Source organism: Podarcis filfolensis (assembly GCF_964270895.1).
Source record: "Podarcis filfolensis genome assembly, chromosome: 17".
Taxonomy (NCBI): Eukaryota; Metazoa; Chordata; class Lepidosauria; order Squamata; family Lacertidae; genus Podarcis; species Podarcis filfolensis.
In genome coordinates, this window is record NC_139621.1 from 19,183,632 (window position 1) to 19,470,064 (window position 286,433).

The 286,433-nt window shown below is 45.1% G+C and overlaps 6 protein-coding genes and 3 long non-coding RNA genes across 12 annotated transcripts; 6 read left to right on the forward strand and 3 right to left on the reverse strand.

The window, feature by feature from the left end:
- Nucleotides 1-7,490: 7,490 nt before the first annotated feature.
- TMEM215 (transmembrane protein 215) lies at nucleotides 7,491-9,686 on the reverse strand. The gene has a single exon (XM_083592569.1). The coding sequence runs from the start codon at nucleotides 8,617-8,619 to the stop codon at nucleotides 7,855-7,857; it is 765 nt and encodes a 254-aa protein (XP_083448695.1). The 5' UTR covers nucleotides 8,620-9,686; the 3' UTR covers nucleotides 7,491-7,854.
- A 99,507-nt stretch (nucleotides 9,687-109,193) lies between these two features.
- Nucleotides 109,194-132,395, forward strand: LOC310752728 (SUN domain-containing protein 3-like). The gene is made up of 13 exons (XM_083593660.1): nucleotides 109,194-109,535; nucleotides 112,954-113,051; nucleotides 115,568-115,681; nucleotides 116,786-116,870; nucleotides 117,786-117,856; nucleotides 120,811-120,866; nucleotides 122,175-122,215; nucleotides 123,507-123,666; nucleotides 125,032-125,116; nucleotides 127,796-127,911; nucleotides 128,969-129,136; nucleotides 130,115-130,204; nucleotides 132,216-132,395. The coding sequence occupies exons 1-13, from the start codon at nucleotides 109,423-109,425 to the stop codon at nucleotides 132,342-132,344; spliced, it is 1,326 nt and encodes a 441-aa protein (XP_083449786.1). The 5' UTR covers nucleotides 109,194-109,422; the 3' UTR covers nucleotides 132,345-132,395.
- Nucleotides 132,396-138,248: 5,853 nt separating this feature from the next.
- NDUFB6 (NADH:ubiquinone oxidoreductase subunit B6) lies at nucleotides 138,249-144,840 on the forward strand. Its single transcript, XM_083594164.1, has 4 exons — nucleotides 138,249-138,546; nucleotides 142,094-142,186; nucleotides 143,179-143,223; nucleotides 144,691-144,840. The coding sequence occupies exons 1-4, from the start codon at nucleotides 138,313-138,315 to the stop codon at nucleotides 144,754-144,756; spliced, it is 438 nt and encodes a 145-aa protein (XP_083450290.1). The 5' UTR covers nucleotides 138,249-138,312; the 3' UTR covers nucleotides 144,757-144,840.
- A 3,066-nt stretch (nucleotides 144,841-147,906) lies between these two features.
- Nucleotides 147,907-154,710, forward strand: TOPORS (TOP1 binding arginine/serine rich protein, E3 ubiquitin ligase). Of its 2 annotated transcripts, none has more exons than XM_083592997.1 (2): nucleotides 147,907-149,245; nucleotides 151,013-154,710. In XM_083592997.1, exons 1-2 carry the CDS (start codon nucleotides 149,171-149,173, stop codon nucleotides 153,968-153,970), a joined length of 3,033 nt encoding a protein of 1,010 aa, XP_083449123.1. In that variant the 5' UTR covers nucleotides 147,907-149,170; the 3' UTR covers nucleotides 153,971-154,710. The 2 variants fall into 2 exon arrangements, with proteins under 2 accessions (XP_083449123.1, XP_083449124.1); XM_083592998.1 differs by lacking the exon at nucleotides 147,907-149,245 and adding an exon at nucleotides 149,366-149,498.
- Nucleotides 154,711-160,721: 6,011 nt separating this feature from the next.
- RIGI (RNA sensor RIG-I) lies at nucleotides 160,722-189,260 on the forward strand. The gene is made up of 18 exons (XM_083593063.1): nucleotides 160,722-161,031; nucleotides 163,275-163,403; nucleotides 164,930-165,108; nucleotides 167,200-167,350; nucleotides 167,573-167,704; nucleotides 168,619-168,726; nucleotides 170,336-170,486; nucleotides 172,594-172,852; nucleotides 174,059-174,221; nucleotides 176,712-176,813; nucleotides 177,774-177,931; nucleotides 179,850-179,985; nucleotides 181,225-181,373; nucleotides 182,392-182,482; nucleotides 182,651-182,821; nucleotides 184,162-184,313; nucleotides 185,901-186,047; nucleotides 187,921-189,260. Exons 1-18 carry the CDS (start codon nucleotides 160,926-160,928, stop codon nucleotides 188,218-188,220), a joined length of 2,784 nt encoding a protein of 927 aa, XP_083449189.1. The 5' UTR covers nucleotides 160,722-160,925; the 3' UTR covers nucleotides 188,221-189,260.
- Nucleotides 189,261-190,185: 925 nt separating this feature from the next.
- Nucleotides 190,186-239,471, reverse strand: ACO1 (aconitase 1). Of its 2 annotated transcripts, none has more exons than XR_014542987.1 (21): nucleotides 239,278-239,471; nucleotides 226,206-226,324; nucleotides 224,694-224,862; nucleotides 218,449-218,586; nucleotides 217,860-217,929; nucleotides 216,624-216,807; nucleotides 215,382-215,521; nucleotides 214,460-214,631; nucleotides 212,637-212,737; nucleotides 207,923-208,039; nucleotides 206,517-206,676; nucleotides 204,503-204,638; nucleotides 202,701-202,785; nucleotides 201,627-201,783; nucleotides 200,052-200,176; nucleotides 198,614-198,718; nucleotides 197,130-197,272; nucleotides 195,316-195,463; nucleotides 194,205-194,327; nucleotides 191,606-192,500; nucleotides 190,186-191,536 (listed from the first exon to the last, which is right to left on the reverse strand). XR_014542987.1 is itself a non-coding variant. In XM_083593107.1 (21 exons), the coding sequence occupies exons 2-21, from the start codon at nucleotides 226,300-226,302 to the stop codon at nucleotides 190,712-190,714; spliced, it is 2,670 nt and encodes an 889-aa protein (XP_083449233.1). In that variant the 5' UTR covers nucleotides 226,303-226,324; nucleotides 239,278-239,471; the 3' UTR covers nucleotides 190,186-190,711. The 2 variants fall into 2 exon arrangements, 1 of the variants encoding a protein (XP_083449233.1); XM_083593107.1 differs by having other exon boundaries at nucleotides 190,186-190,825; nucleotides 192,315-192,500.
- Nucleotides 238,092-240,606, forward strand: LOC310753096. Its single transcript, XR_014543178.1, has 2 exons — nucleotides 238,092-238,495; nucleotides 240,118-240,606. It is a non-coding gene; the product is annotated as an uncharacterized lncRNA (long non-coding RNA).
- A 14,827-nt stretch (nucleotides 240,607-255,433) lies between these two features.
- On the forward strand, nucleotides 255,434-258,759 carry LOC310752383. 2 transcript variants are annotated; one of them, XR_014542928.1, is made up of 3 exons: nucleotides 255,434-256,629; nucleotides 256,733-256,801; nucleotides 257,038-258,759. It is a non-coding gene; the product is annotated as an uncharacterized lncRNA (long non-coding RNA). The 2 variants fall into 2 exon arrangements; XR_014542929.1 differs by lacking the exon at nucleotides 257,038-258,759 and having other exon boundaries at nucleotides 256,733-256,816.
- An 11,025-nt stretch (nucleotides 258,760-269,784) lies between these two features.
- LOC310753136 lies at nucleotides 269,785-272,966 on the reverse strand. The gene is made up of 3 exons (XR_014543219.1): nucleotides 272,753-272,966; nucleotides 272,313-272,459; nucleotides 269,785-270,763 (listed from the first exon to the last, which is right to left on the reverse strand). It is a non-coding gene; the product is annotated as an uncharacterized lncRNA (long non-coding RNA).
- Between the last annotated feature and the right edge of the window lie 13,467 nt (nucleotides 272,967-286,433).

Here is a 286,433-nt window from a genome sequence, read left to right on the forward strand (position 1 = left end):
GAATGTTAGTCACTTTGAGACTCCTTCAGGTAGTGATAAAGCGGGATATCAAATCCAAACTCCTCCTCTTCTGGGTTTGTGGCGTTCAGGAACCAAAACGTTCGAGAACTAAGCTGTTCAACTGTACATGGTTGCCTTCAGATGTTTCCTAAAGTTATATCATTACTCATCTCCTTAAGATCTGAAGGGAGGATGTTCCACAGGATGGGCACCACTACCGAGAAGGCCCTCTGCCTGATTCACTTCTTGCAGAGAGGGAACCGCCAGAAGACCCTCGGAGCTGGACCTCCGTTTAATAATAAAACATTAAACTTTTTTAAAAAAAACTTCCCTATAACAGGGCTTCCTTCAGATGTCTTCTAAAGGTTGTATAGTTACTTATCTCCTTGGCTCAGGGGTTGCATAACTCCATATGCTCCAACATTTCTCCGATGAAAATAGGGACATCCTAAGGAAAAGTGGGACATTCCAGGATCAAATCAGAAACCGGGACAGCTTCTGTAAATCCAGGGCTGTCCCTGGAAAACCGGGAAATTTGAAGGATCTGGTGTTCTGAGATATCCTAAAGCACTTGAGGCTGCACCTGAAGCCTTGGGGCTACCTTGGAGTTTAAGAAGGAGCAGAGAAAACAGATCCAGTCTGTGTGTCCAAAAGCTTCCTATCTAAGGACAGGTAGGAACCAAGAGGAGAGGAGACGAACAGTACAGTTTTGTTAACTGGCAGATCTAGCTTTCAACCAGGGAATAATTTGGCCAAGACTTGCAGTTACAGTGATTTTAGGAGGGATGCCTAACTTGTCACTTGGTGTTAACAAAGGAGAAAACACCCCCATGCAACCATTAAACTACTGTATTTTTTGCACCATAAGACACACCTAGTTTTTAGAGAAGGAAAGGGGGAAAGCCCCATTTTGTAAAGGATCAGTTCACGGTTGTGCAGCTTCTTTTGCAAAGGAAGAAAGCCCCGGTTTTTTGAGGATCAGCTCAAAGTTATTGAGCTTACTTTGCAAAGGGAAAAAATCCTGTTTTTAGGGGGTTCAACTCACAGTTCTGCAGCTTCTTTAGGAAAGGAAAAGGAGCCGTTTCTACAGTTTCCAGACAGATACAGTGGTACCTCGGGTTAAGTACTTAATTCGTTCCGGAGGTCCGTACTTAACCTGAAACTGTTCTTAACCTGAAGCCCCACTTTAGCTAATGGGGCCTCCTGCTGCCGCCGCACCGCTGGAGCACGATTTCTGTTCTCATCCTGAAGCAAAGTTCTTAACCTGAGGTACTACTTCTGGGTTAGCGGAGTCTAACCTGAAGCGTATGTAACCTGAAGCGTATGTAACCCGAGGTACCACTGTAATCTAATCAGCCAGTCACATGTTGCTGGGGAAACAAACAGCCTCCTTCTGCAGAACATTTAACAATGGAGGCCTGGGCAAGGGGCCGGGGCTGGAAAGGGAACCAGCGATGGACCCACACATTCGCTCCATAAGACCCACAGACATTTCCCCTTTATAGGAGGAAAAAAGTGCGTCTTATGGAGTGAAAAATACGGTAAATTATTTATTTTATTCATTAACCATAACTACTTTACCCCTGCACCAATCTTTTTTTCGTTCTCCCTTCAGCCAACTGTAAAGGCTAAGAGATGGTGACTCACTCCAAGGTCACTCAGTGAGTGAGGAGTTGGACCTTCATCTCCCAGGTCCTAGTCCAAAACTCTTAACCGCTACTCCTAGAGTACTTCTGCTCTGGGGCAGCTATATAAATTAAGTAGGCAAATAAATATGGGGAAAGCCAAATGTCCCTTAGAGAAAGATCTGAACTATTTTCCTCATAACTTGAATTTGTTTTACTCTGGATTGTTTCATTTGATGTTTAAATCAAATAATTTGAAGTTTTAATCCAATCTCAACTGCTTTGAGATGCTTTCTTTGAAATATAAAGTGGTGTAGAATTGAAATTAATAATAATAATTCTCTTTTTTAAAAAGAAAAGTGCCTAGACATTCGGTAGTGGTGACCAGAACCGAGGTTAAAGGTGCCATTTGGTGATTAGCTAATCTATCTGAGTTTATAACACTGGAGTTCAGATATGGACGATCTCTCTTCCTCTGGGCAAAGGTTGGCCCCAAATGAACCTTGGATGAACCTGCAGATGAATGGCTGAAGCTGCAGAGATAGTGCAGGATAGTGTGCACCCCGGAAATGATCTCTTTCAGCCTTTGCCTTCTGGAAGAAGGTACAGGGTTATAAAGACTAGGACTAGCCACCTGAGAAACAGTTTCTATTCAACTGCGATTTTGGTTTTAAACGCAGTGTAAGGTAGTCTCTGGGACACGGGTGGCGCTGTGGGTTAAACCACAGAGCCTAGGACTTGCCGATCAGAAGGTCGGCAGTTCGAATCCCCGCGACAGGGTGAGCTCCCATTCTTCAGTCCCTGCTCCTGCCAACCCAGCAGTTAGAAAGCATGTCAAGTGCAAGTAGATAAATAGGTACCGCTCTGGCGGGAAGGTAAACGGCGTTTCTGTGCGCTGCTCTGGTTCGCCAGAAGCGGCTTAGTCATGCTGGCCACATGACCCGGAAGCTGTACGCCGGCTCCCTCGGCCAATAAAGCGAGATGAGCACCGCAACCCCAGAGTCAGCCACGACTGGACCTAATGATCAGGGGTCCCTTTACCTTTTTAAGGTAGTCTCTGTGGAAGTATATTGTGTATAACTATGGGGTATCAGAGTTTTTAGGGGGCTAACCAGGCTGGGATAACCGGGGTTGGTTTCTGAATGTCTGATGTAGATTTTCAATTTTGTTGTTCTGTATGGGACAATGACAATAAAGATACGATATTGTATCGTAACCTGTAAAACGCTGCTTAGTGAACTTGGTCTGGTCTATGCAGCTATCTGCTGTGAGCCTTCAAACGATGAGTAAATGTCTCACTCTCCCCTGCTTTTCCCTCTAAATGGCTGTACAATTTTATGTTGAGCAAGTAGGAAAAGTTCACACCCCTAATGAAAAGCATCATCTCTCCCTTTGATAATTCCCTTTGAAATAACTGTCGGTAACAATGTTTCCAAAAACGAGACGGCCCTGAATGAGCCTGAGGACTTCTGTCTATCTGCTAGATAGCATCACATGTGTGAGAGTCGCCCAGTCAAACCCTCTCTCTCTCTTTCTCTCTCTCTCAGTCCGCGGAAAAATCAGAAGTCAGTTTTCTGCAGAATTATCCCAAGCCTTCAATGGAGGGTTGGTTGATCAAGTGGTCTGGAGTAAATTATGTATGATGAAAACAAGAGCTCGTACGCATATTTTTCTTCCTTTCTTTCTTAAAACTCCGGGGCTTTTCAGAGCTGCGCAATCAGCCACAGAAATGAAGCACGGACAAACTTACAAAGGAAAGCCCAGGACGTACAAATTACTCTGGATTTATTGAATATATTGTTCCTCACAATTAACCCTTGAAAGGCATCCTGCATAGATTAAATATATAACACATATAAAATCCCAAATCAGATATTACATGTACAGTATTGCACATATGATATGGAGACGTAATGTACATAGGTTTTGCTGACTCATTCCCTGCAGGCTTTGAGAGGTCCTCCAAGCGACATGTTTTATGCTGAGTCATCAGAAAGTTTCCTGCTTCCATTGCTATGGAGACAAATTATAACTGAATCGATGCACACAGCCCACCTTGTGCGAAAACTCTAGCGAAACTAATTTCCTTAATATTACCTGGAGGGGGGGTGGATACCCAGGTGCACAGCCAAGGCAAAGTTAAGCTCTTTTGAACCTCACAGGCTTCAACTGGAAGGATTGAGAAACATGCTCAGTACACCCACGGAAACCAAAGGGGCCTAAAACTGCTTCGTTGTCATGGAATCACTGAATTGTAGAGTTGGAAAGGATGCTGAGCATAATCTAGCCCAACCCCCTGGAATACACAGCTGTCCCAAAAAGGAGATTGAACCTGCAACCTTGGGCATTATCAGCACCGCAAGGTAACCAAATGAACTGTTTTGGATGGATGATGCCACTGGTTTTAGAACGGAACGTGTCAATTTTTTTAATCCAGGTTATTCAGTTATCTCCTTCCCTATTCCCCACATTATTCTACTGAAGAGGTACAGTTCTGAAGGAGACATGTGCACGTGTCTTCTTCTGCTGTGGAAACTACTGCTGGAGCAGAGATTCAGCCATTGATTTGGATGAGAAATGGTCTTAGAGCCAAGTGCCCGGTCATTCCATAAGTGCAGTCACATTTTCTTTAAGAGAACCCACGAATGGATTAGACCAAGTTCCACCCAGCCCAGCGTCCTGTTCCCAACTCTAGCCAGCCTGGTATCTCTGGAATATCACAAAAAAGGCATAAGCATGAGACTTTCCCCCCAGCAGCTAGCATTTGTTTATATACTGCCCCGTGTCTCCAAAAGGCCTGAAAGCAATCACAGACATTGATAGCCCTTGACTCATCTAATCCTAGCAAATCTTGTGGCAGTGAATTCCACACACCACCTCTAGCATGTGTACATATACACATACATGATTCTAATGGCAAGCTTCCTGCGGAGGGGCACTCGCCATGTTTTGTTTCTCCTCCGGACTGAGCTTCGGGGAGAGAGAAGTTCTGACTTCAGCATAGTGCGCACAGCACAGATTGGCAGAAGACCAATGACGTCACTAACCAACCTCCTCTTTCTCTCTGCTCTGAAAAAGGGTTTAAAAATGGATTCTGTTTTTAAAAGAAATGGTGTGAGTGAATACGATGTTGACTGAATAATACATACCGTGCCCTAAAAAGAAAAAAAGATGGATTCAGCATATCTGAAGCATGTGAGGGGAGGAACAAGAGATACTACTCTAACAGCATTTGATTCACTGGCCAGCTTGTCAAATGCATTGAGAAAGGGAAGGGAAGATGGGATTGAGCTGTGGGAGAAAACAAACAAACAAAACCACCAGCAATAATTTTACAATCAATTAAGTGTTCAGGACAGGGCAATGGGGAAGGAATCTGGCTATATATATACAGTGGTACCTCAGGTTACATATGCTTCAGGTTACAGACGCTTCAGGTTAGAGACTCCGCTAACCCAGAAATAGTGCTTCAGGTTAAGAACTTTGCTTCAGGATGAGAACAGAAATTGTGCTCTGGCGGCGCAGCAGCAGAAGGCCCCATTAGCTAAGGTGGTGCTTCAGGTTAAGAACAGTTTCAGGTTAAGTACGGACCTCTGGAACGAATTAAGTACTTAACCCGAGGTACCACTGTACAGTGGAACCTCAGGTTGCAGACGTAATCCGTGATGGAGGCATGTCCGCAACCCGCAGCGTTCGTAACTTGCAGCACCGTACACCGTACCTGCACATGTGCGTGACGTGATTTGGCGCTTCTGCACATGCACAAAGCGTGATTTGGCGCTTCTGCGCATGCGCGAGCGGCGACACCCGGAAGTAACCTTTTCCAGTACTTCCGGGTTTCCCGCGGTCTGCAACCTGAAAACACGTAACCCGAAGCGTTTGTAACCCGAGGTACCACTGTATGTATATGTATATACATTCAAAGTAGTCACAGTGAATGCTGAAGACAGAGGACCATAACACAGGGTTTTGTTTTATTCAGATTTTAAAATTGCCACCATTAAGACGGCATATTAATATGGCCTTTGAAATATGTTTATATTCCTTCCCCTCCATGAACAATAACTTGTCAAAAAGAAGTATCCATTCGCATTTCCAAAACCCTTTTCCAGACTCTCAAAAGCTTTTCCACCTGTCCCTATATGCCTTTTAAAGTCAAAATCAGGTGTGCTGTCAATACCAGCGGTGTTGTCCTGTCGTAAGCTACTTACACTACGCTTCAGATCAATTTCACTAGAAATCTTGCACTGAAAAAAAAGGATAGCATTCTCTCTCCCCCACAGCTCCCCCCCCCATATCAGTGCAACAGAACAATGACATAACACTTAAACTATACTGAATATTCAACAAAGGGGGAAAATAGTTGCAAACCCATGTTGGGTTATTAAAAGCAGACACACACACACCAAAAAGTAAAAAGTTAAAAGGGGGAATCATGTTTCCATCTTGTCAGAGCAATTTTATAAATTACAACCCAAGATGTAAGCCCCACCGAGTTCAATGGGACTTACGCCCAAGAAAGTGTGCATAGGATTTCAGCCTGAGTAACCCTGCTGCTAGGGTTAGCTGTATTTCTCTTAGGCTGAGTACACATTAGCAACTTAAAATGCAGTGAGGTCATTTCCTACCCCACCTTGCTGTGTTTCAAGTCGCCTTTGCATGTTATTGTACACACCTGAGAAGGGACGGGGATGTTTTTACCTGTTGGGTTCCCCACCCCTGCAACCCCCCTCCCCAAACTCCTATTCACAAAGTTGCCATCTGCGCATGCGTTATCACCCACCCATGTGCATGCGCTGTCTTCTACGTCTCAGCTTAAATGCGCATGTGGCTTAAATTTTCCTGACGGACTGAAGTTGGTTTGAAAAGGGAAATGCAACAGACAGCCGCATTTCTCAAACAAACAAACAAAACTACAGGATGGCTCTGGACCACAGGTACACTAGAAAATGGTAATGTGTATACAGACTCCTTACTCCCACCAACTGTCTTGGCTGTTAAAAATGGTTCTCAGTCTCCAAGATCGTCATGGGTCAAATTTATTTGACACAATGTCCCTGCTGGGCTGCCTGAAGTTCCCTGCCTGATCCATACAATGGTAAAAATGACAGGGCCGGGCCAAGATGTTTTGCCGCCTGAGGCAGAGCAGCAAGTGGCGCCCCCTACAAGTCAATGTGTGTAGTACAATGTAAAAGGGCAGTAGATCAGTGGCTGCATGCAGAATGCCCCGGGTTTAATCCCCGGTATCTCCAGGCCAGAAGACAAGAGTCCCTGGCGTGCTCTGGTCCATGGGGTCACGAAGAGTCGGACACGACTAAACAACAACATCTCCAGGCCGGGTGAGGAGACACCCCAGTCTGAAACCCTGGGCAGCTGCAGCCAATCAGGGTCAACAGCACTGAGCTAGACAGACCAATGGCCTGACTCGGTGTAAGGAAGTGCGTGCCCAACGTTCCGAAGGCTGGTCACTTGATTTTGGCACATGACACGGAAAATCCTCAAGCGCCTCTTTCCTCACCAGGCAGTGAGAATACAAGAGCACATTAAATAGGCAACTTACTGCACCCAAAACTGAAAACTTAGGGCCAGCCTGACTCTCCCCACCCTCCGCCCCATTTCACCAGATGGAAGCATCTTAAAAGAAAACATTGAACTGCACCTTGTCTCTTTATCAGTGCTTTCAGAAGTCAGTGGAAGAGGCAGAGCTCTGAATATCTTGCACTTCCAAGAAGAACTCCTGACATTTGATTTCTGCTTTACTTTTGAGCAGCAAGAGTATCCCCACCCACTCCACCAGCCCCCAATCCCTGCAAGGTTCGGCAACGCACATACCTCCAGATGACAAATCATGATAGAAAAGACTGATTCTCCTGAAACATGCTTATTATTACTTTTAACAAGAAACCGAAAATAATAACTAAATAAAGTTTGTTTTCCCAGGCACAAAAGGTTTGAGTATCAGTCACATACCAGGTTGTTGGGGTTTAGAAAAAAATTAGTTAATAGCTATGAGAATTGTCCCATGCAGTGCAAATCCAGCCAATATTATTATTATTAATTATTATTACTATTGTTACTATTGTTACCAGTTATTATTTTTGTTTTAAAAGAGCCGGCTGCTGGGAGGGTTCCTTCATTACTTGCTCGAAACAACACCGCCCATTCGTCAAAGTCTTTTTTAAAAAATAAAAAAGAGGGGAGGGGAGAAAGGGGAGTCCACCAAGTCTTTTCAAACTATCGTCTCGTGATCCGAGCTGATTTCCTCGCTGAGGTTTATATAGCAACAGTACCTGTCGTAAGGGCTGCTGTCCTTGTAGGAACAGACGATGATGCTGTTCAGAGGGGCCACGGAAACGGTGTCCTCTGCGCCCGGGAGCGCGGGGGCCCCTTCGAAGACGGGAGATCCTTCCTGCTGCTGCTGCTTCTCCTCCTCTAAGGCACTGAAAAGGGTGGCTCCGGCCCCCAAGACATTCCCAGGCATCTCCGGGCAGCAGTTTTCCAAGTATCTCAGCTTTTCCTCCTGCTCCGCTTTGTGCAGAGAGCCCCTGCCCTCCCCGACGGCGGCGGAGGTGGTGATGGTCGTGCAAGTGGAGAGGCCGTCCTCTCCTCCTCGGGAGCTCCCCTTCCTGCTCTTGGCTCCATAGGCTTTCTTGGCTAGCTCGTCGCAGCTGCCCTTGCCGGACTCCAGGTCCGACGGGGTCCTCAGCAGCTCCAGCACGTCTTTGTCTCGGGGCTTCTTGCGGCAGCAGCAGCAGCCACCGCAAGGCGGGCGCCCCCTCTTATCGGGCCACTTGGTGCAGCCGTCGGTTTTCCTCGCCAGGGCGATGGCGGCGATGCCCGGCAAGCAGATGGCCGGCCCGATGGCCAGCAGAGGGATGTCCCCCAAAGTCTCCCCCTTGATCCCGGACACCGTGAACATGAAGCCGAACACCAGGACGACGCTGACCAAAGCCACCACCAGACCGGTGCGAGGGTTGATGTCGTCGGGGCGCATGGCTTTCACGAAGTCCCCAGGGTCATCGGAGGAGCTCCCTGGGCTTGAGGGTGGGGGAGAGAGAAGGGAGCTCCGTTTGCCAAGAGAATCCTTTGCTGTGGGGTGGAGGGGGGGGAGAGAAGAGGCAGGAAAGCAGCAGCAAAACTCCCCCCAGCCGACGCACCGCTTGCAAGGGGCGTCTCAGTGCATCGCCCTTCCCTTCGCAACGCGCGCGGCGAGGCTCAGGGGAGCGCGCCGTCTCTGCGCCCCAGCAGCATTGCTCTGCGCGCAGCTCCTGTAAAGCCGGCTTCCCCGTCCTCCGATTGCTGCCTCTGCCGCTGCTAGGAGCGCCGCCGCCGCCGCTGAAGGCAGGCAAGGCAGGCTTGCAAAAAGCAGCTGCCTCTTACCGCGCTTGCAGTCTTACACGTGAAGTCCCGCGGGCCTCTCTGCTTCTGCTGCTGCTCCGCTTTGGATCCCGGGCCAGAGATCAACAAAGCTGCTGGGAGATGCATTAGGAGCCATTGCAAATGGTATATTGTAGGAGTGGGGGGAGGGGACAGCAACGGAAGCATGGCGCGAGAGAGGGAGTTGGTTGCGGAGTGTTGTGTGGCACAAAGTGTGCGGGGAGGGCAGACTTAAAGGTCTCCAGTAGGAGAGAACCCCGCGCGCCTTGGGCGATCCGAGACGGTCGTCCCCACTGAAGCTACTAAAGGCTAGCATCCAAGTTCAAGGAGTAGAGGCTCCAGAAAAAAGTCCTCTCCAAATTACAGGGAGAGTTGCCTTATGACGAACTATGAAGAGGATCGGGCTGCCCCAGCCAAGGAGCCGGCGCAAGAGGCACCAGAAATCAACAAGACGACTCGTTTGCAACTCTTCGGATTTTGCAGAGCGGACCCTCCCGGCCAAAGGCTTTTGTCCTTTTGCAGAGGTTAAGCAGCCAGCCCGCCTGCTGGTGGGGGGGATGTTCCAGTTTGTGCTAAAGACTGGGAGGCGGGCAACGATGCCTTTCCAGCGAGGAGAGCGCAGCAAGTGCACCTTCCCGCAGCCGCGCGCGCTTCGCCCCAAACTCTTGCCCCTCGTCTCCGCCCTTGCGCTCCTTTTGCTCCGCGTCTGTACTCCCCTGCGGAAGAGGAAGAAACGCGCTGCAATGAAGACCACCACCCTCCCTCCTGGCCTAGCACATGTGGCGCAAAGGAAATAGGAGCAATGCATTTGGCACCAGCTTGGCTGTAGGAGTTTCTGGAAGGAGACGTACAAGATACCATGAACCATTTTAGGGACACCACTCCGGAATCGTGTAGGGATTAATAATATTACCCCAACTAACTGGCTGGGTTTCCCCAGCCACTCTGGACAGCTTACAGCATATATAAAAACATAATAAAGCATCAAACATTTAAAAGCTCCTGATACAGGGCTGCCTTCAGATGTCCTCTAAAACTTGTGTAGTTCTTTATCTCCTTGACATCTGATGGGAGGGCGTTCCACAGGGCAGGTGCCACTACTGAGAAGGCCCTCTGCCTGGTTCCCTGTAGCTTCACTTCTCGCAATGAGGGAACCAGCAGAAGACCCTCAGAAGAGGACACCCTTCTTACGAAGATCCCAGGGCAGTTCCCAAGATAAAAATACAGAATAAAAGCACAAAATAAATAGTTAAATCAAAAACAAAAGAAAATAATGGTGCCCCTCCTGCAGAATTTTACTCCTCAGCTTTTTCTTCTCCTGAAGATGTCCCGCAAGACAGCAGGTAAAGATTTTTCCTTAGGGTTTACTCCGGAAGCTTTTCTCATATAAGAGTCATGGGCATAGCCAAGGGGGGCAGCTGCCCCTCTCCAGATCAAGTAAAACAATAGAAATAACTAACTGACCAATCACATCGTTTGGGGGGCACAAAAATCCTGCCACCCCCCAACAAAAATCCTGGTTACACCCGTGATGTAACCAGGCAGCAGAGGTTTAGGAACAGAGTTTCCCTTCTCCTGGATGGGCTACCTTCTCAGGTCGATGAGCCCCACACCTGCAGCTCACTTCCCTGTACAGCACATGTAGAAACTGCCTTCTATTGGATTCCTCTTTTGGTTCCCTGTCTTTGCATGCAGAGGAATTCCCTAACCCATTAAGGGTTTGAGATCCATTGGCTATCCCCACCTAGTTTAGCTGGCCAATCCAAGCTTCTTTGCTTCTTTCCCCGGATGTGGTCACTGAAGAAGAAGAAGAAGAAGAAGAAGAAGAAGAAGAAGAAGGAGGAGGAGGAGGAGAAGGAGAAGGAGAAGAAGAAGGAGAAGAGTTTGGATTTGATATCCCGCTTTATCACTACCTGAAGGAGTCTCAAAGCGGCTAACAATCTCCTTTTCCCTTCCTCCCCCACAACAAACACTCTGTGAGGTGAGTGAGGCTGAGAGACTTCAGAGAAGTGTGACTAGCCCAAGGTCACCCAGCAGCTGCATGTGGAGGAGCGGGGAAGCGAACCCGGTTCACCAGATTACGAGTCCACCGCTCTTAACCACTACACCACACTGTCCCATGCTGACAGGTTCTAGGAGCCACAGGTGAGAGCTGAGTTCAGGGTGGGGACCAAAGGTGAACAAACTGCCCCTCCCCTCCCATACATCACTTGATTGTGCTCAAGCTCTCTGTGGACATTCACTTCCCTCGTCTGACTCCTATGCACTTGATGACTGACCACTGAACATATGAACCAACATCTTCGGCAAAGCATCGTATCTGAGGCCCTGTGAAGAGATTGGAATGGTCTGTATTTTGCATCTGCGATGGCCTCTCCATCGCACAGGAGAGTTTGGGAACAGACAGGCACATGGGAAACATGGAAACATGCATTATGTGGTCTGTTGCCTCTTTCCACATGCCCATCGCCTTTCTGCATCCCCCCAGTTGCCAGTAGCACTCTTTGGGCTGCTCAAAATGCTAATCTGTTTAACTAGGTCGCTGCCAAGAAGACAAATGGTGTGGGAAATTGAGACGTGCCTGGCCAATTTGTATCAGAACGCCCCTCCCTCCCCAAAGAAGACTTTTTGCTAGCATTGTCAGACATCCGTCCCTACAAGCTGCTTCCCTCAGCCGGCTTCCGTCTGGAAAGGCCGGCATGCATGTAGTTTGCTTTGCTTCCTCAGCAGAACCCCACCGTACCAATGTAACACGCAGTTCTGGCCTGAGCGCTTCTTACTTGCTCTTCTGCTTCCCTTATGTCCGGCATAATAACAGAGCATGAAACTGGCCCTTGGGGAAGAGCTGCTCTCTGGAGGATTTGCCCTGATCGGTCAGGCAAATTGCAACAGTCCTGTAGAGAGAGAGAGAGAGAGAGAGAGAGAGAGAGAGAGAGAGCTGAGGCTTGGTAGCAGGCCCTAAATGCAAGCAAAGTGGGGCAAGGAAGTAAAAGGATCGTTTCGCTGCAGTGGACATATGGGAAAGCATATGTGCCTGCTTTCTTTCCCCGCCCCCACGCTCTCTGCCTGAGATTTGCTGGCTTAAACTCTTTTTTCAGAAACGCTTCTCCCAAGGCAAAGCCCTGAGATACCTAGAAGTAGGAAGCTGAACTGGTGGCTAATTTGTTTGAGGTGGATGTTGTGGGAATGTTCAGGGAGGCAGGAGATGATATATTGTTTATTAATATCCTTCCTAACTTGTGTTAGCAAGTTCCTTTACTTAGCAGAGTTTTCAATTCCCTTTTTAAGCATGCACAGCGGATAGCTGGTGTAAGCCTCTCTCTATCATAAAATTCAGTATTGAATTGTATGTTCCTGGTAAGTTCCCTTATATCCCTCTTAAAAAGAATAAACACGCCACAATCTTGTTTTAAAGTATATAAAAGAAGTTTACTCACATCAGTTCACAGATGGATCCCTGAAGGCAGACTTAGTTACAGATATATACAGTACATGTGGATCTGCCCCATATGGGGGTATAATCCCAGTGACTGTAAGCTAGCAGTCACTCCAGCTCACACGACGAAAGAAAGATGGAAGAGAGAGGGTGCTGCGTGCCTTGTCCTTTTCCGTTACCTGGACAGGTAAGGTCACGCCCACCTCTAGTCAAATGCAAAGGAAGTTATGTCCCAGCCAGGAGGAAATGGGAAGTTTACGACTGGCTGGACCAAACATGCCCTCACATGTCCACTCTAGGAAAACAAAGAATGTTGCATTTGACTGCTCCCGGTGGATTACGTCCCACAGATGTTGCTTATTTCAGAAGATGGGCGCTTTCAGGATGCCATGCTTTTCCAGTGGGATTAAGCTACCTGTGGGAATGTTCAGGGGTGGAGGAGAGGATATATTGTGAGATTATATCCTAATCCAACTTGTGCTAACAAGTTCCCAGAATATCAGCAGAGTTTATAGACATTCCCCTTTAAGTTCGCAACGGTAACGTGTGCACAGATTCGCTAGAACCTCTATAATAATTACTCTGGTAATTTCCCCTTTGTTCCCTCTTAAAATACAAGACACAACACAGTCTTTATAAAAGTGTAAAAGAGTTTACTCACGTTCTGTTCACAATATGATCCCAGAAGGCAGACAGCTTAAAAAGGTAAAATACATTTAGAATCTATCTTGTAGCAAGATAGTCCTTATCTCCTCTCTTGGCTGGGAGCCAAGAGAGCATCCTTAGATGTTTCCTCATCAAAGGAAGATGGCAGAGAAAGATGGCAGAGAGAGAGAGATGGCTGCCTGCCCTGTGCTTTTGTCATTTACCTGCACAGGTGAGGCCACACCCACCTCTGGTCACATGCGGAGGAAGTCCATCCCCAGGAAGTTTACCTGCTTGCTAGACAGACATCCCTCCCCATGTTCTAACATGTACACTCTAGGAATGTTGTCATTGACTGCTCCTGTGTTTACATCCCACACTACCTAGCAACAAATTCAGACTGTGTTCTTGCAGCTGGAGGTGTTGTGTAACAAACATGCTTCCCCCAAAGACCAGACTTGTCTGGAATAACCGGTGATGGGGAAAATGGACTGGCAAGTGTGGGGTGACGCGCAGTGTTGTCTACAGAGTTCAAAATGTGCCAGGTGCCAGGCTATTGGCCACTTGCAACCAAGTGCTGCACGGTCAGGGGAAAGAAATGCTGTCCAAGGTTGTAAAGACTGTGGAGAGAATAATTGGGTGCATTCTTCCCACCTTGGATCAAATCTATGCTTCCAGGTGCTATAAGAAAGCTGCAGAGATAGTGCAGGATAGTGCACACCCCAGAAATGATCTCTTTCAGCTTCTGCCTTCTGGAAGAAGGTACAGAGTTATAAAGACTAGGCCTGAGAAACAGTTTCTATCCAAATGTGATTTTGGTTTTAAACGCAGCATAAGGAGTCTCTATGGTAGTATATTGTATTTTAAAATGGGGTATCAGAGTTTTTAGGGAGCTAACCAGGTTGGTATAGCTGGGATAGCAGGCTTGTTTGTTTTGAATGTCTTATGTAATTTTTTTTTTTCAATTCTGTTGTTCTGTATGGGACAACGACAATAAAGATTGTTGTATCGTATCGTGGAGATGCCCAGGCACCACGATAGCACCTGATGACTCTACCATCTGGAGTCGCATGCCTGGGGATCCTTGGATCTTGACTGTTTCCACACACTAGCAACACATCCTGTAGAATGCTTCCGGTTATATTTCATCTGCACCATCTGAATGAAATTCAGGAACCAAAAAGTCATATTGAAAAATAAGAGTTTCCAGCTGTCTGGCCCCAAAGTGGCAGCAAGACGTTCCGTTTTGGCTACTGGAACCCTGGGTTAAGCAGCCATTTGGTGCCTAGCTTACACATCCGAGTTTCTGACACTGGTTTGTCTAAGTCATGGGTAGGCAAACTAAGGCTCGGGGGCCAGATCTGGCCCAATCGCCTTCTAAATCCGGCCTGCGGATTGTCCAGGAATCAGTGTGTTTTTACATGAGTAGAATGTGTCCTTTTATTCAAAATGCATCTCTGGGTTATTTGTGGGGCATAGGAATTCGTTCATTATTTTTTTCAAAATATAGTCTGCCCTCCCCCCACAAGGTCTGAGGGACAGTTTGCTGACCCCTGGTCTAAGTCACCTGGCCAACAAATCAGAGTGAATGTATATTAAGTAGCCTCTATAAACAGGTAGTTTGAAAGTGCCCTAACTCCATAAAATGTAGTGGAAATCCTGTATGTAGTGGAAATCCTCTCTGGGTAATAATAATAATAATATTAATAATAATAATAATTTCCACTTGTTCCTTTCCCCCTCTCTTTTTAAATTTCATCTGGTACCCCTTGATAGCTGAAAGAGAGAGAGTGTGTTTTAAGCACTTGGAATTCCCTTTAAAAACATAAAACAAAACAAAACGCCACACTGATTGGTCTTTTGATGTCCGGCAGATGCTGAGATAGGAGTCCATGGACCTGGAGCCTTCATGAAACCCTCCACGTGGACAGAAGTTTGACTGTGCTCATAGAAGTTCTCCGTATTGACAGCTGTGGTGGCATCTTCTGAGGGATCCTCCTTCCAGCATTGTTGGGCCAACTGGTCAGCTTGTCCGCCTGCCCTCTGGCAGTGCCTGCTGGGGTGGCCTTGGTAAACGATACAGGGCAGCCGGGGAATCTTGGCTGCCATGCCAACAACATGGTTCTGAAGCTGCTGCGTAAATTTTTTTGTCTTCTTTTGCATCCAACCTTAAATAACCTTGAATTCATCAACAGCATTTCCGGAGCAAAGGCCACGCAGAAGAGAACAGCAGGTGTACCCAGAGAGCTTCCCATTGCTTTGTTATCCCATTTCTCTTGTGCTTTTTGGAAGAAAGTCCATTGTGCTTCCCTCCCCCTTCTCTATTCCACCCCCAGCACAGACACACACATCGCTTTCCTCGCTTGCAACTGTGAAGGAAAATAGCAATGTGAGCTCCGCAATGTGTGCCTTTCACAGAACCTATATTCTGCTGCCCAATTTTGTGCTTGCTAGGAAATGATCTATTACAGGCTATTGTGGTGAGATTTGATAGCCTTTCAGCAACTCTCGAAATGCAATAACCTGAAGGGCTGTTCTCAAAATGGTTATTTTTAATTTGCATTCCGCCTAGACAACAAATACCTTTTATAACCACATTATTTGGGGTGGGCTCCCATTGGTTGAGCTGTTCCGGCTGCTTGGTATCTCCCCACCCCTTTTGTTCACTGGCTGGCAGAGTTCAATGTGCAGATATTCAGCCTCTACAGTGACTAAACTGTGTGCAGAAGCTCTTCCAACCCTTTGAGCAATGTAATAATGCTCTCCAGTAAAAATTCCAGGGGATGGCTTTTTAGTACTACAGTATAAGGGGGAAAGCACACACACATCTAAATATGGCAATCATTATTTGTTCGAACACACACTCTGCCTTGAAATGTAGCAAAAGTGTGTTCAAATAACTTCTTCCAACCTTCGAAATGCTTCCCGTTTTATTTTCCTTACTACAAAGATGTTGTGATAAATGATTTGTGTGTGTACACACACACACACACACATTATTTGAAGATACCGTATTTTTCTGTGTCTAAGATGCCCCCGTGAATAAGACGCCTGTTTTTTTTACCCCCAAATTAAGAAATCAATATTTTAAACATCAAACAGAACAACTTTGATACAGTGGTACCTCGGGTTACAGACGCTTCAGGTTACAGACTCCGCTAACCCAGAAATCGTACCTCGGGTTAAGAACTTTGGTTCAGGATAAGAACAGAAATGGTGCTCCGGCGGTGCGGTGGCAGGTTAAGAACAATTTCAGGTTAAGAACGGACCTCCAGAATGAATTAAGTTCTTAACTCGAGGTACCACTGTACTTTCTCAAATATTCAAAGCACCAGTATATTTAGTACCATACATCAGCGCCAGGGAAGTTGTATGTTCACCATCCATGTATCAGACGACACCTAATTTTTGACTAATTTTTTTTAAAGCAAAAAACATTGTCTTATACATGGAAAAATATCTGGATATACGCAATTAGAATGAACATGAAAATTTACCTCTAATGGGTCAATATGTACTCAGATCACTCCCTGATGTGTTGCTCGGGGGCAGCAAGAATGTATCTTCTCTTCCCACCCATCTTCCATGTCCAGACCACTTCTGACACCATGGGTGCAATGTTTTCCCAGGGTCTTGGACTTTTCACTGGGGTGTCAACTTCACTATCTGGGCCTATGCACATGTTTTTATTGTCCTGTTCTTAATCCAGAGCTAGAGCTCATCAGCGTAGGGAACCAGAAGATAGATTTCTGTTGGTAAGAGCAGTTCAGAAGTGGAATCAAGTATCTATGGAATCAAGTATCAACTTTCCAAGGCCCACATGCTAGGGGTGAGGCAAAAGCAGGCAGAATATTCAGTTCAAATTTTACGTTTCTGCAATGGGCTAATTTCTTCACATTCACACATCCGTCTCTGCCCGGCGAGGGGCAGAGGGGCATCTGTTCCTCCCGAATCAAGAAAATAAATAAAAAATAAAAATAAAAATAATCAGAATATTTGAATCTGAAATATTTGTTTAGGTCAAGTCGCTTGCAGAGAGTAAAGACCTGGCTAATTGATGCTTTTGAATTATGGCGCTGGAGGAGACTCTTGAGAGTCCCATGGACTGCAAGAAGATCAAACCTCTCCATTCTGAAGGAAATCAGCCCTGAGTGCTCACTGGAAGGACAGATCCTGAAGCTGAGGCTCCAATACTTTGGCCACCTCATGAGAAGAGAAGACTCCCTGGAAAAGACCCTGATGTTGGGAAAGATGGAGGGCACAAGGAGAAGGGGACGACTGAGGACAAGATGGTTGGACAGTGTTCTCGAAGCTACCAGCATGAGTTTGACCAAACTGCAGGAGGAGAATGCCTGGCGTGCTCTGGTCCATGGGGTCATGAAGAGTCGGACACGACTAAACAACTAAACAACAACAACAAAAGTCAATGATAAGGGAGGCAGGTGGAGTTGTGGTCTAAACCACTGAGCCTTTGGCTTGCCAATCAAAAGGTGGCAGTTCGAATCCCTGTGACGGGGTGAGCTCTCGTTGCTTAGTCCCAGCTCCTGCCAACCTAGCAGTTCAAAAGTACACCCAAAAGTGCAAGTAGATTAATAGGTACCACTCTGGCGGGAAGGTAGACGGTGTTTCCGTGTGCTGCTCTGGGGTCAGTGTTCCATTGCGCCAGGAGTGGCTTAGTCATGCTGACCACATGACCTGGAAAAACTGTCTGTGGAGCAGACAAACGCTGGCTCCCTCAGCCTGTAAAGAAAGATGAGCGCCACAACCCCAGAGTCGTTCATGACTGGACTTCAGGGGTCCCTTTACCTTTTTAAGGTCAGTAGTGCAGGGGAGCCTCCTAGTGGGCTGTGCTTTCTGAGTGTGCACACAAAAAAACTACACTGGGAAAAAGGAGGAACTTGAGAAAGAAGTGCTGAAGAGGTTTTCAGAAAATCTGTTTTAGTCTAGATTTTTTTCAAAACAAGATTTATTTATTTTTTAAAAAAGGTGCGTTCTTTGTAATTTTGCAAAATAGACTCGTTAACCGCATGAAAGGTGTTCATTTTTCATTCAGCTTCCTAGTTTTCAAAGGACTGAAGATTTTGACAGATTTTTCCGGGGACTTGGAGCGAAAAGACAGTAATTTAAAACAAGCGTTCTTGAGACATTTCATTCCGAATGTGCTAGACAGAAGATGACCGGGGGCTGCCACCTCCCAACATAAATCTTGGCCATGCCCATGCCTCCATTCAGGTAAGCAAAAAGGATGATCAGAATTCAAGGATGTATTCTAACCAAGCAAAAGCACTCGAGGATCTTGCAAAGAAGGGCTAATGAAAGGGGTCACTTGGCGAGATGCCCAGGTAGGGAGTCCCCCATCTCTGCCTTAATATACAGTAGGTCTCCGTTGCCGAATGTTTCAGTTTTCGAACGCCAAAAACCCGGAAGTAAATGCTTCCGTTTTTGAAAGCGCCTCGGAAGTTGAACGGCTTCTGCTGCGTGTATCTGTTGCTTTTCACAATTTTCTCTATTGAATTGGCTGACCGCCCTTTGCACCTCAGTTTTTGAACGTTTTGGAAGTTGAACGGTCTTCTGGAATGGATTAAGTTCAAAAACCAAGGTACCACTGTATCTCCCTTGACCTAAAAGCTACATCCAGTTGGTTTTTGTGAAACTAGTTCTGTGATCCAATGGGACTTTGGACTTGTTTTGCTCAGAACTGCACTGTTTTGAATCTGGGAGCTTGCGGGGGGAGATGTCTAAGTTTGGCAGCTACAAAAGCAGTGTGCAATGTGATACAAGAGTTGCGTGCTCAGACTTCCACAATCGCCATGTGTGGGTTGTGTCTAGGCGGTTTTTCTGGCTCACTGCTCCTTACCATTGCCCTTTAGGCAATATTAAAAAAAAAAAATACAGTTCACTGTTCACTGAACACATAGAGAACAAACCCATTGTAATAAGGTGTTTAAAATGGTGAGGAATAGCCACCAAATAATCAAGGTAATTTATCTCAAAAAGATTAAATGTTCTGGGCCCTTCGATTTTTTAATTTATTTTGGAGCATGAACCGGGAAAGGGAATTTATTTGCTTCCTCATATGGGCCTCATTCTTCTTAACCCCTACTTCAGGTTTAATTTTTAGATTTTAATCGAGCTGCCATTTTGGCAGAAACCCTGAGGGCTGCTTCACACATTGTGATTTCCTTACCATGTGACTGCTACTTTGTGTTGTATAACAGCGAAGTGTGTGGCCCAGTCTGCGACACCAATCCAGAATATTCAACCTTCCAGTTTTGATTGTTTGAAACGTCAGCCTCTTCAGTAGGGCGGTGTCAGTTTTCGAGTTCTGATTATGGACTGTTCCTCGTGCCATATCGCTAATTTTGTCGGCGGTTATTCCCGTTCTGATGACCATGATGTCGAAAAGATTTATAATAGCCCTGTGCACTTGCAAAATTTATGACTGGGGGAGTAGCATTCATACATAATATTGGATTGTGTTCTATTCCAGATATGGCATGAGTAAGCAAACGCCTGCAATTTCTGCTCACGTTTCCAATTTCATCAGAATTCTCCAACATCTCTAATCTAGAATTCTGAACCCTGTTGGAAGTGACATTCCTTTCTCCTGAAATTTTTTCTTTAGCAATTTTTGGAATATAAAGTACTTTAGAAATTACTTAGCACATTCAACCTCGGGACAATCCCCACCCGTGCACCCATCGCTTAAGATCAACAGATACAGCCCACCTGCAATGCCCAAAGCCTTGCAACATTCAGTTGTCAGTAATGTGTAACAGGGCCTTTTCTGTGGCAGCGCCCTGTCTGCAGAACTCCCTGCCGCAGTAACTTAGATTATCCTCTTCTTCATTGGTGTTCCACCAGCAACTGAAAACCTTTCTCTTTCAGCAAGTATTTAGCACTCACTATTTGCTACTTGGCTTTCTTGATCTTTTGTGTGTGCTGCTTTCGGTTTAGTATCGTGGAGGGTTTGGGGGGGAGGGGCCTGATTTTAATTATGTCGTTTATCATTGTTATTTCTTATGCTTTTTTGGATCTTGTTAACCACTTGATCACCTCTGTTGGAGGGAGGAATTATGTTAATTTTTTTAGCACACACACACACACACACACACACACACACATCTATATCATAGAATTATACAGTTGGAAGGGACATCAAGAGTTATCCAGTCCAAACCCCCGCATTGCAGAAGTTAAGTGTGTGGCTGGAAGACAGGCTGGAACAAGACATTCAGCAGCAAAGGTGTGATTCTGAGGTCCCCAGGCTTGCCGTTGCCATTTGCAGGAGAGAAGGGTTTTGCAGGAGTTCAGGGGGCACACACCACTTTTGCATATGAGAAATGGTGGGCAGAGCATAATGGAAGGGTGAAAAACCCGAACTCTGTTTTCTATCACTCCTGCTGCCACAGAAGACCGCTAACTATCAGCATCAGAGTGAAGAGCAAAACTAAGCCCTTTGTCTTTCATCACAGGTGTTGAAACTGAAAGATATTTAGCCAAAAACAACTCTCCCAAGTTTCCACTGAGAAACATCTTCTATATCAGGGGTCAGCAAACTTTTTCAGCAGGGGGCTGGTCCACTGTCCCTCAGACCTTGTGGGGGGCCGGACTGTATTTTTTCTGGGGGGTGGGGGGAATGAACAGATTCCTATGCCCCACAAATAACCCAGAGATGCATTTTAAATAAAAGCACACATTCTACTCAGAGAGGATTTGAGTTGTGGTTCCATCTGGAAGGCCACAGGTTCTCTACCCTGATCTATATATTTTATTGGAAACATTGCCCATAAAAGGTTGTAAACATGAATCTTCTAAACAAATCAATCAAACCAATTTGCCATAAGGAGCGGTGTGGATTTGTTTATTAACACCATGGGAAAATCTGCCATTGACTTCAGTGAAATGTGGATTTTCATCCATGATCTACAAGGAACTCCCCCCCCCCTTTTCTTTTCTTTTCGCTTCTTAATACTTGGTTCTTTAAAGAAGTGCCAGCGACATGCTAGAAAAGTGAAAAGAAAAATCCAATGGCTAGGAGTTGTAGAAAGTGAAATAGTTGGACGAGAGCCCACAGCGTGCAGCCACTGGTAGATAATGGTGTCTGCAAGCGATAAGGATGCCAATTTGAAACACAGTGTTTAGCACAGTAGTGCAAGATTTCACATTGGTGGTTAAAGGCTTAAAGGGAAACAAGGACTGAAATCATAAGATACCAACTGAGCCAAATATTTGCTGGATATTGCTGCGTGGCGGCATGCGGCACGACAAAGTCTTTTAAAATTAGATCACATTTTGCCCTTGGCTGTGCAGAAAGGTGGCTCCTATGGAGGTTCTTGAAGGAGTGATCTGCAAAAATCAGGTGCTTTATGTGAAGTTTAATGCACATTATTAATTGTATGACGGCGATGACAAGTCCAATGGCAACTTAAAGACGAACCAATTTATATTAATGTAGACTTCATACCCTCCAACATAGAGATATATTATTCCATTATTATTATTATTATTATTATTATTATTATTATTACTACTACTACTACTACTATACCCCACCCATCTGACTGGGTTGCCCCAGACACTCTGAGCGACTTCCAACATATAAAAAGAACATAATAAAACATGAAACATTAAAAAGCTTATACAGGGTTGCTTGCGGGTGGCGCTGTGGATTAAACCACAGAGCCTAGGACTTGCCGATCAGAAGGTCGGTGGTTCGAATCCCTGTGATGGGGTGAGCTCCTGTTGCTCGGTCCCAGCTCCTGCCAAACTTGCAGTTCGAAAGCACGTCAAAGTGCAAGTAGATAAATAGGTACCGCTCCGGCGGGAAGGTAAATGGCATTTCCATGTGCTGCTCTGGTTTGCCAGAAGTGGCTTAGTTATGCTGGCCACATGACCAGGAAGCCATACGCCTGCTCCCTCGGCCAATAAAGCGAGATGAGCACCGCAACCCCAGAGTCGGCCACGACTGGACCTAATGGTCAGGGGTCCCTTTACCTTTACCTTTACCTCCTTGGTTCAGGGGTTGCATAACTCCATACCATCCAATATTTCCCCAATGAAAATAGGAATGTCCCAAGGGAAATCAGAAACATGGATGGCTTCTGCACATCCAGGACTGCCCCTGGAAAATAGGGACACTTGGACGGTCTGAGTCTTTCAGGACCAGAGATTTGGCCAATGAAGGCTCATGCCAGAGCCAGTTAGCCTTCCATGGACCACGAGACTCTTTGCTGTTGGTTTTCTGGAACAGATGAACACAGTTATACCTAGGGCATTGGTACAAATGGGGAATTTTGGTTGACCTGTTCACCAGATGAAAAAAATGAAACCGAGAAGGAGAAGAAGGAGAAGAAGAAGAAGACAAGGTCATTAGCACTCCTTTGATGTTCTTGCCACTCAAGACATTGTCCCTGTTGCCTTAGTTATATCTTACATCATTTTAGATGTTGTGTTTCAGGTAATCATATATTCATAAATGCCAAAGTCACTGATCTGGTCCACGTGCTCAGTCCGGGTCTGAGTTAAGTCAGCAGAATAGGCTGACTAGACATGACGGGTGCATTCACATGTCACAACCCAAGCTAGGTTGTACTGAATTTCTTTTTTAAAAAATTTCTTGACCCATGCTTCCTTCCACCCCTCGGACTTCTCCCCAGCCAATTTTCTCCTGGCAGGTTTTAATACCAGTCACAGATCCCAAATAAGTGGGGGTGGGTAATGAACAGTTGGGGAGAAGGAATAGTTGGGGAGAAAGAATTGGTTTGGTGGAGGGGTTCTTGTGGGAAGGGGGTTGGTTTCAGCTTATTACTCCTGATCATGCTGCACTTCAACCCACATAGTAGAGAATTGGTTCTGGCAAATAGCCACCATCATATCAGTGATGGCCTGGGACTTGGGCTCGGACTTGGAACCAGAGGGGTCTCAGTCTGCACTGGATCCTTCATCTGAACCCAGTCCGGGGCCTGATCCTGAACAGTCCCAGTCTGCACAGGTGCCCCTGCAACAAACACCAGCTGGGCCAAGTCAGGGGCTTGAGCCTGCCCTGGCTCCAGATGTGGGGATTACCTTGTTGCCTTCAGTTGAGCCATCACTTACAGCTATTCCACTACCAGTTGGGTCAGGGGAGGCTGAGGCGGCCCCTGGGTCTAGTAACCCACCAACGTCTCCCGAGCTGCAGAGACTGAGGTCTGAGAGAAGAGAGACCTGAGTACTCGCAGGAGGAGTGCTCGCCTTTGGGCGAAACAGGGAGGTGAGTTGCCGGGGGATCAGGACCGGCCATAAAAGGCTGTCGGACCCCACCCCAGGTTGCAGGAGCAACATTGCTGTATGCCACATCCTTCCTGAGATCCTGTACATATCCTTACCTGGTTTCCTGCCTTGGCCCCATCAGACTGACTCCTAGCTGAACCTCCAGATACTGGACCAGACCTGGACTGCGTTGCTCAGGTTACCCCTGGGGCCAGCACAATATCTTACCCAGTTGCACCATCATACTGATGTTATAGATTTTAGGGGGGGACCCCCTCAACACTAGAAATTAATAAATGGTAGGATTTTGATTAATTGAGATATGGGTGAAAGTACAAGCTGCAGAACTGCACCATGCAAGGTGGGATGGCCTGGGAATCCGATTCAGAGGCTGAACCGGAGGAATCCCAGCCTGCACAGGAATCCCCGCCTCCAGGGCCGGCTGAACTGGGGCAGGGTCTTGATTCTGAAGCCTGCACCTGTGCCAGATCCTCAGGAGCAGGCACCAGGTGAATCCACTCTGGCTCCGGAGGTGGTTGAGGACTCAGTGCCTACAGGTGAGTCTCCCCCTGGGTCCAGTAACCCTTCAGCCTCTCCTGTATTGTAGAGGCTCAGGGCAGAGAGGCGAAGGGAACTGGTTTCTCCCAGGAGGAGTGCTCGCCTTAAGGCCAGGAGAGGCGGGTCTCCTGGGGGCCGGGACCGCCCCTGGCCTCAGAGAAGATAAAGGCCAGTCAGCCCGGTCCCAGGTTGCGGGAGCAACGTCGTTAAAGAGCTGTTTCGGCCAGCATCCAGTCCTGTTCCTCCAGTATTCCTGTCCTTGCCCGGCTCCTCGCTTTGAACCCCGCTTCGCCCGTGGAGGACTGTCTGCCGTCCCTCGACTCAGGTCCTGGAGCTCGCCCCACGGTAACCTCCCCCTGGGACCAGCACACAAGGAATCCCTGGGCTGGCTTATGCAAACCAGTCTGGCCGGCCTAGTGAAGAGCGGATCTGTTAACATGACAAAAGGGGTTGATTGGCCACCTGAGAGGAATATTTTGGCCTTGGGAGACAGATATAGCCAAGGGGATGGTGGGTGTGAAGTGACAGAGAGTTTTTAGCAAGGTGTTCTGGGAAGAAGGAGGAGGAAGAAGAAAAACTGGTCTCCATCTTGGGCAGGCTGGCTGAAGGCTGGCTGGGAGAGATGTCTTGGACTCCAGGGCTGCACTGTTGTGGGGAACCAGCCCCTCTTGAAATGACCATGCTGTAAGATCTGGACTCCATGCACACTGAAGGTGTAAATAGGTGAATAAACCACTTTTTTTAAAGCCATGACAGTCGCCGCCACGTGTTAAGTTCTCCAAAGGAACACAGACCCCTGGGTGAGTGCCTGGAACCCCATGGACTCTGGCTACTGGTCGGCAGAGAGATGGGAGGCACCCAACTTTTGTAACACGCTATTGGCCCTTAAAGTGGAACTAAATAACATGACCATTTTTCACCACCAGATGGCCTGTCTTCTACCTTACAATTGCCTCATGAGTTCTACATAGAACTAGGCGTTGGGAAGAGTCTGACATGCTTGTATATAAGCCATAGCTAGTTCAGGAAAGCATTCAGTTGTGTGGAAACACAAAAGATCCCTCCAGGTTTTGCCAGTCTCCTTGTGGATTTTATTTTATTTTATTTTATTATTTTATTTTATTTTATTATTTTTTATTTATTTATATATATTTTATTTTATTATTTTATTTTATTTTATTTATTTGTGTTTCTGACATTCTGAAGAGCAAGCTTCTATTCCCCCTACCATGTGCTTTACCTAGTCAGCCAAATAAAATAGTTGCTACTTAATAAACAGCAAAGAGATGGCGCAAAAAGGTGCAGTTTTGCTCAGGCAAAATCAAAGTTGTGTCAAAAGTATGTTGACTTTTGCATGAATGGCTTAAAAGAGATTGTCTAAAATATATTATTCATGATGACTTAAGATTTCTCTTCTCAAAGATTGTTATGCAGTAATCACTGCTGATTTTAAAATTTTGTTCCATATCTACAGTGGTGCGGTTGTTTTTCCGCCTTACGTTTCTGTGCTTATCGTTTTTAGCTTAAAGTTAACAGCTTTCCTAACAAGACACAAAGTGGAAAACCTAGAAGGAGGTGCAAAAATTCCAGAAATAGACAGTTGTGCAGCTTCAAATGGAGCAAACCTTGAAATGTTTCACGAAACCACCTGCCAAAGTTGAACAAGTTACAGTGGGAGAAATATAATATTTGGGTCTGCTTTCCATTGCTATTGACTTCTCTCTCTTTTTGTATTTTATTCTCTTTTTTTCCATACAGAAAGTTCCATTTGTTACTCCACAATTATATTCCAGTTCAACAAAACTAGTGACTTCCTGCTCACCCAACATAGATGTTTATAACACAAATCACATCCAATTGCGTTTTAAGTTTCGGTCTTCTCTCATTCCATCCATTCTTCCTTTGAGGGTGTTTTCTCCATTGCTATTGCCTTTTCAATGGGTATTGCCTCATTAAAAAAGGTAAAGATAAAGGACCCCTGGATGGTTAAGTCCAGTCAAAGGCGACTATGGGGTTGCAGCGCTCACCTCGCTTTCAGGCCGAGAGAGCCGGCGTTTGTCCGCAGATAACTTTCCAGGTCATGTGGCCAGCATGACTAAGCCGCTTCTGGTGCAACCGAACACCGTGACAGAAACCAGAGTGCACAGAAATGCCATTTACCTTCCCGCTGCAGCGGTACCTATTTATCTACTTGCACTGGTGTGCTTTCAAACTGCTAGATTGGCAGGAGCTGGGGCAGAGCAACAGGAGCTCACCCTGTTGCGGGGATTCGAACGCCAACCTTCTGATCGGCAAGCCCAAGAGGCTTAGTGGTTTAGACCATGGCGCCACCTGCTTCCCTCATGCCTCATAAAGGACCGAGAGACTGCAGGGATCCTTGGAGCATAGTTTCAAAACCTCCTTAAAAGTGGAGCACCACAAGGAGCAAATTTCTGAATGCAACCTTAGATCGGAATTTAGAATGATGCAAACGAATTGCATTGACCCAATGGCACTTTAATGTAAGCACATTAACTGCTGGCCATACGTGGGCTCTTTTTACCAGCAACCAAATCATCTCTTTGACAAAATTACCTTGACGCGATCTGGGCTTACATTGTAGACAATAGGGGAGGATAGAGGGAAGACTGTTTTCATTCTGCAACTTTTTAGAACAGGCTAAAATATTTATGGCTTTAATGGATGAGCTCTTTGGGTTGGTGTAAAAGGCGCTGTCAAGGCTGACTTCCCTAGCTCTGTCCCCTTTTATAACAGATGGCAATGTAGCTTAATCGCCTTAAAAATAAAATAAAAGACTTGTTGCACAGACATTAGACTTAAAATACATTAATACATATGGATCAAAGCAGGGGGAAACACAGAGCTCTCTGAAAACGTCAGAAAGGCAAGCCAAAAAAACCTTTTGGGCATGGATTTTCCTTGGGAACAAAAAACAAAGGGCAAGAGGCCTTTGAAGAATCCTGGAGGGTTTTTAAGGTTCTTAGGGAGGTGGCTAAAGTACTTGAAGCATGAATAATATAATATATAAACGGAAATAAATAAAAACCTTCTCAACATTCACTTTTGGATGCCCAACGTTTTGTGTTGCAGCATCACAGGGTGGGGATATGCAGAGGAAAGGGGCAGAGCTATGTAGAGAGAGACTGCCATTCCCTTTCTCCAATATTCTGGGAGCAGGTATAGGTTCAGTTCCTTCCTAGAAGCATTACAGGAAATATCCCTTTACATGAGGGGCACTGCACCTAAACTGAACATCCGCTAAGTTTCTGCAGTATACGAGGCCTTCCTACACACAAACTCATAATGACAGGCTTTTTTCCTAGGTTATTTAATAACCACAGCAAGGATCAAAGCAGTCAGCAAGTATAAATGTATTGATGACTCTTCCCCTGAAGATTGGTTCCATTGTCAATTAGACTCCCTGTGAGTGATCAGTTAATTCATCTGGTAAGGTTTAGCAGATGAGAGGAAGGAACAGATCAGCTGTCATATTATGCTGAGAGCTGAAACTCGTTTGTCGCACAGTGAAGTGGTTAAATCTAAATGTCCGCACAAAAGCGATGTTGTAGTACAGTCATACCTTGGGTTACAGCTGCTTCAGGTTGTGTCTTTTTGGGTTGTGGACTGCCGAAACCCAGAAGTATCGGAACGGGTTACTTCCAGGTTTCGGCGGCCACGCATGCGCAGAAGTGTTAGATTGCGCTTTGCGCATGCGCAGAAGCGCCGAATCGCAACCCACGCGTGTGCAGACGCGCAGACGTGGGTTGCGAACGCTGCATGTTGCGAACGTGCATCCCGCACGGATCACGTTTGCAACCCGAGCATCCACTGTATGTTGAAAAGCTTTGTTTCTTTATGTGCAAGATGTATTTTAACGCGATTCTTATGTGAATATTTAAAATGATATGTAAAATGATGAACCCAGGGGCAAAGGAAGGCGTCGTGACACCCGGGGCAGACGTCACTATGTAGGGCACATGTGCTGCATTGCTATGTATGACGCATGCACCGTACGTTGCAACACTGCACATGCACTGTATAGCGGTATGCCGCCGGCGCCGCTCCAGCACCGTACGCTACAGCCACGAACGGAGGATCCTCCATTTCTGGCTGCAGCCACTAGCAGAGGATCCTGGCACCGTACAGCGCTGGAACGGCGGTGGCAAGCCGCTATACAGCACATGTGCGGCGTCGCTACGTACAGTACATGCGTGTGACGTGCATGCGCTGTACTTAGCAGTTTGCTGCCGGCACCGGGATCCTCCGCTCGCAGCTGCAGCTACGAACAGAGGATCCTCCACATGTGGCTGCGGCAGCACAATGGCACTGCCCCCCCCGCCACTGGATTAACCTAGACAGCAGCACCATTGTGGAAGAGCTCAAGAACTGCTTGTTGATAATAAAATGTGCATCGAGGAGTGCTTATGTAAAACAAAAATGGCTGACTGAGTGACCACATTAATGCAATAACTTTCAGCTTAAGAAAGTGAAAGCAAGGGAAATGGCATTGCTGGGTCAGATCAAGGATTAGCGGGAAATTGCCCTATCCTGCAACAGGAAGAGCCAGATTTTCTCTGTCCCATGAGACCAGGGCCCTGCAGGATTTAACTTCCTTCCGCAGGGCCTGTAAGACAGAGCTATTCCTCCTGGCTTTCAACTTGAACTTAGCCTGATCTTTTATTCCCCTTCCTTCCCTTCCCTCCCCTTCCCTTCCCTTTTTTATGAAGACTACCCGCTCTGGGATCCCACAGCTAATTCTCCCCTGGTCTCCTCGCTGGCCCAAATAGGACTAATTTAGCCAGCTAGCCCTGGTGATCATCTACTATTTATTGGATGGATTTTCCCCCTAAATTGATTTTTGAATTTGAATTTATTGTTATTCATGTTTTATACTGTATTTTATGCTGTTTTTTGTTGCATCAATTAAGTGTTTTAAATCTGTTTTTGAACCGGGAAGGGAGGGGTATTAATAAAAATGTATTATTGTTGTTGTTTAGTCGTTTAGTTTTGTCCGACTCTTCATGACCCCATGGACCAGAGCACGCCAGGCACTCCTGTCTTCCACTGCCTCCCGCAGTTTGGTCAAACCCATGCTGGTAGCTTTGAGAACACTGCCCAACCATCTTGTCCTCTGTCGTCCCCTTCTCCTTGTGCCCTCCATCTTTCCCAACATCAGGGTCTTTTCCAGGGAGTCTTCTCTTCTCATGAGGTGGCCAAAGTATGCACATTCAGAAATAATGGCTAGAACAGAAATGTAGTACATCTCACCAGAGTGGTACCTACAACCTGTGTGCCTACTGAGTTCCTGTCTGGGTACTAACTGTTGATAGGCATCAACAGTTCAAAGCCTTCTGCCATTTCACCTTACAGTTCTTCATCTTTAAACTGGACTTGGCAGCTCTTCAAATAGAGGACTCTCCTCTACCTTGTGGGACACATGGCCCCTATCTCAAGGGCCTATGTGATCTATTCACCCAGCTACATCCCTGTTGCTTTCAGAACAGAAGCGGGAAATGATCATAGCCAATTATCTAACCTCCATTGAATTTTGAGATGAGGAGAGCCCATTGCTTCCTGCACACCAGTGAAAACACGTGAGATGGTTAGGTGTTGAGTTACTCTGTGGTTTATAACTGGAACTAATTATAGAAGATGTTTTCCTGCCTTGCAAAGTAGCACCGAGTCAAATGTACACCACCAAGCCAGTAACTAAGAGCTTTTAGGAGGCGATGTTAGTGACTCAGAGGGGCTCGGCTATTGTTGAGTTCTAGTCTTCATTTGAGAAAGAGAGAAAATGAGCAAATGAAAAACATGGCAATTTTCAAAACTGTCATAATACAATGTTTCATGGAATTTCTGAAAAGGGACTTTATTTAGATGTCATCTCTCTCTAAATGTCAAAATTTTGGAAGGTCTGCTTGGATAGACAATGTTACAAATTTAAAGAGTGGGAAACGAATTTGGAAATGAATAACTTAGGATTTAATTGCACTGTGGATGGAAAGTGCTGCATTTGCTATTTCACTGGCAGGTTAAAAGCCCACATTTTTTTATTTCAATGGGCTTTTATTTGTTTTCCCCTTGCTGTAAACGTGCAGTTGCTGGATTGCTGTTGTGATCCAAACAAAGAGATCAATTCTAGACAAGTCACAATGATTTAGCAGTTCGCAGTGGACTTAGATACACACACAGTCATCCCCTGCCCTATCCATTTCAGCTGAGGAGGGTCAACCCTTGAGTGCAAATGCTGATATGGATGTGGCAGTTATTAGCTCCCAAACCATCTCAATCTGTCTGGTTGGCTAGCTAGGGAGAGAGTCGCTAGGAAACCATGGGGCCGTGGGCTGCTTCCCAGTGTATATCCAATGTCTTTATATAGACTTGTATTTATATTTTTTTAAAAGGTGTTCCGCAGTGCCCAGAATTTTAGACACAGTGATGAATTAGGTCCTTTAGGCCATGGGCAGGTGGCGCTGTGGGTTAAACCACAGAGCCTAGGACTTGCCGATCAGAAGGTCGGCGGTTCGAATCCCCGCGATGGGGTGAGCTCCTGTTGCTCAGTCCCTGCTTCTGCCAACCTAGTATTTCAAAAGCATGTCAGAGTGCAAGTAGATAAATAGGTACCACTCCGGCGGGAAGATAAACGGTGTTTCCGTGCGCTGCTCTGGTTCACCAGAAGCGGCTTAGTCATGCTGGCCACATGACCCGAAAGCTGTATACCGGCTCCCTCGGCCAATAGAGCGAGATGAGCGCCGCAACCCCAGAGTTGGCCACAACTGGACCTAATGGTCAGGGGTCCCTTCACCTTTACCTCACATAGCAGTAGGTCCACAGCCATTGTCTTATCTAGGAGTAACCCTACTGTAATTCCCACAAAGCCCCTGATATAGCTCTGGAGTGTTGTGAGATATTTTAAAATGGTACCACCTTAAAGAAATGGTCGCCCAGGGTGGGAAGCTCAGACCAGGTACCCCGCCCTACAGGGGTATTGGGGTCCCAGCAGCTGCCTGAGGGCGTCAGTTGCTGAGTCCGAGGAGCAGCCCTGTGTGTTTTGTCATGTGAGAATTCTTTTCACATTGGAAAGGGCACGGCAGATGAAATACAGTTCAGAGGACAGGATGTTTTAGGTAGAATCAGCTTTGTAGGCCAAGCTGAAGAAGACTGGTGGACTTGCTCCTAAAATTTAGGGTCAACGCTCATTCTGTGGATTATTGCTTCTCATTTCTGGGTTTGTAGGCCGACAGCAATAACAGGCAGAAGGAAATGAGATTCTCAGCTGGAGAAGAGTCACAAGAAGGATATTTGCTCTCCTAAAACATGCCTCCCAAGGGGAGATGTTGAAGAAAGCTCTATAATAGAATGACTAACAAGGGGCAACCACAGTATACTCCAGCATAAATGTGGAAATAACTATATTCCCAAGGGTGGAGCAATTAATATTAAAAGTGTTCTTATGCAGAACCATTAAAAGCATGCCTGTGGGGTGCTTTTAATGAGTTCCAGGCCTGTGTGTCTCTAGGTCAGCGCTGGGTGACCGAGGTACCTCTCTCACAACTATATTTTCTTTAAAGCTAACTTATTTTTTTGTTTATTTGTGCCCTATTCTGCGTGGCTTCTATGCTTCCTTAAACAAACGGAAAATATGGATATTGGTAGTAACATGAACAAAGTGAGACAGCTCCAAATTCAACCCCTGGATCACTAGGGGGCAGGAGTGCCAACTTGAATATAATATTGGGGGCCCCAGTTACCCCAGTTGCCCTGCCCCACATAATAGATCACCATTTGAATTGCAGTGCCCATCAACTTTGGGGGGTCTGGTCCCCTCAAATATTTTATTGGGGGTGCATTTGCAAAATGGCCCTGGAATGCTACCAACTGATGAGTACGAATTCTCGTGAATGTGTTTAGGCTGAGAAATATACTATTTATTTAAATTATTTCTTCTCTAAATATCCTTTCTTTTCTTTTCTTTTCTTTTTTAAAAGCATCTAAAGGAGACTAACGGAATATAAACCACAAATTGGGCAGGGCCTGGGTCTCTTTCACAGAGTGGACGAGTTGATGATGGAATCCCAAAAAAAGAAAGGTTATAGTTAAGTCAGGGCAAACAAACTCTCTGAAGACAGGGGTTCAGAAATATTCTCCTTGGAAGAGCAGGCAGGCTAAGGAACCAATTTCAAGATGGAATTTGATATGTTGATAAAGCCCTATAAGCTGCCAGCAGGTAATATTAGTAATGGAGGATCTGATAGGGTTTTCAATTGGGCTAGCTGTTCAATGGATTTTGCGAGGACCCAGGAATACAAGGAAGTTTCACTTGAGTTTCTCTGAAGTTTAGGCTAACACATTTACAAAAAAAAAACCAGGTCAAAGGTTTGCATTAATGTGTATATTTAGAGGGGAAATACTCTTAATTTCAGGAGGAATCTAGTACAGTGGTACCTCAGGTTAAGTACTTAATTCATTCCGGAGGTCCGTACTTAACCTGAAATTGTTCTTAACCTGAAGCACAACTTTAGCTAATGGGGCCTCCTGCTGCTGCTGCCGCGCTGCCGGAGCATGATTTCTGTTCTCATCCTGAAGCAAAGTGCTTAACCTGAAGCACTATTTCTGGGTTAGCAGAGTCTGTAACCTGAAACATATGTAACCTGAAGCGTATGTAACCCGAGGTACCACTGTACTTCTCACCATACTCATTTGCCTGCTCAGTCTGCTGTCTAGGCACTCACTGTTCATGGGCAACTTCAGGGTTCCTGTTCTCGCTTCTTATATTTCTTTTTCTTCAAGTGACTTGAACCAGAGAACCCTTGAAAAAGAGTTCCTCTTCAAATGGAGGCCTGTCTTCTGACTGTCCTTCCAACGGGAGGCTACCTTCTGTAAAATAGGATGCATGGCCTACCCTACTGAAGGCGGAGGGATACTCTCCAATCCTGGCATAGGCAAACTCCGGCCCTCCAGATGTTTGGGACTACAATTTCCATTATTCCTAGCTAACAGAACCAGTGGTCAGGGATGATGGGGATTGTAGTCCCAAACATCTGGAGGGCCGGAGTTTGCCTATGCCTTCTCCAATCTATCAGATATGGAGATTTCCTGAGTGCATGTAGGGTTATAAGCTTATTGCTCCTCTCTTCCGAGTGCTGTTACTGCTGTCTTGAGAGCATGGTTCAGCTACGACACTACAGCCTAGGAGACCAGTTCCAATCTGGTCATCGTGGTACGGAGATTTCAAAATGGTATTGCCCTAAGATGTGCTGTTTGAGAAGAGAGCCCTTGCATGTGCAGAAAGGAGAGCGTTGAGAGAGAAATAGATACAAAATAAAGAAGACAAACTCCATTTCATAAAGCAGACTGGGTATCATATGATAGACATCTGGCAGACAGCTCAGCAGATGCTAAATTGCTGATGGTAAACAAAATGCAGTGGTTTTGCTATAGTACACTGAGGAGTGAGAGGCAATAAAAGGCAGAGGACTCTCAATGCATCTTCTGATTAAGGTAAACAACCAAGAGTCCTGTTAATTGCACCCTCTTTCTTTCCTTCCCACGTCCCAGCCTCTTGGTATTTCAGCAGTGCTCTCACTTTTTTGCCATTGATCCAAAACCAGGGAGACTGCAGAACTGCACGTCTGCCCTCCATCCAGTCTGATGTGTTTGCAAAACCTTGACAACGAAAAATAATTTCTTTCCATTACTATTGTTGCCATTGGTCTCTGGAGGATAGCCAGGTTGAAGACAGTGTTGTAGCGTCCTTTGCTGACACCCGGGGCCATTATAAGGACAGCAGGGGAAAATAAGCCTTATAGCACCACCCTTGGACTTTGCAGTGTTCAGAGAACTGGAGAATGCAAACACAGGAATGGGGTACCTGTGGCCCTCCACATTTGGTTGGAATCCTACTCCCATCAGCCCCAGGCTGGCATGACCATTGGTTGTGGTTGATGGGACCAAGTTGTGAGCAAGCACAACTTCCCCATTAGTAGCAGTGGGGTAGAAATGCCTTTCCAACACAATCTATATTCTTTTACCTAGACAGGGTTGGGGCTGTGTGGTTGCACAGGTGGGGCTGCCACTGCCAATGAATGAATGAATCTTTATTTGCGTCAGCCATCGGCCGTAGCAATAAAACAACAATACGATGTACAAAGAATAAAAATAAAAAGTCAATTATATAAAATACATTTTAGGGTTTTGAATCAATTGTCAAACAGTGGATCTTATTCTGATTGCCCCAGCTAAAAACCTTGCTGTCACCTGCTCATCTTCATCTGCCAAGAGAAAGGACACTGGGGCAGTGGCTGGGCGACCTGGAATGGACAATAAAAGAGGGGTGATAATCTCATTCCTCAAGTCTTTATAAAGAGTGCAAGCCAGAATGGTATGCACCACCGATTTGGTACTGCCATCTCCACAGGGACATAAGCATTTTTGGTGTGGAATCTGTTGGAATTGTCCCTCGAGTACAGCCGAGGGCAATACATTCAATCTTGCGAGAGTAAAAGCGTGTCTATATTTTAGCATTGCTAGGTTATGCAGATAGGGTGCCAGAGAGTCAAAATGGGAAGGTGGAAAATAGTCATACCATGGGCAAAATTTCCTTATTGTGGCCAAGTTGTTATGACGCTCAATATCAATTAGGCACTGACAAATTAGACTGTTTGCTTTACTAAAGTGAGTAGCTGTTATGGTGATAAACCACAAGAGTGAAGTTTTTGGTAGACATTTTTAGTCCAGGCACTCCTGTGACAATCTTGCAGCACTAGGGATATTAGACCAGAGGGATTTGAGTTTAGGTGAAGCCAATAGGTAAGTGTCCTGCGCCAGATCTGTAATTCTACCAAGGAAAGATTAGCCTCTAGGCACAATGATGTGTTTGGGACACAGGGTGGTACCGAGAAAATTTGCCTTAAGAACTTTAATTGGACAACTTCCGTAGACCCAAGGTGAGTGCCTGTCCAAATCTGAGCCCCATATAATAACTGTGCTAGGGGTTTAGCTTGGAACACTTCCAGGACTAATGGTATATGTTTAACACCTTTTGTGTGCAAAAAAGCGTGTCAGAATTTTGGCGCTTTCGGACACTTTTTCTTTTGTGCATTCCTGGTGTGTTCCCCATGACCCCGTAGACTGGAAAATAAGGCCAAGATATTTGAAAACTTTGACCTGTTCAATTAGCTGGTTGTCCATGCGCCACATCGGGACGCGGGTGGTGCTGTGGGTTAAACCACAGAGCCTAGGACTTGCCGATCAGAAGGCTGGCGGTTCGAATCCCCGCGACAGGGTGAGCTCCTGTTGCTCAGTCCCTGCTCCTGCCAACCTAGCAGTTCGAAAGCACGTCAAAGTGCAAGCAGATAAATAGGTACCGCTCTGGCAAGAAGGTAAATGGCATTTCCCTGCGCTGCTGTGGTTCGCCAGAAGCGGCTTAGTCATGCTGGCCACATGACCCAGAAGCTGTACACTGGCTCCCTTGGCCAGTAAAGCGAGATGAGCGCCGCAACCCCAGAGTTGTCTGCGACTGGACCTAATGGTCAGGGGTCCCTTTACCTTTTCCTTTACCATGCACCACTACCAATCTTTAGCTCCCATCTGTGCAACAACAAGTCCCCAGCCTTGCCACTGCCACAGTCCCATCTAGGGTAATGTGGGTGTTGGGAGGATGGCTCCATTATTCCACCTTACCACATGTTCGCCTTCCCTGTGTTAACATCATGGCAATTGCATCAGGTTTTGCTACTAGAGATGTCCCCCTTCAGAGAGAGTTCAGACCACTTCTTCCATTTTCATCTTCCATCTTTCAAGAACTCGAACCTTTTGCTGCTGGAGATGCAATGAAAAGCAAGTAGAAGAGTTTGGATTTGATATCCCGCTTTATCACTACCCGAAGGAGTCTCAAAGCAGCTAACATTCTCCTCTCCCTTCCTCCCCCACAACAAACACTCTGTGAGGTGAGTGAGGCTGAGAGACTTCAGAGAAGTGTGACTGGCCCAAGGTCACCCAGCAGCTGCATGTGGAGGAGTGGAGACGCAAACCTGGTTCCCCAGATTACAAGACTACCACTCTTAACCACTACACCACACTGGCTCTCTAGTAGACAGTATCCCGGATGCTAAGGATTAAACCAGGAGTCAGCAAACTTTTCCAGCAGGGGGCCAGTCCACTGTCCCTCAGACCTTGTGGGGGGCCGGACTATATTTTGAAAAAGAAAAAGAGATGAATGAATTCCTATGCCCCACAAATAACCCAGAGATGCATTTTAAATAAAAGCACACATTCTACTCATGTAAAAACACCAGGCAGGCCCCACAAATAACCCAGAGATGCATTTTAAATAAAAGGACACATTCTACTCATGTAAAAACATGCTGATTCCTGGCCAGATTTAGAAGGCGATTGGGCCGGATCCAGCCCCCGGGCCTTAGTTTGCCTACCCATGGATTAAACTTTCTTCCACCTCTTAGCATTTTGGCTCATGAGGGCAAAAACACTGGAATGATTGATAAGTGTTGGATGTTTATTTATAAAGCCAACGTTGCTCGTATTAATATTTAACACAATTAAATAACGTAGACATATTAGGAGGCCTGTGTTGAAGTTCTGCCTGTTCTGCATTGACTCTGCCTCTTCCCCATCCCACTTTCTTGGTATATTCTTAGGCCTCTTCCAAACAACATTTCTGGCTATGGGTAAGGAGAATATGCCAGGGCAAATGCAGCCTGAAATCCTCTCCCAAGGCTTCGTTGTGAAAGGGATGCTGGTCTCCTGAGAGCCAATGAGGGCAGCCAATTGTCTTGCAATTCTCTTAAGACCCTCTTACAGGGGAGCTAGACAATGAAGCCCGAGACAAAAATTCTGCAGTGTGGCGGCAAGAGTAATTAATTAGCTCCCTGCTGCCAGGGGCACTCAGAGTCCCAGCTGATGACAGTCTAATTAAGAACTTCCCTACTGTGTAAATTGTAGATAATCATTTGCTTTGGAACAAATTAACAATGGCTTTTCTAATAGTTTGTTTCGCGGGGGACTAATTAGAGTAATTAGTGGCACAAACTGAAAGGAACCTGAATAGGCATTTCAGGCTTATAGTTCACTAATGCCCCCAGACTATTGTTTGAGAGCATGTTGCAGGCTTTTAAAATTTTCTTTAATCAAGGGAGAACACTCCCATCTAAACCTGGTACCATGTTGTTGGCAGGACATTTCGCTGCTGAGTCTAAATGGACCTTTTGATGAAGGTGACCTTGACTGAGCGCTTTTCTTTTCTCGGAGCAAGTGGACAATAACCTCTAGGGGTGATTATGATGCTTGGGCTCAGATACTGTGACATGAACTGGTATTATGAGCCACAGAATGCCAGTTGTTAGGGAGCAAGAATGGGAGGCGGGCATGGCCTTCGTGCCTGGCTTATGGGCATCCTTTATTTACATGCTGGCTTTCCATAAAAAAATCATGCTCGGCGCAGCTAACAGGAAGGGGAACAATACAACACAAGAATTATTTTATTCATTTATTTATTTGAAACATATTTATCCCACCATTCAGCCCACCCCCAAAAAAGCTTCCAATGTGGTTGACAAAGACCTGTGAGAAGACAGCCCCTGTCCTTAGGCTTACAATCTAAGATACACCACACAAAAGGAAAAGGGATCCGGAGGGAGGAGGAATAATAAAAATAATCACACCCTCAGTTTCTTAGTAAGTTTTAAGAATACTAGAGAGTAACCTTCTCTTGTTGGCTTCAGTGGAACTTTTTTCCGAGTGGAAATGTATAACTCAGCACTGTACAGTTGTAACCCTACGTGCATTTACTTGTAAGTAAATCACATATAATTTAAAATTTCAGAATCCACATTAGGGTAATACCTTTATTAGGCGAAGCAAACTTGAGTTCTCCAGAATTCTTTATTGGACTAGAATCTAGATGGTAAGGAAAATGAAACGGTGACTGTGGTGGGGGGAGCGATGGTTGCGGTTGAAGCCATGGAGTCTTGCAATCAACAACTGCAAGAATAATTTGATGATGAGAGCAATCATAAAACAGTAAGGTATCATAAAGGTGAGCAGCATTCAAAAGAACATTTCAATATTATAAATGTGATGATGTTGCACCTGGCAGCAGCAAAAATAAGGAAGCTTGAACTGTTTCATTTTGGCCCTAGATGTCCTAACCACTGCTGCTATATCTGCTGCAGGCGAGCCATGGATCAAGTCGTCACAGTCAAATGCCTAAGCCTTAGCCCATGAGGCTCTTTGGAACGCATCTGTTCACCTGTCCATCACCTGATGTCCTGTCCTTTGAACAGCACCAAATTCAAAGACATGTCGTGTGGCATATCACTCACTCAGTGTGGGGCTGCCCTTGAAGCTGACCCAGAAACTCCAGCGGGTGCAGAATGCCGCGGTGAGACTCCTTACGGGGTCCTCACCATGGAATCACATTCACCCGGTGCTATACCAGCTGCACTGGCTCCCGGTGGAGTACAGGATCAGGTTTAAGGTGCTGGTTTTAACCTTTAAAGCCCTATACGGCCTAGGACACTAGTACCTATCAGTTTTTCCTGATGTTTAGTTGGACTCTCCTTTCTTGTAACTTGAAGCCATGGGTTCGAGTCCTCCCCTCCAGAACAGAGGAAAACAAGCTTGTTCCTTCTTTTATGTGACAGCCCTTGAGATGTTTGAAGATGGCTGTCATAATCTCCTCTCAGTCTCCTCTTTTCTAGGCTGAACATACCAGCTCCTTCAACCATTCCTCATAAGGCTTGGTTTCCAGACCCTTGATCATCTTGGTTTCCCTCCTCTGCACACATTCCAGCTTGTGAATATCAACACAGTGGTACCTCGGGTTAAGAACTTAATTCGTTCCAGAGGTCCGTTCTTAACCTGAAACTGTTTTTAACCTGAAGCACCACTTTAGCTAATGGGGCCTCCTGCTGCCGCTGCACCGCCACTGCGAGATTTCTGTTCTCATCCTGAAGCAAAGTTCTTAACCTGAGGTACTACTTCTGGGTTAGCGGAGTCTGTAACCTGAAGCATCTGTAACCTGAAGTGTCTGTAACTCAAGGTATCACTGTATCCATCTTAAATTGGTGTAGTGGTGATGGAAAGGCTTGGGGCGGGTGACAAAAAATGGGGAGTCGAGGGTCAGTTGTGGGGGGGGAGTGAGAAATGTCCCTATTTTCATGTGAGCAGTGTTGGAGTGACTGACATAATGGAATCCCTATACCCCAACTCATTCCTAGTGAAAGTTGTTTTCTTTCCCATGATACCCATGGTAAACTGTAGAGTAGCTCCTCAAAGCAAAGAACCGTGTGATCTTGACGACCTGCTAGATGTTGGCTCTGGCCCTGGTTGACAAATCTGCCTGTGCAACTTTCAGGCATTGCCAGCTTCTAATAGCGGGTGGTGCTGTGGTCTAAACCACAGAGCCTAGGACTTGCCGATCAGAAGGCTGGCGGTTCGAATCCCCGCGACGGGGTGAGCTCCCATTGCTCAGTCCCTGCTCCTGCCAACCTAGCAGTTCGAAAGCACGTCAAAGTGCAAGTAGATAAATAGGTACCACTCCGGCAGGAAGGTAAACGGTGTTTCTTTGCACTGCTCTGGTTCACCAGAAGTGGCTTAGTCATGCTGGCCACATGACCTGGAAGCTGTCTGTGGACAAACACCGGCTCCCTCGGCCTATAGAGTGAGATGAGCACGCAACTCCAGAGTCGTCCGCAACTGGACCTAACGGTCACGGGTCCCTTTACCTTTTAACCACATCAAATACTTTTCCAGTACACTGATACACAGCTTTGCTTTTCTCTGCTCTCTAACGGCTGTTTAGGAGATTCCATTATTATGGGATGTTGAGATGCTGGTGACTCACATCATCAGCATGAACCCGATGGGCTGGGTTAAAAGAATTATTGCAGAATTTGTCACTTTTGTTTTTCTTTCCAAAAAGGTGGCTTTGCATCACGAAAACGAAAGAAGGGTTTTTTTAAACACAATTGCCCCGAAATGCATATTGCGTTATCTTTTTTTGCGACAGATGTCTCAGTTGCTGTGCATGCACTTAGATAGGTTCTCAGGGAAAAAAGCGAGGTGGAGAATTTACAGCTCAGTTGGCACAATTTCCTTTGTTTCCACAAAGTTCCATCTGCTGAGGATTTCACCCCGTCAAAGGTGTCAACTCGGCCGGGGTCTTTCCTTTGGGGGCTGGGCTGCTGCCACAGGAAAACAAAGGATGTTGGATAGCCTCAAAGAGGCACACAATCTCTTTTTATACACGACCACTGCAGCTAGAGTGATATATGCAGAAAAAACGGAAAGAAAGAAATACCCATGAAAGAAATTGGGCAGAATAAATTGATAGAATACACAGAATTAGTAACCATGACCACAAAATTAAGGAATAAGTGTGATTCATGGAAAAGAGATGAGTGAAAGTGTTTGGGGTAGTACCTTAGGAGGTAAAATAGTCAATTTAACCTACAAATAGGAATGAACATATGAACAGCAGATAACGCTAAATAAAGGAAGAATTGAGACGAAAATGGGTGGAATAATTGAATACGCAGCCAACAAAAGGCTACCTAGAATGCCATGGAGAGATGGATTGGGAAGTCCGAGGATAAGGGATAAATGATGAATATTGTATGATGTACATATAAGTTGTATAAATGAATGAATGGATGGAAAACAAAGGATGTTGGGTATCCCAAACTTGCTCTCCATTAAACATTTCATTTGCCATGATGCAGTAGAAATTTTCCACGTCATATTCAGGGTCTGACCAATTTCCAGCTTTGGGATCAAGAAGGAATTTTCACTTAGTCAAGTTATCTAATGCCCCTAACCTTCTTCAGATGTTTGCTTCTCGATATGATTTTTCAGGGTTCTCGATCACATGAGAAAGCTTTGTCTTTGTCTGACAATCCAAGTGAGCCCAGCGATTTCCCTTTTACACTCGCAAGGCCGATCGTGATCAGGATTTGGCCCATGGAGCCGAAAAGGTTCCCCACCTCTGCATTAGTGCAAAGATGTCTGCCTGAACAACGGGGTTCCTGTTCCTCTCCCTTTCCTGTGTCTCCCCATTCTTTCCCAACCCTCCAGAGCAGATTTTGGAGGTGGGGGGAGGGTGCAAGGAGAGGGAGTCCTGCTGTGCAGGTGGAAGCACTTTTTCCTTTTCTCTATTTATTGGTTACGTTGTTTTGCTGCTCTTCTTATGGTATGTAAATAGTTTTTGTTTTACGGTGGTTGCATGCCACCTTGAGGGCCTGCGTGGGCCAAGAAATTATGTAAGCAAGCCACTAAATGAATGAATCCAATACTTAGCTAAATGCATTTTGTCGTGAAAAGTAATTCGCAGATTTTGGGGGGGGTTTTTTTGCTGAGACAGCCCTCATCTGAATCTCAGCAGGCCTGCAACAGGAATTGAGTCACTCTTGATACCTGGTGGGGAACTAAATCTGTGGCGTGCTGCTGTTTTTTGTTCTGCTTTCATTTAGCTTTTAGAAGATCTTATTGAATGTCAGTCACATTTTTTATTGCCTTTATGGAAACCACTTGGAGATTTTTACTCTATTAAGTGGAATGCATTTTTAATAGATAAATAAATACGGTACGTGGTTCTTTAATGAGCATAGGAAGCTGCCATCTAATTCAGTAATACCTACACTGGTTGATGGCTGCTCTCCAGGGTTTCTTGAAAGACCTACATTGGCTCCCAGTATGTTTCCGAGCACAATTCAAAGTGTTGGTGCTGACCTTTAAAGCCCTAAACGGCCTTGGTTCAGTTTATCTGAAGGAACGTCTCCACCCCCTTTGTTCTGCCTGGACACTGAGGTCCAGCACCAAGGGCCTTCTGGCGGTTCCCCCAATGCGAGAAGCCAAGTTACAGGGAACCAGGCAGAGGGCCTTCTCGGTGGTGGTGCCCACCCTGTGGAACGCCCTCCCACCAGATGTCAAAGAGAACAACTACCAGACTTTTAGAAGACATCTGAAGGCAGCCCTGTTTAGCGAAGCTTTTAATGTTTGATGCATTACAGTATTTTAATATTTTGTTGGAAGCCGCCTAGAGTGGCTGGGGACACCCAGCCAGATGGGCGGGGTATAAATAATAAATTATTATAATATATATATTATTATTTCAGGCAGGAAGTCTTTCCCACCTGTCCCTAGAGATACTGGGGATTGAAGCTGGGGCCATGCAAAAGAGATGCTCTACCACTGAACTACACGCCCTCGCCGCTCCCTCTGTTCAGTATGAAAGGATATCCTTTGGACAGGGTCTTTGACAGCCCATGTGCCAAGAGATCAGTTCTCATGTGTTCTACAGAGTTGTGTGGACAAAGAGAAACAACAGAGCATGTGCTTCTCCAGTGCCTATATTATAGAGACATTCGTATTAGCCTCATCTCCCCACTATCCAGGGCGCACAGTATCCAGGGCACACAGGACAATTCTATACCTCCCTGTTGATTTCAGATGCCAACCCTGCTACAACATACAATGTCGCCAGGTTCTGCAGAGCAGTGTTCAAAATTTGTCGGATGATGACCTGTGCCACAAGCTAGATTGAATGAACACTCATATCAGAGTGCTTTTGTAAATTTCTTTGTAAATTGAGAATCAAAGCCTTTATATACTAACCTTTTACACTCTTCCATATCCATTTAATGGGACACGGGTGGCGCTGTGGGTTAAACCACAGAGCCTAGGACTTGCCGATCAGAAGGTCGGCGGTTCGAATCCCCGCGACGGGGTGAGCTCCCGTTGCTCAGTCCCTGCTCCTGCCAACCTAGCAGTTCAAAAGCACATCAAAGTGCAAGTAGATAAATAGGTACCGCTCCAGTGGGAAGGTAAACAGCATTTCCGTGCGCTGCTCTGGTTCACCAGAAGTGGCTTAGTCATGCTGGCCACATGACCCGGAAGCTGTACGCCGGCTCCCTTGGCCAATAAAGCAAGATGAGTGCCGCAACCCCAGAGTCTGCCACGACTAGACCTAATGGTCAGGGGTCCCTTTCCCTTTACCTTATATCCATTGAATGCTCCTAACCCTTCTTTTAGATTCTTTTAGATTCTTATAGTCTTTTACATACACCTTCTGTTTTAACAACTTCAGATTTCCAAAATGTTCTATAGATTTTAAATGATTGTACCCCACCCTACTTATGCTGGTCTGCGACCATAATAAAGATTTGATTGATTGAGAGTTGTGTCAGAGACATCACCCACAATCTTTATGGTGCCAAGCAGAATGCTTGCTGGAACGTTGAATGGCGCCCAGGGAGAGCTTCACTCTCCCCAAACCGTGCAACTGGTTCCATTCTCCCAGCCTGAATTTCACAGAGGGGGGTCTGAAACCGGAGCACGCAACATGCTTCGACGGTCCAACGTTTGCCAACGAAGGCCAGGGCTGGCAACGACGAGAATGCAAAGCCTAGCATAGCATTCTCCGGGGTTACCGCAAACTGCCTATTTGAAAACAGCAGTGTCCTCTGAGCAGTTATGCTCTCTTGTCATTTTTCATTTCCTCAGGCGCCTGTCAGATATCTGTCAGCCGCAGTGTGTGCTTGGAGAGAGACCCCGCTTCCCAGTCTTCCAGAGCTCGTCTTCACTCTTGACTAAACATCCTGAGGTTGCCTCTGCCGGAATGAGAGGAAGTTAGCACTGCATGAGCAGTTCCACAGCAGCCAACTGAGCAAACACAGAGCATGGAATCAGTGACTTGGAAGAGAAGTGGAGCATCTATCCCAGATCCGTAAGCTGGATGGATTCCCTGGATCAAAATGAAAGCCTAGAGATGATGGCATCCTCCTTTTAAAAAAAATCCTGGAATGCCATGATTAGGACTAACCTCCCTTCACCAGCATGCGTCGACAACTTGTACCGTTCCCAAATGTTCATTGCTTGCTTGTAAACAATAATTAAATCAGCATTTGCGTCTCCCCACATCTGTAATTCAAATGTAAAAAAAAATAAATGACATTGGCTGATATACCCATAGGATTTGCACTCATGACCTAATTACTCATTCCCAATGTCATCTGCTTGGCCACTGTGAGAACAGGGGGTCAGACTAGTTAGGCCAGGCATGTCCAAAGTCCATTTTGGGGGGTCTAATCCAGCCCGCCGGTCGGTTTAATCCGGCCCCCACACACAGGGGTAGTTCCTTCCCACGGTTCTAAAAAAAAGGTAATCAACTTTGGAGTAAAATCCTTAAAAAAGCTCAACAACTTTGGTCAGCCCTCACACATTTTCAGATCTGGCCCTCTTTGAAAAAAGTTTGGGCACCCCTGAGTTAGGCCTTTGGTGTGACCCAGCAATGCCCTTATTTTGCCCCGGATGTCATAATTTATTTATTCATATATACATATTTTTTTTAATTTGTATCACACTGTTGTGAAGGCCTCAAGGCGGCTAACATATAAAACAACAACATTTAAATTTATATGCCACCCATCTGACTGGGTTGCCCCAGCCACTCTGGGTGGCTCCCAACAAAATATTTAAAACATCTTGGTGAAAGGGCCTTTTTTGTGCCAAACTATGGAACTCCCTCTCAAGTCACATTCAACAAGTAGCTTCATCATTATCTTTTAAACTCCTAATAAAGTGTGTTGTGCATTCTCTTGAAGTTTTCATTGTCTCTGACTTCTTTTATGGTTTGTCTCCTCACCCAACACCCCCTGAATTAGTATCTCAGTGATTTACTTTATATTTTAACTGCTGTTCTTAATACAACTGTAATTCTCTATTCTTTTTATATGTTTTAGATATTATATTTTATTCATGATACCTCCACACCTATCGTTCAGCCCAGACACTGAGGTCCAGCTCCGAGGGCCTTTTGGTGGTTCCCTCACTGCAAGAAGTGAAGTTACAGGGAACCAGGCACAGGGCCTTCTCGGTAGTGGCTCCCACCCTGTTGAACGCCCTCCCATCAGATGTCAAACAGATAAACAGCGCAATAACTTTTAGGAGACTTTTGAAAGCAGCCCTGTTTGGGGAATCACAGAATTGTAGAGTTGGAAGGGACCACAAGGGTCACCAGGACACGGGTGGCACTGTGGTCTAAACCACAGAGCATAGGACTTGCCGATCAGAAGGTCAGCAGTTCGAATCCCCGTGACGGGGTGAGCTCCCGTTGCTCGGTCCCTGCTCCTGCCACCTAGCAGTTCAAAAGCATGTCAAAGTGCAAGCAGATAAATAGGTACCACTCCGGCGGGAAGGTAAGTGGCGTTTCCGTGCGCTGCTCTGGTTCGCCAGAAGCGACTTAGTCATGCTGGCCACATGACCCGGAAGCTGTACGCTGGCTCCCTCAGCCAACAAAGCAAGATGAGCGCCGCAACCCCAGAGTCGGCCACGACTGGACCTAATGGTCAGGGGTCCCTTTACCTTTACAAGCGTCATCAAGTCCAGCCCCCTGCAAATCAAGAACCTTTTGCCCAACATGGGGTTCAAACCCATGACCTTGAGATTAAGAGTTTTATGTTCTACTAGCTGAGCTATCCCTGCCCTGGAAGCTTTTAATGTTTGATGTTTTATTGTGTTTTTAATATTCTGTCGGGAGCTGCCCAGAGTGGCTGGGGCTACCTAGTCAGATGGGCAGAATAATAATAATAATAATAATAATAATAATAAGAAGAAGAAGAAGAAGAAGAAGAAGAAGAAGAAGAAGAAGAAGAAGAAGAAGAAGAAGAAGAAGAAGAAGAAGAAGAGTGAGGGGATGTGCCCTCAAGCTCATTGGCATCCCTGAAAATGTTGATACGCCCAAGCAACTATTTGGGACAGCTCCGGGGGCGAGCTGAGTGGTATAGCAATTTGCAAAAGCCAAACATTTTAAGCCAGCTTGAATTGTTTGTCCAATTCCCCCAGTGACGGCTAAAAGCTCTCTTGCTGCGCTTGCACACAGAGAGCAGCGAGACACGAGCTTCAGCCTCCTTCCGTATCACCCTCTAAAATCTAAATGGATCTGCATCTTGGTGCCAATCAGCACTTATTTCTCTTGGACAGGGTCCTGAGTAATTTTCGCTGGAATATGCAGGAGGCAAGGCAGGGCTCAGCTGCCCATTGCCGATGAAATCCGATCAGCTGTCTGCGCTGAGTCTATGTAACAGCTGCTCTGCTCCTCCCTGCTCTGAGCTTATACACACACACACACCCCGCCTCAATTCCCAAGCGGGTGCCTAAAGAGTGGGCTCAACTTCATTAACACGTCTATGCCAGGGAAACGTTTCCTGGGATCAAAGCTTAAATGCATGTTAACTGGATCAAAAGCTCTTTAGGAGCACGCCTGAGAGCTGAAGTAATGAATGGGGCATCCATTGGTATTAAACACAAAATCTGGCATAAGCCATTAATGTTCCGGGTAATTCTGTTAACTCAGTACCCAATTGCTCTCTAATGGGGAGAGCACCACATTCCTCCTGTACAAATAGCCAGCATTCTTGCTCATCAGCCATGGAAGGTTTTATAAATAGATATCCATCATTCTCTCTGTCTCTCTGCCTATTTTCTGTCTTGGTTCCATTGCATAGTTATCTTGATTTTCTCTGCCTGCTAGAAAAACCTAGGAACCATAGCTAGAAGGAAAGATGGTCTATTCCAGGTGTAGGCAACCTAAGGTCTGTGGGCCGGATGCGGCCCAATCACCTTCTCAATCCGGCCTGCGGACAGTCTCTGAATCAGAGTGTTTTTACATGAGTAGAATGTGTGCTTTTATTTAAAATGCATCTCTGAGTTATTTGTGGGGCATAGGAATTCGGTCATTTGTCCCCCCAAAATATAGTCTGGCCCACCTCATGGTCTGAGGGACGGTGGACCAGCCCACCGCTGAAAAAGGTTGCTGACCCCTGGACTCTAATCTGACCTGTGGAGGAAATCTGCTCAATGTACCAGTCCCTTGCAGATAGGGACATAAGGAGGCACACTTTCGCATTCAAGTCTGCTGTTTTTATCACACGCTCCATTGCTTCCATTCTGCTGCAGTTCGACTTCCACCGAAACCTACACCAGTCTGCTCACTGTCTACCATGGCGAAATAATGTAATGTACATCATTTACTTAATTAATTTACATCATCATCCCACTATTCCGCACCGTTTATTTCAGTGCAAAGGAAACAGGAGAAAACGTAATCAGTTATGTCTCGTTCGTGGACTGGAAGTAAGAAGAATAGCGAATACCAATAGGCTTCACGGGATCGATTTCCATTCTAGATATGGAATGAATAAGGGAACGTGTTTGTCTTTATATATTTTTAAAAAAATTATAAGCTTTTACAATATACAAAATAAAAATAAATTTAATTCACAGACAAACATTTTCTTATTTCGACTCCCCTCCTCTTTCTATGGTTCCATGTTTATATTTTAATTTCCTGCATATCCAAATTATACCAATTTGTTATTTACCTTCTATGTTACTTATATGTTGTTGTTGTTGTTGTTTTTCTTACTGCACGTTGTTAACATTAACCCTGCCAACGTCTTAGTTTGCTTACAAAAACTTTGCAAATATACTATAAATGAGTTACATTCTTTCTTAAAAACTTGATCTTCTTGATTTCTTATTCTTCTGGTGAATTTTGCCATTTCTGCATAGTCCATTAGTTTCTGTAACCATTCTTCTTTGGTTGGAACATTTTCTTCTTTCCATCTTTGGGCATATAACATACTAGCAGCAGTGGTCACAAACATAAACACATTTTTATATTGCTTAGGTAACTCTAATCCCATTAATCCCAAAGGGAAAGCCTCTGTTTTCTTAATAAAGGTTAACGTAAACATTTTTTTCAGTTCATCATATATCATTTCCCAATAGGCTTTTGTCTTATTACAAGTCTGCCACATATGGAAAAGGGTATCTTCTTTTTCTTTACATTTCCAACATGTGCCTGATTCAGATTTGTACATCTTTGCTAATCTATTAGGTGTTAAGTACCATTTATACATCATTTTCATATAATTTTAAGGGAACATGTTTATGGCCTTTAGCTAGAATAGCAAACTTATGAACTAACTATGAATAAGGGAACATTGGCAATTTCTGCTCCCATTTCCATTTTTATTGGAATTTTCCAAGATCCCTACTTGCAGATCAGCCTCTGTTATTTGGATCCTGATTTGCCTCAAGCAAGGGAGGAGACACACAGGGAAAAGGTGCCAAGGCACAACAGTGCAACGTGTGCTTTGCAAGAAAGCCAAGCTACACGCATCAGAGGATGGAAACATTCACATACAGGCAGATCAGATCAACTGGAATTGATCACAGATCCCTCAATTCAAATGGCAGTAATGGCAGTTCCTTCTCTAAAAAAGAGCTTGCCCACCTCCACTGATATTCTGCTGGAGAGAACAGCTGCCTGCGGCAGTGTTGAGCATGTCCTAGGCAGTGCTATTTTTCTAGAAAAAGAGGTGCTGGAACACTTCCCTTGTTCTCCTTTAGTGGCAATGGCGTCCACCAGAGAGGTGCCGGAACTGAGCTCCAATGGGGTGGGAGGAAGCCCTGGTTCTAGGTCATACTTGTCGGCATGCAGAGGGCCAGGAGGCCAGCTGGCTAGCCCCAGCTGGGCCGTCTCCTTCCAGCCGTCCTGCCGCGATGACCATCACTCTTCTGCTCCGACGTAAATCAGCGACCCAGGCTTTCTCAGCCAGGGCACGCTATCAGCAGATCGAACTGCACACACAGAATAGGCGTGAGGCTTGTGGAAGCATACTACAACTACATATTTATTAATCATAAATCAGGACTAAGAAACATGTCGTCTCTCTCTCATGTAATCTCAGAGAGAACAGCTAAAAGCAAAAGCTATACACACAACGGAGGTTCCCAGCATACTGTGCTGGAATGTAAACAGACATGTGACACGTAACAATTCCAGGCCTGTTCCTTAAGGTGGAATGGAAATGTCAACACCACTGTCATTTCAAAAGAGGCAAGACAGAGGGCTGGTCCAAAATTTCATGGTTTCAATGGCCTCTTCCACTTTCATGGTTCCAGTCTCCAGCTGTGAAGTTTGGAAGATTTCAGCACCATCTTGGGAAAGGCAGTTTTCAGAGAGAAACTCACTGGAACTCCAAGCAGCTCATGACCACTGTTTTCCCCTCCACCTCAAATGCTTTGCTCCAAGGAGCATTAAGGGCGGGGAATTGGTGACACCACAAAAATGGTGGCTGGGATGAGGCACCACTTTCAGTGGCAGCTGCTGTTTTCACCCACAGAATGGGGAACTCCGACTAGCCAGGCCGTCAAACAGAGGACTGTCTTCTCCTCTGTAAAGTAGGGCAGATGGTAGCCCTACGCAAACAATGACTCCCATGTCTGCAGTCTCAAGCAGGCTGATGTGGCCAGAGCTTTGTTTAATTAAGCGTATGCTTGTATCTCTCCCAGCGAAATCAACAGGAATTAAAAGGGCTTAACTCTGTCTGAATCACGCCAAAGGTCCTCATTACCTTCTCCCTCCACCCACAGCTTAAAAAACGCTGTAGATACATGTGTTACAGACTGCAGAGAGAACAATCAATCTTTCCTTTGGCCACGGATGATTCCATGACAGTTTATGAAAGAATAGGATTACACAGTTACAAATGCCAGGTCTGGTAATTACATTCTGTCTCGCGAAATTCTCCCCAGAAGGCTCCATTAAGCCAGGGCCCAAGGTGTTCAGGGTCTGGCCTGGAACTGTTGCATAATGCTGCCCCACACTGTTTTAGCAGCTGCTTTGTTGCCCTGACAGTGGGGTGTGAGTTGACCCCAATTCGTTCTCCGGCTCCATAGCCCAGCTGAGCAGCTTTCTGAGGAAAGGCAAGTAATCTTCCATTTTTGCAGCCGGGCAAAAGAAGCCTTGTCATTGCACGGCTCTGCCTATCACTGTTTGCATTTGTGCTTTGCAGAAAATTTTAAAAAGGATCTAATACTTTTTCAGAAGAGGCTTTGATTAGCAAATTCGTTCCTTGAAAAGTAAAACCCAGCTTTTTGCCAAACAATGATGTGCTGAAGGAGGGGAGAGCAATCAACATAACAGCCATTCTAGGGATGGGCAAATCTTTCCATTTCAGCTTCTCTTGTTTTTCCTTTCCCCATTTTAACTGCAGTTCACATCTCCGAATCATTTGCCATTTTCCTTAGGGAAATTCGTTGCACTTTTGATATGCACATTTTTGCAAGCCATTGTCCATTAGGTAGTCCATCCCAAAACCCTCAAGAATTTTTTTGTTTTTTCAAAAAAAAATTCATTTTATAACACAAATAAAAAACACAAACAGAAAAGACAAACAATACAAACAAATTCTTGTCATATCCTTATTTTTCTAAACATTGTTAAGTGGGCTTCCCCAAGTCCCACCTATCTGATTTTCATTTTACTTCATCTTTAGCAGTTTACATATATCATAATTTCTAACCATCTTTTTTTTAAATCACACTTAAAATAACTTCACATTTTATGACTTACAAATAATACTATCCTATCTTCTACTTCTAACCCTACAGCCTATATCAACTTCCAAAGCTATTCTAAGATTTAAATATTAGCATATTTTTCCAAATATTCCTTAAACTTCTTCCAGTCTTCTTCCACTTAAGGGACATCATCAATAAGGGACAGCAGTGGGACATGGCGCTGGGATAAGGGACTGTCCTGCCAAATAAGGGACGCTTGACAGCTATGCCCCAGGCGCCCGATCGGCTTGCTCTGCTGCTGAGCCCCATAGGCAGATTTTGTTGTTCATCTGAGACCAGGCAAGTTTCTTACTCTCTCCTTTCCCCTCCCTCTTTATCTCACTTTCAGCACTCATCGCTTCCTTCTCACCAAGTGATGCACCTTTGATCTTTCCCCCAAACAATGTTTATAGTGAAAGGCAGATAAGCACCAGAGACTCAGTTCCTTCCTCTGTCAATGAACCAAGTCAAAGACTTGGCAGGGGCAATAGCCAGATGAAAAGGACAAATCTGCCTCTTCAAGGAAGCAGAGAAGTGATTGTCTTCACTCCTTCCATATATAGACCACTACAGCAGAGATGCTGATTTAGAACATAGACACATCACTTACTCTGGCTTCTAGCCATCTTTCCATGTGATTGTCTGTATAAACACATGATACATTTGTTCATCGACTGACTCTAGTGCACTGAATGCTTAGCCATGAAAATAACTTTCCTACACACAAAGGACTTAGCATGATACAGAGGTGGTTGCGCTGGAACTGTTCTTTATGCTATTTTTTTCCTGTGTGCCAGGAGGTTGTGTCCCCCCCGCTCCCCCGCCAATCAATTTGTCAAGAGGAGGACCCAATCACACAGTCCTCCAAATGCAACTTGGAGTGGTTCAACCCAGGGAAAAAAACAACTCAATTTCATCATAATGACAAGAAAGCTTCTTGGGCAGCCCAGCTCTCAGAGTAATAGTCACCAGTTCCATTTACTTAAGCACTTATCACCAATCCCAGTCTTCTTTTTTACGCTTTTATGAGAACATATTCGTACTTGATTCTTACAGAATAATCCGCCACGAGAGAAGGTACATTTGAAACTGCCATACACTGTCTACCTTCACTGATGGAGCCAGTACAGGTGGCAACCTTTATTTTATTTTATTTTATTATTTTATTTTATATTTTATTTTATTTTCCATTTTAGAATACTAAACATCCTTAAAATATCAATGACTTAAAATATCAATCCTTAAAAGTCCTTTGGCCTGACTGAGCTGGACATTTCTTAGGTTCTTAGGCCGAGTCAGACCTGTCACCCAACTACATTCCTTGTCGTCTATCCACCTCCAGCTCTTCCGAGTCTGAGGTCTTACCTGGCTTGCCCCCCGTTCCACGACGTCTGTGTGATATAACCCCAACAACTTCCACCCCCTTTAGGGTTTATATCCTGGGACGCACCTGGATTTCAGAATGCTCAGAGTGTCACTAACAGGAACTCGGACCCAACGGAGTGCCTTTGAGTCTTGCGAAGTTAATAAGGAAAGGGACAAAAAGGCAGATAGGTTGCCATGACACGTCTGCTGCCTGCAGCTCCCCTCCAGGGCTTTTCCATGATGCCCGATACAAAGTAGGTTCATGCAGTATCCTGAGACATAAGTCTATAGCCACAACCACTTTGGGGAAATGGCCTACATACTGCGCTTCAGTCTTTAACTGGAAATTCCCCAAGGTTGCAGTGTTTCCTTGCATGCGTGAGGTCTGTTTTCGGAGCAGCTACATGTCACATGAATCTTGTTGCCTCTGTTATTAACTTGGCTGAGAGTGCTCAAATCCCTCTGCGTGAAACAATATATACACCAGAGGAAGGAGCTGGGATATGCAAATCTTTGCTTAGGGAATCACTCCCCCCCCCCCCCTCATTTTAAGGATCTATCCAAGCAATTTCGTTGCAGGCAATCTGCAAAAAAATAATTAAAAAATAGAGTTGATTAATAATCTACTGTCTGTTTTTCTTCCTCTTAAGAGAGAGAATGGAAGAGTAAGAATACTGGATGAATTCAAAGTGTGTGTGATGGATCCTTGAACATTTAAAAGCCACATGAGAAATACAGGAAGAGAGAAGTTGTTTGCTCGTGTGTGTGTGTGTGTGTGTGTGTGTGTGTGTGTTTGTGTGTGTGGTTTGGGGAAAAGTGGATTTGTGACAGCACATCCTGCTCCTGACCCATGCATGGAAGTTCCTGTGTCCGTGCAAGTGATGTTCATAGGCTTTATGCGCAGGATCAGGAATTCTGAGAAAAGCACCGTGCCTGGCATGGACAAGACTGTGTGTGCAACTTCTGTGTGCTTCAAGGGCAGGCAGTGTGATGCTCTCCAGATGCTATAAAGCTACAGCTTCCATAATCCCTGACCATGCAGACTGGGGCTGATGGGAGCTGAAGGCTGACAACATCTGGAGGAAACACTGTCTACCCTTTAGCCTTGTGGCACTGTGGTCTAAACCACTGAGCCTCTTGGGTATGCAGATCAGAAGGTCAGCGGTTTGAATCCCCACAACGGGGTGAGCTCCCATTGTTCGGTCCCAGCTCCTGCCAACCTAGCAGTTTGAACGCACACCAGTGAAAGTAGATAAATAGGTACCATTGTGGCGAGAAGGTAAACGGCGTTTCTGTGTGCTCTGACTTCTGCCACGGTGTCTCCTTGCACCAGAAGCAGTTTAGTCCTGCTGGCCACATGACCTGGAAAAGCTGTCTATGGAGAAACGGTGGCTCCCTCGGCCTGAAAGCGAGATGAGAACCGCAACCCCATAGTCGCCTTTGACTGGACTTAACCATCCAGGGGTCCTTTACCTTTTACATTGTAAAGAGAGGGTTAGGGCAGTGTCATAACTAGGGGATGGGGCTAGCTGTTGTTGTTTTTTGCCCTGGGTGAAGTCTCCAGAGGGGCACTGCCAAGGGTCCCAGCCTGTGTGTGTATGTGTACACAAATGCACATGGTGTTAAGTTGTGGGTGAACATATCAGACGACACAGCTATTCTTCAAACTGCTCTTATTTATTCACAGGCCAGAACAGAACTGAGCTGAAGGGTTCAGCCAGCCTCCACTACAACGCAACAGTAACCACTTTCTTTAACTATCCAATCACTGAACATCACTTTCAATCCCTTATTTGCATATGTGGACCTGAGTGAAAACTATCTACAGTATCCCCCTGCTGGCCCAGGGTGAGAACTTCAGTATATAACACATGGGTTTGTTTTGTTTTGTTTTGTCAAACTGGGTCTTTGACCCAGGTGAAATAAAGCCTAGTTTCAAGTTCCTGATCATGGAGGGGAGAACCCTCAGAGCACACAGTTGTATTGACAGAGACTCCTTCTGATTTCGTACTGAACACATGGATGCACAGCCCTACTGCCCCATTCAGGCATTCAGATTTCTGAAAAGAAACACAGCTGTAGGTTGTAGGCTGGGCAGGGAGCCGCTTCTGCTGCAATTCTTCTTTCCTCTACCTTTTATGATTCACGCAGATTTGTCGGGTTGCTTCAAAAATGAGCAGAGTAGGGCTGGATTAAATGCCAGGCTAAGGGAACTGTAGAGCAAAGATCTAGGAAAGCTGTGCTTACAACTGGTATTCAATTATGGAGTAGGAGCTCTCAGGTATGGCACACATTTTGTGTTCTGCGATCCTTTAAAACCCCCAGCTGTTTTGATACCTTTGGCTTCGAACCTGGTTAGATTTTTATTTTACTTTCCATCTTACCTAACCATTGACCACACTGACTGGGGCTGATGGGAAGTTGGAGTCCATCTAAAGCAGCGATTCTCAACCTGTGGGTCCCCAAATGTTGTTGGACTACAACTCCCATCATCCCTGAGCTCTAGCCTTGCTAGCTAGGGATGATGGGAGTTGTAGTCCAACAACATCTGGGTACCCACAGGTTGAGAAAGGCCGATCTAGAGGGTCACAGGCTTCAATCCCTGTTCCATTTGAATGGCTCTCTAGTCCCACTCCACTTACAACATTTTTTAAACCCTAAAGATTGAGCAAAGAAGGGTCTTGAATTTGCCAATCGACACTTAGCACCTAGACAACAGATTAAGCAGGTGCACTGCTCACCAGGTCAGGATTCATCCCATTATGGTGAAATGTATTTATATTTAGATTATAGTAACTATTTCCAAATTTGTATCTACACATGTATATTAGTATGTACCAGTTTTGTACAACTTGGTATCCTCTTTTTCTGTCAGAGATGTGCTTCTTCTTTTCTGGTGACAATTCCAGAGCTTCCCTAAAGCACCTGACAGCCTCTACTTTAAAATCAATATTTTTGTATAATAAATAAACTCAGAACAGCAGCATACAAACAGGTGCTGATCTACATTATTACAGGCAACACTGCTATTTTAAACAGAGAGCAGTAAGAGTTTAAAAATCCAGCTTGACATTTTTTTTAACCAAAGGTATGTTAATTTTTTAAAAGGCTTTTAAAAGAGAATTCCTAGCTTGGAGAGACTGTCAAGGAAGTGAGAAGGATGAGGAGTGTTGCAGGGAGAGAGGAGAAACAAGACAGCCCAATAACTGGACTGCACACACCGTAGCTTTTGCAATTCCTTGCTTTTCCCGAATGCTCAACTGCACAACCCGAACACTCTTTTAACCTACTTTCTTTTTAGCAAAGAGCAGTGGGAGCGGAACCTCTTTTCACATGGGAAAACCAAACGCTCCTGCTCAGACCGTGCATTCCTCTTTCATGCATACCCAAAGGGGCTGTGCATCTAGCAGGAGCCATGTGCATGACCTGTGCACCTTTAAACCTGCCTTTCGATAAAACAAACCTGATGGCGTTAGTGGAACCACAGAGGCTCCATTCTTTCCCCCCACTTCCTAGTTGGTTCCCTGCCCCCCCTCCATTCTTTTTATAGACTCCGCAACAAGGGAATACAGTTATATAAGTACAGGCTGTATAAGGAGTGGAAATATATCCTCTCCCTACCTTGCAGTCCCCTTTAAATGGACCTGGAGCCACAGGTCTGCTTCCTCCCCTCTGGTTGGCCCTGCATCATACCAAACGTTGAAAAACATTTCTTTTTCCCCAACAAGCTGGAACGTGTGCAGAGGAGGGCAACCAAGACCCTAACCCTAAACCTGCCCCCCCAAAAAACCCAGGGTATTTACAACTGGTTGATTGTTGTTGTTGTTGTTGTTGTTTAGTCGTTTAGTCGTGTCCGACTCTTCGTGACCCCATGGACCAGAGTATGCCAGGCACTCCTGTCTTCCACTGCCTCCCACAGTTTGGTCAAACTCATGCTTCGAGAACACTGTCTAACCATCTCGTCCTCTGTCGTCCCCTTCTCCTTGTGCCCTCCATCTTTCCCAACATCAGGGTCTTTTCCAGGGAGTCTTCTCTTCTCATGAGGTGGCCAAAGTCTTGGAGCCTCAGCTTCAGGATCTGTCCTTCCAGTGAGCACTCAGGGCTGATTTCCTTCAGAATGGAGAGGTTTGATCTTCTTGCAGTCCATGGGACTCTCAAGAGTCTCCTCCAGCACCATAATTCAAAAGCATCAATTCTTCTGCGATCAGCCTTCTTTATGGTCCAGCTTTCACTATCATACATCACTACTGGCACAACTGGTTGATAGCTATCACAAAACATTGGTTTCAGGTAGAGCTTCTTTAAGATTGGCAGTACAGTCATACCTCGTGTTGAATATGCTTCATGTTGAGCGCGTTCAAGTTGCACTCCGCGGCAACCCAGAAGTAACGGAGTGCGTTACTTCTGGGTTTCACTTCTTGTGCATGTGCAGACTCTCAAAATGATGTCACGCACATTCGCGGAAGCGGCAAAAAGTGACGCGCGCATGCACAGACGTCCCATCGCTAGTTACGTTTGCTTCTGGATGCGAACGGGGCTCCGGAACGCCGCAAAGCATTTGTGGGAGCACCACAAGCAGCAGCAGTAGCACCAATGTGCCCGCCTGCAGAGGGGGGCAGGCCAAGGAGGGTAGGAAGGAAAGATGGTTGGTGGGGCGCAGCTGGCAGCGTGCAGGGAAAGGGGAGACCGCCGGCAAAGCCGCACAGCTCCCCCACTCGCTGGGGCGTCCCTAAGAGGCCAGCGCCCTGGCGCAATGAACCACTAAGCCCTATGGGAAAGACGGCTCTGCTTGTGCACCATTAATAGCTGTATGGAAGAGACATTTTCATCAGATGTAGCCTGGTGAAGTCTCCTGTTCTGCACAACTATTAAAGGTGCATGGGCGCTGCCTCCTTTTGCATTTAGCCACCCCATAACCTGATCTGGTTTGAAGGAAGTGGACCCATGGTATGAGTCAGTTTCCTATGTTCCATTTAAAATGCTTAAAAGGGGTGGTGTATTCCATCCTGGACACACTTCTGGATACACTGAGGGATACCTGTGCCATTCCCAAATGATGCAGCCTGTTTGTGTTTTGCACTTGAGTAACTGCACCTCCAATGCAAGAAGCTGCCCTTGCTCTGTAGGCTGAAGGTTGGAACCGCCAACCCATGGCTCACAGCTCCTGAAGCAGGCAGGTTCACCCAGTGGCATAGCGTGGGTGGCCAGTGCCCGGGGCGGAACAGAGGGAGGGAGAGGATGGAGTACGCATTTGATAATCCACTGCCTAATGGCATCTGCATCACCCCGGAAATCACAGCCGCAGAGATAAGAAAAGAAGAGTCGTTCTGTTGTCTGGAGACGTCACTTCCTGGTTCGTTTTAAACAGAGCGCACAGCTGTATAGATGCAGCACTGGGTGTTGAAATTTTGTGCCCTTAACAATTTTGCACCCGGGGCAACCGCCCCTGTGGCCCCTCCATGCTACACCACTGGGTTCACCTTTAAAAGAGAACCAAGTTGAATTTCTCCTCCGTTCCTACTCAGTCATGCCTCCCAAACTAGCCTCTGTCTCCATCCCCTCGCTATAATTTAAGGTGCGGACACACATGAACACGGACCTGCCGATCAGAAGGTTGGCAGTTTGAATCCCCAGGACAGGGTGAGCTCCCGTTGCTCGGTCCCTGCTTCTGCCAACCTAGCAGTTCGAAAGCACATCAAAGAGCAAATAGATAAATAGGTACCGCTCCGGCGGGAAGGTAAACGGCGTTTCCATGCACTGCTCTGGTTTGCCAGAAGCGGCTTAGTCATGCTGGCCACATGACCTGGAAGCTGTACGCCGGCTCCCTCGGCCAATAAAGTGAGATGAGCGCCGCAACCCCAGAGTCAGTCACGACTGGACCTAATGGTCAGTGGTCCCCTTTACCTTACACATGAATACCTGGCACTAGATTTGTAAAACACTTGGGAGTGTTAAATGTTAAATCATCATAGCAGTCAAAACGAGGTGTGTAAGCAAGGGAAGGGTATGCAAACAGAGAAGTGTAACCGAGCAAAGCCAAGTCATACAGTAATAAAGATACGCAGACTGCCTGCTTGTAGGTCCTTACAAGGATCAATTGTTGCCTCTCTGGGCAGTCTCTAAAGAACACTGCTAAATTAAGGCACACGGGAAAAGTCTAAGGTCTCTCTCTCTTTTGTCCTGCCAGAGACATCTGCTCTTTCCTCGCCGTCTACATTTCTGCCTAACAGTTGCCCTGTTTGCCAACATATTTCTCATTATTTTTAACTAATGCCGTAAGCATGAGTGCTTTTGCCTGAGGAAATGCAATGCGAACCGCTCACCCATGGTTCAACTCTGCAGAAACATTTTGATGACTATTTATATTATCTAGCACAATAAGCGTCGGGTGCGGCGCTCGGAGTGCAGAGGTTTCCTCGCACGGGAACCCTTCTGAACTCAGCCAGGTGTGAGCTGACTGTTTTAAAGAAGAGGTGAAGAAGCTGGCAGAAGTTCTTGATGCAGCCCCTCTGGCTCTGGGGTGCAAGCTGTGCTGCGTTGCACGCTGAAATCTGCCAGATCTTTTGGTACAATTGTCTTCTCTTCAGCTGTTTTTGGCCCCTCATTGTTGTGTATGCAGTAGGAAGATGGCCCACTGAAGATCTCAACAGGTGAAGAGTTTCATGGTTGGTGGGAGAGAGAGTCCTCTTGAAATCCAAACTTCTTCACCAAGCTCACCCAAATTCTACACCAGGCATCCCCAAACTCGCCCCTCCAGATGTTTTAGGACTACAACAACTCCCATCATCCCTAACAGAACCAGTGGTCAGGGATGATGGGAATTGTAGTCCCAAAACTTCTGGAGGGCCAAGGTTGGGGATGCCTGTTCTACACCAAGAAAAGTCAACTTCTGTGACCAAATCAGTGACATTTGCTCGTTAGGGGTAATTTACTTTCTTCCTAACATCCATGGGAAATTGTAAGCAAGGAGAACCTTGCTCAATCTCCCCTTGGCTTTGGAGAGTTGCTCACAAGGCCTTATCCACATATTCCCTATTCTGAAAGTGAGATTTTACAGGATAATCAGTTCTACAGTAGCTATGGTTTTCTGCTGTTGCACACAGGAACTTATTAGCATAGAGGCAAGCACACCAGTCTCATGCAGGCTGTCTCCTCTATTTGTTGGGCACCGGGAAACATTTTGAGAGTCATGCCTTTACTGGACCTCCACCAAGGAAATCTGGGTTCACACTGGGCAAACTGCTGACTCCTGTGTAATGAGTGAAACACTGACCTTTCATGCATGTTGATAAATGTATCATTGATTCCATACCAGAAGAACATAGATCATTCTCTGTTCACTTTTCTTTTTGGAGAGGAACAGTGGTACCTCGGGTTAAGAATGTAATTCATTCTGGAGGTCCGTTCTTAACCTGAAACTGTTCTTAATCTGAAGCACCACTTTAGCTAATGGGGCCTCCCGCTGCTGTCGCACCGCGATTTCTGTTCTCATCCTGAAGCTAAGTTCTTAACCCAAGGTAATATTTCTGGGTTAGTGGAGTCTGTAACCTGAAGCGTCTGTAACCTGAAGCATCTGTAACCCGAGGTACCACTGTATATGTTATTATCAACTTTATCTCAATACTCTGGATTTCCTTCACTTAGATATCATGTCACTGTCTTCTAAATGATACAGGAAAATAGGGATAGAGTTAGCTAGGTAAGTCTGTCGCTAGTACAACCACTGAGGTCACCCAGAATGAGCCTTTAGGGACACGCTCCAAGCATCCCTATTTTCCAGGGATAGTCCTGGATTTACAGAAGTCATCCCAGTTTCTGATTTGATCCTGGAGAATCACACGTTTCCTTAGGATGTCCCTATTTTCATCAGAGAAATGTTGGGCAGTATGGTAGGATATTCCTATTTTCTTTTCTTTTTTTAATAATTTTTTATTGATTTTCCAACATATATTAAAACACAATACAACTAACAACTAACAACACATAAACAAACAAACATATAAACACGTATAATTTCTTAACCTCTTTTTCTTAGACCTTGTTTCGACGACTTCCCCATACCTCCCTTTTCTGCATCCCTGTTTTAAACTTTTCCAGCAACCCCTAATTTCCATTACTTATAATTCAATTTCTTTACTCTTTTTCCTCTTACCCAATTATTTATCACTGCAATTCTGTTTTACATTACCCATGACATTTTAACACTCATTAATTTTACAACAGTTCTTAAGATAAACTTTAAATTTCTTCCAATCTTCTTCCACCGTCTCTTTCCCTTGGTCACGGATTCTGCCAGTCATCTCAGCCAGTCCCATATAGTCTATAGGATATTCCTATTTTCACCTGAGAAATGCTGGAGGAGACATCCCCAGGGCTTTTTTCAGCTGGAACTCACCAGAACTCAGTTCCAGCACCATTGCCATTCTAAGAGAATGAGGAAGGTGTTCATGGTGCGTTCAGGCACCTCTTTTTCTAGAAAAATAGCACTGGACATCCCTATTTTCATCGGATACCGATAAATGTTGAAAGTTACGTGAGCCTAAAGTGCCCTCTTGTCCTTTGAGAACCTCATGCTATCTCTTCTTTGAAGAATGGCAGCTGCTGTTTGTGGCCTTGAAGATTAGTTCTGTATTGAAAGAGTAATAAGTATAAGGGACAGTGAATATAGACTGTGTGTAAATGGCTTTATTATCCTCACGGAAGGTCACACAAAAAATGGAGTCACTTATTTTAGGACGCTCAGACTGGCACCCGCACTTAATCCCTCAGGCATACGACTCTGCCTCTGATTTTGCTATGTGAACCATAACTCTTCTGAGCAATGCTTTTCAAATCAAAATGGATCTCTCTCTCTTTGTGGGAGGGCTTAATTTTGTTAATGGAGAAATCTGAGGGCTCCCTTGGACAAAAAACAAGGACAGCTATATGACTTTCAGAAGACATCTGAAGGCAGTCCTATACTGTACAGGGAACTTTTTAAATGTTTGCGGTTTTATTGCATTTTAGATATTTTGTTGGGAGCCGCCCAGACTGGCTGGGGCAACCCAGTCAGATGGGCAGCATAAAAATAATAACATTATTATTATTAAGAACATAAGAAGAGCACGGCTGGATCATGACCATGGTCCATCGAGTTCAGCATCCTTTTCTCACAGTGAACAACCAGGTGTCTGTGGGCAACCTGTACATATCAGTGGGAACTCAGCTTCCTATCCCTGTTTTCTTCTCTAGTTTCCATAACTAATCTAAGAGGTATCTGAAGAAGTGTGCATGTACACGAAAGCTTATACCAAGAACAAACTTAGTTGGTCTCTCAGGTGCTACTGGACAATTTTCATTTCTTTTTAATATATATTTCTAGGACAATAATGTTGCTAATTAAGGCTGTGGTCCTCTTGATAGAACAAGAGGTGGCTATTACATACGTTTCAGCATTTTTCTGCTGAAAATAGGGGCATCAGTAATAGTAATTGTAATAATAATAATAATAATAATAATAATAATAATAATAATAATTATTATTATTATTATTATTATTATTATTATTATTATTATTATTATTATTTTATTCCTTATATCCAGCTCATCTGACTGGGTTGCCCCAGCCACTCTGGGTGACTTCCAACATATATAAAACATTAAACATTAAAACGACCTTCCCTATACAAGGCCGCCTTCAGATATCTTCTAAAGACTGTACAGTTCTTTATCTCCTTGGCTAGGGGGGTTGCATAACTCCATACCCTCCAACGTTTCTCTGATGAAAATAGGAATGTCCTACCATACGCTACAACATTTACCCGATGAAAACAGTGACGTCCTAAGGAAATGAGGGACGTTCCAAGATCCAATGAGAAACCAGGATGGCTTCTGTAAATCTGAGACTGTCCCTGAAAAATAGGGACTCTTTGAGGTTCTGCTATTACATTCTGTGATATTTTAGCACAAGGGGCTGCCTGCTGTGCATTAACAAGCAATGACAGCTTTAGGGCTATGCTTTCAAATTCCAGAATTTGGACCCGTTGCCAGGGGGGCAGTGGCCCTGGGCACAAAATTCTGATGGGGTGGCGCCCCCACAATAGTCTCCCTGCTGAGCTCCTGCAACCTTCTGGAGCTGCAGGAAGGCAGGCCATGCCTGGCCTGGGTCTTCGCCCTTTGGGGCTGGGGAGATGCTTCTCCTTGGACGAAGGTGCCACTACCGAGAAGACCCTGTCTGGTTCCCTGTAGCGACGGAACCGCCAGAAGGCCCTCACAACTGGACCTCAGTGTCCAGGCTGAATGATGAGGGTGGAGATGCTCCTTTGGGTATACAGGGCCGGGGCTGTTTAGGGCTTTAAAGGTTAGCACGAAGCAGGAGGTTATACTAAAGTAACATAGAAAATAAATTATTAAAAATGGGTCCTACGTTCTGAGCTGTAAACGTGGGTCGTGGTTCTGGAAAGCTTGAAGGCTACTGAACTAGCCTTCCAGGCAGAAAGGAAACATAAAGAGTGAATGAAAAGGAATGCAGGAAAAATATGAAGGCAGTTCTCCTCAAAGCTAACCCAAGCTTGGTTCAGGATTTTATTTTTGCATACAGGTCTAGTTGTGTCCTTAACCGGGTGACGTCCCTTCACTCACATCAGTGCAGGAGGCAAAACAGGATGTGGCAATGAATAACCAAGCATGTACTGGGATGGCCCTATTTGGAATGAATCTGGCCTACTAAAATCCAATTATGTTTGTAACTGTAATTTGGCCAGGCATGCACGCTGCATGCCCTGTTCCTGCAGGAGATCATCAAACTGAATTCAGCAACCTGGAAGTTAAATAGCGAGGGTATTATTCATTTCAGGGTCTTTAATTTTCCATTAATCCCTTCATAAACAATTGAGGAGGGAAATTACTCCGTGGCAAAGGATTATCAAGCGGATACAGTATTTGCACTCCATGTAATTGAATACTTTCTTGCACTTCCAATATTGTCTTAGCCGCAAAACCCACACTACATAGCCAGGGTGAGATTTGAAGTCACCCACAATGCAGAATGGAAAGTTAATGGATGCTGATATATCACCGGTAAGACTGGCTTCAGTTTACCCCCAAATCTTTGGAAGAAAATTGAGTTTGCATAGTTCGAGGAACAGAAGAAGCTAGGATTCTCAGGGACTGGGCAGAGGGGGAATGATGGAGACCTTTTCAGATGGAGGAAGAGGAAGACAGTATAGATTTACAACAGGGGTTTGAGGGTGGTCACAGCTCAGAGGCAGATGAGGGGAAAAATTGGAAAATCATGGAACAGACAGAGCAACAGCTGGCTGACACGTTGTCATTATAGAAAGCATTCCAGACCCTCCATCTCCCAGGACCCGGCGAGCCTTAAAAGTAGGAGAGCAAAGAGCTCAAAGACAGAAGGCACATAGCAGCGCCCATAGAAGTCACAAATACAGTGGTACCTCAGGTTACATACGCTTCAGGTTACATACGCTTCAGGTTACAGACTCCGCTAACCCAGAAATAGTGCTTCAGGTTAAGTACTTTGCTTCAGGATGAGAACAGAAATCTCGCAGTGGCGGTGCAGCGGGAGCAGGAGGCCCCATTAGCTAAAGTGGTGCTTCAGGTTAAGAACAGTTTCAGGTTGAGTACGGACCTCCGGAACAAATTAAGTACTTAACCCGAGGTACCACTGTAAGGTAATGGGAGAGACAGGGTGTGGAATTTCACTTGGGACAACGACATTATGCAAGAGGCTAGGTTCTATAGCCTCTCTCTGTGAAGACTGAAATCAAAAAGGACAGTATGAAACCTTTCCTTGTCTTTATAATTTCCTGGGCAACCAGCCGGAAGAGGCTGACAGCATCCTGACAGGGATGGAATGTAGTTCAACAGTCTGCACCAAAGCCATGACTCCAAGCATATTAGCCTGAATGAGGCAGTAGAAGCAGAGAAGTCTACTCACCCTCTTAGGTGGGTGTCGTTGTGGGCTGGCGCTCCTCCCCGTCGTGATCCGGTGACAGAGGCCCTGCCTCTAGGCTACTTCCTGGGTGGCAAAGGACATCCCTGGACTGGTCTTGCAGCCTGCTTGCAGAATTGGCCAGTTTCAAGTGGGCATGGGACAGGCCACTCAGCGGCAAAGGGTTATCAACCTGATACAGTATTTGCACTCCGTGTAATTGAGCAGACCTAGCTGGGCCTGATGGCTTCACTTGGGTCCATGCCCTAGGTCTTTAAAGAGGCCCATGGCTGACCTTAGCAGTCCCTTCGTTGCTGGATCACCCACCCAAAAAGCTATCCACCCATCTTCCCTCCCCATTAGTCTTATGTCTGCTGCTTTGATCAACTTTGCTATAGACATGGTTGGTCGCCATATTTGGGGCCAGGTTGGAATTAACCATCTGGCAAATTGGCTCTGCCACCTGATCGTCACCATCCTCATAGCAATCGCCACAACTTTGGAGGTTTAGGCATTGGGTAGGCTTAGTCTTTGGCAGAAGGGAGGTTGCAGCCTCTGCCTGCCCCTCCAGAAAATGGGGTATTGTCAGGGTACTGCCGGCGGCTACTGGCTGCCTGCCCAGTAAAGCAGAGAGACAGAGAAAAAGCGAGCTTTTCGGTGCTTTTATAATTACAATTGCCGGGACAAAATTCCATCCGCACCATTCATTCTCCGACATTGGCTCGAGTGAAGCTCCACCCCTTCTCTGTTACTTCCCTGTTCATTAGACTCCTCCTTTTTGCTAGGCGGCTGCTAAGTGCCCTCTGCCTTTGAGCTTGCTGTTCTGCTATTCTCAACAAGCGCCTGGTTTTGGGGAAGGGAATGGGTTCTGGGATATTCTCCAGCAACAGCGTGTCCGTCAGCTGCTGCTCAGGCTCTGCCAGTTCAATGCTACCTGGTTCCTGCTTCTCACCTCCCATTATTTCTCAACTTCTTCTCCTCCTCCTCCTCCTTCTACTTCTTCTTCTCCTTCTACTTCTTCTCCTTCTTCTCCTCCTCCTCATTCTTACTCTCCTTTTCCTTCTCCTCCTCCTCCTTCTCCATCTTCTTCTCATTCTCCTCCTCCTCCGTCGCCGCCTTCTCCTTCTTCTCCTTCTTCTTCCTCCTCCTCTTCCTCCTTCTTCCTCTTCCTCTTCCTGGGTGTGACCTGTGCCAAACCACTCCTGTAGATCTATACTATCTGTCCCTCCTTCCTCTCTGGAAAGGCTCCTGGGGAGGCGGCATCCAACATTCATCTGCTCACTCCCTGACAGGTATCCTATTAAAGGGATCCAGGGAAGATACTCTGGTCTGGATGCCTGGGTGGTGGCTAGGACCACAGCAGACCCCAAGTGCAATCTGGGGGGGGGGGAGCTACTCTTTGATGTAGGTCAAGAGTTCCCTCTCTTCTAGCTGACCCCAAATTAAGTACTTCAGGCAGGCAGGTGCAGAAGAGGTATGGTCTTCCCAATGCCCAGGCCAAGTCCAGCTTTGTGTTCTTCGATGTTACCATCGAAGCCCCATAGATATTTCCTTCCAAATGCTTGTAAAGTAGCTGCAAATGGATTGCCAGGCAACAAGGCAGGGGTATGTGCTTAATCCTGCACCGCCCACTGATTCTGCAGGTGCCCTGCAAATCATTGTTAATGGCTGTCAGGGAACTGTCATCTGAGACGAAGGAGGTGAAAGGGCTCATGGAGGGTGAGAGAGACCACTCAGCGGAGGAGGGGACCAGCAGGGGGAGAAGTGGAGTTACAAGGGAAAGTGAGTCGGAGGGAGAGCTCAGAGATACTTCAAGCGGGAACAGTGGAGAGGTTTCAGGACCTCCCGTAGGCACACCCACTCCTCGGTGGAAACTGTCACGCCGAGAGTCCAGAAGACGCGTTTCCGTCAAGGAGCTTTTATGCTGGAAGAAATTCCGTAAACGCCCACTGTCCGATTCAACGAGCGATTGATGGAGCCATGCTTAAGGAGCTCCATCACAGACAGAGGTTTGGGAACTTAGCCAAGCTCTGAGGGATCAGGATTTTACGCACAAGCAGCTCACCATCCCATCACAGCAATCGGACAGTCCCTGAAAGCAGCTTGTGCAGAGAGGCATCATGAGCAACCCAGCTGGAGCCGGAGGAGCAGCAGGAGCTGGAGAAGGTCCAACTCTGGAAGAAAGGTGCAGAGTTTTGGAACTCCAGCTAGCAATGCAAACGGCGAGGCTAGAAGAAAGGAGGGCGCAGGATGCAGAAAAGGCAAAAGGCGCTACACTAGCAAGAAAGATGCCAGGAATGGTGCAGAAGTTTGGGGGGGACCCCAGGAACTACCAAGCCTTTAGGACAGAGATGCAGTATGCTCTTGAACTGCAGTTTAACGACTTTCCCGATGAGGCATCGCGAGTGGCGTTTGTGATTGGCCATCTCGAAGGAGGGGCGAGAGACTGGGTCCGGCCCCTGATGGCAGGGAATAGTGACATGCTGAAGGACGCGAGGAAGTTTTTTCGCGCCATGGATTTGATGTTTTCCAGCGAGATTGAACAGGGACTGGTGCGCAGACAATTGATGGCTTGCAAACAGGGGAGCCGATCGGTTCGTGAGTACTGGACTGAGTTTACAATGTTGATACATAAATTGGGGTGGGACCTATCGGCGGAACCCATTCAAATGCTCTTTGAAGAGGGGCTTTCTTCGGCGGTGAAAGACGAACTTTCCCGGGCGCCCAGGGCGGAGTCTATGGACCAGCTGACCAAATCAGCGTTGACCATTGGAGCGCGCCAGGAGGCAAGAGCCTTGGAGAAGCGGGAGGGGAAAGGAGAGCGTTGGAGGGATTTCCGCATTCCAGAGATTCCAGAACCCAGTTTCCCGCCCGGAGAGCCGATGGAAGTTGGAACAGCGCGCGCGCGCGCAGTTTCAAATCCCAGTGAAGGGAGGAAGAAGGAGGGAAAGAGCGCCAAGAAATGTTACCTCTGCCAGCAGCCAGGTCACTTTGCCAGAGTCTGCCCACAAAGAAAGGAATGGCAAGGGATGGCGGGAGCTGTTGGGGGGAAGGAGGAGGAAGTCCAGGAGCCAGTAAAAGCCAGCGCCTGTCTGCCGCTGTCAGGCCACTGCAGACAGGCCAAGGAGCAGTAAAAGTGCCCACTCCGGAACCTCCAAGACCAGCTCTAGTAATAGAGGTGCTGCTAGAGCTGGCAAACGGATACCCACTAAAGACCAAGGCGCTGTTGGACTCAGGCAGCTCCTGTAATTTTATGAGCAAGGAGTTTGCAGCTGAACACCAGATACAGACACTCCCTTTAAGCAACCCCCTGCAGGTCACCACGATCGATGGGAGGGAGCTGTTGGGGGGAGAAGTTAGCCTACAGACCGTCCCAATGGTTATGAGGGTGGCAAGGCACACTGAAAGGATAGCATTCAATGTAGCCACCCTGGGAGGGGCGCCAGTCATTTTGGGAATGAGCTGGCTAGCGTTGCATGACCCGCTAGTGGGCTGGCATCAGAGAGTGGTCTCCTTTGGGTCAGCACATTGCCTGGAACACTGCAAAGAGGGAAAGGTGCCAGAAGGGGCAAAAGCCTCTCTAGCAGGGATGGAAGTGGCGGACAAAGGGAAGGTGCCCAAACAATACGCTGACCTGAGCAAGGTCTTCAGCGAAAGGGAAGCAGATAAACTACCACCGCATAGAGACTTTGACTGCCAAATTAACCTGGTCCCTGGGGCCCAGCTCCCCGTGGGCAAGCTGTACGCCATGTCAGACAGGGAAATGCAGGAGTTGAGGGAGTTTATTGACAAAAACCTGAAGAGAGGTTTCATCAGAGAGTCCAGAGCGGTGGGGGGCAGCCCAGTGTTTTTTGTGGACAAAAAAAACACGGATAAACCGAGATTGATCGTGGACTACCGGCGGCTGAATGCCGTGTCAGAACCAGTGACTTTCCCCATGCCCAGAATTGATGACATTTTGACCAGGGTGAGGAAGGGAAAGATATTCACGAAACTGGACCTGAGAGGAGCGTACAACCTGATACGAATAAAGAAGGGGGATGAATGGAAGACAACGATGTTCACCCCCCTAGGGGCTTTCGAATATCTCGTTATGCCCTTTGGATTACAAGCAGGCTCCGCCTGTTTTCAATCGTTCATGAACCATGTACTGGGACCTTTGCTCTACAAGAATTGCGTGGCCTTTCTCGATGACGTGCTGATATATTCAGAGAATGAGGAGCAGCATGTAAAGGATGTCAGGGAAGTGCTGAGCCAGCTGCAAGCAAACCAGTTGTGGGTGAAATTGGAGAAGTGTCAGTTCCACGCCAAGGAGGTGGAATTCCTGGGGTACCGCCTATCAGACAAGGGATTAGCCATGGATCCAAGCAAGGTACAGGCGGTGCTGGAATGGAAGACACCAAAAACGAAAAAAGATGTGCAAAGGTTCTTAGGGTTTGGGAACTTTTACCGTAAATTCATCAAGAACTTTGCCCACTTAACGGCTCCCATCACGGACTGTCTGAGCAGCAAGAAGAAATTCGTTTGGACGGCGGAGGCGGAGCACGCTTTTGAGGAATTGAAAAAGGCATTCGCTTCGGAAGAACAGCTCCTGCATGTGGATTTACAAAAACCCATGAGAGTGGAAACTGATGCCTCAGACCGCGCGGTGGGGGCGGTGTTGCTTCAGCCAGGGAGCAATAAGTCGGAATGGAGACCGTGTGCCTTCTTTTCGCGTAAGCTGAACAAATCCGAGAGGAACTACACGGTATATGACCGAGAACTACTCGCCATTCACGAAGCGTTCCGGAGATAGAGACATATTATCCCTGAGGACCACTGGGTGTGTGGTGCGGCCTGGGTGGGGCAAAGAGAACTGGTAGAGGGAACGGTAAATGATGAGTACGCCCAGGATAAGCTCAGAGGTTTAAGGGGAGAGGGAGAAGACCCCGGAGGTTTTGAAGAAAGAAACAGGGCATTGTATTACAAAGGGGCGCTATATATACCTGAAGGGGAATTGAGGGGGAGAGTACTCAAACAGCTGCACGACAATCCCACAGCGGGGCATTTTGGGCAACACAAGACCATGTGGTTGGTGACCAGGGAGTTTTGGTGGCCCAAGGTGAGGGAGGATGTACGGGAGTATGTGAGAAGGTGTGACCAATGCCAGAGAGCCAAAGGAGAAAGGCGGGCGCCAGCGGGGTATTTAGAACCGTTACCCACACCAGAACGACCGTGGGAGGCGGTGTCGATAGATTTTATGACTGATCTGCCCAAATCCCAGGGGAAAACCGCCATACTAGTCGTAGTAGACCAGTTAACTAAGATGGGTCACTTTGTAGCTTGCTCACATGCAGTCACGGCGGAAGAGACAGCAAAATTGTTTGTAGAACATATTTTTAGGCTGCATGGCGCCCCCTTGAGGCTGGTTTCCGACAGAGGGAAACAGTTCACGTCCAGATTCTGGAGGAAGCTTATGAGCTTGTTGCACGTAGAGGTCAACTTTTCGACTGCCAGGCACCCTGAGACCAATGGGCAGGCGGAGAGGGCAAACGGTATCCTTCAACAATACCTGAGGTGTTATGTCAATGACAGAGAAAACGATTGGGTCGAAAAGTTGGCACTAGCGGAATTTGCTTACAATAATGCAGAGAATGTGTCCACCGGGATGAGCCCCTTTATGGCTAATTATGGGTGCCACCCCAGGGCGTTTCCAGGGGAAGGAGGAGAGAGATGGAGTGTTCCGGCCGCTGAACTTTTTGTAGAAGAAATGGAAGCGATCCATCGTCAACTCCAACACAACTTAGAAAGGGCCAAAGAAGAATATAAGAGGCAGGCAGACAAGAGCAGAAGGGAAGGTGAAACAATTAGGGTGGGGAGTCGGGTCTGGCTATCAACCCAAGGGTTGCCGTTCAAGGGTAGTTGCAAGAAATTGAGACCCAAAAGATTGGGACCATTTGAGGTCATCCAACAGGTCAACCCAGTGGCTTTCAGACTCCGGTTACCGAACCACATGAAACTGCACCCAGTATTCCACAGGTCATTACTGTCACCATACAGGGGGGAAGGTGAAGGGGTGTCCACACGGGGGCCAGCCATAGAAGAAAGGGAAAGCCGCAACTATGTGGCGGAAATCATCGACTCCAGGTGGAAGGGTAATCAGGTGGAGTATTTGGTCGCGTGGGAAGGGGAACCGGAGTCGGAAAACACCTGGGTGAAGGCAGAGGAGGTCCATGACGAGGTCTTGATCGAAACGTTCCACCAAAGGTTCCCCAGGAAACCTCAACCAGTAGCGAGGTTCCGGAGGGAGTACTTTGGCACCACCGACGATGAGGAGGAACTGGAGGGATTCAGGGAATCGGAGTTGGAAGAGGGTACAGACTCCGAGGAGGAGGAGTACTTGGAAACCGGGAACAGCAAAAGGTGGAGGGAAGTGTTTGAAACTTCGGAAGATGAGGGAGGTTCCTTCAGGGGTTTTGCTCCCTCGCCTCCCGCAGAGGAGGGGAGGGAAGGGGGTGAAGGGGGCCCTAGAGGGGAGGTGGATGTCAGGGAACTGTCATCTGAGACGAAGGAGGTGAAAGGGCTCATGGAGGGTGAGAGAGACCACTCAGCGGAGGAGGGGACCAGCAGGGGGAGAAGTGGAGTTACAAGGGAAAGTGAGTCGGAGGGAGAGCTCAGAGATACTTCAAGCGGGAACAGTGGAGAGGTTTCAGGACCTCCCGTAGGCACACCCACTCCTCGGCGGAAACTGTCACGCCGAGAGTCCAGAAGACGCGTTTCCGTCAAGGAGCTTTTATGCTGGAAGAAATTCCGTAAACGCCCACTGTCCGATTCAACGAGCGATTGATGGAGCCATGCTTAAGGAGCTCCATCACAGACAGAGGTTTGGGAACTTAGCCAAGCTCTGAGGGATCAGGATTTTACGCACAAGCAGCTCACCATCCCATCACAATGGCCTTCCATCACCAGCCTGCCCGGGCTGGGCTGTGAAACCGGAGATAAAGCCAGGAAAGGCAGAGGTGTTGGTGTTGGTGAATGTCATCTGAAGGTGAGAAATGAGTGGTGCTGTGGTCTAAACGACTGAGCCTCTAGGACTTGCCGATCAGAAGGTCAGCGGTTTGAATCCCCACGACGGGGTGAGCTCCCGTTGCTCTGTCCCAGCTCCTGCCAACCTAGCAGTTCAAAAGCATACCGGTGCAAGTAGATAAATAGGTACCGCTCCAGTGGGAAGGTAAACGGCATTTCCGTGCACTCTGGCTTCTGTCACGGTCCTCCATGCGCCAGTAGCGGTTTAGTCATGCTGGCCACATGACCCGGAAAACTGCCTGTGGACAAACGCTGGCTCCCTCGGCCTGAAAGCGAGATGAGTGCCGCAACCCCATAGTCACCTTTGACTGGACTTGACCGTCCAGGGGTCCTTTACTTTTACCCTTTTTTTGGTAAATGTCACCTGAAGGTGAGAAGTGGCAGAAGGGGTTAAGCACCCCTCCCTCCCTCTTGCTTCCCAGTCCTCCCTCACAGTTGTCCCTCCCTGCTTATTCCTCCATCCTGTATTCAGCCGTTCTTCCTGCATTCACGCTGTTTCCTGTTGGAGTTGTGTTTCTGAGCAATGTTGTCTGGATGCCCTGCTACAACTGCTCAGTGCATGAGGAGAACTGACTGAACGTAGATCTGCAAAGCTCAGTGACTATCCCACCCTCCCAGCCACCCCCTACCAACACCAGCTTTCTTTCTTTCTTTCAAGGTCACTAATGGAACCAGATGTCTAACTCTGCGCTGCTCCTGGGGTGACTCACTTGAAGACGGGAGCCAGCAACACCGAGAACAGGGCCTCTGAATTATTGACAGCCCCTAACATGCATTATACACAATGTCAAAATGCTCCTCTCCCTTCACAAAGAAGAGAGGAAAGGAGTCAACATACATGTCAAAAGCCTGAGGTATTTTCCCCCCACCTCTCTTTTTTAAACGAAGCATAGGCAAAGGGTCAGTCTCAGATCCTGCTGAATCTGTACAAAGTGAGTGGGATGGGAAAGCACAATTGGGGGTGGGGGCAGGGAACATGTGCATAACCAGGGGGCAGGGGGGCAGCTGCACCCCTGAGTCAAATAAATAAATAAAAATATTTAACTAAGTGTAGAAAGAATCAAAATATTTGAAACTGAAATGCTCACAGGGGTCACTTGGATGTTGTTGTGACTCTACTCTGTGGGATGTAATCCATTGGTGCAATCAAATGCAACATTCCTTATTTCCCTAGAGTGGGAACAGGCAGGGGGACATCCGGTCAGTGTAACTTCCCATTCCACTGGTCTGGAGCATCCTCCCCCTGCATATGACCTGGGAGATGGACGTGGCCCTGGCTGACTCCATAAAAGAGCTGAGTCATGCAGCCATTTTATCAGTCTAGTTTGTCATTTTCTCTTGCTTCACTTACTGCTCAGTCTTGCTGCTCTTTTGCTGCCATGCTGCTGTCCTGCAGCCATTTTGTCTTCTTGATGTAATTTTGCTGTCTGCTGGCTCTCAGCCAGCAGCACACGAGTTCAGTCTCCCTATGAGATGAACTCACAGTTTCTTTGTGTAACTGTTAAGTAAAGCCTGCCTTTCAGGGATCAAATCGTGAACTGAAATGTGAGTAAACTTTTTGTTACTTTACTCAGAAAGACTCTTGTGTCTTTATTCTTTTAAGAGGTATCAAAGGGGACACCAGGAAATAATTTTAACTAAGAGATTCGAACGAATCTGCAAACTAGCTTCCAGCTGTATTGAGGGGAATTTGCCTGCTAGATTACTTACTAACGTGGAGGGAGGAAGGATAATACATATACATAATACATATTCAATATATCCTTTCCTACAATCCTTAACATACTCATTTTTGGAAATGGCAATGGTATCCAAGCGTCAAATTGTCTACCAATATTATTTGCAATATGTGATATCACTTCAGAGAGATGGGAAGGGAGGGAAATCTGAGTGGCCTATATCCAGTCCTGGAACCCTGAGAAGACTGCAGCAATTAGAGGTAGAAGTGCAAGTTTCTGGGAGAATATCCTTGTTGGCCAGAGAATGTACATGTTGATCAAGCAAGTGTACACAGTTCAGCCAATGAATGCACATTTACTGTGTCTTGGAGATTATGTACATTACCCAGAAAATGTACAAAACTCTGGCAAGATATGCACATTCCCCAACACCTGTTGGAGATTATGCACAATGCCCAGAGAATGTACAAAACACAGTTGAGATATGCACGTTCCTCAAGACCTGTTGGAGCTTATACATATTGGCTGGATAATCTGCTGTCATGAACTGCCTGGGTGCTGAGGAGGGGTGGGAGGCACTAGCTAGGGAGCCCCCAAGGGACACCCCAGGGGAAGAAGGCTCTGAGCCAGGGGGATGGTGGTGGGACAACGATGAGTGGTCAGATGGAGGAGAGGGAGCAGACTGGGAGGAGGAGATGTCGGAAGCTGAAAAGGTAACAGGTTTTCGTGAGCAGGAAGAGTCTGTGGCGGAGAGCGGTTCAGACTCAGAGGCTGAAGTGGAGGCTGGAGAGGAATGGGGCCAGGAGGCAGATGACCAGGCTCCCCTTCCCCCCTGGTCTGCTAGGACACACAGAGAAATGGAAAGAGCAGAGCAGAGAACAGTTGTGTGCAGGTGCAGTCTTGAGGAAAGCCCTGCAGAGGAGGAGCCTTAGAGGGTGATGGGAGACGCGGACCTTCAGTCCTCACAACTTCCTTGTTGGAGCAAGACCTACTGGGAAAAGCTTCTGGGAACACTAGATCTGCACTGTTTTGGTTTCTCGAATAAAGAGCTAATTGCTGTGGCACCGTGTTTTGCTTTGACTTACGCTTGACTCCAGCTCCTGACATCTGCAAAATTCCCTTTTCCCGAAGAGATTGTATCCACATTCTCCATGGGTCATGGAAAAGGTGCAAAATGGCTTGTTGTTGTGCAGATTAGGAGCGCAACTCACATTGTATATAATTTACACACATTCATGAGCCCAACTCTATTACTTTTTACACATCTCCCTCAAACCACAACAGCCCCACTAGTCTCAACACTCTGCTGTAATGAAGCCAAAGCACATTTAACTGAAATAATTGTGTGTTCTTCCCTTATTCATCACTGCCTTCTCTTTCCTCCTCTTCCTCCGTTGCCTCCCTGGTGTTTATTTCTATCTTGTAAGTCTATTGGGGCAGGGACCGGCCACTCATTCTTTGTAAAGCATCATGCACATGTATGACCAGCGATCTATGTAGCTAGAGAGAGAGAGACTTGTCACCACATATACAAGGAAGTTCATCTTAATATTATGCATGCTGTTCTGGAGGTTATGTGATTGGCAGCTTGCACATTAGTGTAATGATGCTGCAATATTGCCATGGAAACTCATGACTGACACATTGCCTGCTACTGTAATGGCTTGGAATGGTGATGCTGGGAGATTGTGCTCATTTTCAGCTGAAAGTGGTGATCAACTCCATAATCATGAATGCTTCTCTTTTTCTCCTGATTGTTTCACTCGATTGCTGCTTCATCCAATGCATTACTATAACTGTGTACAAATTGCCATCTACCACAGCTCCAGTGCACTCCCCCCGCTGGTGTTTGAAGCTGAGCTCACATGATGTTGGCCACAATCCGTAGAAATCCTGTAGTTCATTGAGAAATGCCACTGCTCCGTGCATTCAACCAATTTGAAAATGTAAGTCATAGTTAAGATGAGGTGTGTACCTTTGAGACGGCCATTGCACATGTGCAGATGACAGCTTCACTGCATCATCATCATCATCATCATCATCATAATTTATTTATACCACGCACATCAGGCTGGGTTTCCCCAGCCACTCTGGGCGGCTCCCAACCGAATAGTAAAAACATAGGTAAAGGTAAAGGGACCCCTGACCATTTAGGTCCAGTTGTGACCAACTCTGGGGTTGCAGCGCTCATTTCGCTTTATTGGCTGAGGGACCCAGCATACAGCTTCTGGGTCATGTGGCCAGCATGACTAAGCCGCTTCTGGTGAACCAGAGCAGCGCACGGAAACGCCGTTTACCTTCCCGCTGGAGTGGAACCTATTTATCTACTTGCGCTTTGGCGTGCTTTCAAACTGCTAGGTTGGCAGGAGCAGGGACCGAGCAATGGGAGCTCACCCCGTCGCAGGGATTTGAACCGCCGACCTTCTGATCGGCAAGTCCTAGGCTCTGTGGTTTAACCCACAGCGCCACCTGCGTCCCAGTAAAAACATAGTACAGCATTAAACATTAAAAACTTCCCAAACAGGGTTGCCTTCAGGTGTCTTTTAAAAATAAGATAGTTGCTTATTGCCTTGACATCTGATGGGAGGACGTTCCACAGGGCAGGTGCCACTACCAAGAAGGCCCTCTACCTGGTCCTCTGTAACCTCACTTTTTGCAACGAGGGAACCGCCAGAAGGCCCTTGGCGCTGGACCTCAGTGTCTGGGTTGAACGATGGGGGTGGAGACGCTCCTTAAGGTATACTGGGCCGAGGCCGTTTAGGGCTTTAAAGGTCAGCACCAGCACTGTGAATTGTGCTCAGAAATGCACCGGGAGCCAATGCTGATCTCTCAGGACTGGTGTTATATGGTCTTGGCGGCCACTCCCAGTCACCATTCTAGCTGCCACATTCTGGATTAATTGCAGTTTCTGAGTCACCTTCAAAGGTAGTCCCACATAAAGCGCATTGCAGTAGTTCAAGCGGGAGATAACTAGAGCATGCACCACTCTGGCAAGACAGTCCATGGGCAGGTAGGATCTCAGCCTGCATGCCAGATGGACCAGGATTTTGGCACAGGGGATGTGCATCAGGACATCCCCACACCCACACCAGGTAAACCAGTCTGAGGGTCCTTTGCGACCAAAAAACGCAGGATGAGAAATGCTACCAACCAACCAATCAATAATAAAATAATGTGCATCTTAGGCCCTCCTCCTTTTCCTTTCCATGCTGACAGTCTGCCAAGAAACTCCTGTGTTTTGCTGAGGATTCAGGGAACTGTTCTAGAGTTCACACTTGACTCGCTCAGGATGCTGAACATTCCTTTGGGACAACAATTCCTTGAAGCTGCACGTGCTGGAGAAGCTTGGCAAAGAAAGAGAAGCAGTCTTTCAAGGAAGGTTGACCACCATTATAGATTTTCTCCCTGAACATCCTCTCAGATTGCCCCAGAACAGCTTTTGAAAACTATTGTATTATATAAATGCTATTCAGTGTGCCATGGGGGAAAGAAGTTCAGGGACTCACCCACAAGCTGTCTTAAGCGTGCGATAGTTGGATCGCAGCTATCCCTGGATGTGGAGGATTAGGGCGATCTGCTAGCAGAAAGTACCGGCAAAGTGGAATGATAAGGACTCACCTGATGTCTGGAAGATGTTGGAGAAAGGATAGTCACACAGCACACACTGGCTGCCCTAGATGGTGAGCTGTTCCTATTGGAGTGTCTGGGTGAGCTAGGAGAGGACCAACTGGCCCCTCATCCTGATGATGTTGAAGTTCGGGAATCCTGATGGCGACGTTGTCAGGAGTTCAGCCTACACTCAAGTAGGACCCTGGTAGAGACACATGCCCGACTGGCATGTTCTCTTCCTCCTGGTCTTTCGTTAAAGGTAAAGGTAAAGGGACTCCTGACCATTAGGTCCAGTCGTGACCGACTCTGGGGTTCGGCGCTCATCTCGCTTTATTGGCCGAGGGAGCCGGCGTACAGCTTCCGGGTCATGTGGCCAGCATGACTAAGCCGCTTCTGGCAAACCAGAGCAGCACATGGAAATGCCGTTTACCTTCCCGCCGGAGCAGTACCTATTTATCTACTTGCACTTTGATGTGCTTTCGAACTACTAGGTTGGCAGGAACATAGGTCTTTCATTAGGGAGCTTCAAAAGCTTTCTTAGCTCAAACATCTCAGCGACCGATGCCAACCGACACCAGCACACTTAGGGATCCACAGAGTTTGCGCATCATGCGCGTGACAGACCTCAGCAAAGATTAGCATTTTGGCTAATCTACTTTATTTACATATAAACACACACGGAGCACTGCATCATGGCTCCCTCTCTCTCTAGCATCAAACAGCAAAGAGAAAAAGAACAAAGGACAATAGTCCCACTTCACAGAACACAGTAACACAAACATCCTGTCTCCGTCACTTCCCACTCTGTGGAGTCAAAACATACACTGTCATGTGATAGACAAAAATCCCATGACTGCAATCATGGATCATGAATTCTAACAGACGTCTGCCAGAGCCCCGTGAAGATGACCTGCTTGAAACAGGGTGCCTACCGGCAGCCCCCAAAAATGACCTGCCCCTACCAGAATGCCTGGGATGGATTGGATGAAGCTGGCAGAACCTGTGAACCTCTACAGCAGCCGTGGGGAACGAGGAGGCTAGCAAAGATGGCGCTCACTGCAAAGATGGCAACCACTGCTCACCAGGAAGGATGATAAAGGTAAAGGTACCCCTGCCCATACGGGCCAGTCGTGTCCGACTCTAGGGTTGTGCGCCCCTCTCACTTAAGAGGCCGGGGGCCAGCGCTGTCCGGAGACACTTCCGGGTCACGTGGCCAGCGTGACGAAGCTGCTCTGGCGAGCCAGCACCAGCGCAGCACACGGAAACGCCATTTACCTTCCCACTATAAAGCGGTACCTATTTATCTACTTGCACTTAGGGGTGCTTTCGAACTGCTAGGTGGGCAGGAGCTGGGACTGAGAGACGGGAGCTCACCCCGCCGCGGGGATTCGAACCGCCGACCATACGATCGGCAAGTCCTAGGCACTGAGGTTTTACCCACAGCGCCACCCGCGTCCCAAGCATGGATGGTAAGCGGCCATTATTAGCCAGTTTAAGCCCAGAAGCTATACACAGCCTTAAAAGACTCCCAACACGGTGCTGAAAGAGTTCCTCCATTACCTAGCCCTTTCCCCCTTGGGCACCCAAGTACAACAGACTCATGCCTCAAGCCAGTTGTGAGTGATACATGTACACATCAAATCCACTGCTTTTCTCAGCAAAATGGATCTCAGCATAATGCAGGAGCGTTGAGATCAAGGAAAGTCCTTGCCACTGCAATGTGTGATTATTCCTCAGGGGTATCGGGCTCTGATCAACTCATAGGGTTTTTTTGCATACCAAGTCACTATGTCAAAGGCACACAACTCCCTTGCTCAAAAAGGGGGGGATGGCTGCCCTGTCATAGATGGGAAGCTTCTGGTAAGTAGTGACCTGTATTTCTTGCTTATAAAAAGTCTATTATACACCATGCACACTATAAATAATAAAGGATGTTTGCAGTGGTGATGATGATGAAACACACACATAAATAACACCCCAAAGGTTTAAATTGTCCAGGTTTAAATCGTCCAGTTTGCTTCGGCTTTACATTCCGAGCGACTTCCATTCAAGCAGATGGCCCCATTTCAATCCCTTCTTTCTGCTTTAAGCCTGATCCCTGGTGAATTGTACATCTCGAGTCGGCCTACACAGCAATCTGGCAGTGCACCCAAACTGAGTCACTTTGTATTTCTGCAATTTTTCAGTCAATACGACTTCTTTTTTAGAAAAATGTTCCGAATGAATGCCTTTTATTGTTGATCGTATATTGTGACAGAACGTTTTGAGTCACATATGTGCGCCTCTCCCACTTTCCTGTATCTCTTGCTTCTTTGGGAATCCGCTTGTTTGGATAATTCAGTCCTACAGTGAATTTACAGCAGGAGTCACAAGCGATATACGGTCAGAATAACACATTATTCTTTGCTCGGATTCAGCAAGCTAGAATCATTCTGACTATCTGGTTTTGTAAAGCAGAAAGCTAGGCAAAGCATTTGACATCATTAGCTCCCAAATGCCACTGAACACAAAACAACCTTTGGATCTTTCTTTTTTTAAAAAAGTGATTGCTTGCTCCTTCCTTTACTTGTAGTTTTGGGGTTTTTTGAGAAGTCATCACGCAGTTCTTCAATAGTTGATAATAGCCAGCTGAACGTATGAACTGTCTCCACTGAAAAGTCCTGTGTTTGAGTAAGCGGTTTCAAATGGAAATGGACCCTCCTTGGGAGGGTTTAGGGCAGTGTGTCCCAAACTTGGGTTTCCAGCTGTTTCCGGACTACAATTCCCATCACCCCTGACCACTACTCTTGCTAGCTAGGGATGATGGGAGTTGTAGTCCAAAAACAGCTGGAGACCCAAGTTTGGGAAACACTGATGTAGGACATTCTGGGAAGTACAAGGAGGTTCAGAGAAGAACAGAATCCTAAGGCAAACCTAACGTTTCTTCTCATCACCTCAGGTTTGTGGATTGGATAAGCCCTGAAAGGGCCATTTCTGTTAATACACTGGCTCTGTAGAGGTGAGTGCACAATCGCTGCAATTCCAAAAAAAAGAGGTTTAGAAAGAACAGTTACTTTGCCCTAATGACATCTCCAGGGCTGGATTTAGGTTTGATGAGGCCCTAAACTACTGAAGGTAACGGGGCCCTGTTAGAATTCCTGCTCCGTGATTGAAGTCATGGGATTGTTATCTATCACATGACGGTATATGTTTTGACTCCACAGAGTGAGAAGTGACAGAGACAGGATGTTTGTGTTACTGTGTTCCGTGAATTGGGACTATTGTCCTTTGTTCTTTCTCTTTGCTGTCTGATGCTAGAGAGAGAGGGAGCCATGTTGCAGTGCTCCGTGTGTGTTTATATGTAAATAAAGTAGATTAGCCAAAATGCTGAGTTGCTGAGGTCTGTTACGCAAGCTGCGAAGACTCTGCGGATCCCTAAGTGTGCTGATGTCTGTTGGCATCAGTCACTGAGAACCAGGAAGGAGAGAATATGCCAGTCGGGCATGTGTCTCTACCAGGGTCCTACTCGAGTGTAGGACGAGCTCCTGACAGGCCCTTTATATGTCCAGCTGTCCTTTGTCAACAACAAATTGTCACTGTTTTTTGTATTGAATATATGCCATATGATAATTTATGGACCTAATAGGTATCTAAAGCCATTTGCACATAACAAAACACATATTTTATCAAAGTAATTGTTGAACTGAAATACAATTAAGAAGAAGTATATTAATAGTGAAATACAATTAAGATGTAGATTGATAGTGAAATAATTATTAAGCTCTAACTTAAAATGATTTTTTATTCATAACAAACTTAATAATGCAAACACATTGGCATTAGGCAATAACGAAAGTTCCTTTAGAAACACAATTTACAAAGACTCAGCCTAGGCACCCTATATATAAAAATGAGCAAACCAGTGATATTTTAGGGAGCAGGCTAGCAGGCGGGTTCCATTACTTACATCATAGGAGCCTACACAACACAAAACACTGTTGCTGTATGTAGGTTTTATTTTATTTGTTTTTTATCTTATATATTGGAAATGTACAACCAGGTGTGTTTTTTTCCTATAAATTTTTTTGAGGCCCCCAAGAGAGTGGGGACCTGAGCTATAGCTTGTTTAGCTTATATGTAAATTTGGCACTGGACATCTCTCTGAATGTGGTTTTAGCAGTGGACTGGCAATATGTTCTGTCATCGCTTCCCTTCTATTTCTGTTGTTCAGGTGGTGAGTGCCACTGTCGCCAACACAGCAGCACCCATACAGAAGCACAAGCAGTCTTGAGATGCAGAAGTACAATAAATTGTTACAAAAACATCCAAAAGAGGGAAAATCCCAAAAATAACCGAGTGAGGACTGAAGATGGTCAGTGCCCATGAAAGGCTAACTGAAATGAGATCAGAGCGAAGCAGGGATTGAATAGAGAGGAGTGGCTGGAAGCTCGAAGAGCACAAATCCCCACTGCAACATTTTGTTGCAGATCACACTTACGCTGTTTCTAACGCTCCCTCAGCCCAAAGATCATTGCATGAAATAATCGGTGCTGCTTTGGAGACTCCCAGAAGGAGACAAGAGTTCAAAAAGGTCTGAGGAACACTTTGATAATGTAAAAATATTATAAGCCTCCAGGGGTTTCACATCTGATACGAATTTAAACCTGCATTATCGTCCCTGGAACTTCTCAAACCTTGGAAGTTGTTTGAAGCATTTAATAATACTGCAGCTCAGGCTAAGGGTGGGAGTTGGGGATTTCTATCTGTGACAGCTCATTTACACATGCCAGTTATCACTTGATGGTGTATGTATGCACCCTTAAACTACAATTCCCAATATTCTTTGGGGGAAGTTGTGTGCTTTAGCTGTATGGTATGTAAAGGTGTCCGACTCTAGGGTTGTGCGCCCATCTCACTTAAGAGGCCGGGGGCCAGCGCTGTCCGGAGACACTTCCGGGTCACGTGGCCAGTGTGACGAAGCTGCTCTGGCGAGCTAGCACCAGCGCAGCACACGGAAACGCCGTTTACCTTCCCGCTATAAAGCGGTACCTATTTATCTACTTGCACTTTGACGTGCTTTTGAACTCTTAGGTTGGCAGGAGCTCACCCTGCCACGGGGATTCGAACTGCCAACCATATGATCGGCATGCCCTAGGCACTGAGGTTTTACCCACAGCGCGTCCCGCGGCACACATGCCACCCGCTGTGTATGGTATGTACACAGCAAATAATGCTATGCCTTATTTTAGACCAATGTTTCCCTAACTTGGTCTTCCGCTGTTTTTGGACTACAATGCTCATCATACCTTGCTAGCATGACTAGCAGTCAGGGATGATCGGAATTGTAGTCCAGAAACAGCTGGAGACCCAAGTTTGGGAAACACTGGTTGACACCATGATAAGCTGGCAGCATATAATTCTACCACAAAGGTTTAGTTATAGTACAAAGCGCTAGACAATTTGGGAACAGTCATTTCCCTCTAAATGTGCACCTACATACAGTGGTACCTAATTCGTACTTAATTCGTTCCAGAAGCATTCTTAACCTGAAACTGTTCTTAACCTGAAGCACCATTTTAGCTAATGGGGCCTCCGACTGCTGCCACACCGCCGGAGCACAATTTCTGTTCTCATCCTGAAGCAAAATTCTTAACCCGAGGTACTATTTCTGGGTTAGTGGAGTCTGTAACCTGAAGCGTATGTAACCTGAAACGTATGTAACCCGAGGTACCACTGTATATACATTAACATTTGCAAATTTGTGCCCCTTTTGTCCTTTTGGGGGGGGGGGGTTCATGACCCTTTTTAATAGCAGTATACAATATATGGCAGTGGAGGGAAATTCTTTCTTTTTCAACATCTCACTTGCCAGCCCTTGGTCCCAAATTGGTGGGCACTGGGGAGAGATACTAAATGTGAATCTTGAGACTCTTCCACAAACCTAGGGAACATGCAGCTTCGCAGAAATAACATTCAATTAAATAGTACCGAAGAGAACTACGGAATAGCTTCCAGCAATTCCATACCTGAAAAATGTCTAGAGGGACACGGAATTGCTTAATAAGCAATGGCAATGAAACCCCATAATGCTATTTTAACAGTCACTTTGAACATTAGAACCACACTTTAATAACTGGAAAAGGGGAGGGAAATGGACAGGGAGATATTTATTATTTATTATCCACTTTGCTAATGAATCCAGTTTAAAGACAGAGATGAGCTGGCTAACCACAAATTGGCTGGGTTCCACATGTGGTTTTGAGTTTTTTCCCTCCCTTGTGAATAGGCCTGAATATTGAGTTTGGGGAATATATTGATATGGCCTATTTGCACGTTTGTATATGAGCTACTTAAGAGACTAGGGTATGGGATGCCAATAATCATAAAGATCTCTTGCTTTTCAGGTGCGATGGGAATATCCTTTAGGGAAGGTAGGGCTGTGATGGCAAAGGCCCTGTAGTTTGTTAAGGGTTGCTAAGAATCGTAATTCAGTGAGGGGTAAACCAGACCTTACAAGTGTCCCTATTTTCCAGGGACAGCCCTGGATTTACAGAAGCCATCCCAGTTTCTGATTTGATCCTAGACTGTCCTGCTTTTCCTTAGGACATCCCAGTTTTCATCTGCGTATTAAGCAAGGCCATTGTGCATTGAGCTGTGTGCTATACACTTCTAATCCTTTGCAATCAACAAATGTTGAAGGTCAATTGAGCCTGGATAATGAAGTCTTTGTGAGGTGATCGCCTGGAGGGGGCGGGTTGAGCCATTAAGACTACAAAGGGCTGCAGCTATGGGGAAAGCAAGACCCTATTGGGGTGTCAGTGCTGTGAACCCCTCCACCGTAGGCTCAGGTTTTATATGTGTGTAAATAAACCACATATCACAAAGACACCACAGTCTCTTCTGTGCCTCATTTTCCAAAAGGAAACAGAGCCCTTGGGTAAGTGCCTGGAACCGCCTAGAACCTTGCACCACTCAGAGATTGGGGCTAAAGAGTACAAATGACTGCTTGCCACAGAAACTACTAGCTGGAGATGCTAGCGCTATAATTGCAGGAGAGTGCTCCCTTGTTGTTGTTGTTGTTTTTAAAGGTGTGTGTGTGTGTGTGTGTGTGTGTGTGTGTGTGTGTTTGTATCTGCAGTTCTCAAGGTGTTCCTACTGCCACCCCCCCCCCAAGCGTGCTGTCAACTCCCTCATGTTTCTCATTTGCCTCATTTTGGCTCCATTTCTGTCTGCCCTCAGCACCTGAGTTTGCTATTACAAAGAGCGTTAGCTGTAATTGTCAGGGTTTTGCTGGAGAAGGCGGGGATAAGTCAGCTTGCAAGAGGTGCGACGGAGCATCCTGTTCTGCAAAGAGTACTGTGGTAATGACTCCCAGGAGGAGAATCGCCCAGGATGTTTCTTGCGTGAACCAGAGCTTGCATAATAATAATAGTAGTAGTAGTAGTAATAATAATAATAATAATAATAATAATAATAATAATAATTTGTACACCACCCCTCATCCAAAGATCTTGGGGTGGTTCAGAGCATAAAAATAGAAGCTAAAAAGCAAGAACTGATTGCCTCTACTGGAAAGTGTTACATCTGAAGTGAGAGAAAATGATCTGGAAGTTCTGTCTACAGACGAGAGAGAGAGATCTGAAAGCACATTTAGATTTGCAGGTCATCACTTGGTGACATGGCGACTGAAATATACTCAGAGTCGCAAAGTGATTTCATGCTCTTTATTCAGCTCATAGTGGTGAGGAGGAATGAATGAAAGTCCCCTCAAGGTATCTGCTTTATATACATTATTTACACAATGGGCTGCACATGATTGGCTAATTCCGGAATTCTACTGTAAGCCAATCAGGTTGTGGATTCACTTCTATCTGGAGCATGATTGGGTGGTTCCTGCCAACCAATCATACTGCTGCATTGTTCTAGGACCAATCAGACTGCTGCATTCTGAATCCTATTGTTCTAGGACCAATCAGACTGCTGCCTTTTGGATCCTATTGTTCTAGGACCAATCAGACTGCTGCAGTTTGGCTGCAGTTTGGACCAAGAAGTGAACAAGTACAGTGGTACCTCGGGTTACATACGCTTCAGGTTACAGACTCTGCTAACTCAGAAATATTACCTCGGGTTAAGAACTTTGCTTCAGAGAGGGGGAAAAGGCGCCGGAGTCGTGGCAGGAAGCTTATATTACACTTATACCAAAAACTGAGTCTGAAAAGACGCAACTTAAGAACTACCGCCCCATATCCCTTCTTAATGTGGATTACAAAATATTTGCGGACATTTTGGCAAATAGATTAAAGAAAGTACTACTGGAAGAGATTCATAAGGACCAAGCGGGCTTTCTCCCGGGTAGACACTTGTCGGACAATACAAGGAACATAATCAACATCTTGGAGAAGTTGCAAGTGAATATAAACACCAAAGCAGTTTTAATCTTTATAGATGCGGAGAAAGCCTTTGACAACATCTCTTGGAGTTTTATGAAGAAAAATCTTCAGGGGATGGGGGTGGGTCAAGGGTTTGAAAATGGTATAAGTGCAATTTACTCAGAACAAAAGGCTAAATTAATTGTGAATAATATGGTGACAGAGGGATTTAAGATAGAGAAAGGTACACGACAAGGCTGCCCAATTTCCCCATTGTTATTCATCACAGTCCTGGAGGTATTATTGAACATGATTAGAAGGGACCGTTTGATAAAAGGCATTCAGGTCGGAGCTAAGCAATATAAATTGAAAGCTTTTGCAGATGACTTAGTTTTAACATTACAGGAGCCAGAATCTAGTTCGAAAAGAGTTTTGGAAGTGATCCAAGAATTTGGGCAGATGGCTGGTTTTAAGCTGAATAAATCTAAAACAAAAGTTCTTGAGAAAAATTTAACACCGATTGAGAAAGACAGGTTTCAGAAGGAGACAGGCCTAACAATAGTAAAGAAGGTTAAATATTTGGGGGTTAATATGACTGCTAAGAATTTAAACTTGTTTAAAGATAACTATGAGAAATGTTGGCTAGAAGTGAAGAAAGATCTAGAGATATGGTCAAACTTGAAGCTTTCCTTGTTGGGAAGAATTGCGGCTATAAAGATGAATGTATTGCCAAGGATGTTATTTTTGTTTCAATCTTTGCAAATTGTGGACAAGATGGACTGTTTCAAGAAGTGGCAGAAGGATATTTCTAGATTTGTCTGGCAGGGCAAGAAGCCTAGAATAAAATTTAAAATACTAACCGATGTAAGAGAAAGAGGTGGCTTCGCCCTGCCAGACCTGAAACTCTATTATGAATCGGCCGCATTTTGCTGGCTGAAAGAATGGCTGCTTCTTGAAAACACTGACATTTTGGATTTAGAAGGTTTCAATAATGTTTTTGGGTGGCATGCATATCTGTGGTACGACAAGGTCAAAGCTCATAAAGCATTTAAAAATCATATTGTCAGGAAAGCATTGTTTAATGTCTGGTCAAGATATAAAGACTTATTGGAGAACAAAACCCCAAGGTGGTTGTCACCAATGGAGGCAAAGGCACTTAAAAAGTCCAATATGGAGGCCAAATGGCCGAAATATTGGGAAATACTGGAACAAGAAGGGGATAAATTGAAATTGCAGAGTTTTGAGAAATTAAAAGATAAGGTGCGAGATTGGCTGCACTATTTTCAAATAAGAGAAGCCTATAACATGGATAAAAAAATAGGTTTCCAGGTGGAAAAATCAAAATTGGAAACTGAGTTGTTAGAACCCAAAACTAAAATACTTTCAAGAATGTATAACTTGCTGCTAAAATGGAATACGCAGGATGAAACAGTTAAATCTGCTATGATTAAATGGGCACAAGATGTTGGTCATAACATCATGTTTGCTGACTGGGAACGGTTGTGGACCACAGGTATGAAATTTACGGCATGTAATGCCCTAAGAGAGAATATTATGAAAATGATATACAGGTGGTACATGACACCAGTCAAGCTTGCAAAAATCTACCATTTGCCTGACAATAAATGTTGGAAGTGTAAAGAAAGTGAAGGAACATTCTTTCACCTTTGGTGGACATGCCCAAAGATTAAGGCTTTCTGGGAGATGATATATAACGAAATGAAAAAAATCTTCAGATATACATTCCTTAAGAAGCCAGAGGCCTTTCTCTTGGGCATGGTGGGCCAATTGGTGCCAAAGAAAGATAGAAATTTCTTTATGTACGCAACAACAGCAGCAAGAATTCTCATCGCAAAGTATTGGAAGACACAAGAGCTACCCACTCTGGAAGAATGGCAGATGAAGCTGATAGACTATATGGAATTGGCGGAAATGACTGACAGAATCCGAGACCTGGGAGAAGAGTTGGTGGAAGAAGACTGGAAGAAATTCAAAGACTATCTTCAGAAATATTATAAAATCAATGAGTGTTAAAAATGTGCTTGGATGGGTAATAAGTGGTAATTAGTGATAAAAGTAATTAAGACTATGCAAAAAAGGTATTGATAATTGGTTGAAAAATAGGGATATAGTATATGTTATGGTACAAAGTTTAAACATTTGACAAAGGGTAAGAATTTGCTGAATTAAATATTTGAATGGGAATACAAAAAGGGGAAGGTGCGAGGAGGTCAAGAACATAAGCATATGAAATTGAGGCTATTGGAAAAATGGAATGGTTTTATTTTTTCTTTGTTTAAATGTAATTTTTCTTAATTAGTTGTGCTTTTCTTTCTGTATTTTTTTCCTTTTTTTTCTTTTTTGCGTGTTTCTTTTTTCTGTAATTTATGGCTTTTTATTCTGTGAATTTCTATTTTTCTTTTTTTGTAAAACTTTAATAAAAATCTTAAAAAAAAAAAAAAGAACTTTGCTTCAGGATGAGAACAGAAGTCGCACGATGGTGGCGCAGCAGCAGCAGGAGGCCCCATTAGCTAAAGTGGTCTTCAGGTTAAGAACAGTTTCAGGTTAAGAACGGACCTCCAGAATGAATTAAGTTCTTAACCCGAGGTACCACTGTACAAGTGATTCAACCCGTTGAATATATGCACTGCACACACCTTACAGACCCTCCAAGTGTCCCTATTTTCCAGGGACATATCTGATTTGGAGAAGCCGTCACGGTTTCTGATTTGAACCCGGAATGTCCCACTTTTCCTTAGGATCTCCCTATTTTCACTGGCTTATTATAGCAAACTGTTCCACGTGCCAAGGTCCAAAGAAAGCAGCATCTCACTTGCTTAGACTTTTTAGAATAAGCTTTATAAATAAAGCTCTTAGAAATCAGTTTTGGATGGGCAAGAGTTGAAACAGAATAGGATTACTGGAGAGAGGAGGAACATTTCTTGGCTTCAGAATGATTTTCTGTCTTAGGTAACAACAAGGATTCCAGAAAAAATCCTGGAAGGCAAAAGTGAATTCATCCGTCTGTCAGATTATTTTTACTAGTGTCCATGCAGCATTTTGCTTTGGTTGTACTGCCATGCCTCAGAGATGTTATAAGAATTTAAGGTCTCAAATATATAAATTAAATGTTCGTAAATTTACAAGGCATACACACACACAAGTATATAAACCATGTGTCAACAACAACAACAACAATTTATTATTTATACCCCGCCCATCTGGTTGGGTTTCCCCAGCCACTCTGGGCAGCTTCCAACAAAATATTAAAATACAGTAATCCATCAAACATTAAAAGCTTCCCTAAACAGGGCTGCCTTCAGATGTCTTCTAAAAGTCTGGTAGTTGTTGTTCTCTTTGACATCTGGTAGGAGGGCGTTCCACAGGGCAGGGGCCACTACCGAGAAGGCCCTCTGCCTGGTTCCCTGTAACTTGGCTTCTCGCAGTGAGGGAACCGCCAGAAGGCCCTCGGTGCTGGACCTCAGTGTCCGGGTAGAACGATGGGGGTGGAGATGCTCCTTCAGGTATACTGGGCCGAGACCATTTAGGGCTTTAAAGATCAGCACCAACACTTTGTACAGGAGAGCAATGGACCTCAAAATGGTGAAAGCCTCCCCACTGTCTCTTTCCTTACAAATCCTGTCTTAAGGGTGTACTTGTGTATGAATAGGGCAAGCCTGTGACCTGGATTCAGGAACTAAAGTATTTACCATCACAAAAGAATGGCCAGGCTGCCCAGGTAAGGCAATCAGTGACCACCATCAGGTTTCCTGCCAGACAGGATTTCTGCTGTAGACCGCCTCCTTCTGTGGTGTATGTATGATGTTTAGGGGGGTCGTCTTGGGCTACAGGGTGGGCAATTTCAAAAGTCTATATAAGGGTTTGCACCACACCATTGTTCTGGGTTTTCTCCTCTCTCCTGCATGTAGTGAGTTGGGACCCTGTTGAAACAGTTTTAATAAAGATCAGGCTTACTAGCCGCTTTGCTTCTCCATATACTCTGGTTGGCCTCTGTTATTTTCTCCTACCGATAGGGAACCCACTTAAGGACTCTATACAGGCTCTTGGATACCCCATAAAGGAAAAGCAGCAGTTTTTTTCTTATAACAGAGAGGAGGAGCTGCATTATAGATAACACTTTACCATTCCAGGATTTGCATTTCAATAGTAGATCCTGATTTCAGACGAACACAAAAAGTTCCCATTAACTTCAGAAGCCCCTTCAATTTTCCTGAAGAATAAAAGACTGGGTAGAGAAAAATTGTCAAGGACAAATTGGTTAGTCCAAAGGCTTGAGGGAGGTTGTATAAATCTTTTAACAGTTTTCCCACAGAACGTTTAAAAATAGAAATATGTTTTAGGTTGGACTGTTTGGGTTTTCTTTGCGGGGGAGGGGGAAGTTGCAGTTGGCACTGGAGTTTTCTTTCAGACGAAGGTTACTGCTTCTCTTGGATGAAATTCTTGCCTTTGGGGTTGTAAATTAGCAAGAACTAGGAGGTGAATTTTAGTTCCATTAATTTTATTCCGAGCTCAAGTCAAAAAGAGTTTTTTTTATCATAGCAACAATTATATTTATAGACAGAACCACACACATTTACAATGAGAGCTAAAAAGCCACTCCACAGGGAGAACCTGCAGGGAACCAGCTTCTCTCTGTTATAAGAATTCTTAGGTCTCAAATATAAATTAAATGTTCATAAATGTACACGGCAAACACATGCACAGGTATATAAACCACGTGTCTAAAATAGTACAGGAGAGCAATCCTGAAGTCATTTTGACTCTCCCAAACTGACCTCAAATATTTCTCTTCAAGGAGAAAGGAAATGGAAAAGCCTCCCCATTGTCTTTTGCTTACAAATCCTGTCTTAAGGGCATATTTGTGTATGAATAGGGTGAACCTGTGACCTGAATGTTGGGAAAGATGGAGGGCACAAGGAGAAGGGAATGACAGAGGGTAAGATGGTTGGACAGTGTTCTCGAAGCTACCAGCATGAGTTTGACCAAACTGCAGGAGGCAGTGGAAGACAGGAGTGCCTGGTGTGCTCTGGTCCATGGGGTCATGAAGAGTCGGATACGACTAAACAACTAAACAACAACAAAAGTGACCTGGATTCAGGTACTAAAACCATCACAAAAGAATGGCCAGGCTGCCCAGGTAAAACAATCAGTGATCATTATCAGGTATCATGGCAGACAGGATTTCTGCTGTAGACGACCTCCTTCTGTGATGTTTATATGATGTTTGGGGGGATGGTCTTGAGCTACGGGGTGGGCAACTTCCAAAGCCTCTATACGCCTTTGTTCCGGGTTCTCTCCTCCCTCCTGAGCGTGGTGAGTGGTGAGCCTGCTGCAAAATATCAGGCTTATTAGCTGCTTTGCTTCTCAATACAGTGGTACCTCGGGTTACATACACTTCAGGTTACAGACGCTTCAGGTTACAGACTCCGCTCACCCAGAAATATTACCTCAGGTTAAGAACTTTGCTTCAGGTTGAGAACAGAAATCGTGTGGCGGTGGTGCAGCGGCAGCAGGAGGCCCCATAGGCTAAAGTGGTGCTTCAGGTTAAGAACAGTTTCAGGTTAAGAACGGACCTCCGGAACGAATTAAGTACTTAACCCGAGGTACCACTGTATACTCTAGTTGGCTTCTGTTATTTTCTCCTACCGATAGGGAACCCACTTAAAGACTCTATACAGGCTCTTGGATCATAGCTGTCAACTTTTCCCTTTTCTTGAAAGGAATCCTACTTGGAATAAGGGAATTTCCCTTTAAAAAAGGGAAACGTTGACAGCTATGTCTTGGATACCCCATAAGGGGAAGGGAGCAGGTTTTTTTCCTATAACACCCCCATCCATGGATTTAGCTCTTGCAACCTTCCTCCTGTGGGGTTAATTTTTCTAAACCCTCAGAGTGGCTTGGAAACCCTTTTCCGATTTCTTACCTGTTTTGTTTTGGAGGATCTTGTCTTGAATAATATCCAAGTTAATCTTAAAGGAAGCTTGCCCACCTTTAGGTCTTTCCCCAGGATCCCCAAACCTTAGATCTGTGAGCCGGGAATGGGCACCTCTTGCAAATGCATGGCATTCCATATGCATGTTTCCTTGAAAGTGAGTGCCATGATATTCAGTGGGGCTTAGCAAATGTGCTTTGGACTGTATTGGGCCTCACACTAAGCATAGTCTGAAATCAGCAACAGAGGGCTTCACGGCAGGTCACTTTCAGAAAGGCCTCTGCCTCGAGAAAATGCTGATACGCAGTGGCGTAGCGTGGGTTGTCAGCACCCGGGGCAAGGCAAGTAATTTGCGCCCCCTAACCCGTGGATTTGCGCCCCCTAACCCATGGATTTGCCCTAACCCCAGATGTTGCGCCCGGTGCGGCCCGCCCCCCCTGCACCCCCCACGCTACGCCACTGCTGATACGGCAAGAGTATTTCTTGAGATCTCTTTTCCCGCCATGGAGAGAGCTTTCACTGAAATGCTGGAGATATATGGCAAAGGCTATTCTTCTGGTCGGTCGTCATTTCAGATGACTTTCCTGTTACTCTTCTAATTAGATATATAAAAGATAATCGAGATTTCCCCCTGCTACTCAGCAGCATATTGATGGCAAAGCAGCCCAATGCATTTTGCTACCTAAGGAGGAAAATCCAAACATTAAGCATCCCTCCTCTCCTGACTCCCATACACACATCTCACTGTAGGTAAAGGTAAAAGGTAAAGGTCCCTTGGACAGTTAAGTCCAGTCAAAGGCGACTATGGGATTGCGGTGATCATCTCGCTTTCAGGCCGAGGGAGCCGGCGTTTGTCCACAGACAGCTTTCCGGGCCATGTGGCCAGCAGGACTAAATAATAATAATAATAACAATAACAATAATAATAATAATAATAATAATAATAATAATTTATACCCCACCCATCTGGCTGGGTTTCCCCAGCCACTCTGGGCGGCTCCCAACCAAATATTAAAATACAATGGTCTGTTAAACATTAAAAGCTTCCCTAAACAGATGTCTTCTAAAAGTCTGGTACAGTAGTTGTTTTTCTCTTTGACATCTGGTGGGAGGGCATTCCACAGAGCAGGGGCTACTACCGAGAAGGCCCTCTGCCTGGTTCCCTGTAACTTGGCTTCTCACAGCGAGGAAACCACTAGAAGGCCCTTGGAGCTGGACCTCAGTGTCCGGGCAGAACGATGGGGGTGGAGACGCTCCTTCAGATATACTGGACCAAGGCCATTTAGGGCTTTTAAGGTCAGCACCAACACTTTGAATTGTGCTCAGAAACGTACTGGGAGCCAATGTAGGTCTTCCAAGACTGGTGTTATGTGGTCTCGGCGGCCGCTCCCAATCACCAGTCTAGCTGCTGCATTCTGGATTAGCTGTATTTTCCGAGTCACCTTCAAAGGTAGCCCCACATAGAGTGCATTGCAGTAGTCCAAACGAGAGATAACTAGAGCATGCACACCTCTGGTGAGACAGTCTGAGGGCAGATAGGGTCTCAGCCAGCATACCAGATGGAGCTGGTAAATAGCTGCCCTGGATACAGAATTGACCTGCGCCTCCATGGACAGCTGTGAGTCCAAAATGACTCCCAGACTGCACACTTGGTCCTTCAAGGGCACTGTTATCATAGCCTAAAAATACCATTCACCAGTTTCTGTTCACCTGTCCTGTGGGAACAGTTTTGCTGAAATCCAGCGCATCTGGCAAAATGATCAATTACTTCAATTACTTGCCATTAGGAGAAGGGGTTGGCATTTTCTGCATATCCACTTGCCGTACCGTGTAGATTACTTGAGTAGGACAAATGTGTGCTTTGGTAGATACAAATAAACACAAACATACAAAGAAATCCTGGCTCGTTTTTTCTACAGTTTTAAAACACAGCTCTTGAATGTTTTGACTCGTTATAAGGCAGCTTCCGCTGTTCCTACGCCTCAGAAGTTCTGGTTAAACTAGGAACGTTCCTGGAGTTAATACTGGAATTGGAGCATGCACAGATTGCTAAAGCTTTCAGTTCCTTCATTCGCCTTCATATTTCCCCCTCTATGTTGTTGATATACATGCATGACATAATAATCCCCACCCCCCAAAAAGGAAATATCCATGTGTATGATTGCATTGAGGTTCTTTTTCCACAGTTTCTATTAATAGTCTTTCACCAAATATAGATTTGCAAGAGTCATGTGCATCAGCTAATGGACTATCTGCGCTGTGATCACTGGGCCTGACTTGGGGCTCATCTACACCAAGCGGTTTCCCCCCTTGTCCCCTTCCTTTCCAAGCAAAAATCTACTCTTTAGTGATAGATTGGAACAAATGGCTACCCGGTGGGAACCTTGATTGCCATTTGCTCCAATTGAGCTCTCAGGAGCAGTTTTCCCCAAGGGAGAGCAGCGGGACAACAGGATGCATGGATAAGCCCTTGGTCTGCCACTAACAAATGTATGCCCTTTCTATATATGCCCTCCCTGATCCTAGAGGGCAGATTTGCTAAACTCTCCTTCAAGGATAAGTGCTGTCCTTGCAATCTTTGAGAGCTCGAAACAGTCTCTTGTGTGTTTTGCAACTGTGGATTTTACCAAGGGGCTAGAGAACACATAATTTATCCCCTTATGAGGCAATTTCCTAGTGAATCCTTAGAGACCCTTTTAAGTATCTTCCTTAAGGGGTCTAATAAATCTGCTACTGAACATGTGGCAATATATCTGACCATTGAAATATCTTTCTATGGTGGTTAATTCCTAGCTGCTACCTTTGTTCTTCCGAGGCTGTGATTTTGTTTTGTTTTTTACAAAAGCTATTCTGTGCTTCCTTCAATAGCTGACCTTAATAAATATTTGCTTCGTTAATCTTTTATCAATGCCCACCATTCCATGCACATTCGTAAAAGAGAAAGGATTCACGATACAATCAAATCTTCAGATCCCAGCAAGATTTCTTTCTGAAATGATTCATCAGTGTGCAAATGCAAGAAGAGATAAATTAGTAAGTGAAGGAACGGCAAGTTGTGGCAAACTGAGACTATGCAGACCTGTGTCCAAACTTTAGAATAGAACAACTAAACAAAAGACAGGCCAAACAACAGTGGATCTCTAATGCATCTGGTCCACGTCAGAAACGAGAACAGGCAATTTGGAACTCCAAAACCCAGGGGTACCTTTACTGTTCATGGTTTAATTGACACTGAAATGAGAATGCCTACAGATGTATTGGTGAAAAGGTTTAACACGGGGGATTTCCATGAGGATATACATATTGAAAGCAAGAAGAACTCTCTCTGAGCTGTACCTGGTTAATGATTACCTGTTGACTGTTTCTCTACTCTGTGCTTAGAGAGAACCTTTGATCATGTGATGAAGATATCGAGTTGCAAATTCGCCATCTTGAAAGGTGTGGTGTTTTCAGTCTCTCTGAACACCACAGGGAGAACAATGCATGCAACAGGCTCTGCAAGAGCTGCCTAGCCTAAGGACAATGGAGGCTGGAATTGGAATAGGGAAGAGAAACAGTTTGGATTTTGGGAATCTGTTATTTCTAAGAAGATGCTGAGCCTGTGCTGGTGTCAGGCTTCAGGGACTTGGCTTCATCTTCCCCTTTGGAGTAAATAAGCAGAACAAAGGAAAAGGAGTCTTCTTACCAGTTAGAAACTTTAATGACCACAGCGAGAGAACAAAGAATCTCTTTCCTAAGAATGGCGGTGCTCCCAATTAAGGGTTCCACCCACTTCCTCCCTAGTCACTCATGTCACTACCGCGTCTTGTAACCTGGTCCTGTAACCACTGTGCTTTCTGTGCTGCCACCTTGTCAGCTCTTCTTGACCTTGGGCTGAGTGGATGAATGCTTTCCAGAGGCAGTGAATTTATGAACTCTCTCTCTCCCAGTGCATCTTCTCCTAGCTGTTCCCCAGCCAGTATTTCCCAGCTTCTGCCTTCTGAACTATGCCCCTCTGCAAACCACTGTTCCAAATCTATACTGTCCCACTGCTCCTGGGGAGATTCAGGATCCTGATCAGGAGCAGGTGGATGGCGGAGACTCCCCGCCCCATTCCTCCTCAGTGCAGCCCTCCTCAGCACGATCCCTGACATCTGAGCAGCACAAGACATTGTATTGATATTTTGGTTGTATCTTCAATGCTTTTGAAGAGCTCTGCCAGTCAAAACTTTGAATAATATTTTTATGGACCTGGACAATGATTTCTTCCAAAAGGAGTCAGTTCTTATGCTTCTAGTCATTTCAAACTGTGCAATATTAATACCTGCAGCATTTACAAGTTCAGAAGCAGGGCTGGTCAGCTCCTGGTTTCGTGATGCAAAGGAATCCCTCCTCTGTCAGTTTCAGGAGTGTGTGCAGGAGCCAGGCCCTGTGACCAATAGGACTCTTCAGGACTGGGGCCTTCCTAAGTTTGTTCTGAAGAGGCAAGGCGTAGCCACACAGGTGAGACCGATTGGTAACTCACAGCACCTAGTGGCAAGAGCCGGGAAGGGGTATAAGGTCAGCATTTCCCTTCGGCTCTTTGCCACAGCAACACGTTTCCTGCCTTGCTACAATTGGCCCATTGCTTCCTGACCCTTGGACCCTTGACTTTGTGACTCCTTGCTTCACGACCCTCGGACTCTTGGCTTCCTGACTCCTGGCTTCTGGACTCCCGTTCCTGCTCCTAGCCTGCTATCTTGCCCCCGGTCCCGACATCCTCAGCTGGGACTTCTACCGCCCATGAACTGGATCATGACAGTCGGTGAGCTGGGAGGGATTTCCTGGTTGCAGTGGCCATGCCCCGAACACCACTTGGTGCCTGAGTCGCCACCTTTTAAATTCCCCTACAGTGCCCCAGAAGGACACTAGAATTAGGGCATCATGGAAAATTAAAGGAGTGGCACTAGATCTAGCTGCCTGGCACTGTTCGAGTGTTTGGGTCAGGTACTTTTTCTTTAAAGGGGCACCTTGGGCACGCAACAGCAGTGGTTTGTGCCAGGACTGTGGGACCTCGGCATGCGCTGTCCAATGATATCAGGTGCTGAACTTGACCCAGCTCAGAATTTCAGAAGCATTCCTACTTGTGAACTAGAGCATGTAAATTCCTCCAGTAATACTATCAATCCCATAAGATAACTTCCTTGCATTTCTTCTTCTCTACTATACTGCAACTGCAGCGAACTCTGACAGATCACTGTCAGGTCCCAGAACCGGCTTCCTCCAGATCCTTTAATCAGGGCTTGCTGTGTGTAATTCTTTCAATAAGGATTTTCCTACCCTTTTCTCCTTGCTTAAGCGAGCATCCCTGCTTTGTTCTTGCTAGCACCTATCAAAGCAAACATGGTCAAATTGTTTCACTAACGAGCATGAAGTAGCAAAGCCCAGTATGCTGGTTATTCTCAAAATAAATAAATTCAACATCTGCCAGAGTCTTGCGTTATCACACGAGGCAGACTCACAGCCTTCTCTGAAAGGCTCTAGCTGTGGAAAATACCTTTATTATTTATTTAAGAAAAGGAACCCAAAAATGGAACGGGCAGAAGGGATGTGCCTGTTCAGCTCAAAGCATTTTGATGGCTCTGAACCAATTAGCAAGCAAGCAAAGTCTATCAGAAAGGGGGAGGGAATTAATACAGAGAGTCATAAAATCTGCCAAACTATTGCATAGCAAAACCATAGAGCATCCGAAGAGCAGAGAAAAACTGGGTGAGATGACTCAGACATGCTTTTAAAAATTAGGATGGGAGATCCTAATATAACTTGGGGTTTCTTGGGGTTACGTCCTGAGCTTCGCCATTATGCTTCCATGCTGCTTCAACAACTGTGACTAGGGATGGACAATGTACACATCGTCACTTATTTTGGCTCCAGTGCACTGGTTTTCAAAGCCATTTACCCATGGTATTAGCCACAATCTATATCTGTTGTTGTTGTTGTTGTTTAGTCGTTTAGTCGTGTCTGACTCTTCATGACCCCATGGACCAGAGCACTCCAAGCACTCCTGTCTTCCACTGCCTCCCACAGTTTGGTCAGACTCATGCTGGTAGCTTCGAGAACACTGTCCAAGCATCTCGTCCTCTGTCATCCCCTTCTCCTTGTGCCCTCCATCTTTCCCAACATCAGGGTCTTTTCCAGGGAGTCTTCTCTTCTCATGAGGTGGCCAAAGTCTTGGACCCTCAGCTTCAGGATCTGTCCTTCCAGTGAGCACTCATGGCTGATTTCCTTCAGAATGGATAGGTTTGATCTTCTTGCAGTCCATGGGACTCTCAAGAGTCTCCTCCAGCACCATAATTCAAAAGCATCAATTCTTCTGCGATCAGCCTTCTTTATGGTCCAGCTCTCACTTCCATACATCACTACTGGGAAAACCATAGCTTTAACTATACAGACCTTTGTGGGCAAGGTGATGTCTCTGCTTTTTAAGATGCTGTCTAGGTTTGTCATCGCTTTTCACAGGAGGTGCTGCAGGAGGTAACGATGGGCACAGTGGTGCCCGTGAGCACCACGTTGGCATTCTCTGGTACAGGCTATGCAGAGCTAGAAAGGCCAACCGTCTCACGCAGTAGGTTTTTGAGCGGATCTCTTGCAATTAAGCAAATAGTTAAGGAGCTAGTAAGCGTCTTTCTTTTGTGCATTCTGGCTGGAACAAAAAGCAAGACGGCAGAACCCCACGTGCTGTGTTTGGGGAGGAATTCCACCATGGTTCATCCTTCTCCATCCTCTGGCAAGCAATTTGTACCCAGCTGTCACAAGGATTCCCCAAAGGTATGCGATGTTACCTACCGTCTGTGCTAATGGTCCCCAGGCACAGAAGATTAGGCCTGATTAAGCAAAGGTGAGCTTTCGGGGCAGTGCACTACAATTCACTTATGCAAGCCTCATTGACGTCTGTGGGAAATACAGGGCCGTGTTTTTGCTCCTCAAAAATGCAGCTATCGGGCCCCCATAGCCAAATTGCAAGCCATGCTGGAGTCAGCAGAAGCAACCAGTCACCAGAAATAATGCAAGGATTAAGATAAATGAGCTGAATTCAGTAAATGTGAAGAAAGAGCTCAGCTAACTAAGAGGGGTGATCCCTGTCATTTAAAAAAAATGCACAAAAATCTATTTTTAGAATTAATTATAATGAGAATATTGTTATTCTTGGTCTCTTCTCGCCCAGTTGCTTTCCTTTCGTTAGACACATTCACCTCCTGATTAATCCTTTCCGAACCGGGCTTAGTCCTCTCCAATATTGCCTGTAATATATAAGGAGCCAGTTATGAAGTCGCCATTTTTGATATATATTATACATTTCTGTATTGGACTGACTGGAGAACTGCAATGTGCTCTATTATAGGGCTTCTCTCAGGGACCAATCTGGAAGTCGCAGCAGGTGCAGAATGCTACCACAAGGTCCTTGAGTAGAGCAACTGAGTGCGCACACATTACATATGAGATTGTAGTTATTTTTTTAAAAAACTTGGATTTTCTGCAATAGTAAAAAACAGGCTTCCTCAAGCTCAGCCCTCCAGATGTTTTGAGACTACAATTCCCATCATCCCTGACCATTGGTCCTGCTAGCTAGGGAATCATGGGAGTTGTAGGCCAAAAACATCTGGAGGGCCGAGGTTGAGGGAGCCTAGTAAAAAAGAACAAATAATCATTTGTATCCATGGGACTGCCTCTCCTGGTATGTCCATGGAGGACCTTACAGTCTCCAAATAAAAACATCTTGGAGATCCTGGACCACAGAGAGGTTAGGCTGGCCTCAACCTCAACTAGAGCCAGGGCTTTTTCGGCTGCGGCTCCAATCTAGTGGAACGCTCTGTCACAAGAGACTAGGGCCCTGCGGGACTTGACATCTTTCCACAGGGCCTGCAAGACAGAGCTGTTCCAACAGGCCTTTGGCCAGGGCACAGCCTGACCCCCTCCTTCGGCAATCCTCATAGAACTCTAGCCCAATGGTTGCCATTAATTTGATTCAGAATTGATTTTAGAATGAACTGATTTTAGAATGTATTTCAGTGAATTGATTGTGATTTCATGTAAACTTTGTTACTTTTATTGTTGTTAGCCGCTCTGAGCCTGGCTTCAGCTGTGGAGGGCAGGATATAAATTATTATTATTATTATTATTATTATTATTATTATTACTACTACTACTACTACTACTACTACTACTACTATTATTGACAAACGATAAGATGATTGTGAATGGATGCCACACATCGCCACTGCCGCCCCGATTAAAATGTATGTGAACAAAGCATGGCAATTGCACCCTAAGCACCTAGCATGGAAGCAGCCTTGTTGCAAATAATATGTTTCAGCAGGGAGAAAGTATAACATCAGAGAAGATGGGCAGATTGCCTGTTTGATTTAATATGGTGTGGTGTATACTGTAAGGAGTTGTTCTTCAAGCTGTGCCTTCCGCATTTGAATTACCACCGGTAAATCGTTGAACAAACCCAAAGTTTGTTTTCATAGATGAGAACCGCAGACTCACAGAACTGTAGAGTTGGAAGGGACCACAAGGGTCATCTAGTCCAACCCCCTAGAAAGCTGGAATCTCAGCAATGGCCATCCATTTCCTGCTTAGAAACATCCAAGGAAGGAGAGTCCACCACCTTCCGAGGGAGACCGTTTCACCGTCAAACGGCTCTTACTGACTGGTGTTTAGTCAGAATCTCCTTTCTTGTAACTTGAAGCCATGGGTTCCAAAATATAGCCCGGCCCACCACATGGTCTGAGGCAGGGGTCAGCAAACTTTTTCAGCAGGGGGCCGCTCCACTGTCCCTCAGACCTTGTGGGGGGCCGGACTATATTTTGAAGAAGAAAAAAATGAAAGAATTCCTATGCCCCACAAATAACCCAGAGATGCATTTTAAATCAAAGCACACATTCTACTCATGTAAAAACCCGCTGATTCCTGGACAGTCCGTGGGCCGGATTTAGAAGGCGATTGGGCCAGATCCGGCCCCCAGGCCTTAGTTTGGCTACCCATGGTCTGAGGGATGGTGGACCAGCCCACAGCTGAAAAAGATTGCTGACCTCTGATCTAAACTGTCTTCCTCTTCCTCCTCCCTGGAAGGGTCAGGCGGGGGAGTGGTCTCCACCACTCTTCCTCTGCCCAGTCCCTGACAGAGACATATTTGGAAATCTGAGAAGCTTCCATCAGTGCCACAAAACATCCCACTTTGCAGAAGAAAGACTATTGATGCTCAGAACCACACATTACCAAACACACTGTAATAAACGAAAATCTGCCCTTATTCCCTTATGGGGGACACAAGAGCCCTTTTAGAGTCCTTTGCAGGTTCTCCATCGGTCGGAGAAAATAACAGAGGCCAACCAGAGAATATTGAGAAGCACGGCAGCTAGTAAGCCTGATCTTTATTGATCTGTTGCAACAGGGTGCCCCATTCACACGAAGGGGAAGAAGGAGGACCCCAAACTAAGGTGTGCCCACCCTTATATAGACATTTTAAATTGCCCGCCTTGGAGTCCAAGACCACCCCCAGACACATCATACCTACATCACAGAAAGGGGTGTAGCTCAAGAGATATCTGAGTGTGTTGTTTACCTCCTGTCTGGCAAGTTACCTGTTAATGCTTACTTGATTGGATACCCTGGGGAGCCTGGCCAGTGTTTTGTAATGATAAATACTTAGTTCCTGAGCCAGGTCACAGGCTCACCCTATTCATACACAGATATACCCTTAAGACAGGTTTTGTGAATGAAAAGACAATGGGGTGTCTTTTCCATTTTCCTTTGACCTTGCAGAGAAAACATTTGGTCCGTCTGGGAGCCAAAATGGTTCCAGGGCTGTTTTCCTGTGCTGCTTCAGACATGTTGTTTATATACCGTATTTTTCGCCCTATAGGACGCACTTTTTCCCCTCCAGAAATGAAGGGGAAATGTGTGTGCATCCTATGGGGCGAATGCAGGCTTTCGCTGAAGCCTGGAGAGCGAGGGGGGTTGGTGCACACCAACCCCTCTCGCTCTCCAGGCTTTAGGAAGCTATCCGCTAGCCGTGGGAGATGCAGCTCTCCCACGGCTAGCGAAGACCTTGCCGGCACCCAGAAGCTAGCCGCGAAGTCGCGCGGCTCTCCCACGGCTAGCGGATAGCAGCCTGTTCTGGGGGCTGGGGTCGGGGGAAGCTCGGGCTTCCTCCACCCCAACCCCGCATCTGGGGGGGAAATAAAAATGTTTTTCTTTATTTCCCCCCCCAAAAAACTAGGTGCGTCCTATGGGGCGAAAAATATGGTATTTATTTATGTATGTGTTTGCTTGGTACATTTATGAACATTTATTATATATACAAGACCTTAATTTTTTTATTTCAACACAAAACAGGCAAAATGCGTACGCCACCCCAAAAGAAATGAAACACAAGAACACAAAGCAGCCCCTAAGGCGAGCAGCTCTTCATCAACCCCATCGAAAGAAAATAAAAATAAAAACTCAAATAATTTTTTTTAATGGGGGGAGGGGGGATGACTGCGGGTGCCCACAAGCATCACACTGGGGACCCACACAGGTCTAGCTTATATGCATTGGTAGAATTTGTAGTTACCAAAAATACACCGAATTTTTATTTATTTATTTATTTATTTTAAAAGATCTTTATTGAAGTTTTACAAAAACATAAGTATAAAAAGAAAAAGATACAAAAAAGAGAACATAGAAAAATACATGAAAAAGAAAAAAAGAGAAATAAAAATACAAAAGACAAAAGACAAATAGCTAAAAAAGAATTAAAAACAAATCCGTTTTTTGTAACTTTGAACTCATTAGCTTATTTCCTCAGCCTCCTCACACCTCCCCTTTTTGTATTCCCATTTAAATAATCAAATCAGCAAATCCTTACCCTCTTTCGTTTATTTTAACTCTGTATCTTAACATATTATAACTCTATATTTTCATCCATTATCAATTCATTTTTTCATATTCTTATTAACTTTGTTGCTAATGCCACTTATTTTCAATCCAACATCATTTTAACATTCATTAATTTTACAGTATTTCTGAAGATAGTCTTTAAATTTCTTCCAGTCTTCTTCCACCAAAAAATACACCGAATTTTTAAAGTAATGTACTTGAAGGTACACCTACAAGAGCACACTCTTCTGCTTTGAATTTGTTAATCCCAATAACTCCATGGTTTAATCCTATGCCCAGAAGCACGATGTGGATTGACAGTTCAACGAGGAAGATACCACCCCATATAATGGGACTGCAGATGGTTTTCACAATCCCAGGGGTGTCTGAAGGCCAAACAACATCAAAACAGAACGCAGGCTGAAGGGGTGTTCTGCCACCTTGTGGACAATTGTATGGAGAAAACATTTTGAGTGCCTTTTCTCACACTAGCCAGTCAGTTTCACAAAGTGACAGCTGCTCACTGCTTCTTCTTTGTATCTGAAATTGTGTGCAGGTTTCGCCAGGAATTCCTTTCTTTTTAATTGCCTTTAGGATCGATGAGCCTTGCTTTCACAGAAAAGGTCTCCATATTTGAATTGCTAGTCCAAAAGGCTCTAAATTCTGGTTTGGATGCCTCTCCCAGAAATGAATCAGCCCATTTCACACAAGGTGAGTGTATGATTTGCACATGTCCTTTGGACATGATCTGACCAAATGTGCCCATTTTAATCATGTGCAATGTGTATGAACCTGATCTTCCTAATCCAAACCAATCTGTCTTGGTTTTTCCTAGGACAGTTGAGGAGTATGTCTTTGTCACGAACCACCATGGCTTTGTGGCTTGGCCAGGATTTTAACCTGAGTGACATACATAGCCAAAAGCACATTTGGTGAATAGAAATTACCTAGATCAAGGAGTCTGGATAAGTGTGGGGTGTTGTGTGTGTGAATGTGTCTCTCTGTATGTGAATGTGTGTCTCTGTGCGTGAGAGAAACAGAGACAGGGTATACGACAGATAATTTTTCAGTTCCAGCTTCAAGGACCCATACAGATAGAAATTGCACACAGGAATGTGACTTCTAACCAGCTGTGCTCCTTTATGTCCTGGTATTACACTTGCCCTATTTTGGGGGGGGTTTCAAAGCGGTTCCCAGCCTCCGCATTGTGTCCTTTTGCTTCAACTTAAAGCTTGGTTTCTTGCTGTTCGCTGGCCTTTCCCCATTCCCCTCACTGAAGTCTCCACGGTTCATCTTTTCTCTCAGATCTACGAAGCTTGTTATTCTTCTTGCCAAGCCTGTACACACAGAGAGAGCATTTCAGCTGTTTTACCTTAAGCGTTCCCTCAAGAGATTTCTCCCTTGCCTAGAAAGAAAACCCTTTCTACATACAGCATTAGAAGTGCTAAATAGCACCTGGAGATGCAATTAAGCATCTTCGGCAGCAGAACTTTAAAAGATGAGTTTTAGATGTAGCATGGGCCCAGGGGAATTGAAAATCAAGTTTACCTTTCTCTGTCTTGTATTGCTGTCTTTCAAACTTCCTCTTCTTGACTTCAGAGAGGCAAATTCTTGTCTCATGGAATCCAATGTAGCACACATTCCAAAGATGCCTCTCATCCAAAGTATTGACCAGACCTAGGCCTGCTTCCCTTTGGCAAGATGACACCCTCATGCGCTGTCAGACAGCAATGGGCATTTCCATAGTATCTGAGAAACTGTGGTGCTCATACAAGCCAAAACGCCCTGGCTACTAGAAAATTCTGAAACTGAGCTTTTGGCATCTAAGAGTCAGCGCCTGCAATAAGAAGCTAACCTCAGAACAGTGGCAATACTTCGACACAGGACGATACAAGCCACACATGGGTTAGAGTGCTGGGAGTTTTGATTTCCTAAGCAGCCAAGAAAGAAGATGATAGATTAGATAGATAGATAGATAGATAGATAGATAGATAGATAGATTATAGATAGGCACGCAGGCACAGTGGCGTAGTAGCATGGGCTGCCAGGAAGGGAAACAGATTGAGTATGTGTGGGAATGTTCAGGGAAGATACATTGTTTAATGATATCCTTCCTAACTTGCGTTAGCAAGTTCTACGTCTAGAATGCTATCTAGGTTTGCTCATGTTGCCCTTAATAAGTGACAATTCAGCACCCTTTAAGGCAGGGAAAGAGAACTGTACATTTGGCTAATTTATGAATAGAAAGTCACCTATGCCCTTTTAAGATGTGCAGGTTTTTTGAGAGGGCAATTATTGGAGTTTTTTTTATTTTGATTCTATATTTTGTGGTTTTTTATTTTTATTTTGTTCTGTGAACCGCCCTGAGACCTCCGGGTATAGGCCGGTATATAAATTCAAATAATCCTAATCAATCACCTCAAGGCGTCAAAATGTCTTATGCTGGCCCTAACTTTAAATCTCCATCTTAAGATGCATGCTAAAGCGGCTTAAGGAATATTGCACCTGACTCTAGTTCATGTTTGAATTTTCACACACATGCATTTTTCCTTAATTGGGGACACACACACCTGCAACCTCTTTTATTGGCACTTTCAGACATCTCAGGATATCAATTTCGAGGTGCATGTGTGAAAAACATTGTCGAGAAAGTATCCCTGTATGGGCAATTCTGTCTGTCCTGCAGCGATGTTGCTTCTTTTGCCTTTAAAAACCCAGTTTAACACATCCCATATCCAAGCCGCCTCCTCTGAATGTTGCTATGTGTCTTGCCTCTTCCCAAATCCCTGCTCCACCTCTCCCCATTCCAGAATTCGAACTGGCAACCCCAAAACTAGTTGTTTGAGTAACAAGGAGAGAAATAGCAGTGGCAGAGAAGAGAGCCCCTACAACCCTTTAAATGTTGGTTACACAGCTCTTACAACTGAGGCTTGCTAATATATGCAGATAAAATTCATAATCAATGAGAGAATACAAAGAGGTGGGTTTTTTTAATTAAAAAAAAGCAAGCAAACAAACCGTCGCTTCCATCCTTCACCCATCTCATTAGTTTTATTTTGAAAATTAAATGGAAGCCTGTGTACCCTTCAAAGGAACTTTGCAGAGAACAAAGAATAAAAGGAATAAGCATCAAGAAAACAAAATTGGATATGGGCAATTAAAAAACATGAGCCTGATGAATTCATAACCTTTTGCTAAAGACAGGACAGATGCCAATTCAGGCAGTCAATTATTTCCATAGTTTCCATTAGTGGTTTTCTATTGATTAGGCTAGCCTATCATTGGGCAGAAATATAACTAGATTTATTCATTTTTAATTGCTTGCACCTTCTTCTATAAACATAGTTAATGGGGTTTTTTTAGTGCTAAAGATCAGCCATTGTTAAGATAATACGAGTATTTATAAGACATATTCATATTTCACGTGTTGAAATGCATTTAATATTTATAAAATAATGTTGAACTCCTCACTTCTAGCCATTAGATGACACATTTTCGTGTGTGTGTGTAAAAGTGTGTTCCAAAATCGATCCAGAGTCAATGCAAAGGAAATGGGAATTTGCTCATGACTACCGTATTTACTCGGATGTAATGGGCACCTTTTTTTGGCCAAATTATGTCACAGAAATTAGGGTGCGCATTAGATTTGATGGCACATTAGATTCGGTGGCAAGCTTGAAAAACACCGCTGACATAGCAAGTGCTTTTTTGGTTTCGAGGTTTTGAAAATTGAGGTGCGCATTAGATTCAACGGCACGTTAGTTTCACATAAATACGTTATACTTTGGAATGAATCCACACACCTAATGGGGGAAGGCACTATTTTTTGTGGCAATTCCTGAATCTGTCTGAGTATTTGCACAACCATGGGAGAGGGAGAGAGAGAGAGAGGAAGGGAGAGGGAGAGAAATCCTGGAGTTCCATATATATTGCATGTCTTAGAAGTCTTAGGCTGAGACCCTATCTGCCTGTGGACTGCCTCGCCAGAGTGGTGCATGCTCTGGTTATCTCCCGCTTGGACTACTGCAATGCGCTCTACGTGGGGCTACCTTTGAAGGTGACCCGGAAACTACAACTAATCCAGAATGCGGCAGCTAGATGGTGACTGGGAGCGGCCACCGAGACCACATAACGCCGGTCTTGAAAGACCTACATTGGCTCCCAGTACATTTCCAAGCACAATTCAAAGTGTTGGTGCTGACCTTTAGAGCTCTAAACAGCCTCGGTCCAGTATACCTGAAGGAGTGTCTCCACCCCCATCGTTCAGCCCGGACACTGAGGTCCAGCACCGAGAGCCTTCTGGAGGTTCCCTCACTGCAAGAAGCCAAGTTACAGGGAACCAGGCAGAGGGCCTTCTCGGTAGTGGCACCTGCCCTGTGGAACGCCCTCCCACCAGATGTCAAAGAGACCAACAACTATCAGACTTCTAGAAGACATATGAAGGCAGCCCTGTTTAGGGAAGCTTTTAATGTTTGATGTATTACAGTATTTTAATATTTTTTTGGAAGCCACCCAGAGTGGCTGGGGAAGCCCAGCCAGATGGGCAGGGTATAAATAATAAATTATTATTATTATTATTATTATTATTATTATTATTATTATTAGAGTCATAGAACTACAGAGCTGGAAGGAACCCCAAGGATCATCCAGCCCACCCCCTTGCGATGCAGGAATCTTTTGTACAACATGGAACTCGAATCCACAACCCTGAGATTAAGAGTTCCATGCTCTACTGACTGAGCTATCCTTGTTGAAGAGTCTAGCAGAGCGTATGCCATTTCTTTTACATAAATATTGTGGGATCAGTATGGAGCTGGAGATACACAGAAGCTTTTGCCACAATAAGTTGGCAATAATAATAATAATACCTTTATTGTCATTGTACAATCTGTGTCCAATGAAATTAAACGAGCCTCCCTCCCCCCCAAAAAAGCACTCAATCTCTTATCGAACAACGCACCACCTCACAAGTCAATTGCGCTGTGTTATTTTCCTTTCGACAGCCTAACAGCCCACGGATAGAAGCTATTTTTTAGCCTGTTGGTACGGCTGACTATACTTCTATATCTCCTGCCCAAGGGTAGGAGATTAAAGAGGTGCTGGCCGGGGTGTGAGTCATCCCTGAGAATATTTCTCGCTCTCCTAAGGCAACAATACCTTGCGATGTCATCTAGCAGGCTCAGGGGACAGCCCATGATATCATGTGCTATGTTCACCACCCTCTGTCAAGACTTTCTGTCCATGGCTGTCAAGCCAACATACCACACTGTGATACAATATGAGAGGACACTTTCTATTGTGGACCGGTAGAAGGAGGTTATCAGTTGTTGTTTAACATTGTTCTTTCGCAAAACCCTGAGGAAATGGAGTCTCTGTTAGGCCTTTCTGACCACCTGAGTTATGTTGATTTTCCAAGTGAGGTCCTCACTAAGATAAACTCCCAGGAATTTAAAGGAGGAGACTTTCTCCACACCCCATACCCCTGATATACAACGGGGCAGGTTCCCCTCTCTTCCTCCGGAAATCCAACACCATCTCCTTTGCCTTACTAATATTTAAAAGGTAAAGGGACCCCTGGCCATTAGGTCCAGTCGTGACCGACTCTGGGGTTGCGGCGCTCATCTCACTTTATTGGCCGAGGGAGCCAGCGTACAGCTTCTGGGTAATGTGTCCAGCATGACTAAGCTGCTTCTGGCAAACGAGAGCAGTGTATGGAAACGCTGTTTACCTTCCCGCCAGAGCAGTACCTATTTATCTACTTGCACTTTGACATGCTTTCGAACTGCTAGGTTGGCAGGAGCAGGGACCGAGCAACGGGAGCTCATCCCGTCACGGGGATTCGAACCGCCAACCTTCTGATCTGCAAGCCCAAGAGGCTCATTGCTGCAATCTGCTCTGGTTGTATATTTTATCTTTATGAACGCTGTTTTTAGTGTGTTATGCAAGCTGGTCTTTGGCCGTAATAAATTATCTATCATTCTCTAGGCACCATTTAGATACTTTTTGAACCTGGTCAGCCTGTTAAGGTGCTCCTAGACTCATTGTTTGAGAAAAGGACAAGAAGAGCAACACTCAGTCTTACGAGCCTCTTATGAGTCTCTTTCACACTTGCTAGGCAAACCGCTGATCATTGCAGCATGAAGCTAAGCTGGGCATTGTAGGAGCAGTGGCTGGAGCATCAGACTCTTAATGTCAGATTGGGGGAAAGATTCCTGCCTTGCAGCGGGTTGGACTAGATGACCCTTGGGGTCCCTTCCAAATCTCCTGCTTCTAGAAACCATCCTTCTCTAGCATTTACAGATTGTGATCAAGATATAAACGATTACTGACCTCTAGTGGAAATAGGAGGCCTTTCAACTAATTTTTGTTTCACTCTGAGCACGGGAACTGATGAAGAGAGCACAGCAGAGGTTATATTTTCTGAGAATCCTCTGGAAAAATAATCTCTCAAAGGACCTGTTGATGGCTTTTAACCATTGTGCTGTGGAGAGTGTATTAACTTATGGTCTGTGTGTGTGGTTTGGGAGCTGCACAGTCAGGGAAAAAACAATGCTGTCCAAGGTGGTAAAGCCTGCGGAGAGAAAAATTGGGTGCACTCTTCCCACCTTCGATCAAATCTATGCTTCCAGGTGCCATAAGAAAGCTGCAGAGATAGTGCAAGATAGTGCGCACCCTGGAAACGATCTCTTTCAGCTTCTGCCTTCTGGAAGAAAGTACAGGGTTATAAAGACTAGGACTAGCCGCCTGAGAAACAGTTCCTATTCAAATGCGATTTTGGTTTTAAACGCAGTGTAAGGTAGTCTCTATGGGAGTATATTGTATTCAATTATGGGGTATCAGAGTTTTTAGGGGCTAACAAGGCTGGGATAGCTGGGATAGCAAACTTGTTGGTTTTTGAATGTCTGATGTAGATTTTTTTCAATTTTTTTGTTCTGTATGGGACAATGACAATAAAGATTATCGTATCGGAAGACCTTTTGAAAAACAATGTACTGTTAACTTTCTTTTATTTAGCAGAACGCCTATGCTGTTTGGTTGTAGGAAAACCTCTATGAAGCTTACAAATGTATATAATGAAACTTTGAATTTCTCAATTGGAAACAGTTAAGAAAACATTCTAAAGAGGATTAACAGTAGCTGAAAAGAGAGAAAACCCATGTAACTTCTACATGTCTAGATAGGCTTGGACAAACGAAAAATCTTTCAAGGAGGCACCAAAAATAATACAACAAAGACACCTGCTTAATGTCAGCAGGCAAGGAACTTGAAAGTGCAGGTGCTGCCTCAATAAAAACCTGATTTCTTACAAGTATGGAATGAGTATTATGGGACACCTATAACCAGTGCTTTTTTCTGGGGGTACGCAGGGGTACGCATACCCCTAAACATTTTGTGTATCTTTGTACTTTTGTCCGTTTGCTGTATTTAGTTGAACTATAAAATGGTGGTTTCCTTGAGTCAAAATGAAAGTACCCCTGAACATATTTTTTTAAGAAAAAAAGCACTGCCTATAACGGAATATATATATTTGAAAATATTTGCATTAACAATTTTTTAACGTGACTTCACTATCGCTTACAACCAACTTAGGATCTAAGTTGTCAAGAGGAGTATGATGGATTACCCCATAGTGAGATTCATGTGAAACCATGCTTTTAAGAGAGCTAAACAACAACAACAACAATTTATTTATACCCCACCTATCCAGCTGGGTTACCCAAGCCACTCTGGGCAGCTTCCAAACACATATTAAAACTCAATAAATCCTCAAACATTAAAAACCTCCCAATACAGGGCTGCCTTCAGATGTCTTCTAAAAGTTGTGTAGTTGTTTATCTCCTTGACATCTGATGGGGGGGCGTTCCACAGGGTGGGCGCCAGTACCAAGAAGGCCCTCTGCCTGGATTCTTTCTAACAACAGTTCTACACCTCAAGTTATCGAGCCCTAAGGATTCCAGGAGCCATTATTTATGGATCTGACCCAGTCAATCTAATCCTAACTCGTTCGCCATTATGATGTCACGAAGCCATCTCACCGCAGAGTTCCTATTATGACATCACCTACTGGACGCCTGGCAGATAATCTCCACATACTTCAGAAGTGCATTGGAAAGACAGAATGGGTGCCACTTTGACGATGACTTATTAAAAGAGGTCCTCCCTTTGGTCGTGTGTGCAATTTTGGCGGGTGTGGGTTTTCGGTGTCCATGATACAGTGGGAAGAATCCAACAGATTTGTCTCGGAATACATCCAGTCGTCCCTTCTCAACAATGAACGGAAAGCGGTCTGTGCGGAGAAGTTTGGAGCAACCAACACAAGGCTTTCAGGATAACCCAAATATTTCCAGTGGGCCAACAGGATCTGGTGGAACGCAGTCAAACAGGTAGAGCAATATTGTGTGTATTTGTATCCTGGTAAAGTAACAGGATAGGGACACGGGTGGCGCTGTGGGTTAAACCACAGAGCCTAGGACTTGCCGATCAGAAGGTTGGCGGTTCAAATCCCCGCGACGGGGTGAGCTCCCGTTGCTCAGTCCCTGCTCCTGCCAACCTAGCAGTTCAAAAGCACGTCAAAGTGCAAGTAGATAAATAGGTACCACTCCTGCGGGAAGGTAAACGGCATTTCCGTGCGCTGCTCTGGTTCGCCAGAAGCAGCTTAGTCATGCCGGCCACATGACCTGGAAGCTGTACGCCAGCTCCCTCAGCCAATAAAGCGAGATGAGCGCCGCAACCCCAGAGTCGGTCACGACTGGACCTAACGGTCAGGGGTCTCTTTACCTTTAAAGTATCAGGATAAAAAACATGGGGGGAAAGGACACATAAGAGAACGCTTAGGTTTATAACTTTAATATTGCCAGAGGGTACCTTCAGACACGGGTGGCGCTGTGGTCTAAACCACTGAGCCTCTTGGGCTTGCAGATCAGAAGGTTGGCGGTTCGAATCCCAATGATGGGGTGAGCTCCCATTGCTGTGTCCCAGCTCCTGCCAACCTAGCAGTTCGAAAGCACACCAGTGCAAGTAGATAAATAGGTACCACTGTGTCAGGAAGGTAATTGGCATTTCCGTGCGTTCTGGTTTCCTTCACAGTGTCCCGTTGCACCAGAAGCAGTTTAGTCATGCTAGTCGCATGACCCAGAAAGCTGTCTGTGGACAAATGCTGGCTCCCTCGGCCTGAAAGCAAATTTGACTGCCACAACCCCATGGTCGCCTTTGCCTGGACATAACCATCCAGGGGTCCTTTACCTCATTTACCTTTACCTTTTACCTCAGACTGTCAATATTTTCCAGGTGAGGTTAAAGTGCATACCATGGCATTTCAGTTTGTGCAATTCAAGTAAATTAAAGTGCTCTGTTACTGTACCTCAACAAATTCCCTTGTGTGAGGCATGCCACATATTTAACACTTTGAGCTCATGTGAGACATTTCATGTTCCTGCCCATAATATGCATAATTTCTTTTTTGTTTGGAGTCACAGTGATTTCTCTAAGGCTCCAATTAGGGTTTCTGGATGTAACAGCAAACAGAGCTCCTACACCTATAATGAACTAATTAATGAATTACATTTCTATCTCACCTTCCCCCCCCAAAGAGCTCAAACTGGCCCCTGTGGTTTCTCTTGCCCGCTTTCTCCTCACAACAATCCCATGAAGTAAAGTTATGTTTCCTTTTCCGCAAGGGAAGCTCCACAAAGCGTTTCCGAAATGGGAAGTTAATGTTTTGCAAGTTATTACAGATATCAAACTAGATTGCGAATTTCTTCACGAAGGATGCCGGTGTGGCCTTCCCATCCAGTATACCTTTATTTACACGCACTATGGGCATTGCAGGCGGGATTCAACTAAGTTGTTGCGTGTGTGCTATGAGCTCCATTCACGCAATGGGAGCTGCCCCTGCAACCCTTCAGTCTGTTCTGACTGCAGCAACCCAGTCAGATGGACGGGGTACAAATAATAAAATAATAATAATTGAAGGAAACCTCCAAACAGATTTAGGAGACACACAAAGGGGGGAGTTTTGTTGCACAAGTAAAGCTTGTTCCCCACTTTGTGCTTTGCTGTTGAAATATACTCAGAGTCAAGTGTGGATTTCATGCTCTTTATTCAGTTCATAGTAGTGAGGAGGAATGGAAGTTCCCCCAAAATGTCTGCTTTATATCCATTCTTTACACAATGGGCCCCACGTGATTGGCTAATTCCGGGATTCTCCTGGAGTTGGATTGGGTGGCTCCTGAGGACCAATTAGACTGCTGCATTTTGTATCCTATTCAACTCAGAACATAACAGCTGTATTCTACTTCTGGTATGCAGCACTGACTGCTGCAGAGAGAAGACGAGATCCATATCTGGGGAGTTTATCTAATATGGCATCTGTCAAACTATTCAGTGGCTGTGTAGTTGCCAAAACCTGGCTTTTGTTTTGTTTTGTTTTGTTTTTTGTTTCGTTCTAGTCTATTAATTAGGGATGCGGGTGGCGCTGTGGGTTAAACCACAGAGCCTAGGACTTGCCGATCAGAAGGTCGGTGGTTCGAATCCCCGCGACAGGGTGAGCTCCCGTTGTTCGGTCCCAGCTCCTGCCAACCTAGCAGTTCGAAAGCACGTCAGAGTTCAAGTAGATAAATAGGTACTGCTCTGGTGGGAAGGTAAACGGCATTTCTGTGCGTTGCTCTGGTTCTGCCAGAAGCGGCTTAGTCATGCTGGCCACATGACCTGGAAGCTGTACGCCGGTTCCCTCGGCCAGTAAAGTGAGATGAGCGCCATAACCCCAGAGTTGGCCACGACTGGACCTAATGGTCAGGGGTCCCTTTACCTTTACTAGTCTATTAATTAGGATAAGAGCATGGGTTACATACACATGGCATTCTCTGTATCTTGCAAAATCTTCTTAAGACAAACCTTCCCCACACCACTTCTGTCGCAATGTGCAATGTCAGTTTCCATGTGATTTTTTTTTTTACTCCCATGTGACCTGTTCCTGGCTACAGTTAAATCATCATCATAACTTTATTATTTATACCCTGCCCACCTGGCTGGGTTGCCCCAGCCACAATGGGCCACTTCCAACACATATAAAAACATCAACAAACATCAAACATTAAAAAACCTCCCAGTACAGGTGTCTTCTAAAAGTTGTATATTTATTTAACTGTTTAACATCTGACGTGAGGGCACCACTGCTGAGAAGGCCCTCTGCCTGGTTCCCTGTAACTTCACCTCGCAATGAGGGAACCCCCAGAAGGTCCTCAGAGTTGGACCTCAGAGTCCGAGCTGAATGATGGCGGTGGAGATGCTCCTTCAGGTATACAGGGCTGAGGCCGTTTAGGGCTTTGAAGGTCAGCACCAACACTTTGAATTGTGCTCAGAAACATACTGGGAGCCAGTGTATATCCTTTAGGACCAACATAAACAGCTTTCTATATGGATGAAATCCATCTGTTTTTGGAGACAATGGAGGAGGACATCTTTGGGGGTGAAGTCAAACATCTGGAAGGTTACAGTGGCTGCTGTGGTTGTAGAAACCAATACTGGGGAGACATGTTTTGTTGCAGCTGGAGCAGATGAAGGCGTCCGGTTGTGCTGCTGCAGATGCACAACAGGTTTTTTTCTCTCTGAGCTCCTTCCCAGCATTCATTTCTCCTCTGGTCACACACAAGATTCCTGGTGTCTACAAACAGTGTGCCACACAACAACCAAAGAATTTGTAGGACATCTTTTATTTTCTGACAGAAGCATGTCCATGAAGGAATCTTAAACACAAATCGTTTTGAAGAACACTCAGATAATTTACAGCATTTCTTCTTTCAGCTGGTACTTGCGCAATTCCACGGGGAAATGCCCCAGAAACTCTACTACCTCAAGTGGTCAAACAACTTCAACTGCTGATGAGGGAGTAGAAACGGGGGGTAAGTTCCAAAGGGCGTGCATTTATATGTTTTCATTTGGGGGGAATTTCATACCGTCAACATTAAGAAATAACACCACAAGGCAGCATAAGATCAACAATAAAATTGCATTTCTAAGATGAGTGTATCAGTACAGTGGTACCTCAGGTTAAGTACTTAATTTGTTCTGGAGGTCCGTTCTTAACCTGAAACTGTTCTTAACCTGAAGCACCACTTTAGCTAATGGGGCCTCCTGCTGCTGCCGCACCGCCGGAGCCTGATTTCTGTTCTTATCCTGAAGCAAAGTTCTTAACTTGAAGAACTATTTCTGGGTTAGCAGAGTGTGTAACCTGAAGCGTATGTAACCAGAGGTACCACTGTAGATCTTATTAGTACATCAGCATAGTTGGATCTCCCCTTCGGGAAAGTCTAGGTAAAAAGAGCCGTTTTAAGCAAGTACCTAAATGCCAGTACTGTAGGTGCCTGCCTGATGTCCGTAGGAGGAACATCCCAAAGGGGAGGTGCCACCACACTAAAAGCCCTGGCCTTAGTGGACATAAGACAAACCTTAGGAGTCTACAGCATGGCTAAGAGTGTCATTCCTGAGGATCCAAGTGCACAGGCAGGAGTATGCAAAATAATGTGGGCCTGGAGGTAACCTTGTCTGGTTTTGGGCTTTATATAACAGCAGCGTTATTTCAATACCTTCAATGTGGCATGGTGATAATAATAATAATAATAATAATAATAATAATAATAATAATAATTAATAATAATAATAATAATAATATATTATCTGGGTATGGGCTGCCTTCAGATGTCTTCTGAATGTCAGGTAGTTGTTTATCTCTTTGACATCTGATGGGAGGGCGTTCCACAGGGTGGGCACCACTACCGAGAAGGCCCTCTGCCTGGTTCCCTGTAGCTTTGCTTCTCACAGTGAGGGAACCGCCAGAAGGCCCTCGGCGCTGGACCTCAGTGTCCGGGCAGAACAATGGGGGTGGAGATGCTCCTTCAGATATACTGGGCTGAGGCCATTTAGGGCTTTAAAGGTCAACACCAACACTCTGAATTGTGCTCGGAAACATACTGGGAGCCAATGTAGGTCTTTCAAGACTGGTGTTATGTGGTCTTGGCATATGGGCAGCCAGTTAAAGTCTTTCAGTACAGTTAATATGGGCTTTTGATAGACCACTCCATTCAATAGCCTTTTTGCCACTTCCTGCTCAAGCTGCAGCTTCTGAAACAACCACCAGGGAAGCCCCACCCAGAGTGCATTGCAGTAAACCAATTCGAAGGTCACCAATCCCTGGACTACCATAGCTAAGCTATCTTGATCCATTCCGCTTGTCTTCTTCTTCCATCATCTTTCAGAGTGAACAAGGCCAGTCTTGAAACCAGATCCGAACCCAGACTGGAATGAGTCTGAATAATCAGTATATTTCAGGAATGTCTGCAGTTGCTCCACTGCCACTGTCTCCATCACTCCCCCCACCCAAAAAACCCCAGGGTATTTGCAACTGGTTGATAGCTATCACAAAGCATTGGTTTCGGGTAGAGCTTCTTTAAGATTGGCAGTACTGTCTTCACTGTAAGGTTAATGAGTCGTGTTGTGAGCGGTGGCTGGAGATAAAATGTTGTCTGAGACCCTCTACACAACTTGATTAAATCTACTCTTCAAAGATTTATGGGACATGTTGAGCTGAGCTTGCGCGTTGAACCGTTCTCAAGTCTAGCTCAACATGTGCAAATCTCCGGAAAGACTTAACTTTGGTTAATTTCAGTACACACTCAGTCAGTTAGACACTGGGTTATATTGCCTACCCAACAACAATTGTTTGAAGCAATCACAAAAAGAGCACAATCAAACAGCCAGATTCTAGGCTGCATCAACAGAAGTCTAGTGTCCAGATCAACACCTTGGTCAGACCACACCTGGAATACTGTGTCCAGTTATGGGCACTGCAATTTAAGAAGGTTGTTGGCAAGCTGGAAGGTGTGCAGAGGAGGGCAACCAAGATAATCAAGGGTCTAGAAACCAAGCGCTATGATGAACAGTTGAGGGAGCTGGGTATGTTTAGTCTGGAAAAGAGGAAACTGAGAGGAGATATGACAGCCATCTTCAAATATCTCAAGGGCTGTCACATGGAAGAGGGAAAAAGGCTTGTTTTCTCCTGCTCTGGAGGGTAGGACTAGAACCAATAACTTCAAGTTACCATACAGGAGATTCTCACTAAACATCAGGAAGAACTATCTGACAGTAAGAGCTGTTTGACAGTGGAACAGTTTCCCTTGGGAGGTCCTTTTTAAGCAGAGGTTGGATGGTCATCTGTCATGGATGCTTTAGCTGAGATTCCTACACCCTTGAGGTCCCTTCCAATTCTACAATTCTATGATTCAAAGCTTCCAAGAAACCAATGGGAGCAGAAGAAGCAACTGGTCCATTTTCCAGATGATGCACGTTTCAATTTTAGATGGAAACACTGAATCCTAGGTGTCACTGATGTCTGGCTAATGAGAGGATGTTCTTTTGGCAGGAGAGTCATCCAACAGAGGACAGATGAGGTTCACCAGAGAAGTTATTGGGAGGGAAAATAGCTGTGGCACCTTATCATCTGACTCGTCTTGCGCATCTCAGAAGAGTCTGCTAAGTATGTATCCAGTTGCATTTGCTTGACACTAAATGTGGGACTTCCCATACTTGCGTAACAAATCTCTTCCAGACCTTTGCTTCTGTACTGTCAAGAGAGATGTTTTCGTTGTATGCTATTTGTTACTTGTGTCGAAAATGGCAATGAAATATTCGGAAATAATGTTAACTTCCTTTACAGGTTTTTGTAAGACTTACAGCTGGGATGAATGCATGTGTAAGGGTATTAGGGGGTTGCTCGAGAGCAATCAGGCAAATGCCTGCCTGGTCGGCTGTAAAGCCTTGTTATTGGTGCCAAAAAAACCTTCACCATGCAGACCACCACTATTCTGTGGCTCGCTCATTCACTGGCAGAATCTGAGAGTGGGCTGTCCTTAAACCTTCCCCAGCAGAGTAGTTTCTTGACGCCCAGCCTGCGCTTCCCCTCTCTGCGCGGAAGCCTACTGCACAAGGAGGGCGTGGGTAAAGGAGGACCTCTCTCCTCGCCGCTTTGCTCAGGCAAGGTGTCCTGGCACCGCCTCGCCGCCCCCCCCCCCAGCCCTGCAGCTCCTCTCCACTGGAGGCGTGGTTACTCACCTCCGCTGAGGAGGTGCTGCTTCCCACGATCTTTGGGGGCTCTCTGTAATCCATCCGGCTTTTCCCCTCTCGCCCCTGAGCCGATGACAGTTCCCTGACAGCATGTGAAGAGCTTTGCATACTAGAAAGTACTATACCAATGTTTAATACTCTCTGCATTACAGTGGTACCTCAGGTTAAGTACCTAATTTGTTCTGGAGGTCCGTACTTAACCTGAAACTGTTCGTAACCTAAAGCACCACTTTAGCTAATGGGGCCTCCTGCTGCTGCGCCGCTGGAGCATGATTTCTGTTCTCATCCTGAAGCAAAGTTCTTAACCCGAGGTAATATTTCTGGGTTACTGGAGTCTGTAACCTGAAGCGTACATAACCTGAGGTACCACTGTATTATGGTTACTGCAAACTGGCCAAAAGTTGCATTTTCAAATGAGAGAATGAGCCCAGATTCTGCCCACTCTTCATAGGTAATCAGACAACCAAAGAAAAAGCAATTCCTTAAATGCTTTGTGATTTTCCCCTCTACCCTGCAGGAGCGATATGTACCATTCCCAGCAGCATAATAGTTACTGTTATCTGCCTCCCAGAATTCCTCTGTAAAGCCTGTATCTGTTTAAGGTAAGCATCAGTGGTCCGCTTTTCTTTCCCCCCTTTTAAAATAAGATTTTATTAAAAACCTTTTCATAATACAGCAAGTTATTCATGCTTAAGAGCATTTTGGAAGCCTGGTCTGGAACAAGAAATGGTTCTGGCATAAATCGTACAAACTTCACTCAGTCAATGCTGTTGTTGTTTCATAATCTTCTGCAAGTCTCAAGGTTGTGGACAAGATAAAATCAGCTTAGAAGCAATCAAAAAGACTGAAAGGAACAGCAACCAAATATTAAAATATTATAAAGTAGACACCCATGGCAGAGACAGCAGGTAAAGCTGGTCAGAACAAAAACAATTTATCTACTTGCACTTTGGCGTGCTTTCGAACTGCTAGGTGGGCAGGAGCAGGGACTGAGCAACGGGAGCTCACCCTGTCGTGGGGATTCGAACTGCCGACCTTCTGATCGGCAAGTCCTAGGCTCTGTGGTTTAACCCACAGCGCCACACTTGTCCCATTCTTTCAATAGGTCTCATCTAAAAACTAAGTTGGATACAAGCCAGAGTCTCTGCGTTCCTCTTTCTGGGGAAGATCTTGTTGTACATAACACAACAGGATGTGACATCATTGCACTGTGCACTTCCTTCATCTTACCTACCTGGCAGTGGGGGGTGGGACACAGGGTGTGGTGATGTCACATCAAGCATTGTCTTATACTAGACATTATTAGGAAGAGAAACATGAAGTAGCAGCAACTCCTGCAATGCCTATCAAATGATCAGGGGTGAATTCTTCCTGGTGAGTCCAGCAGCCATTCCTTTAAAGGGGAGCCAGCAGTGTCACAGGATCCCCATTCCATTTCTATAGACTTTGCTGGATCTCAAGAGTTGTGTCATCATGACTATCAGCCTTTTGACAACACAGCCTTATTTCCTCTCCAGAGACCAATGCACTATGGCGAACTTCGCGAAGTCTCTGAAGTTCTTGTCTATAACAGTCCCAACCATTTGTGGTGAGTATTCGTAGGGTTCCGTTTTTAATTTTAGGCAAGACAAACCAAGTTTCACTCACCTGCTATTAGGGCTGGGCAATATATCAAATCTATCTCTTCCAAAACTGGTTGGAAGTCCGTATCGTGATATCGGTTTCAAAGTTTTTGACCTGGCGATATATCACAAATCGTGGTGTGTGTTTTATGCAAAAATCACAACATGGGGAACACCGTGAAACCAGCCAATGCCTCCATCCTTATTTCAGACATCGTGATATATCAGTACAGTGCTTTTTTTCTATTTAAAAAAATGTTTAGGGGTACTCTCATTTTGACTCAAGAAAACCAACATTTTATAGTTCAAATCGGGAAAAATAAATACAGCAAATGGACAAAAGTACAAAGATTCACAAAATGTTTAGGGGTATTCGTCCCCCTGCGCCGCCGCCCCCCCCCCCAGGAAAAAAGCACTGTATCAGTATATCGCAATGTTTTGCTGGTGATATATAAGGAAGTTGAAAATCAGATATCATCCATTTCGATAATTTTGAAATTTTGATAATTCCAATGCAGATTGGTTTCGGTTTTGTGAATATATCCAATGTGAATATACCCAACCCCTCCTGCCTCTCATTCTTTGTCATGGCAGGGGTATTTAAATACTGGGTTGCTATTATTTTATTCCGCAACTCTGCGTTACCTTTTTGGTTGCTGTGTGCTTGTATATATTTAAAAATTCATAAATAATAATAAAAATAATAATAAATTGAGCAGGTGTAGGGGTGAAGGAGATTAATCATCTTCTCTAGTCCAGAGATGCCTTTGATAATAACAGTAGCTCCTTAGCTCTCAAGTTTGGCATGGCTGGAATGTAGCCTACTGTACAAAGGTAAGGGTTGCATCCATTGCTTTCCCGGTTTTGGCATCTGGCTTTACTGGCCACTAGCATGTGGCCCCTGGAAGACTGTCCGTCAGTGACAGGTGGTGAAATTTTAGTAGAGGAGCTGTTAGGACCAGAGGCTCCAGCATGTGGGGGTGATGGGCGGGCGGAACATCATGTGTGTGATGTCCGGATGTTGCATGTGTGAGCATCATGCCTCCCTCTCTAAGCCCAGCAGAAGCTTCTGGGGCTTTGAGAAGGAGACACCTCCTCCTGCTCTGGTGGGCTCTAGAAAGGTGACAGGAGGGGTCTTGGACTCATCAGAGCTTCGTTCATCCGGGTAGTAGCTTCCCAGGCTTTCGGAAGGAAGCACCAGGCTTTAATAAAGGTAAAGGGACCCCTAACCATTAGGTCCAGTCGTGACCGACTCTGGAGTTGCAGCGCTCATCTCGCTTTATTGGCCGAGGGAGCCGGCATACAGCTTCCGGGTCATGTGGCCAGCATGACTAAGCCGCTTCTGGAGAACCAGAGCAGCGCACAGAAACACCGTTTACCTTCCCGCCGGAGCGGTACCTATTTATCTACTTGCAATTTGACGTGCTTTTGAACTGCTAGGTTAGCAGGAGCAGGGACCGAGCAACGGGAGCTCACCCCTTCACGGGGATTCGAACCGCCGACCTTCTGATCGGCAAGTCCTAGGCTCTGTGGTTTAGACCACAGCGCCACCCGGGTAGTAGCTTCCCAGGCTTTGGCAAGGAAGCATCAGGCTTTAATATTTGAATGCATATGTGGTGGAATTGTTTAAACATCAAACAATTTTGGGAAACAATATATAATGAAATGGGGGGGGGAACGCTCAGATATTCATTTAGGAAAACATCAGAAGGTTTTCTATTGGGAATAGTGCCAGGAAGTTTAAAGGAAGAGGACAAGACATTATATTTATACCCAACAGTAGCCGCAAGGCTATTGATTGCGAAAAATTGGAAAAGTGGTATAATACCGACAAAAACAGAGTGGCTTGCCAAATTATTGGAGTATTACAATATGTCCAAAACAATGGGAGAAATTGGAAGGATCTCAAAAGAGAAGATAGGCAAGGACAATGTGTGAAAGAAAGTAGTAGAAATTGCAATTGAGAAGACTGGAAGTCTAAAACAGGGTGGGGTGAGGGGTGAGGGATGGTGGTGGGAAAAGGAAGTATGTGTGGGATTGAGTGTGGGTATGTATGAACATTTTTAAGGACTGTATGAAATTTATGTTTGTTTGTATATTCGTAAGATGTATGTATAAATGTATTAATGTTGAATTATTTTAATAAAAACTAATAAATATTTTTTTTAAATGCTTGAATACTCCAATTTACTGAAAACATTTAGGGGACTAGCCTAGTCCCCATGGTCCAATGACCGCACGCCACTGCTGTCCATGGCCGAATGTGGCCCTCAAGGAGGAAAAGCTTCCCCATCCGTGATCTCAACAAATTAACCTGCAGTAAATTGGGGCTAAAGGAAGGGTCTGCCTCAATTTGAACTTATAAAAGATGCTTTTTCAAATCGCTTAGGCTGCCTGCACATGCACACATGCCTCGCAAATAATTCTGAGTGTGGTAGCCTATTGGTGGGAATTGTAGCTCTGTAATGAGTAAACTACAACTCCCAGGATTCTGTGCTTCAGATTTGCTTCAGGTGTATAGTGTGTATGCAGCCTCTGTGGAAACACATCAAGTTTAGTTGGATGTGGGTGTGCATCACAGAAAATCCCAGTGTGGTTTTTCTAACATAAACACCATTGGCACTTGTGAGATAATAACTATTGGCTAGCAATATATAAATAAGGAAAGGAAATAAACGACAATTTGACTTTTAGAAGACATCTGAAGGCAGCCCTGTTTAGGGGAGTTTTTAATGTGTGATGTTTTATTGTGTTTTCAATATTCTGTTGGGAGCTGCCCAGAGTGGCTGGGGAAACCCAGCCAGATGGGTGCAGGATAACTAATAAATTATTATTATTATTATTATTATTATTATTATTATTATCATCATCATCATCATTATCATCATCATCAATAAGTGTTTCTTGCTTATTTCTCTAGCCGCCATTTACTGCTCGTGTCTCTGCATGAGGCTTTCAGACGGCCTGTCATCAAAGGTGAGCATCTTCCTGGGTGGGAACGTAAACTGAAGTCGCTCAAAGCGAGAAGCAGCTACTATAGGTGCTTTCCTTTTTTTATATAATAATTTTTATTAATTTTAATACATACCACAAAACTTCACCACTTATACAATCTTTTTTTTGGACTTCCATCAGCACCTCTGATGATCCACCGTTTTTATCACTTCTTATGCATTTCTTAAATTCATATTGGCTTAATTATCTTAACTAACCATCCTCCCCTTTATCCATTTTTGCAATAGTTCCAATAATTCACCTCACAAAACTTCTTGCAAACCTACAAACGTCGTCTGATCATCACAATTGCTTTTCAAATAGTCTGTAAATTTACACCAGTCTTCTGTGAATTTCTGGTCCCGCAGATTTCAAATCCTTCCTGTTAGTTTGTCTAGTTCTGCATAGTCCATTAATTTCATCCTCCATTCTTCTTTCATCGGTAATTCTTCTTGCTTCCATTTTTGTGCCAATAATATTTTTGCTGCCGTCGTTGCATATAAAAACAGCTTACATTCTTTTCTATTTATAACACTTCCTACAATGCCCAGTAAAAATGCTTCTGGTTTCTTTATAAATGTATATTTCAACATTTTTTTCATCTCGTTATATATCATTTCCCAGAAGCTTTTCACTTTTTTACATTCCCACCACATGTGATAAAACGTAGGTGCTTTCCTGGGCAAAGGTATGAAACTGGCAGGTTATGTATCTAGCAACTGGCACAAGGAAAAGCATGTTGAGTGGGGAGGAGGCCTAAACAAGATTTTGTTTAAACTATCAGCATGCCTTAAGGTGAAATGTTATGACTCCGGGTTCATAACATTTTTGACATCTAGGATGGAACGCCTCTGAGAATGTGCAGAGTTTCTTCTCCCCCCCCCCATAAAGGGGAGGATTTAGGTAGGTGGCATTCATCCCATGAAATAATAATAAGTTTGCCCTGAAAGTAGGGTTGCCATAATTTGAACAGCAAAAAAGAGAACACTATGACAACTCTCATTTTAAATACTCCTACTGTATGTAGCCTGTAGAAGCTCTGCTATATTTCTGAGGTGGGCAGGAGAAGAGGAAAGCAATTCTTCAACCACTAGTTATGTCTATGTCTCATCCAGAAAGTACAACCAGGGACATTGTGGCAAATTTTTAAAAAAACCACTCGGACAGAAGTTTTAACTCTGAAAAAGAGGACATGTCCTGGGAAAAGAGGACACATGGCAACCCCACAAAGGCCCAAAGATATTATTAACGTTGAGGTGTGTCTGTTTGTTTTTTTCCTTCTTTTTATAGGAGCTTACGCAACTGTATGAAACTGAGCTGAAATCGTTGTGGTAAGAGGGCTTTTCAGATAAAAATCCTGCTTAAATGCACATGTCGCTAGGCTGGTCATTACTCCTTGTTGGAGCCTTGTGGGTGAATCTCTAGGCTGCTCAGAGGGAACAAAGGATAAAATTCTCTCTGTATGTATTTCTTATTAAAAACAAAAATGGTTGAAATTCTATACCCAGGTGCACCTTGGTGGGCTTAACTTCAGAGCAGCCATAAAGAGGATTGCATACCCTCCAAGTGCCCCGGTTTTCCAGGGTCCAGAATTACGAATCCTGTTTCCATGGAAAATAAACCCCCTGCACCCAATGAAGGAAACAGTCAATCCGTTTCGAATTCTTTCACTTCTTAGGACAGGCATAGGCAAACTCGGCCCTCCAGATGTTTTTGGGACAACTCCCATCATCCCTGACCACTGGTTAGCTAGGGATGATGGGAGTGGTAGTCCCAAAACATCTGGAGGGCTGAGTTTGCCTATGCCTGTCTTAGGAAATGTGGGGAGTGCTGACTCCTTTAAATGGAGCCTGACACTTGTCTACTCAGAAGAAAGTCCCACTGTATTCCCTGGAGCTTACTCTCAGGTAACTGGGTCAAGACTGGGCAGCCTTACGCTGAAATCCGAAGTGTTTTTTACTCAGAACTAATTCCTACTGAGTTCAATAGGATTTACTCTCTGGCAAGTTCCTGATCATGTTCACAGTTTCTTCTTCTATTATTATTATTATTATTATTATTATTATTATTATTATTATTATTCCCCACCTTTTTCACTGACAGGGACTCAAGGCAGCTTACCACTAAAATTTTATTTCATTCCCTTTATCTGTTGAAGGTGTTGCTCACGATCCCTCCCCTCACACTTTTTTTCCCCTTTACGACAACCCTGTGAGGTAGGTGAGGCGGAGAGGTTGCATTGGCTCAAGGCGACCAATGTCAGTGTGTATATGGCGTACATCTGTGCAGGAGATCAAACACAAGAGAAGCTTCCTGGTGTCCTATTTTCATCGGAGAAATGTTGGAGGGGTTGGAATAGGATGTCCCAGTCTGAACCTGAGAAATGCTGGAGGGGAGGGAATTGCGTTGCAAGACACACTTAGCAGGAAACTAGGCACCACATGACTTACCTGTATGTTGAAATTAGCCTTTGACCGATCATCCAGAAAAAGCCCTAATCTGCAGGTACCTGTTGATGGTTTCAATTACTATCGCATTGCAGCCGGTTGGAGAACCGGGTTCCTCCTGCTGGACAAGCAAAGGATTCCTGATGTTTACATTGGTCCTATTTTTCATCTCAAGGAAGTCCCAGAATTTGCTCGAGGAACAAATCCATGAAATCCAGGGCCTTAAAAAGGAGACAGATCGCCTGCGTGCCGAAATCAACAGCATCAATGAAGGCATCCTGAAATCTGTGAAGGAAATCCTGGAGGAGAGTGATATCCCGGGAGAGAACAAAGATGTAAGATGCTGGAAAAGGCACCTCTCTGCTTTGCACTTCATACCCTCATTACAGGCTCGTCTTGCTGTTGTCATAACCTGGCAGCTTTAAAAACAAAACAAAGGGGAACAGTTAGCCTTGTTCCCTATCAAAAGTATATACCATATTTTTTGCTCTATAAGACTCACTTTTTCCCTCCTCCGAAAACTAGGTGTGTCTTGTGGTCTGGTGTGTCTTATACGGTATATAAAAAAGCAAGCCCACTTATAAACACAGCCTCCTGTGAGGGCAATGGTTTCCATACCTGCTAAGTTCAGAGGAATCCCTGTCTGTTGCAGAGGATTCTGGGATGTATTCAAGGGTTGACACTAATTTCACACAGGTCAGCCTGTTGGGCATCGCTGTCATTCCATGCAAACTGAGAGTGTGCCCCAGAATAGTGGGAGGGTTGCATGGTGTATACTCTTTTACTGCTTTTAAAAGAAAGCGCAACACTGGAAATATACCGTATTTTTTGCTCCATAAGACTCACTTTTCCCTCCCAAAAAGTAAGGGAAAATGTGTGTGCATTTTATGGAGCGATGGCAGGCTGCGTAGCTATCCCAGAAGCCAGAACAGCAAGAGGGATCGCTGCTTTCTCTGTGCAGTGATCCCTCTTGTTGTTCTGGCTTATGAGATTCGGAATATTTTTTTTCTTGTCTTCCTCCTCCAAAAACTAGGTGCGTCTTATGGTCTGGTGCATCTTATAGAGCGAAAAATACGGTAACTTTCACACACATACTGCGGTGCTTGGCTATGTATACATTGTCGCTGTTTATATGAAAGTTAATTTGTTAACGGATTAAGAAATACCAGAAGATGTCTGGATTTTGCCTTCAAGGTCTTAAGGTATGAGAGATTCTTAACCACCCCTGCCCACCCCAGCCAGTTAAAAGGCACGCCCCCTCCTGCCAATTCTCACTGCCAGCGTCATCCCTATGTTCACATTCCCTGCCATTCCAGCAAATCTTAACCTCGGAGTTAGGGCCATGTGTTTGCTGAGATAATATCTTAGGATTGCCACGCATCAGACATAGCTGGAATACTGCAGTCGGAAGCAGTGTCTGGGCAAAAATCGCTTAAATGTCCGGGAAAATCCTAAAACAAAGCTAAAGAACTTTTGTGTCTGGATTTTCACTTTTTGAAATATGGCAATCCTATCATATCTTGCTTTGCCATATGAGCGCATGATGCGCATTTGTCCATATTCATGCAACTGCTGCACGTAGAGCCTTAAGCTGCATTGTTCAAACTCCTTGGATAATTCATATGTTGCAATCCATGCCTTTGATATCTGCAGTGACTCTGCCCTGAGGTCTCCCTGATTGGTCTTTCCCTCTTTCACAGCAAGTGCTCACAACGATCAACTTGGCTTTTAAGAAGATTTATGAAGATCATGTGCAAATGGCTGATTGGGCTCAGAAAACAATAGGTAACAAGAGACTATGCTCTTTTCTTATTACCTGAATAAATGAAGGTACTTTCCACTGCCTTTTAGGGCTGAGCAAATGAACCCATTAAGACTGTCGCCCGAAGTACTTAGGTAAAGGTAAAGGGACCCCTGATCATTAGGTCCAGTCGTGGACAACTCTGGGGTTGCGGGGCTCATCTCACTTTATTGGCCAGGGGAGCCGGCATACAGCTTCCGGGTCATGTGGCCAGCATGACTAAGCCGCTTCTGGCGAACCAGAGCAGCGCACGGAAATGCCGTTTACCTTCCTGCCAGAGTGGTACCTATTTATCTACTTGCACTTTGATGTGCTTTCGAACTGCTAGGTTGGCAGGAGCAGGGACCGAGCAATGGGAGCTCACCCTGTCGCAAGGATTTGAACCGCCGACTTTCCGATCGGCAAGCCCTAGGCTCTGTGGTTTAGACCACAGTGCCATCCGCGTTGTGATATACCGATATATCACAATGTCTGAAATAAGGATGGAGCTATGTAGAAGCATTGGCTGGCTTCAGGCTTTTTCACGCGCTGTGATTTTTGCAGAGCACACCAGACACACATCATGATTTGCAATATATTGCCAGGTCAAAAATTCTGAAACCAATATCATGATATGGACTTCAAACCAGTTTTGGACAATATAATGCCCAGCCCTAACACACATCTTTATTTGCGATATATTGCCAGGTCAAAAATTACAAAACCAACATCACATTATGGACTTTGAACCAGGTTTGGATGATATATCGCCCTGCTTTATTCCCCACTGTCAATACAAAGTATCTGGTTGACATGTTATGTGGTAAATTCAGGGTTGCCTCGTAATACTGGCTGATATGGAGGGAAATTTGCAAATGAAATTGGTCAAAGGAAGTGAGGAGCGTAATCTTTACTCTGCTTGCTGATTCTGCCCTGAAAATCTGCTACCCTTTGGCCATTTATTGGTCTTTTCCCACCACAGCATGTCTCAGTATCAGGAAATAAATCTAAACAGGGAGAAAACCACTCTCTGCAGGACAGTGGCAGGAAGATTAGTGGGCATGGGAAGGGTTAAACACCCTCTCCTTGCACCTGAATCTCTGTTTAATTATTATTTGCTGTTCTCTTGAGAATTAGTTTTATTGTGTATTATTATATTCTAATAGATCATTGAATATTACTTTATTTGATATAAGTCATTCCATTTAGAAGCTCTGTTTTATTTTGACTTTCTGTATTGGATCAGATTGTTATAAGGTGCTTGTGTTTTTTTACGCATTTGCTGCTGTAAGCCGCCTTGTGTATAGCAATACAGAAAGGTGGTATACAAATTAAAAGTGAAATGAAATGAAAAATTCCATATAAATGCCCCTGACGCCCCTACATTTGGGTAATCTCTATGAACACAAAATTGGGAACATGAATTTTGAGGTAATTTTGTAGAGGTCTAGTTGCCTCACCTCAAGAGGGATACTGTTGAGCTGGGACAGTTTCTCCAAAATGATCAAGCGCTTGGAGAAACTCCTGCTCTGAGGAAAAGTTTGGGGGTTTTGGTAAAAAAAAAAAAAAATTAATTTTCCATTAAAAACATTCCAATTAATCACAAATCAAATCATCAAACAGAAAGAAAGAAGGCCAAATTACATTCCAAATTATTAAATTTCAAACGCTCTGAGGAAATGTTTAGAACATCTGAGGCTTTTCAGTTTAGAGGTATATAAGAGTACACATGGTTTGTGGAGGAGGTGGACAGACACATTTTTCTTCCTCTCTCGTAATACCAGAAAACTCGGGCTCAACCACCCAACGAAGCTGAATGTCGGAAGATTCAGAAAGAAAATACTTTTTTCACATAGCTCATGTTTAGCTATGGAACTCACTCCCACAAGATAATGATGGCCTCCAACTTGGACAGCTTCAAAAGAGATTTAGGCAAATTCATGGGGGATAAGATTATCCATGGCTACAGGCACTATGGGCATGTTCTGCCTCCACTGTTGTGAGGCGGTATTCCTCTCAGTAGGAGTTGGTGGGAATGACAAGTGGGGAGAGTTGTCCGTGCACTCTGGTCCTGCTTGGGATCTTCCTAGGGTCCCTGGCTGGCCACTGTGGGAATAGGATGCTGGACTAGAGAATAGGCTTGCCATACGTAAGGAGAACTCCTGACATGTCCTGCGTTTCAGGTGCAAAAATGGCATCAGGATGGAATTTTGACAAATTGGCAAAACGTCATAGAAAACTCAGGTGTACAGCAACACAATGGAAAAAGCAGTGGAAACAACTCCAAAAGCTTAAATTTACAGTCATACCTCGGGTTAAATATGAATATTTTCGAGTTGCGCTCCACGGCGACCCGGAAGTAACCAGGTTTCGCCACTTGCACATGCGCAGACGCTCAAAATGACATCATGCGCAGAAGCGGCGAATCGCGACCTGCGCACCCGCAGAAGCGCAGACGTGGGTTGTGTTCACTTCAGGATGCGAATGGGGCTCCGGAACGGATCCCATTATTGGGTTTGCAGGCGTCAGGAATTTGACTTTTCAATCCACCCAGACTCTCCTTATGTGGCAATGAGAAACTGTGCTATGGTCAGTGAAACACAGATCGGATGGAAATTTAGGTATTGTTGGTCAGTAGAGCTTGCTCTCCCTCTGTTAATTCTAATCTTTTTTTATCTCTATAGGAGCCACAATTGATAAAGACAGGACATCTAAGAGTTATGTACCTGAGAGTATGCAGAACTGCTGGTTTCAATGGCTTTTTGTGTCTTCAACAAATCCTCCTGATACTGTTCTGCAGGTACAGTAGACTGCCTGTATTCTATCACTGGTAGTACAGGTTTGGCGCAGCATTAGGATTCTTCAGTCATCCATTCTCCAAACTCTCGTCTTCCTGCCTATTCTCCAGGTGTCCGTTTTCCAGGGACAGTCCTGGAATTACAGAAGCCGTTCTGGTTTCTGATTTGATCCCGGCACGTCCCAGTTTTCCATTTTCCTCTACTCCAAGTCTCGGAGACATATTTGAAACTAATCCCAGATAAATACAGACAACTGTTTTTTGTTTTTGTTTTTTATTAACATTTCAACATGACAAAATATCAGAACATATCATCTTCATCATTTCCCCCCACCTCCCCAACAAACCCTCCCCCCCAAGACTTCCCTCAGCTCCTCTCTCTGATTTCTCAACACATATTGTTCTCTGCATACTGTAAACTTGTATAAATCCTTATATTATCTATCTACTATATTAACCGTCAATAGATTTGTGTATGTTTATGCAAAACTTGCCAAGGAGTCCACTTCATTTTGTTGTCTTTTTAGATAATCTGTAAAAAGTTCCCATTCTTCTTTGAAGTCACAGTTGTTCTTATCTCTCAGTTTGTATGTCAGTTTAGCCAGTTCTGCATAGTCCATCAATTTCTCTTGCCACTGTTCTTTTGTCGGGGTTTCCTCATTCTTCCATCCTTGTGCTACCAAGATTCTAATACAGACAACTGTTTATCAAGTTGTCATTGTTACTGTGTAGTTGCCCTGTTCTTAAACCAGCCATTCACCTCCGTGCCAAAACTTCCCTGTATCAGGAAGTTTTTAATATTTGACATTATGTTTTTATAGGTGTTGATAGCCACCCAGGGTGGCCTGGGGTATAAATAATAAAATTGTTGTTGTTGTTGTTGTTTTATTTGCCTCACTTGCATAGCAGGCCTAAACAGAAATTGTGGTAGGTCAGTCACCAATGATCATCTGTACTCGGCCGCAGAAGTCAGTTTATATATATTGGACCCAAACTGCAACTATGCCTGGGATGGTGGCAGTATCATGTTTTAGTCACTTGAGTTGCTTCCTGTCTCTAGCCAGATGTTTATCCTGGAAACTGCTGGGCTTTCCGGGGTTCTGAGGGCCAAGTAGTAATTAAACTGCCGGAGAAAATCCAACCAACAGCCGTTACAGTTCAGCACATCTCTAAAGCCATTTCGCCCTCGGGAGGAGTCAACAGTGCCTTGAAGGACTTCTGGGTTTTTGTGAGTATTAATGTTCAACTCGGCATTGCGCTCCTCTCAGATAAAACTGCAGAGCTGTAATTTCAGGCACTGGGAGGGCTACTCAGCAAGCCCAGATGTGTGGGCTGCTTCTCACAGACAGGTCATGGGCTAAAGAAGACTAACACACATCACCATTGTTAAGTTGTGGGTGAACATATCAGACGACACAGCGATTCTTCAAACAGCTCTTGTTTATTCAGAGGCCAGAACAGAACTGAACTGAAGGGCTCAGCCAGCCTGCTTATATAGAGCTCCAGTACAACGTTACTGTAGCAACTTTCTAAAACTATCCAATCACTGAACGTCACTTTCGATCCTTCATTTGCATAACTATCTACAGTATCCCCCTGCTGGCCCAGGGTGAGAACTTCAGTACATAACAACCATGTCAAGCTCAACCAGGACTGGGGAACACCCTAGGAGGCTGCCTCATGTTGAATGAGAACACCAGTCCACGTAGCTCAGTAATGTCTACACACTCCAGTAATGTCTACACACTAGTGGTGGCAGCTCTCCTGCATTTGAAGGCCAGTTGGTGTAGAGTGAGGTGGCCAGGGGGCCATGGTCCTGGGTGCAAATTTCTGACAGGGCACAACCAGGCAACCCCATCCAGACACGGGAAAGGCACTGTCACAGTTCAATGACACAAGTCATCCAGGCAAAAGCACCCGAGGAGGCTGCAGTGCAGGGACATTGAGGGGTGGGGCCTGGGGATAGGGGGTGGGACCTGGGAAGAATCCCGGGGACCAGACAAAGAAGGCTAGAGAGACACATGTAACCATCATCCCTGGGCTTGACCCATGGACGTAATTAACTCTGCCTCTGCAGCAGCCTCCCAGGGTGCCACCTTAATAAAGAATTGTTTTCCAGACCGTCCTTTAGGCAGTGTTCCATCCTTTGGTGTAAACGTCCTGTCACTAATTTCAGCTCCCCGCTACTTCTGGCTTTCCATTTTAGGGGCTAGAGGATGAAACACGAGAAGAAACTCTACTGGGGAAATTCATGTATGATATTGAGAAAGAAGCCATTCAGACATTCCAACTGAAGGTACCCTAACTAATAATAATAATAATAATTTATTTGTACCCTGCCCATCTGACTAGGTTGCCCCTGCCACTCTAGGTGGCTTCCAGCACATATAAAAACATAGCAAAACATTAAACCTTAAAAAGCTTCCCGATACAGTCATAGCTTGGAAGTCGAACGGAATCCATTCCAGAAGTCCGTGCGACTTCCAAAACATTCGGAAACTAAAGTGCGGCTTCTGACTGGCTGTAGGAGCAATCGTTCCTTGCGTACAGGACAGTTGCTCCACTGCTGTTATGTACTGAATTGAATAGGACCCAAAATGCAGCAGTCTGATTGGTCCTAGAACAATAGGATTCAGAATGCAGCAGTCTGATTGGTCCTAGAACAATAGGATCCAGAATGCAGCAGTCTGATTGGTCCACAGGAGCCACCCAATCCAGCTCCAGGTGGAAGTGAATCCGCAACCTGATTGGCCTACAGGAGAATCCCGGAATTAGCCAGTCACGTGGGGCCCATTGTGTAAATAATGTATATAAAGCAGACATTCTGGGGGGACTTCCATTCCTCCTCACCACTATGAGCTGAATAAAGAGCATGAAATCCACTCTCTACTCCGAGTATATTTCAACTGCCTTCTTCTAGGGATTGGGTCTCTGCATCTGATCTTCACAGCTCTCTTCCTGAATGCCCTGTTGGTACTTCATCAGCATGAAAGAACGAACAAATTAGACGGCAAGGACCAAAACAAAAGGCAACTCCTGTTAGCATCAATGGGAAGACCAGAGCTGCTTCTCATATACAGATTAAAATATGTGTGGGTGCATTACTCCAGTCTGATATGAATGGAGGGGGAAGTGGATTAGCAGCTAAATAATGCTCAGATGTGGACAAGCCTTTGCCTCCCGGTCATCTTACATAAATGGTGTGGTCGGTTCGGCAAAGTACAGTAGAAGGAGAGACTTTGTCTGTGTAGGCATCCTTGCATAGAGGCCCTGTACCACTATTTATTGCAATGCCCGCTATATATAGAACCAAGAGACCAATTTATAAAACCCCTGCTTACGAATGGAACACACTCAAACAGGGCAGAAAGACTGAAATGGCTGCTGAGTGATACGGATGACTTCGTAACATATAAAGTACAGTAACTTATATGCGTTGGCAGCTAAGAAGATCAGGAGAAAAGAACTAGATTAAATAGTGGTCAATTGCAAAGGTGATTCGGACATTTTTTTTGTGTCCTGCTGCTCATTGTGTGCATATCCAATAAGGGATCTGCAAATCTCAACTTTTTTCCCCAAATTTTTTAATTGATTTTCCAAAAAAATTTAGACAAACAAACAAACAAACAAACATATATCTTAACTATACTTAATCCCATCTCAGTAACATTGTTAAGTGACTTCCTCAAATCCCCCGGCTGAGTTTCAGTGTATATCATTGTAACAGTTTTCCAAAACCTATTTTCTCATAAAATTAACTTATTCACTTAACATCGTTCTTTCTTTCCATTTTAACTTTAAACATATTATTCTCTAACATTACATATTTAAATCCTAAGCCTATCTGATATTTGCACGTTTTTCCAATTAAGTTATCTTAACATATTTGACTAAATAGTCTTTAAATTTCTTCCATTCCTCCTGGTACTCCTCCTCCTTCTGGTCACGGACTCTTCCAGTCAGGTCGGCTAGCTCTGAAAAGTCCATCATCTTCATCTAGGTGATTTGGACATTTAAGCTGGCACATTCTATCTGAGAACCCCCTGCTATTCTCTTTTTGTTTCCTTTGTGAATGATGCCATGGCCTTTGGCTAGTGCAATAAAGTTGATGATGATGATGATGATGATGAATGGGGTGTGTGCCCTGAACTCTCCCCCTGTGAAGTTGGGCTCTCCTTGGGAGATTAAAAAAATAAATAAATCTGCTAGAACAATTTCAGATGATGACAAAAGTACTGGTGAAGCACAGCAGAGTTTTACACATTTGATTCCGTTTGTTCTTTCTCTTCTCATCCTCTACATTTCAGAACGAGCATTTAAAGCAGTTTCTGCATATAAAATTCAAGGTGCTGAGCAACTGGGGCAACTCAGAGTTCACCTGTATTTATCGACTCCGGGTGCATGGGAAGATGGTCCGTTCCTCGCCCATCGGATGAAGGCAGGGGGTGAAAAATCTTACAAGATGAATAAAAGGAAAGAAAACAGGAGTACCAACGCCCATCATACTGAGCAAACTGTAAAGAGCACTCGCAGCTCACTCTGACTTTTTCCTAGGGGAGGGTGGAGAGGGAAGTTAGGAGGGGGAGGAAAGAAAGAATCCTAATTATGCCAAGATATTTAAAGTCTGACAGGTGTTCATGACGGAAAGACCCAATCTGTGGTCTGCCCAAGAAACCAAGACAAGAATGGCAGGGGAAATTTCAGATGATCAATGCAAAGTCGTGGCACTGGCAAATTGATCTTAAGTCACATGAATATTTTTGATCCTGTCCAGTTTTCTGTGGAAAGGGGGGGGGGGATAGTTACGAAAGTAGGCAATCTCCCAATAAAGATTTCTGTCTAGACTGAAGTGTGTAGAGGCAAGTGAGCTGTTCGTGGAAAGGGTGCCTTTGATTTATGCGATATATTGCTTTGAGTTAAGCTGTTCTAAGAGCTGCTTCCATGGACTGTGCTGTGGCTGTGTTCTAGAATGTTCTTCCTTCTTTTAGGTGGCTTTCTAGAGACTAGGGAATTTGCTTCATGTCAAATACATCCCGAGTCCGATTTGCAAAATGCATGTCACTTACTGTGAAATCCTATACATGTCTACTCAGTACAGTGGTACCTCAGGTTACATACGCTTCAGGTTACATACGCTTCAGGTTACAGACTCCGCTAACCCAGAAATATTACCTCAGAACTTTGCTTCAGGATGAGAACAGAAATCGTGCTCTGGCGGCGCGGCGGCAGCAGGAGGCCCCATTAGCTAAGCTGGTGCTTCAGGTTAAGAACAGTTACAGGTTAAGAACAGACCTCCAGAATGAATTAAATACTTAACCTGAGGTACCACTGTAGTAGTAAGTCCCCAACTGGACTTACTGCATGTGCAGAGGAGGGTGAGCAAGATTCTAAAAGATTTGAAAACCAAGCCTTATGAGAAACGGTCAAGGGAGCTCAGTATGTTTAGCATGGATAGGAGGAGACTGAGAGGAGATATGATAAAGGTAAAAGGTAAAGGGACCCCTGACCATTAGGTCGAGTCGCAGACGACTCTAGGGTTTCGGCGCTCATCTTGCTTTACTGGCCGAGGGAGCTGGCGTACAGCTTCTGGGTCATGTGGCCAGCATGACTAAGCCACTTCTGGCGAACCAGAGCAGCGCACAGAAACGCCATTTACCTTCCCCCCGGAGCGGTACCTATTTATCTACTTGCACTTTGACTTGCTTTTGAACTGCTAGGTTGGCAGGAGCAGGGACCGAGCAATGGGAGCTCACCCCATTGTGGAGATTCAAACCGCCGACCTTCTGATCCGCAAGTCCTAGGCTCTGTGGTTTAACCCATCCTCAAATATCTCAAGGGCTGTCACATGGAAGATGGAGCGAGCTTGTTTTCTCCTGCTCTGGAAGGGAGGACCAGAACCGATGGCTTCAAAGTACAAGAAGGAGATTCTGATCAAACGTTGGGAAGAACTTTCTGACGGGAGGAGCTGTTCAACAGTGGGATGGACTCCCACAGAAGGTGGTGGACTCTTCAATAGAAGTTTTTGAGCAAAGGTTGGATGGCCATCTGCCAGGGATTCTTTAGCTGTGATTCCTGCATCACAGAGGGTTGGAATGGATGACTCTTGGGTTCCCTTCCAGCTCTACAGTTTTGTTATCCTATACAGCCACTTGCCGACCTCTCCATCACTGCTGCGGCTGCTACCTTCTGTTGAGCTATGAAACACCTTCCAGGGGCATACTTCCAGTTAACAGTGCATAGGATTGCTGCTTAAGGATGCTATTTAACAATCACCTGCCTTCTAGGGGTGTGACAGGTATACTCTCTGACTACAGAACATTCCCATGAACTCTGGGAGTCCCCCAAAACTCTGCCTTCCCCAATAAATGATACGCCAGGATCTCGTGTACAGTCCAGGAAGCATACTGTGTAGATTCTGGGTAGGCAAAAACCTATACAATTGTAAAAAAACAAAAAAGTAGCTAGGGAAGATGTTGTTTTAAAGTCTTCTTAGGAAAGGAGGGAAAGCAAGCAGTAGCGATGAGGTGGACCTTGGGTACAGTCTGCTGCTCCAACCAGCTGCCCTGCTCTGATCTGAGAGGTGCTCCCAGACATCCCTTGTAATGTTAAAGGACCACAAGGACAGTGTTCCTATTGTGCAGTCCCAAGAGTTGCCCTTCTGCCTTGCCAGCCTCCTCCGTGGCACTGCAATATACCGTTGCACTTCCTGAATGGCGAAACGTTCCATGCAGCCGCCTGAAGTCCATCGTTTCCACATCAGGTCTCCAAAGAAACACTACAAAATGCCATTCGCTTCCAGAGCTCAAACGTGGCTCTCTCTCTCTCTTTTCCAAGTTTCTGTCTCTGCTTCTGCATCGAACAGCAGTTTCTATGGATTCACACACACACAAATACACATGCATATGTACATCTATAAATACACATGCACACAGATTACAGTATTTCTAGCCAGTAGAATCTGGGGGCAGGGCAAGTCCTTTTGCCAAAATGGAGCCGTGTTCAGCTGTTTCCTCTTCACTGTGGACTCCCCCACCCCACCCCCAAGAAAATGATTACAGTGGTACCTTGGGTTAAGTACTTAATTTGTTCCGGATGTCCGTTCCTAACCTGAAACTGTTCTTAACCTGAAGCACCACTTTAGCTAATGGGCCCTCCTGCTGCCGCTGCACCGCCGGAGCACGATTTCTGTTCTCATCCTGAAGCAAAGTTCTTAACCTGAAGCACTATTTCTGGGTTAGCAGAGTCTGTAACCTGAAGCATATTTAACCTGAGGTACCACTGTACTTATTTGACTTTCTCCATAGATCAAATAACTAAAGATGTTGACTCGCTCTCTAGTAGAACAATGACTTTCAAACTTTATGCCTTTAGGGAACTCTTTCCATGTTTATTGGATTGCAAAGGATTCTGATGCATGTTCCAGGACACACACACACGGTAAAGTTTAGTGTGTACTCTAGCCAGACAAATTTAATACCTCCTGACATTGCTATACATTGCAAGCAGGGGAGTGTTCACAGTGGTGGGCAAGCTGTGGTTTAGAAAACCTGCTCCCTGATTACTGATTTTTCTATTTTATTTTTTTAATACACTTTTATTGGGTTTTTTAACATCATTTCCAACAGTCATATAACATAACTTCTTATCTTATACAATGTTTTAGACTTCCGTCAACACCACTGATGATTTTTTGTTCTTTATCACTTATTCTGCATTTCTTAATTTCTCTATTACTCTTAATTATCATTAACTAATAGTTCTCCTCATAGTCTTTCTTGCAATATTTCAAATAGTCCTCCTTACAAAACTTCTTGCAGTCCTACTAGCGTAATCTGTTCATTACAATTACTTTTCAGATAGTTCGTATATTTACTCCAATCTTCTAAGAATCTCTGCTCCCGCAGGTTTCGAATCCTTCCTGTTAATTTATCTAATTCTGCCTAGTCCGTGAATTGCATCCGGATTACTGATTTTTCTAAGTGGGGATCCTCTGATAAGCTTCCAAGGAACACCGGAACACCGTCTGAAAAACGCACAGGAGAAACTGATCAAGGAATGTTTTCTACCACGGACACCTTGGTTCCATCAGGATCTGGCATGTTTTGACCCAGATGGAAGAGGAACAAGGAGCAGGAGCAGGGGGCGTCTGGCAGGCTGGGACCCAGGGATGGTGATCCTCCCCTTGGGATTCTAGATATTGGGGAGGGGGAATCAGATCTGCCAACTTGCTCCACTGGCCCTCCTGCAGAGCACAATACTGTGGTCAAGAACCAGGCATCACCTCCATCAATGGGATCAGAAGCATCTGCCTAGATGCATGTGCAGCAGTCCTATAGGGTGAGAGAGTCTCATGACTGAGCTTTCCCCATGTCTGTAAAACTTTGTGTCAACTGTTGGGACAGCTTTGTAGCTTCCGTTTGGATCAGAACCTCTTGCATTGTCATGTAACTTGGAATCATGACATCGTTTGCTTCTCACAGAGCCTGTGAAGCCTGTATAAAGATATATATCTTACTCTCAAGTAAGAGCTGCTGTCGTCGTGTTTTGCAATCCTAAACATCTGGAGAGTGCCAGGTTGGGAACAGAGAGAGAAATTAACTGACGTGTTTTTTAAAAACTCGTCTTTTAAAGCAAAACATGGCCCCTTTACTGGCTTCCCCCAATTAAAAACCATCATGAAAATACTGGTTGCAATTCAATGATATAACAATGTACATAATACAGTCATACCTTGGGTTACAGACGCTTCAGGTTGCGCGTTTTCGGGTTGTGCACCGCACCGAACCAGGAAGTACCGGAACGGGTTACTTCCGGGTTTTGGCACATGCGCATGCGAAGAAGCACTAAATCGCACTTTGCGCAGAAGAACTGTGCAGACGCGGTGCTGCGGGTTGCAAACGTGCCTCCCGCACGGATCATGTTCACAACCCGAGAGTCCACTGTACCTCGGGTTAAGAACTTAATTCGTTCTGGAGGTCCGTTCTTAACCTGAAACTCTTCTTAACCTGAGGTACCACTTTAGCTAATGGGGCCTCCCGCTGCCGCCGTACCGCCGGAGCACGATTTCTGTTCTCATCCTGAAACAAAGTTCTTAACCTGAGGTACTATTTCTGGGTTAGCAGACCGAGGTACCACTGTATGCAAAACTTGATGGTCGCAGGTATAGGAGCAAGAAGTGAAATTCTGACTTTACATTGGCTCAGTTAGGGTGCTATTTGCCTGCTGCTTTCTGCAACAACAAAAAACCCCTCATTTCAAGAAGAAAAAAACAGCCCTGTCCCACTGCATCTTTTAATAACATATCCTTACAGAGGGAAATAGTCTATAGCATTCTAAAGGGTCGCTACAACATTTGGTTCTAATCGCCAATGTTTTATGGATTCCTTCCCTTTTTTATTTTATTTCTTTCTCTTTTATGATGTTACTGTCTAAATTATGCCAATAAAAGGATGGATGGATGGATGTTCTAATCCATTTATCAACACGTCCCGATAGTTCAGCAAATCCAGCTCATTCCCACATTCTTAACAGCTCAAGCCCAACCATGCCTACTCGGAAGAAAGCCCTACTGAACACCCATCAGTGAGGCTTGGTGATTTGATGCTAAACAGCTAAACCAAAGCAAGTCTGGCTGCGGGTGATGCCATGAATTTGAATGTGATCAGGGCTCCTTGAAGAAGAAAGGTGGGGTGAAAATAAAAAAAATATATAAAATAATAAAATAAAATATAAATATAAAATAATAAAATAAAATATAAATATAAATATAAATATAAATATAAAACAATAAAATAAAATAAAAATATAAAATAATAAAATAAAAAGGTGGGACGTAAATAAAATAGAAATTAATATACAATACAATACGGGAGGAGACCTCAGACATTCAAGTGAGGCTCTTTTAGGTGATAAACGGGAAAGCTCGGCTCTCTGCTCCGTTTGATCCGTTTCTGCCGGATTCAAGATGCGGGCGCCGCGCCCCAGAGCCAGAAAAAGGTTAGAGCCATGCATAGCAGCGGAGCAGCCGCAGATTCCGGGGCAAAATGCGAACTTCCTACGCAAAGCAGGGAGCCGCTCTCCGTCCTGAAAAACCGGATAGAAAGACGTTACTGGGGTTTTCTTTTCACGCTTACTGCGTTCCGCTTGCGGATTCTCCACAAAATCACTTTTTTTAAGAAGCCCACATTGAAAAGTACTGGGAGGGGGAAAGGTGCCTACGAAGAACCCCACCCGCATCGCCGGAAGTATGAAACCGTGTGTCACTTTACCCTTTTTTCCTTCTTCCTATCTCTATGGGGTCCTGCGGCGGCGGCGGCGGCGGCGCGCGAGGGTGACGCCACTTCCTGTCCCTCGGTCGCCGTGCTGCTGCTGCTGCTGCCCGCTACCGGGCAAGGTCGTGTGGAGATGGCTCCTCCGGGCTCGGAGCTGGGCCGCGGCGGCGTCGTCCCTCAGGGGACGACGATGGGCTACACGGCCGACGAGAAGCTTCGCCTGGAGCAGCTGAGGGCGCTGCGGCGCCGCTGGCTGAAGGACCAGGAGCTGAGCCCCAGGGAGCCCGTCCTGCCCCCGAGGAAGCCCGGCCTGGTGGAAGGCTTCTGGGAGGGGTTCCTCAAGCCCGGCGGGCTCTGGAGGCAGCAGGTGAGGCGGGGAGGGAGGGAGGCCCAAGTGATGATGGGAAGTTTTGCTTCTGCACATGACTCTGGCAAACCGCTCTAAGCTGAAGCATTCCTTCCTCATCCACCCTAGAATGTTCAGTTCACATTGAGTTCATGAAACATCGTACCCTGACCTGTTCTTAATGCATGGTTGACCACATCTACGGAATGCGATAGCTATGTTCTTTTAAGTCTTGCTATATCAATCACTAGTAATAGTTTAATAAGAAGCTATATCAATCACTAGTAATAGTTTAATAAGGAGGTTTTCATGCTTGTCCAGTTCTGTGTTCCCTTTCCCAACCTTTAATCTACTGGTGATTAATGCCTATATGCAACCCTTGCATTGTATTTGTGTTAACCAATCAGCAACAAGCACATATGTGGCAATGCTGTAATATTCAATAAAAGGGACTCCCCGAGACATGCTCGGGAGATGCCTCCCATATGACACTTGTCATTCGTCTGTCGTTTATTTTATTTCTCTTTCCTCGCGGGTTTAGGTCATGCATAGGCAAACTCGGCCCTCCAAATGTTTTGGGACTACAACTCCCATAATCCCTAGCTAACAGGACCAGTCGTCAGGGATGATGGGAGTTGTCGTCGTCATCGTCATCAAACCTTTTATTGGCATCACATACAAACATCCAAAACAAATCAATACAGAATTACCACTTCCCTAGTGGCATTGTGGGTTAAACCACAGGGTTAAACCACAGAGCCTAGGACTTGCCGATCAGAAGGTCAGCAGTTCGAATCCCCGCGATCCGGTGAGCTCCCGTTGCTCAGTCCCTGCTCCTGCCAACCTAGCAGTTCGAAAGCACGTCAAAGTGCAAGTAGATAAATAGGTACCGTTCTGGCAGGAAGGGAAACGGCGTTTCCATGCGCTGCTCTGGTTCGCCAAAAGCGGCTTAGTCATACTGGCCACATGACCCGGAAGCTCCCTTGGCCAATAAAGCGAGATGAGCACCACAACCCCAGAGTCGGTCACGACTGGACCTAATGGTCAGGGGTCCCTTTACCTTTACAGTGGCACAAACATTTGCTCAAAGAAAGGAGGCAGGGCAGTCTATCGTCACATCTCTTGGTCTCCAAGGGAGATCAGACGTCTGCAGGGTATTTTGATGGCAAAAAACCCAAATAGAGATATATAGCCACTAACTTGGTGAGCTCCTGATCATTCCCCAGTAATAGAAAATGTATGACCTCTGACTCTGGTTTCCATTGGGGGATACAGAGTTGATCTAGAAATTGCTGGCGGAGATCAGCATATAGTTTACAAATGAGAACCATATGTGTGAGGGTTTCCACCAGGTGGTCTTCACATGGGTAAGTTCTTTCTCCTTCCACTCTGCCTGAGAACCTTCCCTAAAGGAGTTTTGATGGATTTGAATTAAACCTGGCCAATGAAAATTTTCTTCTTTCTTGAGGGTTAAGCAGAAATTCAAGAAATTGGATGTGAGGGCAATCTGGCTGCGACATCTGTTACCCCATTGATCGCCAGGGTTGATTTGAGTTGTAGTCCCGAAACATCTGGAGGGCCGAGTTTGCCTATGCCTGGTTTAGGTATTGGTTCATTGCAGCACCAGATTTACATATAAGCTAAACAAGCTGTAGTTTAAGGCCCCACTCTCGTGGGGGCCCAAAAAAAATGTAAAGGAAAAAAAATTGGATGTACATTTCCAAAATAGATAGATAGATAGATAGATAGATAGATAGATAGATAGATAGATAAAACCTACATACAGCTACAGTGGCAAATGGCCTTAGATACCTATTAGGTCCATACATTACCGTATAGCATATATTCAACACACACAAAAAACAAACAGCAACAATTTGTCATTGACAAAGGACAGCTGGACATATAAAGGGCCCCATTACCTTCAGTAGCTTAGGGCTTCATCAAACCTAAATCCGGCCCTGGTTCATTAGTCCATCTTTCGTTTGCCAATTCATTTAGTGCGCAGTGGTTTATTCATTTGTTTGCTACATTGATAATCCGCCCTTGCCTTCCAAGGAGCTCCAGGAGGTGCATGTGGTTTCCATCCTCCCAACAACTCCATTTACCTATGCGTTCATTTTACTCGTTTAGTTGCCATTTTACTTAGCATGCAGTTGTTTTATTCACTTGTTACATTGATAGACCACCTTGGGGTGTTTTTGTTTCAATTATGTATCCTTGTGTTTTTATATTGTGATTTTATCCTATGAACCGCCCTGAGATGGGGAGCCACCGCAGAGAAAGCCCTGTTCTCGTGTTGCCACCCTCCAGACCTCCTGAGGAGGAGGCACACGAAGGAGGGCCTTGGAAGATGATCTCAGGGTCCGGATAGGTTCATATGAGAAGATGTAGTCTTTGAGGTATTGTGGTCCTGAGCCGTTTAAGGCTTTATAGGTCAAAACCAGCACTTTGAATTGGGCCCAGAAACTAATCGGTAGCCAGTGCGGTCGGATCAAGATTGGTGCAATATGCTCAAACCGCCGCTGAATTCTGCATTAGCTAAAGTTTCCAAACTGTCTTCAGAGGCAGCCCTCTGAAGGCATACGTATAATGCCTTGCAGTAATATAACCTTGAGGTTACCAGAGCATAGACAACAGTAGGCGATCCCTGTCCAGATAGGGGTGTAGCTGGGCCACTAGCTGAAGCTGATGGAAGGCACTCCGGGCCACTGAGGCCACCTGAGCCTCAAGCAACAACAAAGGATCCAGGAGTACCCCCAAGCTACGAACTTGCTCCTTCAGAGGAAGTGTAACCCCAGCAAGAGCAGGCAACCTCCCACCCATCCAGTCTAGGGAACCACCCACTAATTGTGCCTCTGTCTTATCTGGATTGAATTTCGGTTTGTTGGCTCTCATCCAGTCCATTACTGAGACAAGACACTAGTCCAGCACTTCCACTGCCTCAGCTGCAGATGGAAAGGAGAAATAAAGCTGAGTGTCATTAGTATACTGCTGACAACCCCACCCAGCTGTTTCATGTAGTTACCTATTTGTTTGCTACATTTATAAACCCCTTTGAGTGGTTTTTGTTTTGATTATGTATTTCTGTGTTTTTATATTGTGATTATATCCTGTGAACCACCCTGAGAGCAGTGGGTATGGGGCGGTGTACAAATTTAATAAATAATAATAATTTATCTTCCAAGGAGCTCAAGGCGGTGCATATGGGGTTTCACACTCACAACAACCTTGTTTACGTATTCATTTATTTTACTTGCTTATTTGCCAATTTGCTTAGTGTGCAGTTATTTGTTTGTTTACTACATTTATAAGCTGCTTTTACCTTCCAAGGAACTTCCTGTAGCTGTGCTGGACAAGAAGGCGTGAGGTTACAACCCCAAGCCTTGCTGGAGTTTGTTCCTCTTATGACTAACCATGGTATATTGTGGCACTCAAAGTAGCCCAAAGTCTGGCGTGAATTAATCCTAAACTATTTGTTTTAATTTTTATGAATGGAAAAAAATATTGTTTATATCAAAGTTCTTAAGATGTCAGGAACTAATAAGAAAAAACTGCTTATTTTTAGGTATTCAAAACCTACAAAGCTTCAAAGTTTCTTGTAGTTCGGCTCCTTATTCCTTTTTGGCTTGCCCACTATTACACCAAGTATCACCTAGCGGTATGTATTTTGTAGCATTTTGGTAATACAGCTTTGGGACCTAGCCATGAGCATAGATTTATGGATATACAATTTTCTGTGGTGCTTTTCTCCACATCCCCAACCTGCCTTTTGCTGAAAATCATAGGTTGCTGTTTAGAAACAGACGGCCAACTTCTTAAGCCCAGGAGGCTGGACTACCTGTCTGTGTGACATCATTTTCCTCCAGCAACATCTTGGCTGTAAAGTTTAACTCCTGTCCCCCAGGTTTAAGGAGTTGAAAGGTGCCCTTCCCTTTTGGGGAACAGGAGTTAGAACAACAGAACACTTTGTATCCAGTAGCCAAGGCCAAGTCGCTGCCTGAAACCTTCAAAATTTTTAGCATGATGAGCTTTGACATTTCTAGTTACTGGATGGCAGATGAAGCACCATACAGCCTCTTCCCTTTTCTCTTCTGCTCTCCTCCCACCCAGCTTAACAAGATTGTCAAAGCTGACTGCACTAATAGTACATTCAGTAGGTGCTTAGGCACACAGTACAAAGGGGGATTGGTGTATGGGAAAAATATATAGTCAAACTTTTTTTGATTCTTTTGCCATTAAAAATATACCTTTGACTGGCTAAAATTCCTCATATATACTGTTGCTTTTGAATTAGGCACTGTAGATATACTTGCTATACTTTTAAGCTGCTTTCTGAAGGTGTTTTTCCTAGAAAAGGGCAGTATAAATAGCTAAACAAGTGCATGTAATTTTGTGCTAATGCCAAAGATCAGATTGCGTCTTCCTGTTCATGGGAGTGAAGCATTCTATTGGGATGTGTGTGTTTTTCTCAGCTGTGGAGGACTTTGGCTCACTTAAGAGAGCACAATGGGCTGCGGCATAGCAAAATAGTTGCAAGCTACAAGGGACTGAAAAGCTATTGAGATGGGACAGGGTATAACAAAATGCCCAAAGAGCTTCCAGAATGGCGACTTCCCTTGGAATCCTTAAGATTGCTATTTTCATTCACAGCGTCGGCCATACGGAATAGTCGAGACGAAGCCCAAGATATACCCAGTGAGTAAAATTTGCTTTTATTCCTTTGGCAGTCTGCTGTATAGAGAATTAATAAAGCGGCTACGCAGAGCAGGAGTGGAGAACCTCAGACCTGAGGGATCAATGAGGCCCTCTGGGTCTTTGTCCAGTCCTCCAGTCCTGTGTTATGGCCTCTCAGGCCATATACATCACTGTTCCTGCTCTGCGGTTTCAAGTGCTTATTCCAGGCTGAAATATGTTCATGAACAGTGGTGATCCCTTTTGCTTGCTTTGGCGAAGGATTGGGGAGGGTGTATAGAGAAACTTCAGGCTTTTGTGTGACTGAAAGGTATCCTACTGTACAAAGGCAAGTTGCTCTGCCCATTTTTTACTGGCCAGGTCTGATTTTGCTTCTGACTACCCAACTTCCCAAGGGACATGGGTGGTGCTGTGGGTTAAACCACAGAGCCTAGGACTTGCCGATCAGAAGGTTGGCAGTTCGAATCCCCACAACGGGGTGAGCTTCCGCTGCTCGGTCCCTGCTCCTGCCAACCTAGCAGTCCGAAAGCACCTCAAAGTGTAAGTAGATAAATAGGTACCGCTCTGGCGGGAAGGTGAAAGGCGTTTCCGTGCGCTGCTCTGGCCACATGACCCGGAAGCTGTACGCCGGCTCCCTCGGCCAATAAAGCGAGATGAGCGCTGCAACCCCAGAGTCAGCCACGACTGGACCTAATGGTCAGGGGTCCCTTTACCTTTTTACCCAACTTCCCACCCCGTCCTACAGCTTCTGAAGGGCGGCCCATGACAAACCAGTAGCACATAGTAAAACTTTTACCTATGGGTCATAGAATTGTAGAGCTTGAAGGACCATGAATGAGGGTATTCTCATCCAACCCCCTACAACCTTTCGGCCCACGTGTATAGGACCCCTGAAAACAGTGTGTTTGTTGTTTCTGTGGGGCTGGTGTAAATACACAAGAGTCATTCTCTGATCCTGGTATGAGAAATACAGTTCCAGAGTGAGCATTTTCACTCACAGATAGCAGGTTTGGAGTATACTTATTTCTCTGCTCTAGGAAGACTTTGTTTTTTATGGTACAGGTAAATTGCAATTTAACGTGCATTTAACTTGTGCACATCCAGCTTTATGCACTTGGCAATTAAAATAAATAAATAGAGGGAGCAGGTGTCCGAGAAAAAAGACTTTGGCAATCCCACCCACCCTTGAACCCAATGGGTTTTGTCAATACACAATTTTGGGTTTAGGAGCTATCCCTGGGACACAACCCCATGTAAGTCAAGAGTTGCCTGTATAGCAAAGTATACGTGGTTTTGAAAGAGTGAGTTTAGTAAATCAGTTATATAGCTGGAATTTCTGATTTGCAAGAAAATATTTCCAAAATGTACAGAAATAGGAACATATTTGGTACTGAAGAAGGATGTGTGCTTCATTCAGTGTCTAAAACAACAGTGTTACAACAAGAATTATGATTTCTTTTAACTTCTTAGGGTGACATAATTATGGAGACGGGGGAAGTAGTTCCCCCACTGGAAATACCCAGCAGCCATCATTAAGCGGCTCAAGAACTTGGAAAACTACAGATGCGTGTCTGTCTTCAGGATGTATCAAATTTAACAATAAAGATGACTTCCAGACTACTAGTACGGCTTTTCATTTTTGAAATAAACATGTTATTTCTCTGACTTGCTGTTCAGAACAGTACTGGAACATCCCTGCACGGCACACAGCAGGGAACAATCTTACAAATTAATAGCATTTTCTGATAGCATGTACTGCCTACTCCAAAGAAAGGGATGGCATGTGATAATGTGCTCAGGGACTCTCAGTGCAATTCTTGTAGGTGTTGTTATCGAATTCACTCATTATAATTCTGGATGCAGGCCAAGGATAGATTGCAGCTTGGCTTGTATTGGGGGGTGGAGGGGGGAAAGAGCGCAGGCTTCAACCATCAGTTAAAACTATTCAGGTCATGAAGTGTAATACACAACAGTTTAACCAGCATTTAAAAACATGGCAGAATGAACCCATTTAATACCCGAACAAAGCCAAACAGAAAAAGAAACTAAAGCTACACATTATATTTACATATAAATTATGCTGCCATAAAAAATCAATAACCCTTTAAAATGACCTTATAAAGTATAGGATCTTTTATTACAAGGATTTGATAAGCATATACTTCTGCTTAATTGAGGATAATGTAAACTATTGGGATGGGGAGGAGTAAGAATGTTTCTTCAAAATCATGTACTGTCATTTGAGAATAGTCATTGGAAAATAGAGCTTTGGCTGGAATGCAGGATGTGCTCTTCAGATGTAGAGCGGCCCTTCATTTTGTTACTACTCACCTTTAATCTCTTAATAGATTATTAATATTGCATTGTAAATATTAATGATTATATTGCTTCCAGATATTCCAACACTTCTGTGTCTGGGCTGTTAAAACAACTTCTGTGTATGATCACTGTCTTATTGAAATAAATCCAGCGAAAAAGTTTACAGCTTCATTGTTACCAATTTATTGCTTCAACAGTAGAATTCTATAATCTGTTTTGAACATGGAATTAAGGAGTTACCTCTCCACCTTAAAATAATGAGTTTGTCATTCAACCTACAATCCCTATATATATAAAGTTAGTGGAGTATTCTTAGGTGTGGCAAGTCTCTTTTTGTGCTTGGCTGTCAGGGCCAATTGCCACATTGACCCAAGTGGAAAGGAGAGATACAATGGTGATCCTGAGGCTATGCACACTCTTACAGAAATTTCTCACAACAGACAGCAAGGCCATGCTGAATGCTATCGTTGCCAAACAGAGATTAGTAAACAGTGATAAATTCTACACTTCAAGTTGAAGATCAGACTGGTTGTGACGGAAAAGGAAAATCAGCTCAGTCTTGGGAGAAGGAAAACTTCTCAAAGGAGGGAGAAGAGATGCGAACTGATTTGGAATTTTATTTATTCTTGCATTTCTTCCAAGTAGCTCAAGGTGGGAGACGGTTCACCTCTTTATTTCATCCTTACAACAGCTCTGGGATATTATTTGTTCCTTTCATTATTTGCACATAAACCATCTTCAAGTGACTTAGAAAATTTATAAGCATAAAGGATGGTATAAAATACGAAAGAAGAGCAATGCATACAAATAAACCTATAAAAGAAATGCAGCAAAACTTCAGCCAATATGTTAGGCTGAGAGGATGGCCAAGTTACACCTTGTGTGCTTCATGACTGAGTGGGATTTGAACCTTTGTCTCCCAGATGGTAGTTTGACACTAAGCACTGCACATACTGTTTCTCTTTTTAGATTTCAGAAAGAGTAAAAGACATTAGGAAGCCTGGAAAAAACTGGATTTCATTCATTTTCACTATACATGTGATAAATCAGGTTTGCAGATAAAATCTGTTCAGAAGTGATCCAGATATTTAAAACAGGCTCTTTTAGGATGCAGACTTAAAGCCTCATGCTTGAAGTGAAATGTATCCGAATCAGTGAAATGGAAGGGATCTGAACTCTAAAAGTTGTCTTCTTAGTTGATGTTAGCAGAGACAGGCATGTGAAAAGAGAACATTCTTTTTCATTGACTAAGAACATAAATTCCTTCCTGGTGTTTTCTTGCTTTAATCCTGATTTGAGAAGTTTCAGTATTTTTAATTTTTTTGTAAATCTTGCTAACTTTGAATTCAGATTCTGTTCACAACTCATTCCAGCCGCAATAAAACAACTGTGGATATCTTCACATTGCTGCATGGCCTGTGGGAATGTTTTGCTGCTGAATGTCTCACAGATTCTGTGTTTCTGCAGGGTAGACTTCCTTCAGCTGCCATTTGGCTGCTATTCGTGTTGCATAAATGACATATCCCCATGAAAGCAATACAATGGTGAGAAGAATCTGTTAAAGGCAGAATAAAATGGTGTTTATAGACATTTACATTTGACATGGGAAGCTTGTTTCCAAGCAGAATAAAATGGCTTTTGTTAAGCAGCCCTGTGCCATACATTTAAAGCAGTAAATGCATTAAACCACTTTAAATAGCCATGGCTTCTGCCAAAGGATGCTGGGAACTGTAGTTTGCTAAGGGTGCCAGGAGTCGTTAGAGAAACCCCTATACAGCGCATAGTGCTGCAATTCCCAGAGTTCCCTGGGAAGGGAGACTGTGAAACCACCACATTGTATTTTTGCAAGGGGAACAGGACTCCCCTAACAACTCTCTGCACCCTTGCACTACAATTCTCAGGATTCACTGGCCGCAGACAAAAAGTGCAGTGCAGCTGGGGCCAGTGCTCCAAATGAAAAACCTCCATTATAATTAGAGCCTGGTGCTGATAACACCATGGTTGCAGGTTCGATCCCCATATGGGACAGCTGTATATTCATTAATTCCAGTATTTCAGTGGGGTTGGACTAAATGATCCTCGGAGTCCTTTCCAACTCTTCAATTCTGTGAATTGCAGCATATGCGCCCTTGGCCTGCGTACCCAGGAAACGTACATAGGATTGCAGCCCAGTAATGCAGGATCCTGCGCCTGTCTGCACAGCAACCAGCCTCACTGAGTTCAGCGGTGGTGGGCACGGGACAGGATCGCAGCCCAAACCGCCGCCTACCAAACTTCCCGTTGCCATGAAGGGCGTCAGGAGCATGACTCCCTGCTTGCTACGGAAGACGCCAAAAGGAAACAGGAGCGCAACGGGCGCCTTACCAGCGAATATATCCATTCCAGCGTCCTCCGGCTGACTTGCGCCATTCTCGCGCTCCGTCCGACTCGCAACCCGCAGCGGAGTCTCGGGAAGTTGCGTGAACAGGAAAGGGAACCAGCGGCTGCGTCCCGGGGAGCCATTTTCCTTAAGGGAGGCAAAGCTCCCGACCCGTCCCGTTGCTCGAGGGCGGCCCTTTCCTCGGACCCCACGCGCGATCGGGACTCTCTCTCGCGCAGGAGAGGCGCCAACGGCTGTAAACCCGCCGAGAGTACCAGTCCCGGAGCTCAGCTCCTACCGAGCACGCCTGGCTCTGGGTTCGAGTTCTCCCTTCCCTGAAGAAGCATTCAGCATGCATATTGCTTTCAGGTCCCGCCCGGCGCTCCTTCCCGGGCTAAACCGTGCATAGGATCGCAGCTTTAAAACGCTTGCGATCTTGCGATCCAATTATTTGGGAGGAAGCTTCGTGGAGCTCCGGGGCTTGCTTCCAAGGAGAGATGCTCCGGGATGCTACGGTTCCTGCGCCAAAAGGGAGCCTCCCTTCCCCGCTCGCTTGCGGTACCCGGACCCCCGGCGGGCGTCTTTGGGGAAACGGTTTCTATATAGGAAGGCTTTGATTCCCCACTCATCCTTTAAAAAGAAATAAAAAATAGTGCCAGGAAGGCTCGCTGATCTATCTATCTAATTCAAAATCTGCATGGCTTTAAAACCTGGGTCTCCCGCGGTGATTGAACTACAATTCCCATCATCCCTATGTAACAGGACCAGTAGCAAAGGATGATGGGAATTGTAGTCCAAAAAGAGGCGGTGTTTGGGAGACACTGGCTTGTAGACGATTTATTACACACGAAAGCTTATATTTAGTTGATCTTGTAAGGAATTATTTAAAAAGATTTTTCCTCTTTCATCTTGTTATTTATTATGGCTTATAGACAGACAGACAGTAGATAGATAGAAAGAAGAGATTTGCAAGGGTGGGCTGGGAGTTGGACGGGAAAAAACAAAACCGGGCAGAAACCGACATTATAAGGCTGGGGGAGGGGGGGGGCTTCACTTGATTGACAGCAAACGGCCACAACTGTGGCGTCACTGGGGGGAAAGGGGTCTGTGGGTGTGAGAGAGAGTGAGTGAGTGATATAAACCAACGCAGGGGTAATTTTAATAAGTTTTCCTGTTAACCCGGAAAGGGAAGAGGTTGCGTATCCGGGTCGGCCAGGGCCAGAGCCGTCCTGAGGAGCCGCCGCCGTCGCCCAACGGCCGCCTTCGACGCCGATGGGTGACCCGCGGGAGCTTCGCAGCCGAGCCTCCGGGGCCAACGGCCCCCGGCGCCAGAGATCGAAGGCTCAGGTGAGCGTTGGGCTGAGGAAGGGGGGGGGGAGAGAGAGAGAGAGAGAAGGTCGGGTCATCCGGGCACTCCGCTTCCGTTGCCCCCCCCTCCCACACACCTCCCTCCGCTGTTAACGGCACACGGCCAGTCAGTCGTCCCGGCGCTCGCTCGCTTTTCTCGTCTCGCGCCTGCGCCTGGATGCTCCTTGGCTCCCCTGGGTCGCCGGTGTCAGTCTAAGGTTCCCCCCCCCCTCGCCCTCCCCCTGGGAGTGTGGTAGGTGGTGGGGAGAAAGTGGGGGTTTGGTTAAAATTATGTTTTGGTGGAAGCCGCCCAGCCTGGCTGGAGAAACCCAACCAGTTGGGCGGGGTATAAATAATAAATTGTTATTGTCATTATTATTGCTCGACTCAACACTACTCTCGTTATTATGTACAGGAAATACAATGTACATGCCGTAAGGAAACCAGAAATATATATTACCAATAATATATATAACCAATCACATAATATTATATTATATAGGGGGGGGGAGGTTGCTCCAGCCACTCTGGGTGCCTTCCTGAATATATATCAGTACATAATAAAACACTAAACCTTGAAATGCTTCCCTATACAGGGCTGCTTTCTAAAAATCATATAGTTACTCACCTGTCATCAGTGTCACTATCAACATTATGTACAAGAAACACAATGCGCATACTGCTTGGTTGTAAGGAAACCAATGATATATATAACCAATATATAACCAGTCATATAATATATATTGGGGGGGGGGGGAGTCGCCCCAGCCACTCTGGTTGGCTTTCAACAAATTAAGCACAGTAAAACCGAACATTAGAAGCCTTCCTATACAGGGTTGCCTTTCAGATGTCAGTTAGTTGTTTATTTCCTTGACATCTGATGGGAGGGCGTTCCAAAAAACAACAACAAAATATTAATATTCTCAGCCAAAAACAGCAGCTTAAAAAGTAGCTGAACCTCATAGAGTTTCCACGCATCTGAATTGGTGTTTTAAGGAGGCTCCAGAAGTAGTGCAGGGAAGGCAAAAGCACTGACTAGGCTTTGGGGAAGAAAGTGGGCAAATTGTAGGACCCTGTCAGAGCCCTCAAGCCTCCTTCCCAAAGTCAGGCACATCGTTTACACAGCTTTGGGGAGGCAGCATGATGCTGAGAACTGACTGCCCAAAATGCCTTGAGGGCTGCATGTGTCCCTTAGGCTGTGCATTGGACCACCTTGTGCTAAGGGCTTTTGTGTTGACCAAAGCACCAAACTTCGAAATGACAGCTGTCAAGGGCCACTCCTTTAACAGACACATTATTTAGATAATATTGATGCAGTGTTGTATCCTGTGTTGTGATTAGACCCAGCTTCACTGCTGCCTCTCTCTTCTTTGCGCTTTTTCTCCCTCTGTGCTTTGCCATCCTGGTTATGGAGACATGGAATATGTTTCTTCTGCTGTCGGTATAGAAACTGTTTGGACTGGTAAAGCAGGGATGGCGTTCTCTGCTTCATCAGCCAAAAATAGCTTTCTGCAACTGTGGACTTAACAGAACAGGTATGAGAGAATGGTGCATGGCCTAGGGATAATGATAGGGGACTGTTTCCAGGGCTGCAGGCCAGATTAAGCTCATGGATCAGAGGTTCACCTTCTCTGTGGTTGGAGGTTCAGTTGGCTGACACTGTGTAATTTCACTTCCAGCTAACTCAACACTGATTTGGATCATTGATTTGGATCACAGATTGCTGAGTGCACGTGGAGCATTGCCTCTCTTTTTTCTTATTTGCAGAATGTGGCACCGGTGACAGAAGACTTCACAGTGGATCGCTGTTCACCCAAAGTTGGCACCAATAAGCTGCATCAGACAATGTCCTCAGATTCCTCACCAGACTCCAAGTGTCCAATCTGCCTGGACCAGTTTGAAAATGTGGCCTACTTGGACCATTGTTGGCATAAGTTCTGCTTTCGTTGCGTGCAGGAGTGGTCCAAAAACAAGGCCGAATGCCCGCTCTGCAAACAGCCTTTCCACTCCATTGTGCACAGCATGAGATCGGAAGATGACTTTAAGGTTTATACAGTCCGGCCTTCAGACACGGACTATTTCGCTAATCCTGACGGGAGGCGATTCCGTTACCGGACAACTTTAACAAGGGAGCGCCGTACGTCAGCTTATCCCCGGAGAAGTTCCTCTTCTCGAACAACAGTGTCCCCTCCAGACAATGGGATTTTGTTTGAAGGGTTATCCAGCCAGACGACGAGGCAAAGAAATGCAGAAATGCAGCAAATGATCAGGCGTCTAGCTTCGAGGCGACAAGCCTGTTTAGAAGGCAGGTCCATGCGTCAGATTCAAGAACAGGAGATAATCAACTTCCGAAGAGCTCTGTACCGCTCTGGCACACGTGTCAGGAGCATTGAGGACGGAGGGCGCTATAGAGACATATCGGCTGAATTTTTCCGCAGGAATCCTGCCTGCCTCCATAGGCTCGTTCCATGGCTAAAGCGTGAGCTCACAGTCCTGTTCGGCGCTCATGGGTCTCTGGTCAACATTGTGCAGCATATCATCATGAGTAATGTGACCAGATACGATCTGGAGAGCCAGGCATTTGCTGATGACTTAAAGCCTTTCTTACTTCATCGCACGGTGCACTTTCTGCACGAATTCATCAGCTTTGCCAGATGCCCCTTTAACATAGAGGCATATGATCAGCATGCAAATTATGATTGCCCTGCTCCATCCTACGAAGAAGGGAGCCGGTCTGATTCCTCCATTATTACAATCTCTCCAGATGAGGCAGATGCTCAAGAACCAGACCATAGTTCCTTTGCAGCTGGTATTGGTCAGGCACCATGGGATGATGAGACGCCTGGTCCATCATACTCCACTTCAGAGCAGGTTCGTGCCGCTGTATCTACTGCTTTGGACACTTCGGAAAGCTCTGATGGAGAGCCCTCTGCTAACCCAGTTGAGTTGCAGGCTCAGTTACCGGCTATCGTGGAGATGAATGGTGACAGCTGCGATTCCTCCGACAACTGTGTTATTGTTGGCTACGTGAAGCCGTTAGCAGAGAGAACGCCCGAACTAGTGGAGCTGTCTTCCGACTCTGAGGAATCTGCTGGCGAGAAAAGCGAAGATGTGAAGGCAGTGCAGCCCATCCAGTATCACAGTTTTAGTGACACCGATGCCAGTGGGTCCGCATCACCGTTCTCCATTGGATCTGGAAATGGGAGCACCAGTTATAAAGCCAGCGTATCCCTATCCAATAAAAGGAAATCCAAAAGGAGTGAAAAGGAGGGCAGTAGTACAACCAGAGAACCAGCTACCCAATCTTGGCTACAAAGCTCCCCTACAAAAAAAGATGGTGATGATGACTACAGTTTATCCAAAAGGAGGAAATGTGAATCACATTCACGTAGCAGAGAGCATCGTGGCCTGAAAAGCAAGAGGAAGCATCGCAGTATGGAGAAACGGAAAAGGAAAAGAGACAGTAGCAGACATAAGCATAGGAAGGACAAGAAGCGGTCAAGAACCCGAGACAAGAGTCTGTCTCGGAAAAGCCAAGCTCTTTCTGTGAGTAGTGAGAGCATTGAATCTAGAGATCTAAGCCGTTCTAGATCACACAGCAACGACAACAGCAAAAGCAGATCAAAGAGCAAAGACAGTGATTACTACATAAGAGACAGTTACGTAAGAGACGCCAAGTACAAATGGGAGTGCACCATTTACAGCAGAAATTCAGCCCGAGATGGGTATGAATCATCTTACAGGAGAAGGATTCAGGCCAGAGCTCGGTATTCAAGGCAGTCTGCCAGCCCTGACTACAGAATGCAGTCCTTTTCTGAACGGATGAATACTCGAAACCCAAGAGGTGACAGAGAAAGCAGGTATTACTATTATGAGAGACGCAGATCAAGAAGTCGCTCCAGCAGCAGGTCAAGGACTCCTCCCAGAGGGCCCGAGAGAGTGCGATCTGAGAAGCCCAGCGGGAAAAGGAAATATAAAACTCGTCACCTGGAGAGTGCCCACGCGGGAAGTGGGGAAGCCTCTTCGGCAAAAGATGCAAGCGCCCTTGAAAAATACAAGGGCTTTGACAAAAAGAAAGAGAGCTTTTCGGACAGACAGCCTGAGGCCGAGAGTCGGCACAAGAGAAGGATGCAAATATCAAGGAGCCCAAGCGTGGAGATTATTTATGAAGGGAAAGCCACTGAAATGGCAAGGCATCATAAAAAGAAGAGGAAAAGAGAGAGGAAGCCGCGCAAGAACCACATTGACCCTTCCCCGTTTTCTTCTCCAGTGGTAATAACAATTGACAGTGACAGTGATAAGGACACTGAGATCCAGGAGAACACAGAGTATGAAAGTAGCATTTCCTGGAGTCCTACAATCCCGCAAAATGAGAGAGAGGCAGAGTCTCCTTCGTCGCTCTTGGAAGCCAGAGACTGTAATTATGACAGAGTTGATGAACTGGAAAGTGTGGACAAGGACAGCATTGTTACTTCAACTACTAGGACGGTGGTAGAAGATGTGACTTCAAATGGGGATGTACAGCCGCAAGGAGCAGCCAACGGACACACCCCTACTTTGACAGACTGTGGTACTTCATCTAGCATAGGAAATCAGCCTAGCAGTGTAGAAGCTGAATCTGCCAGCCTGTTGCCAACCACCAGAGCGCCTTTGCTGTTAAGGATCTCAAGGAAACTTATTATTGAACATTCATGTCAATTGGACTTGTCAGAGCAGAACGTATAACTCCTAAGACAGAACTGTTTTTGAACGAGGATGTTTCCCGCCCCCCTACCCCCAATCAGACTTTTCTTGAAAGTGACAAACCTTCTCATGGTTTCTGTGCTAAGAATTATGAAATCACTTATGCATAAAGAAGGTCTTGTCCTCCCATTTTTATACATAAGCCCAAGAAAGCAGAACATCACTAATCTCCAACCCCCTTCCCCATTAGATTTTATGTTTCCTGTGTCACAAAATCATACTGTTCCTCTCCCTGCCCCCCCCCCCCCGCCGGCCACCCCTGTAATATAAACCCTCTGGTATCTCATAGCTTTTTAATATGTAATGTTAGGAAATAAATTCAGGTTTAATTTTGCCATGTCCTTGATCTGCTTAGATTGACTTTGCTTTGTGCCATTGATTCTCCACTTTAATGGATCACTTGCAGACCATATTCTTTTTGCTGCTACTGCCCTTCCCTTCCCAGCTCCTCTCTTCCTGTGCTGCTTCATGCACTCTGGGTGGTACCCAACAAAGTCACACTCAAGAGTAGACCCATTGAAATCAATTAACATTTCAGTGGCTCGACTCTGAATATGATTAACATTGGCTACCACCCTTTTGAAAGCAGTGGGCTGCTGGATCCAGACCTGAGGTACCCTACCCCACCAATAAAGATCCATGGTTGTTAAATAATCTTGATTCAGGCTGCCCTTTGAGCAAGTATTTCATAGGAGTTCCAATAAAGACGTTCCTGAAATCTATTATGTTTACCGTCTACACGCTTGTTTGCTTTCCAGTTTGCGAAAGCTGACCACACATTGAATATTGCTAGATATTGGTTATCTTAAAAACAAAACTGCAGAATTTGTAGATCATCTAGCAGTGTCATTCCTCAATGACGGGAGATGAAGAAATAGTGATTTCCTGTTATTTAAGTGGACTGCCAGCCGAGGATGTAAGGGGAGAAGACATGGGAAGGTGAGAGCTCTGGTTTGGAACCAGCGAAAGGTCCTAAAAGGTTTCGTTGGCTATTCCCCATGAGCAGATCTTGCAAAGTGATGTTTGAGTCGGCTGCTGATGCTGCATAGCAAAATGAGTTGTTTGGAATGAATAGTTAACTTCAGATGTGGGAAAATTGGGTTGGTCTTTAAAAGAGAAATGAAATAGATTTTATACTAAAATACAGAAGAGTGATGTCTTCTTAATTTGCCAGGTTTTGGGGGTTTTTTGACTGCTGAGCATCGCTCCTCATAGAGGTTTTAAGCTTACATCTTCCTATAGACATAAAAATGTACAGTATTTTTCGCTCTATAGGACACACTTTTTCCCCTCCAAAAATTGGGGGGAAATGTGTGGCCGTCCTATGGAGCGAATGAAAGTTCCTTGGCTTCAGCGATAGCAACGCTAAGCCTCCGAAGCGCAGAGGGAGCGCTCCCTCCGTGCTCCAAAGGCTTCGCTTTGCTTTCGCTGAAGCCTGGAGAGTGAGAGGCGTCAGTGCGCACCGACCCCTCTCACTCTCCAGGCTTCAGGGATAGCCCCGCGCAGCCCCTCCGGCAGGGAGAGGCTGCACGGGGCTATGGCTGCTTTAGCCTGTACGCTGCTCTTTGGGGCTGGGGGGGAAATAAGATTTTTTTTCTTGATTCCCCCCCCCCTAAAAACTAGGTGCGCCCTATGGTGCAGTGCGCCCTATGGAGCGAAAAATACGGTAAGTCTCATTGTGCAGCTCCCACTGAAGGATTTGTAGTGCCACACCGCAGTCCTGGATTTGTACAAAGTCAAAGCGGAGCCCCGTCAGAGGATTTCAGGTGTTTCATCTCAATCCTGGATTTGCATGAAGTCAGGGTGGCACTAAGACAAGCCGCAGAACCATTGGGAATAAGATGGGAGAGACAGTGAGGGGGAAGTGGTGATTTTAAACAATGACAGAAGTTTGAGTAGAGTGAGCAGGGGGAGACACGGGGAAGAATGCCAGTTTAAAACAAGGTTTGAGTTGAATTAAGGAGTTTGGAAAGGCTCTCTTGTATTAGCTTTCTGATGTTGGATTCTGTGTAGTACCCATGTCTGCTAATTCTCTTTGTTATTTTTTTTTTAAGGAACAACCCCTCAGTGTCCCCCCATCCTTTCTTTACTCAAACCTCTGCTTATTTAAAACCACAGTCCTCCGTCTCAGTTCCTTTGCCCGAAAGTCACCCTCTGAGTACAGCAAGAAGGGAGAGATGCTGAAAGGGTACGAAATGGCCTTTAAAAACTTATTCCGTTGCTCACCTGCCTCTCGTGAGACTGAAAAGGGATGAGGAGTCCTCAAGTATTCCATAGTACCTTCTTGCATATGTATTTCACTCCTGGTGTTCTGTGTTGCCTTCAGTGCGAAGTTCCAGATTCAATGTACTAATTTAGAAGAGGTTTTTTTAAAAAAACAACCCCAAAATGAAACATAAAAACACCCATATACTGTAGGTACAGCATCCTGCAGATGAACCTCACCTTTGCTAACTGAGCAAGTTAACTTACAGGATTCTATTTATCTTAAAGATAAATCAGCAAGGGGCATGTACACAAAGGGGGCTTCACAATAAAGGCATGGAAATTGCAATGGGGTTGGGAAGGTGAAAAGCAAGCTTAGAAGTTGCATGGGGTAGGAATAGGAAGTTACTGGGGGGCAGGGGATGGGAGAGAGGAGCAGGCAGGAGCACCACCCCATTTCTTAAATAATGCTAGAAGCTTTCAAGACTGAATATTAAAATGCTCTGAAATGACAGAAGAAATTTGGGAACAGTCGTTCAGACCTGCTGTTTATATGGCCTAGTGATTTCATTTCCCACCTCCCCAGGTTCCTTCTGTCTTGCAGATGGTAAAACATTATGAAGGCCAGTGATTGTTTAGTCCATACAAATGAATACTTTTTTATTTTGGACAAAAAACTATAAAGAGAGAGAAAGAGATGAAACTTGGCAGCTTTTCCTATGATGAATGAATGGAATTAACAGCCAGATTATACTTTGTGCGATAAAACTGTCTAATCCTAATGAGTCATCGCTTGCCTATAGGCTTCAAAGACCATGAATCTCTTGCATTTTGGAAATTTTGCAAAGCAGTGTTTTATCATGCCTATCCATACATGCCTAGAAGACTTCTATTTTTTTGCTTGGTACACAGTATTTAGGAGCTGCATTTTTTTTTGTTCCCTCTGGGTAATTGTGCAAAACTAAAAAGTTTCCTGTTTAAAACAAATACCGTATTTTTCCCTCTATAACACGCAGATTTTTTCTCCTAAAAAGGAAGGGGAAATGTCTGTGCGTGTTATTGAGCGAATGTGTGGTCCCTGGAGCCAAATGGCAAAAAAAATCAGGCAAAAATCAAATCGCGCGTCTCGGAGAAGGGAAACCTGAAAAGAGGAAGTGGCTGCTTTCCTGCATTCTGCCTCAGGGTCTTACTGCCCACCCTCCTCTGTTTCCTTGCTGTGTTTGCTCAAACGGAACAAAGAGCAGGGAAAGCCCCTCCCCTCCAGGCAAGCAGAGTGTAGTCTCTGTGCTCCGGTGCTGCTGAAAACATGCAGGAGGGAGAGAGAGAGAGAGAGAGAGCTGGCTGGCTTGGGTGGGTAGGTGAGGGAAAACTTTTGCCTTCCTTTCCTCCCTCCCGTTATACCCCTCTCCTGCATTCTTAGCCAGCTGCTTCTCTGCACACCCCTCTCGTGCTCCTTGTCCATTCTGTATTTTTCCTTCCTTCCCCACTTAAAATGTGGTTAAAAAGCATGGATCCACATGGATCCTCAGGATCTTTGCATCGGGTCACCCCAAATTCACCATCAGATCACATAGCATGTCCATGGCTACAGCCTGCCCCCCAAAAATCACACACGCACTGTTGCCTGGGGCTGCAATGGTGCAAAAATGTGGTTAAAAAGCATGGATCCACATGGATCCTCAGGATCTTTGCATTGGGTCACCCCAAATTCACCATCAGATCACATAGCATGTCCATGGCTACAGCCTGCCCCCCCCCAAATCACGCACCCACTGTTGCCTGGGGCTGCAATGGTGCAAAAACGTGGTTACAAAACATGGATCCTCAGGATCTTTGCATTCGGTCACCCCAAATTCACCATCAGAGCACATAGCATGTCCATGGCTACAGCCTGCCCCCCCCCAAAATCACACACCCACTGTTGCCTGGGGCTGCAATGGTGCAAAAACGTGGTTACAAAGCATGGATCCACAGGGATTCTCAGGATTTTTGCATTGGGTCACCCCAAATTCACCATCAGATCACATGTCTGTGGCCACAGCATGAAGCACAAAAATGATACATCCACTGTTTCATTCAGAATGTTTTTTCCCTTGTTTTCCTCCTCTAAAAACGATGTGCGTGTTATGGTCAGGTGCGTGTTATCGAGCGAAAAATACGGTAAGTGAATTCATAGTGGTGTGTCTGCTGCTATTGCAGTTTCTGCATCAGATATTGTAACAAGACTTGGCTCGGAAAGCTGGAAATGTATGCAGTTTCTGTTTCCATTTCTCAAGATGCAGGGAAGAGAGTGAATTACTGAAGTGGGAACCTGCCTGCTCCTTATATTTTGTAATAGGGCTGCTTGTTGTGAATTCCTCGTGGCGCTTTTAGCAGAATGCTCACAGTCCCAGGTTCTTTAGTGCAGTATTATTTATTGTGAGCAAAATATATATACAAATATCTACAGAAGCAGTTCGTATAATCAGACAGAGTACCTGGCTGCACCTTGAGGCAAAAGGAAACTCCACAATCATCTACCCCACTCCACCACCACCACTATTGGACAGGCTTTACCTTTAAACCGGTGACAGCCAATCACATTACTGCTGAGTCATTCCACAGAGAGTATTACATCAGACTGTTGCAAACTGAAGCCTGCAGACTTGCTTACAGAGCATCCTGTGAATCCCAACCTGCTGTGTGAGAAATGCAAATCTAAAGCGCCCTTTGGTGGATATGGGTCTTAGCCATAGCTTGGAAATTTTTGGGACACCACAGTAGTGTGCAGATCATGGTACATGGCACATGTTGACGATGTGCTAGATTTTCATAACATTTCCTTTTCGGAGACATTCCTCCTTCCCTCGGTTCCGGCTAAATTTGTGGCTCTGGGTATCAGCTGCTTCTCCAAGGTTGTGGTTGTGGCAATGTCATCTTGGGGGAAGGTGTTGTGCAGGGAAAGACAGGGAGGTAGCAGTAGGGGATTCAAGTGGTGGTGAGACCAGAAGACGCAGAGGACTCCTCAGCCCTGCACCCATCCTAATAAACCAGGTTCCTGCAATTATTCAGTTAGTGGGAGGATTCTGCAGTATTGGAATGGTTTAATACAGGGCTGCTACAAAAGATAGGAAGAACAGAAGCTGTCTTGTACCAAGGCCAATTCTTAGGACCATGAGAAGGAGAAAGTCCAGCATCCTATTCTATCTCAAGCTACAGGGAACCAGGCAGAGGGCCTTCTCAGTAATGGCACCCGCCCTGTGGAACCGCCCTCCCATCAGATGTCAAAGAGATAAACAACTATCTGACTTTTAGAAGACCTCTGAAGGCAGCCCAGTTTAGGGAAGTTTTTAATGTTTGATGTTTTATCAATATTATTAATATTCTACTGGGAGCCTCCCAGAGTGGCTGGGTTATAAATAATTTATTATTATTATTATTATTATTATTATTATTATTATTATTACTATTATTATTATCAAGGGCCAGCCAGATGCCTAAGGGAAGTCTACAAGCAGGACCTGAGGGCAACAATTTTCTTCTCACTTGTGATTTCCAGCAGCTGGTATTCAGAGGTGCATCGCCTCTAACACTGGAAGTACAAGATATGATTATTGATCCGTCAAGCTCACTTTTATTTCTACTGCAGGTGTGTGTCCAGTCCTACCTGTATGTTCGCAACGGGCTGAATACTTCCAGCAGGTAGCTATGAAGGGAACAAGCTTGTTTTCTCCTGCTCCTGAGGCTAGGGCTCAAACCAACGTCTTCAAGTGACAAGCAAGGAGATTCTGACAGTTGTTGTTCAACAGTGCAGACGTTTCCCCCAAATGCTCAAAAATTATTGGAAAGCATTTAAAATACAGTGGTACCTCGGGTTACATACGCTTCAGGTTACAGACTCTGCTAACCCAGAAATAGTGCTTCAGGTTAAGAACTTTGCTTCAGGATGAGAACAGAAATCGTGCTCCGGTGGCGTGGCAGCAGCAGGAGGCCCCATTAGCTAAAGTGGTGCTTCAGGTTAAGAACAGTTTCAGGTTAAGAACGGACCTCCGGAACGAATTAAGTACTTAACCCGAGGTACCACTCTATTCAATTAACTGAAATTCTGCCCCCCTCTCAACAGCAGCAGTAGCCTGTCTCTCCTCCCCCCCCCCATGTCCTCTTTGTGTCCCCATGATCACCCCAAAAAATCTCAACAACCTTTTGGGCCGATTTCTCCAAATGTTGCTCAACAACTTTGGGGATGCCCCCCTAACAAAAAATTTTGCGCACATGTCCCGCCAGCCCGCCCGCCCCCCAAATTGCTGTGGATGAAACTGCTCTTAAAAGGACATTTGCCAGGTGTGATTGTAATTTGGGGAGGGAGGAACCCCTTTTCGAAACGCAGGGTGCGCCCGCTTCTTGGCTGCCTCCTTCCCTGCCCCCGCCGCCGCCGCCCACACGGACCAACCGCATCCCAACTTTCGGTTTCCAATTCGTCACTTTCGATTCGTGCTTTTTGCCGGCGGGGCTTCCCTGTCCTTCCTCGGCCCGTCAGCTGACTTCGAGGAAATGCAGGCACGCCCCCCTCTATAAAGCGCCGGGTCGCGGGACTGTGCCCGGGCCAGTGGTGGAAGAAGGGCTCGCGTTCTGCCCGCTGGCTCCGGAACTTGCAACTTGACGCAGCCTTTTTTATTTTGCAATATTTAATTTGCGCCAGTCGCGCTGGTGGAGGAGGAAACGCGCTTGCAAAAAGGACTGGAGAGAGATCGGCATGAGCGATGAGGAGAAACGGAGCCTGCTCTGCTATCGGCATTATATCGTGGAGACGCTGAAGCCTGCCTATGTCGTCAGCTACATGAAGGATTGGCTCAGCGATGGTGAGTCACTTGCAAGATGCCTTCTTTGCCTGCCTTTCCCGATGCACTTACTGGAGAGCAGGAAGCTGCGATGGTATAATAATAATAATAATAATAATAATAATAATAATAATAATAATAATTTATATCCCGCCCATCTGGCTGGGTTTCCCCAGCCGCTCTGGGCAGTGGCGTAGCGTGGGTTGTCAGCACCCGGGGCAAGGCAAGTAATTTGCGCCCCCTAACCCATGGATTTGCACCCCCTAACCCATGGATTTGTGCCCCCTAACCCTAACCCCCAGATGTTGCGCCCGGTGCGGCCGGCCCCCCCTGCACCCCCCACGCTACGCCACTGGCTCTGGGTAGCTTCCAACAAAATTAAAATACAATAGTCTATTAAATATTAAAAGCTTCCCTAAACAGGGCTGCCTTCAGATGTCTTCTAAAAGTCTGGTAGTTGTTTTTCTCTTTGACATCTGGTGGGAGGGTGTTCCACACTACTGAGAAGGGCCTCTGCCTGGTTTCCTGTAACTTGGCTTCTCGCAGTGAGGGAACCACCAGAAGGCCCTTGGCACTGGACCTCAGTGTCCGGGCAGAACATTGGGGGTGGAGACGCTCCTTCAGGTATACTGGACCAAGGCCGTTTAGGGCTTTAAAGTTCAGCACCAACACTTTGAATTGTGCTCAGAAACGTACTGGGAGCCAATGTAGGTCTTTCAAGACTGGTGTTATGTGGTCTCGGCGGCCGCTCCCAGTCACCAGTCTAGCTGCCGCATTCTGGATTAGTTGTAGCTTCCGGGTCACCTTCAAAGGTAGCCCCATATAGAGCGCATTGCAGTAGTTCAAGCGAGAAATAACTAGAGCATGCACCACTCTGGCGAGACAGTCCGCGGGCAGGTAGGGTCTCAGCCTGCGTACCAGATGGAGCTGTTAAACAGCTGCCCTGGGCACAGAATTGACCTGTGCCTCCATGGACAACTGTGAGTCCAGAATGACTCCCAGGCTGTGCACCTGGTCCTTCAGGGGCACAATTACCCCATTCAGGACCAGGGAGTCCTCCACACCTGCCCGTCTCCTGCCCCCCAAAAACATTACTTCTGTCTTGTCAAGATTAAACCTCTGTTAGCCGCCATCCATCCTCCAACCGCCTCCAGACACTCACACAGGACCTTCACTGCCTTCACTGGTTCTGATTTGAAAGAGAGGCAGAGTCGGGTATCATCCGCATACTGATGAACACCCAGCCCAAATCTGACAGCGAGGAAATCTGGCTTGGGTAGTGGTGTTTTTAGAGAGTTTCGAAATAGTTGCTGATAGCCCAGCGTCCTTGCAAATGGCTGTAAGCCCAGATGCCATTGTAATGCATGGATGCTGGTCTGTTGGACTTGGGCCAGGAAGATAAGGCATCTTCAAATTAAGTGTACATTATTATTATTATTATTATTATTATTATTATTATTATTATTTTCTCCTGATTTTAAAACCTCTAAGAAGGTTTTAAAAAAGTATCAAGGGAGCACACTAATTGGTTGCTAGAGGAACTCACTGCCGCAGGATTTGTTGGGGGCCACTAGCTAGCTTTTATTTATTTATTTTTTTAATTAGAGTTTATAAAGATAAATACAAAAATTTTGTCACATATCTTTTTTTCCTTCTTTTTTTGGTCCAAACTGAAACATTAATCCAGAGGCAGAAAAGGGAAATAAAAGGGAGGGAGAGAGATAAGGAATTAAAAAAAAAGAATTAAAAGTGAGAAAGAGAAAAAAGATGATGATAATTTTATTTGTACCCTGCCCATCTGACTTTGTTGTCCCAGCCACTCTGGGCAGCTTCCAACATATTTAAAAACATTACATATTAAAAAGCTTGCCTATAGAGGGCTGCCTTCAAATGTCTTCTAAAAGTCAGATACTTATTTATTTCCTTGACATCTGGTGGGAGGGCGTTCCACAGGGCGGATGCCACCACCAAGAAGGCCCTCTGCCTGGTTCCCTGTAGCTTCACTTCTCATAGTGAGGGAACCACCAGAAGGCCCTCAGAGCTGGATCTTAGCCCACAACCCTCAGATTAAGAGCCTTATCCTCTACCAACTGACCTACCCCTGATTTCATTCTTCCGCTTGCTTTTAGAGATGTGGTAACTCTTCTTCAATCCTTGAGAAGCTTCTGAAATGAAGTAACTTCCTTTCCTTTTCTTCCTCTTCTACTTGAGATAAGATATTTACTGCAAGGGTCACTGACGCCTGTCTTCTGACTTCATTCCAGAGACTGTGGAGAGAATCCAAAGTCATAAGGAGAAGCCCACTACTGCTGCGGGTTTATTTCTTGACTCGATTGTAAATCTCACGGAAGAAGGATGGTTCCGTGGATTCTTGAACGCGTTGAATACAGCAGGTTTGAGTGTGTTGTAAAAATTTCAAGTTGCTTGATTGCGTGAGCTGCGTCTGTTAAAGTTATTAGCCTTCCTGCACCCAACATTGGTTTAGCAAAGTGGTGGTTTGTTTCTTTTTTTATATAATAATTCTTATTAGTTTTCAATAGCAACAATCCAATAATAACCTCGTTATAACAATACCAAACTCTGATAATGAGCTGAAAGGAGCCTCTCCTCATGGGATCCTGCCAGTGCCGGATTTACATATAAGCTAAACAAGTTATAGCGTAGGTCCCCACGCTCATGAGGGCCCCCCCAAAAATGTTTTAAACATGATGTACATTTCCAAAATATAAGGTAAAAAACAAATAAAATCTACATACAGCAATGTTTTGTGTTGTGTAGGCTCCTATGATGCAAGTAATGGGTCCCGCCTGCTAGCCTGCTCCCTAAAATATCACTGGTTTGCTCCTTTCTATATATAGGGTGCCTAGTATGTATTTTATTATAAAATGCATATTTTGTTCTGTGCAAATGGCTTTAGATACCTATTAGGTCCATAAAGTACCATATAGCATATATTCGACACACAAAAACAGTGGCAATTTGTTGTTGACAAAGGACAGCTGGACATATAAAGGGCCCCATTACCTTCACTAGCTGAGGGCCTCATCAAACCTAAATCCGGCCCTGGGTCCTGCCTGTGTCTACCTACTATTTTCAAAGAACTTGCTTGCAGCTGCCAAGGGTGATTTCTGCATGAGAGCAGGACAGGCTATCTTCTCCTGGTCAATTGGGCTCCCCTGTGAAATCCCCACTTCTAGCTGACGTTAGCTTCAGTGTACAGTGGTACCTCGGGTTAAGTACTTAATTCGTTCCGGAGGTCCGTTCTTAACCTGAAACTGTTCTTAACAAGAAGCACCACTTTAGCTAATGGGGCCTCCTGCTGCCGCCACGCCACCGGAGCACGATTTCTGTTCTCATCCTGAAGCAAAGTTCTTAACCTGAAGCACTATTTCTGGGTTAGCAGAGTCTGTAACCTGAAGCGTATGTAATCTGAGGTACCACTGTAGATGCAGGACTTGGCGGTCAAGCGGTGGCTGCAGTGTGCTTTTGGAGATGGCCTATTTTACAAGCACACGGGCAACATTGTCTCTCCCCTTTTCTTTTCCTTGTTTTGCGGTACATGTGGTAAAATAAAAGGGATCTCTCAAAAGAGAATCTAGCCGTTGCCCAGTGGTTGCGAGCCAGCACAGAACCAAGTCTGAAGCCAGACATATATTTGAAAAACACTGTGAAAATGTTTTTTTAAAAATACTTCTTAAATTATATATTGAATTTGCCGCTAGCTCACCATCGCCATCTACTGTCACATTTGTATAATACACTTAAAACGCACTTAAAATGTTATATTTGCAGCTCAGTCCCAAGTGTCTTGAATGCTTTATTCCCGACAAAGGAAAGAAGTTGTTGCTTCGTCGAACCACACCTTTTCTTGGACGTTTTATCCGAAGCTATTCATTTCCTCCCCCTCTTGTTTCTAAAGGTTATACCGGCCTCCGTGAAGCCATTGAAAATTGGGATTTTGAGAAGATTGAGAAGCTGGAAGGTCACAGGAAGTTGCTGAATCTAATTCTGCCCTCTTTGAGAGAAATTGATCCGGCTCAGATACTACACTACCTGAATGATTGCCTCATACATGAGGAGTTTGAAGAAATTCGACAGGTATTACAGTGGTACCTCTACTTACGCACACCTCTGGTTATGTTTCCTTCGGGATACGCATGCGGCAAACCCGGAAGTATTTTTCCGGGTTTCGCAGCATGCGCAGAATAGTCACCTCCGGTTGTGAAAACCTCAGGATCAAACCAGAGCTCCAGAACAGATCTCGTCTGCAACCGGAGGTACCACTGTATTTCAGAACAGAAAATATTTGGTAGGCAGAATTTATGGACCGCAATAAGCATGCCTTTATGTATAGCAGAATTGTGTCCCTCCAAGAAACACTTAAGGATGCAGGTGGCGCTGTGGGTTAAACCACAGAGCCTAGGACTTGCCGATCAGAAGGTTTGCGGTTCGAATCCCCATGACGGGGTGAGCTCCAGTTGCTCGGCCCCAGCTCCTGCCCACCTAGCAGTTCAAAAGCATGTCAAAGTGCAAGTAGATAAATAGGTACCACTCCGGCGGGAAGGTAAACGGCGTTTCTGTGCACTGCTCTGGTTCGCCAGAAGCGGCTCAGTCATGCTGGCCACATGACCTGGAAGCTGTACGCCGGCTCCCTCGGCCAATAAAGCGAGATGAGCGCCGCAACCCCAGAGTCGGCCACGACTGGACCTAATGGTCAGGGGTCCCTTTACCCTTTACCTTTACCTTTAAGAAACACTTCTTCAGCCTTGAACTGATTTGATTTTTTTTAAAATTCAAATTTTTAAATTTAAAAAAATTAAATTTTTTTAAAAAATCAAATGAACCAGGGAATTGGGGTCCAAGCGTCCAAGAAGGAGGAATGGCTTTGAGTCACAGAACCTCCCATTTTTGAGCTGCATTGCCACGTGTTTCTCCCAGGAGCAACCCCACTGAACATAGGCATGTTTAGGGTCATGCTGAAAATGTTTGAAGTTGCACATTGAAGTTGCAAGTTAAGTTTATATTTGGACAACTTTTCTGCTGTATTTTATTGGAAGGAGAAAAATAATCATTTCCTTAGTAACAATTTAAAGAAGAAGAAGAAGAGTTTGGACTTGATACCCCGCCTTTCACTACCCTAAGGAGTCTCAAAGCGGCTAACATTCTCCTTTCCCTTCCTCCCCCACAACAAACACTCTGTGAGGTGAGTGGGGCTGAGAGACTTCAGAGAAGTGTGACTGGCCCAAGGTCACCCAGCAGCTGCATGTGGAGGAACAGGGAATCGAACCCGGTTCACCAGATTACGAGTCCACTGCTCTTAACCGCTACTGGCTCTCTTAAAGAATTTATTTAACAAAAACAATAACATTATAGCATATGTATCCATGTTTGTTAACTGATGTAGTTAAACATAAAAAAAGCTTAGTTTTAGCACACATGAAAAACTTAAAATAAATCCTTATTTCCTATAGTCTTTGGACTATCATGTAACTTAAACAGAAAACTATCTTTAGAAATATTTTTCTCCAAAAGCATTTTATTTTAAAAATCCAATTTAAATTGACCAAAAAATAAATAAATCTGATTTTTTAAAATTATTTTTTAAATCATTGATTTTTATCCACCCTGTTTAATTGCTATTTGGCCAGTGTAGAGTTATGAAGCAGACCTGAAAAACATTAAAATTGTTGTGGAGCAGGTACCCATTCCAGCTAGTCAAAAGCATTCAAAGGAGTTGTGGAACAGAGTTGCCAAGGGGTGTGACCCATTGAGAGTTGCAGAGGCTGGATAGAGAGGTATAAAGGTCTGCCTTTGATACCCCCACCCTTCCCCAGGCCTGATGATCCCACCCATACTATAGAGGATGTGCCGTATTTTTCGCTCTATAAGATGCACTTTTTCCCTGCTAAAAAGTAAGGGGAAATGTGTGTACATCTTATGGAGCGAATGCAGGCTGCGCAGCTATCCCAGAAGCCAGAACAGCAAGAGGGATCGCTGCGCAGTGATCCCTCTTGCTGTTCTGACTTCACTTCGCTGGAGAGGCACTGCACAGAGAGGGAGAGAATATTTTTTTTCTTGTGCTCCTCCTCTAAAACTAGGTGCGTCTTATGGTCGGGCGCATCTTATAGAGCAAAAAAATATATTTGTTCTGTCTCGCTCTCATGCTAATAATTTGGACTTGTCTTGCAGGTTAAAAGGAATGAAGGAAATGCAGCGGGTATGAGGAAGCTTGTAGAATGCCTCTGTAGGTCGGATAAGGAAAACTGGCCCAAGACCTTCCAACTGGCATTGGAGCAGGCCGAATTTTACGACCAAAGCGAACTGTGGAATTTGAATGAAGGTAACCGGGCAAGTGGTCGTTGAGCCATCTTTAGCCCTTTTCCAGGCCTTCTCAAAATGGGGAGTTGACCCACATGCATGTTGAGGTGAGGATGTCTATGCCAGCTCACCCCACCCCACCCCAGTTCAAGACTTCTCTGCACATTTTGAAAGCCTGGCGCTGTCGCCACCAAAACAACCATTGTGTGAATGTTCGATCACTTTTCTTTTACCCCATGTTCAGGTAGTGTCGAAAACACCTGTGTGGAAATGAGAGATGAAGACGAGGGAGCCTGTGCTGTTGATATCAATATACAGTTTTCTGAAGAAGCCGAATCGGACAATATGAGCGCGAGTCTGGGTTCCTCGTCGTTGGGTAAGACCACCTGAAAACTGTTAGCATCCGTATAAGAATCTGCATCCTATATTTAAATAAATGTAGAAAGGTAAAAACATTCTCATTAAAAGTCTTCGGATAACCCTACTAGTGTTGTTAATCGCTTACCAAAAATTTTTAAATATTGTGTAAATTTACTCCAGTCTTTTGGAAGACTTGATCGTTCTGGTTTCAGATTTTTCCCATCAGCTTTGCCAGTTCCGCAAAGTCCATCATTTTCATCTGCCACTCTTCTGGTACTTCTTTTGATTCCATTTTTGGGCTAGAAGGGTTCTTGCCGCTGTTACTGCATACATGAACAGTCTTTTATCGTTTTTTGGTCTCTCTTCACCTACTATACCCAGTAAAAAGGCTTCTGTTTTTTTAACAAAAGTGTTTTTAAACATTTTCTTTAACTCATTGTATATCATCTCCCTGTAAGCTTTTACCTCTTTACAAGTCCACCACATATGGTAAAGGATACCTTACTTTTCTTTACATTTCCAACACTTGTTAGATCTTGTCCTATACATTTTAGCAAGTTTGATGGTGTTAAATACCATCTAGACATCATTTTCACCACATTTTCTGCATGCAGTAAAATTAATACCTTCATTCCACAGCCTTTCCCAAGATTCTAACTGAATATTATATCCAAGATCTTTAGCCCATTGTATCATCACCCCTATTATTACAGCTTTTAAACAGCTGTACATAAACAATTGTATATAAACGTCATATAGACTAATAAAGTAGAGGCACTGGCCTGAAAATAATATTGGGATGGAGGGCCATGGCTAAGTGTTGCTTTAGCACTTGTAAGTGCAAGGTTTGTATCGTTACTTAAATAGATAACATGTCAGTTTTAAGAAGTGCCTTTTCCCAAAGTGTTTCTTCCTTGCTTGTGTTCCTAGGTCCTTGCCCCCGATCAGTTTATGTTCCAAAGGAGGCCAGGAGCTACCAGACTGAACTTGCCCGGCCTGCTCTCAGTGGCAAGCATACCATCATCTGTGCCCCTACTGGTAAGTTTATTAAATGGTAATAGCCAGCATTTGGATTGCAATGCATTTCACATGTTCAGATTGCTTCACAAACATCACAGTTGTTGCCAACACACCAGGAAGAAGAGTCAAGACAACCAAATGTGGACGAGTAGGTTATATTTCTTAAATATAATAAAGGTAAAGGTACCCCTGACCATTAGGTCCAGTCGCGGACGACTCTGGGGTTGCGCGCTCATCTGGCTCTATAGGCTGAGGAAGCCGGTGTTTGTCCGCAGACCACTTCTGGGTCATGTGGTCAGCATGACTAAGCCGCTTATACCAAACCAGAGCAGCGCACAGAAACGCCGTTTACCCTCCCGCCAGAGCAGTACCTATTTATCTACTTGCACTTTGATGTGCTTTTGAACTCCTAGGTGGGCAGGAGCAGGGACCAAACAACGGGAGCTCACCCCCGTCACGGTGATTCGAACTGCCGACCTTCTGATCGGCAAGCCCAAGAGGCTCTGTGGTTTAGACCACAGCGCCACCCGCGTCCCATTAAATATAATAACTTGAACCGATAAACTAGTCAGAGTCAGTCTGTGTAACTGGATCAACTAAAGTCCGGGCAGGTGTTCATTAATAGATGGGGATAATTTCACCTGGGGCATAGAAACTCTGTGTGACTAAGGGATATGCACAACCCAATGCTGCCTCAGGTAAGTGTTCCATTATTTCTTCTCACCTGCCCTGACCACATGCCCACTAGCCAAATTGAAGGAGCAGCACTCCAACAAACATCATCCTACAGTATGGAATAGACGGGGGGGTGGGACAAGACCCCGGTCGATTAGGGTCTCCCCCCAAAAAAAATTCCTATTCTGCCCTTAGAAAACAGATGGCTAGCCTGTAGGCCCACACCACAAAAGGGCGGGGGGAGGTGCTGAATAAAGAAGAGGGGAGAGTGTGGGGCAGAGCAAGCTTAAATAGCTTGTCACCACCTCTCCCCATTGAGCGAAATCGCCCATTGGGCCATAACATTTTCCCCTGGGGAGATACCACCTCTCCTCTTCCAGGGGAGGAGGGGTGTGGCAAATTTATCTCACCCACCCAAAAATGGTGGGAATGGCATTATTACAATAGCCTTAAAAGGCTCAAACTATCCCCATGTTCCAGCTGGGGAACTGAAGTTGTAAGTTCATGACTGTGTTGCTATTTATTTATTTAATGTAGGGAATTTGAGCAGTATGCAATCATTAAAATGTTTAAGCAGCTTACAAAAAATACCGATTGGCTGGCATCTGTCACGGGAGATGATGAATGACTGCACCTTGGGGCCAAAGCCGTTTAGGGCTTCAAAGGTCAGTGCCAACACTTTGAATTGTGCTCGGAAATGTACTGGAAATGTACATATCTGGATATGTCTGGGGTAGGAGCTGAAATTAGAGACTTGCCCTCTCCTAGTCCAAACTCTGAGCCAGGGGATCAGGTCCTCTGTTGGTACATACAATACAGTCATCTCCTAGGCAGGTGGTATGGAAGTTGCAGAAAGGTGTAAGGCCATTTTGGTTCATTCCAGGAGCAGTGAGATGCTTTTGCTTTGCAAATCTATCCAACTGGCCCTGTCTTCTGCATTCTGTCTTCATAGGTTCTGGGAAGACTTTTGTGTCTATTATGATATGTGACCATCACCTCCGCAACATGCCTCCTGGACGGAAGGGGAAAGTGGTCTTCCTCACGACTAAAGTCCCAGTATATGAACAACAGAAGAAAGTCTTTGAGGAATATTTCAAGGGAAAGTACGACCTTAAGTCCACCTATGTAGTCGTTGAGCCTTCTTGAACATAAACAATTGGGAAAGAAAAGGTTTTTCTATATGGATGCTATACAGAAAGATGCTTCCTAATCTTCTTTCCAGAGAAATGGGTGCCCTCTCCCCCCCCCCAGATGTCTTCCTACCTTCATTGCAAGGAAGAGATTTATCTCTGTGTCAGATCTGCAATGTCTGGTCATGCATGGGGGAACCAATCCACAGTTTAACTGGGCTCTGCTACCTAGGGTTGACATCGTCATTCAGCTGCTTGGTCCAGCTTCTGTCAAAACATCATGTGAAGCCAAGAATCCTCCTGTATAGCAAGGGTTGAAGGCTACTGGTCCCCAAGCCCTGCAGCTGAGAGAGGGGCACAGAGCTTCTTGTTCGGACCATCTGCTATCACTGCAGATGACCGAGAAGGAGCACAGGCAGTCACCAGCAGCGGAAGCCACCGCATGGAACTGCCTGTGATTCCCAGCTTCCTTGCTGGCCCTTCCATGTGGCCTGTCTGTCTGCTCTGTAAAGCTCCTGTGAAGGATCAGGTCCATTTAAATGGTAGGTGTCGAAAGGACAGAATGCACTGGTTCCAGTAAAACACGTGAGAGAAAATCCAGCAAGTGTTTTAATATACGGAGTATCGGACCAAACCAAAAGCTGTTGTTGTTCAGGTGGATTGAATGCTTAAAAAAAAAAATATTTGACCAAAGCCCTTCAGAGCAGTCAAATGCTCAAATGCAAGAGTGGCTTGGGAGTGGTATGTGCTTGGCCTCTTGGCAGTGGCATTGCCACCGCTTCCTGGCGCTCTCACCGGTACCAGTGGCATAGCCTCAGTTGCCAGTGCTCGGGGCAAGGCACAAAAGAGACAGGCAGCCAAGGCTCATGGGCCCAGTTCCTCGTTTGACAGCATGCCACCATGCTTGCAGCTACCTGCTCCCATGCAAGGGGCTCTGTGGCAGCCCCAGGGCAGCAGTGACCCAGCACACACCACAGCGGTGCCAGCTGTGGTGTGAGAAGCGTGTGGCGCCAAAGGGGGCGGGCGGTGAGAGGGGGCTCTGCCCCAGCAGGGAAGGGACAGGCCAACTGCTCGCTCTCCACTCGCAGCCCACCCGGGTGCTCAGGAGACGCGTGTTGCCACGGGTTGCTGGGCCAGAAAAGGGAGCCACCTCCAGTCTAGCGGCCCAGTTGCGCCCTTCAGAATTTGCACCCGGGGCAATGATCCCTGATGCCTCCCCCCCTCACTCCTGGTGAGCAGCAGCAGTGCCACTGTGAAGAGGCCAAGTGTGTATTGCCAGCCCTCCCCACCAGCTGCTCCTGCTCAAGCCTTCGTGCTTAAAGTATTTGCCAATGGTGAATTGTGGCCTGGTTCGGCCGTTCCTTCACAAGAAAGAGTCTCCTTGTGTTGGATGAACAGGTGCAGACAGTATATATTTAATAATAATAATAATAACAACAACAATAAAATTTTATTTATACCCCGCCCTTCCTGGTTCAAAAACCGGGCTAAGGGCGGCTAACAACAAATTTAAAACACTTTAGACCACGTAATTATAAAAGCAGCCTAAAGTACAGTATAAAAACATGAATAACAATAAAATTCTAAAATCAAAAATCGATTAGATAATCCCCAGGGCTAGCTAGCTGAATTGGTCCTACTTGGACCAGTGAGGAGGCCAGGGGAGAATTAGCTGTGGGGTCTCAGAGCGGGTGATCTTCATAAAAGGGGAGGGAAGGGAAGGGAAATAAAAGATCAGGCTGAATTCAAATTAAAGGCCAGGCGGAATAGCTCTGTCTTACAGGCCCAACAGGAGGAGATTAAATCCTGAAGGGCCCTAGTCCTTAATTAATTAAGTATTAATTAATTAATTAAATACCTGCCACCTTTTGATTTTCCATACATCTTTCCCCTCGCAAATTTCTCCTGGGGGTGCCAAATTATGAAACGATAAAGCAAAAGGTGGAGTGGGGACTTGGGCATGTAGATCTTTCATACGGTGGTATTTTGAACACCTTCTCACATGCCTTCAGACCTGCTGAGTGCCCAAGGTGAACTCCTAGTGTTATCAACGGCGTCTGTCTCCCCCTCTCGCTTCCAGATTCAGTGTTGCAGGCCTGTGTGGGGAAAGCGCAGTGGGTGCCCCTTCGGATATGGTTATCGAGGCGAACGATATCACCATCATGACGCCTCAGATTCTCGTGAATTGCCTCAACCACGGAGAGCAAGCTTCCCTCTCGTCGTTCACGCTGATGATTTTTGATGAGTGCCACAACACGACCGGGAATCACCCTTACAGCGTGTTGATGTCCAAGTACTTGGACCTTAAATTTGAGCAAGCTGCAACACCGCTACCTCAGGTGAGACGTGGTTTGGTCGTGGAGAAGGTTTGGGAACGCAGGCCAAAACAACCAAAAAAACCTTAGAGCTTTTTCCTGGGTCAACTATTAGAATATCAGAAGCATTGCATCCGTCTGCCAGGGAAAGTCAGGATGGGCGAAGTCAAAACTAGGGCTGCATGACAGATAGATGTTTTCAACATCGCGATATATCACCAGCTAAACATTGCAATATGCCGCTATATCACGGGGTCTGAAATAAGGATGGAACTATGTCGAGACATTAAGGGACGCGGGTGGCGCTGTGGGTTAAATCACAGAGCCTAGGACTTGCCGATCAGAAGGTCGGCAGTTCGAATCCCCGCAATGGGGTGAGCTCCCATTGCTCAGTCCCTGCTCCTGCCCACCTAGCAGTTCGAAAGCACATCAAAGTGCAAGTAGATAAATAGGTAATGCTCCAGCGGGATGGTAAACGGCGTTTCCGTGCGTTGCTCTGGTTCGCCAGAAGTGGCTTAGTCATGCTGGCTACATGACCCGGAAACTGTACGCTGGCTCCCTTGGCCAATAAAGCGAGATGAGCGCCACAACCCCAGAGTCGGCCACCACTGGAACTAATGGTCAGGGGTCCCTTTACCTTTACCTATGTCAAGGTATTAGCTGGCTTCACAGTTTTTCCCACATTGTGATGGTTTTTGTGTAGCACACACACACACATCATGATTTGCAATATATTGCCAGGTCAAAATTCATGAAACCGATATCACGCTTTGGATTTCAAACTGGTTTTGGACAATATATCACCCACAATATATCACGCAATAGTCACAACTGCTTTTATAGGTCAGGCCCAGGGTCAAACGCTGCCCTTCAGCTTCTCTGTCTGGTCACAGAGACTCTTCTCAGACCATACCTTTCGGTAGAATTACCTCACACCTTCCTTGAGTGTTTCTGCTTCCTTGAAATGTCACCTTGAGCTTTGACAATGCCTCTCGCTTGCCTAGATGAAAGGATGGGTGGGTGGGTGTAGAAGCTAGCCTAGTGTGCAAAGGTAAAATCCGCATTAACCACCTCGCCCAGTTTTGTCTCAGATACATAAGGTAGGGGCCAAATGGCTCCTTAAACCAAGGTTGCATGTATGCATAAAGACGTGCAGTTTATAGGGACTAAACTTGCCACAGTTTCCACAGTTGCAGGTGTGCAAATAAATCAATTGCAACGTGTGCTCAGATTGTAGGACTGACGGCCTCCCTTGGAGTTGGCAGTGCCAAGAGCCTGGGTGAGACGGTGGAATACATTTGCAAGATCTGTGCCATGCTGAATGCCGAAGTTATATCGACAGTCAGAGAAAACATAAAGGACCTGGAGGAAGTTGTCTACAAGCCCCAAAAATGTTAGTACACATCTTAGCTGTTGTCTTTTTGAAGGAATGTAGCTTCCATCCATGCCCATTAGAAGAAGATGCCCAGGGAGATCTACTTACACGGTAAAGGAGATTAGACCTGAGCAAGGCTGGAGGGGTGTTTCAAGTTGTGGTATAGACCCTTGCCACCCAACTGCTCTTTTACATTAATGGCACTGGTAGAGGCTCAGTGTTGCGGGCAACATTGTGGAACACAAGGAACAGTGGGATTATAGATCACAGCCTGCAGACATCATGGCATGGGGCCTTCCTAAATGGCTCTGTTCTCTTCATACCTTCAGCCAAGGTTGCAATCCTAACCCCACTTACCTTGGAGCCCCACTGAATTCAATAGGACCTACTTTGGAGTAGACCTGGGACTCAGCTACATTAGTTTTTTAAAAAGTGTTTTAAATGCGTTATAACGCTGTGACACCAGATGACGCAGTAGAGTTAGATCCTTCGGCAACGTGATTTCCCATTGTGAGCTCTCCTGAAACTTTTTTTTTTATGTGTTTAGATCCAGCCCTGGTAGTAGTAATAATAATAATAATAATAATAATAATAATAATAATAATAATAATAATAATTTATTTATTTATACCCCGCCCATCTGGCTGGGTTTCCCCAGCCACTCTGGGTGGCTTCCAACAAATTATTAAAATACAGTAGTCTGTTAAACATTAAAAGCTTCCCTAAAGAGGGCTGCCTTCAGATGTCTTCTAAAAGTCTGGTACAGTACTTGTTTTTCTCTTTGACATATGTTGGGAGGGCATTCCACAGAGCAGGGGCTACTACCGAGAAGGCCCTCTGCCTGGTTCCGTGTAACTTGGCTTCTTGCAGTGAGGGAACCGCCAGAAGGCCCTCGGAGCTGTACCTCAGTGTCCGGGCAGAACGATGGGGGTGGAGACGCTCCTTCAGGTATACTGGACTGAGGCCGTTTAGGGCTTTAAAGATCAACACCAACACTTTGAATTGTGTTCGGAAACGTACTGGGAGCCAATGTAGGTCTTTCAAGACCGGTGTTATATGGTCTCGGCGGCCGCCCCCAGTCACCAGTCTAGCTGCCGCATTCTGGATTAGTTGTAGTTTCCAGGTCACCTTCAAAGGTAGCCCCACGTAGAGCGCATTGCAGTAGTCCAAGCGAGAGATAACTAGAGCGTCGCAGTAGTCCAAGTGGGAGAAAACTGGTTAGGATTGCACTGTTATTATTACCCCACCCATTTGTCTGGGTTGCTCCAGCCGCTGTGGCGAGCTTCAAACACACATGAAAACATAATAAAACATCAAACATTAAAAGCTTCCTGATATAGCTCTGCTTTCAGGTGTATTCTAAAAGTTGTATAGGTATTTAGCTCCTTGGCAGGGTGGGCACCACTGCTGAGAAGGCCCTCTGCCTGGTTCCCTGGAGTGCCATTGATTTTTTTGTCGATTTTCCTTAAAAAATGGGAAAACATATTTTGGGGGGGGAGACACAACTTTGCCCCTCCCCCTCCCAAAAAAAGCTCAATGGAAACTTTTTGAAATATGGCAACCCTAAGCTAAGGCCATTTTTACTTGTGATAACAGGATTGTGGTCTAATCTACTATGTCATCATTGATGCACTTGTATTGTACTTTCTCCAGTCTGCCGGTTGGACATGGGAAAGTACCTGTCAGTTATGGCTTCCCTACATGCATTGCAGGGGCCGGGCTATGCTTTCTAGCCGCAAAGAGAAATTGAGATTGCATGTTGATGTAAGAGGAGGTCCTCCCCATTTTTGAAAGAACACATTTTCTGTTGGGGTGAGGACCCAAGTAATCATGAATGGATGATCTCAGGTTCAAGGTAATAATAATATAATAATAATCATTTATTATTTATACCCCGCCCATCTGGCTGGGTTTCCCCAGCCACTCTGGGTAGCTTCCAACCAAATATTAAAAACAAAACAATGTAAGCTCTCAGGATATTTAGAATTAGCCAAATTGACAGACATAATAAGACAAAAACCAAAAAATGAAGTAAAAAAAGAATGGGAGTGCCTAAATGAATACCTCAAAAGTCAAGGTTCAAGGGCAGAAATCTGGCTGAGTCTGGAATAACCTTGTGAAGTGAAAGGATATGAAAGAAGGATTTATATCAAGATGTTAGGATAGAGATGATAAAGAAAACAGGAAGACACAATGAGAGATAAAGGAGGTGCTGTGGGATTGGTGGAAGTCAATGTCTTGTTGTTGTTTTAGTGTTTATAATATTAACTTGTAAGATACGGATTTGTTTTTTGGGAGTTTTTTGTTGTTGGTTTTTTTTAGTTTCCGAATGTTGATTTTTGTGTGTTGTGTATTGTTATTTTGTGATATCTTTCATGTTGTTGTTGTGTGGAAAATACTAATAAAAGTCATTTTTAAAAAAACAAAACAATACAGCATCAGACATTAAAAACTTCCCTAAACAGGGCCGTCTAACATATTGCTAATGTTGTTTCTTCTTTACTGCAGTGACTTGCCTTGTGAAGAAACGTCCCCAAAACCGCTTTGTCACCATTATTTCAGACATGATGTCTGCAACTGAGAGCCTAGCAAGAAAAATCTATGCTATAGGTAAGGGGCTGGAACAGGCTTAGGGATGCCATTCCTCTGCTACATCTATATGTCTTTGGGACACTTACGTAATGTCTTTGAGGTAGTCACTGTTTTCCCAGCTTAACTATAATGATTATGTCACTTGTTGTTGTTGTGTTACCATCGCAAAGCAATTTACACAGATGATGATGATTATTATTATATTTGTTGTTGTTTAGTCATTTAGTCGTGTCCAACTCTTCATGACCCCATGGACCAGAGCACTCCAGGCACTCCTGTCTTCCACTGCCTCCCGCAGTTTGGTCAAATTATTATATTTACATCCCGCCTTTTCCCAAGACCGGGAATCAAGGCAGCGTACAAATAACATAATAATAATAATAATGATGATGATGATGATGATGATGATGATGATAAATGTTATTTATATCCCGCCCTTCCCAGCCAAAGCCGGGCTCAGGGCGGCTAACAACAATAAACAACATAGAAAAAGTTAAACTCTTAAAGCAGTTAAATACATACATACACAGCTATCTATTTGTGCCTCTGGGGTGAAATCACACCGCAACGCTAGAGTGCACTCCTTCAATCTATATCTTATTTATATCTATATCTATATATCTATATCTTATCTAAAGGTTCACACACCGCAAGAGCACTGAGACTTAATGGATTAACTTCACTTTATAAACTATATATAGTTCCTGTTTAGAATGTGAATTCCATACCTAGGGTTACAAACACACAACGTGCATTTAAAAGCAAATGCGTTCACCCAAAGAATCCTAGGAACTAGAGTTTACCACCCACAGAGCCACAATTTCAATCACCCTTAACAAACTACAGTTCCCAGGATTCTTTGGGGAAGTCATGCTTTAAAGGTACGCTGTGTATGCTCCCCGTGCCTCATTTATGTGGATATCTTTTTACTGAGTTTGGCAACAGCATACCTGTTTTTCCCTCCCCTCACCCCGTCAGATGCTTTGTCTCACATTAAAAGTCGGTGTTTTGGAACCCAGAAATATGAGCAATGGATCGTTGATGTGCAGAAGAAATGCCGAGTGTTGCAGCTGCCAGACAAGGAGGAAGAAAGCCGCGTTTGCAAGGCTCTTTTTATTTACACAGAGCACCTTCGGGTGAGTAGCCACTCTTTCCTCAGAAAGCCAGCCATTTTCCCTCTGCTCTGCGTCCAGGCATGAACAGAGGGATTTGTGTTTAGCCTGTCTTATTGGGCTGGTGTTACAATAGTCATTGATGGACTTCCACACTCGGTGGTCTTGAACCAAGATCACATATTCGTCTCCTTGGGAGCCATTTTGTCATTCTGTGGCAGCTCTTTCCACTCAGTGAGCTATTCCTCTTCACTGTCTTACCACACATACAGTTCAGGCAGTGTTTTCTGTTTGAAGAAAATTACCAAGTTCATGTGGTGAGTTTGCATCCACAAGCTACTTTAGGTGAGAGAGGTTTAAAGCAGGCCTGGCTTGGCCGCCATTTTGTGTCTTGCCAACCCGAAGAAACCTTACTAGGGGCTTCTGCTTTGTGGCTGAAGGACACCACCAAAATGTTCTTGACTAGCCCAGATGATACATGTTGAAGATTTCTTTTAGCTTCCTTGAACTCTAATGAATGTGTCTTGCTTCTCTGGACAGAGGATAGAGAGAGATGTCAAAGTGCGTGTAAAAATGGCTGCTCACCCTTTCCCAGGTGGGCGACGGTTGTGACCCCCCTCGCTCCTAGCCACCATCCCAGGGCGTTCAGAGCTCACGTTGCCGCTTGGGTATCTGGGAATTTCCCCAGCCGGTTGGTCTACTAGGCAGGATTGCCCACCAATCAGAGACCCTTATGACTGGTCAGTGCCTCGCTGGTTGGCCGGACGTTGTCTTTCATGTCCAACTGGGCAGCGATGTATTTAAGCCAGCTGCGCTGGAGACCTCGGTGCAGGGCAGATTGGCCAGTGGCGGCCTTGGGATGGTCACCCCTGTAGATCATCATCTCGGGTGGGCCAAAATCCACAAAATGACCCTGAAATGGTTTCTGCCCTCTGGCAGGAGACTGAAACAGACATACACCCAATGCCTGAGCCAAAGTTCCACCTACATCTGTAGTCAATAAAGTTGTGACCATTTTCAACCCAGAGTGTTGTTTGCCTGAGTCCATTTTACCACTCCTTATTTTAACTACAGCCTGCGGGTCTGGCACCAAAACTAGCCTAGCAGGCAAAGGCTCCCAGTACGTTTCCGAGCACAATTCAAAGTGTTGGTGCTGACCTTCCTTTAAAGCCCTAAACAGCCTCAGCCCAGTATACCTGAAGGAGCGTCTCCACCCCCATCATTCTGCCCAGACACTAAGGTCCAGCTCTGGGGGCCTTCTGGTGGTTCCCTCCCTGCGAGAAGCCAAGTTACAGGGAACCAGGCAGAGGGCCTTCTGGGTAGTGGCACCCACCCTGTGGAACGCTCTCCCACCAGATGTCAAAGAGAAAAACAACTGCCAGACCTTTAGAAGACATCTGAAGACAGCCCTCTTTAGGGAAGCTTTTAATGTTTAATAGGTTATTGTATTTTAATATTCTGTTGGAAGCCGCCCAGAGCGTCTGGGGAAACCCAGCCAGATGGGCGGGGTATAAATAATAAATTATTATTATTATTATTTACCGTATTTTTCGCTCTATAAGACGCACCTAGTTTTTGGAGGAGGAAAACAAGAAAAAAAATATTCTGAATCTCAGAAGCCAGAACAGCAAGAGGGATCGCTGCGCAGTGAAAGCAGTGATCCCTCTTGCTGTTCTGGCTTCTGGGATAGCTGCACAGCCTGGATTCGCTCCATAAGACGCACACACATTTCCCCTTACTTTTTAGGAGGGAAAAAGTGAGTCTTATAGAGCAAAAAATACGGTACTTTCGTTGCCCTCTGCACCACTGGAAGTTGTGTCTTTGAAGATTGTCCAGAAGGGACCTTGCTGCCCTCAGTCTGAAAAAGCTCCCCCTGCCTCTGTTTTAGCCCCTAAGTTGAATTATTGATTTCAAAAGCATTTGAAATTTCCTTTGCATCCAGAAATACAACGATGCCCTCATTATCAATGAAGATGCACGTACACAAGATGCACTCGCTTACCTGAAGGAGTTCTTTAAGAATATCCGAAGTGGAGGCTTTGATGAAATAGAGGAGAAGCTGACATTGGATTTTGAAGGTACTTCAAAGGAGTACCCAGGGCTTTTTTTTCATCCAGCACCTCTCAGTTGGGTGCCATTGCCAGTCTAAGAGAATGAGGGAGGCGTTCGTGAGGTGAGTACCGGCACCTCTTTTTCTAGAAAAATGGCGCTGGTAATACCTCGTTTCCTGGTGGAGATGTAGTAGCCAAGTAAGTGCATTTGAAGTATAAGTTGGAAACAAGGAGCAAGTTCTCACTAATTTTGTGTAAGCAAGGAAAGGTAAGGTAAAGGTAAAGGACCCCTGGACAGTTAAGTCCATTTAAAGGTGACTATGGGGTGCAGCGCTCATCTCGCTTCAGGCCGAGGGAGCTGGCGTTTGTCCACGGACAGCTTTCCGGGTCATGTGGCCAGCAGGACTAAACTGCTTCTGGTGCAACGCAATACCATGATGGAAACCAGAGCGCACGGGAACTCCATTTACCTTCCCACCGCAGTGGTACCTATTTATCTACTTGCACTAGCGTGTTTTCAAAGTGCTAGGTTGGCAGGACCTGGGACAGAGCAATGGGAGCTCACCACCACAGATTCAAACCGCTGACCTTCTGATAAGTAAGCCCAAGAGGCTCAGTGGTTTAGACCACAGCGCCACAAGAAGTGAAAAAGAAGCAGGGAGTAGCCAAGCTGCCTTAATCCTTTGCTGATGAAACTCTTAAAAGGTTTCTGAGATGATAAACAAGATCACCTCATGGGTCCTGCCTGAAGTTTTTGGGTGAAATACAGAAAAAAAATATTTGTAAGTTGCTTCAGCTCAGGGCAGGATTTAGGTTTGATGAGGCCCTAAGCTACTGAAGGTAATGGGGCCCTTTATATGTCCAGCTGTCCTTTGTCAACAACAAATTGTCCCTGTTTTTTTGTGTTGAATATATGCTATATGGTAATTTATGAACCTAATAGGTATCTAAAGCCATTTGCACATAACAAAATGTGTATTTTATCAAAGTATATCCAGTTTTTTCCCCTTTCAATTTTTTGGGGGGCCCCCAAGAGAGTGGGGCCCTAAGCTATAGCTTGTTTAGCTTATACATAAATCTGGCACTGCTTCAGCTAGTCTGTTTTTGTTTTTGTTTTTAAAGAGAAGTAACTAAGCAAGTATTATAGAGAAGTAAAAGAAACTAGCAATGGTCTTGTGTACTAGATTCTGCCTTTTTCTTCAGGGGCGGGGGGTATGATCTCTCATATATCACACACACATGGAGATAAAACTTTTTTCTCTGCAGCTAAATTGCCAGAGCTGTGTAAAGATGCTCAGGATGAATCCAATGAAAATCCCAAATTGGAAAGGGTCACTTTTATTCTGGAAGAAGAATACCGCCTCAACCCACAGACACGGACTATTCTCTTTGTGAAGACAAGGGCACTAGTAGCTGTAAGAGAACCTGTCTTAATAGCCCTAACGGGGCAATTGAAAATATCTTGTCTATTTATTCAGTTGTGCTTGGGCTGAAATGTGAATCAATAACATTGGCTTCCTAGCCAGTAAGTTGTTTTTATGCAGCTTACAAAAATAAATTAGCTATGCAGTAAAATAATCGTGACATGTCAACATAAAAAACACCATCCAAAAATAATTTTGTTCTGCTGTCTCGTTTCATAGCCTCTCCCGTAAAATGGCGAGGTTAGGAGTGAAGTATTGGCTTCTCTCTGTTTGAAAGGATGGATGAGTGCCAATTCAATGTGACATGAATGAGCAGGACTAGAAGCTTTCCCCTTCCTGTGTGTCTGGGAGGAGCCGTTTGGAAACTTGGAAGTTTTGATTACACATAGCTTTCTATGCTGTTGTAGGGCTGGTTAAACAACCCATCTTAAGAAATTATGGTTTGTAGGTGGGTTATTTGAAACAAACAACAGCTGACATGTTTGTTTGGATGGCATAGCAAACCATGGTTAGCAAAGCATGGTTTGCTGTGTCATCCACACAAACAAACCATGGTGAGCAAACCACGGTTAGCCAAAAGTTGAAACAGAAGCTTCTGGACTCCTGCCTGTGCCACAGGAGGGGAGAGGGAAGAATATGAACTTAGCTAGGCTCTTTCCCGTTTGTGAGCATCACACTGAATTGTGGTTCAGCATGATGTGTCCCAAGTGTGTCAATGACACTGGCTTTCATGCAGTGTCACCAAAAGAGGACCTATTGGAGAGGACCTTCTCAAATGGCCTAGAAGGTATATGCTTCAAAGCCTAGGAGTTTTTCCTGTCCTACGTATTCAGTGCTCTGATTTTTTTAAAGATAGTGATTGGTTAGTGAGCTGAAAAGAACGCTATGGGGATATCTGCCCCAAAATGTTGAGCATCTGTTTGTGTAGATATATGTGGGAGTGTGGCCTAAAGCTCAGTTGAATCAAAGATTGGGTGGAAAGAAATTCTGAGACCAATAAATTTTACAGGCATTGAAGAACTGGATAGAAGAGAACCCCCAACTTCAACACCTAAAGCCAGATGTATTGATGGGCCGTGGAAAAAGAAATCAGCAAACAGGTAAGGGAACTTTGCCTTTTACTAACTTTGTTGAGGCAATTCCAATTCAGAACACCACACTATTTAGAACGGTGAATAGCAATGCCCTTGTTAAGGGCAGTGCCTGTGTTAATAGCTTTCATTCTGTGGATAATTTTTATTTTTCTTGGTCAACTTTTTTTTTTAAAGGTATGACACTCCCAAATCAAAAAGGTGTCTTGGACTCCTTCAAAACCGATGGGGACAGCAAAATGCTCATAGCTACATCTGTTGCCGATGAAGGGATAGATATTGCTCAGTGCAACCTTGTTCTTCTGTATGAATACACGGGCAACGTCATCAAAATGATACAAGTCCGAGGTAGGTGATGTAATTATTCCATGGCCTGTAGGCCAGGATAGTGTTCCAACAGAGGGTGAGCTTATACTGTCAATTGTGCGGCTGCACAATTTGTAGCAGGTTATGCAAGCCTGGAAAGCAGGTGTTTCAAGAGTCTGTTTGTAGACATTGCCTCCGTCATGGAACAAAAAATGAGCTTATTGATCCTGGCATTGGTTATGTTTCTGTTTTGCTTAATAGTTATTACGTTCTTAAAGTGTTTAGAGCAGAGGTAGTCAATGCAGGGGACGTGGGTGGCGCTGTGGTCTAAACCTCTGAGCCTAGGGATTGCCAATCAGAAGGTCGGCAGTTCGAATCCCTGCAACGGGGTGAGCTCCCATTGCTCGGTCCCTGCTCCTGCCCACCTAGCAGTTCAAAAGCACACCAGTGCAAGTAGATAAATAGGTGCCGCTCCGGCGGGAAGGTAAATGGCATTTCCGTGCGCTGCTCTGGCTGGCCACACGACCCGGAAGCTGTCCGTGGACAAATGCCGGCTCCCTCGGCCTATAGAGCGAGATGAGCGCACAACCCCAGAGTTGTCCACAACTGGACCTAATGGTCAGGGGTACCTTTATCTTTACCTTTTAGTCAACGCGGTGCCCTCTGGAAAGTGCTGGACCCCAACTCCCAGGAATCACCAACATCTGGTACTACAGAATTCCAGCAGAATTAAGTCTCTGCTTGGGCTGGGTTTCAATATCTGGTTTTCAGCATCATTATATATCACCAGCTAAACATCACAATATACCGATATATCATGGTGTCTGCAATAAGGATGGAGCTATGTGAAGCTTCAGGGTTTTTCCCACATCGTGATTTGTGCATTCATATCATAGCAGACACACACACATCATAATTCATGGTATATTGTCAGATCAAAAATCATGAAACTGATAGCACGATATGGACATCAAACTAGTTGTGGACGATATATTGCCCAGCCCTAGTGTCTACCAGATTAGATTACAGTCTTAATAGGCATGATGCAAAAGGAAGAGGTGGGAAGAAAGAGAAGCAAGTTCAGAGTACAATGTGGTCACTTTGTAGATGCAAGTATCTGGTAATCTAGCAAGTTAAACATTCTGGGCCCATAAAATGTTTGGGAATGTTTGTTGGAGGCAACCTGGAGGGTGGGAGATAGTGGGGCACTTGGAGAGATCAGAGCTCACCCTGCTCTACCAACTGAGCTATCCCAGGGCATGTCATGTTCACTCTCATGCCTGGGCTTTCCTGCCCTTCTTCCCCCTCAAAGTGAGAGTGGCGGCGGGTGTCCTTTCCTTGCTCTGTGGTTTCTAAACCTGTTTGTTCTGTGCCGCCTTCAGGGCGCGGAAGAGCCAAAGACAGCAAGTGCATCCTTGTGACGAGCAAAAAAGAACAGGAGGAGAACGAGAAATGTAACATCTTAAAGGAAGAGATGATGAACCAAGCCATCAAGAAAGTGCAGAAGTGGGATGAGGAGACATTTGCGCAGAAGGTGCCTCCATTTTCATACTTTGCTTTCAAACAACAAGAAGAAATAAACCTCCTATTGTTGGCCCAATGAGGGAGTTCTGGAGCTCAGAAGCAGAGTACCTGAGAGAAGGGCCATAGCTGTCAACGTTTCCCTTTTTTTAAGGGAAATTCCCTTATTCTGAATAGGATTCCTCGCAATAAAATGGAAAAGTTGACAGCTATGGAGGCTCAGCGCAAAGGCTCAGTGGTGGAGCAAGCCAATCGGGCGCCTGGGGCGGAGCGCATGCCCTGTGCCCAGGGGCAGGGCCAGCCCCAGCCGCCCATGGGGAGGGGTGAGCCGGGGCAGGACGCTCCGTGGGGCCTCCAAGGAGTCTGCCTGCCTCCTCCCACTCAGCCGCCCTACAGCTTGTGGGGAGGCAGTGAGCAGACTGTTTGGGCAGTGTGAAGCTTATGCGCGCCCAAGCCACTGCGTTTCTCCCAAGAGAGACGTGTGGCTCGGGCACACTGCAGGCCCCACGGTGAGTGCCACCTGGCATTTTGTCACCCGCCTCAGTGGTGACACCCGGGGCGGCCCACGCCCACCACACCCTCCTCCTCCGCCACTGCAAAGGCCTGCCTAAATTTTGAATGTCTTTAAAAAGCTTCTATATGCGGAGTCAGAACCACTGGCCCATTTAGCACAGATCTGGCCACACTGATGGGCAGTGTCTCTCCAGTAGGCCTAGGCAATAATCTGGTTTTCAACATCCCAATATATCATGCCAGCTAAACATTGAAGTATGTTAGTATTGAAATAAGGATTGGCTGGCTTCACAGTCTTCCCCACATTGTGATTTTTGTATAGCGCACACACATCATGATTCACAATATATCACCAGGTCAAAAATTATGAAACCAATATCACGATAATGGACTTTAAACCAGTTTGGGAGAATATATTGATATATTACCCAGCCCTACTCTCCAGGGTTTTAAGCAAGAGACGTTTCCAATCCGGCCTAGAGCTCTACCTTGGGAGCTTCAGGATGTACTGTACTTTTCTGTGTGTAAGACAAGGTTTTTGTATGTTAAAAGAATGTATAAAATTTGGGGTCGTCTTATACATGGATTGTGCATAGGGGGGATGGGGGATTGGTTGCTGCCACAAGCAGGAGATTATCAGTGACTACCCACAGTAGTGTAGATGATTGGTGGCTGTGTAAAGGGCTTTTGCTGATTGGCTGCTGCTGCTGCAATTGGGCGGGCTGGTGGTGGTGAGCGGTCAGATGATTGGTGGCTTCTGCGTCGCATGTGATAGGAAGCGTTGTTCAGTCGTGTGAATGACTTTTGGCAACCCCCCCCCCCAAAAAAAAGCTCAACAACAATGGGCAATTCTCCCCCCAAAAAGCTCAACAACAATTTTCTTAATTCCAGGTCCCTAAAAATAGGGGGCGTCTTATACACAGAAAAATAGGGTAAATTGTGCTCTGCCCCATGGCTCTTCGTTGCGTCATTCCCTAGATTGAAGTGTTCTGCCCTCCGCAATAATCAGCAGCCTCCAGGAGTATTCCGGCTCCCCAGAGAAGTGGTTATCTCTTGCCCTCTGTTCTAACCACTCCTTTCCCCTTAGATAAGCGACTTGCAGAAGATACAAAAGAAAATTCAAGATTCCAAGAAGAAAGAGCCCCAGCCCAAGCTGGATACGGGCAAGCGGAAATTGTTGTGCGGGAAGTGTAAAGCACATGCCTGTGATGTGGAAGACATCCGGGTGCTTGAGGTAAACTTACAGTGGGAATTCTTACGCATTATGCCTCACGGAGTGGGTTTTGTGTTGTTGTTGTTTTAACCAATTTTGTCATTTACAGATGAGGGCATGGGTGGTGAATTTTGCGTCACGTGTGTTTCTTCTGCTCAAACTGTGCAGAATGCACAAAAAAGCACACATTTCCTACAAAAGAGACAGAAAATGTTTGATTCCTGAATATGCTAAAGCTATCCAATATTAGAAGCACCTTCAGCGACCTGTTGCCCTCCTACATTTTGGACTCCCAGGTCCCCATCAGCCTTGGCCAATAGGCAGGGATGTTGGGAGTTGTAGCCCAGCCTTGGTTGGGTAGCACCCATATTGGCTTCTGGTTGTAGTGGGATGCAAGTGAAATTCTGTGCACCAAATAAATGATATAATCTTTGTGTGTTTTTGCCTGGGTCCCTTGCTGTGAAAAGCAGGCCATATTTCATGTGTCCAAATGATTTGAGGGAAAAACAAAAGGGATCCTATGCCTTTGTAAAAATGGATGACCATTTTAGTCAAATGACAAATGTAAGGGACGCGGGTGGTGCTGTGGGTTAAACCACAGAGCCTAGGACTTGCCAATCAGAAGGTCGGCAGTTCAAATCCCCATGACGGGGTGAGCTTCTGTTGCTCAGTCCCTGCTCCTGCCAACCTAGCAGTTCGAAAACACGTCAAAGTGCAAGTAGATAAATAAGTACCACTCCGGCGGGAAGGTAAACGGCGTTTCCGTGTGCTACTCTAGTTTGCCAGAAGCAGCTTAGTCATGCTGGCCACATGATCCAGAAGCTGTCTGCGGACAAACGCAGGCTCCCTCGGCCTATAGAGTGAGATGACCGCGCAACCCCAGAGTCGGTCACGACTGGACCTAATGGTCAGGGGTGCCTTTACCTTTAAATGTAACCACAGCGGCTCTGTGGCTCACCTATATTGCTGTGGCGAGCGAGATGTTGCTTCTGCATATTTGTGATCAGATGGAGACATGGAGTAAGATTCTCAAGCAGGGCAAACGTGGTGAATAGAATACACTGAAGTCCAGCGACGAGGGCCTTCTTGTGGTTCCCTCCCTGTGAGAAGCCAAGTTACAGGGAACCAGGCAGAGGGCCTACTTGGTAGTGGCGCCCTCCCTGTGGAACGCCCTCCCACCAGATGTCAAAGAGAAAAATAACTACCAAATAAATTTATTATTATTATTATTATTATTATTATTATTATTATTATTAATTAATTTATACCCCGCCCATCTGGCTGGATTTCCCCAGCCACTCTGGGTGGCTTCCAACAAAACACTAAAATACAATAACCTATTAAACAGTAAAAGCTTCCCTAAACAGAGCTGCCTTTAGATGTCTTCTAAAAGTTTGGTAGTTATTTTTCTCTTTGACATCTGTTGGGAGGGCGTTCCACAGGGCGGGCGCCACTACCGAGAAGGCCCTCAGAAGTGGCCTTGCCAGCCTGTTTGGGAGAACAGAGTGGTGTGTTTGTATGTGCGGGCACACACACATACACACAAGCCTGTTGTGCAAAGGTACTATTGGTTGCTGTGCCCACTTTTGTCTCTAGCCTTGCCAACCTATGCAGCCTGGCCTGTGGACCTCAGGGTGTTGCCCAGAAGGGAATGTGGCTCTTTGGGTGAAAACATTTCCCCACCTTTGTCTAAAGGCAAACCCCGTAAAAATATGGTTGCCATGTTTCAAGAAGTAAAATTCAGTTGGTGAGCTACTTTTTCCCACTCTCTTTTTTGGGGGGACATTACGAAAACGTTTTTGCTGCTTTTCACTCAAGGTGCAGACTATGCCTGTGTAGAACTAGTCCTAAATCTGGGCCGAATGTTCATGTACCTTGTACGTTTTTCTTCTAGGTAGCTCACCACACTGTCATAGATAAGAAATTCAGGAACCGGTATACAACAAGGCCTCATAGCAAACCCGTCCACTGGGGTCACTTTGAGAAAAAAAGCAAGATATACTGCAGCGATGCCAAATGCCAGCATGACTGGGGCATCGCAGTGAAGTACAAGGCATTTGAGGACATACCCATAATAAAAATCGAGAGCTTTTCGGTATACGACGTGGTCAAGGGGAAGCAGGATTATTTCCGGAAATGGAAAGACGTTAATTTTGCGCTGAAAGAATTTGATATTGAAGAAATGTCCGATTAAAATGTAGAACGGGCCAAGCTACTTGTGGAACCTTTGTTCTGAACGAACAAACAGGCACCTTCCATTTTTACAGCTTTTAAAGTGGAAGGCTAATATTGAGTGCATTTGCTGTTAATAGCATTAAACTCTGCGTTTTATCATTGCAATTACTGTAGAAGCTTCCTTTGACGTATTTTGTACTTTAGCGCTCTTAGGTGTTTGTCAGCATTGCTTGATCAAATGCTATTCTGCAAAACCTTTTAAAAGAAAAAAGAAAGAAAGAACAAAAGCTTGGTGGGTTGATTGGAATCTTAACGGTATTTACCACATGCACATTGAAGTTCTTAAGTAGATTAAACCTCTCTCCCAGTCACATCTGTCGTGTGTGGCACTCTCTGTGATGGCTTGACAACTTCGTGCACGTACTGGAAACTGTAGCTGTTGCCTTACAAAGTTCACACAGAAGCATAATATTGCTTACTTTAATTCGCCTGTGGAAACAACTCAGAGGCTATTAAGAAGAAAAAGGATAACAAGAAGAAGATTGAAAGATGGGACTGGTGAACACTAAAAGTAGCAGAAATATGAGATGATTGGACCCTACTGAACTCGAAGCATGGGAACTCCCAACAAAAAATTATAATTTGGCAAAATATTTGGACTTTATGATATGTATTGGTATAATTTGGAATAATTAATGTGATATGATTGGATTGTTAAATGGAAAACTTAATAAAAATTATTATTATTTTAAAAAAGGAAACTGTAGCTGTTGCAGCTGTTAGGAAGATAATGTTGTGATTATATCTGCATTTTCTTCTTCCAATAAGGGCAAGGAGGCATAAATGATGGTACAGCCTTTGTTTGTAACTAGTCCATAATAAGGTAGGTTGGATTCCAGGGCAGCGAACAACCTTGGGCAAAAAACATTAACTCATGCATGCAAAAAGGTTTCGAGTTCTCTACACTCCTTGTTCCAAATGCCGTCCTCAAGCTACTGTCAAGTCTTTCAAATAACAGAAATTCTTAAAAATTAGTTAATTAAAGCCACTTTAAACCCATTCAGTCTGCGGCATGATTATTGCTCTAGGAATGTTAAGCTCTTTGTAGGTAAATGTGCTATCTAGGAGGGATCAGATCAGTCTTAGTATTTGGCCATTTTGACTTAATGGATCATTCAGAATGCTACTCCTAACCAAAAACATGATTCACTGTACCTTAGGGACTTCTATTTCAACCAAATAACAAATATATGTTACAACAGGAAGTCTCAAATCCGAAGTACAGTGGTACCTCGGTTTACAAACTTAATCCGTTCCAGAAGTCTGTTCTTAAACCGAGGTGCGCTTTCCCTAATTAGGCCTTCCGCCACCGGTGCCCTTCAACCCTTCGGATTCCGTTCGTAGACCGAGGTAAAGTTCACTAACTGGAACACTACTTCCTGTTTTGTGGAGTTGGTATACTGAATAAGTTCGTAAACAAGGCTGTTCTTAAACCGAGGTACCACTGTAAAACTATTTTCTGTCAGGAAATGAATACAGATTTGAGTTGCATTTTGCGATCAGTAAGTTTTAGGAGAAATTTAAAAATATTCCGGTCTACCCAGGCATTTGATGGTTGAAAGTCCTGTCCTTGGCACCCCTGAAATTACTAGTTTTAAGAGGAGGTGATTCTTTTTGGAAGGTTTAATTGCATTGCTTTAGTATCAATATGGTTGCTGCACTAGACTCCTTTGGAGGAAGTTGTGGGATAGATATTTAATAACTATGGCAGCTGCAACATGGATATAAACCCAATTTTCATTGGCACAAAATTGGAAGGGTTTTTTGTGTGTGGAAACACTACTCGTTCAATATCATGCCACTGAAAAACTCTGTTTATATCTTGAACCGGCCTATACACACTGCTTAGTAAACTTTAGCTCAGAAACCAAAATCCACAATATATAAAAACAGGCTTTTAAAAAAGAGAGAGAGGCGAAAACAGTTTTTTTGAAAATAGATTAAATTTTATTATAAATGGTCTTTCATTCTCCCTGCACCTCACACATGATCACAGAAGGAGAGAGCACTCACCCTCTCAGATATAAGAGCTAAGCCATTTAATAATTTTAGCAGTATTAGATTTTCAAGGGAAATGATTAACTCTTTCAACAGTTATGAGACCATCATACTTGATAATTTCATCTCTCAGGCACATGGAACAAAAAACAACTGTCTGTTACTATGCGAAATATTGAAGAAGCTAAGGGTAAGCCCTGTGTTAATCAGAATTTCTTATTCTACTCACCCACACAAAATAAGGTACTGGAGGCAGGATGAGGTCAATGGTGGTCGGGTGGTCAAGGCATCTAGGCTCCCATTCTAATGGTTGTAAAAAATACCACCTTGAAACACAACCAACACAGGTTTTAGACAATATTTGTGTAGCTTCCCCACAATTACTGTGAATTTCTCATCACGAAAAGGCAGATTTCATGATAACTGGACAATGGCACGGTCGCATTTTGAGACTAGGCGGCCATTTTGCGAATCATATAGTTCAAGATGCCGCCATTACGGAAATAGGTGAGCTCCACGTCCGTGTCAAACCTCATGGTGGCTTGGAAGGTTTTCCCTGTATCCAGCTGTTGAAAGGAGAGAGAGAGAGACATATAAAGCATCAGCAAACAGTGCTCAATATCTCCCTAAGGCACGTGGACCACACCACGATTTCAAACCCTTGCCTTCTGCAGCCCAGTTCAGATGTAGCAATCCTAGTTCAGTCTGCTTTACCAGGCTGGGAACAAGCTATGTGCCCCCCCCTTGGCCCACCCCTTACATGCCTTGGTTGAGGGCAAAGCATTCCTTTTTCCTTATGCCAACTTCCATGTTCCAGCTGATTAAAGAAACTGGCTTGAAAGCTCTCCCCAACCCAGATCCTCCAGGCTCAACGATGATGCCCAACAATGAAGCAACTGCCCAACACGTGATCTAGCTCAGTCAGTAGAGCATGAGACTCTTAATTCCAAGGTCATGGGTTTGAGTCCCATGTTGGGCAAAAAGATTCCTGCATTGCAGGCGGTTGGGCAAGATGACCCTGGGGTTCCTTCCAACTCTACAATTCCACGATTCTACCGATTTGTAGTAGGTAAAGGTAAAGGGACCCCTGACCGTTAGGTCCAGTCGTGGACCACTTTGGGGCTGCGGCGCTCATCTCACTTTACTGGCCAAGGGAGCCGGTGTACAGCTTCCAGGTCATGTGGCCAGCATGACTAAGCCGCTTGTGGCGAACCAGAGCAGTGCACGGAAATACCATTTACCTTCCCGCCGGAGTGGTACCTATTTATCTACTTGCACTTTGACGTGCTTCCGAACTGCTAGGTTGGCAGGAGCAGGGACTGAGCAACGGGAGCTCACCCCATCACGAGGATTCAAACCACCAACCTTCTGATCGGCAAGCCCTAGGCTCTGTGGTTTAACCCACAGCGCCACCTGCGTACTACACCTCCCCATAATAAATAATAACAATTTTAAGGCTCCAATTCCATCTTTCCGCTCTAGCCTCCGTAGTATGAGGAAGCTGTGACTTTTCTGATCAAATAAGGTTAAAGGTAAAGGACCCCTGGACGGTTAAGCTCAGTCAAAGGTGACTATGGGGTTGCAGCGCTCATTTCGCTTTCAGGTGGAGGGAGCCAGTGTTTGTCCACAGACAGCTTTCTGTGTCATGTGGCCAGCATGACTAAACCGCTTCTGGCACAATGGAACACCGTGATGGAAAACAGAGCGCATGGAAACGCTATTTACCTTCTCACCACAGTGGTACCTATTTATCTACTTGCACTGGTGTGCTTTCGAACTGTTAGGAATTGGGACAGAGCAACGGGAGCTCACCCCACCTCGCAGATTCGAATTGCCAACCTTCCGATCGGCAAGCCCAAGAGGCTCAGTGGTTTAGACCACAGCGCCACCCGCATCCCTTGATCAAATAAACACAGCACTGTTCATGCGTGATGCAGAAGTGGCAATTCAACTTGTGGGACTTGGAACCCCATCTGGTATACTTTAAGGCAACATGATATCAATGGGCTTATTGCTTATTGCCTACACCACATTGTTGCCCATGGTATCTCTTACTTTGATCTGGACGTTCATTCTGGGCACTATCGATTCGGGAATGATGATTGTGTAGCGTTCCCGCCCTGTCAGCCCAAGACTATCGGCATCCTCTCCAGGCAAATACTGCAGAGGAATCACTCCCATTCCCACGAGATTACTGCGGTGGATCCGCTCGTAGCTCTCTGCGAGGACAGCTTTGATGCCCTGAAAAACACACACACAGAGAGAAAGCACATGGGTAACAACCACTTATGTGTTAGATGACTGGCGGATGTACCGTATTTTTCGCCCCATAGGGCGCACCGGCCCATAGGGCGCACCTAGGTTTTTTGGGGGGGCGGAATAAAGGGAAAAAAATTATTTCCCCCCCAGGCACGGGGCTGGGGCGGGGGAAGCCCGAGCTTACCCCGACCCCAGCCCCCAGAACAGGCTGCTCTCCGCAAGCCATGGGAGGGCTGCCACGGCTTGCGCAGAGCTACCCGAAGCCCGGGGCGTGACTGCTCAGCCCACCCCAGGCTTCGGGATAGAGGCAGCTCTCTGCAAACCGTGGGAGCCCAGCGGGAACTCCCGCGGGCTCCCAAGGCTTGCAGATAGCTTCCTGAAGCCTGGAGAGCGAGAGGGGTCGGTGCGCACTGACCCCTCTCGCTCTCCATGCTTCAGTGAAAGCCTGCATTCACCCCATAGGACGCACACACATTTCCCCTTCATTTTTGGAGGGAAAAAAGTGCGTCCTATAGGGCAAAAAATACGGTAGCCGCTGGGTCTGACGGTGGCCACCGATGGCTGAGACACCAGGTGGTGGACTGGCCCTGAATCCATCAGATCCCAGGCTGATTCAGCTCAATCCTCTCCCTGCCCTTGGAACACCCCATTTTGAAGTCTGCTGCATGTTTGAGGAAAGAAGAGAGATTGGTCGCACCCAGCAGGTGTTTAGCTGGCAGGAGGCCCGCTTGGTGCCACCCCCACCCCGAAACTTGCATAAGGGTTTTCATCTTTGTCTTTCTTGGTTAACCTAAAGCAGGCATGTCCAACTCCCAAGAGACTGCAATCTACTCCCACTATAAAAAAAAAACAACTGGCAGTGATCTATCCATTGGATTGAGCTTTTTTTGGGGGGGGGGAGGTTTTACCAAAGTTGTCAAACTTCACCCAGGGATGGGGTGTCCTAAAGCATGACCCACCTAAATCATTTGCAAATATATCTTTTATTTCGAGTTTGTGCATTATGGCTGATTGCAAAGTTCTCTTGGGTAAAGTTCTCAACAGGCATTTATAACCAGTTTCCAAAATGCCACTAACTGCCATTATATATTCATTTAACACACACACCCAGAATTTAAGATCACATTTAAATCCAGCCTTGCATTTGCAGAGTTCAAAAAGTTAGTAATTGTGAGGAGCAATGCAACTCTCTTTGGATACTGCAGTTCAAACACAACTTTTTGTTCCTTATCTTCTCTTTGGCAGCAAGCATTTCAGAACCACGGATAGCAATGAGGTACAGTGGACGCTCGGGTTGCGAACGTGATCTGTGCGGGAGGCAGATTCGCAACCTGCAGCTTTCACAACCCGCAGTGCCGTGTCTGCGCACACGTGGTTTGTGATTCGGCGCTTCTGCGCATGCGCAAAGCACGATTTAGTGCTTCTGCGCATGCGCAACCACACAAACCTGGAAGTAACCCGTTCCGGTACTTTCGGGTTTCGTCAGGTCTGTAACCCGAAAAAACGCAACCTGAAGCATCTGTAACCTGAGGTATAACTGTACCGTTATGTGAAGGTTTCAAGGCTGCCATTTTTCAAAATGCCAAGATCGGATATGGCCAAACTTTGGTGTAATATTTAGCTGTGGGGCATTGCTTGCAGCAGACAGGACACCCCCCTTCGCCATCCCAAACGCAGACCACTCACCAGCAGAAAAGGCCCTTTCGCAGCCCAGTCTCGGGAGCTCCCGGAGCCATACTCCTTGCCAGCCAGCACAATAAGTGGGAGGCCTGCTTGCTGGTACCTCTCGGAAGCATCAAACACGTCGAGCTGTAAGCACACAGGGCAACTGATGTGCACAGGAAGAGCAATGAAACACTGCCCAACACGTTCATGCCTAAAGCAAACTAAGCCTCATAAATCACCCAATGATTTGGAGGTAAAAAATAATGCAATATAAAAATACTGTTCACTGCAGAATTAAGTTAAAAACAAATATAAGGGTTAAGTCGCGTCACGAAAAGCCAAGAAAGCAAAAGTTATTTGAGGTGCTTAGTTGGCTGCGTGGAACCCTGAACACATAGGCTATCCCTTCAAAGAGGAGGCACAATTCGAGTCTCCCTCCACGCACCATTCCTGTACATGGAGGGCTAAAAGTGAGGAAGCTTTAAAGCACTGGTGAGCAACCATGAAGCCCCCACCCACCTTTTGAAGCTGTTGCGTTCTTCAATCGCATCATTTCCTGTAAATTCCTTCCCCTTCCTTGACCCTCTTGATTGTGCGTTTAGAATAGCAACACACTAAAGCCAGAAAGGAATCGCTCTCACTCGATTTCCATAACATTAGCTATACTGATCAGCTGTAGTAACCCCCCCCCCAAAAAAAAACACCCCTCTGTATACTTATTTGAATGCAACTCCATCAAACCCAGTGGGGATTATTTCTGAGTTAGCCCGTACAGGATTGGGAACATTAATGTGATACGGCTAAAGTGAAAATTTAAGCACAGTGGTCTTTATTCCACACTGGTTAATCCAGAACACATTTTGCATTTGGCTCCACCTACTCCGGTCCTCCCCACAACATATTACTCCCCAGGGGAAGTGGCGTCCAAGAGATAAAAAGCTTGCCCACGCCCAGCGCTTTTTTTTTACCTCTCAGGTGGCAGTCCTTGCCATTTTAAGAGAACGAGACAAGTTTGTGGTGAGTTCCAGCACCCCTTTTTCTAGAAAAAAAAGCACTGCCTGCCCCTGTGTTTCAAACGGGGGGTCATCCTGTTTCAGACAGCCCCGAGGTGGATGCAGACAAGAATACTCACAGTTTCATCAGACGGGAAGTGGATAGTTTGCGGGGCCTGCTTGTTGAGAAATTTGTTCAGCAGGCGTATGTTTGCAAACGTTCCCCTAGCCATGACGGCGTCGTTGCCCCGGCGCGAACCGTACGAGTTGAACTCTCTGGGAGTTAGGCTAGCAAGACAAAAAGAAGGCAATCCTCAGATGTATGAACTGGAAGGCTGCGCAGTTACCGTAATTTTCGCTCCATAACACGCAGTTTTTTCCTCCTAGAAAGTAAGGGGAAATGTCTGTGCGTGTTATGGAGCGAATGCCTACGGATGGCAGGGGAATCTGCTGCAGTTGTGAGCAGTCCGTGGCTCGCTTTGAAACTGCAAAGGGGTGTAAGCGGCTCCTGTCAGTGAGCCGAGCCGGGGAGGAGGGAGAGAAACAGAGCAGGGTTGGCTGCTTTAAAACAACCCCGTGCTCTCTGTCCCTACCTGCAGTTTTTTGCTGTCTGATTTTGGATTAGCCACTGTAGGGGCTGTGTGTGTGTGTGCTTGAGCTATCGTTCTCCTCCTGCTGCTTCCCGTTCACTCTCCCAGCGCCCCTGCGCTCTCCTGCGACTTTAGGATTGATACTCTCTCTCTCTCTCTCTCTCTCTCTCTGTGTGTGTGTGTGTGTGTGGCATCGTTCTCCTTCTCTTGCGGGATTCCCGTTCACTCTCCCAGCGCCCCTCCGACTTCCAGCGCCCCTGAGACTTTAGGATTGATACTCTGTGTGTCTCTCTGTGTGTGAGGCATCGTTCTCCTTCTCTTGCTTCCCGTTCACTCCCCCAGCACCCCTGCGACTTTAGGGCGACTTTAGCATGGATCCACATGGATCCTCAGGATTTTTGCATTGGGCTACCCCAAACTCACCGTCAGATCACATGTCTGTGGCCACAGCATGAACCACAAAAATCATACATCCACTGTTTCGTTTAGAATATTTTTTTTCTTGTTTTCCTCCTCTAAAAACTACGTGCATGTTATGGTCTGGTGCGTGTTATAGAGCGAAAAATACGGTAACTAAAAGGAACCCGAAACGTTCACTTCTGCAACTTGTGGCCAGGGTGACTCAGTTTTTGTATTTCTGGCTTTCAAAAATACCTCCCCCAGCAGCCTCTGCAGACAGTTCAAGCCAAAATAAAAGAAGAAGAAGAAGAAGAAGAAGAAGAAGAAGAAGAAGAAGAAGAAGAAGAAGAAGAAGAAGAAGCAGCAGCAGCTTTACCCCGCCCATCTGACTGGGTTTCCCCAGCCACTCTGGGCAGCTTCCAACAAAGTATTAAAATACAGTAGTATGTTAAACATTAAAAGCTTCCCTAAAGAGGGCTGCCTTCAGCTGTGGATCAGGGTGCCCACCCCCCACCCCCCGGATTTTTGAACCCCGATTTGAACCCGGATCAGCCGATGGCCAGTGTGAAGGGAGGATGGGAGCTGAAGTCCAAAAAGAACCTGGAGTTCTGCAGGTTATTATGGAACAGAGAAGTCAGTTAAGCGGAATGGGAGGGAAGTGAGGGGGGAATCATAGAACTGTCAAGTTGTAAAGGCCACGGGGAGGCCATCTAGTCCAACCCCTTGCAATGCAGGAATCTTTTGCCTAAAGTGGGACTTGAACCCACAACCCTGCGATTAAGAGCCTCATGCTCTACCAACTAAGCTAGGAAAATAATAACACTAGGCCTTTGAACCTCCTGATGTTGAAATACAACTCCCCTCATCCTTGCCCATGGGCTATTCTTGCTGGGGCAGATGAATGTTGACCTAAGCACATCTGATCTAAGGACACACAGAGAGAGAAGCTTTTATGCTTGACTCACCCTCTGCTGGTTAAATAACGAGCAGCTGGGCTGTTTCTTGCTATGTTCCCAGCAGGAGAGATATGATCCGTGGTCACAGAGTCACCAAGATTGAGCAGGACGTAGGCGTCAACTATGGATTTCAGTGGCGGGAGCTCCAAAGTCTGAGAGAACACCACACAAAGTAGTTATTTAAAAACAAACACATGGGTGTGTTTTTTAAGCGTCAGCTGTACAAATTTGCAACTGCTACCTTCATCCAAACTATAAAAAAAAACCTCGATAGGCTTGATCAAATCTGGAAAACCAAACTAGGTGTGACGACTCGCTTTTCTGCTCAAGGTATTTTTCAGAATTCTATTTGTGCAGAAAGTGGACAGATGCACTGCCTCTGTTTCGGATGATTAGGGTGCAAGTGCCATTGCTTATGTAGCTTTTATGGCATTGTCCATAGACAACAGGAAGGTATCAGCAGGAACCTCAAGGTTTGCAGAAAAACAAACATCCCTTAATTAGGGTGCGGAGGGCAGAATGCTATGGGTGGCTCAATGAGGACTGAGCATGTTGAAAATGCTGACTTGACTGTTGGGGGTTAACAACAGAACATAGTGTCTGGAATCTAGAGCAGTAAGGTAAAGGTAAAGGGACCCCTGACCGTTAGGTCCAGTCGTGACTGACTCTGGGGTTGTGGCGCTCATCTCGCTTTACTGGCCGAGGGAGCCGGCGTACAGCTTCCGGGTCATGTGGCCAGCATGACTAAGCCACTTCTGGAGAACCAGAGCAGCACACGGAAACGCTGTTTACCTTCCTGCAGGAGTGGTACCTATTTATCTATTTGCACTTTGACGTGCTTTCGAACTACTAGGTGGGCAGGAGCAGGGACCGAGCAATGGGAGCTCACCCCGTGGTGGGGATTCGAACTGCCAACCTTCTGATCGGCAAGTCCTAGGCTCTATGGTTTAACCCACAGCGCCACCCACGTCCTTAAGTGTTTCTTGGAGGGACACAATTCTGCTATACATAAAGGCATGCTTATTGCGGTCCATAAGTTCTGCCTACCAAGTATTTTCTGTTCTGAAATACACAGCTCCACCTGCATCCCAGAATCTGGAATCTAGAGCAGTAGGACCCCACAAAACAACATTTTGTTGCAGCACTCACTGGAAAGACTGCATTTTTATAATGTTGTAACCTGCCCTGGGAGCTTATGGTGAAGGGCAGGGAAGAAGTAAAATGAAATGTGTGACCTCAGAATGGGGCTACTCAACACAGCCTGACTCATGTGCTGTTCTTAAGCATGAGCATAACTACAGAATAGGGCTCTCTTGAGGCATGAGATTTGTTCTTAAAAGTGCATTTCAAGGTGCATTTCAGAGCATTCTTGGAGAAAGACAGTCTGCAAGGCTTCTATCATTGTTAAAACTAGCCGACAGGGGGGGAAAGTCCTTCTCAGTCTAGCCAGTAAAATCTACCCAAATAAACAAAGGGAAGTGAGACACACTTACCAGATTTTCAAAAAATGGAGGTGATTTAATATATGTGGATTTGGGGTCCCAAGCATATAGCTTGTCTGCTGGAACATCTAATGCATTCCAAGCTTTGTTTACTGTCTGCAAGAAAGAAGAAAAAAAGAATAGAAAACAAACCTTTATAGGGTGCAACATTTTAAATATATACCTTCCAGTATGTAAAAAGTGGGCTAAAGAGGCTATCTAATACAGGTTGGGAAACCTGAACCACAGTTGCCTGGAAATCTGCTTGATAACCCTCAGCAAATATAGCAGAGAGCTAGAATCTTAGGATCACCAAAGCCATTTTGCTGTGAGCTCTGCTTCTGAGAAACAACTGCCTCTTTTTTATGTGAATTGCAACAGTACAAACTAAGTTCCTTGGATTAACAGACTGTCACTATTTTTTTCTGGAGGGACTGGAGCGCATACTGAAAACTGAGCTTTGCACAGTTGAAGGAGTGCAAAGCGCTCTGTCGCCCCAGTGCAACAAATCCATTTTATGAAAGGCGAAACACTACCACCCTTTTTGCAGGTAGGAAAGTGATGGGGAAATCAATTGAAAAGTGTGGGGTGAACAAAAGATTAATAGGAAGATGTATGCACAACCCTCAAGCAAATCAGGATGAATGTTCATTGTTGTAAAACTGCCCTGTAAGCAAATCAGAACAGATGCTTAATAAAGACTGGTCATAAGTCTATTCTTTGCATAAGCTTTGTGCAAGCAAATCAATGAACAGATTGTCTGGAGAAGCCTAAAATCCTTTCTCCTATTCAGAATCAGCCCAGCCATTTCTCCCCAGAGATGCCCTCGCCCAAGTAATTAGCAGTAAAAAACACCATCTGGCTGTGTTGGGCTTCCAGAGGGCAAGGATGGTGTTAACAGTTTGCAAGGATGGGCAAAAAATGCCCTACTCAGCAGGAGAACATTAGCTCAATATTGCTCCATATTTTTTGTCTTTGTTCCTTGAGGCAAGCTTGAAGTAAATTAGGGCTGGGGATACTCCCTACTAATAAAGTAAAATAAAAGGAACTGGAAAATCCAAATCCCTCACCATGAACAATTTATTCCTGCGGCTTGCAGAAATCACACACTTTTACACAATTGGGAACATTTATTCTGAGGTTGCTAATGATAGGGAGGAAGAAGAAAGCCCTGTAATACTATAATATTAATGAAAGTCAAAGAAATTTGAAGCCGGAACCCAATATTGCATTCTGCACCTGTCTAATATTTGTTAACAACACTTTATTGTAGTCCTGGGCAGACATTAACCTGAGGAACCACTCTTCCTACAATCAAAAATGGGAATTACATTAAACATCTATACAAAACATTTAGGCAAAGCATGTATTTATATTTTATTTAGAATATCTGCTGAGATCGAAAGCCGTAAATAATGCAAATGCTCTATGTATTAACACCACATGTTACCTCTATTTTCTGGTAGACCTCTTTAAACATCCCTGGAATGACATACTGGCGCTCAACAGCTTGGATCTCATCCCTCATGGGCCAAATGTCTCTTAAAAAGATCTTCTTCCCTTGTGCGTTTACACCTGTAAGAAAGTAAAGTACGCAGGCAATAAACTAGGGAGAAAGCATTCCAAAAATGCTGTGTGTACGCAGCACACGGCCACTTCAATAAACACCTACATTTCTTGGAAGCCTGATATGGATTTGGCATATGGAAGGTAAACAAGACCCATTAAAACACAGGCACTCTTATGGATCCTGACCTTTAAAGTAAATTACATAAAAATTGCTTCACAGACTGGAGCCAGAGGACTTGACATATCATCTCTTCCTCTATGTACTTGCCTGTGCCCTGAGATAATAAACAGAGACCCTTCTCAGAGTGCCCCACCAGCTGGGAAACCACAGGTAGTGATGAAGAAAGGGTCTCCTCGGCACTTGGTACATGGGTTTTGCTCTCTGATAATATTATTTTGCTGCCTGTTTTTTCATTTCTTTAAGTAATTGTTCTGAGTGCTGTTTTTGTATTGTATTTATTGATTTTGTGGTTTTGACTTTTGCTATTTCTTTGCATAGCACCCGGAGAACAGCAGCCACTGAGCAACTAATCAAAGCTGGTTGTTGTTGTTGTTGTTTAGTTGTTTAGTCGTGTCCAACTCTTTGTGACCCCATGGACCAGAGCACGCCAGGCACTCCTGTCTTCCACTGCCTCCTGCACTTTGGTCAAACTCATGCTGGTAGCTTTGAGAACACTATACAACCATCTCGTCCTCTGTCGCCCCCTTCTCCTTGTGCCCTCCATCTTTCCCAACATCAGGGTCTTTTCCAGGGAGTCTTCTCTTCTCATGAGGTGGCCAAAGTATTGGAGCCTCAGCTTCACGATCTGTCCTTCCAGTGAGCACTGAGGGCTGATTTCCTTCAGAATGGAGAGGTCTGATCTTCTTGCAGTCCATGGGACTCTAAAGAGTCTCCTCCAGCACCAGAATTCAAAAGCATCAGTTCTTCGGCGATCATCCTTCTTTATGGCCCAGCTCTCACTTCCATACATCACTACTGGGAAAACCATAGCTTTAACTATACGGACCTTTGTTGGCAAGGTCTCTGCTTTTTAAGATGCTGTCTAGGTTTGTCATTGCTTTTCTCTCAAGAAGCAGGTGTCTTTTAATTTCGTGGCTGCTGTCACCATCTGCAGTGATCATGGAGCCCAAGAAAGTAAAATCTCTCGCTGCCTCCATTTCTTCCCCTTCTATTTGCCAGGAGGTGATGGGACCAGTGACCATGATCTTCGTTTTTTTGATGTTGAGCTTCAGGCCATATTTTGCACTCTCCTCTTTCACCCTCATTAAAATGTTCTTTAATTCCTCCTCACTTTCTGCCATCAAGGTTGTGTCATCTGCACATCTGAGGTTGTTGATATTTCTTCCGGCAATCTTAATTCCGGCTAGGGATTCATCCAGCCCAGCCTTTCACATGATCAAAGCTGGTAGCTACACAAAATTTAAAGGGTTCATTATTCCCCAAGCGATGCCTTACCTAGAGGTTCCTTCTCAAAGTCAATCCTTATGGTTCCTGCAATGGCATATGCTATTACCAATGGTGGGGAGGCCAGGTAGTTGGCACGAGTATTGGGGTGGACACGGCCCTCAAAGTTTCTGTTTCCAGAGAGGACGCCCACAGCTACAAGGTCTCCCTGTGCAGAGGGGAAGAAGGGTACAGGATAACACATTTACAAATGCTACAGCTTCTACTTTCTCACATCTAGAAGACCTGGGAATGGGGAGAGAGAGAGGATATCACTGAGCTGTGCACACAGTTCCAGGAAATACCCAACAAGGGCTTTCATGAGCTCTGGATCTGAAGCCAAGTTAGCGGGGTCACAAATACTCAACTTCCATCAGAGTGAGATTGAAAAATTCCTAAACTAATTGGTCTAAAAGTCGGATAAATGTAAAATGTAGTAAAACAGACGCTTTCTGAGAACACACACAATGTCCACTGCAAAAGCCTTCTATTCTGTTTGCTGCAAGCCACCAGCAATGCATTTTTTTAAAAAAAAATACAAGTTCCACTGCTATTTCACTTGCACCTAAATCCTATAGACACAAAACCTGGACGTGTGTCAATTAATTTTTATTACGGTGAAAAGACCGGACAACAAAAATAACAACAACAATTTGCTTGCTTGTAGCCAAGCAGGTGGTGTGGTGGTGTAAATCACAGAGCCTAGGGCTTGCCAATCAGAAGGTTGGCGGTTCGAATCCCCGCGACGGGGTGAGCTCCCATTGTTCAGTCCCTGCTCCTGCCAAACTAGCAGTTCAAAAGCACGTCAAAGTGCAAGTAGATAAATAGGTACCGCTCCGGCGGGAAGGGAAACGGCGTTTCTGTGCGCTGCTCTGGTTCGCCAGAAGCGGCTTAGTCATGCTGGCCACATGACCCAGAAGCTGCTCCCTCGGCCAGTAAAGCGAGATGAGCGCCGCAACCCCAGAGTCGGTCACGACTGGACCTAATGGTCAGGTGTCCCTTTACCTTTTAGCCATTTGTAACCAAAATGAAAGTCTGTATGTGACATCTCTAACAGCAGGATATGGGGCACGAGACTTGGCTTACCTGAGTAATGGCTTCGACAACTGGTTCTGGCAGAGGCCCACTGTTGCCAATGCATGTCATACATCCATAACCTACCACATCAAACCTGCAGACAGCATGAAACAGGTTCTGTATTTGATGGATATATACACATCTGCATATTAACTATAAAGCATACTGCTTGTCCCCCTCCCCAAAAAAAGAAGAGCACAGTAGGATATGCTTGAGCAGGCAGAACACCTGCAATAGTGCAATGTTGAATTCCACCCTCTGTGGTCAATGTTTCTGCTGGAAAAATCATAACCACTCTATGTATCCATCTCAGGCCTAGTTTGCATGAATGGAAAATCAGATGGGTCACCATGGAAAAAAAAATCTTGCCCAGACTCCATTCACATTATAGGTGGGAGTCGAACGTTCAAGGAGTTTGCTAGCCTGCTCTCCTCTTTGATATGCACAAGAAAGAGAAGGAGGGTTTCATGTTGGTTGTTTGTTTAATGAATATTAATCATGAGGCACTTCACCAGATTCGCCACCTCACCTGCCATTTTTATATGGTAGGGCTTAACTATGAATACATCTCAACTACAGTGAAGATGGTATATATATTGGAAAATGAGCGGCCTTGTCTTTCTTCCCTTTTTAAAATTAATTTCTAAGGAACCAAAACAATAACAAATCTTCAGCTGGTGCAGAATTTGGCGGCCAGGTTGCTCACTGGGGCAAGATGGTTTGTGCATATGACTCCACTTCTGGCCTGACTGCACTGGCTGCTAATTTGTTTCTGGGCCTGATTCAAAGTGCTGGTTTTGACCTTTAAAACCTTAACTTGCCCAGGACTGCAATACTTCAAGGACTGCCTCTCCCCATAGGAACCGACCCAGACTCTGCATTCATCATCTGAAGCAATTCTTCATGTGCCTCTTCTGCAAAAGGTCCAGAGGGTGGCAATACAAGCCTTTTCGGGGGGGGGGTATTGTTTTTGTTTGTTGTTATGTTCATAGCTGTCAACTTTTCCCTTTTCTTGCGAGGAATCCTATTCGGAATAAGGGAATTTCCCTTAAAAAAAGGGAAACATTGACAGCTATGGTTATGTGGTTTTGTGTTTTCATACTGCAAACCACCCTGTGAGCTTCAGATGAAGGGAAGTATATAAATTTAATAATTAATAATAATAATAATAATACAGTGGTACCTCGGTTGACAGACTTAATCTGTTCCAGAAGTCCATTCTTAAACCGAAACCGTTCTTAAACCAAGGCACACTTTCCCTAATGAAGCCTCTCGCCACCGGTGCCCTTCCACCGTTCAGATTCCATTCTTAGACTGAGGTAAAGTTCTCAAACCGGGACACTATTTCCAGTTTTGCAGAGTTTGTAAACCGAATCGTTCTTAAACCGGACTGTTCTTAAACCGAGGTACCACTGTACTTTCAACTCGCATGCAAACTGCAACCTGAATGTTGGCAACTGAATGACCCTTGAACATTCCAACAACCTTTATAAGCAGGAAAGGAGAACCTGTGGCTTTTCCAGGTTATTGAACGACACCTCCCATCATCCCCAACCACTGTCCAATTCTGATTGGGGCTGATGGGATTTGGAGTCCAACAACATGTGGTTTCCCCCATGTATTCCAGGCTGCTTTGCTTTCCTCAACCCGGTGTTTTTAGCTGCGATTTTGTTTATTTTCTAGTTACAGCCAACAGTTAAAACGAATACTTAACACAAGCTTTTTCACCCGAGGAGCAAGTATCAAACATTAATTACGAGAGTCTCGACTGAGCTCTCCAACAAAAAAGTGAATATAATCTAACCTCTTACCCTAGTTGAACAAGGTAAGGCAAGACTCCACTCTCTCTCAGATAGTAGGTAACAACCCCACTTCCAGGAGACAGGCTAGTTTTAATGTATGGCTTCACAGTCAGTCCGGCTTCTACAGCTTTCTTTGCAAGCAATCCTGAAAAAATATCCAAAGTCAATGGATGTCTTAGACCACTTGTTCCAGCTAAGTATTATGGGGTGGGGAATCCCCTCTAGACACTGATGGGCTCCAACTCCCATCAGCACCAGCTTGCGTGGCCAGTGGTCAGGAATGATGGGAGTGGTGGACATTTATTTATACATACCAACTATGTAATATAGTTGTACCTTGGAAGTCAAACGGAATCCGTTCCAGAAATCCGTTCGACTTCCAAAACATTTGGAAACCCAAGTCCGGCTTCTGATTGGCTGCAGGAAGCTCCTGCAGCCAATCGGAAGCCCCATCGGACGATCGGCTTCCAAAAATAGTTCACAAACCAGAACAGTCACTTCCGGGTTTGCGGTATTTGAGAGACAAAACGTTTGAGAACTAAGCTGTTTGAAAAGCAAGGTACGACTGTATGTCGCCTTACAAAATCGTATAGGCACAGGCATGTCTGGCTCAGTGCTGCATTTAAACCAAAGTATATTATTTAATCCTGCCAACCTAGCAGTTTGAAAGCACATCAAAGTGCAAGTAGATAAATAGGTACCACTCCGGCGGAAAGGTAAACAGTGTTTCCGTGCGCTGCTCTGGTTTGCCAGAAGCGGCTTAGTCATGCTGGCCACATGACCCGGAAGCTGTACGCCGGCTCCCTCGGCCAGTAAAGCGAGATGAGCGCCACAACCCCAGAGTCGGCCACAACTGGACCTAATGGTCAGGGGTCCCTTTACCTTTACCTTTATATTATTTAAAGCTATCACTAGAAGAGGATGGTGTTGATTAAATTTGGTACCAGCCTGGCCCAAGCCACAGGGCGGGTTGTAACAACTTGAAATTCGGAATTCGGAACATTTACAGTTGCAGGAATATGGTGGGCTCTGAAAACACACATCTCAGGTGTCAAAGGCCTTGGTAACGATTTGCATCTGCCTAAAGTGCTATAGTAAAATCTGGGAACAAGCTCCCCTGGAGTCATCGCACTGGACTTCAACCATATTTAAGCTTGCTCTTATAATTGCACTTTCCTATACCTAGTTTCATAGAATCATAGAATTGTAGTGTTGGAAGGGACCACGAGGGTCATCTAGTCCAACTCCCTGCAATGCAGGATTTTTATTTTTATTTTGCCCAATGTGGGGCTGGAACCCACAGCCTTGAGGCTAAGAGTCTTATGCTCTACCAACTGAGCTATTTTGTAGGGTGCTGTTATACCCTCACTCTCTCAACAGGAGACAATGGGGGGAAAGGCTCATACACAATGGAAGTGTGGCTGTGCCTATGTGCTTGGACACAATTGCTATTTACACCAAGGTAGCCAAATAATTAGGGGACGCGGGTGGCGCTGTGGGTTAAACCACAGAGCCTAGGGCTTGCCGATTGGAAGTTCGGTGGATCGAATCCCCGCGACGGGGTGAGCTCCAGTTGCTCGGTCCCTGCTCCTGCCCAACTAGCAGTTCGAAAGCACGTCAAAGTGCAAGTAGATAAATAGGTACCGCTCCAGTGGGAAGGTAAATGGCATTTCCGTGCACTGCTCTGGTTCACCAGCAGCGGCTTAGTCATGCTGGCCACATGACCCGGAAGCTGTACACCGGCTCCCTTGGCCAATAAAGCGAGATGAGCGCTGCAACCCCAGAGTTGGTCATGACTGGACCTAATGGTCAGGGGTCCCTTTACCTTTTAGCCAAATAATTGACAAATTCCACCACAACCCTCCCTCTAGCTCCAGAGGCCCAAACGAAAACAGAGACAAGACAGCATTGCTAATCAGTTATGCCAGCTTATGTAAGAAGGCTTTGAGGGTCCCTTCCCTCTTGAAAAGCACATAAATGCATGTGTAATTTAATGACACACAAAAGGATGAGACACACTTACCAGCTCCTAGCATAACCGAAGGATTACTTGTGTTGGTGCAGCTAGTAATGGCGGCAATCACCACAGAGCCATGTGTAAGTTCGAACTCCTTATCATTGTAAACAAATTTCACTTGGCTGTTATGCTGGTCAGGGGCAATTTGGAAGCCTTTAAACCCTTGCTACAAGGAAGAAGGGACAAGGAAAGAGAAGTATTATTCTGAATCACGGTAGCAGAGGAAAGGCCCAAGGAGAGCGAAACAGACAGTTCTACAGCAGCCATTTTGGTCAGGGGAAAGATGACCAAGGCAGATTTGCCTTTTCAAAGTTTAGAAAGAGAACAAGTGAGACCTGCCACAAAGCTGTGGAATGCTGGTGTGATTAGCATTCCATTAAACATCCATGCGTTCTTCCAGGGTATTCCATTCTATTCCCTGTCGGTTTTCCATCCCACAGCCAAGAGACAAGTCTGCATCCTGTGCCCATTTACCGTAAGTTCTACAAACCTCAAGATTCCCCCCAAGCCCATTGATCCCTCTTTCTTGTTCGCTGATGGCTGGTGATGCTGTTTTGTGTAAGGAAGGAGGGGCGACTCATTATTGGAACATATGATGCTTTGAACTGGCAGAAAAACCACATACATTCACTGCAGCACGTGTATCAAAACACTCTGCATGTTAACTTGAAAAGGGAACTGTGCTGTTGAAATCCAGTTGTCCAGCTGTACAGTAGGGTTACTCTATGAGGGTGTTGCTAGACAATATTTCACCAAGCATTCAGGAAAGTTTCTTTGCATTCTGACTATAGTGAAGCACTCTGCTGACTTCAGAATGGTTCAGGTTTTGGCAGATGCTGCAGTTAATCAGCTGGTAAAACCAGGTGTATTGTCTTGGACAGAAAAAAGTCTAGTATTTTGCGCAAATGCTGATGAATTGTCCCTCTGAAATTTCTGCCTATCTCCTATATAGTCAGAAACAAAATAATTCTAACCAAAATTCCATGTGGGGGTTGGAGAGAGAAGGGAATGAGTTTCTCAATATCAGCAGCCAATCCCAAAATTGTGTTTGTGCACAAAAGAAAAATTGGGAAGGTCTAGACTAGGCAAAGGAAGGTCTTTGTAACCACAAATGAACAGCAGAAGTAGCACTTGAATGAAATCTGTTTCACTGGCATGAGAGGGGCCAAACTCTTTACTTATTTGCATATTCATAAAAAAAGCAGACAACCTAACTACAATGGACAAAATGGGCATGTTTTCCAAAAACAAACAACAACTAGGGGATTCATTGGGCAGGTTCTGCAAGTGGAATTGGTTAAGGGCTGCTAGGCCAAAGAGTATAGAAATTCTGAGCTCTAAAAGCAAGTCTGAAGCAATTAAAGTTTCTGAATGAAAGAGGAAGAAAGAAAATGAATGAAAAAAGCCATTACTTTAGCTCCCAGGCAGTTCTCAAAATCCTTCTTCATTTCAGAGACCACGACCTTGTCCTGTGGTCTTTTAGGGCCACTGCAACATGGAGCAACTGTTTGCAGATCCAACTCTACAATCTATTTAAGGAGAGAGAGAGAGAGAGAGAGAGAGAGAGAGAGAGAGAGAGAGATTAGGTAAACAAGATGCAATGTTCCAAACTGCCCTTGAGTTCCCCCCACATAGGACTGAATTGCAGCCATTAACTTATATGGGAAAGAGTAAAATGGTGGATTCCCAGGGAACGCTGCAACATTGCTGGCATTATTCTCTGCTCTGAATTACCCCAATTGTTCATAATCAAGCCAGGGGTCTAGTTCCTGGTCATCCTAAAATCGTAAATTTGCAGTCTCATATATAGATATAGATATGTAGTTAACCATGTCAATATCAGTTCTTAAAATGATAAATACTTTAAAGCAACAGTTCTCAAACATGGTCCAAGAGTTCCATTCAGGTGGTCTGTGGAGGGGCTGAGGAATATTCAAGAATATCTTTGCTTTGTCCTGCACTGGATTTATTTATTTTTTCTGACAGGGGAGATCAAGGCCGTCTTGCAAAGGGCCAGATTACCCAAAAGGCTAACAGTGACCTAGTCTAGGGCATATGATATTCCTAATAGAGAGCTGGGGCTTGTCAGGAGTTCAGCCTACTCTCGAGTAGGACCCTGGCAGAGACACATGCCCGACTGGCATGTTCTCTCCCTCCTGGTCTTTCATTCGGGAGCGTCAAAAGCTTTCTTCTGTCCGAATATCACAGTGACCGATGCCAACAGACATCAGCACACTTAGGGATCCACAGAGTTTGTGCAGTTGCGTAACAGACCTCAGCAACTCAGCATTTTGGCTAATCTACTTTATTTACATATAAACACACACGGAGCACTGCAACATGGCTCCCTCATTCTCTAGCATCAGACAGCAAAGAGAAAAAGGACAAAGGACAATAGTCCCACTTCATGGAACACAGTAACACAAACATCCTGTCTTCGTCACTTCCCACTCGGTGGAGTCAAAACATATACCATCATGTGAAAGACAACAATCCTATGACTGCAATCATGGATCAGGAATTCTAACAGGGCTTTCTATTAATTTTCCCCTAAATATTTGCTAGTTAAAGGGGTCCTTATCAGCACCCTGGCTTAGCGTCTGGTGGCTTTCACCACCACAGAATACAGCGATTTGGGGTGGGAGGACAGGAGAGATCTATTTATGGTTGGGGGCAATGCGGATTTTCCAGATGCTGCCGACAAGCTTGTAGAGGCACCAGGTTGCCTGCATGGGTATTTCCATACAGCAAAGGATAGTTCTTACAGAGACAGGATCTGCAATTCTGAATCCCCTGGAGGCTTCAGACAAGGTTTGGGGAAGACTGTGGCCCTCCTAGACTACAACTCCCATCATCCCTGATCATTAGTCATTCTAGCTGTGGCTGATGGGAACTGGAGTGTGCCACAGCTTCTCAATGCCTGCTTTAGACAGGAAGTCACGATACACCTATGAAGCAAAAGGAAGCCAGGCTGCATTTCTCAGGAACTGACTATTTGTAAGAAGCAGGAGAAGCCCTGCAGGCTTAACAGCACAATGCCAAGGATTTATTCCGGTGCAGGCCTGCCCCAACCTGAACTCGGCCCACCAGCCTCGTTTTGGGGTTTGTCAGGTGCTCAACAACCCTCCCTCTGTTTGAGGTCCTCGGTGGGCAACACAAACAGGAGGTTTAATCTAACCCTTGGTGGTCTGCCATGCATGCCCGGTGGGCTACACAGTTGGCTTGGAGGACCTCCCAGTTCAGCTAGCCTGTGCCAACATGCTCCGAAGTCTTCAGAGGGAAGGGAAGGAATGAAAAAGCCACTTCCGAGCTAGGGAGGAGGTGGGGTTGTGGGCTTCACGCCCCTCCCCACACTCGCGGGGGCTGGCTGATAGCCCCCGCGATACTAGGGGAATCCTCGGATGCGTTATCCCCCTGGCCAGCCAATCGGCTGGCCCGGGAGGCATGGCCGGCCCTATTTAGGGCCGGCGCGGCTGAGGATCTCCCTCTTTCCACACCTCAGCTGTTCAGGTTTTCCCTCCCCTCCCACCTGTTAGGCTAGGCTCTCCGACTTTGCTATGGACTCCGGTTGGTCGCCGTCGAGGGGCCTGGTAGGAATTTTTCCAATTGGCAGATTGGCACCAGCCACTTGATTTTCGCCTACCTGGTAGCAAACCATCACAACTCCTCGGTATTGGCGGTTAGGCATTGGTAGGGGTATTGTTATGCAGATGAAGGGGGAGGAAGCGCCATCACCTTCTACCAAATCAAAGGGTAGTCCAGAAAAGAATTCCGGGGGGCGTGGCCTTATCCTAAGCCAATGGAGGTGTGGCCCCATGGCACGCCCCCGAGCGGTGACCCTGGGGGAGCTCCTAGTTGATGTGCATCAGCAGGACTCCCCCTACTGGTGGTTAACCCTTACCGGTCTTCAAGCAAGCAGGCTGAAGCCGGTTAGATGATAGGACCAACGCCTAAGCCAATACCACTCAATTCCTGTAATCAATAAAGTTGTGGCCTAATTTGACCCATTAACTCTAATATTTGTGTCTCGTGTCTTTATTTCCAAGGGGGGAGGCGGGAACTCGCCACGCAACACAGAAGGTCCTCTGCATATTATCAAGAGTTTGGGACTCTTGAAAGAGATGTTTCTCCTAGACCAGGGGTGGGGAACCCCCTCCAGATGTGGCTGAACTACAACTCTCATCCGCACCAGGAAGTATGGCCAATAGCCAGGGGTGATGTGGGTTGCAGTTCGGCAACATCTAGGGGTTTAAAATTTCCCCACCCCCGCTCTAGAAAAGGAACTCCATTTGTACCAGGAATGGAGAGTTTGTGGTCCTTGAGATGTTGTTGGATTCCAGCTTCCACCAATACCAGCTGTTGAGGGCAAACACTCCTGGGAGGGGGACGACAGACTCCCAGTACCTCCGAGCATCTCCCAGTAGGCACATCTCTGGAATGGCATGTCCCTTCACTCCAGAGTGTCACCCCTCTGCGACACTTCTCATATGAAAAGTGCACACAAGTCTTCTGGCATCACACAGCAAGAAGATAGAGACATCCGTAAATCTAAACTACGTTTTATTCACAATATACACAGAGAATCCATAATCACGTCTGTGTTCTCCAAACTCTGGCAGAAACAGAAAGCATACAGCAAAAGCGAAAGTACAGTCCAATAACACTCTCAGACAGGAGAGATAAGACAGTCTTCTGTTCCCACACTCTTCTCAGACATCTCATGTGATTTATACTAATCACACTAGCCAGCATCAGCTTACATAAAATCCTAACATCCTAACATGACCAATGGTCAGGGATGATTGCGTGGGTGGTTCCCTAGTCCAAATGGCTGAGAGGTTGCCTGCTCTTGATGGGGTTACACTTCCTCTGAAGGAGCGGGTATACAGCTTGGGGGTATTCCCGGATCCTGTGCTGTCACTTGACACTCAGGTGGCCTTGATGGCACGGAGTAGTGCTGGGCAATATCTAGTTTTCAACATCATGACATATCACCGAGGGAGGGGGGCTATTGGGTTGTTGTTTTTATGAACTTCCTGCAGCCAATCAGAAGCCACACTCCAAAAGTCAAACGGACTTCCAGAACGGATTCTGTTTGACTTCTGAGGTACGACCGTATATAAATTCAATAAATAAATAATAAAAAACATCACGATATACCGTTTGATCATGATGACTGAAATAAGGATGGAGCTATGTAGAGCTATGTAGAAGGGATGTGGGTGGCACTGTAGGTTAAACCACAGAGCCTAGGACTTGCCGATCAGAAGGTCAGTGGTTCGAATCCCTGCAATGGGGTGAGCTCCCATTTCTCGGTCCCTGCTCCTGCCAACCTAGCAGTTCGAAAGCACGTCAAAGTGCAAGTAGATAAATAGGTACCGCTCTGGTGGGAAGATAAATGGCATTTCTGTGTGCTGCTCTGGTTCGCCAGAAGCGGGTTAGTCATGCTGGCCACGTGACCCGGAAGCTGCACGCCGGCTCCCTCGGCCAGTAAAGCGAGATTAGCGCCGCAACCCCAGAGTCGGTCACGACTGGACCTAATGGTCAGGTGTCCCTTTACCTTTTATGTAGTGGCATTTGCTGGCTTCAATGGGTTCCCCACATCATGATTTTTGCATAACAAGCAAACTCATACACATCATGAGTCATGATATATTGCCAGGTCAAAAATGATGAAAACAATATCACGATATGGACTTCAAACCGGTTTTGGATGATATATTGATATATCATCGCCCAGCCCTAGTACAGAGTGCCTTTCATCAGCTTTGGCTGGTGTCCCAGCTGCGCCCCTGTCTGGACAGGGAGAGCCTAACTTTTGTTGTCTGTGCTCTGGTAACCTCTAGGTTAGATTACTGCAACACATTGTATGTGAGGCTGCCTCTGAAGACAGTTTGGAAACTTCAGCCGGTGCAGAATTCAGAGGACAGGTTGCTCTTTCGGGCAAGACAGTTTGAGCATATAACGCCAATCCTGGCTCAACTTCACTGCCTACCTAATAGTTTCTGGGCTAAATTCAAAGTGCCTTTGTGAGGTCTCACAAGTGGTAGGTAGGACCTTATTAAGACTAAGAGGCAAAAGGCCTGAATGCTCATTTGAGGAAGGTGTCAAGTCAAGCAAACCCACCTGTGTAAAATCGGGATCCTGCGATGAGTTACTGAAATCTCTAAACATTCCTGCAGCCTCAAGGTATTTTCTTATGTGCCTAATCTTATCTTCATCACGGCCTAAAGCAGATGGAAAGAGCCAATCAAGTTGCAGCATTTCAAACAAGCACAAAGACAACAACTTAGAATTCCACAATCGAATGTTTAGGTCGCCATGTAGGATTTGAATAGAAGATTATTAATATTGTTACTTATTAAATTTGTATGCTGCCCGTCATCTGAGGATTGCAGGGTGGTTAACAATATAAGAACACAAAAAGATATCCGCTTCTGAGCCGAGTTCATAATGCCAGTGAATGCACAGTATTGGGAATTATAAATAAAACATTTCATTGTCTATATCAGCATTTCATTTTGTATGCAAAATTCTTGCCATGACTAAAAATGGAAGTGGATGGTTGTGACGGAGGATCTTGCCTATTGTTTACTCTGCTCTTTATATGCAGAGATGTCCTTAATATTCCCAAATCTATGATTTAATAGGATTATTGATGCCGGCTCCCTTGACCAATAAAGCGACTGGACCTAAAGGAGTTCCTTTAACTTTACCTTTATTGATGCCTCAATGTCACATATTAGGGCTATGGATTCTTTAGAGGCTCTTATTTAAATAACACATATGTTTATTTTTTTTAAGGTGACTTCAAAATAGATCAATCAGGGTTACAAGACAGGTTATATTATTTGCCTCATCAAACAAAGAAATCCCTTTTTAAAAAATAGTGGAAACGGTATGATCTGAACACATATCCCTATTTTGTTTTTTTGATGACATAATTTTATGCTGTGAACCACCCTGAGATCTACAGATGAAGGGCAGTGTACAAATTATAATGGTGATAATGATGGTGATAATACAGTCGTATCTTGGATCCCAAATGCCTTGGTACTCTGATGTTTTGGCTCCCGAACCCGAAAGTGAGTGTTCCGGTTTGCAAACGTTCTTTGGAACCCGAATGTCTGACAGGGCTTCCGCCGCTTCTGATTGGCTGCAGGAACTTCCTGCAGCCAATCAGAAGCAGCACTTTGGTTTCCAAACGTTTTGGAAGTCGAACGGACTTCTGGAACAGATTCTGTTCAACTTCCAAGGTACGACTGTATGTGCATTTCGTATTTCTCTGAATGTGTGTAAATTTGAGGTTTCAAAGTGATGAATTAAACCACTTTCAATCACCTAATCAGATCATAAACAATACTAAAGGACAAACCCCTCCATTATTTCATTTTCTTCTAAGGCACAAAAAGCAGTGAATATTGACCCAGTTCAGATGTATCAACAAGCCATAGTTTTTCTGTTACTGGAAGAAGGAAGTATCATACACTGTCTGCTCCCCTTCTTTGTGCATGAAGAGGAAACAAGATATTTTTTCAATTAGCTTTTCTAACAAATCTCATTTGAAAGATGGCAAACTGTAGCTTGTGCAATCTATAGTTTGTTCACGAATCAGGATAACCAACAAACTATGGCCACAGTTTGCCTTATACGGGTGCCAACAGGAAACTGCAGTTTTATTGCAAACCTCAGCTGGAGGTTTTTCATCTCACTTCCTCCTGTAATATGCAAGGTGGGGGGGGGGGAAGCATCGTTGCCTGCTCCTTCTCAAAATGGCAAACCATGGCTTGTCATTATATGCAGAATGGGCCACACAGATATTGACACTAGTTTATATATGCTGGGGTTAAAAGCACTCAGTCCAACTCATCGTAAACCCAGCAGATCCATTTTCTCTATTTCAAGCGTCCAAGTGTCCCCCTGAATTTTGCCACCTGTTTGACACTCACCTGTTTGAAGCAGGTACTTGATGCTAACTTCATCAACTGGGAAGAAGGCAGCAGTTGCTCCATATTCTGGGCACATGTTGGCAATGGTGGCTCGATCAGCGATGGACAACTGAGTCACCCCAGGCCCAAAGAACTCAACAAATTTACCCACGACCCCAACCTGGCGAAGGTGCTGTAACAGATTAAAAACTGCACTTAGAACCGTCTGATATAAATTGTATTCTAATAAAAGAGGACAAACTCAAAAGCTGCCAGCATCCCAATCCTAACCAGCTTTCCACTGGCTACCGCTTAAAAATTTTCAAGCGATCATTGTGTTAGTTTATCTCAGTAATCCCTACAATGGCTCCATAATGTAGATCAATTATCATCAACTCAGTACTGCAGACTGAGGGTTGGAAGAGGCTGAGTCACTAATTTGTGAATAAGGGGAGATATGAAGGGAGAGTTTCTTGGCTCATAGCATGGCTCTTAGGTCAGTTTGCTCCATCTGATGAAGGACAGCGGTACATAGACATCTATTTTGATTTTTAGTAGGAAACATGAGATCTGTCAACCAGACCCTGATGTGAAAGACTTAAAATCAAATCATTCTCAGCCCAGAAATTAGCTCTGAGCATCATAACTTAATATAGCTCATAACCCTTCCACACAAATATTCACTCCTGGTTATCTCAGTATAATTGAGGGAAGCGTAATTTTCATGCTGCCATTGTTAAACACAAATGGGGGTCAGAAATCAGCCAGAGATCTAATGGTAGATCCAGATCTATTTTCTGCCCATTACGGAAGTAATGGCACCCTCTCTGCTCCCCTGCCCCGCATCTATGATAGACATGTTTCTGGAATTAAGGGAAGATCAAATCCCTAGAAAATGGACAACAGTGATTTTGGCCATCGTGGTGTTGCACCATGTGATTACCTTGGTAACGGTGAGCACAATGTCAGTGGATGTGACAAGTGGTTGAGGGCTACCTATCAATTTGTAGCCGATCACCTCAGGAAGCACCATGCTGATTGGCTGGCCCAGCATCACCGCTTCTGCTTCAATTCCCCCCACGCCTGCCAACGAGGACAAAGACAGCATTAAACGCAACTGTCTCACTGCCTGATGACAAACAAGAAGGATATACCGTATTTTTCACTCTATAAGACGCACCAGACCACAAGACTAGTTTTTGGAGGAGGAAAACAAGAAAAAAAATATTCTGAATCTCAGAAGCCAGAACAGCAAGAGGGATTGCTATGCAGTGAAAGCAGCAATCCCTCTTGCTGTTCTGGCTTCTGGGATAGCTGCGCAGCCTGCATTCACTCCATAAGACGCACACACATTTCCCCTTACTTTTTAGGAGGGAAAAAGTGAGCCTTATAGAGCAAAAAATACGGTAAAGCTTCAAGGCAGAGAGAAAGAAAATTCCAATGGAACAGAGAAGATAGGGCTGTCTAGGATTGCTGCCAACATTGTCATACGAGCAGGATGGATGAAGTACTTGTGGATATACTTATTATATTCCACAGCAAACAGCTCCTGCTTTGCACTGAATTTACCTAAAGCAAAACTGCTTTAGGTCTTAAAAAGCAAAAAGTCTTAAAAAGGTTTATCCCGTTGCATCGTCTGCATGTAGACAATTTATTAGCTGATCAGGCAATCCTTTTACACCTTCAGGGGAAACACAACACCGCAAACCCCCATCTGGAACTGGAAAGAGAGTCAAACCTTTGGCCAGCGCCAAGTCTGAACATTCCTCAGAAACATTAACTTCGCTGTTTGGGTTCTCCTTAAATGGTAGGGATTAGACTGGTATTAGGTGGGTTTTCAATTGGATTTTAATCTTCCGTGGATTTAATCTTTGGGGAGGTCTCTGCCGCTAATGTTGTGCATAGATTTGTACGGAGGGAACATGTAATTGCTTTAAATGTAGTTAAGAGAAATGCGGTTCGGTGTTTTTAAATGCAAAGGTTGGTCCAAATGCCCATCTTCACCTGGGCATTTTTGCAGCAGTCCTTTTCAAACGTTTTTAAAACAAGAGCACCACGTTTTCAACTAGTTCTAATGATTATCTATTTGGGGCAGGGAGGAGAGAGAGAAACAGAACTTTGTTTACCTGCAACTCAACATAAACCCAAACCACTGAATAGGTCAATCAAGTTCAAGGGCACTTACCCCAGCCAAGGACGCCTAAGCCATTAATCATCGTGGTATGTGAATCGGTGCCCACCACGCTGTCTGGATAATAGTATCCACTCTGATCAAAGACAACTCTTGCCAAATACTCCAGATTCACTTGATGGACAATCCCAGAGCCCGGGGGAATAATCCTCATGTTCTGGAAGGCTTGGGAGCCCCACTGGAAACACAAAACGGAAGAGCCGCTCTCTCTTAGACATAGTCAAAGAATGCCCTTGGCAGCATTGTGTGTTTCCGAGCATAAAAAAACCTGTTATCTGGTACTGGGGGTGGGGGGTTTGGAAGATCACTAAGCAGAAGATTCTGTCCCAGGCCCCACCTCACAAGCTGCTAGGGCCCCACTATTTTTGAAAGCAGCATGTGAAAACTGTAAAATCAAGGCAGCAAAATTAAAGCTACCCAAGTCAGCCTTGTTGTGGATGGATGTTGGGCTCAAAAGCCAGCCCCAGAAACTGCAAAGTCAAAAATCTGATCCCTTGGTGTTATGTACTGAAGTTCTCACCCTGGGCTAGCAGGGGGATACTGTAGATAGTTATGCAAATGAAGGATCAAAAGTGACGTTCAGTGATTGGATAGTTTTAGAAAGTTGTTACAGTAACGTGGTACTGAGCTCTATATAAGCAGGCTGACTGAGCCCTTTAGTTCAGTTCTGTTCTGGCCTGTGAATAAACAAGAGCTGTTTGAAGAATCGCTGTGTCGTCTGATATGTTCACCCACAACTTAACACTTGTGTTTCCACACATGTTTAGAAGATAAACTTGGCAACATTGGTCAAGGCAAAAACAACAACAACTCTAAATTGGTGGTCAAGGAACACTTGCTCGTTTCTCTGCCAACCCCAGTTGTCAGTTCCCTTCTTCTATGGGGCCAAGGTCTTTACAGGACTTAGGCTTCTTCCCTGGCCAGTTGCATCTTCCAAGACAGAAGTGTAGCCATTTTCACTTCCTAAACCGCACGGACTGTCAGCAGTCAGCCCAGCCTGTGACATGCTCTTTTCCCTGGTGACCACTAAGGAAGGGGAAGGGAACCTGTGACTCTCAAGATGTTGCTGGACTTCAACTCCCACCACCCTGACCACTGGCCATGCTGGCTGAGGCTAATGGGAGTTGGAGTCTAGCAGGATGTGGAGACCACAGGGCTCCCCAATCCCTGTACCAGAGCCAACCTCTGCTTTGACCCATCCATGCACAAATGGGGGATCTTTTGCTGTACCTTCAAGAATTCAAATCTTTCTTTGTTCCTCTCAAACTCCAGATCCTGATTCTTCTGCAAACTGTCTGGCCTGCAAACAAAATATGTGGGTTATCAGAGCGGTACACCTTTAAGAGGATGCTTCGCAAGGTCCAACGTGTGTGGGCAAAAAAATGTGAGGGAGAGCAAGAAACAAAGGAAGGTTTGTTATTTATTGAGCTCAGCTGTTTTATGCTCTTTAATTACCTTGCACCAGGGAGCTAGAAACAAGCGGTGAAGAGAGCTTAAGTAGCTTTTGCAGTAATTCCTACTGTCTGGCTCAAGTGCTAATTCCATGCTGAATGTAGGCATATTTGGCAGGGTCTAGCCTGAATGTAAGAGGGGTGGGAAGTGTTCTAAAACATTAATTATATCAGCAGCAGGGGACGGGAGGACGGGGATAACATTTCTTCTTATGTTGAGCTGTCAAAATTGGTTCAGTGTTTTGAAAATGTCCTGTGCCTAACTCTCTGTTGGGTTTCTGCATCTGTTTCTTGTTTTCCCCACCCCCTACCCCCTTTTTTTTAAAAAAAAAATCCTGCTGGACATAAACTCCATTGCCATACCTTACCTTTTATTAAAGTCAACCTGGATGGAATGATCAATTACTAAATCAGCAGGGCAGATGGGGTTGATTTTTTCCGGGTCTCCGTCCAGAGCCTTCACAGCATCACGCATAGCAGCAAAATCCACCACTGCTGGGACACCGCTGCAACGGAAGAATGAAGGGAAAGGAAGAAAGTGTATATAAATTAGCAGCCCAGGTGTTGTGCTGTTTTGCAAATGAGATCTTAAAGCCAAGCACACACAAAGAAAGAAACAATATTAAAAGGCAACAACATACAGAGGTCCAGAGCTGGAAAACAACAACAACAACAACAAATGGGATTTTTTGGGGGGGAGTCCCTTCCAATCCTACAGTTCTCTAATTCTATGAAAAGGTCACTTGAATTAAACTGGAGATTCAGCTATAAAGCTGCAAATATAACATTTTAGGTGCATTATACAAATGTGACATTAGATGGTGCTGGTGAGCTAATGGTAAATTCCATATATATTTTTAAACGTGTGTTTTTTTAAAGGATTTTCACAGTGCTTTTTATATAAGTGTGGATTCAGCCTGACTCACTATGGATAATTTACCAAACAAATAAGCTATGTGCTCACATTCTCCTCCCTCCCTCCTCCCTTGCAGTTTCACTTTCAGTTCGAAGGTTAATGCTAAGCAAAATTTACTGTGATAGCTAAATTGGCAAACTATGGTTGGCACCAGACCTCTGAACTCTGCTCTAAAATGCACATACTGATTATATGTGGTTTCCTAATGGTTGGGGCAAGGCAACTTATCTGCTCAAGAATGCAGGTTTAAATGTATAACTTGGGCCGGGGGGGGCACTGTTCAGCAGATTCATTGCCAGCACTCAACATGGTAGCACTGTAACCACCACCTAAAATTACTGGTGGTGGTTGCAGTAAACATCACTTTCTGGGGGAATTGGAAACAAGAAACTGGTACAGCGCCCTGATCTCGAATGGGAGGAGGTTCTGGATCAGGTCCCCAATGTTGTTGTTGCTTTTCTTCAAAACGAAGGACACATGTTTAAAAATGTGACCCGAAATTTCAGCCTGTGGCCTTAACAATGTATTTTCCATGTTACATAAAAATGCAAGCGCGCCATCACGCTATTGTCAGGGCTTCAGGGAATCCTATCCCTCCCACGGTGGGATGCCAAAAAGCAGAAAACCAAGAAGAGTTCTTACCAAGTAGCTTATTCAATATCCACACACAGAGAGACGAAGGAATGCAGTCTCTCTTAGATAATGGTGTTGCTCCAAGTCCCACCCTCTCAGTCCCTCCTATTCTATGTCACCCCTGCGCCGGCTGATCTGTGCTTTCTGCCTCTGAGTTTTCTGTTCTGCTACTCTTAAGGCATGCCTGGATCTGGAAGAGGGGGGCCAGGGATGCTAAGAAGAAGAAGAAGAGGAGGAGGAGGAGGAGGAGGAGAAGGAGGAGGAGGAGGAGGAGGAGGAGGAGGAGGAGGAGGAGGAGGAAGAGGAGGAGTTTGGATTTGATATCCTGCTTTATCACTCAAGGAGTCTCAAAGCGGCCAACATTCTCCTTTCCCTTCCTCCCCCACAACAAACACTCTGTGAGGTGAGTGGGGCTGAGAGACTTCAGAGAAGTGTGACTAGCCCAAGGTCACCCAGCAGCTGCATGTGGAGGAGTGGGGAAGCAAACCCAGTTCACCAGATTACAAGTCTACCACTCTTAACCACTACAGCACACGGGCTCTCTTTCAAGAGACACCGAGTCTGTTACCTGTCTCTCCCCAAGTGCTTCTTCTTCCTGCTGCTCTCCCCTCCCCCCCCCCAGCTTCTTGCCTCTGAACTATGCCCTTCTGCAAACCGCTGTTCTAAGTCTATACTGTCCTCCTCTTCTTGAGAAGCTATAGAGAGAGGAGAGGCTGTTCCCACCATTCCTCCTCAGTCCAGCCCCTAACAGCTGTGCTGGGCCACAAAGAGGTGGCACTTCAAACTACTGAGCAACAAGAGGTGATGGATAGGCAGTCCAGTCAAGCAGTGGAGGACAGAAAGCTCCCCGTCTCTGTAATCTAGATCCCCAGGTTGGCTGACACTATCACCAATCATCTTCCTCCTACCCAGCCAGCTTGGGAATCCATTGCTTATGCCTCCGCTGCTTATGCCCCCAAATGCTCTGCCAATTAGGATGAAGAGTCAGTCTGGTAGGAGGAGGAGAACAGGAATGAGGAAGGTGGTCAGAAGAGGCAACCAGATAGCCTCAAAATCCATTTCTATAGCTGCCACTGATTCCCAAGCTGGCTCAACGCAAGCTCCTGGCCACTTTCCTCATTCCCATACTCTCCCTCATGCCAGACCGAGTCTTCATCCCAATCAACCAGGCAGTAGTACAAAAAGATCTAAGCCCTTTTGTGATTCTTCTGAAGGATACTTCATTTTGGACTTTGCACCTCTTAGCAGGCTTGTGGTGGTGAAATTCTGGAGACGCAGATCACAAAACGAGTTCATGGTAAAAAGGTCAAACTAGGGTGAAGAAAAGTTCTAGTCTGGTATGGAAAATATCCCCCCCCCCCCGCAATAATATTTATTGAGTTTCATAGAAAGACATAACTATAGCATAATAAAAAAAAGAAAGAACAGTAGTAAAAAAGAAGAAAAAGAAAAAAGGAAGCAGAAATTTAAAAAGTAAAATGTTACAAACCCCACATATATCTCCACATAGATAAAAAAGACTTAATTAGTTAGTTAAACTCCAGTTTCATTAACATATTACTTGACTTCCTCAAACCTCTTCCAACTGAATTTCCTTGTAATAGAATGTAGCAGTTTCCAATATCATTATTTCATATAACAATATTCCAGTTATAATCAAATTCCCTGACTTTTCTTAGTCTGGTATTGAAAATAAACCAGATAGTACCAGAGATCTATTTCCTCAGGAAGCTGTTTTACCACAGAGCCTAGGACTTGCTGATCAGAAGGTCGGCGGTTCGAATCCCCACAACGGGGTGAGCTCCCGTTGCTCAGTCCCTGCTCCTGCCAACCTAGCAGTTTGAAAGCACGTCAAAGTGCAAGTAGATAAATAGGTACCGCTCTGGTGGGTAAGGTAAACGGTGTTTCCGTGCGCTGCTCTGCTTTGCCAGAAGCGGCTTAGTCATGCTGGCCACATGACCCGGAAGCTGTATGCCGGCTCCCTTGGCCAGTAAAGCGAGATGAGCGCCGCAACCCCAGAGTCAGTCACTACTGGACCTAATGGCCAGGGGTCCCTTTACCTTTATATATATATGTGTGTGTGTGTGTGTGTGTGTGTGTGTGAATGAAAATGCAAAACAAAGAAACCTCCAGCCCTGATTTTAAGCATTGCTTTGGAAATACAGGAATCTGAATCTGAAATGGACGCCTTGACGATAGTGACACTGGCAACCTTCCCTGCAATCTTTGAACCTCTGGTTCTAGGAACAAACACACTCTCAATTCAGATGACGTATCTGTGCGTCTGTTTATCTTTCTAACTCAATACAGTCTGTTGCAAACCCAGTTTGGGAGAGAACAGATTGCCATACCAAGGAATAGATTGGCTAACTTCAGGTTTGCATTTATATATATAATATCTCTCTCTGTGTGTGTATACAAAATAATTTTTTATGAAATTTTCAGTTTTACAATTTCAAATAAACATTTTACAAACTTTAAAATATCCAATGACTTCCCTTCTTCTCTTTCCATGGTTCATTTTAAATATCATACATCCCTGCATATTTTAGTGTAACCATTCAAATCAGTTTCCCACTCTTACATCCACACAAAAATATATTCTGTTGAATTTATCTTATCTTAATGCTGCCAGCACTTTCAGGTGTACGTATACAGTTATTTTCCATATATTCAATAATTTTTTCCCAATCTTCTTTAAATGTACTGTATGTTCTTCTAGTAGTTCGAAAGCACGTCAAAGTGTAAGTAGATAAATAGGTACCGCTGAGGTGGGAAGGTAAACGGCGTTTCCGTGCGCTGCTCTGGTTCTCCAGAAGCGGCTTAGTCATGCTGGCCCCATGACCCGGAAGCTGTACGCCGGCTCCCTCGGCCAATAAAGCGAGATGAGCACCGCAACCCCAGAGTCGGCCACAACTGGACCTAATGGTCAGGGGTCCCTTTACCTTTACTATGTTCTTCTTGCTCTATATGTTAAATCTGCAAGTTGTGCATATTCTGTCAATTTAAGTTGCCAGTCCTCTTTGATCGGGACCTTGCTCACTTTCCATTTTTCGGCTAACTAAACAGGGCCCGCAATTGTTGCAGAACAGGCTTGTATTTTAAAAACTTGCATCACAATCCCCTAGTCATTTACTGCAAACCTTCCTAGTTACTATGTTGGAAGGTGCAGGGTCAAAAAGGAGAGGAGTGTTTGCTGGATGCAAAGAAGTGTCTTTAAACAAAAACAGCTCACAAGCTTAAATATCATTAAAATTAAGAAAGAGGATCAAGAACAGGTATTGCAGTAAAATTAGTAATACATATAATCAGGACCACTGTTTTCTAGAACAACAACAACAACTGGGATTCATTATTATGCTTTGCTGCTTCCTCTAGGACAGGGTTTCCCAAACTTGAATTTCCAGCTGTTTTTGGACTACAATTCCCATCATCCCTGGCTAACAGGACCAGTGGTCAGGGATTATGGGAACTGTAGTATAAAAACAGCTGGAAATTCACGTTTGGGAAAGCCTGCAATAGGATTTCTGGACTAAATTTTGTTTTTCATTGTGTGTGTGTGTGTGTGTGTGTGTGTGTGTGCGCGCGCGAGCGCAACTGCCTCTCTTTTCTTACAACAAACAGATTCTGCACAAAATGTAATCTCTCTCTGTCTTTTCCTTCTCTCTCTTCATAATCCCAGTCTGCAGTATGTATCTCAATACGAAGGTCACTAAGGAATACAACGAATGTTAATCATTGAAAGAGACCTGAAACACAGGTGGGAAAGGAAAGATGTGTGTCTAAAGGAAAGTTTGCTGAAATTCAGCGGTCTGTAATTTTCGACTAGGCTTGGTCACCATGCCAAAACTTGCAGCTGTCAGGACTTTGAACTTCCTCTTATCTCTGCCTTCCACATCGTGCCTCTGCACAAGGTCAGAGACAATTCCCTTCCCAGCCACAATTTTGATGCACAAAAGGATGGCAGGAGGCTCGCTGGAGACTCTTGCACAGTCATGGTGCTGGTGGAACAACACCTTAGTCTGAGATCAGGATTAAGCTTGGATTCCAACTCCCCACTTAAGAGAACACTGCTCTACAAGCAAGGAGAAATGTAGCACTTTTCCCTGGTTGCTTCTTTTGAAAAAAGCTTTCCTAGGGCCAGGTCAGATGACAGCCATCAGTGAACAGCTACTGCCTGAACAACATTCAAGTCCATTTGCGCAGAGCTCCTGCTCTGACAGGCATAAGCGGTGCCTTGCTAGGAGGCCACATGTGCACTGATATGTGCATTGGTCGACATAACTTTTCTTATTACAGTGGTACCTCTAGATACGAACGGGATCTGTTCTGGAGCCCTGTTTGCATCTAGAGGTAAACGTAACTAGCGACGGCACGTCTGTGCACACACGCGTCGCTTTTCGCCGCTTCTGCGCATGCGCGTGGCGTCATTTTGAGCGTCTGCGCATGCGCAAGTGATGAAACCTGGAAGTAACGCGCTTCATTACTTCCGGGTTGCCATGGAGCACAACTCGAAGGCGCTCAACTCGAAGCGTATTCAACCCGAGGTATGACTGTACATCCATTTGGCGCAGCTTGCTGAAAATCCAATCTGCACACACCAATAGCAGCTGCACAACATTCTTGTTATGTGCTGCTGGAGTACCGCTCATGTGCTGAGCAGAACATTGTTCCAGGGACAGCCTAGGGTTGTATCCAATGAAGTTGTCCTGTTAGCGCAAGGCTTCTGCCTGGACAACAGGGCTTCCTCTCCCTCTCCTCACTTGCCCCATTCCTCTCTTCCAAATCCGCTCCAGAAGGTTGGGGGGAACCCCTAGAACAGATCTGAGGGGGTGCAGGGAGAAGAATTCCTGTTGCACAGGTAGACCTCCTTCTGCTAATGGGATATACCCCCTAATGCTAAGAGGGTTGCGAAACTCACTCTAATTTGCGGTACTAAAATTCTCTCAGACGTACTTCTCCAAAAAGACCCTTGTCTCTTTAGAAAATGACTCTGCTCCTAAACTGTGACAACACCTTAGATTAAAACAAAAATGGGGGTGGGGGGGTCACAATACAACTCACGTGAAGTCTTGCAGAATAACTCGGGCGGGCTTAAATGGCACTTCGATGTTCTTGTGTTGCATCACGTTCCAGTTTAGGATGTTTTCAACATCTCCCTTCTTTACTAGGAACTCGTCACAGTTGCGGACTGAGGCCTCCAGCAACACTCTGATAGAGAACGGCAAACGTTCTGGGAAGGAAAGCACCTCTGTTAGAAGCATGTGGAGACTAAAGCTATATGGTACAAACGTAAGGAGATTAAATTGTAATATAGCGAAAAGAAGATTCCATTCCATTGGTGGGGAGAAGTTGTAGCTCGAAACTTCTAAGTCACAACTAACCACAGTTCCTTGGTGCATGGTAGCTACACATTCAGAGACACATTTTTTCCCTTTAATACTACACAGACCACCATTATGGAGATTTCTTTCTTTCTTTCTTTCTTTCTTTCTTTCTTTCTTTCTTCATAAGCCACTTTGAGATTCTGGATGAAAAGCTATGTAGAATTATTTTTAACTATAAATACAAACAAATGCACATTTACAGTCATAACTTGGAAGCCGAATGCCTTGGGAGTCGAACATTTTGGCTCCCGACCGCCACAAGCCCAGAAGTGAACGTTCCGGTTTGTGAATGTACTTTGGAAGCCGAATCTGACGTGGTTTCCATGGCTTCCAATTGCGTGCAGGAAGCTCCTGCAGCCAATCGGAAGCCACGCCTTCGTTGTCGAACGTTTTCGGAAGTTAAACGGACTTCCGGAATGGATTGCGTTCTACAGCCAAGGTACAACTGTACTTAAAAAAAAATACCCATGCAGTCACATCATATGCAACTTCTGCACACATGTGAAGAGCATAGGAAGCTACTTTGCACTAAGTTAGACCACTGGGTCCATCTAACTCAATCAGATTAGCAGTGCTCCGGGATTTCAGACAGGGGTCTCTCCCAGTCCTATTTGGAGATGCCTGGGTTTGGACCTGGAACCTTCTCCATGCAAAGCAGGTGCTCCACAACCGGGCTAGAGAGTGGCAGCTCTCCAAGCCCAGTCCCCAGAGCCGTCTTTCCCATAGGGCTTAGTGGTGCATCGCGCCACGGCGCTGGCCTCTTAGGGCGCCCCAGCAAGTGGGGGAGCTGGACGGCTTTGCTGGCAGCCTCCCCTTCCCCTGCATGCCCGCCAGCTGCGCCCCACCAAACATATGGCTGGCAGACACACAGCTTCCCTTCCAAGCCTCTGCAGGGATTGCTCTCCTCCCGCGGAGGCTTGGGAGGGGCACAACTTCACTCCCAAGCCTCTGCAGGGATCGCTCTCCCGCAGTGGCATGGAGGAAAGTTGCGCCCCCCAACACTATCCGTGGTAATTTGGGAGACAGCCTCCTAACCAGAGATACCAGGAACTGGAACCAGAAACCTTCTGTTTGCAAAGCACATGATATGTCTCGTCCAAAGCATAAGTACAAGCAATCAAGTGATGTGTGTGCATATGTGAACTGCCTCAAAAGCTGCAGGGAGCAACTCTGAATGTAACCAACGTACCATATCTTGGGTCTCCGAGTCGGTTCAAATTGAAGAATTTTTTTGTCGCTTGGCTTGGGTCCAGCGGTTCCCCAAGATGCGCAAAAGGGTTGCTCATGGCTGAAATATCTTGGAAGTCACTGCAAATACAAGATGGGGCCATGCCAAGTTAAAAACTGGAGCGAGTTTAACTTTTATTGTTATTTATTCAATGTATTAGTCCCTTCACCATCAGGTCCTGGGTAGGTTTAAAATTCAGTATTAAAAACATTTTTAAACAAATTACAATCGCAGGAATAGGACGGGTCCTAAAAACATGCATCTCAGATGCCAAAGACCAAGGCCTTATTTGTACAAATCTGGAATAACCTGCATATAGTCAGATTACACATTCACTATGTTTTCTAAAACTTACAGTTCTTACATAAATTGTAAACCAGTTCATCAGTTTTAACAGACAGTTCTCTCAAAAATCCCTTTGGAAATATAAAAACGGAAGTATAGAAACGGCAGGGCATCTTTCCACACACATACCTCCAAATATTTCCAGTACACCTTAGAAGGTGTTCCCTCTTTTTATTCCCTGCCTTATTTCTTGCCTACCTTTGGCGCATCTCTCACATCACTGGGCTCAGCACTTGTTTTGGTGCTTCTTAACTTGCAAAGTGCCTCTGCAGTCTTTTCGTAACACAACCTTCAAAACTGTTTCAGTGTCAGCCTGAACACCTCTGCCAAGTGCAATTATACATTTACTTAAATCTCCAAATTAGAAGGTTCCATGAGCAATAGGAACACAGGGAAGCTATAATAATAATAAAAACTAGAGAAGCATAGGAAGAGAATTAGCAGTTTGGTGCATCTTGGTGGGGGGCATATTTTGGAAAGGAAACCCTCACAGAGTGGGGGGGGGCTGGTTAAGCATGTGTTTTTCTCAGGGTTCCAGACCACTGCAAACTAACAGAGGAAACATCCCAGACCCTCCAGGAATGTCCTGTTTTTACTTAAAGGTAAAGGGACCCCTGACCATTAGGTCCAGTCGTGACCGACTCTGGGGTTGTGGCGCTCATCTCGCTTTATTGGCTGAGGGAGCTGGCATACAGCTTCCAGGTCATGTGGCCAGCATGACTAAGCCGCTTCTGGTGAACCAGAGCAACGCACGGAAACGCCGTTTACCTTCCCACCAGAGCGGCACCTATTTATCTACTTGCACTTTGACGTGCTTTCGAACTGCTAAGTGGGCAGGAGCAGGGACCAAGCAACGGGAGCTCACCCCGTCGCGGGGATTCGAACCGCCAACATTCTGATCAGGAAGCCCTAGGCTCTGTGGTTTAACCTGCGTCCCTGTTTTTACTTAAAGGTAAAAGGTAACGGTACCCCTGCCCGTACGGGCCAGTCTTGACAGACTCTAGGGTTGTGCGCTCATCTCACTCTAGAGGCCGGGAGCCAGCGCTGTCCGCAGACACTTCCGGGTCACGTGGCCAGCGTGACGAAGCTGCTCCGGCGAACCAGCACCAGAGCAGCACACGGAACGCCATTTACCTTCCCGCTAGAAAGCGGTACCTATTTATCTACTTGCACTTAATTGTGCTTTCGAACTGCTAGGTGGGCAGGAGCTGGGACCGAACAACGGGAGCTCACCCCGCCGCGGGGATTCGAACCGCCGACCATGCAATTGGCAAGTCCTAGGCGCTGAGGTTTTGTCGCTATTATCATTGGAGAAATGTTGGAGGGTGTGGAGTTATTCGTCTCCTGAAGCAATCCTGTATAGGGAAGGTGTTTTTTTAATGTTTAATATTTTATTATGTTTTTATATCTATGTTGGACCCTGCCCAGGGTGGCTGGGGCAACCCAGTAAGATGTGTGGGGTATAAATAGTAATATTATCATACTATGCAGAACTGGTGAAACTGACATACAAATTGCGAGACAAGGACAACTGTGACTTCAAAGAAGAATGGGAACTTTTTACAAACTACTTAAGAAGGCAACAAAATGAGTTTGGACTCCTTGGCAGGTTTTGAATAAACATACACAAATTTATTGATTGTTAACATAATAGACAGATAATTTTAGGATTTATATAATTTTACAATATGCAGAGAATAACATGTATTGAGAAATCAGAGAGAGGAACTGAGGGAAGTCTCAGGGGGGAGGGAGGGTTTTGGGGGGAGGGGGGAGGGAGGAAAAAAGGGGAGAAAAATAATGGAGATGATTTGTTTTGATAATTTGTTATGTTGAAAGTCTTAATAAAACCTAAAAAAAACTAAAAAAAAGCAATATTATCATGGAATGGAATACCATTATGGAATGGGACGTCCCTATTTTCATTGGAGAATTGTTGGAATATGTATGATATTCCTGATTTTCACTAAAAGACTGGAGAAGGGCATGGTGCCCATAAATGCACAGATTCTGCTAGTTCATTTAACTTAATGGTTATCTGCTGTCATTCATGTTGCTGCTTCTCCAAACAGGAGCTGGTGGAAACCAAGTCATCCATCAAGAAAGAAGAGAGAAACAAAGCAGTTGTGCAAACTCCCACAAATCTGTGCTGACTTGAGGCTGCCAGCAGCCAGTCACAGAAACCAGGTTGCATTAGAATAAACAAGAACTCCACCTACATACACTTGCAAAATTCGGGGGGGGGGAGTGAGAGAATTAAACGCAGCAGACATGTCACTTCATGTCAGATCATTTATACTGCTGCTGAACTACAACTCCCATCATGCCCTGGCCATTGGATATGCTGGGCTGGGGCTGATAGGAGTTGGAGTCTAGCGACATTGGGAGGGTCACGGGTTTTGCAACCCTGATTTAAGCCAGCAACCAGGTGGGGTGGGGTGGGTGTCTATTTACAACCAAGTTATAGATTGCTAAATATCCCTTGAAAAGTAGAACCCAGGATAAACCTGAGCTCTGCTGGTAAATTGTGGATTATTTTGCTTGGCTTTACACATGGAATTAACTGCCACTTTAATAAGAACTTCCTGAAATAACATTATAACGTGGTTATGCTGTGAGCGTGAGAGGAGATTTAAGTTACGTCCCCGTTCCAAGGTATTATTTGCATAACGAGAGACAAGTTATATTCCACAAAGTATAAACATCAGGGCACCAGGATAAAGGTATGTGGAGCAAAGTTCATTTGTTGCAAAAACTGTTTCACAAGTTCCCTTGTGTTTTACAGTGGCTGCAACTCCAGCTCCAGAGAGACAAGTTGGGATTCTGCCACCAGCCTCAAAAAGCAGCACAAGATCTATGCAGTTTGCCTTGACATCTGGATCTGAAACAGAAATGAATTCTATACATTTCCCAATTTTCAACCGCAGAGGAGCAACGGCACCATTATAGCTCAGGCAGAATGATGCCTTTGATTACTCGTTCTTCTGATTATACAGTCCCAGTGCTGCAACAGGCAGACCATTTACACGGCAGACACCATGCTACTTACAAGCTTGCTCTGCAGTGAATAGATTCCATTCAGTGCAGAAGCTTATTCCAAAGCCAAGCCAACAGCCAGAGAAATAGAAGCTTTAAGGGTGTTTATGATCTAATGAAGAAACAGGAGGAAGCATCTTGGCTATTTGGGCAAATGGTTAAACCTCTCGCCTAGTAAAAATACAGTGGTACCTCGGGTTACATACGCTTCAGGTTACAGACTCCGCTAACCCATAAATATTACCTCGGGTTAAGAACTTTGCTTCAGGATGAGAACAGAAATCGTGCTCTGGCTGCGCGGCGACAGCAGGAGGCCCCATTAGCTAAAGTGGTGCTTCAGGTTAAGAACAGTTTCAGGTTAAGAACGGACCTCCGGAACGAATTAAGTACTTAACCCGAGGTACCACTGTAAAAGAAATCTTTCAAAAAGGCAAAACCCGTTGCTCATCAGTTTGCACCATTTCCCTCTAAATTCTGGGATTCTGGATAAAGGAACACTTGCTTTTACTGGCCTGAATCAGCACAGTCATATCTCGGGTTACAGACGCTTCGGGTTGCGTGATTTCGGGTTGCGCACTGTGCTGAACCCAGAAGTACCGGAACGGGTTACTTCCAGGTTTTGGCGCTTGCGCATGCACAGAAGCGCTAAATTGCACTTTTCGCGTGCACAGAAGCGCTGAATCGTGACCCACAGGTGAGCAGACGCAGCGCTGCGGGTTGCGAACATGCTTCCTGCACGGATCATGTTTGCAACCCAAGTGTCCACTGTAGTTAGAATTTCTTGGTTCAGGAGAAAACTGCTCCTCTTCTGGGTGGGACGATATTGCAGTCAGGCCTCGTGGTCTCCACACAGCATTTGGGGTGTCCCTGGCCACACTGTGGCCCCCAGCCAGCCAATCCAGGTGGCTGGGGGGGGGCGTGAGTTACCCTGTTTAAAGCAGCCACATGACCAGGGAGTCCTCCTATTTGGCTCCCGTTTCCACGGTTCCTGACCTGCTTCCATGGTTCCTGTCCGAAGCCCGGGTGGAGACTAGGGCCATGGCACAACCTTCCAGTGACTCTGGGGGAAGCTCTGAGTTGATGTGCATCAACAGGCCTCCCCCTACTGGTGGTTAACCCTTGTGAGACTTCCTGCATGGTGGGTAGGAGTCAGATATTGCCGTTCAAGCCAATACAGTGGTACCTCTGGTTGCGAACAGGATCCGTTCCAGGCCCGTTTGCAACATGAAAAGAGAGCAACCTGAAGTGGCGTATCTGCACAGGTGTGCGGTGCAATTTGGCACAGGTGCGCATGCGAGAACCATGATTTAGTGCTTCTGCGCATGTGCGAGTGGCGAAACCCAGAAGTAACCCTTTCTGGTACTTCCGGGTCGCTGCGGGATGTAACCTGAAAGAACGTAACATGAAGCAAACGTAACATGAGGCATGACTGTACCGCTCACATTCTGTAACCAATAAAGTTGTGGCCTAAATTTGTCCATTTAGCCTTATATACGATGTCAAAGTGTTATTATTCTACATAGGAGGGAGGCCTCAGGTCTTGACACGCAACAAGAGGATCTAGCCAAGTCTTCCCCAACCTGATGCCCTCCAGATATTTTAGTGAGTGTTAGAAACTCAGATATATAAGCTAGATGCCAAAAGGCTCCTTAAAACAAGGTTGCCATCGCCTAAACAGAATGTCTCGTTGCCATTTGGGGGCAAGATGGCTCTACATATGGCACAATGCCCAAATTGCCTCTTGGCATTTTAGCAAAGAGCTAGTTTAATATGCATATGATTTCCAAAGGTTGCATCCTGCTACCTGATCATTCCCTTAAGGATATTTGGCAAGGAGGGCAATACCTACCTTTAGTACAAGGGGTTGGGGCAACACTGGGTGAGATTTTGCAAGCCTACTAATTCGAGAAATTTCAACAGCCAAGAGGAGCTGAAGTAATTCGCAAACTGATTTAATCTACACAGCAAAGTCTTTAATCTTGATTGCCACTGTATTTAAATCACTTTATCTCCATTAGAGACACTACCCTTAATTGGCATATATCTGCAGTTGCTTCATGATAATGGGAACCTAACGTTTAAAAATGAGATCTTAATAAAGTAAGGTTTAAACCTTAATTCCATGCCCCATGTCTGTTTATTCACTTTGTACTCCCCCACCTCCTGTCCTGCTACTTGCAGTGAAATCAGGGATTCATTTTGCAGTTCCTTCCCCATTTTCTTCTCTATGAGTAGGAATGGGCAGCCTGTGCTTCTAATGAACACAGAATCTCCCCAGCCCAGTTGTTCATTTCTGTTAACAGGAATGGGAACTAGGACTGGATAAGGTTCTTTCCCAGTCTCATCACAGGGCGAGTAAAATCCTGCAGTACAGTGGTACCTCAGGTTAAGTACTTAATTCGTTCTGGAGGTCTGTTCTTAACCTGAAACTGTTCTTAACCTGAAACTGTTCTTAATCTGAAGCACCACTTTAGCTAATGGGGCCTCCTGCTGCCCAATTTCTGTTCTTATCCTGAAGCAAAGTTCTTAACCTGAAGCACTATTTCTGGGTTAGCAGAGTCTGTAACCTGAAGCGTATGTAACCTGAAGCGTATGTTCATATTACTTGAAATAATATGAAATATTCATTCTATTTCCAACATTCAGGACAGAGCACCGTTACTTGTAGGGCCACGATGGCACCACGCATGCACAAGAAGTAGACACCAGCAGACCTGGGGGGTGAGGGGGTAGGTTTGCAGAAAAATATATGTGGGGGGGGGATCCTTAAGAGGAGTGGGGAACCCTCAAAGCAGCCCAGCGAAGATTAAGTGTGCTTAGAGGCAATGGGATGCTGGTGCGAGGGAGAATGGAATGGAGTACAGTGGTATCTTGGGTTACAGACGCTTCAGGCTACAGACACTTCAGGTTACAGACTCCGCTAACCCAGAAATAGTATCTCGGGTTAAGAACTTTGCTTCAGGATGAGAACAGAAATTGTGTGGCGGCAGCAGCAGGAGGCCCCATTAGCTAAAGTGGTACCTCAGGTTAAGAACAGTTTCAGGTTAAGAATGGACCTCTAGAATGAATTAAGTTCTTATCCCGAGGTATCATGAAGAGGACATGGCTGGGGCAGGCACAGTGAACACGTTTGTTACAAATTTCACTCTTCAGAAATATGATCCCTTGAAATAAAAGAAAGTCCCCTCCTACTGTACATGGCTATGATGGGATACCAGATGAACCACGACTGAACTTTTAGATTGCACTGCCTGGAGGTTTCCTCCAAAGCCTTGACAACCAGGCAGAAACTGAAGAAACAAAAACGAAAAACCCCACCCTTATGTAACTTTGTAAATTTCAGCATGTAAATGTTTCTCAGTTTCCAGGGGAAAGCATTCACAAAGAGATTAGAGATTTGACTGCAGCCAATTTATGCATTTAATCCAGATCACAGTAGCTCTGAACGTTGCCCTAAATACAGCCTTTTCTGATGTCACAAAGCACAGATGTGTTGCTTTTCGACTGAAAAACCAAGGTACCCGTGTGCTCTTTTTCCGCCTTCACGTCCACCCCTGAACTTGTCACATCCGAACCATGTGTTTAAAGCACAACGATTCCCCCCAAAGAATTGTGGGAGCTGCAGTTTGCCTCTCACAGAGCTACAATTCCCGCAGTTCCAAGGATTCTTTGCAGGGTGGGGAAAGCTTTAAATGTATGGTGGAGATGTTCTGAACAAGGTTCTTACAAGGCTTTCTTGTTGGCCACAAGGCAAAAGCATAGTGCTCACACTTCTCTTTGGCAACAGCACCTGAGAAATACCAAGCGACAGTTGGTGAATGGAAGCTAACATTCACCAAAAAATTACATCGTTCCAGATGTCATTTTATTTGCGTACCAGACCTTCGTTCTGGGAACACCTGAGGAACAGATTTGTTACAGATTGTTTTCCCAGCTGCAACCTGGTACTCAACAGATGTTTTTGACTGCAGCTTTCATCAGCCTCAGCTACCCAAAAGTCAGGAATGATGGGCGTTGGAGTCCTAAGTATTTGGCTGTCGCTAAGTTAGGGATGGATGTTTTAGGAGATGGGATAGCTTCTTTCTAGGTAAGCCATAATAGTGTTTGTTTATGGACAAAGGGAACCCCCCCCCAAAAAAATATACTTTGGTTTTCATAGCAAATGTCCTCTCCAACCCCACTTTAAGTTTCAGTGGATCATATGCTCTCTTCACCAGTTTCTAGGATTACCGTATTTTTCGCTCTATAAAATGCACTTCCCCCTCCTAAAAAGTAAGGGGAAATGTGTCTGCGTCTTATGGAGTGAATGCAGGTTCAGCGCTCCCTTTTAAGAGCCACGTGGAGCATGTGTGCGGCTCTTGGGGGCTTTTCCCTGAGGAGGGAGAAGCGCTGCCCTTCTCCCCCCTCGGGGAAAAGCCCCCAAGAGCCTCACACACACACCATGTGGCTCTTTAAATGGAGCACGCCTCTTGGGGGAGCCTTCATCCCGCTGCCCTGAAGAGGCTTCGCACGGCTATCCCATATGCCAGGACAGCAAGAGGCCATCCCAGAAGCCAGATCCCTCTTGCTGTTCTGGCTTCTGGGATTCAGAATATTTTTTTTCTTGTTTTCCTCCTCCAAAAACTAGGTGCATCTTATGGTCTGGTGCGTCTTATAGAGCAAAAAATACGGTATGTACCTTAACTAAGAGGGAAGGTGTCCAGCATCACACTTCTGAAAAAATGGGGGGGGCATGTGAAAGGTGGAAGGGAGCACAACATTTTAACATTCCAGAAACATAATGCTGGTATAAGCAACAACTCCAGGGATACCACTAAATATGGTATTTATAGAAGGGGCCTGTAGTCAGAGCTTAGGGTGAATAGCTGAATTTGTTTGCATGAAAACAGCAGTGTTTAAATACTGAATTCAGAACTGCAGCTTTGTTTTTGCTAGATCAGCATATCTCAATCTTCCGAGTGCACACTTCCTTTTCTTAATAAAAACTGGAGGTGTTTTGAACACACACACACCCAGTGTCAGAAAAGCTAGGAGCCAAATGGCTCCTGAGACCTGGGTTGTGGGCGGCAAAACAGAATATCTAGTCGCCATAGTGGGGGGGGGGGCGACAACACTTGTTATTTTTTATTTTGATAAGCGTAAATTAATACACATTCACATAAGCGACAAATTGTTGATATCACATTTTTAGCGGAAATTATTAATACATGTTTAATTTGGTGTTGGGACGCAGGAGGCGCTGTGGATTAAACCACTGAGCCTAGGGCTTGCCGATCAGAAGGTCAGTGGTTCGAATCCCCACGACGGGGTGAGCTCCCATTGCTCGGTCTCTGCTCCTGCCAACCTAGCAGTTCAAAGTGCAAGTAGATAAATAGGTACCACTCTGGCGGGAAGGTAAACGGCGTTTCCGTGCGCTGCTCTGGTTCACCATAAGCGGCTTAGTCATGCTGGCCACATGACCCAGAAGCTGTACGCCGGCTCCCTCGGCCAATAAAGCTAGATGAGCGCCACAACCCCAGAGTCAGCCACGACTGGACCTAATGGTCAGGGGTTCCTTTACCTTTACCTTTAATTTGGTGTTGACAATGAAAATATTGGTACCATACTTCAGTTTTCAAAACACTCTACTCTTTATTGTTAAACCCCTTAACATATACTTTGAGGCTTCAAAGCACATACATTTCAGTCATCCTGGAGGGTCAGCCAGGTGCAAAAAATGGCACCCAGACTTTTTGAGGTGCTCGCAAATGGAGAATCTTTCGGCGCAAAATGCATCTGGCACCCTGCTAATTTCAAACCCAGCACACACCCCGCTTGAGGGGTTACCTATGCTCATTCTTGCCGGATCCTCATGCATCTGCATGCATCACTGTTCTGGGCATACATCTTGAATGGAGGAATGACAGTCCAGAGCAGTGGTTCATATAGGCAAACATGGCAGCTTCTTCAAGGCAGATAACAATACTTGCATCGCAAGTGAGCGAATGGGCCTAACACAACCACTGCAAACACATGGTAGAATTACCTGCCCTCAGAAGAGGCTTGTTGGGAAAAGACGCAGCCAGAGCAGTGAATCACACAGAGACACAGAAGGCAGACTCCTCTGTGAATGGGCACTCTGGCCTCACAGGAGTCATTTTATAACTCAGGACACACCAGCGTGATCTGGCACACTGGGAAAATACAAGGGTAGCCTTGCACATGAGAGTTTTGATCTGAGTACATTATTAATCTTTTATTATCAAAACTTGCAGATAAACCAGGTTGCAACAACAAGCTGTCTGCAACACCCTGGCACCACATTGTACAGAGTTTGATGGATTGTATCACCACGTTGCAAAAGCTTGAATTATGTTGCACTCCTCAAACACTGCAAACATTATTCCAGTTTATTGACAATGGCCAACAGCAGCAGGAGGAGGGTGGGTGGGGAGCAAATTGTTACAGCTCTCCTCACCTAAAATGAAGAGGCAAAACGAATGTGTGATTATGTGTAATCTGGGAAGGCACTGTATCTGCTGTTAGATTTCAAGAAACCTAGTATTTCTAGCAAAATTCTAGAATAAGGGTAGAAGTGCTCCCCTATCACTGCCAGTACTGTGTATTCTTTGCACTGCTGTTAACTTCTTTTGTATGGTTTTTTTTTAATGCAATAAATAAATAATATCTCCTGCAGTATCTACCGTGCAGGTACAGTATCCCTGACAGATAACCAGCCAACCTCTCTTTAAACGCTTCCAGTTGGGCACAGCCCGCCACCTCCTGAAGCAATCTGCTTCACTTTTGAACAAAACATCAATGGTGCCCACCTGAGAGGTGCTGGATCTGAGTTCTGGTGAGTTCCAGCTGCAAAAACAATTCCCAATGCTACTGCATATACAACAGGGGTAAGGAACCTTTGGCCCGTCAGATGCTGAACTGCAACTCCCATCAGCCCGGACCAGTATGGCCAATGGCCAGGGATGATGGGGGTTCCATGTCCGAAATTAGCCAGGCGCCAGGGTCCAGACTGACCTGGGTCCAATTGCGGCCATGTGGAGATTTTAAAATGAGGCTGCATTTTAAATTGCATTTTAACCTGTATTTTAAATTGTGGTTTTTTTTCCTTTTTCATATTATGTTTTTACTGAAATTTTATTGGTGTTAGCCGCCCTGAGCCTGGCTCTGGCTGGGGAGGGCGGGGTATAAATAAAATTTATTATTATTAAAATGCCCTTTGGAAAAGGATCTGAAATATTTCCCTTGAAATCTGAATTTGTTTCATGTTGTAAATCGCTTTGAGACATTCTATTGTGGCGACCATAACATAGCTTTAAGGTGCCATTCGGCGATTAGCTTACGCATCGGAGTTTCTGACACTGTGAGTTCTAGTTCCGCAACATCTGGAGGGTCAAAAGATACTCAAGCACAACACAGGCTGGAATCAGTTCAACATTACCTGTGATGCTCTACCTGTCTTTTAAATCAGAACCAGTGAAGGCAGTGAAGGTCCTGTGTGAGTGTCTGGAGGCGGTTGGAGGATGGATGGCGGCTAACAGATTGAGATTGAATCCTGACAAGACAGAAGTATTGTTTTGGGGGGACAGGAGGCGGGCTGGTGTGGAGGATTCCCTGGTCCTGAATGGGGTAACTGTGCCCCTGAAGGACCAGGTGTGCAGCCTGGGAGTCATTTTGGACTCACAGCTGTCCATGGAGGCACAGGTCAAATCCGTGTCCTGTTTACCAGCTCCATCTGGTACACGGGCTGAGACCCTATTTGCCTGCGGACTGCCTCGCCAGAGTGGTGCATGCTCTTGTTATCTCCCGCTTGGACTACTGCAATGCACTCTACGTGGGGCTACCTTTGAAGGTGACCCGGAAACTACAACTAATCCAGAACGCGGCCGCTAGACTGGTCACTGGGAGCAGCCGCCGAGACCACATAACACTGGTCTTGAAAGACCTACATTGGCTCCCAGTACGTTTCCGAGCACAATTCAAAGTGTTGGTGCTGACCTTTAAAGCCCTAAACGGTCTCGGTCCAGTATATCTGAAGGAGCGACTCCACCCCCATCGTTTTACTCGGACACTGAGGTCCAGCACCGAGGGCCTTCTGGCAGTTCCCTCACTGCGAGAAGCCGAGTTACAGGGAACCAGGCAGAGGGCCTTCTTGGTAGTGGTGCCCTCCCTGTGGAACACCCTCCCACCAGATGTCAAAGAGAACAACAACTACCAGACTTTTAGAAGACATCTGAAGGCAGCCTTCTTTAGGGAAGCTTTTAATGTTTGATGTATTACAGTATTTTACTATTTTTTGGGAAGCCGCCCAGAGTGGCTGTGGAAGCCCAGCCAGATAGGCGGAGTATAAATAATAAATTATTATTATTAATATTATTATTATTATTATTATTATTATTATTATTATTATGCTACCTGCTCTCTCCTCCTCACCAAGCCCCTGGATACTGGCCCTCCCAGGACACACACTTCTCACCCCATACTGTGTTGTTAGGAGAAAATGGTCTGCAAGATCCTAGAAACTTAAAATGCTCAGCGAAACTGAATCTGTAAGCACCTTGATCTCCCTTTCAATACACACAGAAGCCCACCAGAGAGAGGACCTCCAAACCAAAAATGGTCCTCCTCTGCAGTTGAGAAATAAGCCTCTGTCTTTGGAAAACCAACCCTGAACTTTGCTCCTGCTTGACAAGCAGGCCAAGCAGAGGAGGGGAGGGAAAGAAAGGCAGGCAATCTGAACAGAGAAAACAGGAGAAGACAACAGGCAGAGAAACGTGTTTTTTAAGACCGCCAAGAATAAATGGAAAGTGCAATCCGACACACTGTCTGCTCAGAAGTCAGACCCACGGAGTCCAGCAGTGACTACTTGCTAGGTAAGGACTGCAGCCTTTGAAATAAATCTTTAAGCAAATCAAGTGCTGTTAAGCTTAATGCTGGTCTTTTTATTTTTATTTTAATCCCCAGCAAACTTCCAATCTCAAACTGAAGTGTTGCCACATCCATGGATGAGTAAGCATGCAATCCTAAGCAAAATTCACCAGAAGTCAAGGCGGTTTCCTTCTTTTGAATCGTGGCGAGGAAGGGAACTGCGAGGTCCTTTTTACGAGGGACACATCCCTGCACCCTTTCCATATTATTTATTAAAAAAAAAGAGAGAGAGAAATTTAAAGTTGGGCGGGAATCCTTTCCCCAAACCTGACCCTTTAACGAGCTCCAAAAGTGACCTGGCCCGCACCTGCCAGCCCGCTTTGAAGCAAGAAACAGGGAGAGAGACGTCGCTTAGGATCGCGCGCAGCTAGAAGCCAAGGCCCCGGGCAGTAACAGCAGGGCGACCCTCGCCGTATTTTACTCGTCCTGACTGCAGCGGGGGCTTCTACTCCCAGGAAAGCGAGGTTAGGCCCGCCGCCGCCCGGGGCTTCTGGCCAGACAGGATCGGGCTGCGCGCCCAGGATCGGGCTGCGCGCCTCACAGGATCGGGCTGCGCGCCCAGGCAGCCTCGATCTTCGGCCCGCTCCGCCCGCCTTGCAGAAGCAAGCCCTCCCTGCTTCCTCCCGAGCAAGCGCGGCCTCCTGGCCGGGCTTCCTCTCGAGTAAGGAGGCGGCGTCTGCGGCTCCTCGCGGGGGAGACGGAGAGGCTCCGCGGACGCGGCGCTTACCTGCGCTGCAGGAGGGTCGCGAAGCGGCGAAGGGCGCGCGCAGGTTAGGCGCCCCGAAACCGGCGCCTGCGAAGCAGCAGCAGCAGCAGCAGCAGCAGCGGGGGCCGCGCCACTCTCGCTCCGCCCACCGCCCAGCTGGCCGTTCCCACGGCCCACCCACCTCGGGTCGCAGCGGGAGGCGGACACGTCCCTTCCTCCCGCCCTCCCGCCGCCTCGGGGGAGACTTGCCTCCGCCTCCGCGGCTCGGCTTCTCCCGCGCCCTCTGCTGGGCTGCTGCGGAGAAGCGGGGGAAGCAAAGAGCAAGCCTGGGGGGTGGGGGAGCGGGGTCGTCTACTCCAAGGGGGCCCACTTGAATGAAATACTGATTTTATTGAACAATTAAATCAATAAAGGTCAATGGCAATACATAGCAATCTGAGGTTCTGCCCCTGCCCTAACAAAAATCCTGCCTACGGCGCCCATGCACACCCCGGGTCATCTAGTCCAAGAATGAAATACTGATTTTATCGATCAATAAAGATCAATGGAAATACACAGCGATCTGAGGTTCTCCCCCCGCCCTAACAAAAATCCTGGCTACGCCCATGCCCCCCCCCAGGGTCATCTAGTCCAAGTGGGCCCACTTGAATTAAATACTGATTTTATTGATCAATAAAATCAATAAAAATCAATGGCAATACATAGCAATCTGAGGTCCCCCCCCCGCCCTAACAAAAATCCTGCCTACGGCGCCCATGCCCCCCCCCCCGGGTCATCTAGTCCAAGGGGGCCCACTTGAATGAAATACTGATTTTATCGATCAATAAAATCAATTGAAATCAATATTATTGCTTCCCTAAGGGGGTCTTAGCCTCGTAAGGAGGACTGGACCCTCGGAAGGAGCACGGTTGTGGAAATGACAGAGACCACACCAGGATTGGCGAAAAAGGAAAGTCTGATCTTTATTTTCAAAGAACAGAAGACTGTTGGGCGGAGTGAGAACCTTGAACAAAGGAACTGCCTTTACTTAAATACCTTTTCATTTCCATACTGATCAATGATACAGAAAAATGACAGAAACTGCACGAAGAGAGGTAAGTGGGATGTTGTAAGATCTTGGGTGGTGTTAATGAAGATATTGTCCACTTTGAGGTTGGGAACAAAACATTTCCTTTTCAGCAGATCTTGACTAACAGTTCTGCTTTTTGCTTCATTTTCAGAAGAAATTCCAGGGGTTTTGGGGTGATCGGTATGCAGATTAAACGGCTGGATATTTGGGAAACGGTTATCAGTGTTGGTGTGAAGTTCCGCTCTGCATACTTTTATTAATTAAACTGATTTTATGTTGCATTTTGTGTGTACTGTATTCACGATGTCATTTGTGGACCCAGTAGGTGGCGCTGTGGTGCTTGAAGGTATTTTGACAGCACGTGTCAGAATATTGACAGATCAAGTATACGGCAATGGAAAGTCACATAGAATATAAAATCTTTGGCTACATTCTTCCAGTTACATTTTTCTATTCAAGTTACATTTTCTAGTGTAATAAAACACTTTTGTAAGATACAGAAAGGCGATACATTTGATAAGAAAAACACTTTTTAGAAAGATACAAAAGGCGATACATTTAATAGAGTCAACAGTTGCATTCCTCAGCTACATTCTTTAGTGGTATTACAGCGATACAGCGATACAGAAGGAAAATATACAAGTAAAAAGATACATTCTTTTGTTAGCATAGAAATACGAAACACTGAGAGGTTCATTTATTAACTCCCCTCTCTGATCGTGGCTTCTCTTAAAAGGTAAAGGTAAAGGGACCCCTGACCATTAGGTCCAGTCTTGACCGACTCTGGGGTTGCGGCGCTCATCTCGCTTTACTGGCCGAGGGAGCCAGCGTACAGCTTCCGTGTCATGTGGCCAGCATGACTAAGCCGCTTCTGGCAAACCAGAGCAGCGCACGGAAACACCGTTTACCTTCCCGCTAGAGCGGCACCTATTTATCTACTTGCACTTTGACATGCTTTCGAACTGCTAGGTTGGCAGGAGCAGGGACCGAGCAATGGGAGCTCACCCCGTTGCAGGGATTCAAACCGCCCACCTTCTGATCGGCAAGTCCTAGGCTCTGTGGTTTAACCCACAGCGCCACCCGTGTCCCATGGCTTCTCTTATGACCCAATAAATCAATAAAGCTCAATAGCAATACATAGCAATGAGAGGTTCTCCCCCCCCCCCGCCCTAACAAAAATCCTGGCTACGCCCATGCCTCCTCCCGGTCATCTAGTCCAAGGGGGCCCACTTGAATCAAATATTGATTTTATCAATCAATAAATCAATAAAAATCAATGGAAATACATAGCAATCTGAGGTTCTGCCCCTGCCCTAACAAAAATCCTGGCTATTCCCATGCCCCCCCCCATTTTTTATATACCACCCCAAAAACTCCAACCTCCAAAAGGAGGAGAGGGTTACAGTGGGCTTTAAGGGACTTAGAGATGTGGCAAATTGAGGGCCGAAAAAGAAATCGTGGCCTCAGACTCTACACAGACTCACATGGGTCCGTCCGCCTGGCTGAGGAGACGAGGAAAAGGACACCCTTGGAGCCAGGAGGACGGAAACCAAGGCAGCAAGCTGAGGACAGCGAGGCCAGCAGCTGTCAGGGTAGCATGGGGAGCAAAATTTGCCCCACAAGAAACTGGGCCCGGGGCCACAGCTATCCCTCACCTCACCCACGCGATACCACTGAAGGAACTACGGCATAAATCTATAAATACAGTGGTACCTCGGGTTACAGATGCTTCAGGTTACAGCCGCTTCCGGTTACAGAACCCAGAAATAGTACCTCGGGTTAAGAACTTTGCTTCAGGATGAGAACAGAAATCGTGTGGCGGTAGCGGGAGGCCCCATTAGCTAAAGTGGTGCTTCAGGTTAAGAACAGTTTCAGGTTAAGAACGGACCTCCAGAATGAATTGAGTTCTTAACCCGAGGTACCACTGTAATAGAATTGTACAGTTGGAAAGGACCCCGAGGGGCATATAGGCCAACCCCCTGCAACACAGGAATGTGCCGCTGTCCCAAATGGGGATCAAACCGGCAACCTTGGCGTTATCAGCACCATGCTCTAACCAATAATTCAGATATACAGTGGTACCTCTGCTTGCGAACGGGATCCGTTCCGGAGGCCTGTTTGCAACTTGAGCAGAACGCAACCCGCATCTGCGCATGTGCGGGTCGTGATTAGCCGCTTCTGCGCATGCGCATGACATCATTTTGCGCGTCTCCTCATGCATGAGCGGCGAAACCCAAAAGTAACCCTTTCTGGTACTTCCAGGTCACTGTGGGACGCAACCTGAGAACGCTCAACCTGAAGCAAGCACAACACGAGGTATGACTGTATCTTCTCAGAGCAGTTAGGCTAAACTGCCACAAGATGTCACCGGCCGCAAATAAAAGGGAACTGAAGTAGCTAGAAACAATTCCTTAAAAGCAAATTATAGACGTTGTGCTGCCCCAATAGTGTCCTCTACTAGTGAACTTTTTCACCATGCAAGTCAAGGGCAAACATTTACACAGTCTTAGTTGTAAATTGATAGTGTTGTTTTCTGTTTGATTGTTGTTGTTTAAAAACATTCCCACAAATACAAAAGCTTTAGTGATTAACCTGGAAAACCATTAAATCATCAAGTAAATGTTTTATTTATTGAAATACTGCCACCTCACCAACTACCGGTGGCCAAGGATCTTGTCTTTTTAAAGCCAGGCAAGCAACTTTTTGCTTATCCTCTAATACTTAAATATTCTGAAACCCTTCCAATTAAAGGCCAGAAGTGGAGAGGTTGAGCTTGGTGCCTAAAAATAGATTAAGACGGTGCCAGGTGAACCTCGTTTGGAGGAGTCACTACTGAAAAGGTCCATTCTCATCTTTCCACCCTCTGGACCTCCTGTGGAGACCACACTTGGAGAAGGACCTGGCATGATGACTGCAGAGTCTGGGTTGGTTCGTGTGGGAAGAAGTGGCCCTGGAGATATTAGGGTCCTGCGCCACATAAATTTGTGTAGTTCAAAACTAGCACTTCGAACTGAGCCTGGAAACCAATAGGCCACTAGTGCAGTTGTGGCAGAATTGGTGTTATACATTTGGACCATCCTGTCTTAGTCAGCAATCTGGCTGCCGAGTTCTGCGCTAGATGTAGCGTCCTAATAATAATACAGTGGACACTCGGGTTGCGAACGTGATCTGTGCGGGAGGCACATTCACAACCCGCAGCGTCCGCAACCCGCAGCACCGCATCTGTGCACGTGCGGGTTGCGATTTGGCGCTTCTGCCCATGCGCAAAGCGAGATTTAGTGCTTCTGTGCATGCGCAAATGCCGAAACCTGGAAGTAACCCATTCCGGTACTTCCGGGTTTCAGCACGTCTGTAACCCAAAAATGCGCAACCTGAAGCATCTGTAACCCGAGGTATGAATGTAATAATAATAATAATAATAATAATAATAATAATAATAATAATAATAATAAAATAAAAAAAATATTTATACCCCACCCATCTGGGCGGCTCCCAACAGAATATTAAAAACACAATAAAACATCAAAACTTAAAAACTTCCCTAAACAGAGTTGCCTTTAGGTGTCTTCTAAAAGTCAGGTGGTTGTTTATTTCCTTGACATCTGATGGGAGGGCGTTCCACAGGGTGGGTGCCATTACCGAGAAGGCCCTCTTCCTGGTTCCCTGTAACTTCACTTCTCACCATGAGGGAACCGCCAGAAGGCCCTCGGCGCTGGACCTCAGTGTCCAGGCAGAATGATGGGGGTGGAGATGCTCCATCTACAAAGGCAGCCTCATGTATAACTGATTGCATTTATGCAGCCTAAAGGTTAGGCCATCCAGCTGGTTCACCCATCAAAGCTGATGGGAGGCATTCCATGTCACCAAGGCCGCTGGAGCCTCAAGGGACAGTAATGATCTCCAAGCTACAAACCTGTTGCTTCAGAGAACGTTTAACCCCATCCAAAGCAAGCCACAACCCATCCATTCAGTCTAGAGAATCACCCACAAGCAGTACCTCAGTCTTGTCTGGATTAAGCCAAAGTGCATTGGTTCTCATCCAACCCTTGACTGAGACAAGGCATCAATCTAGCACACCCCATAACTGCCATAACTGCAGGTATAGAGGAGAAGTAGAGCTCTGTGTCATCAGACAACATACTCCAAAACTTCAATTGACCCCACTCTGTGGTTTCACACTGATAATTAAACAGCTCCGGGAATTACAGGTCTGTATCTCCTTTTGCTTGTTGGTGAAACTGCATGCATATGAAACATGTAAAGAAATAAAAGAGCCTCTTATCTCATCTCTAGATCCATTCCAGCACAGAATTAGTCATACCTTAACTTGCCGACAAAGGTCCATATAGTTAAAGCTATGCTTTTCCCAGTAGTGATGTATGGAGGTGAGAGCTGGACCATAAAGAAGGCTGATCGCCAAAAAATTGATGCTTTTGAATTATGGTGCTGGAGGAGACTCTTGAGAGTCCCATGGACTAATAATACTAATAAAAATAATAATTTTTATTTATACCCCACCCTCCCCAGCCAAGGCCGGGCTCAGAGTGGCTTACAAGCAATAATAAAAACAAGTTGAATGATTACAACTTAAAAACAAAATTAAAATACAACATTAAAATATTGAAATATTAAAATATTAAAATTTAGCCTCATCGCAGGAGGAGAAGGAAAAGAAAAAAGAAAGAGAGGGAAGGAGGGAATCAAATTGGCTCCAAGCCAAAGGCCAGGCGGAACAACTCTGTCTTACAGGCCCTGCGGAAAGAAATCAGATCCTGCAGGGTCCTGGTCTCATGAGGCAGAGCGTTCCACCAGGCCAGAGCAAGAGTTGAAAAGACCCTGGCTCTGGTTGAAGCCAATCTAACTTCCTTAGGGCCCGGGACCACTAGGGTGTTGCTATTTATGGACCTTGAGGCTCTCCGTGGGGCATACCGGGAGAGGCGGTCCCGTAGGTACGAGGGTCCTAGGCCGTGAAGGGCTTTAAAGGTCAAAAGCAGCACCTTAAATCTGACCCTGTACTCTACCGGGAGCCAGTGCAGTTTGAAAAGCACTGGGTGAATATGCTCCCATGGCAGAGACCCCGTGAGGAGCCTCGCTGCAGCATTCTGCACCCTCTGGAGTTTCTGGGTCAGCTTCAAGGGCAGCCCCGCGTAGAGCGAATTACAGTAGTCAAGCCTGGAGATGACCGTCGCATGGATCACTGTGGCCAGGTTGGGGCGGGAAAGGTAAGGGACCAACTGCTTGATGCAGCGAAGGTGGAAAAATGTCGCCTTGGCTGTTGCTGTAACTTGCGCCTCCATGGAAAGGGAGGCATCAAGGATTCACCCATACTCTTAACGGAAGGCAATGGCACTAATTGGGCCCCCGCAAGAGAAGGAAGTTGGTCCCTCATCCCCATGCCATCCCGACCCAGCCATAGAACCTCTGTCTTCAAAGGATTAAGTTTCAATCGGCTCCCACGAAACCATCCAGCCACAGCTTCCAAGCATCTGGTCAGTGTGTTCGGGGCCGAGTCGGTGTGGCCATCCATCAGCAGATAGAGCTGAGTGTCATCAGCATATTGGTGACAGCCTAGCCCAAAGCTCCGGATAATCTGGGCAAGGGGGCGCATAAAGATGTTAAAAAGCATCGGGGAGAGAATTGCACCCTGCGGCACTCCACACACCAAGGAATGGCACGACGACATTTCCCTCCCTAGTGCCACCCTCTGTCCCCGACCAGAGATAAAAGAGCACAGCCAGTTATGGGCTATGCCCTGTATCCCTACGTCTGTGAGGCGGTGGTCCAGAAGATCATGATTGACCATGTCAAAGGCTGCTGACAAATCTAAAAGGAACAGCAGTCCTGACCCGCCTCGATCCAGTTGTCTACGGTGATCATCTGTTAGGGCAACCAGAGCCGCCTCGGTCCCAAAACCAGGACGGAAACCGGACTGAAATGGATCTAAAGCCGATGTTTCCTCCAGAAACCTACCAAGCTGTTCAGCAACCGCTTTCTCAATTACCTTACCCAGATATGGAAGATTTGAAACTGGGCGGTAATTGGATAGGTCTAAGGGATCTAATGAAATTTTCTTTAAGAGTGGACACACCACTGCTTCCTTCAGTTCCCCTGGGAATGTCCCCGTATCAAGGGACAAATTGATAATTTCAACCAGGGGGGTCCGCACAACATCTGGACACTCCCTAATCAGCCAAGATGGGCATGGATCAGGGAGGCAGGTGGTGGGCCTACCAACTTGGAGGAATCTATCCACATCAGCAGGGAGTATCCGATCGAAATGGTCCAACACTGGACCTGAATTCAGTTGAGGGGCCTCCAGTTCAGTCACTGTATCTAAATTGGCAGGGAGGTCACAGCGGAGCAACAGGACTTTCTCCGCAAAAAAGCTCGTGAATGCCTCACAGCTGTGGGTCAAATTTGTGCTTAAATTTGGTTGTCCTCCTAAGGACGTTCTTGACCTAATTATTCTAAAAGTTGTGCCGGGCGAGAGCTAGCGGATGCAATGGAAGCTGCAAAGTAAGATTTCTTAGCAGCTTTCATAGCCGTCTCATAGGCTTTCATAAGCGTCCTATAAGATGTTCTTGAGGCTCCGTCACGAGTCCGTTGCCATACTCGCTCTAGCCGTCTGAGATCCCGCTTCATTTTCCGGAGCTCCTCAGTAAACCAAGGGGTCCGGTTTAGATGGGGTCGCAGAGGGCACTTAGGCGCGATCTCATCAATGGCTGCCAAGAGCCGGTTATTCCAGTCCTCAACAAGGTCATCTAATGAGTCGCCAGGAGGGGCAGGGTTCCGCAAGGCTTGTCGGAATCTATCAGGATCCATCTGTTTTCGCGGACGAGCCCAAATAGGTTCGCCACCCGAGCAGGGGAGGAGCGGGAAGTCAATCTTGGCTTTCAGAGCGTAGTGATCAGACCATGGCACTTCCACAGGGGGGAGCATGATCACATCTATGCCAGCCCCAAAGATCAGATCCAGCGTGTGGCCTGCTTGATGAATGGGGCCCAAAACAGACTACAAGAAGATCAAACCAATCCATTCTGCCCTGAGTGCTCACTGGAAGGACAGATCCTGAAGCTGAGGCTCCAATACTTTGGCCACCTCATGAGAAGAGAAGACTCCCTGGAAAAGACCCTGATTGAGGGAAACAAAAGTCCCTGACTGAGGGAAAGATTGAGGGCACAAGGAGAAGGGGATGACAGAGGGCGAGATGGTTGGACAGTGTTCTTGAAGCTACAAACATGAGTTTGACCAAGCTGCGGGAGGCAGTGGAAGACAGGAGTGCCTGGCGTGCTCTGGTCCATGGGGTCACGAAGAGTCGGACATGACTAAACAACAACAAAAGTCCATTATTTAACTCTCCATTAGATTGGGGCTGTTCACGATTTTGGTGAAATGTCATTTCCAGAAGTGCTGTCTGGGGTCAGCTGCAAAAAACACCAAGGGGGAAATTACAAAAATATTCAATGATCTTAGCCCCCACCCCCACCCCCCAGAGTACAATGTGCTTTTTCAGGAACTTCTAAGCAGCTGTATTTTCCTTAAGGATTAGCTATGGGGCAGTCTCCAAAGTACTTAACTCATCAAAAGTTGAGTAAATTGTAAATGTTACAATTTAAACGCAGAAGGAGAAACAGCACCTTCTGGGCAATTATAAATGAAGCTTGTTAATGTGTCGCGGTGACAGCAAGAAAGGTATCCAACTGTGAAAACTGTTTGTTTTGACACAGGTTGTAAAAGTCACACATTTTAGGAAACCGTGGAAATGCAGTTATCAAGTAGGAGCGTTCGGCACGCTTTGAACATAAATCTCCAAGGTTTCTAATTAACAGATGTGCCATCATTTCCCCCCTAACCTCCCAGTTCTTCTATTCTAGCATTTTCAAATGCCCTCCTGCCCCAATTCAGGTTTAAGGTGCTGGTTTTAACCTTCAAAGCCCTATATGGCCTAGGACCCTCGTACCTACGGGACCGCCTCTCCTGGTATGTCCCACAGAGGAACTTACGGTCTTCAAATAAAAACATCTTGAAGGTCCCAGGCCACAAAGAAGTTAGGCTGGCCTCAACTAGAGCCAGGGCTTTTTCCGTTGTAGCTCCAATCTGGTGGAACGCTCTGTCACAAGAGACTAGGGCCCTGCAGGACTTGACATCTTTCCGCAGGGCCTGCAAGACAGAGCTGTTCCACCAGGCCTTTGGCCAGGGCACAGCTTGACTCCCTCCTTTGGCAATCCTCACAGAACTTCTAGCCCAATGGTTGCCATTAATTTGATTGGAATTAATTTTAGAATGAAATGATTTTAGAATGTTTTATCGTTTTACTGTTGGCTAACTTCCCGGCTTGACTGCTCTTGATGGGGCTGCCCTTGAGGAGAAGCTGAAAGTTCAGCTGGTGCCAAATGCTATTGCACGTTTTCTGTTAGACAACTGGAAACCAAGAACATGTACAGCCAATAATTATATCCTGCATATTTATGTTGTGAACTGCCCTGAGATCTTCAGATGAAGGGCTATATATAAAATTGTTGTTGTTGTTGTTGTTATTTTCAGACTAAGGGTAGTTCTTTTGGGGTGGTTCAACGTGCTTTAAAGCCTGAGATCATCTTCTGAGGCCCTCCTTCATGTGCCTCCTCCTTGAGAGGTCCGGAGGGTGGCAACACAAGAACAGGGCCTTCTCTGCTGTGGCTCCCCGTCTGTGGAATGCTCTCCCCAGGGAAGTTCACCTGGCACCTTTATTATACACCTTTAGGTGCCAGGCAAAAACGTTCCTTTTTAACCAGGCCTTTGGTTGATCTGATGGACATTCTGTGCCCTTTTAAAATGTGTATTTGGCGGGGGGGGGAGCTATTGGCTTGTTGTTTTTATTATGTGGTTTTATATCTTGATTTTATTCTGTGAACCACCCTGAGAACCTGGATATAGGGCAGTGTATAAATTGAATACAGTGGTGCCTCGCAAGACGAAATTAATTCGTTCCGCGATTTTTTTCATCTAGCGAATTTTTCGTCTTGCAAAGCACGAAATCCTATAGGAATGCATTGAAATTCAATTAATGCGTTCCTATGGTCAAAAAATGTCCAAACAAAGCCAAATTTGGTACAACAAGAGTTTATTAAGTGCTCTTTAAAGTCACACATACGTAAAGAGCATTTCAAAATTCAAACCCAGAATTTTTTTAAAAAAACAGCAGAGTGGCCCAATGGTCACAGAAAATCATAAAAATGCAGAAAAAACCACACAAGCTTCCAGATTCTTGCAAACCCCTCCCCAACTGTTCCCCCAGTCACCCAGCACACAGAAATTCAAACCCAGAATTTTTTAAAAAAAACAGCAGAGTGGCCCAATGGTCACAGAAAATCATAAAAATGCAGAAAAAAACCACACAAGCTTCCAGATTCTTGGAAACCCCTCCCCAACACCAAGTCCTTGAATTCCAAACACCCCAACCCAAAATCCAAAACCCCCCAAAAAAGTTTTAAAAGTTTAACTTACCAAATGGCTGCAAAAGAAGTTTTGGGAAAGCTTCAAAAATCACCAAAGTCTTCAAAAACCTCAAAAAAGGCTACCACACCGCTTGCTATGAGTTGCTCCTCGAAGTCAAGTCGCAACTGTACAGTATTAATGGTTTTAAGAAAAAGGAAACAAACTTGCAAGACGTTTTCGTCTTGCGAAGCAAGCCCATAGGGAAATTCGTCTTGCGAAGCAGCTCGAAAAACAGAAAACCCTTTCGTCTAGCGAGTTTTTCGTCTTGCGAGGCATTCGTCTTGCGGGGCACCACTGTAAATAAAGCCCTTCATAGCCTGGGCTCCACATATCTGGCTGGGAGATTACCTGTCCTCAATGGGGTCATATTCCCCTTAAAGGAGAGGGTACTAGGTTGGGGTACTCTTTTTTATATCTAATAATTTTTATTGAGTTTTCCACATTTATGATAATCACATTCTATTACACAATTCTATAACCTAAAACATTGCTCAAACTGAGCATCGACCTCCTTCCCTCCCTCCATCTGACTTCCAAACATCTTTACTAAATTCTTAGCATTTCTATAGACACTTTTTTACCTCCTATCTTCTTTTCATATTTCACCTCATTATATGTAAATCAGTTCCTTATATTCACATTACAAACAGTTCAACTCAAGCCTACAAACATTTTCAGATGTTTACAATGTTCTTCCATATAAAATATAAATTTGCTCCAGTCCTTTAGAAACAGTTTGTCGCGTTGATTCCAGATCTTCCCCGTCAACTTTGCCAACTCTACGTATTCCACCATCTTGCTCTGCCATTCTTCCAATGTTGGAAGAAGAAGAAGAGGAGGAGGAGGAGGAGTTTGGATTTGATATCCCGCTTTATCACTACCTGAAGGAGTCTCAAAGCTGCTAACATTTTCCTCTCCCTTCCTCCACCATAACAAACACTGTGTGAGGTGAGTGGGGCTGAGAGACTTCAGAGAAGTGTGACTAGCCCAAGGTCACCCAGCAGCTGCATGTGGAGGAGCGGGGAATTGAACCTGGTTCACCAGATTACGAGTCCACCGCTCTTAACCACTACACCACACAGGAAGTTCCTGTTGCTTCCATTTCTGAGCCAGAAGTATCCTTGCAGCCGTTGGGGTACTCTTGGGCCCTTTGCTGACACTTGAGGCTCAGGTGGCCTCAGTGGCATGGAGCGCCTTCCATCAGCCTCGGCTGGTGGCCCACCTGCGCCCCAATCCGGACAGGGATAGCCTAACTTCTGTTAGATTATTGCAATGCAAACTGTTGCTCTGGGAAGAGGTCCCCAGAATTATTGTGGGGAGGGGTGTTTTAAAGGTATCCTTCCCATGCAGCCACAAAGTGATGTTTCACCGCACTTTTCCGAGCTGGTTCCTGGTTGCATGTAGCAGAGATCGTGGAGAAATGTGTTGTTTTCAAGATGTTGCTGCTCTCATCCAATGTTGCCAGAGGAAGAGGGGCGTTGTGTTGTGTCAGTCATGCTTTCAAAGGTCAACCTGACATGACCTCGGGGGTCCAAAGTCCACTTATCTCTTGAAATCAGCCGCAATCACAGCGGGGATTGCACAGCGCCTCCTGTTAGCTCTTTATCCTGCTGCGCTCTAATGAAAGGCCACTTATTGATGGTCTCTGTGGCAGCAGGGAACAGCGACAGTGCGGCTGCGTATTGCCAGGTGAGAGGGATTCCCAGCAGCTTTCAAGACAAGCATTAGCAAAACATCTTATGGTGATGCTTGTTGGTTTCGAATGCAGGCGCAGGGGAGAGGGAGCCGTGGCAATTAGGAGTCTACCCTGAACATTCCCAATTTGAGCAGGAGAGATGCTTTTAAATGAGAGAAAATGGAGGTGGAACACAACCCACCAGCAAAAGTCTAAAGATTTCTCATCTCTTTTCCAGGCAAAGGGCAGCCTTCAAAAATGGGCCAAACCACAGTGCTGAATGTGTGCTTTTTTTTCTTTTAAAAAAATTGTTTAGGGGTACAGTGGTACCTCGGGTTAAGAATTTAATTCGTTCCGGAGGTCCGTTCTTAACCTGAAACTGTTCTTAACCTGAGGTACCACTTCAGCTAATGGGGCCTCCTGCTGCTGCCACCGCCACCGCTGCACTATTCCTGTTCTCACCCTGAAACAAAGTTCTTAATCCAAGGTACTATTTCTAGGTTAGCAGAGTCTGTAACTTGAAGCATCTGTAACCTGAAGCGTCTGTAACCCGAGGTACCACTGTACACTCATTTTGACTCAAGAAAATCACCATTTTATAGTTCACATCGGGGAAAATAAATACAGTACAGTGGTACCTCAGGTTACATACGCTTCAGGTTACATACGCTTCAGGTTACAGCCTCCGCTAACCCAGAAATAGTGCTTCAGGTTAAGAACTTTGCTTCAGGATGAGAACAGAAATCGTGCTCTGGTGGTGCAGCGGCAGCAGGAGGCCCCATTAGCTAAAGTGTTGCTTCAGGTTAAGAACAGTTTCAGGTTAAGAACGGACCTCCGGAATGAATTAAGTACTTAACCCAAGGTACCACTGTAAATGGACAAAAGTACAAAGATTCACAACATGTTTAGGGGTATGCATACCCCCAGAAAAAAGCACTGGTGTTACCCAAGATCTAACTTCTAATTTGGTTATTTACAGTGTTATCCTATGCATGTTTACTGAGAAGTAAGCCACCTGTATTTCAATGGGTGTTATAGCTCTAGGTCCCATTTTAATCTACGTCAACAGAAAAAACAGCAGCCATATATACAGTATGTTGGAAGCTGACCAGAGTGGCTGGGGCAACCCAATCAGATGGGCAGGATATGATGATGATGATAATGATGATGATGGAATAGGATGTCCCTATTTTCATCAGAGAAATGTTGGAGGACATGGAAAAAAGCCCTGGGGGAAGGGAACTCAGAGTGAGGGACAGGGAAGAACTTGGAGGAAAGCATGGAACAATGGAAGGAGAAGGGAAAGGTTCCCAGAATGCAATGGGTCCAGGAGCCAGACAAGAGCAGTCCAACCCCTTTGCTGGCAGACTGGCAGGTGGGGAGAGGGAAAGGGAGAGCAGGTGTGGCAGAAATTGAGAAAGGGAGTGGCCCTGACCGCCACAGGCACGTAGCCCCCAAGGGAATGCAGAAAAGAAAAATCCTGACCCCAAGTTTAAAATATTTCTCAAAGCAAACATAACTAAGCAAAGTGACCAACGGCAACAGAACACAGAAAAGACAAAGGTCCTATAAAAACAGCTGAGCATCTTCCAGCAAGAGAGACTATTCAACACAGCAAACTAAAAATTTGATCAGTACAAGAGGTATGATGATGCAAGGTTTTAGCCATCTGGTGGAAAGTTGTAAAGGAATCTTTTGGACAGGCATTTCAGAGTCCGGGTACAAATATCTACTGAAAAGAGATCACATTTCTTAATGGGTTCTAGCATAAACCCCATGGCGAGCTTTTGTACACAGTAACCACACCACTTCAGAAAATATTCACCAGTTCCTCCCCAGTTTTCCAGTTCTTGAATGAGGGGGGAAAAAGAACTGAAATCATTCGTCATGCTTTTGAGCAGGTCACAGTCAAGATGTAGGAGGATTTGATGGCTGTGCACCTGAACTCTGCGTTCCCTGCACTAATCCATCAAATCTGATCCACTGACTTGGGCATAATAAACAAGGGGAAAGAAGCTGTGGAGGAACAATTTGAACTGAGTCATAGCAGATATGCATATAGTCATTGGCATGGACACAAGTTTAATCAACAGAAACACTTTGAAGGCTCATCCAATGGCAAGTGTTATTTCATTGTTGGATTTCCAAAGAGCGGGTTAAAGGTAAAGGGACCCCTGACCATTAGGTCCAGTCTTGGCCGACTCTGGGATTGCGGCTCTCATCTCGCTTTAGTGGCCGAGGGAGCCGGCATACAGCTTCCGGGTCATGTGGCCAGCATGACTAAGCCACTTCTGGTGAACCAGAGCAGCACACGGAAACGCCGTTTACCTTCCCACCAGAGTGGTACCTATTTATCTACTTGCACTTTGATGTGCTTTCGAACTGCTAGGTTGGCAGGAGCAGGGACCGAGCAACTGGAGCTCACCCCGTTGCAGGGATTCGAACCACCGACCTTCTGATTGGCAAGCCCTAGGCTCTGTGGTTTAACCCACAGTGCCACCTGCGTCCCAAAGAGCGGATTACCATACGGCAAATAAACAACTGCAGGCTTCCCCTCGTCCACCCCACCCCCTGCCTTCCTTGCATGGGATTAAACTTTATTCTTAAGGTTCAACTTCTGGCTCTTAGTTAATAACACACTTCGGGTGATTATGGAATTTTCCAACACCTGAAGACAGATTTAGGAGTGACAGTAGCTGGTAGCTTTCAAGACCAATGGTTTTGAAACAGTGTTCCAGGGAACCGCGAAAACCAAGGAGAGGTTCCTGGTATGAAGAAGAAAGAAAAAACATCACAAGAACCAAGTACAGAATCATGGAATATGAGCAGCTTGCAGACTTAACATATAGAATGAGAGAACAAGAAGAGCATAGGTTTAGAGAAGATTGGAAAACGTTTATTGAATACGGGGGGGGGGGGATTGTGTACACTTGAAAACGTTGGCAGCATTAAGATAAACTCAACAGTGTAAATAAGTTTTGATTGATGTAATAATGGAATAATTAGTTTTTGTAAAACATGCAGGGATTTATGATATGCAAAATGAACCATGGAAAGAGAAGAAGGGATGCCATTGATATTTTAAGGATGCTTCAATAAGTATTCTAAATCATAAAGCAGAAAATTTAATAATAATAAAAATTATACACAGAATCGTGGAATTGTTGAGAATCATGGAGTTGGGAGGGTCGGTTAGTTCAAGCAGTATATTATCTGAATAAAAAATTAAAGAAAACAACAACTTACCATATCATGGACACTAGATAATAACAAACAGGTTAATCATGTATGAAACACCCAAAACATCCAAACAGTACACCACAAAGAATATTTAGGAGATGATATATATGAATAGCACCTAAAGACCCCTCATTGTCTAAATTTTCTGATGCTTTAATAGCCTATTGTTCCAGGGTGCCGTGTCTGCTGTTCCTTAAAAGCATTGCTTATGAAAGGGAAGAGATATTGGGTGTGTCCTAAGAGATGTGCTCAGCGGAGCCATAATGTGGGGGGAACGTGGCCCCGGGAGCACATTTCTGAGGGGTCTCAACTAGGTGCCCTCATGACAGGCTCCCTCATCGAGGCCAGAGCTGAGGGGAGGCAAGACAAGCCATGCCCAGGCCTGGCCTTCAGGGCTGGGGTGACGCCTCCTTCTCCTCATGGCCTGCAAAGGGACACCTACATGAACACCCTACTCCTGAGCTGGCCGAGAGGGGGAGGGCTGGGCGCTGCTGCTGAAGCCCACCAAGAAGAGGTGAGAGGCTCCATCAGACAGGGAGGGGAGAGGCAGGCCAGAGAAGGGCAGCCGCGTTCTCCAGGGCTGTGGCTCCAGCATAGAGCAGCGGCAGGTGGGTTGGTCTAGTGGGCAGGTGGATGGAGGCCAAGGGCGAAACGTCTGTTGGAGGGTGGGCTCCATTCACCCTCCACACAGGTGACCCTCTCAAACTAATTAGTCTTTGGATGAAATGAAGAAGCACATGGATATGAAGTCTGCTTAAAGCAGAGAGAAAATGAGTAGGGAAAATAGAAGGCATTTCTTTTCAAAGGTAACTAGAAAAGTCATTTCATGAAGAGAAAGTTGGGGTTTTTTGTTGCTGAAGCTACAAATGTGCATGTGGGGAGGAAAGAAAGAAGACAAGAAGAGGACAAAACCATTCCTTCTAATTTCATGTTGGCTCAGGTTGCCTTGGAAGGAGAGAAAAACCGGTAAGTTAAAAACTTGCTGAAAAGGCGAATAAAGCATTTTGAGGACGAACCTGCTGATGGCGACTGGAGAGTGACTGCTCAGGGACAGGCTAAGTCCAGGATCCTGTGGGAAACTGCTTTCTCTGAGGGAAGTCCCTGAGAGAGTGGAGTGGCTGGAGTGGTGGATTAGGAACTGGGAGACTAGAGTTCAAATCCTCACTCTGCCATGAAATACTCTATCTCTCAGCCTAACCTACATCCCAGGGTTGTTGTGAGGATCAAATGAGGAAGCAGACTAGAACATCAACTCCACTAAGCCTTTCCAGCAGAACCTGCAAGATTACGAAAAGACATGGGAAATGAAGCTCAAAAGGTAACTATGGAACAGGCCAGGCAAAACTACGCCTGATGCATAACGTGGCTCTCTGGGGGTAATAACCAAGGTTTTTGGATTCTATTTTATTTTTGATAAGCATCTTCTAGGAACAGCTATTTAGCACATAGCTCAGACAACACAAAGCGTTGACTTTATACAAAAAAAGCATACAAACTTCTCACTTTGAAGCGACCATAGCAGCTGAAGGAAGGTAACTATCAAGTACTCTTGTATTTTCAGAGGCGATGGCAGGCTCAGATACCTCACAAGTAAACCCTAAACGCTACATCACAATGATAGCAGCAATATAGTTGTATACATTATGCCTGAAGGACATCTAGGTGAGTATCCCTTGCTTGCCTGGGAAGGAAATCTATGCTGTGTTCCGTCTGCAACTATTTGTGCTAAGACTCTTTCAGGATGCAGTGACTAAGTTGTCAGAAGAGGCCCTATTCTGCGCCACCAAAATGAGGCTCACCTGCAGGTAGGAGAAGACTTCTTCTTTTGTTCCAGCTCTTCTTTCCTTCAGGCTTCCCAGAGTTCACTGCACCTGAGGTGAGAGGCACCTGGATTTGGACTGTGCTGCTTTAGGTAAGTTCACATTCTACCATCCAGTGGTCTTTCTTTCAAGACAATGTTTTTTTGTATTGGTCTCTCCTTTTCCCCATTTTCTTTTCTGGTGATCTCTTCACAGGTCTCTCCAAAGAACTCCCAACCCTCAAATGAAGCCAGCTTTTCCAGCAGAGTCCCAGAAGTCATAGTAGTAAGAAAAGCTGTTTTGTTTTTGTTATTAAAAAAAAATCATTTTCTGTACAATTGGTGGAAGGTGGCTGGGGACAAACTAGTGACTCTAGATCACAAATCCAAAAATTGAACCACAAGACACACTGTCACCCTCAGATAGACAAACACAAGGGTGAACAATCTTCCTTCTTTCCACACCAAGCTTAATGGCAGAGGTTTAAGTCTGAATCTCATCTCTCTGTTGCGCCCCTGTAGATCAATGGCTCATCCAGCTTCAAACAAAAATGGCGGGCAAAATGGTTTTCCATGATTGAAGGACATTTAGGTGAGTATCCCTTGTTTGGCTGGGAAGAAAATTTATGTTGTGTTCCTTCTGCAACTCATTGTGCTAAGATTCTTTCGGTGACTGAGTTGTCAGAAGAGGCCCTATTCTGCGTCACCACCATGAGGCTCACCTGCAAGTAGGAGAAGACTTCTTCTTTTGTTCCAGCTCTTCTTTCCTTCAGTCTTCCTAGAGCTCACTGCACCTGAGGTGAGAGGCACCTGCATTTGGACTGTGATAGATAGATAATTTATTACGGTCAAAGACCAGCTTGCATAACACAATAAAAACAGTGTTCATAAAGATAAAATACACAATTAGAGCAGATTGCAGCAATAGCTCATGAGTTAAAATTGAGATATATACATACACCCATACAACTGAGATTTGGGCTACCATAAAAATTGACCCTGAGGCTCCCCAAAGGGTGACTTCAGCTTTTCCCTAGTAAGCTATTTTATTCTAGAGGATGATCTGTGCCTACAAATCTAGGCACAGAATCTGGCTACCAGCCAGGTCATCTTGTTATCTTTGCCTAAGAGGAGAGAATTAAGTTTAGACTTGTCTGGAAGATCGGCGAGCCTCTTCAGCAAAGGATCAGTGATGTCTCTACGAATCTCAGCATAAAAAGGACATCTAAAAATATATGTTCGGGGCTTCCTATTTCCCCTAATGGGCAGGTGCAAAGTCTCTGTGCATACGGGACTCTTCTATAGGAGCCTTCCAGAACCGGTGAGGGCAAGGCCAAGCTTCTAGAGAGAGTGAAAGCCCTTCTTGAGTTTCTGGATGTGAGGAAATAGAGATATGTTGCTGGAGCGGCTACGTATCTCCCATTTTCTATGATTTTATAATTGGGGACCCTTGTACAGTCCTGTTGTCTCTCTATGTCCATGATTCTTTGCCTGACCACAGATCTAGCTTGGCCTAGGCCCATAGTTATGAGGGTTTGGGGAGCAAGGCCCAGTTTCTGAAGTGTTTAAGACTGCTGTCTGCCAGCCAGACTGAAACTGGTTGCTCAGAATCAATGGGGCTATTCCTTGGGGGAGCAGTTTCAGAGTTAACCACTTATATATTGATGTTCGACTAATATGAGCTTCGACTTTCATCATTCCTGTTTCTAATCTGACCCATGCATTTGAAACGCATCTAGGAACTTGTAGAAGGGCTCTGAGGAGTTTGGATTGCACACTTTCAAGGGGGATGAACGAGGAGGGAGGTGGGCCCAGAAAGGATTCATAAAGGAATCCTTGGCTTTACATAATTTTAGTTCTCCCAACCCTCAAATGAAGCCAGCTCTTCCAGCAGAGTCCCAGAAGTCATGGTGGTAAGAAAAGCTGTCTCTCCACAGAGAGTGTTTTTCCCCCCTGAGAGAACATTCGCAGGTTTTGCTTTTCACCTTGTTGCATTGCTCAAAAAAAAAAGCCAAAGGCACTGGTGGTTGATACTCCTGGTTCCCAGGATGGGGTTCAAGTCCCTGTAGTGCGCTTGCTAACTTCCAATGCAACCATCATGCCCCTCTATTTTCCCCTATATCCCTCACTTCCCAAAGTATTAGCATGGGTAGTGATTTCAGTGAAAAAGCTTGGTTCTGAACTCTGCTGTGCTGCTGTTGGTTTCGCTGGAAGAAGCCTCCTCAGTAGGAACATCTTCACTGATAGATGGACGGCAGCGTTCGTGAACTCTGTTGGTTTTTTTGCAATAAATATTCTTTCTAATTAACCATGCTTGTTTGTTTCCAAAACTCCCTGACAAATAAAATTGAACACATAATTCTCAAACAAAATTTAGATGTAATTTGTCTTCAAGAAACACATAATGGGCCGGTTCCAATTTGCCTTCATTACACATCTCTAGGTGCCAGGCAAAAACATTCCTCTTCTCCCAGGCCTATGGCTCATTAAATAATCTATGGCCTTTTAAGATGGGGAGGTTACTGCTACTCTGGTATGCATTTTTGTGTTTTTATATTGTAAACCACACTGTGATCTTCGAATGAAGGGCAGTATAGGAAGAAGAAGAGGAGGAGGAGGAGGAGGAGGAAGAAGAATGCTCTGGTTTGGATTCACTCTCAGTTTAGACAATGGTTGTCAGGGTTGGGAAGTGTGTGAGCAGACATTGGGATGGGTCCTGAAGACTTGCAATCAATAGTGTTGCCTTCATGCCAAACACCAATGGAGGAACTCTGAGCTGCCCCCCCCCAAAAAAATTGGGGGCGCTGGGCAAATTTGTGCACCCTGGTGCCGCATATGCTAAAGATAGCCCTGGTGTGGGCAGACAATAATGTCCCTTGGTCCTGATGCTTTTCTGCATAGATTTTATATTACCTCATACGCTCTACCTTACATTAATTAGGTCAGAAGATTCAAGAAAAACAACGGCTTGAACTGTTAAATAAAACCCCCTTATCTTCTTTTCCCTAATAGCAGTACTTAGATACTTCCCTTTCCCCAGCACGCATTGATATTTCCTATTATTACTAATGCAGAATTGATGCAAAAAGATCCTTTGCTATATATACTCTCATTAAAAGTGTAACAAGGAAACTTGTCAAGCGTCAGTGATTTACATTTGCGCACAAAAGGAATTGCAGAGCAATGGAAGGTTTTCATTAGACAGCTTAATCACAAAGCTGAGCAACAAAAAGATACCATCTGCAATTAATATTCACTCTGCTACTAATGATTGTGTTAAAAATTCTGGCATACAACATTCCTAGACTTTTACACTAATGCACCATGTTCTTCCTGGACTATTAAAGGGGGAAAGTGAGGAAATTTATTATGTGAAATTAACATTTCTACTTTCTTAATGGCACTGCTTTCATTCACAGTCTGCACACAATAAAAACGAGGCATGGATGTGCATAAATTAAAACAATGCCCCAAATTTCAATGGAGTAAAAAATATAAATCTGGAAACAAAAGGCTCGCTTGTCCCAGACTGAATAATATGTCTGAAGTGCTTCTGCTAAGTAGATTGTCCACAGTTTAATGTTGTCATATATTTTGCTCTGCTTTGTTTCGCTTTGCCAAGTAATAGGGTAAAGCGCATCATAGGCATGTGTGTGTTTTCGCCTCCTTTAACTCTTCAGTTTTGTTTCCCAAATTCCTCATAAAAAGATATAACCTCTCTACAGCATTTGATCCAAGTATTCAAGTCTTCCTATTCCATTTTTCTTTTAGTAACCTGTCAGGGAAACAAATTAATCAGATTGGCATTTGTATAGCTGTTGGCTTGCTGTTGCCTCTTGTTGCTGGTGCAAAGCGACCACTCCTCTCCAAAGAGAATAATGGGGTGCTGCTATTTGCTGGATTCTTATAGGAAAGGCATCATCAGAAAGAAGGTCAACAATAAAGAATCATAGAATTGCAGAGCTAGAAGGGTCAATGAGGGTCATCTAGTCCAATGCCCTGTTAACTCCCACTGAGTCTTGTGGAGTGGCTTTTACCTTGTGAAGGAAAGATTCAGCGGTTTTATTCCGAAGGAGAAATGCAACCTATTACACTGGGCAACAATTGTTTACTTTTTGAATGTTGTCTAGATTTCTACAACTGATTTAGGGTATTTTTGCACTGCTGAATCAGGAAATGGCATCCGTTTCTCTCCATCAGGTCAGGTTTTTTGTAAACTGAATGGTGGGCATTGATAAAGGTAAGTACACGTAAATTGCATGTTGCTTCACCATTTTTCAAACGTCAGGGCTTGAACTTCTGTTTCTTGGAACTCCTGGAATGCTCAGTGGAACGGAGGTCTCTCTTCAGAGTCTGACAGTAGTCAGCCATCATGACTGCATCCCAGCGACCCTGATACCTGGTCTCCATCTCTTTCATGTCCTGATGGAATCTCTCCCCCTGCTCGTCACTCATTGAACCCAGGTTCTCAGGAAACAGGTCCATATGTGAAAATAGTTAGTGCATCTTGATGCTCATGTTGCAGCCCAGGTTTCTGAAAGCAGTCAGCATGTTGTTGACAAGTTCTGCATAGTTTCTGGCCTTATTGTTGCCAAGAAAGTTCTTCACTACCAGAACAAATGCCTTCCACGCTTCCAGTTCCACTTCGTTCATTGAGTTTCCGAACTCTGGATCTCTGATGAGCTGACGGACCATCAAAGATGCCAGCTTTCAACTTCTCCATGGTCAATCCTGGAAAAGCCTGGCACAAGTAAATGAAGCAGTCACCATCCTTGTCCAGAGCCTTGGGGAACTGCTTGATTAAGCCGAGCTTGATGTGCAGCGGTGGGAAGAGTATTCTGTCTCTGTCCACCAGAGGGTCGTTGATGATGTTCCTTTCTTTGCAAGGCACCAATTCCTCCCGCACAGGCCAGTCCTTCTTCCTGTAATGCTGAGCACGGTCCCTACTATCCCACATGTTTTCATGGGTACTTGGTGAAGCCAGACTGTTGTCCCAACAAAAAGTTCACCATGTTCAGGTCAACACAAATAAACCACTTATGCTGATCATAACCAATTTTCTCCAGCACATACTTCACCGCTTCATAGTTCTCCTTCAGTGTGCTCAAGTGAGCCAGGGGTATAGAGGCAAACTGGTTGCCATTGTGTAGCAGAACACATTTCAGTGATCACTTGCTGCTGTCAATGAACAGTCTCCAATCTTTGGGTTCGTACTGTGGCACTCCAAGCTTGAGCAGAAACTGCGCAATATCTGCACAGTACACCAAGTCCTTCTTTTCCACGAAAAAACGGAGGTACTCTTGATGCCTGCTGCGGAAGAAGCTGGTGCGAGCACTGTCAGAGAGGAGGTTTTTTTCCTTCAATCTGGATGCCAACAGTTCGGCAGAGTCCTTTGACAAGCTGAGGTCGTGAACTAGATCATTCAACTCCTTTTGGGAAAATGGATGTGGAACATCATCTTCAAGAACCACTTCTTCTTCTTCATGTCCTTCAACACTGGAGGCATTTTTGTCACTAATGTCAGGAAGTTCTCCGAAGATAGGCACTGGAATTTCATCACAATGAGCTACAGGACGACGTGCTGATTGAAGATCAGGATACTTCGTGGGACGGCTGCCCCATTAACTTAGTTTTGATCCCCCAACTTTATGCTTTGCTGCACCAATTTATGGAAGATTTTGAGGTTTTATGACTTCAAACTGATCCCTTTTCGACATAATCACCCAGAACTATCAGACCTGAATACTTCTTGTCATTAAAATAATCATTTCCAATCAAAACAATTATTTGACAAGGCATTTTACCCCCACCAACTTCTTCTAAAATGCTCCACACAAGCGTACATGTGAACAAAAATGTAAAAAAAGACATGTGGCCATAGCTCAAAAACTTGACCTGACTGAGCAAAACCAATGTGATTTTTGGATTCAGCGCATCAGATTCGTCCTAAATCAGCTGAAAAAACGCAGACAACAAATTTGTTGTTGACCAGTGTTATAGGCGATTTCAAGGACATATGACAAACCTTGCTCCTGTTAACTGAAGGCAGGCCAGGCAATCTATGGCCAGCAATGTATGGTGAGAGCTCTGAGCACATCTCTCTTTGGGCCAGAGTTGAATCATGATGCACGGGCTGACACCTTTATGTCTTCCAATTCAAGACTGGAAAATACTGGAAAGTCTGTACTGACTGAATAGATATCGAAAAGCAAATTCGTCTTCTGATTGTCAGGCTTTGTTTAGATTTGCTATTTTCTGAATCAATAAAAATATACCATACTTTTCCGTCTATAAGACACCCCTATTTTGGAGGACTCAGATTTAAGAAAATGAGGGGAGATGACCCCATGTATAAGACACCCCCTATTTTTGACATTATTTTTTAGGGGGAGAACCTAGTCTTATACACGGAAAAATACGGTATGTTTAGGATGTCAATAACACTGAGCGGTAGCAACCAGGCATTTCAATATCCATTGCTTTCTCTTTTCTAAGGGAGATTCCACCTTCTTGTCAAAATCAAGAGAGAAATGCCCATAGAATCACAGCTATATAAGCAGGTGTCTTTATGTGTCTACAGTTACTTCGACACAGTTGGCATTTGCCTTTGTGGATGGCATCAAGGATGCTCAAAATTCACTTGCACTGTCGGAGCCGATTCACTCAATCACTCACGGTTGATGTTTTCATTTTAATGCAACTTCCGGATTTCTTAGAATTGATAGCGTTCATTCATTATTTATTTAGTTAGACAAATGTATAAACTGTAACTTATGATTTTCCCCCAAAAATTAAAATACGCAAAATGCCTTATACCAGTGGTTCTCAACCTATGGGTCCCCAGATGTTGGACTACAACTCCCATCATCCCTGACCACTTGTCATGCTGGCTAGGAATGATGGGAGTTGTAGTCCAACAACATCTGGGGACCCACAGGTTGAGAACCACTGCCTTATGCAAAGCCCTAATAATCCACATAGCAGAAGCAGCAAGCCTGGAGTTAGCTCCCCCACTGGTGGCATCATTCCCATTTTACTCTAAAGCAGGGGTTGTCAGCCTGGTCCCTCCCACCCACGAGTGGGTGTTTCAGGATTCTAGGTGGGCGGTAGGGGGTTCTACGGCACAAGCTGAATCCTCCTTCCATCGAGCACTGGTGGGCGGTAAGGAAATTTTTACCATCAAGAAAGATGCATTAGTGGGCGGTATGTATAAAAAGGTTGACTACCCCCGCTCTAAAGGGATGGTGGAATAAGTGATGGCGCTTGGTGGTGGTAGAAAAAGACATAGAGCCTAACAGAGAACTTAAGAGAGGTTAAATCCAAAATATCATTCTCAGTTACTTGGTTTCCGTTTGTTGTTTGTTGTTGTTGTTGTTGTTGTTGTTGTTGTTGTTGTTGTTGTTGTTGTTGTTGTTAGTCACAGCAAGGAATGGTCCTTCTCGCAGATCTTCATTGTCTGTTATGGACTGGAATTATACTTCAACACTTTTGGTGCTTCAAAATTTATAGCTTGCCTCTTTTGATTTTCCAGATTGCTGTTTCAACATCTTACCTATTTTTGAGTCCTCTGGTTGCTCCATTTTCTGGTCCCAGCCCCATGCATCAAGAAGTAGTACCGGGACTAAGTTCACAGTCAAGTTTTTATGTATGTTTTGTTTGCTATTATGCATTTATTATTTGTCTGAGAAAATTTCAAAATCTATCATCTCTCTATCTATCTATCATCTATCTATCATCTATCATCTGTCTATCTACCTATCTACCTACCTATCTATCTATCTATTATCTAGTATCTATTCCAAGAGGTATATAAATTGAATTAATGTAGGAAGTTTTACAGCGAAGCTCCCGTGAGCTGTGCCCATGCTGGAGTTTGCAATGACCTGTACATAAGAACCATCAGCCTGCAGTCCAAGATGAAAAACTCTTCTCTCTACGGCCATTTTGTGACTCTGATCTTAAATATTGAGTTTAAAAGCTTAGCAAATGACATTTTCCCAGCGCCCTTATCACTCACGAACAAAGAGCTTTTCTAAATGATTTGTTATTCTGTCAGAAGCAAATGTTTCATGCCATTCTTTCAAACGGTTGTACAATAATCTTGGTCCGAACACCAGTTCCACATAAGGCAATTTTCCCCCTGCCTTTCCTACCTGTGAACTGGATGCTCCTCTTCATAAACAGAGGTCATTGTTGTACAACCTCATTAGAGCATGCCGCTCATATTGGGAACATTGTGTCCTGCTCTTTTAACAATGCTAGGAGGTTTAGCCAACAGAGCACCTTATCTAAATCTACTGCAAGCTAAAATTTATGTCATACATAGGAAGGATAAGGTGAAATAGTGAAACCAGTAGAGTTGAAATAAACCTCATAATGTGAAATACAAAGAAAATTTCTGGATAAAGAAAACAATAAAAAGTAAAATGTACAAGGTGACTAATGTAACCAATGGTAGTTGTAAATGAATATAGACAGACAATAAGAATTGTATATACAGGAGGATTTATTTGATTATAGACACTCTGTGGACAAATCCAAAAGAAGAACAATAATATACAAAACAGAGGAAGACAATGTGAAAAAGTTAGATGTGATAAAAAGAGGGAAGTCGACTCTTGGGAGCAGGTGTAAATGTGAAATGTAATACAATATGTGTATGTGGAGTGTACAAATGAAAATCAATAAAGAATATTATGGGGGGAGGAATAAAACTACTGCAAGCTTTCTATCTTCAAAACTTCAATTTTAGACCGTCAACACTGTGTCTCTCACACAGTCAAGCCCAAGGCATTAGTCCTGGTTAGGCTGCCCTCCTATGTTTCCATCCATCTCCTTTTGCTGTTGCTCAGGGCTTTTTTTTAAGCTGAAACTCACCTGAGCTCTGTTCCAGCCCCTCTCCGATGGGCGCCATTGGCATTATAAGAGAATAAGGGCTCCTGTTGCTGAATACCTTTGTAACTTGGTTATCCTCAAGGTGGTCTTTGCGATGGTGTCAAATACCGCTAACAAATATACAGTGGTACCTCGGGTTAAGTACTTAATACGTTCCGGAGGTCCGTTCTTAACCTGAAACTGTTCTTAACCTGAAGCACCACTTTAGCTAATGGGGCCTCCTGCTGCTGCCGCACCGCCGGAGCACGATTTCTGTTCTTACCCTGAAGCAAAGTTCTTAACCTGAAGCACTATTTCTGGGTTAGTGGAGTCTGTAACCTGAAGCGTATGTAACCTGAAGCGTATGTAGCCCAAGGTACCACTGTATCTTATTTTTATGGGCCAGTGCAGAAGCCCCAATGTAATTGCAGCTCAGGCATAGTTCAGCACTGAGAGGGGACCCCATCCCATACAACTCTGGTATGGAATAACGTCCATGGATGGGGGGGGATAGACTGGGAATTTGGGAGATCCACCAGGATCCCTCATTCCCTGCAATGGCTCCTCATGTTGCCAGTGTGTAGGAATGATGGCTGGGTGTGGAGCACACTTCCACCAGTGGGCAGCCTCAACTGTCTGAACGTGTGATCTTGGGGTGCGTAGCACACTCCCCCCCACAGATAAAGCCACAGCTGTCTGAACATCTTGCCCCCTATCTAACCTTTGCTCTCTTAGCGGTCTGCCGTGCCCTGTCTGTGACCTCTGTCTCCTTTGTCATACATTGTGCAAGGGGAAAATGACGCCGTGGAAACAGGTGCCAAAATAACTTTGTACCACCCCACAATCTCGGGACTGGAAGATGTGTAAAGGTCGCAGCCCAAAATGTATCTGCCTGGGTTTGCATATTGTGTCAATAAAAGGAGCCTCCACAGAGCTAGCTGGCAGCTTGCTTGCAGCTCACCTGTGCGCAGCTCACCTGCATTACTAACTCGTGCCTCATGTCCTTCACTTCACCAGTGCACACACCACACATTGATAAGGGGAGCAGGGAGTGGGGAAAGCAGGCTTCTGGGGATCTTCTGCATATTGGCAGTGTGACTTTAGTGGGACTATATTTGTTAGGTAAGCACAGTGGTACCTTGGTTTTCAAACTTAAACCATTCTGGAAGTCCGTTCCAAAACCAAAGCATTCCAAAACCAAGGCCCGTTTTCCCATAGAAAGTAATGCAAAACGGATTAATCCGTTCCAGACTTTTAAAAACAACCCCTAAAACAGCCATTTAACATGAATTTTACTATCTAACAAGACCACTGATCCATAAAATGAAAGCAATAAACAATGTACTGTACTATAAAATAAGTAAGACAATTTTTGTAGATGATAAAAATGATTTCCCCCCCCTTACCTGCACTGATGATAGTCATTGTTTGGATGGGGGGCTTTTATCCATTTCCACAATCACAATCAATCAATCAGTAGCTGAACTGGGTTCCACACAGTCACAAAAACAAATTAACCGAAAAAGCCTCAAAAACAAGAACGCAAAATACATAGCAAAAACAAAAGCACCAAACCTAATCCATTCTGGGAGTCCGTTTGACTTCCAAAATGTTCGAAAACCAAAGTGCAGCTTCTGAGTGGTGCAGACACCCCAGAAATAATAGCCGACAGCAGCATCAGATGTTTGGCTTCCGAAAAATGGAACACTTACTTCCGGGTTTTCGGCGTTTGGGAACCAAGGCGTTTGATAACCAAGGTACCACTGTAATACCATCTGAGAGATGTGAAATCTGTTGGATAGTGCGTCTCACACTAGTTCACAAACATGTGATCATTAAGCAAACAGTCTGTGAGCACCTAGAAAGGAATGCTGTGATCACCAATAGTCAGCATGGATTTCTGAAAAATAAGTCATGTCAGACTAACCTGATCTCGTTTTTTGACAGAGTTACAACCCTGGTAGATGAAGGGAACGCAGTGGATGTAGCCTACCTTGATTTCAGCAAGGCATTTGACAAGGTGCCCCATGATATTCTTGTAAAGAAGCTGGTAAAATGCGGTCTTGACTATGCTACCAAAAAAACTTGATGCGTCCTATGGGCCGGTGCGTCCTATGGGGCGAAAAATACGGTATATTTTTTGGTACTAACAACACTGTGTCAGCTTCTCAAAAGGCCTGAAGGGGGAAGGTAACAGAAACAGCAGATAAAACACTGGTTTCCACTAAAACCGACTTAAGCCTGACCAATAAGAAATCTGGTGGAACAACAACAACTTTGCAAGGGTAGTCAAAAATATTCCACGGCACTGTTGTGGCCGATGAAACAGTCCAGTTTCTAATTTTGACCCTTTGGAAACTTATTTAATAAAACCTCTGCTCAGCTCAAACAAATGAATCTCCACATCACACCTTTTATATATTAATATTTTATTAGAAGAATTTCATTTATAAAAAGATAGAGTGACAAAAAGAAAAAAGGGGGGAGGGAAAGTGTGTGAGAATGAAAAAGAGAGAAATACTCAGTTACTTTCCCATACATACATATAAATGTGTATAATCTTATTCTCTTAATACACATAAAGTTATCAATAACATAATATGTTATGTGGAAACATATTCCAAAAATCATTGTATTCATCTAAAGAAAGTCTGTGTCTATAAGCACTCTATTCATATGTTGCCAGTATTCTCATGTTGTCAAGCATTAAGAGGAATCATGTATCTATTCTTCCAGTTCATCAGTATCCGTCTCTTGGCCACCATTAAGGCTTGTAGAATCCATTTTCACTGTCCCAGTGTCAATTTCCATACAATGGGTATATGGTTCACCTCTGAAAATCTTAGGTTCTTCCATAGCATCTTATGTATTTAGTCCTGCACTTTCTCCCCAAACTTATCTGTTATCTGAAGAATATTTGGTATCTGAAGAAGTGTGCATGCACATGCACACGAAAGCTTATACCCAGAACAAACTTATTTTGACTGCGTCAGACCAACACGGCTACCTACCTGAATCCCAAAACTTAGTAAGTGTGGGACGCTGTGAAAGTATATTGTCCATATTACATCTCCAGCAAAGAACTACTCTGGATAGACCTTTCTTATACCAACATAAGAGAGTTCAACAGATTCTAAATAACATTTTCTGTTGTATAAGTCTTAGTTTAAGATCCAGCAACATATTTGATACTGAAGCTTAGACACTTTTCCACTGTCTAGAGAACACTGAAACTTCCCATTCTTTATTCCAATCCTTTCTTAAAACCTGCATATCAAACTTATTTATGGATAGTAAATATCTAGAAGAATAAATTGCTGGTTTTTACTGTGCTCTAGTTTCAAGGTTTCAAGGCTATATAGAATAATAATAATAATAATAATAATAATAATAATAATAATAATAATAATAATAATAATAATTTATTTATGCCCCGCCCATCTGTCTGGGCAGCTTCCAAAAGAATATTAAAATACTGTGATACATCAAACATTAAAAACTTCCCTAAAAAGGGCTGCCTTCAGATGTCTTCTGAAGAGTCAAAACTGCTTCTCTTTTGCTTTACGTACATTATATATGCTTCATCAAACAACTGTTTTTTTCCTTATTTTTCATCCCTGAGGATTATATAATCAGAGCCAGGAGTCATGAGTAAATAATCTTGTTATACCAAATCTTGTTTGCAAGGAATCCCATCTGGATGGCCAGCTTTTTAATGGTCTTCTCTAAGAGGATTTGTAAATTCATCTGTTCCTGACTGGATCCTAATTAAGTGCTAAATATTATATACATAGTCCTACTTCCTCAGGATATAGGTCACAGAAATGTCATTTTTAAAAAGCATATGCTATTTACAGCAAAATGTTACGAACACAAACCTGTTCACCCCATTATTAATTTGCTTACAGGCAGTGGCGTAGCGTGGGTTGTCAGCACCCGGGGCAAGGCAAGTAATTTGCGCCCCCTAACCCGTGGATTTGCGCCCCCTAACCCTAACCCCCAGATGTTGCGCCTGGTGCGGCCGGCCCCCCTGCACCCCCCACGCTACGCCACTGCTTACAGGTGGTCAAGAGGAGATTTAGTATATACAGTGCCGGATTTACGTATAAACTAAACAAGCTATAGTTTAGGGCCCCACTCTCTTGGGGGGCCCAAAAAAAAATTAAAGGAAAAAACCTGGATGTGCATTTCCAAAATATAAGATAAAATACATATTTTGTTATGTGCAAATGGCTTTAGATACCTATTAGGTCCATAAATTACCATATAGCATATATTCAACACAAAAAACAGGGACAATTTGTTGTTGACAAAGGACAGCTGGACATATAAAGGGCCCCATTACCTTCAGTAGCTGAGGGCCTCATCAAACCTATATCCGGCCCTGACTGTGTGTGTGTTTGCATAGAAATGAAAACTAAACATAAGACAGTTTTCTTCTAACCCATTATATTGTATGGCATATTACAAGAGAATACTATAATCACAGGTGTTTATGGGAGATTACAAAGGTCTGGACATTTTGGAGCAATCATCTGGCTTCACAATTTAACAAATTTTCTCTGAAGAGTTCAGAAATTATACTTCCAGACATATTCAGGGCAATCCACCAACAGCAGGGGCTGGTCTTGAGTTTAGACAAACACTTAATCCCAAACACAATCCAGAGCTATAATCTTACGTGAAAACCAGCATTTTCCAATGAAGAGCCTTTGAGGGCATTCACACACAAACACACTGCAGCTGCTTTTAACTAAAGAACAAATTGTGGGGAGATTTGATAATAGATTTCCCATGACATGTCCAGTACAACCATCTATAAAAAGCGATATAGGAGTTCTAAGACACTCCCTCTCTTAAACACAAACATTATATAATAACTGGAGCTTTGTCTACTATATCTTGTTACCAAAAATAAAAAAAAAATTCCAGGCAAGAAACCAGTCTGAAGGTTCCTCCTAACCTTTTCTCAAGAGATATGAACACAGCTTAGTCTTTCAACATCTCTGTAGATTCCTCAAGGCGGACGTTTTCTTTCTTTCTAATCTTACTTGGCTAGCTCTGTGAAGTTAACTTCATTGCAGAGGTAATCCTTGTCAAATGTACAGAATTACATTGCACAAGACTGAGAAGGGGGTATTACATGGTTCAGATGAAGCGCCACTTCCAAGTTGTGTCTTGACATTCTCTACCTATGAATCATAATCTTCTCGGGCACATTCTGCCTCTGTTGTCCAAAGTCCTATTTGGCAGGTATTGTCTGAAGCTAATTGCATGACCACTGGACCACTCCTTTCCAAAATGCTTTGGCTTCTGGCAGTTGCGAGAGAGGCATTTAAGAAATGTGTCCTTCTGGATATGCACCAGGAAAAATCTGTGCAATGAATTAAAAGGTAGTTCGGTATACCGTATTTTTCGCCCCATAGGACGCACCGCCCCATAGGACGCACCTAGTTTTTTGGGGGGGAAATAAAGAAAAAAATTATTTTCCCCCCAGGCGCAGGGCTGGCGCGGGGGAAGCCTGAGCTTCCCTCAACCCCAGCCCCCAGAACAGGCTGCTGCCTGCAAGCCTTGCGAGCCCGGCGCGCAAGGCTTGCCGACATCTGCCCGAAGCACGGGGTGGGCTCCGCAGCTCGCCCCGTGCTTTGGGATGCAGGCTGCCGCCCCAAGCCTTGCGTGCTGGGCGGGACCTCCCGCTGGGCGCGCAAGGCTTGCCGACATCTACCCGAAGCACGGGGCGGGCTCCGCAGCTCGCCCCGTGGTCCGCGCTGCAGGCTGCTGCCCATAAGCCTTGTGCACCCGGCGGGACCTCCTGCCGGGCGCGCGAGGCTTGCAGATAGCTTCCTGAAGCCTGGAGAGCGAGAGGGGTCGGTGCGCACTGACACCTCTCGCTCTCCAGGCTTCAGCGAAAGCCTGCATTCGCCCCATAGGACGCACAGACATTTCCCCATCATTTTTGGAGGGGAAAAAGTGTGTCCTATAGGGCGAAAAATACGGTATGTTGTAAGGAAACGCAGCCCTGCTCCAAATGAACATGACCTCAGTGTATTTTGTTCTTCCTTTCATTCCTCTCCACACCCTCCATCACCACATATCGTGAATTTACATTCTTTTTCACTCCACTATTACTCAGCAATTGTTACCTGGACTTTCAGCTTTACACAATTAATACCGTGCAAGGCATACCATGAATTTTCAGCCAGTTGGTGCAACCATTTCCTTCTGCCAAAGGCTGTGCTCATCTGCATTGGAGCTGGTGCTTTTTCACATGTTCATAAATGACCTGAGTTTGCTGAGGACAGCACATTTTCTTAGGGTGGTTGAAACAAAAAGGGATAGTGAAGAGCTCTGAAAGCACCACTCCAAACTGTGGGAATAACCACTGAAATGGCAAATGCAGTTCATTATGAGCTTCATGACTGAGTGTCAATTTGAACGCAGATCTCCCAGATCCTAGTCCAATACTCTAACCACAACACCACACTGGCTTCTTAGAGTTCTTCTGCTGTGGGGCAACACTATAAACCAAGTAATAATAATAATAATTTATTATTTGTACCCCGCCCATCTGGGTGGCTTCCAACAAAGATTAAAAATACATTAAAATGTCACACATTAGAAACTCCCTGAACAGGACTGCCTTCAGATGTCTTCTAAATGTTAGGTAGTTGTTTATCTCTTTGACATCTGATAGGAGGGCGTTCCACAGGGCGGTCACCACTACCGAGAATGCCCTCTGCCTGGTTTCCTGTAGCTTTGCTTCTCGCAGTGAGGGAACCGCCAGAAGGCCCTTAGCGCTGGACCTCAGCTTCCGGGCAGAAGGATGGGGGTGGAGACGCTCCTTCAGGTATACTGGGCCGAGGCCATTTAGGGCTGTAAAGGTCAACAACAACACTTTGAATTGTGCTTGGAAATGTACTTACGTAGTTACTTATCTCCTTGGCTTGGGGGTCCCATAACGCCATACCCTCCAACATTTCTCTGATGAAAATAGGGATGTCCTAAGGAAAACCGAGACATTCTGGGATCAGATCAGAAACCGGGACAGCTCCTGTAAATCTGGGACTGTCCTGGAAAATAGGGGCCCGTGGAGGGTCTTCATACAACCTAGCTCCCCTCAGCCATTTTTTACTTCTAAGAATGTCTGTGGGGTGTGTTGCTTATTTCAGATATTAAGGTACAATAGAAAACAGAAGGGAAATAAAAATGTATATTAAATCAAATGTATATTCAATACACTGCAGGTTCCTCATGTTCCTGTTTCTGACACAGGACGTGCTAAAACTGATGTAGGCATCAGCATGTGACAATGTCCTCAGGCATAGTCAGGGCAGAGGGGAAATCATTTTGACACTCATCTTACCTGGAGAGCTGGGCCGTTAACCAGAGGATGGCAAATCCATACATTTTGAAAAACACTGTGGATTCATTTGCCATATTATAGGCTGGTCAACGTTCGTAGCGTCTGAAGACCAAGCCAGGCCTAGAGATAGCAGGTGCCATGCCACAGATGAGGTTAGATCTGGACAAGGAAACAGTGCTGGCCTTCAGCGTGGAAATTCCACCACCAGACCAAGCTTTCAGTGTGACTTGCAAAGAACTCTGAAGAAACATGGGTGTGAAGCAATCTCAGCAAGTGGGAGTACATAACAGGATGGATAAGAAACACACCTAGTTAAGCAACGACCAGAAAAACCAGAGTCGGTTGCAATGATGCCAACAGAGGAAACATCACAGGCAGGGGTGAGGAGTGTTTTGTGGGTGTTTCTGGGTGGCATCGCAAAGCAATAAAGAAGTGTCTCCAGAGGTTCATTACTCACATTTCCTAAATAACAATGCCAGTAACTGACCTACGAGATCTGCACCGAAAACATATTGGGATGGAGGAAGCAAGGTATCTGAGTTAACACCACACCTTGGTATCATGTGTGCTGAGCTAGCCTATCCCTAGTACTGACTTTGTGCTGTCCTAATCTTTTGACCCCCTTCATGGATCACTGCCTTGTCATGGCAAAGGGGCTTGAATAACCCCAAGAAGCCGTGAGCTATGCCGTGCAGGGCCATCCAAGACGGACAGGTCATAGTGGAGAGTTTAGACTAAATGTAATCCACCTGGAGAAGGAATTGGCAAACCACTCCTGTATTTTGCCAAGAAAACTCCATGGACATAAAAAAGGAGAAGCTTTGAGAAGAAAGTGAGAGCTTCTAAGGCAAGCTCTGGTTCATGGGGTCACGGAGAGTCGAACACGACTAAGATGACGAAACAACAACAACAACAAATCTTTTGACACATCAAGTCCAGCATTGAATCTCTTTCACTTTAGTTGTACTTACATGAGCAGGTGTTGTTGTTGTTGTTTAGTCATTTAGTCGTATCCGACTCTTCGTGACCCCATGGACCAGAGCATGCCAGGCACACCTGTCTTCCACTGCCTCCCGCAGTTTAGTCAAACTCATGTTGGTAGCTTCGAGAACACTATCCAGCCATCTCTTCCTCTGTCATCCCCTTCTCCTTGTGCCCTCCATCTTTCCCAACATCAGGGTCTTTTCCAGGGAGTCTTCTCTTCTCATGAGGTGGCCAAAGTATTGGAGCCTCAGCTTCAGGATCTGTCCTTCCAGTGAGCACTCAGGGCTGATTTCCTTCAGAATGGATAGGTTTGATCTTCTTGCAGTCCATGGGACTCTCAAGAGTCTCCTCCAGCACCATAATTCAAAAGCATCAATTCTTCGGCGATCAGCCTTCTTTATGGTCCAACTCTCACTTCCATACATGAGCAGGTAGGCAAATGCAAAAGTGCCACTGAGAGCCTTTGAATGGATACACCACAGTCTGCTCTACCTCATTCTGAAGGAAACATGAATCCCGGGGTAAGAGCCAGGAACCCCTGGAATCTCGCAGCGCTCAGAGATTGGGGTGGTGTGCAACTATACTTTTGCCTGCCACTTGAGGTTCCATGTCTAGCTAAACAGTGGTGGAGAAGCCGATTGGGCGCCTGGGATGGCGCGCCCAGGGGTGGAGCAAACCGCCCATAGGGGCAGGGTGATGGCAAGGTGAGCAGCCCATAGGGGCAGGGCACACCACGGGGCATCCGGAGACTGCTTGCCTCCTCGCACTCAGCCACCCTACAGCTGGGGGGAGGCAGCGGACGGACCATCTGGGCAGCGCGGAGCCTGTGTCTCTCCCAGAAGAGATGTGTGGCTCGGGCATGCTGCAGGCCATGTGGTGAGTGCCTCCCAGCATTTTGTCACTCCCCCTCAGTGGTGACACCCGGGGCGGACCGCCCCACCCCCCACCCCTTCCTCCGCCCCTGTAGCCAAATCTCTGGTGTGAAACAGAATATCACTGTTTCCCCTAACTGGGTTCTTATGATTCATCTGGCCCAGTGACTGTAGTTTTCTAGGACTTGTTTCACAATCCAGTATTTCCCCATTTTCTCCTGAGCATCTTGAGTGCATAGGGGAATGTTTTCTGAAATTTGCTCAATGTGCAAATGTCCATCAAAATCATTGTCAGTTCCCTGGTGATTCCAGGAAATGTTATCTTTTCAAATTCCATTTATTGCTTTATCTTTTACAGGAAAAGTTTAACGCTTCAATTATACAGCCTTTATTATTGTGCTTCAATTATACAGCCCTTCTTAAACCTTATGAATGAACAAAGTTCTTCATCACAGTACTACTTGCAAAGAGAAGCTAAGAGCCCATTGCCTAGAGGAATCATTAATTGTATAAATATTCACATAACTACATGTAGGACCCACAATATTATTTTGTTATTTTGTTATTTATAATAGTATAGAAGTGCAGAAAGGCAATAGACAATTAGTGTCCAATTATGATATGTTAATGCATATAGCATAATTTAAAAGAAGTAAAGAGAAACTCTTGCCAACTTGCCATTATTATTATTATTATTATTATTATTATTATTATTATTATTATTATTATTTTGTATGCCACCCATCTGACTAGGTTGCCCCAGCCACTATGGGCAGCTTCCAGCAAATTAAAACATCAAACATTCCCTGTACAGGGCTCCTTTCAGATGTCCTCTAAAAGGCAGATAATTGTTTATTTCATTGATATCAGATGGGAGGAGTGTTCCATAAAGCAGGCGCAACTATTGAGAAGGCCCTCTGCCTGGTTCCCTGTAGCCTGACTTCTCGCAATGAGGGAACCACCAGAAGACCCTGGGAGCTGGACCTAAGTGTCTGGGCTGAATGATGGGGTTGGAGACGCTTCTTCAGATATACAGGTATACAACTTCATACAACCTACTGAATGTATTCCCTCCTCACTAAACAATGAAGGTTTAACTCACATTTATGGAAACGGTTCCATGAGATTATAACCAAATGTTCTTGTTCCTAAAGCTCATACATCAACGTTGATGTGAATGTATGAAATACTGCCATGATCTTTAAGAGCTTTGCAAGTATTTACAAGAATCTGAGAATACCTGTCCAGGTGGATCTTACAGCAAGGTCAACTGTCATTGTAATTATATTCGTAGAACAAATTAAGAAAGTGTGTCTTGTTCCAATTACTTCAAGACAGATTGGAGGGTGCTGGTTACACCTACAATGAGCGCCAGTTTTACCTTCGCACTCTGAATTATTGGCATGTAGCCTCTCAGATACCCTTGGTATCTGATTATTGGTCTTTCTGAAGAACTCAGGTTTTCACAACAACCATGTAGAACCTCCTTCCTATCCTGCTTGATAAGACAATGCATCATCTGAATTCATCTGTTTACCATTGCCACTCTACCTTTCCTTCTGCTAAACTCTCTTTCTGTCCTCAGATGCTGAAGCAGATGGATTGGGGATTAAGTAGCTGGCAAGCAGCAGAAAGGCGGTGGCAATTCCACATACTGACTCCCATATGGTGCTGCTTTAGGCATCTGTCCTAGGTGGCCTAGTGATAAGGCTAGCTCTGATTGGTTGGTTATAGCTGAATATAGGCAGAATGGATGGAGAGTTGGTTAAGGTTCTGCGATCCAGCATCGGAGGCCATTTTACACATGGCGGAATGGTCTTGAGTTCAAGACCTATGGTGCTCTGCTGTTTTTACATGTGATACATACCCTCCAACATTTATTTGATTAAAATAGGGATGTCCCACTCCATAATGATCATGTTACTAGTTATACCCCACACATCTTACTCGGTTGCCCCAGCCACTCTGGGCAGCTTCCAACACATATAAAACATAATAAAACATTAAACATTTATAAAAAACAACAACTTCCCTATACAGGATTGCCTTCAAACGGCTGGGGGGAGGGTCAGATAACTCCATACCCTCCAACATGTCTCCAATGAAAATAGGGACATCCTAAGGAAAAGTATGGAAGTAAGAGCTGGACCATAAAGAAGGCTAATTGCCGAAAAATTGATGCTTTTGAATTATGGTGCTGGAGGAGACTCTTGAGAGTCCCATGGACTGCAAGAAGATCAAACCTATCCATTCTGAAGGAAATCAGCCCTGAGTGCTCACTGGAAGGACAGATCCTGAAGCTGAGGCTCCAAGACTTTGTCCACCTCATGAGAAGAGAAGACTCCCTGGAAAAGACCCTGATGTTGGGAAAGATGGAGGGCACAAGGAGAAGGGGACGACAGAGGACGAGATGGTTGGACGGTGTTCTCGAAGCTACCAGCATGAGTTTGACCAAACTGTGAGAGGCAGTGGAAGACAGGAGTGCCTGGCGTGCTCTGGTCCATGGGGTCACGAAGAGTCGGACACGACTAAATGACTAAACAACAACAAGGAAAAGTGGGACATTCAGGACTCAAGTCAGAAACCAGGATGGCTTCTCTAAATCAGGGACGTCCCTGGAAAATAGGGACACTTGGAGGGTCTGTGTGAGCTCTACATCTGACTGAATAGGGACTGGTATGCAAGGCATGCACTGAAAGCAAAAAGGAATCAGGAATAGAAAGCAACTCACAGTTAGGGATGAGGGAGAAATTTGGTTCAGAACACATTGTAATGCAAACCTACCAGTTTGCAGAAACAATATGTGCTATGCAATTCTCCAAAGGGGGGGGGGCGGTGTTCAGAAATGCATGTCTTAGGAATGTGTGCATAACAATGCAGATATTAGGGGAACCAGCATAGACATGTACTGGGCAAATTGCATACAAATTGTATATAATAGGGAAAATGTGCAATAAAATGCTGATTAATTTTGATTAGTTTTTAAAAAGTAAACAGATGTGGCAAAATGCCAAACTGAACTTAAGATGCGGGAAATGAGAACCTGAGAGAAAATGAAATCAACATTATTGTATCTGCCTCATTTATTTCCTCTCCTCATTGCTCATTGCTAATCACAGTCTTATTCCTAGCAGTTTCCAGCCAGCACATAGTGTTCACTTCCAGTTCATAGCATCTTCAAGATGTTCCCAGGACAAGAGCTCAGAGAACAACGCATAGCAGGCCTGTTTTCACTTTCTCACTGTTTATAAATCTCACATTTCCAAAACTCAAGGTGTACTTTGCAGTTACCTTGTAATACATTTCCCCTTAAATGTTTGCACCCAGCAAGTCTTGGCCATGTCATATTTAACTCAGAAATTAAAAATGTCTGCAAAATTATGACCATTGGAAATTCTTTCAATTATTATACAGCTAGAGACCCTTAGGACATAGCTGTCAACCGTCCCTTATTTGGCGGGAAACTCCCTTATCCCAGCACCGTGTCCCACTGCTGTCCCTTATTGATGATGTCCCTTAAATTTCCTGGGTTTCAAAGGAAGCAGCTCCTCTCCCTCCCTCCCTAGTGGCCAGGGAGGAGGGAGGCTCCAACTGTGTTGCTTGGTTGCCCAGCCCACCCCCCTCTGGTCTCCTCTCACCAGCCTCGGCCCCTGGGAGCCCCTCCCCGCCGGGACTGGCGGGAGCCTCGGGCCCTTCTGCTGCCATCCTCCTCGCGGCCGCCAAACTAAGCTTCTCTGCCTGGGGTAGCATCTTCGTAGCTTGGACTTGCGCGAAAAGTGGTTGCTGCTTGTAATTATTTAATTGCAGTGTTTCATCAGCTTGAGCAGCAACCTCTGGAAATGAAGGGATAAAAACTGGTGCTGCTCTCCAAAATTATCTGGTCCCTTTTAACTTCGTTTTTCAGGTGGTTGACTAAAATCCCTTATTTTGGCTGCTGATCCCTTATTTTTGAGGCTGCTGGTCCCTTATTTTCAAATCTGTAAGTTGACAGCTATGCCTTAGGAACATTGGTAGTTTTCTTATCCCAAGTCAGACCATCAGTTTCTCTAGCTCATTACTGTCTGCACTGAATGAAAGCAGCTGTCTCAGAAGGGACTCTTTCTCAATCCAACCAGGAGATGCCACAGGGTTAAAGTGGGACCTCCTGCATGCAATGTATTATTGATTGTTCCAGATAGATTTTTATTTTTATTTTTCAGAGTTCTGGAAATTCTGCTGCCAGGGCATGACAATTTATAATTCCAAGGCTGCAGGTTCAACCCCCGTAAGGGACAGCTGCATATCCTTACATTGCAGGGAATTGAACTAGATGTTCCTCCAGGTCCCTTCCAACTCTACAATTCTATGATTCTATTAAGAATGGCCAGAATCAGACCTTTCCCTGTTTACCTTCAACTACAAATGTAATTAAAATGTTATGTTTTGCAATCTTTACTATTGGATAATTCCTGCAGTCCTATCAGATTTTTCATATCTTTATCTTAGATTCTATAATACAAAAACAATGGCACCAGAGGCCTCCTGGACAACAAGTTCAAACTTAGACTTCCGGAGGCGGCGCGACCGGTAATGGCTGCCTTCTCCGAGTAAGGAGAAGGGAGCTCCGCTGTAAACGGGTCGTCCGCTACGGCGAAGCGGAGACCCATTCAGGAAAACCACAGGTGGCAGAAGCCTGTGGTCTCGGGACCCGGCGGGCGCCAGAAGCAGCCCCCAAAACGTTGAAGGGACCCCGTAAGGGGCTCCGGATCGCGGAGGGGGTAGCGGCGCTGTGGGTCGTTGCGCAAACAGCGAAGTGAAGCCGCGTTGCTGTTGCCGGTCAGCGCTGTCCTTTCTTCCTGCAACTTTTCTGAACTTTGGAAACTACAACCCGTGAGTAAATTTGGACATTGAAAACTTTCTGAAACTTTTGTCAACTTTCTGAAACTTTTTGAGAACTTTATGAAACTTTTAAAACTTTTTTAAAAAAGTTGAAATCTGGCTGAAAACGGAGTGAGGATAAGCAGGAAGCCCATCTCCCGCTATACTGAACTTTAAGCAAAGAGCAGGAGGAGTGGAGACAAAAAGTTATGCGTTAACTAAATGCTGGCACCCTGTTAAAGCAGTTTTCTGAGTGAAAGACTTTGAGCTATTGACTTTTGCTGGTTATATTCGGGGTGCATTGATATCCTTCTTCTGTGGCACCAGTGGATTATAAAATAAATAAGAATCTCTGGTGCTGGAGCTGCCTGGATGAGCACCAGTTTGCAACTTTGGATACATTGAATTCAGGTTTTGAAACATTCTGAGTTGGAACTGGATACTTTGAAACTGTTGCAGTCAAGGCACTGTAAGAAACACTGTTTCGCTTTAAGTTTTACTCTGCTAAAAATAATACATTGTGGAGGCGATGGACATGGATTTAAATTTATAAGTTTAACTTGGATTTGATCTTTTCCCTGAAGACGTATTAAGCTCCCTCTAGAGGATTTTGGACTTACAGCAGTGACTTTGTTTTACTTTCCCTTTCCCGGCCTCTGTTTGACTATTGTATCTGGGACTCTGCTTTCTCATGGGAACAACTTGGATTGACCTTGGATTACAGATAACTTTGGAATGAGTGGCGCAAGGAGAAGAGGAAGGACTAAACAAACAACTCTAACTTTATCTGCAGCCTCACAGCGTAGATCTTCTGTGCCGGCCTTGCCTTCCACTTTGCCTCCAGACATAGAGGCGGCCTCCCTAATACAGGCAGGGGAGGGTGAGACAGAGGAGCTGCACCTGGGAGATATGGCTTCAGGGACAAGTAGCTCTGTCTTGGAGAAAATTTTGGAGAAACTGGAGGCTCTGGACAAGAAGGCTGATTTGCATACAGCTAAAATTGAACAGAACACAGAAAGCTTGAATAAGCTGACTGGACAAGTTGCACAGAATGCCCAGTCTATTGGAGAATTAAAGGAGGCTGTAGGTGAAAATCGTAAACTGGCTGAAGATACTAGTCAAAGATTGGAAGAACTTGAGAAAGAAGTAAGACCACTCAGCAAACAAGTTGGAGAACATCAGATTTACTTTTTGATGACAGAACTGCGAAACAGGGAGACCAACTTGAGGATACGGTCAATACCAGAGGTGGAAGAAGATAATTTTATTGAATTTCTAACTAAGGAATTTGCCAAGTTTTGGAAGTTAGAGGAAAAAGACTTTAAAATTGTATCTGCTTTCAGGCTTGGCAGAGTCAGAAGGACAGAGAAGCCCAGAGATTGTTTGATAACACTGAGATCAAAGGAGGAAAGGGACAAGATTTTGGGCCTGCACTACGAAAAGTCACTAGACATTTTGGGCAAGAGAATTGAAATCTACAAGGACATTCCTAAGCAGTTGCTGGACCTTAGATCTAACTACACGGAATTGGCAAGACTGTTGAGAAGCAACGCAATTATCTTCAGGTGGGAGTTTCCACAAGGATTATCCTTTACCTACAGAGGGAGAAAGATCAAAATCAAAACAGTGGAAGATAGAGACAAGTTTTTGGGAGCACACGGAGAAGACCTCCACAAAGGACTTAGATTGCCAGCGCCAGAACTTCCAGAGGAGCCCGCCCCCTCGGATCCTCAAGGACCGGAGAACAAGGTACCACCCCAGAAAGAATAACCAGACCTATCCAGGATGTCTCTGCAGCTTTTGAGCTGGAACATAAATGGCTGTAACAGTCCCGAAAAAAGGTCTAAAATTTTTCATATTTTAAAAAAGGAACAATTGGACATTATATGCTTACAAGAAACACATGTGATTAGGCTCCATAGAAAGGTGTTAATAAATAAAAGGCTTGGTCAAGAATTTATATCATCGGATACAGTTAAAAAGAGAGGTGTAGTGATCTATGCAAAAGAGAGCCTTTCACCAAAATTTCTCTTTAAAGATGAAAGTGGAAGAATCCTCGCAATAGAAGTACAGTATCAAGGAGAAAAAATTTTGATATTAGGAATTTATGCTCCAAATGAAGGAAAATCGGATTTTTATAAGAAGTTGCATGAGACCATGCTGGATTATCTGGATTACAACAACGTCATCATGATGGGGGACATGAACGGGGTCGTATCAACAAATATGGATAAGTCACAGAACCAGAACATTACTAAAGAGGGAAGACTACCTAAGACCTTTTTTGAAATGACTGACAATATGGACTGGGTTGACATCTGGAGAGTTAGAAACCCCCTGGGAAGAGAAGGAACATTCTTTTCTGAAGCTCAACTGACTTGGACACGAATCGACCAAATATGGATAACTAGAAGTCTGGCACCTAAGGTGAGGAAGGTGGAAATCTGCCCCAAAACATGCTCCGACCATAACGCCTTGAGAATGGATATGACATTGATCCCAATCGGCTCCTTTAGATGGAAGATGAATGATGGCCTGTTTAGAGACCAAAGAATTGTAAAGAAGGCCCAAAAAACCTTAAAGGATTATTTTGAGATTAATTTGAACACTACGGTGGAAAAAAGAACTATCTGGGATGCAAGTAAAGCTGTGATGAGAGGGTTCTTGATTCAACAGAATTCCTTAAAGAAAAGACTGCAAAATGAAAAGAAAGATAAAATTCTGGAAAGTATCAAAGAGTTGGAGAAGAAGTTAAGATCTAACCCGAAGTCCCAACCGATTCTGAGAGAAATTAAACTTTATCAGGCGCAATATTCCAAGCTGATAAATCAGGAAATAGAATGGAAGATTAAAACAATGAAACAAAAAACTTTTGAATCGGCAAATAAATGTGGGAAACTGCTAGCTTGGCAGTTGAAAAGGAGACAAAGATTAAATACAGTAACAAACTTAGAGGTTGAAGGAAGGAACATTCAGAACCCGGGAGAGATTAGAAAGTGCTTCCAGAGGTATTTTAAAAAGTTATATACTCAAGGGCCACAAGATGAAATAGAGATTACACAATTTTTGGAGAGAAATGGATTAGCAAAGCTGTCAGAAGAAAATAGAACAATTTTAAATGGCAAAATAACACGACAAGAGATTGAACAGGCCATCCTGAGTCTGAAACAGGGCAAATCACCAGGGCCAGATGGACTGACCTCTAACTACTATAAGACATTGAAGGATTATTTGATACAACCTTTGTTGGAGGTCAGTAATGAAATAATGGAGGGGAAGAAGGCGCCTGAATCGTGGAAAGAAGCATTTATCACATTGATTCCAAAGTCAGAAACTGAAAAGACACAACTCAAGAATTACCGTCCCATCTCCCTTTTAAATGTGGATTACAAAATATTTGCAGATGTTTTGGCACGAAGATTTAAGAAAGTTTTAAGTGAGATAATCCATAAAGACCAGGCAGGCTTTCTCCCGGGCAGACATATGTTTACTAACACAAGGAACATCATAGACATATTGGAACTTTTACAAACAAACATAAACACTAAAGCAGTTTTAATTTTTATAGACGCGGAGAAAGCCTTTGACAACATATCTTGGAAATTTATGAAGGGGAATTTAAAAGAAATGGGAGTGGGTCGGGGGTTTGAGAACGGGATTGAGGCAATATATTCAGAACAAAAGGCTAAACTGATAGTTAACAATGTGGTTACAGAAGAGTTTAAAATTGAAAAAGGTACACGACAAGGCTGCCCGATTTCCCCATTACTGTTTATTTCGGTTCTGGAAGTGCTCCTGAATATGATTAGGGGGGACCGGTTGGTGGAAGGGATTCAGGTCGGAGCGAAACAATATAAACTTAAAGCTTTTGCAGATGACCTAGTTTTGACATTACAGGAGCCGGAGTCTAGTTTGAAAAGAGTACTACAACTGATTCAAAACTTCGGTCGAGTGGCAGGATTTAAGTTAAATAAGCAAAAAACTAAAGTTTTGGGGAAAAACGTGACAGATATTGAGTTGGAACAGCTTCAGAAAGAGACAGAACTAAATGTGGTTAAAAAAGTTAAATACCTAGGGGTAAACATAACAGCAAAAAATCTGAGTTTATTTAAAGATAATTATGAAAAATGTTGGTCAGAGATTAAGAGAGACTTGGATAGTTGGTCAAGACTAAAACTTTCTTTGTTAGGCCGAATAGCTGCCATCAAGATGAATGTATTGCCAAAAATGTTATTTTTGTTTCAGACACTGCAGATTGTAGACAAGACAGAGTGTTTCCGGAAGTGGCAGAAAGATATTTCTAAATTTGTCTGGCAGGGCAAAAAGCCCAGAATCAAATTTAAAATATTAACAGATGCGAAAGAAAGAGGGGGCTTTGCCCTGCCAGATTTAAAGTTGTATTATGAAGCTGCAGCTTTCTGCTGGTTAAAAGATTGGTTACTTCTTGAAGATACGGATGTCTTGGATTTGGAAGGTTTTAATAATGCGTTTGGATGGCATGCATATTTATGGTATGATAAAGCTAAGATAAATAAGGCCTTCAAGAACCATATTGTCAGAAAATCAGTTTTTAATGTCTGGACAAAATATAAAGACTTACTGGAGAATAAAACTCCGAGGTGGCTGTCACCCCTGGAGGCTAAGGCTCGGAAAAGAGCCAATATGGAGGCCAACTGGCCAAAATATTGGGAGATAATAGAAAAGGATGGTGACAACTGGAAATTGCAGAGTTTAGAAAAGATGAGAGACAAAGTGCGAGACTGGTTACACTATGCTCAGATTAAAGAAGTGTTTAAAAATGACAAAAAGTTAGGATTCCAAGTGGAAAAGTCAAAGTTAGAAACTGAACTGTTAGAACCTAAGACTAAGGTACTTTCAAGAATGTATAACTTGCTGCTGAAATGGAACACACATGACGAAATGGTAAAATCAACAATGATAAAATGGGCGCAGGATATTGGGTATAATATTATGTTTGAAGATTGGGAAAGGTTGTGGACCTCTGGGCTGAACTTCACTGCATGTAATGCGTTGAAGGAAAATGTGATGAAAATGATGTATAGATGGTACATGACCCCTGTTAAACTGGCTAAAATATACCATTCGTCTGATAGCAAATGTTGGAAATGTAAGGAAAATGAAGGAACATTTTTTCACCTCTGGTGGACCTGCCCTAGAGTGAAGGCCTTTTGGGAGAAGATATATAATGAATTAAAAAAGGTGTTTAAATACACCTTTACTAAGAAACCAGAGGCCTTTCTCCTGGGTATTGTCGGCCAGAGTGTGTTAAAAAAGGACAGAACATTCTTTTTGTACGCAACAACAGCAGCAAGAATATTAATTGCCAAGAATTGGAAAACTCAGGAGCTACCCACTGTGGAAGAATGGCAGATGCAACTGATGGACTATATGCAATTAGCCGAGATGACCGGCAGAATTCGAGACCAGGGAGAAGAAAGGATGGAAGAAGACTGGAGGAAATTTAAGATTTATTTACAAAAATATTGTAATTTGGCTGAGTGTTGAATTGGATGCCAGTGCAGACAATTGTCTACCATTAATTAGATTTAAGGCTGAATTATATGTCAAACCAAATTAAGATTATTAATTAAGATGAGTTAAATGATAATTTGTTTGAAATTAATTTAATAATGATGTAAGTGTATGCGGGAGGTGTGGGGGAGTCCCATGTAACAATTGAGAGATGTTAAATGGACAATGATAAGTTGTGCTTATCTAATATATGCTTTATTTGAAAACTTCAATAAATATATTATAAAAAAAAAAAAAAACAAGTTCAAACTTATCCTAGATGAAGTGTGGGAACCCATCAGATATCAAGCAACACCAGATTTAGGGCACTGCAGCCAGTTGCCCTGCACAGGGCACCGAGCCAAAGGCACACAAAACAACAACAACTTCTGTTTTTGCAGTAATGTGATGTTTCAGTGAGCCTATTGAGAAGATCCATAAAAAACCAGCAGTACAATAAAGAATTATGTGGAATTAAGAAACATTTAGGGATGCGGGTGGCGCTGTGGGTAAAACCTCAGCACCTAGGACTTGCCGATCGCATGGTCGGCAGTTCGAATCCCCGCGGCGGGGTGCGCTCCCATCGTTCGGTCCCAGCGCCTGCCAACCTAGCAGTTCGAAAGCACCTCCGGGTGCAAGTAGATCAATAGGGACCGCTTACCAGCGGGAAGGTAAACGGCGTTCCGTGTGCTGCGCTGGCTCGCCAGATGCAGCTTGTCACGCTGGCCACGTGACCCGGAAGTGTCTGCGGACAGCGCTGGCTCCCGGCCTCTAGAGTGAGATGAGCGCACAACCCTAGAGTCTGGCAAGACTGGCCCGTACGGGCAGGGGTACCTTTACCTTTACCTTTTAAGAAACATTTAGAGGAGGGTGCCCAATTTTGTCCTCTCTCAGGGCGCCATATTACTAAAGCCCACCCATACATCAAGCTTACCTGAGGAAAAATCTACAGAAGAATTTATACATGGTTACAACCAACCAGGGTAGATTCTGGATCTGCTCAAAGGTCACCTAGAAAGCAGGGAATGAAAGTAAAGAACATTGTCTACTGTTGCCATGCGTCCTCTTTTTCTGGGACACATCCTCTTATTTCTGGGTATGTAAAATGAGAGTCGTCCTAGCAACCCATAGTTAAAAGTAGAAGTCAGCCAATGTGTCCTCTGTTTTGCTCTTCAAAATACGGCAACCCTAGGTGTGTCACTGGCCAAGTCAGTGCAAAAAAAGTTTCAATAGCTATGCTATGTCTGAAAATACATCTGAAAATATTTGAGATAAATTACTTTGTCATACATGTCACTGCGTGGCACTTCTAGTGTATATCAATGACATGTGGTTTTTTATTATTACATTATACCCTCATAAAAATTAGATCTCGGTCCTGTATACCTGAAGCAGTGCCTCCACCCTCGTTGTCCAGCCCAGACACTGAGATCCAG

Coding starts and splice junctions, on each gene's coding strand:
- TMEM215 (XM_083592569.1), bottom strand. CDS start 8,619: ATGCGCCCCGACGACATCAACCCTCGCACCGGTCTGGTGGTGGCTTTG.
- LOC310752728 (XM_083593660.1), top strand. CDS start 109,423: ATGAACGGAAAGCGGTCTGTGCGGAGAAGTTTGGAGCAACCAACACAA. Junction 116,871..117,785: donor AAAGCCTGTATCTGTTTAAG/GTAAGCATCAGT, acceptor TTTCCTCTCCAG/AGACCAATGCACTATGGCGA. Junction 125,117..127,795: donor TTGGGCTCAGAAAACAATAG/GTAACAAGAGAC, acceptor TTATCTCTATAG/GAGCCACAATTGATAAAGAC.
- NDUFB6 (XM_083594164.1), top strand. CDS start 138,313: ATGGCTCCTCCGGGCTCGGAGCTGGGCCGCGGCGGCGTCGTCCCTCAG. Junction 142,187..143,178: donor ACACCAAGTATCACCTAGCG/GTATGTATTTTG, acceptor TTTCATTCACAG/CGTCGGCCATACGGAATAGT. Junction 143,224..144,690: donor CGAAGCCCAAGATATACCCA/GTGAGTAAAATT, acceptor TTAACTTCTTAG/GGTGACATAATTATGGAGAC.
- TOPORS (XM_083592997.1), top strand. CDS start 149,171: ATGGGTGACCCGCGGGAGCTTCGCAGCCGAGCCTCCGGGGCCAACGGC. Junction 149,246..151,012: donor GCCAGAGATCGAAGGCTCAG/GTGAGCGTTGGG, acceptor TCTTATTTGCAG/AATGTGGCACCGGTGACAGA.
- RIGI (XM_083593063.1), top strand. CDS start 160,926: ATGAGCGATGAGGAGAAACGGAGCCTGCTCTGCTATCGGCATTATATC. Junction 182,822..184,161: donor CAAAATGATACAAGTCCGAG/GTAGGTGATGTA, acceptor TGCCGCCTTCAG/GGCGCGGAAGAGCCAAAGAC. Junction 184,314..185,900: donor AGGAGACATTTGCGCAGAAG/GTGCCTCCATTT, acceptor CTTTCCCCTTAG/ATAAGCGACTTGCAGAAGAT.
- ACO1 (XM_083593107.1), bottom strand. CDS start 226,302: ATGAGCAACCCTTTTGCGCATCTTGGGGAACCGCTGGACCCAAGCCAA. Junction 216,808..217,859: donor AAAGATTTGAATTCTTGAAG/GTACAGCAAAAG, acceptor TTGTGTTTCCAG/TGGGGCTCCCAAGCCTTCCA. Junction 215,522..216,623: donor CTTAGGCGTCCTTGGCTGGG/GTAAGTGCCCTT, acceptor CCTCGTTGGCAG/GCGTGGGGGGAATTGAAGCA.